The sequence below is a fragment of the Pristis pectinata genome, chromosome 7 (genome assembly GCF_009764475.1).
Source record: "Pristis pectinata isolate sPriPec2 chromosome 7, sPriPec2.1.pri, whole genome shotgun sequence".
Taxonomy (NCBI): Eukaryota; Metazoa; Chordata; class Chondrichthyes; order Rhinopristiformes; family Pristidae; genus Pristis; species Pristis pectinata.
In genome coordinates, this window is record NC_067411.1 from 9,685,751 (window position 1) to 9,974,108 (window position 288,358).

Sequence of the window (288,358 nt, forward strand, 5' to 3'; positions counted from 1 at the left end):
CTTCTCAGATCCCCTCTCACCTAAATCTATTTTATCTGATACGAGGAAATGTTTCCTGCTATATACCCTATCTATACCTCTCATAATTTTATATACCTCAGTCTTAGCCCCTTTGCTCTTCCACTCCAGGGAAAACAGACCGAACCTCTCCTCATAACTGAAGTTCTCCTCCCAGAATCTCCTCTGCACCCTCTTCAGTGCAATCACATCCTTCCTATAGTGTGGTGACCAGAACTGCTGCCAGCGCAGTGTTTTGTTGCTGCTTGTGAGCAGGTCACTTAAGGATGAAGTAAAAACAGAAAATACTGTAAAGACTCATGCAGAATGTACAGAAAGAGCAGCAGAGTTAATATTTCAGATCGATGGCCAACAATCTGAAATGTTAACTCTCTTTCTCAGATGTTGCCCAAAGCTCCCTGTTTTATTTTGGAATTCCAGCGTCGGCAGTGGTCTGCCTTTGGAGAATTGCTGGGGTATGGAGCAGAACAAAGGAAACTGAGATTGTCTGGATATGAGGCAGTACAGGAACAGTGGGCTGAATGGCTTCCTTGAGTTTTGCATGAGTTCGCTGATTCTCTCATGGCACATCTAGTAATGCGCAACTTGAGTTTTCAATTGGATTCATTATCTGTGTTATTTTCAATGTGCTTAAGGTTGTATGAGAATGTTTAATGAGTGCTTAAGTTAAACGAACTCTTAAGTAGCTTTTTATTGGCGGTGTTAAATTTCTCCTCATTGAAGGTTAAGTCATCATCAAAGTTACTTATTCTGAATCAGTTGTCCACTGAAGATTTTCCACACAAGTGATCTAATGGTTCATACCATGAAATCTAATTTTCCTTTTTTTTATGCTTAATTAGCAATACAATTATGTTAATTAAGAGGATTGGATGCTAGAACTGTTCTTAAGTCAGGTCCTTGGCATCATATCTCATTAGGTACTTGGCGTAAGAGTTCACAGCTGCAGATTTGCTTCAGTGGTCTTCAGTAGAAACTGCTGCACTCGGGAGCCTCAAGCCTGTAACATAGGCACTAGAAACTTTCTACGTTCAAGCTATTAATCAGGAGGAATCACATGCAGTCTCACAGAGACCTGGGTGGAGCTCATTAATGTCTTACTGGTTTTAAACAGTAAGTAGCCATGCAACATGCACCGGGAAGTAACCTCCCTCGAGAAATGTACTGCAAGGACAGGCCATTTGGACCATTGTGTTTCTCCTAGCCACAGATGGATTTTTGATTAATCCCACTTCTCATCCATGTAAATTATAGCACTTTAAGAGCATATTCAGATTCAGTTTAGTTTATTGTCATATACACTAGGGTGCAATGAAATTCCTTGCTTGCTTGAAGCTCACAGAATAAGCAGTATACATGGTAATACTATATACAGTGGCGAGTGCAAAATGATGCAAAGATAGTAGTGTAGACTAAGAAAGTGCAAAAAGAAATGCTGAAGTGACAATAACAGAAGAGGTCAAATTAAGGTTTCGAGAATGTGGCAGCACCACTGGTAAGGGGATGTGAAAGAGCTGATTGGTTCAGAAGTCTGATAGCAGTGGGGAAGAAGCTGTTCTTGAATCTAGACATCCCGGGCTTACAAGCACTGGCAGCGTAGTGGTTAGAGTAACGCTATTACAGCGCCAGTGACCTGGGTTCAATTCCGGCCACTCTCTGTAAGGAGTTTGTACATTCTCCCTGTGTCTGCGTGGGTTTCCTCTGGGTGCTCTGGTTTCCTCCCACATTCCAAAGACGTATGAGTTAGGAAGTTGTGGGCGTGCTATGTTGGCGCCGGAAGTGTGACGACACCTGCGGGCTGCCCCCAGAACACTCTATGCAAAAGATACATTTCACTGTGTGTTTCGATGTACATGTGACTAATAAAGATACCTTATCTTATCTCCTGCATCTTCTCCTGGAAGGTTGAACGGAGAAAATGGAATGGCCAGGGTAGAAGGCATCATAGAACAAAGAACATAGGCTAGTACAGCAGAGAAACAGGCCCTTTGGCCGACGATGTCTGTGCTGACCATGATACCAATTTAAACTACACATCCCTTGACATTTTTCAAATGTAGTGAGGGCTTCTGCCTCAACCACTCTCAGGCAGTGATTTCCAAACCCGATTGCTCGATGGGTGAAATAGTATTTTTTGTAGCTCCTCTTTTACACCTTCTATGAATTAACAAATCCACAACCCCAAGTTAGATACGTTTTTTAAATTTTGTCAGATGATACAGCAAAGGAGAACATTCAGCCAGAGTGGCTGTTTGACAGAATTAGTCATTTATTCCTGGCTGCTAATCTTTCTCCATGATTCTCCAGGTTCCTTATTTTTTGTGCCATTGACTTTTAACAGCCTCCTGAGCTCAAGGTGCTCCAGGGATGGACAATAAATGCCAGTGATGCTGACAAAGAAAATGCAGTCCACTGCTTTATCAACCTCCCATGAAAAAATATAAGAAGCAAAACCCATAGAGTCATACAGCATGGAAACAGGCCCTTCAGCCCAAATCACTCATGCTGACCAAGGTACCCATCTAAGCCAGTCCCATTTGCCCATATTTGACCCATATCAGGCTACTCCAGTTTCCCTCCACATCCAAAGGCTTGCTGGATTAATTGGTTAACATGTTATCCCTGGTGTAGATGGGTCACAGGAGAATCAGGGGGAGTTATTGAGCTTATCAGAGAGAATAGGTCACAGGAAAATAAGCGGAGGAATGGGATTGATGGGAATGCTCTGAGACTCGATGGGCCAATTGACTTGAGGGACATGCAACGTAGGCCATATTGTGTAAGGGTAGATTTCCTTACCTGAGGGATTTTGTTACCTTAAATCTCAATCCACTGCTTCATCAACCTCCTGCGCATAGAAACCATTTCTTCCCCTGAACTCATCAGAATTTGGACCACATAGTCATAGAGCCATTGAGTCTTACAGCTCAGAAACTGGCCCTTCAGCTCAACTGGTCCATGCCAACCAAGATTCCCATCTAAGCTCGTTCCATTTGCTCGCATTTGGCCCATATCCCTCTAAACCTTTCCTATCCATGTACCTGTCTATATGTTAATATACCTGCCTCAACCACTTCTTCTGGCAGCTCGTTCCATATACTGACCACCCTCTGTGTGAAAGAGTTGCTCCTCAGGTCCGTATTAAATCTTTCCCCTCTCACCATAAACATATGCCCTCTGGTTTTTCATTCCCCAACCCTGGGAAAAAGACTGTGTGCATTATCTATTAAATCTCCTCTTGGCCTTTCCTGCTGTAAGGAGAAGGATCTCAGTTGCTCCAACTTCTCCATATTAGACTGGAAACATAGTTCAAAGCGGAACACAGAGGAATCCAAGAGCTACCATGAATTTTATAGTAACAGTAAACACGCCTGACAACATGTTGTCTCAGGCAGCAGAAGTGGTGACAAGTAGATTACAACACCTCATGCCTCATGACATAACAACTCATCTGTATTCTACTCTCTTCAATTCACCTTTGGGTAGGAAGTGTATTTAAGCACAAGATGTTCTGTCCAAGTTTACTTCGTAACCAATTTATCAAATGTTCACAGATGTCACAAGATTTGATGCCTCTACTGAATATCTTAAGCTACTTGTACATGGCCATATGTCTCCTTAATATGCAAAAGGATAGAGACAGATGCCTTAAAGGTGATGTTCCTTCATACTTAAAGCTATTTTCCAACACAAACAACATTCTATTGATGCACAATTCTCAGAATTTCAGGATGGATTCTAGGTTAAATAGAAACTGGACTAACTCTCTTCTCTTTCTTGAAAAGCTTTGTCTTTTAATCCATCGTTTTTAAATATTTTTCCTGGAACATCTTCAGAATTTCCTCACCTCATTATAGCAGGCTGCATAGCACTAAGAAAGGCTTGTGTTGTTATAGAGCCTTTATTAAGAACACAAAAACACAAGGAAACAGGAGTAGGCCCCTGAAGCCTGCCTCTCCATTAAAAATGATCATGGCTGATCTGCATCAGGCCTCCTCTTCTATGCCAGTTCCCCAAAACCCTCAATGCCCTGATCTTTGAAAACTCTATCTACCTCCTCCTTAAATACCTCCATGATCCAGCCTCCAAACTCAATGGGGATAGAAAATTCCAGAGATTCATGACCCTTATCCTTATGATTCCCCAAAGAACTTTACAACTTATGCAGTGGTTCTGATGTCCAGTCACAAATGAAATGTGAAGTTTAGAACATGGAATATAAAACATAGAACAGTAGAGCGCAGGAACAGGCCCTTCGGTCCATGATGTCTGTTCTGACCATGGTGCCAATTTAAACTAATCCATCTGCCTGTTTATGATCTCGATGACTCCATTCCTTGCATGTTCATGTACCTGCCTAAATACCTCATAAATGTTGCTATTGAATCTGCCTCCACGTCCACCCCGGCAGTAAACTTCAGGGACCTACTATTCTCCGAGTGAAAAAATTGCCACATAAATCTCCTCTAAACTTTCCTCCTCTCACCTTAAAGCTATACCCTCTACATTTGACATTTCTGCCCTGTACAAAGTCTCTCACTGTCTACTCTATCTATGCCTCTCATCATTTTATAAACATTTATCAGGCCTCTCTTCAGCCTCCGACGCTCCAGAGAAAGCAACCCAAGTTTATCCAACCTCTCCTTATAGTTGATACTCTCTAATCCAGGCAGCATCCTTGTGAACCTCTTCTGCACCCTCTCCGAAACCTCCACATCCTTCCTGTAATGGAGTGGCAGAACTGCACACAATACTCCAGCTGTGGTCTAACCAAAGTTTTATACAGCTGCAACATGAATTCCCAACTCTTATACTCAACACTTCAATCGATGAAGGCAATCACCTTCTCTACCCCCCTATCTATTTATGTTGAGTTTATATTCAAGCAATTAAATACATTTTGAATGAAAAGCTGGTGTCAATAATGACCACAAACAACTAAGTTGTTAAAGATCCATCTAGTTCACCAATGTTTTTCAGGAAAGGAAACAAGCCATCTGTGCTGATCTGGCCTTTCTACAGCTCTCAACCTTGTAACAAGGTTTATTCTTCAATACCCAATGAAGACTCCAAACTGATCAAGCCACTGAGCTCAAGGGGTATTAAGAAATGGTCGATAAATTTTGGCATTGCCAGAACATAGAATGTAGAACAGTACACCACAGGGACAGGCCCTTCGGCCCACAATGTTGTGCCAAACTAATTAAGCTACTGACACCCAATTAAACTAGTCCCTTCTGCCTCCACATGGTCCATATTCCCCCCATTCTCTGCATATTCATGTGCCTATCTAAGAGCCCCTTAAACTCCTCTATTGTATCTGCCTTCACCACAACCCCATGCAGCACATTCCAGGCACCCACCACTCTCTATGTAAAAAAACTTGCTCCACACATCAACTTTGAACTTTCCCCCTCTCTCACCTTAAATGCATGCCCTCTGGTATTAGATATTTTGACCTTGGGAAAAAGATACTGTCAATCCACTGTCTCTATGCCTCTCATAATCTTATAAACTTCTATGTCTCCCCTCAGCCTCCACTGCTCCAGAGAAGACAACCCTAGATTTTTCAACCTCTCCTTATCGCATTGTGCCCTCTAATCCAGGTAGCATCCTGGTAAACCTCTTCTGCATCTTCTCCAAAACCTCCACATCCTTCCTGCAATAGAGAGACCAGAATTGAATGCAATAGTCCAGATGAAGCCTAACCAGAGTTTTATAAAGCTGCATCATAACTTCCTGACTCTTCAACTCAATGCCTCAATGAATAAAGGCAAGCATGACATACACTTTCTTTACCACACTATCAACCTGTGCAGTCACTTTCAGGGAGTCATGGACTTGGACTCCAGGATCCCTATGGACTTGTTAGCCATATCTCTCTCTCAAGTGGTGGTGGTAGCAAACTCTTCGAATATCTGTAAGGCAGGGGAAGATAGTTTCTTGATGTGGAATGGGTAAAAGATCTCTGTGAGTAGATGGGAATGGTGAATTGCGATTACAGTCAAGTCAGCCAGCTTATTAAGTGGCGGTGCAGGCTTAAGGGACAAGGAGGCCTACTCCTGCTCCTTGTTTGTGTGCTCATGTACTGCTTGGGAGATTGAGAGGAGATTTGAGAGAGCTGCACAAGATTACAGACGGCTTAGTTTGGGGAAATAGGAACAATTTGTTCCCAATGAACCCATAGACAGTTCAAGCACCAAAGGGAGATAGATTTAAAATTTGGGTTAAAATTTGTAAGGGGGATTTGAGGAAAAGCTATTTTACTCAGAGACTAATTATGATCTAGGGCTTACTGCCTGTCAAGATGATGGAAAAAGAATCAATCAGGATTCTTCTATCTCTCCTATACCCCTCGCCCCATGAATCAATCAGGATTGAAAAGGAATCAATCAGAAAACGGTGGCCCTGGATTCTCCCACAAAAGGAAACATTCCCTCCACTTCTACCCTGTATAGATCCTTCAGAGGCTTATATGGTTCAATTAAGTGCCAACACGTTCTTCTAAACTCCAGAGGATACAAGCCTAATCTAGAGACACAAGAAATTCTGCAGATGCTCGATGTATCTGGAGCAATACACAAAAAATGCTGGAGGAACTCAGCAGGTCAGGCAGCATCCATGGAGGGAAATAAACAGTCGAAGTTTCCGGCTGAGACCCTTCATCAGGACCTAATCTATGCAAACTTTCCTCATAGGACAACCTGCCCATTCCAGGTATCGATCCTGTAAAACTTTGCTGAGCTGTTTCCAACACAATAATGTCATTCCTTAAATAGGGAGTCCAATACTGTACATAGTACCCAGATATGGTCTCATCAATACAGCAGCATAAACTCCCCACTCTTACGTTCAGTTCCCCTAGCAATAAACAGTAACATTCTGTTAGCTCTCCCAATTACTTGTACCTGCTTACTTGCAGAACATGTACTTGAACCCTTGTTGCGCCATGCACCTTGGAACTCAACTCTTTATTTCAGAATGTGAGATTACGACATAAAGTAAACCAACACTTATCTCACAGAATCACAGAATAATACAGGGCAGAAAGAGCTTGCTCAGTCTATCGGTTGAACTCTCCAACAAATCCCACTTTTCCGCTTCCTTCCGCTCTTTTTCCCTTCAAGTGTTGATTCAATTATATTTTTGGTGTTCATGGGATTCCAGAGGAAAGTACATGGAAATGGACCATTTGATCTATCAAGGCTATGCTGGCTCTTTGCAAGGACAATTCAGCTGGTCCCATTGTCCTGTGCTCTCCCTGTAGCCCTGAAGATTCCTTCTTTTCAGATACCTATGCAGGTCCCATTTGTATGCTGCAATTGAATATGCTTCCCCTAACATGTCTGTGTGGGTTTTTCTTGTGTGCTGCAGTGTTCTCCTATATCCCAAGGATCCCTTATTCTTCTTATATCTCATTCGGGTAGGTTAACTGGCTGCTGTGACTTACTCCTTTATGTAAGTAAGAGGCAGAAAGAATTAAATGGAAGATGTTGGTCATGTGAGGAGGAATAAGTTGCAGGGCTACAGGGAACTATGGAAGGGGGGGGAGGAATAAGTCCAATGGGATTGCTCTCCTGACCTAACAGCACAGTCTTGGTCCAAAACGTGGAACAAAAAAAGATGTGGTGAGAGTAATGGCCGTCTACATCAAGGCAGCCTATCACTGAGTGCACATCAAGGAGCCCTGAGGAAACTGGAATACTGGGTGTTAAGGGGAAAGTTCTCTGATAGTTGAAGACTTTCACAAAGATAAAGTTGGTTGTTTTTGGTGGCCAACCATCCCAGTTCCCAGGTCACAGGCCCTAGGTCATGGCTGCAGGAGTTCCTCAAGTGCATGTTCTAGGCCCAACCAGCTTCAGCAGCCTTGTCAATGACCTTCGTTCCATCAGAACATCTGAAATGAGGATGTTTGCTGATAATCGTACAATGTTCAATTCCAAAAGCAACTCCACAGTAAATGTCTCAGCCAATGCCTGCAGGTAGCAAGATTCAGTCACAGTAATTGGTAATGAATTGGTAATTGGTTTATTATGGTCACGTGTACAGTGAAAAACTTTGTTTTGCATGCCATCCATACAGATCATTTCATCACATCAGTTCACTGAGGTAGTACAAGCGAAAAGCAATAACAGAATGAAGAATATAGTGTTACAGTTACAGAGAAAGTGCAGTGCAGGCAGACAACAAGGTGCAAGGGCCATAATGAGTAGATTGTAAAGTCAAAAGTCCATTTTATTGTACAAGATGTCCGTTCAAGGGTCTTATAACAGCAGAATAGAAGCTGTCCTTGAGCCTGGTGGTACACGCTTTCAGGCTTTTGTATCTTCTGCCCGATTGGGGGGGGGGGGGGACAAGAGACAATTGCCAGGGTAAGTGGGGTCTTTAATTACGCTGACTGCTTTACCAAAGCAGCAAGAAGTGTAGATCGAGTCAATGGAGGGGAGGCTGGTTTTTACAATGCGCTCAGCTGTGTCCACAACTCTCTACAGTTTCTTGTGGTTCCGAGCAGAGCAGTTAGCACACCAAGCCACGAAGCCTCCAGACAGGATGCTTTCTATGGTGAATCTATAAAAATTGGTAAGGGTCAACTGGGACATGCCAAATTTCCTGAGCCTCCTGAAGAATTAGAGGCGCTGGTGAGCTTTCTTGGCCGTGGCTTCTATGTGGTTGGGCCAGGACAAGTTATTGGTGATGTTTACACCTAGGAACTTGGAAGCTCTCAACCATCTCCATCTCAGCACCATTGATGTAAATAGCATCATGTGCACTGCCCTGCTTCCTGAAATCAATGACCAGTTCTTTTGTTTAGCTGATATTGGGGGAAAGGTTGTTGTCATGACACCATGCCACTAGGTTCTCTCTCTCTCCTTCCTCTCCTCGAATTCATCATTATTTAAGATTTGGCCTACCACAGTGGTTTCATTTACAAACGTAGATGGAGTTAGAACAGAATCTGACCACACAGTTGTGAGTGTACAGGGAGAAAAGTAGAGGGCTGAGGATGCAGCCTTGTGGGGCACCATTGTTGAGGACAATCATGGCAGAGGTGTTGTTGCCTATTCTCACTGATTGCTATTTGTTAGTCAGGGATCCAATGGCAAAGGGGAGAGTTGAGTCCCAGGTCTAGGAGTTTGGAGATGAGTTTGTTGGAATTATGGTACTGAAGGCAGAGCTGTAGTCAATAAATAATAGTCTGACATAGGTGTCTTTATATTCCAGATTGGTATTGGTATTGGTTTATTATTGTCACTTGTACTGAGGTACAGTGAACAAGTTGTCTTGAATACTGTTTATACAGATCAATTCATTACACTGTGCTCCAGAGGTGGGTGCAGTTGGTAAGTGACAAGTAGTATTCATAAAGACATAGGAACTAGGAGCAGGAGCAGGAGCAGGAGCAGGCCAATTCGACCTACCAAGCCTGCTCTGCCATTCAATACTATTACAGTTGAAGTTCCATCTCAACACCACACTCCTGCTCTCTTCATTACCTCCTGATGCCTTTTACATCTAGAAATTCATCCGTCTCCTTCTTAAATATATTCTGGGCTTGGCCTCAATATCCCTCTGTGATAGAAAATTATGTCCTGTGAGTCAAGAAAAATCTACCTCTAGGACTGAACATTTCAGTTATGAGGGCTGTTCTCCCTGGAACAGAGAAAGTTAAGAGGGGGCATGACTGAGCTGTATAAAATTATGAGGGATAGATATATAGGGTAGACAGCAAGAAACTTTTCCCCCTTTCAGAGGAAGATAAAACTAGAAGACATAAGCTTAGTGTAAGGTGGAAGAGATTCCGAGGGAATATGAGGGAGATCATCTTCACCCAGTGGTAAGTACCTGGAATGCACTGTCTGAGAGTGGTTGAAGCTGGGTTGCTGATAGCATTTAAGAAGTGTAAAGAATCATTCAACCACAGTGGGCTATGGACCAAGTGCTGAATGATGGGGTCTCCTCTGGTCGATGTCAGCGAGACTGGCTGAGTGGCCTGTGTCCGTGCTGTGATACTGGTCCTGAATCTCTTGCTCAGTAATCTCTCAATCTAAACCCACCCCCAGCCAGGGGAATCATTCTCCTTGCATTCACTCTGTCAAGCCCTATCAGAACTGGCAAGTTTCAGTGAGATCCCCTCTCATTCTTCTAACCTCTAAAGAACACAAAACCTTGTCAACCCAATCACTCCTCATACAACAGAGTCATCATTCCAAGAATCAGTCTGGTGAACCTTCATCGTAGTCCCTCTCCGGCAAGTTTATCCTTACGTAGATAAGGAGAACCGTGTTACACATAATACTCCAGGTGTGGTCTTACCAAAGCCTAAAGTAATCCTTGCTTCTGTAGTCAAACCCTCTTGGTAGGAAAAGGAACATACAGTACCTTTTCTTCATTGCTTGTTGCATCTGCATGTTTGCTTTTGGTTTCTGGTGTGCAGGAACACCCGCACTCCTTTAATCATCAACACTTCCCAATCTATCACCATTTAAATCAGGCTCTGCCTTTCTGTTTTTACTGCAATGTGGATAACTTCACATTTATCTACATTATACTGTATCTGCTGTGCTTTTTGCCCACCCACTCAATCTGTCTCAGATTCCGCAAGGTCTCTTTGCATTCTCCTCACAATTCACAATACCACCCAATTAACTGTCATTGGCAAACCTTGAAATTTGTTTTCTGTTGTCACCACTGCCATGTGGGCTCATAACTCCATGCACACAACAATACTGCTTCCTTCATCACCACTCTGCCTTCAGTTTAATATGGGGAAGGTATGACATCAGCACTGAGACATTGACACCAACTTGCACTACATCTTGTGCAGCGGAGGCTAGCTCCAGGATTGAAAGAGTGAAGGAATATGACCATCTTCACAGCTCCATCCAGTTAAGAGGAAAACACCATTTAGTGGCAACCATGGATTAGCAAATGGCAGGCTTATTTCAGAAGAAGGTCAACAACTTAAGACTGACTCCATAGAAATGAGTGGACGACTGAGGCAGACACACGAGTCTCGAACTTGTGTAAGTGTAAGAGATTCTTTCAGACGTGACATGAAACCGTGGCCCCACTTTCAGCTCTAGTGGCCGTCAAAGATCTCGTGACAGCAGTTTGGGAAGAGGAGAGGATTTGTCTGTGGAACTCTGGTCAACCTTTATCCCTCAATAGCAGTCACCAAAAGAAATAATCCCCCTACAGTTTGTGGGAGTTTACTGTATGCAAATTGATTGCTTTGTTTCCCAAATGAAAATTATACTTGTGTCAGTGATCGAATGTTATGAATGACACAAAATAAATGTCATTTTTTCACAGGTTAAGGGAGATAATAGAAGAATTCCCTTCAGTGACAAGCATCAGCCCTTGGAGAGCCACTAGCCATTCAACCAAATTGCAGTGATAAAATGCTGGAAATACTTAGCAGATCAGGCAGTATCTCTGAGGGAACAGAGATACCGTGTCAGGTTGATGGCCTTTCATCAGAATCTGAAGGAGATTACAGACCTGACTCTTTATCCATGGAAAACATGCTGCTGTCATTTCACTCCCCCCCACCCCCCCCCGACTTGCTAATGACTTGCTAATTCACCTCAAGACACCATAAAACCAGAAGACGTGGGAGCAGAATTAGGCCATTGAGCCTGCTCTGCCATTCAGTCATGGCTGATTTATTTTTCCCTCTCAACCCCATTCTCCTACCTTCTCCCCATGACCTTTGACACCCTTACTAATCAAGAACCTATCAACCTCTGCTTTAAATATACCCAATGACTTGGCCTCCACTGTCATCTGTGGCAATGAATTCCACAGCCTCACCACCTTCTGGCTAAAGAAATTCCTCCTCATCTCTGTTCTAAAGGGATATCCTTTTATTCTGAGGCTGTTCCCTCTGGTCCTAGACTCTCCCACTACTGGAAACTTCTTCTCCACGTCCACTCTATCCAGGCCCTTCAATATTCAGTAGGTTTCAATGAGATCTCCCCTCCTAAACTTTCAGCAAGTACAGGCCCAGAGCCATCAAATGCTCCTCATATGTTAACCCTTTAATTCTCAGGATCATTCCTGTAAACCTCCTCCTGACCCTTTCCAATGCCAGCACATCCTTCCTTAGATATGGGGCCCAAAACTGCTCACAATACTCCAAATGTGATCTGACCAATGCTTTATAAAGCCTCAGCATTACATCCTTGATGACTCATTACCAATGAGTGTCGATTCAATAGTCTAGTTTACACTTTGGAAAGGAAGTACAATTAAGTTGCAGCTTCAAGTTCCTGGGCATCAACATCTCGGAGGATGTATCCTGGGCCCAACACATTGATTCAATCATGAAGAAGGCACGCCAGCGACTCTACTTCATTAGGAGTTTGAGAAGATTTGGTATGTCACCAAAGATTCTTGTAAATTTCTACAAATGCACAGTGCAGAGCATTCTGACTGGTTGCATCACTGCCTGGTATGGAGGCTCCAATGTGCAGGATCAAAAGAGGCTGCAGAGGGTTGTAGGCTCAGCCAGCTCCATCACGAACACAACCCTCCCCGGCACTGAGGACATCTTCAAGAGCCGATGTCTCAAGAAGGTGGCATCCATCATTAAGGACCCTCACCATCTGGGACATGCCCTCTTCACATTACTACCATCAGGTAGGAGGTACAGAAGCCTGAAAACCCCTATTCGATATTTTAGGAACAGCTTCTTACCCTCCACCATCAGATCCATGAACCCATGAACACTACCTCATTATTCCTCTTTTACACTATTTATTTATTTTTGTAACTTATAGTAATTTTTATGTCTTGCACTGTACTGCTGCCACAAAACAACAAATTTCACGACAGGTGTCAGAGACAAGAAACCTGATTCTGATTCAGTACTTACAGGGTTAATGACAGGTTGTCAAATTTCATATATAATTGAACGCTTTGAAAGGAACTTCAGCATTTATTGTCTTGCTTCCTATTTAATAAGCATCATAATTTCATTTTACCTCCCAGGTAATCTTGACTGGAAATTAATATTAGATATTGCTTCTAGTTCACTCTTAAAGACAGTATGTAAATGCAGACACATTTGATGCAATATTTCAATCCACATTGTCCTTTGGGAAGGTTTAAGAAAATTATTCCAAATGGGTATTGCAACTAAATTTATTTTTATTTCTTTGTAAAGTGGTATTTAACCTGAGCTGTGCCCAGAATATTTGCAAACAACCAAAAATTAATTCTACATGCTCTCTAATCATGGGAAATGCTGGATGAGTTATTAATATTTTGTGTTATTTTTTAGCTTGTATTTGTTTTGGGTTCTTACATAGTTGAAGGCAAGTGAGATATTTTATTAATTGAAACTTCTAATTTCATTGTAAATAGAATCTACACAAAGCCAGTAAATGAGTTCACGCTAATCCCCTTTCATTCCGATGATGTATTGATGACCTTGGAAAGCAGCACTGAGTTGTTGTTTGACTGCTATCTGCTGTGAATGACTTGTGCTTCACATCTAGTAGGTCAAATGGTTTGATCTCACAATTAACAAAATAAAAGAACTTGCATTTACATAAGAACTTCCGAAATCTCAGGATGTCCCATGAAAACCTTAACAGTCATTGAAGTACTTTTGAAGTGTTACTACTTTGGGAGTGCAGGGAAACAGAGAAGAATGGTTGGGTGTACCGGCTGTAGAATGTTCCGGCTCACAGAAGAATCCCACAAACAACAAAGTGATAGCAAAAAAACAAACCTCTGGAGGAACTCAGCAGGTCAGGCAGCATCTGTGGAGGGAAATCGAGAGTCGACGTTTTGGGTTCAGCCCCTTCATCTGGACTGAGAGGTATTGTCTTGAAACATTAACTGTCTGTTTCCCACCACAGACGTGCTCAACCCACAGAGTTCCTCCAGCAGTTTGTTTGTTTCTCGACGTTCCAGCATCCTTAGAAAGCATCCTATCTGGATGCATCGCGACTTCGTACGGCAACTGCTCTGCCCAGGACCACAAGAGACTGCAGAGAGTTGTGGACACAGCCCAGTACCTCATGGAAACCAGCCTCCCCTCCATGGACTCTGTCTTTACCACTCGCTGTGTTGGTGAAGCAGCCAGCATAATCAAAGACCCCACCCACCCGGGTCATTCTCTCTTCTTCCCTCTCCCATCAGGCAGAAGATACAGGAGCTTGAGGGTATGTACCACCAGGCTCAAGGACAGCTTCTATTCCACGATGATAAGACTATTGATGCATTGATCATGTGGATGGTCAGAGGCTTTTTCCCAGGGCTGAAATGGTTGCCACAAGAGGACACAGATTTAAGGTGCTGGGGGGTAGGTACAGAGGAGATGTCAGGGGTAAGTTTTTTACTCAGAGAGTGGTGAGTGCGTGGAATGGGCTGCCGGCAACGGTGGTGGAGGCAGATACGGTAGGGTCTCTTAAGACACTCTTGGATAGGTACATGGAGCTTAGAAAAATAGAGGGCTATAGGTAAGCCTAGTAATTTCTAAGGTAGGGATATGTTTGGCACAACTTTGTGGGCTGAAGGGCCTGAATTATGCTGTAGGTTTTCTATGTTTCTATGTTTCTATTGAACAGTTCCCTTATACGATGAGATGGACTCTTGACCTCACAATCTACCTTGTTTGATCTTTCACATTGTCTCTCTGCAATGCATTTCCAGGTAGCTGTGACACTTTACTCTGTATTCTGTTATTCTTTTTACCCTGTACTACCTCAATGCACTGTGTAATGAATTGATCTGTATGAAAAGTATGCAAGACAAATTTTTCACTGTACCTCGGTATGTGACAATAATAAACCAATACCAATACCAATCTGTAGTGTCTTGTATCTCTAACAACAAAGTGATAATGGTTGAATTATCTGCGTCACCAAGGAATTAATGAAAGGCAGGACACCAGGAAGAGCTTGCTTGCACTTAGACATAGTCCTAGAGTACTACAACACAGAAACATGCCCTTTGGCCCATCTAGTCCATGCCGACCTGATCTTCTGCCTAGTGCCATCTACCTGCACCCGGGCCATATCCCTCCAAACCCCTCCCATCCTGATGAAAGGTCTCGGTCCAAAACGTTGAATGTTTATTTCCCTCCATAGATGTTGCCTGAACTGCTGAGTTCCTCCAGCACTTTTTGTGCAATGCTCCAGATTCCAGCATCTGCAGAATTTTTTGTGGCCCCCTTGTCCCTCCCATCCGTGTACCTATCCAAACCTCTCTTAAATGTTACATGTGCATCCACCACTTCTGCTGGCAGCTCGTTCTACATTTGCACCACTCTCTGTGAAGAAGTTTCCCCTCAGATTCCCCTTAAATATTTCACCTTTCACCCTAAACCTATGACCTCTAGTTCTAGTCTGGCCCAACCTGAGGGGAAAAAGCCTGTATGCATTCACCCTTTCTATACCCTTCATAATTTTGTGTACCTCTAGAAGATCTCCCCTCATGCTCATGTGTTCTAGGGAATAAAGTCCTAACTTATTCAACGTTTCCCTAGAACTCAGGTCCTCAAGTCCCGGCAACGTCCTTGTAAATTTTCTCTGCACTCTTTCACGCTTATTGATATCTTTCCTGCAGGTAGGTGACCAGAATTGCACAACAATGTCTTATACAACTTCAACATAACATCCCAACTCTTGCACTCAATGCCCTGATTTATGAAGGCCAAAGTGCCAAAAGCTCTCATTATGACCCTATCTACCTGAGACACTACTTTCAAGGAACTATGGATTTGTATTCCCAGGTCCATAGGTCCCAGTCTACACAAATCCATGCTAAATCCCATTTTATTCTCCCCACATTCCCTTCAATTCCCATCCCAGACTCCACTCCTCACCTACATAAAAGGGGCAGTTTACAAGGGCCAATTAATCTCCCACCCCTCATGTGTGGGGATGAGGGAGGAAATGGGAGCATCCGGGACAAACCCATGTGAGAATACAGAGAGAACATGAAAACTCCTCACAAGGTCAGGACCGAAGTTGTGTAAAGGAAGCTTTTACATTGATCTGAAAGGGTAAAGACTGTCTTGGTTTAATACTTCACCCAAAAGTCACATATTTCAGAAATGGAACTTGCACCCGTGATCCACTGAACCAGATGACAGAGTGCCACCTCGCAAGACCACTTAAGTGAAAGGAAGCCCATGCCTAAAGAGAAGAAAATGCACTTTCATTAACATTACACAGACAGAAGCCAGTGTTAAAGGTGAGATTCTGGAAATCTGAAATAAAAACAGGAAATCCTGGAATGGATCAGCGGATCAGGCAGAATCTGTCGAGAGAGAAAAGTCATTCAAGTCAATGACCTTTCTTCTGCACTGAGTACAGTTAGAGATACACGGTCAGGAAATGGTGGGGGGAGGTACAGAGAGAGCAGCAGGGTGGTGCAATGTTTAGCGCTGCTGCCTCACAGCTCCAAGGACCGGGGTTCAATCTTGACCTCCGGTGCTGACTGTGTGGAGTTTGCATGCTCTGCTGGTGACGACATGAGTTTCCTCCAATCTGGGCAACTAATTCTTTCCCTTGACATAATGTGGATATTGTAGTGAAGCCAGGATTTATTTACCTCTGGGGATATTTCAATATCACCACTCATTCTCCAATGCTCCAATGAATAAAGTCCTAGACTGCTAAACCTCTCTCCATAATTCAGTCCTCAAGTCCTGGCAGCATCCTCATAAATCTTCTCTGCTCTCTTTCCAGTTTAATTATGTCTTTCCTCTAACAGGGTGACCCATTACAGGCATGTAGATTCAGACAACGCATAGAACATACATTATACATAAGTTGTACATAACTATGAAGAAAGATACCGTGCAAAACATATATCTCTATGGACAAGCACGGTAGTGTAGTGGTTAGCGTAACACTTTACAGCACTAGCGGCCCGGGTTCAATTCCCGCCGCTGTCTGTAAGGAGTTTGTACGTTCTCCCCATGTCTGTGTGGGTTTCCTCTGGGTGATCTGGTTTCCTCCCACATTCCAAAGACGTACGGGTTAGGAAGTTGTGGGCATGCTATGTTGGCACCGGAAGCGTGGCGACACTTGCGGGCTGCCCCCAGAACACTCTATGCAAAAGATACATTTCACTGTGTGTTTCGATGTACATGTGACTAATAAAGAAATCTTAAGAGTTAATATCTTAAGAGTTATAAAAAAATACAATCAGAGCAAGTCCATGGAATGTCATTCCAGCATTCCCACCTTTTTAATCATCTCACAACTATGGATGAGCGTGTATTGATCCCAGTTGCTGGTTTCCATACACACTCCTCCCAATGTCAGATCTGCTTTACGATCACACAGGTATCTGTGATTGACTTTCTTGTGTAGTCATTCAGAATATCCGCTGTTACCTATTCACTAAATAATGGCTTTGATCACTGATAGACCACAGTTTTCAATTTCATTACTTTGGGTGAATGAGCTAGTCTATAGTTCTTTGATTAAGGTGAGTCAGGATGTCTGTACAACTGCTTCCCACACTGATGAAATCAGTCAGGCAATAATGCTGTATCTCTGTTCACTACAAGCAACGTCTACAAACAAGAAATAATCACAGCCTGGGGAACACAGCCAGTCCTTCAGTGTCAATTTATTTAGCACATGAGTTATCAAGCTCCAAACAGTCATTAAAGCAATAGCAGTGAATAATTTTCTCTCTTACACACCTCTCTACACTCTGTCCCCATTGCTTTGTGATAAAACATTCTTCAGTCATGATGTAGCACATAGAAATGCCCAAATTACAGGCAAAAAAACTATTTGCCACAGTTCGTTAAGACTGTAATTAATTGGGGTCCTCTGATGGAGTCCAGCGTAGAAGTGGTGATAATAAGCGGATGAATCAGTGATTTTGTCTTTGACTAAGATTCTTTTACATCAACTGCCCAAGATTTTCCTATCTTTATTTTTTTCCCTTTTGTGGGGTTATCCAGAATTAGAGGGAATGGTTTCAGAATGAGGGGGGCATCCATTTAAATCGGTGATGAGGAGGAATTGCTTCTGTTGCACGGCTTTGGGTTTCTCTGCCTTGGAGACTGTTAGGGTTGAGTCATTGAACATATCTGAGGCTGAGGTGAGCAGACATGGAAGACAGGGTCAGTCAAGGGTTGTGGAGAACAGGCAAAACAAAGTGGAGCAGAGGTCAAAAGTCAGGTCAGCCAAAGATTTTACTGAATGGCGAGGCAAACTTGAAGGCCCAATTACTTTTTTCAATGTTCTTTGAACAGGCACAGCCATTAGTTTAATACATTTTGGTCTTTCCCATATCTCTTGTCAGATCTGACGTGAGAGTAAGGCTCTGTTTCCTCTTTCACCTCGATGTAAAAGACCCTATGTGAAAAAGGAGAGATATTCATGACATCTTAGTCGATTTATCACGTCTGCTGTGTGTGAACTGGCAGCCAAATTTTCTGCATTAAGACAGGGAATGCAGGTCAAAAATAACTACATTGGCTGTACTTACTTTAGGATTTGCTCTGGTTGTGGTCTTTTTATTCCAAATACTTTATGACCCAAGACTTTCAAGGCCGCAATGATATTTCATAGTAGTTTTGGTGATGAATCAATTCACTGTAGAGGGTATTAATGTTCTGTGCGTTGTCTGCAGCTACGTGCCTGTGATGTCGCTGCAAGCAAATTTTTCATTCTACCTGTACCTCACCGTACTTGTACACAAGATGGTAAACTCGAGGAATAGTACCTCATATTCTGCCCAGACTGTCTCCAACCTGGCACATAAACATTGAGTTCTCAAACTTCCGGTAACCGCTCCCCCTCAGTCCCTTTTCCCCCATTTTTATTTTTTCTCTCCTGATCTAACTGGCGTCCATCACCCTATGCCTTTCCCCTCCCCCACCATCTCCACCTGCCCATCACCCACACACTCCTCTGGTTCCCCTCCCCCACTGCTCCCATCCGCCCTCCCCACCTCCCTCCCTGTATTCCAGGCTCCACCTTCCTCTCCTGTCAGATTCCATCATCGTCAGCCCTTTGTCACCTCCACCTATCACCTCCCATCTTCTTACATCATTCCCACTCTCCCCTCTTCCTCACCTGCCTATCACCACCCCCCCCCTCGCCTGGATCCTCCTATCACCTGCCCGATCTTGCTCCACCCCTTCCCTCCACCTCTTTAGACTGGCCATCTCTCCTCTTTCTTCCCAGTCCAGATGAAGAGTCCTGACCCAAAACGTTGACTGTTCATTTCCTTCCATAGATGCTGCCTGACCTGCTGAGTTCCTCAAGGGTTTTGTGTGTTGCTACAATAACCTCGACGACTTGACTTGACTTGAATCAGATAAGCCGCCAGTTTAGAACATAGAACATAGAACATTACAGCACAGTGCAGGCCCTTTGGCCCATGATGTTGTGCCGACATTTTATCCTGCTCTAATAGCTATGTGACCATTGGGTAGAAGATACAGGTGCCTGAGGGCACGTACCACCAGACTTAAGGACAGCTTCCACCCCACTGTGATAAGACTATTGAACGGTTCCCTCATACAATGAGATGGACTATGACCTCACGATCTACCTTGTTGTGACTTTGCACCTTATTGCACTGCACTTTCTCTGTAGCTGTGACACTTTACTCTGCACTGTTACTGTTTTTACCTGTACTACATCAATACACTTTGTACCAACTCAATGTAACTGTACTGTGTAATGAATTGGCCTGTACAATCGGTTTGCAAGACAAGCTTTTCATTGTACCTCGGTACAAGTGACAATAATAAACCAATACCAATACCAATACCTTCCACATAGCCCTCCATTTCTCTATCATTCATGTGTCTATCTAAGAGTCTCTTAAATGTCCCTGTTCAGTGCTGATGGAGCCATGCACAGATGTCTTTTCCAGATTAATAGTTTATCCATTGGAGCATTGGGACAAAGGTAAAGGGAACTCACTGTTCCATGGCATTTTCACAAACATGGAATGTCCCCAAGCACTTTACAACCATGAAATACCTTCTTAAATGCAGAAATTGTTGTAACATAGGCAACACAAGTGCAGTTTTGTTCCAGCAAACACCATCAAAATAGACTGTTTTAGTGGTGATGGTTGAGAGACAAACATTTGTCCGAACACCAAGGAAAATTGTCCTGATCTTCTTTACTGCAGCCTGCTCTTTAAATACTTCCAATGATTTTGCCTCTGCAAACTGTTAAAATTGAACTAAAGGGAGTCATTGAGTCATCGAGAGACACCACACATAAAGCAGGCCTTTCGGCTTACAGTGTCTACAGTGGTCATCAACCACCCACCATTTACACTAATCCTACACTGATCCAACTTTTAAAGAAATTTCCTAACACTCTCAGCATCAGTTCTCCCAAGATTCTCCCACTCACCTCCACACTAGGGACAACTTACGGTGGTCAATTAATGTACCAACCCACATGCCTTTGGGATGTGGGCTGTGGGAAAAAACCAGAACACCCAGGGAAAACATATGCGGCCACAGGGAGAACATGCAAATTCCACACAGACAGCAACCAAGGATAGGATTGAAACTGGCTCTACTGGCCCATGTGACGTGTATCTGCCTCTTGGGTGGGGGGGGGGGGGGGCACAGAGGGAGTCTCCTATTGTTTTGCCACTGAAAAACCCAGCTGCCAGTCTTGGATAAGAGTGAAAAAAAACTCCTTTTACTTTAATGCATTTGCTCCTGGATAAACATTATCCAAAATGGTGGTGTCTTGATACCCAGAGAGGGAGAAACTGACCCAGTGGGAAGGTCAATAACAAGTGCACTCAGCTTTAGGATGACTGGCAAAAGAATTCTAGAGGGGAGATGAGAGAAATCCAGAGCTTTGGTGCCCTTACCTCAAAGAGGATATAGTAGCATTGGAGTAGTTCTAAGGACATTCACCAAGATAATTTCTGAGATGAGAGGGTTGTCCCTCGTGAAAGATTAGACAGTTTGTGCATGTATTCCTTGAAAGAATGAGGGGTGACCTTATTCGAACATAATAGATCCTAAGGGGTAGATGTTGATATGTTTTCACTGGAGGAGAGTCACAAACAAGGGGACGTATTTACAAGATAAAGGGTTGGTCAGTTAACATTGAGGTGTGTCAAAATGTCTTCTCTCAGACGGTAAGTAAATCTCTAGAATTCTCTGCCTTTGAGGGTGGTGGGAGGCCAGGTCATTAGATATAGTTCAGGTAGAGATCGGTAAATATTTCGAAGATTGATGAATGATGGGGAACTGGCACAGAAGAGGAGTTGAGGCCAGCAGAGACCAGCCATGATCATATTGAAAGGTGGGGCAGGCTTGAGGGGCCGAGTGTCCTATTTCTTGCTCCTGCTCCTATTTTCTTCTCTTGAAAATTTCTATCGTGCAGCTTGGAGCCATAAAGTAGATGAAAAGTAACTGAAAGGGCAGTGGAAGCAGAATCAATAAGTTAGTTGCAAAGGGGAATTGGACAAAAGGAAAGTAAAGGGTTGGTAAGAAAAAGTAATGAGAGTTATTGGATATTTCCTTCAAAGAGGCATGATTGGTTAAATGGCCATCTCCAACAGAAAGATCTTTCGATTCTCTGAAAAGCACTTTGAATTGAGAAGATCACTTCTTTGAATTTGCAATACCATGGAGAATGGGCTGTGATGGGAGGTTGGAACTGGTGATTTGCTCTGTTGTGGGGCCAACATTAGCACAACAGGCCAAATGGCCTCCTACTCTGCTGCAACATTCATTGAAATTGTAATGTGATCATACTCCTAGTGGGTGAAATTGCTTTGATCTCTTTCTTTGTAAAGTAACTTTATATAAATAGACCCAGGAAAACTCATTAAAAAAAATGGTGGCAAGAAAACAGCATATATTAATTGTTACCTTTAATGGCAGCAAGTTGGCTAACCACGTCCTTTGAAGAAGCTATTCAATTATTCTTATTCCCCCTCTTTCCTCCCAGCTCTAACCTTCAAATATTTATCTAATTCCCCTTTGCAGCTATTGCCTCTGCTTCCAATGCCTTTCACATAATTTCTACCGAGATTATGTCAACTAGCTGCGTGATAGAAATTCTCCTCATCTTCCCTTTCTGATCCTTTTGACAATCACTCTAAGCCGAAATGGCCAATATAAAACTAAGGGTGGAGGTGTACCAACAAACAAGCTACTGGAGGAACTCAGCAGGTCAAGCAGCATCTGTGGGAGAAAAGGAATTGTCGATGTTTCGGGTCGAAACCCTGCGTCAGGACTGAGCATGGAGAGGTGAGATGGCCGGTATACAGAGAAGGGAGGTGGTGAGGCAGGAGCCTGAGGTGATTGGTGGACTGAGGAGGGGTGAAAGATGATGGGCAGATTGCACCAGGTAGGGGAGGGGAGGGGGGTGGAGTTGGGAGACACCAGCAGGTGGAGGCAGACAAAGAAAAAAAATGAGAGGCAGATGGAGTGAGGGGAGGGTGATTGGAGACAAACTACTGGAGGGTGATAAGGAGGAACACAAAGGGCTACCAGTACTGGAATTTGATAAGGAGGTGATAATGGGGACCATTAGGGGAGAGGGGTATGGCAGATAGAACCAGAACTAGATGGGGCCATTGCGGACAGAATGTAGGTGCTCTGCGAAACAGTTGCCCAGTCTGCGCTTGGTCTGCCTGAGGAGGCCATATCGGGAGCACCGAATGCAGTGGATGAGGATGAAGTTTGCCAGTATTGCCCCAACACAGCTTCTTATTGGTTGTTGGCGAGCTGCATTAAACCTGACTTCCATTATCAGCAGTTAAATCTATAAAAATCAAGACAGTCTCTTCCTGTTCCCGGAACAGTGTGATAAATTAAAGTTGAGTTCAGTGCTAAGTGGGATGTTTAACAAGATAACTTGTGTCAAACTAGAGTTGTTCCAATCTTGGCAGTGAGAAAGAGCTTGCTATATTTGGTTAGGCTGGCTGCTGCTTGAGGCAAACCCGTCACAAGTTAGTTCCTGTGAAGGTAACGGTGTGATAAAAGATTAGGGTTCATTGTCAGTGACTGCAATATCATAACGGGCTGTACACCTCTGTTACTAATTATAACCTGCGGTGATTCTAAGATGTAGAGTGCTGAAAATTCAGGCGCGATTCATGATCACAACAAGTATATGTAGAAGGATCACCACTTTCTCAAGGGCAACTAGAGATGAACAATAAATACTTATTTATTTATCCAGCAAAAAACCTGGAATTAAATTGTAAAATAAATTAAGAAAGCCAATGATGCAGGAAGGAAGGAAAATGTGCAGGTGAAATTAGGTTTGGGTGTAAAACTGGAATTAAGCAGAGTCTTAAATAAGCAGTCAAATGCGTTTACTGGTGAGTTTGTTTAAGCTCATCACAGTCTGGGTCAAGAGGAAAGAGTGGACTCATCAATTATTACAGCACAGAAAAGGACCTTCAGCCTATCCTGTCCATGCTGGCTCCTGGTAGATAAGATTTCTTTATTAGTCACATGTACATCATAACACAGTGAAATGCATCTTTTGCACAGGGTGTTCTGGGGGCAGCCCGCAAGTGTCGCCACGCTTCCGGCGCCAACATAGCATGCTCACAACTTCCTAACCCGCACGTCTTTGGAATATGGGAGGAAAGCGGAGCACCCGGAGGAAACCCATGGAGACACAGGGAGAACGTACAAACTCCTTACAGACAGTGGCCGGAATTGAACCTGGGTCGCTGGCGCTGTAATAGCGTTACACTAACTGCTACACTTCTGTGTTTGCCCTGACCAATCCACCAATCATATTCCTCCTCTCTTTCTCTTTGGCCCTGAGAATTATTTTCCCTCAAGTACTTCCAATTTACTTTCGAAAGCCCTGAATAAGTTTGTTTCCAGGCAGTGGCTTCCAGATCCCAAATCCAGTTGATCCAAATTTTTTCCTGTCATGTATTTCTTGTCCAAAATTCTAATCCTGTGGCTGCTGGTGTTTCAACCATCTGCTGATGGGAACAACGTCCACCCTGTCTGAACCACCATTAGACCACTGATCAACCTTTTTGTTCCAAGGAGAACAACTCCAGCTTCTCCCGTCTGACAGAGTAGCTGAAAGTCTTTCACTTTTACAAATGGAGGCAAATGAGGACAGGCCAGATCCCACTCGACCCCACCCATCCTTGCTTTTCCCATAGCACCATTCAATTTTTGCCACCCCACAGTTCCAATTATCCTCCCAATCCAGCTGCCATCCTGCATCCCCAGGCAGGTTCAGACCACTGATGGACTTTTGACAGATCACTGCTGTCAAAGGCCTTTGAGCAATGTTTAAGTGTCTCGGATGATCAGATAAGGACTGTTCAAATGGTTTTAAATAATTAGAAAAGAACAGCTAGTCATTCTTTGGTGAACCCTGTATCTGTGCACTCTCTTCACGTGCAATTATATGCACTAATCCCCATTTCTCTGTAGAGACACAAGAGACTGCAGATGCTGGAACATGGAACAACAAACAATCTGCTGGAGGAACTCAGCAGGTCGAGCAGCCTCTGTGGGGTGGGGAAGAAATTGTTGACAGTTTGGGTCGAGCACTGTCTACCAACTCGACCACTCCCCCTCCCCCACCTGGATCTATGTGCCCATCATCCCTCACCTCCCCTCGGTCCACCTATCACCTACTGACCCCTGTCTCACCACTCCCCTTCTTCACTTTATATCGGCTATCTCCCCTCTCCACTCTCGGTCCTGATGCAGTGTTTCGACTCAAGACATCGATAATTCCTTTCCCCCGACAGATGCTGCTCGACCCACTGAGATCTTCCAGCAGATTGTTTTTTTGCCCCATTTCCCTGTGTGTGTGTGTGTGTGTGTGTGTGTGTGTGTGTGTGTGTGTGTGTGTGTGTGTGTGTGAGAGAGAGAGAGATGTGGTGTGTATGTGTGGTGTGTGTGTGCGTCTATGCATGGTGTGTCTGTCTGTGTGGGTTTTGTGTGTGTGCGGTGTGGTGTGTATTTGTGGTGTGTGTCTCTGTGTGTGGTGTGTTTGTGTGGGTGTTGTGTGTGTGTGTGTGTGGTGTGGTGTGTATGTGTGGTGTGTCTGTCTATGTGTGGTGTGTCTGTCTGTGTGGGTGTTGTGTGTGTATTTGTGTGTGTATGTGCGTGTGTACGTGTGTACACGCCTGTGTGTCTGCACGAGCTTCACATTCCTGTGTGTACATGTACACATCCCTATCAGTGCACATTCATGCATCCACGTGGGTTCCTGTATGTGTGAGTGTGTAACCATGCAACAGGAGTGATGCAGGTTGCTTTCTGATTAGTGGATGCATGTCGGTCCTTGAACGTTTCACATCATCAATTTTAACATGTTGGATTTGCCCTTCCATCTTTGCCTCCACAAGTTTCATGCAAAATATGCATCACTTCATCAACCATGATGTAGAAAAACATGTCATATTGTTTTCTGGATGCAGTACCACCAATCTAGGCTGTTAATATATTTTATGCAAGTGGTCTGTTGACCAAACATTACATGTATTTTTTAAAAGCTAATTTTGATGGACACTGACCTGTGTTTTTTAAGAGTGTCACATAAGCACCACAGGTTATTACCTCTATGCCTGGTTGTTAAATACATGTGGATTCTCCAAATTATTTTGGTGATATCAAAGAATGAGAGAAAGTCTAAAGTATCACTATTGTTTATTTTAAGTACCCAGACTCCCTCAATGGAGGACAATGGCATTTATAATTATTAATAAAAAATCTTTAAAAGAAGAAATTATGTGGAATCCAAATTTCCCCCGGCATTCTATATGAACAATTAAGTCCCATGTTTTAATGATTTCTGCCAGCTGCAGCATATTACCTCCAACAGATTTGTTATTTATGGATTTATAAGAGAGAGCTATTGACCTAGTACTTCTAACTTGCAAAGGTCCTTGTCTGTAGTGATGAAGACATGTTGTGCACTTGTTAAAATTAGTCCCATGACAGCCCAGTGGAAGCAGGCCAACTCCTTAAGTATGTCAGGGGATTCGAGATCCAACTGCTAACGCTACTCATCAACCACCAGATAATTCAATATGTGTCATGAACAGCCCTGGGGAGTGTTATTGAACAGTGAAACCTTGGGGTACAAGTGCATAGTTTTTTGAAAGTGGTGACACAGGTAAACAGAGTGGTGAAGAACGTGTTTTGCCTTCATTGGCTGAGGCATTGAGTATAGAAGTTAGGACATCACGTTACCATTGTACAAATCGTTGGTCAGGCTGCCCAGAGTATTGTGCGCAGTTTGGTCACCATGCTAAATGAAGAATGTGGATAAGTTAGAGAGGGTGCAGAAAAGGTTCACAGGAATGTTTTCAAGACTGGAGGGCTTGATATAAGGAGAGATTAGATAGCGTGGGACTGTTTTTTAGAGTGTAGGAGGCTGAGAGGTGACCATATAGAGGTTTATAAAATTATGAGGGGCATAGATAGTGTAGATAGTTAGTCTTTTTCCAGGGTAGGGGAGTCTAGAACTGGAGGGTACAGGTTTAGAACATAGAACATAGAACACTACAGCACAGTACAGGCCCTTTGGCCCACAATGTTGTGCTGACAGTTTATCCTGCTCCAAGATCTACCTAACCCTTCCCTCCCTCATAGCTCCCCATTTCTCTATCATTCATGTGTCTGTCTAAGAGTCTCTTAAATGTCCTAAATGTATTTGCCCCCACAACCTCTGCTGGCAGTGCGTTCCACGCACCCACCACTCTCTGTGTAAAATACTTACGCCTGATATCCCCCTTATACCTTCCTCCAATCACCTTAAAGTTATGTCCCCTCGTGTTAGCCATTGTTTAAGGTGAGAGGGGAAAGATTTAAAGGGGATCTGGGGCGCAAGGTTTTCACACAGAAGGTGGTGAGTATGTAGAGCAAGCTGCCAGTGGAGGTGATAAAGGCAGGTACAACACTTCAAAGGTATTTAGATGGGTACATGGGTGGGAGGGTTTAGAGGGATATGGATCAAATGCAGGCAAATAGGATTAGTATGGAGGGAACGGAGGGATATGGATCATGTGCAGGCAGATGGGATTAGTTTCATTTGGTATCATGGTCAGCATAGACGTCATGGGCTGAAGGGCCTGTTCCTGCACTGTACTGTTCTATGTTTTATGTTCTGTGTTCTATGTTCTAGCTAGGTATCTTGGCCGGCATGGATGTTGGGCTGAAGGGCCTCTTTCCATGTGGTATTATTCTATGACTCTCTATGAAAAGTAGACGTACAGAAACTAGATCCTCTTTGCCTCCTCATTAGCTGCAAGCGAGGTCTCAGAGGACTGGAGAATAACCAATGTTGTTCCTCTGTTTAAGCAGGGCAGTAGAGACAAACCAGGAACTTATAGGCTGGTGAGCCTTTCATCAGTGGCTGGGAAATTATTGGAGAAGATTCTAAGGGATACAATCTATTCACATTTGGAAAAGCACAGACTTATTAGGAATAGTCAGCATGGCCTTGTGTGCACTTGACTGAGATTTTTGAGGAGGTGCTAAAGGTGATTGATAAGAATAGGGCAGCAGATGTTAGATACCTGGACTTTAGTAGGGCTCTTGACAAACTGATCCAGAAGATTAAGCATGGAGACTTAATAGATTAGACTCAAAATTGGCTTGGCCATAGAAGACAGGGTAGTGGTGGAGGGGTGTTATTCGAGAGTATCTCCGATAGAGAGAGACCAAATGGGTTAACATGGCAGTTAAGCAGCAGTTAACATCAGATCAAGCTTCTTTGTCGGTGTAATGTGCTACTCATGGTAAGGTTATGGAATGTGCCCAGCAAGCCAGACCATACAGACCTGGAGATATATCACTGCTCCTTCATCGTTGCTGAGTCTAAATCCTAGAACTCCCTGCCCACTGGCACAGTGGAAGTACCTACACCGCAAGGGCAGTGACGGCAGAAGAAGGTGGCTCACCACCACTTTCTCAAGGGATGGACAATAAACGCTGGCTTTGCCGGCAAATCCCGCATAAAGTAGACCTTGGAAGAGAAAAACCATTCAACCATAGGGCAGAAATGTGCCAAGTCATGAGCGGTATATGTACAGAGGTATCAGCTGGCACTTATCCTTGACTTCCATACATTTGGAACTTCCAAGACCAGTGTAACTGAATGTAAGAGGACATGAGTACAATGCAATGAGTGTCAGCAGGCAAACACGAATTTACACCCCATATCATCATAAACAACCAATTCCATCAACTTGTCTTCATCTTGCCCTCTCACTGCTGTTCCAACACATACATTTACCTCACCAGCAAGAATAGAGTGAGGTTGATGAAAAAGGATCAATTCTGAATGACCCTTCCATTGCCAAGTGGAGGAGATTACAAGCCCAGTCTTTGTATCCTGAATCAGGCAAGCGACATAGCCAAATGGAAAGTGAACTTTAACCAACAAATAAAGACAAAACTTTGAGAACAAATAGTCCAAGGTTTACTATATACAGTATATAAAAATAAAACACATTCACCTCTGAAAGAGATTACAAAAAACTAAGTGTCAAATGATTACATTGATTTGTGGCAAACTTATCAGTAAGTCATACAGAGAATGGATAGAGAATCGTAAGTCTGTTTCTCACTTGTCAGTTTATCAAATTAAATTCTGATCAATTCATTCATCAAATACAAAACACCCTCTGATTAGAGCCATTGGAGCCACTGATCAAGTTTATTAAATTGTCAGTCTATTCACCATCAATTGCTTATCTTTAAAGCCTATTGACAGTAAAGTATTGAATAAAATGTTTTATGTCATTTCTTTCTGGAAGTTTCTCCCAGATAGGGCCAGAGTTGACTGGGGGCTCACTGAAAGGCAGCAGGGAGGTGTCGGGCATTTCGAGGGATAGGGGTCAGAATCAGAAGGCACAGCCAAAGAATATTTTTGACAAACTATTTCCTGTAAATTTGTGCAGAGGTTCACCCAGGATGGATCAGAGAAGGAAGTTAAACGAGGAAAGGTAAGAGAAAAGTTGATCAATAGGAAAGGAAATTTAGAGGAAAGAATGGCTTGCATTTATAGAATACCTCTCACAACCTTAGTCACAGAGGTGTACAGCATAGAAACAAGCCCTTCGGCCCACCGTGTCTGTGCGGACCATCATGCCTATCCGTACTAATCCTACTTGTCAGCATTAATTCCGCATCCCTCTGTGCCCTACTCATTCAGGTACCTGTCCAGATGCCTTTTAAATGTTGTTACTGTTCCTGCCTCCACCGCCTCTTCTGGCAGCTCATTCCAGATATCAACTACACTTGTGTGTGAAAAATTTACCCCTCAGATCTCCTTTAAACCCCCTCCCTCTCACCTTAAACATGCCCTCTATAGTTTTAGACCCCCCTGCCATGGAAAACAGACCCTGGCTATCTACCCTATCTATGCCTCTCATAATTTTATATACCTCTATCATGCTACCTCTCAGCCTCCCTCACTCCAGGGAAAAGCAGCCTATCCAATCTCTCCTGGTGACTCAAGACCTCTGATCCAGATACATCCTTGTTAATCTTTTCTGCACCCTTTCTAGATTAAGTTCATCCTTCTTATAAGGTGGTGACCAGAACTGCACAGAATACTCCAAGTGCGACCTAACCAATGTTTTGTACAACCGTAACTAGGACTTATCAATGTCCATTTAAGCTGTCAATACTTTTGAAGCAGAGACAAGGTTGTGGACTTGGGAGCCAATTTGCACATACCAAGCTCCCAGCATTGGGAAAATGATCAAATTATCCTTTTTTTTTATTTTGATCAAGAGATATATATATTGACCAGGACAGAAAAAAATCTTCCCTCCTCTTGGCTGAAATGGAATCAGCTGCCAACACCTGAGAGGCCAGATTGGTAGGTTAATGGTCCATTGTAAATTGCCCCTAATGTAGGAAAGTGGTAGAATCCGGGTGGATTTGATGAGAATGTGGGGAGAATAAACTGGGATTAATGAAGGATTATTGGGTGATTGGTGTGGACTCACGGGTGGGTTTCCTTGCTGTATCCCTCTATGACTCTATAACCATTCTGAAATATAGCACAGTTCCTTCATCATCCTTGAGTCTACATCCCTGAACTCACTACTGTTAGAGCACCTTCACCAGATGACTGCAGTGAGTCAAGAAGACAGCTCACCGCCATCTTGGCCAATTAGGGATGGGAAATAAATGTTGGTTTTGCTAGCAACACACACATCCTTCAAATAAAATAAAATTACTTTCTTTATCCTATCCTAGCCCTCCAAATTCTGATTAAAATTTCATGCTAGGAGAGTGCGCTTCCTCAGAAAGAAATATTCATTATTAACTCTTAAAAAGCTTCAAACTGGAGTTCGGTAGTGTTGTACCTGGACGGGGCAACCCAACACAAATGGAACTCACCAATTTGTTTTTGGTGTCAGTTGAAGTCAAAAGACCCAATGAATTCTTGGTTCCATATCTGGCCATTAGGTGTATGAATATATTTGATAGATAGGCTCACAGAACTATAGGTAGGATATGATTGCACTGGAGAGAGTGCTAAGGGGGTGACCTGATAGATGTCTAGAAGAGTATGAGGGGCAAAGATAGGACAGATAGTCATTATTTTTCCCCATAGTAGGGTTATCAAAAACACATTGGGAAGGAAGAATAGGAGCCCGAAGAGCCACACTCAACGTTTCAGGAACAGCTTCTTCCCTTCTGTCATCAGATTTCTGAACGGCCCATGAACCCATGAACATTATTCATTATTCCTTCTTTTGCGCTATTTATTTTTGTAATTTATAGATTTTTATGCCTTTGCACTGTACTGCTGCTGCAAAACAACAAATATCACTTCATATGTCAGTGATAGTAAATCTGATTCTAAATATGAAGTGGGTATAGGTTTAAGGTGAGAGGAAGGAGTTTTAAAGGGAACCTCAGGGAAAGTTTTTTTTTAACGCTGAGGGTGGTTGATATCTGGAATGTGCTGCCAGAGGAAATGATGGAATGATTATTATGTTTAAAAGGCATTTAGATGGACACTTAACTAGGCAAGGCATAGAAGAATATACTCCTAGTACAGGCAAATGGAATTAGTATAGATGGGGAAAAAGGTCAGCGTGGATACAATGGACCGAAGAGCCCATTTCTGTGTTGTACGAATCTTTGACTTTGTGACTCTTTGTTTTCATGGGGTGAGGTGGTTGCCCAGTGAGGAAAAATTGAGGAAGGCAGGTCCATGCTCCTTGGAGTTTACAAAATGGGAGGTGATCTCAGTTAAACGTACAAAATTTAATACAGGGCTTGACTGAGTGGCTGCTGAAAGTCTGCTTCTCCTGGAATGAGAGTCATTTACTAAGGGTCATAACAGTAGGGGAAGTGATCAACCATTTAGGATTGAACTGAGGAGACAGCTTTCCCACACAGTGTTGGAGGGTGGAGCACTTGAAGAGCTGTAACGAAGTATACAGAATATTGGAGAAAACCCATCCAAGTCTGGATTGTCATTCAGCCAGGCTAACTCTTCAGATGCAGCAGAATTGTGTGAATGTCTGGGAGAGAAGCGTTGGACACACTGGATAAACACTGACTCAGTGCATTGTGTACAGTTTTTGTCTTCTTACCTAAAACAAAAGGCTATCATTTATCATGGAGGCAGTGAAGTGAAAATTCACTAAACTGGTGTCAGGGATGGTGAGTGTGCCATATGGGGAAGAGATTGAGTAGATTAGGCCTGTATTCTCCAAAGTTTGGAAGAAGGAGAGGAAATCTTATTGAAACTAACACAATTCTTGCAGGGTTGGCTGTAGGGAGGAAGTTATCCTAGGCTGAGAAGTCTAGAGGCAGGGGTCACAGGAAAAGTCTCAGGAAAAGGGGTAGGACAATTAGGGGAAATTTCATCTCTCAGAGGATGGTGAAGCTTTAGAATTCTCTATCCTGGAAGGTTGTGGAGACTCAGTCAATAAGTTCATTCAAAATTGATATTAATAGATTACTGGATATTAAGGGGATCAAGAGATATCGGGACACTTCCAGAAAATGGAACAGATAACGTAAAAACACAAGACAATAGAAGCAGGAGTAGACCACAACCACTCAAGCCAACCCTGCTATTCAATATGATCATGGCTGATCTATGCTGGCCTCAACTCTTCTTCTCTGCCAGCTCCCCATAATTCTCAATTCCCATATCTTTCAAATATTTATCTATCTCCACCTTAAAAATTTCTAATGATCCAGCCTCCACCACCCTAGGGGGCAGAGAATTCCATAGATTCACTACCCTCTGAGAGAAGAAATTTCCAAGAACCTCAGTTTTAAATGACAGGCCCCTTAGTTCCTTGGACTTCCAAGTTCCTCGGAGTGAACATCACCAATAGCCTGTCCTGGTCCAACCATGTAGATGCCACGGCCAAGGAAGTGCACCAGCACCTCTACTTCCTCAGGAGGCTAAAGAAATTTAGCGGGTCCCCTTTGACATTCACCAACTTTTATCGATGCACCATAGAAAGTATCCTATCTGGATGCATCACGGCTTGGTATGACAACTGCTCTGCCCAGGACCGCAAGAAGCTGCAGAGAGTTGTAGACACAGCTCAGCACATCACGGAAACCAGCATCCCCTCTATGGACTCTGTCTATACTTCTCACTGCCTCAGTAAAGCAGTCAACATAATCGAAGACCCCACCCACCCGGGACATTCTCTCTTCTCTCCTCTCTCATCAGGCAGAAGATACAAAAGCCTGAAAGCACGTACCACCGGCTCAAGGACAGCTTCTATCCCGCTGGTATAAGACTATTGAACGGTTCCCTAGTACGATAAGATGGACTCTTGACCTCACAATCTACCTCGTTATGACCTTGCACCTTAATGTCTACCTGCACCGCACTTTCTCTGTAACTGTGACACTTTACTCTGTGTTCTGTATTGTTTTACTTTATACTACCTCAATGTACTGTTGTAATGAAATGATCTACATGGATGGCATGCAAAACAAAGTTTTTCGCTCTACTTCGGTACATGTGACAATAATAATAACCTAAATAAACTAAATGTAGGTGTAAATTTTTAATATATACTACAGAAATCAAGGGCCCAAATACCATACCATGTGGGATCCCACGAGTAACACTATTCTGATCATAATAACAATCAACAACACTTACCTTTTGCTTCCTGCCACTGAACCAGTTTTGGATCCAATTTGCTGCTCCCTTATATCCCATGTGCTTTTATTTCTTAAGAAGTCCAAGACATCAAAGGTCTTCCAGCATCCACACAGATCACCCTCCTCCTTTGGGTAGATACCTGCGAATACTCATTAAGAAACTCACCCACATTCTTCACCTCTACACACAAGTTACCATTTTATCTGTAATAAGCCATATACTCTCTATCCTTTGTAACTCCTTTGCTCCTCATGAACATATAAAATCTGTTTGGATTTTCTTTGATTTTATTTGCTTGTATTCTTCCATTCCATTCCTTTGTTTCCCAATTTCCCTTTTAATATCGACCCTCCCACACCTGACTTTACATTTTTGGCACTCTTAGTTTTCTGCCGTATTAATATTTTAGGGTCTCACATGAGTTTTCCTTTTACATTTTCTCACGCTCTCTGATCTTTGTCATCCAGGGCGCTTGAAATTTGGCAGTCCCACCCTTTATTTTTTCAAAACATGTTTATCCCAAACCCGTTGAAGCTTCATCTTATCCACTGCCATTGCTCTGAGACAAATTTCTCTTCTGGTAACTGTTTCCAGTGCACTTCTGCTAGATTGATTCTCTGTCTGGTAAAAATAGCCAGTTTAAAACTTTTATACTTATTTTATCACTGTCACCAAAGACTCTTACAAATTTCTATAGATGTACGGTGGAAAGCATTCTGACTGGTTGCATCACCGCCTGGTATGGAGGCTCCAATGTGTAGGATTGTAAGAGACCGCAGAGGGTTATAGATTCGGCCAGCTCCATCACGGGCACAACCCATAATACCATCAGACCATATGACATAGGAGCAGAATTAGGCCATTCAGCCCATTGATTCTGCTCTGCCATTTGATCATCGCTGATTTATTTTTCCCTCTCAACCGCATTCTCCTGCCTTCTCCCCATAACCTTCCTCAGAAGGCTAAGGGAAGTCGGCATGTCCCCAATGACTCTCACCAATTTTAACAGGTGCACCATAGAAAGCATCCTGTTCAGATGTATTACAGCTCGGTATGGCAACTGCTCTGCCCAAGACGGCAGAAACTTGCCAAGAGTGGGTACAGCCCAGTCCATTAGACAAACCAGCCTCCCCTCCATGGACTCCATCTGCACTTCCTGCTGCTTTGGGAAAGCAGCCAGCATAATCAAGGATCCCTCCCACCCAGATCATTCTCTCTTCTCCCCTCTCCCATAGAGCAGAAGGTGCAAAAGCCTGAAAGCGCGTACCACCAGGCTCAAGGACAGCTTCTATCTTGCTGTTATCAGACTCTTGAATGGTCCTCCCGTACTCTGAAGGTGAACTCTTGATCTCCCAATCTACATTGTCGTGGCCCTTGCACTTTATTTGTTTACCTGCACTGCACTTTCTCTGCAGCTGTAACACTACATTCTGCCATTCTGTTTTCCTTTTTACTACCTTGATATAATTACGTATGGCATGATCTGTCTGGATGGCACAAAAGCTTTTCACTGTATCTTGGTACATGTGAATAATAAACCATTAATAACAAATAACAATTAACGTCAGGGCAATGAAGAACCCCCACCATTACTGCCTTTGTATTCTTGAACTTTTTTGCATTTGATACCAGTGTCCAATCCCAAATAATTTCAGAGCTGTGGGATTCATTCAGCATGCACTGAAGTCAGAAATTCTGAGCAGCAAGAGTTACGAAGCCAATGGTTCTCTATGGAACAGTTGAGTGTTACTCAACTCAATGCAATCCAATGTGTGTCAAGGACATTTGATCAAGAACAGATTTGTACTAGGTCTCCATGTAAAAGGCGAGTGTACCTTTAAACATGCTTCCTGACCTGCTGCATTTTAATTTGTGATTTATGTAAGCAGGGAAAATGAGGAATTAAATATGCATGGCAGTGTAAATATATTCATATTCATGAATCTACAACAGATTACTAATCCAATAACATATTAAATAATGCAGAAAGCAAAAAAGTGTGAAGGCTGGCAAGCTAAAATTATAACAGTGTGCAGCATTTTCATCTCCTCAAGACCCACCTTTCATTTCTTGACTCATTTTTAGCCTCTTCTTCACCTTGCATGAGCAACGCCTGAGGCATTAAATGCCTCTCACTTTCACCCCAGCTCTTTATCGAAACATGGAACATCGAAAAATAGTAGAAGTAGGCCATTCAGCCCTTCGAGCCTGCTCTGTCGGTCAATACCATCATGACTGATCCTTTATCTCAGTACCATACTCCTGTTCTCTTTCACAGCTTTGATGTCCAGAAATCAGTCTATTTCTTTCTTAAATACATTCAACGACTTGGCTTCCACGGCCTTCTGTGGTAGAGAATTCCACAGGTTGACCACGCTCAAAGAGTGAAGAAATCCCCCCATATCTTACCCTGTATCCTGAGACTTGTCACTCCCGGTTCTAAACACCCCCAGCAAAGGAAAACCCTCCCTGTGTCCATTTTACCATGCCCCATACCTTTCAATGAGATCTCCTCTCATTCTTCTGAACCAGTGTGAATACAAACCTGGTTCACTCAATCTCTCTGCATTTGACAGCCCTATCATCTCAGTCTTGTGAACCTTTGTTGTACTCTCTCTGCGGCAAGTATATCATTTCTTAGCTAAGGAGACCAAAACTGCACACAGCAACCAGGTGCAGTAATACCAAGGCCTGGTACAATTATAGGAAGACATTCTTGCTCTTGAACTCAAAACCTCTTGTAATAAAGACCAATATCCAATTGGTGTCCACCACCAGATGCCATGAACATTGAATTCAGGTATCCTGCTCCCCCTCTGTCCCTTCCTCTCTCCTCCTGATCTACCTGGTTCCTCGTGCACACACCAACAGCACCTGTCTGCTTCCAGTCACCCTGTTTCTTTCCCCTCCTTCACCCACTCCATCTGCCCAGCAACCACACACTCCTCCCGCCGGGTCCCCTCCCCTCACTGTTCCCACCTGCCCTCCCCGCCTCCCTTATTTTGTTCCACTTTTCACCTTCCTTTCCTATCAGATCCATCATTTGCTAACCTGTGTCACCTCCACCGATAACCTCCCAGCCTCTGGCTCTATTTCTGCTCTCCCCTCCTCCATCTGCCTATCGCCCTGAATCCTCCCATCGCTTGTCATCTCTTGCCCCACACCTTCCCTCCACCTCTTTATACTGGCTATTTCCCCTCGACTCTTTCAGTCCAGATGAAGCGTCTTAACCCAAAACATCGACTGTTCATTTCCCTCCATAGATACTGCCTGATCCTTTGAATTCCTTCAGCAATTTGTTTTTTTTCCCTCCTGATTCCAGCATCTGCAGTCTAGAACATAGAACATAGAACAATTACAGCACAATTCAGGCCCTTCGGCCCACAAAGTTGTGCCGAACATGTCCCTACCCTAGAAATTACTAGGCTTACCCATAGCCCTCTATTTTACTCAGCTCCATATACCGATCTAACAGTCTCTTGAAAGACCCTAGCGTATCAGCCTCCACCACCATTTATGGCAGCCCATTCCATGCACTCACCACTCTGAGCAAAAAACTTACCCCTGACATCTCCTCTATATCTACTCCCTAGCACCTTAAACCTATGTCCTCTTGTGGCCACCAATTCAGCCCTGTGGAAAAGCCTCTGACTATCTACCCTATCAATGCCTCTCATCATCTTATACACCTCTATCAGATCCCCCCTCATCCTCCGTCTCTCCAAGGAGAAAAGGCCGAGTTCCCTCAACCTGCTTTCATAAGGCATGCTCCGCATTCCAGGCAACATCCTTGTAAATCTCCTCTGCACCCTCTCTATGGTTCTTGTATTTCCTATTGATGACTAAGCTGTTTACGTCACCTGCATGCTTGCTTTCAATGACTGGTGTACAAGGGCATCCAGATTTCTTTGTACGTCAATATTTGCCAATCTATCACCATTCAGCCAATACTCTTCCTTCTTGTTTGTCCTTCTGTAGTGGATTTCTCCATGTTGTACTGCATCTGCCATGTCATAACCTAATCATTGTTTGTCCTGCACTCTTTCTCTCATTCAGCACTTGTGTGTAAACTCTTCAGCTCTAAATCTTCCCTGTTCGTCAACCTGAAACATTAACTCTGTTTCTCTCTCCACAGGTGCTGCCTGACCTGTTGTACCTTTTGTGTTTTCACTTTATATTAATGAATGGATTTGCTTATTGGGAGGGATAAAGGTAATGAAGATCTATTCTTTCCATAGAACCATAGAACACTACTGCACAGAAAATAGGCCATTCGGCCCTTCTAGTCTGTGCCGAAACGGTAATCCGCTAGTCCCATTTACCTGCACCCAGTCCATAACCCTCCAGACCTCTCCTGTCCATGTAGCTATCCAATTTATTCTTAAAACTCAAGAGTGAGCCCGCATTCACTACATCAGGTGGCAGCCCGTTCCACACTCCCACCACTCTTTGAGTGAAGAAGATCCCCCTAATGATCCCCCTAAACTTTTCCCCTTTCACCCTAAAGCCATGTCGTCTCGTACTTATCTCTCCTAATCTAGGTGGAAAGAGCCTACTCGCATTAACTCTGTCTATACCCCTCATAATTTTGTAAACCTCTATCAAATCTCCTCTCATTCTTCTGCGCTCCAAAGAATAAAGTCCTAACCTATTCAGTCTTTCCCTGTAACTCAACCCCTGAAGACCTGGCAACATTCTAGTAAACCTCCTCTGCACTCTTTCAATCTCACAAATATCCTTCCTATAGTTAGGTGACCAGAACTGCACACAATACTCCAAATTTGGCCTCACCAATGTCTTACACAACCTCACTATAACATCCCAACTCCTATACTCAATATTTTGATTTAAGAATGCCAAGGCACAGCTGCAGAAAAGACAGCTGTGCTTTGGCATTCTTTTATCTCAAAAACAAAAAAATACTGCAAATACTCAGCAGGTCAGGTAGCATCTACAGAGAAAGGAAAACAGAGTTTATATTTCAGATTGTTGACCTTTAACTGAGGTCAGAAATTCAACGGAGATACAGGAGACAGCAGATGCTGGAATATAGAGCAACAAACAATCTGCCGGAGGAACTCAGTGGGTCGAGCAGCATCTGTGGGGGGAGAGGAATTGTTGACATTTCGTGTCAAACTGTCCTGATTCAGCGGTTCGGAATGAAACCTTGACAATTCCTGTCCCCCCACAGATGTTGTTTGTCCTGCTGAAGTCCTTCAGCTGATAATTATAGATTCAACAGTTTATAAACATGAAAAGGTGAGAACATTATGGAATCACAAATGGACCCCATGGGGTTCACTGAGTACTTGTGGATTCATTGATTCATAGAGTTACACAGCATGGAAACAGGCCCTTCAGTCCAACTCATTCATGCTGACCAACACGTCTATTTAAGCTAATGCCATTTGCGCAGGGCAGACACAGCAGTGTAGCGGTTAGTCTAACGCTATTACAGCTTCAAGTTCCTGGGAGTGAACATCACCAACAGCCTGTCCTGGTCAAATCACGTAGATGCCACGGCCAAGAAAGCTCACCAGCGCCTCTACTTCCTCAGGAGGCTAAAGAAATTTGGTTTGTCCCCTTTGACTATCACCAACTTTTACCAATGCACCATAGAAAGCATCCTATCTGGATGTATCACGGCTTGGTACGGCAACTGCTCCACCCAGGACCGCAAGAAGCTGCAGAGAGTTGTGGACACAGCCCAGCGTATCACGGACACCAGCCTCCCCTCCTTGGACTCTGTCTTTACCTCTTGTTGTCTTGGTTAGCAGCCAGCATAATCAAAGACCCCACCCACCTGGGACATTCTCTCTTCTCTCCTCTTCCATCAGGTAGAAGATACAGGAGCCTGAGAGCACGTACCACCAGACTGAAGGACAGCTTCTACCCCACTGTGATAAGACTATTGAACGGTTCCCTTATACAATGAGATGGACTATGACCTCACGATCTATCTTGCTGTGACCTTGCACCTTGTTGCACTGTACTTTCTCTGTAGCTGTGACACTTTGTACTGTTATTGTTTTTACCTGTACTACATCAATGCAGTCTGTACTAAATCAATGTAACTGCACTGTGTAATGAAATGACCTGTACGATCGGTTTGTAAGACAAACTTTTCACTGTACTTCGGTACAAGTGACAATAATAAACCAATAACAATATAAACCAATACCAATACAGCGCCAGCGACCTGAGTTCAATTCCGGCCACTGTCTGTAAGGAGTTTGTATGTTCTCCCTGTGTCTGCGTGGGTTTCCTCCGGGTGCTCCGGTTTCCTCCCACATTCCGAAGACGTACGGGTTAGGAAATTGTGGGCATGCTATGTTGGTGCCGGAAGCGTGGCGACACTTGTGGGCTGCCCCCAGAACACTCCATACAAAAGATACATTTCACTGTGTGTTTCGATGTACATGTGACTAATAAAGATATCTTATCTTACATTTGGCCCATATCCTTTTAAACTTTTCCTATCCATGTACCTGTCCAGATATTTTTAAAATATTTTAATTGCACCCATCTTTACCACTTCTTCAGGCAACTCATTCCATACACCTACCAACCCCTGTGTGAAAAAGTTGCCTGTCAGATCCTCTTTAGACCTTTCTCCTCTCACCTTAAACCTATGCATTCTAATTTTAGACTACCACACACTGGGAAAAAGACCACGACTCTATCTGTCTATCTCTGCCCCTCATAACTTTATAAACCTTTTTAAGGTCACCAGACAGCTTCCTTCACTCCAGAGTTCAAATCCCACCATGGCAGCTGAGAACTTTATATTTAGTCAGCAGAAATAATTCAAAACTTCAGGAAATAGTTGCCACTAATAGCAAACACTAAACTGCTTGTTCAAAAAAAATCATCTGATTCACTAATTTCTCTTCAGGGAGGAAAATGCACTGTTTGACTCAGATGAGTCTCCACAACTTGACACTCCACCAACCTTGAAATCCCAGGTGAGCCTTGCATTTCCAGTGTAAAATAAAAGCAGAAAATACTGGAGATATTCAGCAGGTCAAGCAGCATCTATGGAGAGAGAAACAGGCAACGCTTTAGGATTTGATTCAGGAGTGAAAAGGTGAGAAAGCAAGTGGTTTAGTTGCAGGGAAGAAGCGGTGGGGAGAGAGAGCAGAAGGAATGTCCATGATGCAGTGGATAGAAAGAGAATCTGGGTGACACAAAGTCTGTCGATGCCATTTAGAACATAGAACATTACAGCACAGAATAGGCCCTTCACCCCACAATGTTGTGCCAACACTTTATCCTGCTCTAAGACCTATGTAACCCTTCCCTCCCACATAGCCCTCCATTTCTCTATCATTCATGTCTCTATCTAAGAGTGTCTTAAATGTCCCTAATGTATATGCCCCCACAACCTCTGCTGGCAGTGTGTTCCATGCACCCACCACCCATCACCAAAAAAACGTACTCCTGACATCCCCCTTATACCTTCCTCCAATCACCTTAAAATTATGTCCCCTTGTGTTAGCCATTGTCGCCCTGGAAAAAAAGTCTCTGACTGTCCACTCGATCTATGCCTCTTATCATCTTGTACACCTCTATCAAGTCACCTCTCATCCTCCTTCTCTCCAAAGAGAAAAGCCCCAGCTCACTCAACCTATCCTCATAAGACATGCTCTCCAATCCAGGCAGCATCCTGGTAAATCTCCTCTGCACCCTCTCTAAAGCTTCCACATTCTTCCTATAATGAGGTGACTAGAACTGAACACAATACTCCAAGTGTGGTCTAACCAGAGTTCTATAGAGCTGCAACATTACCTCATGACTCTTGAACTCAGTACCCAGACTAATGAAGGCCAACACACCATACGCCTTCTTAATGACCCTATCGACCTGCGCAGCAACCTTGAGGGATCTATAGACGTGGATCCCAAGATCCTTCTGTTCCTCCACACTGTTAAGAGTCCTGCCATTAACCTTGTATTCTGTCTTCAAAAATCGATCACCCGAAGTCTATCATTTCACACTTATCCGGGTTGAACTCCATCTGCCACTTCTCAGCCCAGCTCTGCATTCTATCAATATCCTGTTGTAATCTACAGCAACCTTCTACACTATCCACAACACCATCAATTTTTGTATCATCAGCAAACTTACTGATCCACCCTTCCACATCGTCATCCAAGTTACTTATAACAATCACAAAGAGCAGGTGTCCCAGAACAGATCCCTGTGGAACACCAGTGATCACCAACCTCCAGGCAAAATACTCTCCATCTACAACCACCTTCTGTCTTCTATGGGCAAGCCAATTCTGAATCTACATAGCCAAGTTTGCCTGGATCCCATGCATCCTGACTTTCTGAATGAGCCTTCCATGAGGAATCTTATCAAACGCCTTACTAAAATCCATGTAGTCACTGCTCTACCTTCATCAATGTGCTTTGTCACATCCTCAAAGAGTTCAATCAGGCTTGTGAGGCACGACCTGCCCCTCACAAAGCCATGCTGACTGTTCCTAATCAACCTATGCTTCTCCAAATGCCCATAAATCCTGTCTCTAAGAATCTTTAAGTAAGACTCATTGGTCTGTAATTCCCAGGGTTATCCCTACTCCCTTTCTTAAACAAAGGAACAACACTTGCCACCCTCCAATCATTTGGCAGTACTCCTGTGGCCAGTGAGGACGCAAAGATCATCGCCAAAGGTGCAATAATCTCTTCCCTTGCTTCCTGTAATAACCTTGGATATCCCATCTGGCCCCAGTGACCTATCTATCCTAACGTTTTTCAAAAGTTCCAGCACATCCGCTTTCCTCACGTTGACATGCCCTAGCATATCAGCTTGTCGTACGCAATCCTCACAAACGTCAAGGTCTCTCTCTCTGGTGAATACTGAAGCAAATTATTTATTAAAGACCTCCCCTACCTCTTCCGACTCCAGGCACATTGTGTCCTCTTTTATCTCTGATCGGTCCTCCCCTCACTCTAGTCATCCTCCTATTCTTCATATACAGTACGTATAGAACGCCTTGGGGTTTTCCTTGATCCTACTCGCCAAGGAGTTCTCATGCCCCCTTCTAGCTCTCCTAAGTCCATTCTTAAGCTCCCTCCTGGCTACCTTGTAACTCTCCAGAGCCCTGTCTGATCCCTGGTTTCTAAACCTCAGGTAAGCTTCTTTCTTCCTCTTGACAAGATATTCTACATAAGAGATGTAGATCACGGTTAACCACAGTTCCTTCACTCTACCATCCTTACCCTGCCTCAACGGGACAAACCTATCCAGAACCCCATGCAAGTACTCCTTAAACAACCTCCACATTTCCGCTGTGCACTTCCTCAAGAACATCTGTTCCCAATTTATGCTCCCAAGTTCCTGCCTAATAGCATCATAATTTCCCCCTCCCCCAGTTAAATACTTTCCCATATCGTCTGCTCCTATCCCTGTCCAAGGCTATGGTAAAGGTCAAGGAGTTATAGTCACTATCTCCAAAATGCTCTCCCACCAAGAGATCTGAAACCTCATCAGGCTCATTGCCTAGCACCAGGTCCAGTATAACCTCTTCTCTAGTCGGCCTGCCCACATACTATGTCAGGAAAGTGGTGAATGTTTTTATCCACAGCTGATATTTCTGGAAGGGTACTAAAGAGTGAGCAAAAAGACCTCTAAGCACATAACAAATTGAATACCAGTAAGTCCACTTGATGGTGCATGTGGTAGAGTCTCTGTCTCACTGTCCCAGTGTTCAAACTTGACTTTAGGTGTTGTTTGTGTGGAGTTTGCACGTTTTCTCTGTAATTGCATGGGTTTCTTCTGGGTCCTCTGGTTTACTCCCATGTCCCAAGGCAAATAGGTTTCTGACTTGTGTGTAGTAGGCGAGTGGTAGAGCCTGTGGAATGGGAGTAACAAGGAGATTAGTCTAGAATCAGTGTAAATGGGTGCTTGATGGTTTGCATGGACTTTTGAGCCAAAAGGCTCATTCATGTGCTGTATAAGTCAATGAATCTAAATTTTTTTGGTGGATTTTGACAGGATAATTGTTGAATGACTGTTTCCTCTGTTGGAGAGCCCAAGACAAGGAGCATATTCTCGACATAAGAGGTCGGTTATTTTTAAAAGAGACAGGGAGAAATGTTCTGCCTAGAGGATCGTGAGTCATTGAAATTCTCTACCTTAGAGGGTTGAGGATGCCTTGTCATTGAGCGAATGTAAGCTTGAGGGTGCAGAAGAAACTCGCCAAGATGTTGTTTGGGATGGAGTGTTTCAGTTAGGAGGAGAGACTGGAGAGGCTGGACTTTTTTTCTCTTGGAGCAGAGGAAGCTGTAGACGGAGCTGATGGAGTAATACCAAAGTATGAGGGTCATAGACAATGTGGATGGTGGGAAACCTTTCCCCAATGAAGAGATATTTAAAAGGGCATAAATTTAGGGTAAGAGGTAAAAGAAGATCTGAGGAAAACCTTTTTCACTCATAAGGCAGTGGGAATCAGGAGCACAGAGGCCAGGACTTAATAGATTATAAATTGCTGGAAACACTCAGCAGGTCAGACAGCATCTGTGGATAGAGAAACAGAGTACATTTTAAGTCAATATACTGTCTTCAAAACAACACCAGAATATCAGAATCTTAATGATAGATCGTAGATCTTATGTTGAGTTGTTGGAAAAGAGATTTCATCAAACTGAAAGAAAAATAGACAAAGAATTAAGAATGTTCCCTTTCGTTGCAGCAAATCCTTACAGTAAACCTTCAATGGTCGACACTTTCAGTCCTAACACAGGTAATTGCTGACATACTGCAGGATGCGCTGGGAAGACTAATCAAACCCCTTGCGATCAGTTCAAGAAACATAGCTACACACGTCAAATAAAAAATACATCGATCCAGAGCACTTTGTTGTAATGAGTGTTGTAACCAGCATAGCATGCAATTACCCATTTATCAAAGGAGCTTTTAGCTGACGTAGCTGTGCAGAGACGAGAGAACATGTTAGCTCAAGAAATGCAGCAGGAGGGACGTCCATTGTTTGCTTTGGCCCACTGCTGGACCTAATGTGACAATGTGTTGTAATTGATGCCAACACAGACACTCCCCAGAGCCTGGAAGAACCCAGTCATGAAAAGAATTCATGATTGTAATATATAAACGATTTGGATGAGAATGAGGTGGTCTGATTAATAAATATGCAAATGACACAAAAATTGCCGGAGTTGTAGATAGTGAAGCTAGTTGTCTAAGACTTCAGAGGGACATACATCATTTGGAAAGTTGAACGGAGTGGCAGATGGGATTGAATCTGGACAAGAGTGAGTAGTGCACTTTGCGAAGTCAAATTCTGGTAGAGTAAATGGCAGGGAACTGAGGAATGTTGGTGTACAGTGAGACCTAAGGGTGTAAGTCCATTGCTTCCCGAAAGTGGTGACACAGGTGGATAGGGCAGTGAAGAAGGCATTTGATATGCTTGCCGTCACAGCCCAAGGCATTGAGTATAAGAGTTGGGACGTCATATTCAAAATGTTGGTTAAAATGTACGTGGAGTACTGTGCACAGTTCTGGTCACCATACTATAGGAAGGATGTGGTAGCAATAGAGAGAGTACAGAAGAGGTTCACCAGGAGGTTGCCTGGAATGGAAGGCTGAAGTTAAAAGGAGAAATTAGATAGGCTGGGTTTATTCTCAATGGACCACAGGAGGATGAGGGGTGACCTCATCAAGGTTTATAAAATTATGAGGATAAATAGGCTAAAGAAAGTCAGAGTCTTTTTCCCATGACAGGGGAGTCTAGAATGAGATGGCACAGGTTTAAGGTGAGAAAGGAGAAATTTAAACTAGATCTGAAGGGTAAGTACTTCACACAGAGGGTGGTGGTTATTTGGAACGAGCTGCCAGAGGAGGTGGTAGAGACAGATAAAATTACATTAATGAGGCATTTGGACAGGAAAGAGGGATGCAAGTCCAAATCAGGAAAATGGGAGTAGCAAAGGACGAAGTGAGCCAAGAGGACCCATTTCTGTGCTGTACGATTCTATGATCCTATGATGCATCAAATCATTGGACTGACTGTAAATGGTTTTGAGTATGACATTTGTGGGTCTGGATTCACATAAAGACTGGACTGGACACCCCTGTAAGGGTAGCATCTTCCTTTCCATCAAGGGTATCAGTGAACCAGATGTTCTTCTTTCAATTCTTCATGGCAGTGTTCTTGGCCCAACCATCAATGACCTTACTTCCATCATAAGTTCAGAGGTGGGGATGATGTTGAGGATTGTGCAATGTTTCATTACTTTTACAACTCCTTTGCAAATGAAGAAGTCCATGCCTGCATGTAGCAAGACCATGACAACATTCAGGCATAGGCTGATAAGTAGCAAGTAACACTCATGCCACAGAATTACCACACTTTGACCATCTCCAGCAAGAGAAAGTCTAACTATGTAGCACTGACTTTCAGTGGGATTACCATTGCCGAATGCCCCACCATCAACATCCTGGGGATCTCCACTGACCAGAATCTCAGATGGACCAGCTGCAAGAACACCAAGGCTACAAGAGCAAGTCCGAATCTGACTGACACTACTCTTGAACACTCCAAAGTCGTTCCACCACCTACAAGGCACAAATGCTGGAATGCGCTCTCATTACAGCTCCAACAACTCTCAAGACTCTCGACATCAGGATGAGTAACACACTTGACTGGCACTCCATCCACCACCTTTGCCCCAGGGCTGGGGAATCAAGAACTATAGGTTTAAGGTGGGAGGAGAGAGATTCAATAGGAACATCTTCACCAAGAGGGTGGTGGACATATGGAAGCAGCTGCCAAAGGAAGTGGTTGAGGAAAGTACAAAAGAACAGTTAAAGGACATTTGGACAGGTACATAGACAGGAAAGGTTTAGAGGGATGTGGATCAAATGCAGGCAAATGGGAATAGCTTAGATGGGGATTTTGGTCAGCATGGACCAGTTGGGTCGAAGGGCCTCTTTCTCTGCTGTATGACTCTACGACTCGATTAAACATTCATTCCACCCAGCATCAATGAACAATGGCTGCATCTAAAAAATGTACTGCAATTACTTTGCAAGGTCACTCCAACAGCACCTTCTAAGCCCTTGCCCTCTGCCGGTAAGAAGGAGGAGGGCAGTTTGTGCCTGGTTCTCCTCCATTCCTGCTCATTCATTGTCCAATGGTCTAATTCCTGGAACTCCCTTTCCCAACAACATTGTGAGAGAAACATCACCAGACAGGACTGCAGAAGTCTGAGAAGCTAATTCACTACCACCATCTCACCGGCAATGAATGGTAGAAATAGGGATACAGTGATGCTTGTTTCCTACAAAGTGAATAAATAAAAAAACACTGTCAAAGTACATTTATTTTTTAAAACAAAAATTCCCACTGAGGCCAATTTGCTTAATAACCTTGCACTGGGCATCCTTCCAGTTTAGGAAATGAAAAGATATTATAGAATCTGCAATTGGGACAGGCACTCATGGGGGATTCAGTGCCAAAGTAACATTATTGCATCTTTTAAAAAATTGGATGTCATGTTTGATATTTCATAGTTTAAGCTGAAAAGATCTGCAAATGCAATCAGCTGCTGACCTTTGTGACCTTACCTGCTGCTCAAGCGTAAAGTGACAAGAAGAAGTAAAAGAGGCCAGAGGGGATAATTTGTAGGGCAAGGTTGGATGGGACTGGGAGGATTGCTTTCTGGGAGCTGGCATGGACTCAATGGGCTGAATGGCCAGCTGTATAGTAGTGAGTGTACAGTGTAGAGTGCAGTGTGGTAGCAGTGTGGATGAACAGAGGGATCTTGGGGTCCACGTCCATAGATTCCTCAAGGTTGCTGCGCAGGTCGCTAGGTTTGTTAAGGTGTATGGTGTGTTGACTTTCATTAGTCGGGGTATTGAGTTCAAGAGCCATGACGTGATGTTGCAGCTCTATAGAACTCTGTTTAGACCATGCTTGGAGTATTGTGTTCAGTTCTGATCACCTCATTATAGGAAGGATGTGGAAGCTTTAGAGAGGGTGCAGGGGAGATTTACCAGGATGCTGCCTGGATTGGAGAACATGTCTTATGAGGATAGGTTGAGTGAACTAGGACTTTTTTCTTTGGAGAGAAGGAGGATGAGAAGTGACTTGATAGAGGTGTACAAGATGATAAGAGGCATAGATCAAGTGGACAGTCAGAGACTTTTTCCCAGGGCGAAAATGGCTAAAACAAGGGGGCATAATTTTAAGGTGATTGGAGGAAGATATAAGGGGGATGTCAGTGGTAAGTTTTTTACACAGAGAGTGATAGATGTGTGGAACGCACTGCTGGCAGAGGTTGTGGGGGCAGATACATTAGGGACATTTAAGAGACTCTTAGATAGATACATAAATAATAGAGAAATGGGGGCTATGTGGGAGGGAAGGGTTAGATAGATCTTTGAGCAGGATAAAATGTCGGCACAACATTGTGGGCCGAAGGGCCTGTTCTGTGCTGTAGTGTTCTATGTTCTATGTTCAAGACCGCTGTATCAATGGCTGTGGGTGGCCATTACAATCTCCACTCCTGACATCCTCGAATAGGCTTATTGATTCTGCAATGACAGACCATGAAGAACAGAAATAAAAGCACAGAGAGAGTAATCTTTGTTTCCCAGGACTAAATGAATGCACATGTCTTGGTTGGTGGTTGTATTCACAATTATTTCCAATAAAGACAACAGAGGAAGATGAATATAACCTACAGCCATTAGACATACACTCTTGAGTACGTTTAACAGTACTGAACAAGACTAATGTCTCCAATGTTCACCAAGACATAGTCAGCAGAAGGAAACACAGTCTTTCTCCAGCCTCACAAACTCCCGATATCTTTGCTCCTTCAGTCCGGACCCTTTATGTGTATTTCATTCTATCACGAATATCCTTGCCATTAGTTGCCATGTGCCTAAGCTCTGGAATCCCCTCCCTAAACCGCTCCTTCTCTCGCCTTGGACATTTTCTTTAGAATCCACTGCACTCGGCAAATGGTTTGGTCCACTGTGTGTGGCTCCACATTTTATTTTGTTTTCCAATCACCCCTGGGAGATGCCCAGGGGATCTCTGCAATCTACTGCAAAATGGAAACAGTTGTTGCTGGTAAATATTTCAGGCTGATGGCTTTTCATCAGAACTGGAGGACTATAGAGTTGAACAGCATTCAATGGGGGAGAGACACAGGGAAAGAGAGAAAGGACAAGAACATGAGAGTAGAGCATAAGAAATGAGAGCTGGAGAAGGTCAATAAGCCCTTTGAGCTTCCTCTGCCATTCAATAAGATCATGGCTGATTCCTACTTCTACTCTGTTTCCTTTTTCTACTTTAGGCCTCCCAGTAGCCAATGAGAGCTGGGGGAACAGATGTGCATGCAGGTCATGGAAAGATGTATGAACAACAGGGTTATTGTAAGTGGTTTCAACTTCCCCAGTATTTGCAGTGTAGCAGTTAGCAGAACACTTTACAGCACCAACAACCCAGGTTCAATTCCGGCCGCTGTCTGTAAGGAGTTTGTACGTTCTCCCCGTGTCTGCGTAGGTTTCCTCCGGGTGCTCCGGTTTCCTCTCACGTTCCAAAGACGTACAGGTTAGGAAGTTGTGGGCATGTGATGTTGGCACCAGAAGAGTGGCGACACTTGCAGGCTGCCCTCAGAACATAGAGTTCATCTTTTATTGTAAGTGCTAAAATGTGTAATATGGTAAATTTAGTTCCATAGGCTTCAAGAGAATATAGTTTTTTTAGAACATAGAACAGGAACTAGCCCTTTGGCTCACAATGTCTGTGATGAACATGATGCCCAATTTAACTAACTCTCTTCAGCCTGCACATCATACATATCCCTCCATTCCCTGCATGTTCATGTGTCTATCTAACTGCCACTTAAATGCCACGATTGTATCTGCCTCCAGTACCACCCCGTTCCAGGCACCCACCAGTCTCTGTGTGAAAAACTTGCCCCACGCATCTCTTTTAAACTTTTCCCCCTCTCACCTTAAATTCATGTCCTCTGGTATCTGACATTTCTACCCTGAGAAAAAGATACCGGCTCTCTACTCTATCTACGCCTCTCATAGTTTTATAAACTTCTATCAGGTCTCCCCTCAGCCTCCAACGCTCCAAGGAAAACAACCCAATGACCAGAACTGCGCACAATAGTTGAAATGTGGCCTAACTGAAGTTTTATATCGTTGCAACATGACCTCCTTCCTCTTATACTCAGTGCCCTAACCAATGAGGGCAAGCATGCCATATGGCCTCTTTACCACCCTGTCGACTTGCGTGGCCACTTCCAAGGAGAGGGTATGTTGAGGGTAGGGGTGGGAGGAACGTGGGTGTTTCCTGTGTATATATACAAACATGAGATAGGGAAAGGATTAGCCACCTTGTCCCTCAATTCTGCTATGGTATCCAGTAATGTCATGGCTGATCTGATAGGCACGGTAGTGTAGCGATTAGCATAACACTATTACAACGCCAGCGACCCGGGTTCAATTCCAACTGCTGTCTGTAGGGAGTTTGTACGTTCTCCCCGCGTCTGCGTGGGTTTCCTCCGGGTGCTCCGGTTTCCTCCCACATTCCAAAGACGTACAAGTTAGGAAGTTGTGGGCATGTTATGTTGGCGCCAGAAGTGTGGCGACACTTGCGGGCTGCCCCCAGAACACTCTATGCAAAAAGATGTATTTCACTGTGTGTTTCGATATCCATGTGACTATTAAAGATAGCTTATATCTTGTATTGACTTGGATTCCCTCAGTGCCAAGGGCTTAGATGGGGCAGAATTTGTTGTGTGTATCCAGGAGGGTTTCTTGAAACAATATGCAGATAGTTCAACTTGGGATGGGGCCATACTAGACCTTATTTTGAGGAATGAGCCTGGCCAGGGGATCAGCTTCAGTGGGGGAGCATTTTAGGAATAGTGACCATAATTCCGTAAGTTTTAAGGTAGCTGTAAATAGGGATAAGACTGACCCTCAGGTGAAGGTGCTAAATTGGAGGAAGTCTTATTACAAACGTATTAGGTGGGAACTGGGGAAAGTAGATAGGGAGCGGTTGTTTGGGGTAAATCCACATCTGATGAGTAGAAGTCTTCTAAAGGCCAGTTGTTCGGATTTCAGGACCAACATGTTCCTGTGAGGATGACAAAGAAGGATCACAGGGTTCAGGGAGCCTGGATGACAAAAGATATTGTCAGTTTAATCAAAAAGAAAAAGGAAGCATATGTAAGCTGAAATCAGGTGAAGCTCCTGAGGAATATAAAGGAAGCAGGAAAGAAATTAAACAAGTGGTTAGGAGGGCTTAAAAGGGCCATGAAATATCTTTGGCAGGGAGGATTGAGAATCCCAAGACATTTTGTATGTACATTAGGAGAAAGAGGGTAGCTCGGGACAGGGTCGGTCCTGTCAAGAACAAAGGAGGGAATTCATGCTTGGAGCCAGAGGAAGTGGGTGAGGTCCTTAATGAGAACTTTGCATCGCTATTCACCAAGAAGAAGGACATGGATGATGAGGAAATTAAGGAGGGGTATGTTGACATTCTAAGGTATGTCAATATTAAGAACAGGAGATGTTGAGTGACTTGAAAACATTGAGGTAGATAAGTCCCCAGGGCCTGATGGGATCTATCCTAGGATACTGACTGAAGCAAGGGAGGAGACTGTTGGGGCCTTGACAGAGAACTTTGTATTCTATGTGGCTACAGGTGAGGTGCCAGAGGACTGGAGAATTGCCAATGTTGTTCATTTGTCTGAGAAGAGCAACAGGGACAAGCCAGGAAATTATAGGCCAGTGAGCCTTTCTTCTATTGTAGAAAAATTATTGGAGAAGAATCTTAGGGGTAGGATATACTCGCATTTGAAAAGCATGGACATGTTAGGGATAGTCAGTATGGATTTATGCAGGGGAGGTCCTGTCTCACAAACTTGATTGAGTTTTTTGAGGAGGTGACGAAAATGAATTAGGAGGGCTTAAAAGGGCCATGAAATGTCTTTGGCAAGGAGGATTGAGAATCCCAAGACATTTTATATGTACATTAGGAGAAAGAGGGTAGCTCGGGACAGGGTTGGTCCACTCAAGAACAAAGGAGGGAATGTATGGCAGTGGATGTTGTCTACATGGACTTTATGAAGCATTTGACAAGGGTTTGTCATGGTAGGAGCAACATACAAGATGCGGGAGGAACTCAGCAGGTCAGGCAGCATCTATGGAGGGAAATGGACAGTCGATGCTTCGGGTCAAGACCCTTCATCAGGACTGGAAAGGAAGAGGAGAGAATCCAGTATAAAAGGGTGGAGGAAGGGGGTTCAGCGAAAGCTGCCAGGTGATAGGTGAGTCCAAGAGAGAGGGGGAAGATAGGCAGGTGGGGAGGAAGGGTGTGGGGATGATGTGAGAAGGTGGCAGGCTCCTATTTCCACACTGACGTGTCTGTCCACGGTCTCTTCTACTGCCAAGTTGAGGTCAGACGCAGATTCGAGGGACAGCACCTCATATTCCGTCTTGGTAGTCTCCAACCTGTTGGCATGAACGTCAACTTCTCTAGCTTCAGGTAACCACTCCCCCCCGTCCCATCTTTTGTTTTCCCCTATCCCACCAGCCCCCAATCACTCCTTCTCTTTCGCCTCCCCCTCTCTCTCCATCTGCCCATCACCCACACACTCCTCCCTCCGGTTCCCCTCCTCACCTCCTTCCCTTTATTCCATGGTCCACTGTCCTCTCCTATCAGATTCCATCTTCTTCAGCCCTTTGTCACTTCCACCTGTCACCTCCCAGCTTCTGACATCATTCCCCTCCCCACTCCCCCACCCGCCTATCACCCCTCTCACCTGGATTCATCTATCACCTGCCAGCTCTCCCTCCACCCCTCACCCCACTCAATAAACTCAATCAAGTTTATTTCTTTCCAGTCCTGAAGAAGGGTCTTGACCTGAAACATCGACTGTCCATTTCCATCCGTAAATGCTGCCTGACTTGCTGAGTTCCTCCAGCTTTTTGCATGTTGCTCTAGATTTCCAGAATCTGCAGTCTCTCTTGTGTCTCCATGTTCTCATTGGTAGGCTGGCCCAGAAGATCAATTCACATAGGATCCACAGTGAGTTGGTAAATTGGAGGCAAGATTAGCTTCGTCATAGAAGATGGAAGGTGGTAATAGAGGGGTACTTTACGGACTGGAGGTCTGTGACCAGTGGTGTTCCACAAGGATCAGTGCTGAGACCTCTGTTGTTTGCAATATATATTAATGATATGGACGAAATGTAGATGGTCCGATTAGTAAGTTTGCAGATGACATGAAAATTGGTGGAGCTGTGCATCACGAGAAAGGTCGTCAAAGGCTACAGCAGGATCTAGATCAGTTGGAAAGTTGGGAGGAGGGAAGGCAGATGAAGTTTAATCCAGACAAGTGTGAGGTGTTGCATTTTGGGAGGTCAATGCAAGAGGAAAGTATACAGTAAATGGCACGATCCTAAGGAGCATTGCTGTACAAAGGGATCTTGGGGTGCAAGTCCATAGCTCTTGGGAAGTGGCAACACAAGTGGATAGGGTGGTAAAGAAGGTGTACAGCATGCTTGTTTTCATTGGTTAGGACATTGAATATACAAGTTGGGAAGTCATGTTCCAGCTATGTAAAACTTTGATGAGGCCACATTTGGAGCACTGTGTGCTGTTTTGGTCACCACACTATAAGAAGGATGTGGAGGTTTTGGAGGGAGTGCAGAAGAGGTTCACCAGGATGTTGCCTGGATTAGAGAGTATTAGCTATAAGGAGAAGTTGGACAAATCTGGGTTGTTTTCTCTGGGGCGTCGGAGGCTGAGGGGAGACCTGACAGAAGTCTATAAAATTATGAGAGGCTTAGATAGGGTAGATAATCGGAGACACAAGAAATTCTGCCGATTCTGGAATCCGGAGCAATACACAAAAAGTGCTGGAGGAACTCAGCAGGTCAGGCAGCATCTATGGAGGGAAATAAACAGTCGACATTTCCAGCCGAGACCCTTCATCAGGTCAACGTTTCGGGCTGGGACCGCTTCGTCGAGCACCATCGCTCCGTCCGCCGCGACAGCCAGGACCTCCCGGTGGCCACCCACCAATTCCACATCCCACTCCCATACTGACATGTCTATCCATGGCCTCCTCTACTGCCACACTGAGGCCAGACGCAGGTTGGAGGAACAACACCTCATATTCCACCTTGGGAGTCTCTGAACTGATGGTCTCAACATCAATTTCTCTAACTTCCGGTAACTCCACCCCTTCTTTTTCTTACCCCCCCCCAACTCCTTTGTCTTCCCTTATTCCTGTGACTTCCTTCCCCCACCTTGATGACCTGCCCATCTCCTCTCCTCCTCTCTCCCATCCTTTATTCCACAGTCCACTGCCCTCTCCTACCCGATTCCTTCTTCTTCAGCTCTTTGCCTCTTCTACCCATCACCTCTCAGCTTATTACATCTTCTCCCCTTCCCCACCCACCTACCTTCCCTCTCACCTGGATTCACCTATCACCTGCCTGTGTGCTCCTCTCCCTGCCCCCACTTTCTTATTCTGGCTTCTGCCCTCTTCCTTTCCAGTCCTGATGAAGAGTGTCGGCCTGAAACATCGACTGTTTATTTCCCTCCATGGATGCTGCCTGACCTGCTGCGTTCCTCCAGCACTGTTTGTGTAGATAATCGTAGTCTTCTTTCCCAGGGTGGAAATGTTAAATACTGGAGGCAATAGGTTAAGGTGAAAGGGGGAAAGTTTAAAGGAGATTTGTGAGGCAAGATTTTTACACAGAGAGATGGAGCAAGCTGCCAGGGTAGATGATGGAAGCAGATACGTCAGCAATGTTTAGACAGACACATGAACAGGCAGGAAATAGTAGGATAAACCCTATGAGCAGGCAGATAGGATTAGTTTAAATTGGGATCATGGTTGGCGCAGCCATTGTGGGCCGAAAGGCCTGTTCCTGTGCTGTACTGTCCTATGTTGTAATTTACTAAATTTAAATGAGATACTTATATCTGTGGACATGGCCTCTGAAACTGTGAAACAATTTCCACTGGCATAAGGCATAAGATTAAATGTTGTAGACAGACCAACCATAGGACAAATGCCAGGAGCTCCAGCATTGAGTCTAAGTAGCAGGAGTAGCACAAATAGCCAGTCTGACAGGAAACCCTGCTGCCATTACAGTGGGAAGCATCCAGTAAAACCAATCATGTCCTTCTGGAATTACCAGAAGTGCTATTTGTCAAAAGTAAGGGCACTTAGCCTGTGTATATGGAACTAAACACAGTACAGGACATCCCGGGGTTCTGCGTTCACAGATATCCAGAAATCGATTTTTTCTGTAAGCTGGAAAGTGCTCAAAAATCACTTGATACCTCCACAGTGTTGTAAAGAATGGCATCTAAAACACACAAGACTGATAAGAAAGAACAATTACTAAAAATGGAGGGAGGAAATTAGTTCTGCCCTTTGTGGGAATGAATATATGTACGTACGTATGTCAGACTTTTGAATGTAATAATATTATGGGAGCTTGTTCATATGTACAGGTATCCATGTCAGGTGTTCTTAACCTGAGGGTGACCTGTATAGCATGCCAAAGTATTGGCAGTCAAGTAGTATTACAAAAGAAGGGAAACAGTTACAATATAAAATCTCAGGTTTGCATGATATTGAAGTGGAAGAGCAAAGTGAGGAGTGCATTTTAAACAGTACATTTGTCGTGATTAGAAAAAACGGTAAAAATGAAGATAAATTAAGACACGATTCTGAATATTTATATAGAAGCTGACTGCTCCTCCATGGAAAGGGATGTGTGTGACCAGAAAGTTTAGTGAGGTGCTCTAAGGAGCACACTGAATGTGGGGAACATATTCTGGTGACAGACTGAGAACACTGGGCCACATGGGATGAAGTTTACATAATGAACAAAAACTGAAGCTGTTGATAATAGTGGCTGTTTATTTGAATAAACCAATACTGTTAAAGAGAGAAATTGACTGAAAGAGTTAAGAATGGTTCAGAAAAAAAAAATATTTGGCTTCAATATTTAATAAAGCTTCTGCACAACATGAAGATAAAGGAACTTCTGTCCCATATAGGTATTAAATCAAATGCCAAACACACTGACATCCATCCCTTACACGTACAAAATATCTTCAAAATTTTCACCTTTCAAAATTCACATTACCATCTATGCAGAAACAATTTCCTTGTCAAAAAGAGGCCAAAACCGATCCCTAAATTCCCTGGTTTACACTGATCATAACAGCCACACAATTTCAGCTTCAGTACCCTTGAGTGCACACTTTCATTAGGCTTGTAATTGCAATGGGTTCAATACTCAGATGATCACTCTGCAAAGCAGCAGAGACACTCTGCGACGCTTGCAGAAATCAGATGACAATGTGGGCTTTGGTGCCCATTATTGAGTGTCTCACTGTCAAAATAATTCATGCAGAATTCTGTTGAAATCAGCAGCTTTTGGAAGTGCAATTTGCAACAACAGGGGGGTTAAGATCTAGGAAAGTATCACCTGGGGAAGGTTTCAAATCAAAGCACAGGAGCAAGGAGGTGCAAAACGCATTCACACTTTTAATTTGTGCAGATGTGTTTTCGTGCAGCAGTTGTTTCATTTTTATCTCAATGAGTTCCATTTCTTGAAGAAATTTCAGGCATAAGCCACAGTTTAACAAAGAGAGCAGTCATTTAACACACAATTCAAACATACGATATAGTATGGAGAGACGAGAGACGACAGATGCTGGAATGTGGAGCAAAAAAACAAGTTGCTGGAGGAACTCAGTGGGTCAGGCAGCATCGGTAGAACCAGAGGAATGGTCAAAGTTTCAGGTCAAGACCCTTCATCAGGACTGTAGTGTGATTTGTAGTTTGAATTCTCCTCCTGAAATTATTGGCTTCAATGGAATTGGATTTCAGAAGCAGTGTTCGGTGCATAACTATTGCATGCAATAGAAAAGGAATTTCTGGATTTAGTGTCCTTGGATGGTTAAATTGGAGTGGCTTCTGAGGTTGAAGTTTTGAAAATATCAAACTTGACACCAAACTCTCTGCATTTCTAGGCTTGACTCTGGTATGATTAAATGTAGAAAGTTGACACACTGAAAAGTTGGCAATTAGATTATGCAAGTGAGATTGATGCCCCCTGTTCCACATGTTTTGCAGAATTTATTGTGAGCAGTTAGGATGTTCATGCCTCAGGCATCCTGGCAGCTGAAGACAGAGAAGATAGTTTGGGAAGAAGGGCAGAATGCCTTGTGGACGAGAAAAAGCAGGAGCATTTCCCCCTTCCCCCCAACTCCCACCTCCAGTCAGATCTTAACCCCGTGCAAAGACCCCAGGACCAGGGATTGGAGATTTCCTGAGACTGCTCACCATACTTAATTAGCATCATTGACTGGACCCCATCTTCTCCAACCACTGAGACTGAACACAGCCCTTCTCACAGGCTGGGGCTCAGGCACTTCTGGGAGTGGAGATTTGACAGTTTACACCTTCCCCTGCCAACCTGATTTCATGGATTAAACATCGGATCTTCCCCTTCTCAGGGGCTGATTTCCAGTAGGTGACTCTGTTATCGAGACATTGTTGGCTGCATTACCTCTAATTAGAGCCATTGAGCAATAAAGAAAACAGGCCCTTCGGCCTAACTGGTCCATGCCTACCATGATGCCCATCTAAGGCAGTCCCATTTGCCCATGTTTGGCCCATATTCCTCAAAACCTTTCCTAGCCATATATCTGACCAAGCATCTTTGAAATATTGCTATTGTGCCTTCCTCAACCTCTTCCTCTGACAGCTCGTTTCATATAGCCACCACTCTCTGTGGGAAGAAGTTGCTTCTAAATCTTTCCCCTCTTGCCTTAAACCTTTGCCCTCTAATTTTTAATTCTCTATCCTTGGGAAAAAGACTGTGTGCCTTCATCCTATCAATGCCCCTCATGATTTTATAAACCTCTATAGATCACCCCTCAGTCTCCTACACTCCAAGGAATAGAGTCCTAGCCTGCCCAACCTCTCCCTGTAACCTAGCCCCTCGAGCCCTGGCAACATTCTTGTAAATCTCTGCACTCTTTCCAGCTTAATGATGTCTTTCCTACAACAGGATGACCAAAACTCTGTACGATATCCAGGTGCAGCCTCACCAACGTCTTGTACAACTGCATCATCATTTCCCAACTCCTACACTCACTGCCTTGACTGATGACGGCAAGCATGGCAAACACCTTCTTTACCACCCTGCCTGCCTGTGATGCCAATTGATATTGGTATTGGTATTGATATTGGTTTATTATTGTCTTGTCTTGCATACAGATTGTACAGGTCAATTCATTACACAGTGCAGTTACATTGAGTTAGTACAGAGTGCATTGATGTAGTACAGGTAAAAACAATAACAGTACAGAGTAAAGTGTCACAGCTACAGAGAAAGTGCAGTGCAATAAGGTGCAAGGTCACAACAAGGTAGATCGTGAGGTCATAGTCCATCTCATCGTATAAGAGAACCGTACAATAGTCTTATCACCATGGGGTAGAAGCTGTCCGTAAGCCTGGTGGTACGTGCCCTCAGGCTCCTGTATCTTCTACCTGATGGAAGAGGAGAGAAGAGAGAATAACACGGGTGGGTGGAGCCTTTGATTATGCTGGCTGCTTCGCCAAGGCAGTGAGAGGAAAAGACAGAGTCCAAGGAGGGGAGGCTGGTTTCCGTGAAACACTAGGCTGTGTCCACAACTCTCTGCAGTTTCTTGCAGTCCTGGGCAGAGCAGTTGCCTTACCAAGCTGTGATGCATCCAGGGAGGATGCTTTCTATGGTGTATTCAGTTGATTCAGGCAAAAATTTCTTCACTGAATTTCTTTAGCATCCTAAGGAAGTAGAGGTGTTGATTTGACTGATCTCAATTGATTTGAATTGATGTGACTGATCTCAGAATCGAAACCTGAAATTGGAATGTTTGGTGTCACTTGGTGAATGGCATATCTAAGACATGCTTTTTCATCTGGAGTTAAGGCACAAAAGGATGGTTTTGTGCTTAAAGATGCCTGGATGTTTTTGAAACGTAATTTGGGCCTGATACTGAGCATGCACTGTAAGATTCAGTATCTATCATTTTGTTGTCTGAGGATAGCTGAGGATTGTCACTGTGTATCAAGTAGACACCTATGTGAGAAAGTTCATGGCTGAAAAGTCCAATCCACAGGCTCCCTGGTGGACACTAGACAGTGTTCATGACTCCGAGGAGCAAGGATTAAACTGGCAGAGCTCCTGTCTCACAGTACCTGAGATCCAGGTTCAATCTTGACCTTGGGCGCTCCCTGTGTGGACTTTGTGCACCTTCTCCCTACGACTGTATGGGTTTCCTCTGCATATTCTGATATCGTTCCACACCCCAAAGATGTGCAGTTTGGTCCTAGTGTGTAGGTGAGCGGTAGAATCTGGTGGGCAGTTGATAGGCATGTGAGAAAAATGCAGACTACATGGATCTCCCAAATTTTGGTGTGGCTGTCATACGTCTTCATGCTTACTTTGTCGTTAAAGCATTCCCTCTGCTGCTGGACAAGCCCTTACCCCTTGACCATGTGAGGTGTATAGCAGCTGGTTAAGTAGGCATACACCAGTGTATGCACACAATACCCTTTTCACCCGCTCTCAAAGTAAAACTTACTGTTGAACCAGAACAGATGAGCAGTTTGACAATTTTTACCTGAATCAAAGACCATTACTTAGAGAGAGAGAAAATTCATTAGAATAAAAAGGTTACAACACTAATTTTTTCCATTGTAATCACTTCTGGTAGGTCAAAGTTGAGCTGATGTCCAGCTACTCTGGGAGTAGAAATCAGAATCAGGTTTATTATTGCTGACATATGTCATGAAATGTGTTGTTTTGCAGCAGCAGTACAGTGCAAGACATAAAAATTACTATAATAAGTAAATAAATCTTGTTGCTATGGATGAGTTGCTGTACTGATCGAACATATAGAGCAAAGAAGAGTACAGCACAGGAACAGGCCCTTCGGCCCACAATGTCTGTGCCGAACATGTTACAAAATTAAACTAAATCTCTTCTGCCTGCACATGGTCCATATTCCTCCATTCCCTGCATATCCATGTGTCTGTCTAATATATTCTGAAATGCCACTATCATATCTGCTTCTACCACTACCCCTGGCAGCCTGTTCCAGGCACCTACCACTCTCTATGTATAAAACTAACCCCAGACATCTCCTTTAAACTTTCCCCCCTCACCTTAAATGTATCTCCTCCAGTATTTGACACTTCTGCCCTGAGAGAAAAGATTCTGACTCTTTATCCCATTTATGTCTCTCATAATTTTATAAACTTCTATCAGCTCTCCCCTCACCCTCTGACACTCCAGACAAAACAACCCAAATTTGTCCAACCTCTCCTTATAGTTCACGGTAGTGTAGCAGTTAGCGTAACACTATTACAACGCCATCGACCCGGGTTCAATTTCCGCCGCTATCTGTAAGGTGTTTGCATGTTCTCCCCGTGTCCGCGTGGGTTTCCTCCTGATGCTCCAGTTTCCTCCCACATTCCAAAGACATACAGGTTAGGAAGTTGTGGGCATGCGACGTTGGTACCGGAAGAGTGGCGACACTTGCGGGCTGCCCTCAGAACATTCTCAGTTACGTAAAAAGACACATTTCACTGTGTTTCGACGTACATGTGACTAGTAAATAAATATCTTAATATCGTATCTTATAATTTCTCCCCTTTCCTCTGTGTTCAGAAAAGACATGACGTATCCCCTTGTTGAAATCATCAGAAAAAATATACCAGGGTGCTTTGCATCCAATGAAATATAATGTGAGAAATATACTAACTAATTGGCACAAACCAAGCTCCTACAAAACATAATCTAACTTCTATTTTTTTGTGATCTTGGTAGAGGGCAAATAGTGACCAGGAGACTGGGAGTAGAATTCTACTGTAGTTCTTCAAAGTGATGATATGTAATCCATGCCACCTATCTGAATAAGCTGATGTTGTACAGTCAAAGATACTCCCATAACACCATGTGTGAAGAGCCTTGCCGTTTTAGGCAGCTCTCTTTTATACTGGAAGCAGCTGCAGTGCAGATGGAACAATGTTCCCATCAGAGCAACAGACAGTTTGCTCCAACACAGAGCAATCTGCTGTTTTCAGATTCCCCGTAATGACACATGCAGGTGCTCATGTTTGCATTGTAAGGGGATGAGCCAATTGGCAGATATCTTGATCTATTTATATTGGACCACCTGAGTTTTTCTTGGTAAGGCAGTGAAATATCATTGGCTTTTCTGCTCTAACACTTGTGATGAACTGGTGTGAAAGCTATGTCACAGCTGCAGTGTTACTTCAGCAGGGTCGATAGCTTTCCTGTTCAGTGTGGACCCATCCCATGAGGGATAGACGTGCCCTATGTTTATTCTCCATCTTATAATGCGTCAGCTCAGCAAAATGGAGTCATAGAATCATCAAGTCTAACAGCACAGACACAGTCTCTTTGGCCCACCAGGTAGTTTCCAGGAACTTCAGCAAGTCCCGCATGGTAGGCTGGTCCAGAAGGTATAAGATATCTTTATTAGTCACATGTACATCGAAACACACAGAGAAATACATCTTTTGCATCGGGTGCTCTGAGGCAGCCCGCAAGTGTCGCCACGCTTCCGGCGCCAACATAGCACGCCCTCAACTTCCTAACCCGTACGCCTTTTGGAATGTGAGAGGAAACCGGAGCACCCGGAGGAAACCCATGCAGACACGGGGAGAACATACAAACTACCTACAAACAGTGGCCGGAATTGAACCCAGGTTGCTGGTGCTGTAAAGTGTTATGCTAACCACTACACTACTGTGCCTGCCCATGTAAGGCACATGGGATCCAAACTGTGACTATCAGAATCAGAATCAGGTTTATTAATCACTGACATATATGACGTGAAATTTATTGTTTTGAGGCAGCAGTACAGTGCAAAGATGTAAAATTACAATCAATTACAAGATAAATAAACAGTACAAAAAAAAGGAATAATGAGATAATGTTCATGGGTTCATGGGCCATTCAGAAATCACTTGGCGGAGGGGAAGAAGTTGTTCCTGAATCCTTGAGTGTGTGTCTATAGGCTCCTGTACCTCCTCTCCAATGGTGGTAATGAGAAGAGGGCTTGTCCTGGATGGTGAGGGTCCTTAGTGATGGATGGTGCCTTTCTGAGGCACCGCCTCTTGAAGATGTCCTCCATGGTGGGGAGGGTTGTGCCCGTGATGGAGCTGGCTGAGCTTATAAGCCCCTGCAGCCTCTTGCGATCCTGCACATTGGAGCCTTCATACAAGGCAGTGATGCAACCAGTCAGAATGGCTCCACCTTACATCTGTAGAAATTTGCAAGAGGCTTTGGTGACATACCAAATCTCCTCAAACTCCTAATGAAGTACAGCCACTGGCGTGCCTTCTTTGTGATTGCATCAATATGTTGGGCCCAGCATAGATCCTCTGAGATGTTGAACTTGAAGCTGTACAAACTGGATCCAAAATTGGCTTGGTGATGGGAAGCAAAGGGTAGCAGTGGATATTTTTTTTTCTGACTGGAAATCGATAACCAATGGTGTACTGTCTTGGTGCTGGGGCCATTGTTGTTTGTCATATATATTAAGGATTTGGATGAGAATGCAGGTGGACTTATCAATGACGTTGCTGACGACACAAAAATTGGTGGAGTAGAAGATAGCCAAGAAGGTTGTGAAAGGGTAGAGTGGGACATAGATCAGCTGGAAAGTTGGGTGGAGCCATGGGAGGTGGAATTTAATTCAAATAAGTGTGAGGGAATGCATGTTGGGACCTCAAGTACTAACAAGACATATACAGTAAATGACAAGAATCTCAGGAATGTTGATGTACAGAGGGACCTTGGGGTGGAAGTTCATATCTCCCTGAAAATGGCAACACAGGTGGATAAGGTAATGAAGAAGGACTTTGACATGATTACCTTTATAGGCCAAGGCATTGAATAGAAGAGTGGGTCAGCATTTTACAGCTGTACAAAGCATTGGTTATGCCGCACCTGGGGTATTGTGTACAATTGTAGTCACCACACTGTAGGAAGGATGTGGTGACAATGGAAAGAGTGCAGAGGAGATTCACCAGGATGTTGCCTGGAATGAAGGGCTTTACTTACAAGGAGAGATTGCATCGACTAGGTTTATTCTCACTGAAACGTAAAAGGCTGAGGGGTGACCTTAGAACGGTCTAGTACGATCCTGACCTCACAATCTACCTCATTATGACCTTGCACCTTATTGTCTACCTACACTGCACTTTCTCTGAAGACGTGACCCTTTACTCTGCGTTCTGTATTGTTTTACTTTGTGCTACCTCGAGGCACTGTTGTAATGAATTGACCTGTATGATCGATATGCAAGACAAGTTTTTCACTGTACCTCAGTACAAGTGACAATAGTAAACCCATTCCAGTTCCTATAAAAATATAAGGGGCATAGATAGGGTAGATAGAGTCTTTTCCTAGGGTTGGGAAGTTTAAACTACACGTTATAGGTTTAAGGTGAGAGAGGAAAATTTAAAGAAAATTTGAGGGTTAAGTTTTTCACACAGAGGGTAGGAGGTATATGGAATGTTGTCAGAGGTAGAGGCAGGTACAGTTACAGTATTTAAAAGGCATTCGAATAGGTACTTGGATAGGAAAGAAGCAGGGGGATACACACCCAATGCAGGCAAATGGGATTATCTTCGATAAGCATCTTGGTCGGTATAGTTGACTTGGGCCGAATGGTCCATTTCTGTGCTATGATCTGAAGTGTTTTCTCCCAGCTTTTGTGATAAGGAACTGATCTTGGAAAAAGAGGTCTGAGCTATTGCAATGCTTTGAGAGTAGAGTGACAGAGGTTATTCTGAGCCCAGGGGCTGTAAACTTACAAAGTGGTAACTTTATTTTCATTTTGCATACAGGATCAGGAATTGATAAAGCACTGAGCTGCATCAATAATTTAAGCAGAGGTTGGATATTGAACTTGTGCATAAAAGCAGAACAATCCCAAAATTAACAAGCCTAAAGCAAAACTATAGAATCCCATCATTATCAAGCGTGAGGTCCAGAATTAATTCCCGTCAAAATCCATTCAGTGGTGTGTTGATGAACTCTTGTGAAATTAAAGGGCTCAATGAAATTTAGGACAGGGATGAAGTGTGGGTGGGTAGTGGTGTGCAGTGTTGAGGGGTTTAGAAGCTATCAGCATCAGGTTTATTATCATGAAATGCGTTGTTTTGCAGCAGCAGTACAGTGCAAGACATGAAAATTATTGTACTGTAAGTTACAAAAGTAAATAAATAGTGCAAAAAGAGGAATAATGAGGTAGTGTTCATTGACCATTCAGAAATCTGATGGCGGAGGGGAAGAAGTTGTTCCTAAAATGTTGAGTGTAGGTCTTCAGGCCCCTGTACCTCTTCCCCGACGGTAGTAACACGAAGAGGGTGTGTCCCGAATGGTGAGGGTGCCGCCTTCTTGAGGCACCGTCTCTTGAAGATGTCCTCAATAGTAGGGAGGGTTGTGCCCTTGATGGAGCCGGCTGAGTCTACAACCCTCTGCAGCCTCTCTTGATCCTGTGCATTGGAGCCTCCATACCAGGCAGTGATGCAACCAGTCCACTGTACATCTGTAGAAACTTGCAAAAGTCTTTGGTGACATACCAAATCTCCTCAAACTCCTAACAAAGTAGAACCACTTTTCTGGATAAATGGGGCTCGGCTAAATATTCTCTAGTCCATGTCGACTGTGTTGCCCAGAGAACTAGTCCCATCTGCCTGCATTTGGCCCATTGCCACCTTTGGCAACATTGGTTGTTTCCCTGTTGAATGGGTATCAACTGGAAATATTAACTCACTCCTTTTATTACTGCCTCCACAGAAGCTGCCTGACCTACCCAGCGATTTGTGCTTTTATTCCAGATTCTCAGCATCTGCAGTATTTTATTTTTGCTCTGAGAACATATCTGTGGAATTAAATAGCTGGAATAGATTGGTAGCTTCTGCTTGTGGTGTGATCGCCTTGTCACATTAATGGCCAAGCGATCCATTTTGTTCAAATGGAAGGATCCAATACCTCCCACCACCTTTGCAGCGGTTTTCTCAAACTATCGCATGTTTAAACTTAGAAAAAATTAGGAGTGGCACTGTTGATCCTTCGCTTAAATTTGAGGAAGTTTGGAGTCCATTTATTCAATATTTCCATATGATAAAAGCTGACCTTTTTCAGATCTCTTTCAATAACCCTTGAATGCAGAGGAGGGGTTGACAACATAGTAATGTTTTTTTTTCTTCTTAATTGAAGAAATATCAGTCGAGTTTTTTTCTGAAGTTTTTGGTTTGTTTTTATAAAATTTATAAAATTTTTTTTATAAAATTGTATTTACAGCGTGGTAACAAGCCCTTCCGGCCCAACGAGTCCCCGCCGCCCATTTTTTAAACCCAAATTAACCTACCCGTATGTCTTTGGAATGTGGGAAGAAACCGGAGCACCCGGAGGAAACCCACTAAGACACAGGAGAACATACAAACTCCTTACAGATAGCGACAGAAATCGAACCCCGATCGCTGGTGCTGTAATAGCGTCGCGCTAACTGTTTCAATTTGGGGGTTCTTCTTTCATATAATTAAATTTCATTTCTTTTCAATCTTTCCTTTTGTATTTGTTCACTTAATAAGGGAGTGGGAGGTCTAGATTACTTTTTTTTACTCCTTGAGATTATATATATTAACTGTTATGATTGCTATCCTGATCTCTTTGCACCATGTGTATAATTACTAATGTTATATATATTATTTTGTACTAATCTGAAAATTAATAGAAAGATTGAAAAAGAAAGGAATAGATTGGTCTTCCAGGTTGCCCTTGGAAGGAAGAGTCTCACAGAACATCACAGCATAGAACCAGCCAGTCACCCCAGCTTGTACATGCTGGAGGATTTGATAGAACAATTGTGATTGCCTCACTCCATATCTCCTAATGATCTCAACTTGACACTTTTGTAACCATGCCTGATCAGTTTGGATTGTGGGAGGGTAGGAAAAAGAAATGACAATTCAGCCCCTCCATCCTACAGAGGGATCTCGGGGTTCAAGTCCACAACTGCTTGAAAGTGGCCACACAAATTGATAAGGTGGTAAAGAAGGCACATAGCATGCTTGCCTTTATTAGTCAAGGCACTGAGTTCAACAGTCATGAAGTTATGTTGCAGCTTTATAAAACTCTGGCTAGGCCACATCTGGAGTATTGCATTCAGTTCTGGTTGCCCCATTACAGGAAGGATGTGGAGGCTTTGGAGAGGGTGCAGAAGAGGTTTATCAGGATGCTGCCTGGATTAGAGGGTACGTGCTATAAGGAGAGGTTGGACGAACTTGGGTTGTTTTCTCTGGAGTGATGGAGGCTGAGGGGAGACCTGACAGAAGTTTATAAAATTATGAGATGCTTCAATAAGGTAGACAGCGTCATAATGTTAATACTAGAGGGCATCCATTTATGGTGAAAGCTCAGAGGAGATGTGTGGAGCAAATTTTTAATGCACAGACAATGGTGGGTACCTGGAATGTGCTGGAATGGTGGTGGAGGCAGAAACAATAGAGGCGTTTAAGAGGCCCTTAGATAGGCACATGAATGTGCAGAGAATGGAGGGATGTGGACCATGTGCAGGCAGGAAGGATTTGTTTAATTAGGTGTCATTAGCTTAATTAGTTCAGCACAACATTGTGGGCTGAAGGGCCTGTTCCTGAGCTGTATTGCTTTATGTTATCCTGCTCCATCATTCAGTCAGAGCATGGTTAATCTGCATCCCTGATGCACGGTGTTGACCCGAAACATTGACCTCCCCTTTACTCCCACAGATGCTGCCTGACCCACTGAGTCCCTCCAGCAACTTGTTTTTTTGCTCAGTTCCAGTGGTATCGTAGCGCTTGGTGTAACGCTATTACAGCACCAGCGACCCAGCTTCAATTCCGGCCGCTGTCTGTAAGGAGTTTGTACGTTCTCCCCGTGTCTGCGTGTGTTTCTCCAGGTGCTCCGGTTTCCTCCCACATTCCAAAGACGTACGGGTTAGGAAGTTGTGGGCATTCTATGTTGGCGCTGGAAGCTTGGCAACACTTGCGGGCTGCCCCCAGAACACTCTACGCAAAAATATGCATTTTACTGTGTGTTTCGATGTACATGTGACTAATAAAGATGTCTCATCTCATCCATGATCTGCCCCTCAGTTTCCTGTTCCTTGCAGCCTCAGACTGATGAGGCCAGATGAGTCCACTTCAAATTTACCAGTGCACCCCATAAGAAGCGTATCAGATGCACCTCCAATCCATTAGTCAGAAAATGCTGTGCAGTTGAAAGCACCTTGAGAAACCAAGCTCCCACATGTTTATATCAGAGGTTATTTAAAGCTGTGTCTAAATTGACAGAAATAAAGACAAAAAAATGTAGAAATTACTCAGCACATCAGGCAGTATCTGTAAGGGAGAGAAAAGCAGAGTAAACAGTTCAGGTTGATGGCCTTTCATTAGATATAAATTGATTATTTTGTCCAATGTTAAGTACTGCCTGAGCAGAAATGTACTCAAATTAAATATTAGGAAGACTGGTAATCGCTTTAGATCCACATCAGCAATTCCATTTCCCGGACAAGGATTCCATCTCCCTCCCTAGCCATTGCACAAAACTGAACCAGATTTTTTGCATCTTTGGTGTTACATGTGACCCCAAGAGTGTAGCGGTTAGCGTAAGGCTATTACAGCACCAGCGACCCGTGTTCATTTCCGGCCGCTGTCTGTAAGGTGTTTGTATGTTCTCCCCGTGTCTGCATGGGTTTCCTCCCGGTGCTCCGGTTTCCTCCCACATTCCAAAGACGTACGGGTTAGGAAGTTGTGGGCATGCTATATTGGTGCCGGAAGCGTGGCGACACTTGCGGGCTGCCCCCAGAACATTTTACGCAAGAGATGCATTTCACTGTGTGTCTTGATGTACATGTGACTAATAAAGAAATCTTATCTTATCTTTTTTTGGAATTATGATCAAGACCATCTATTTTCATCTCCATAACAATGGTCTGTATGACATCTGCCTCAGCTCATCTACCATTGACATCTTTGTGCATCTCTTTGTCCTTTTTGGTCTACTTTTCAGTTGACTTGCTTTGTTCTACTTTCTGTAAACTGGACGTCATAAAACATTTTGCTGTCTGTGTCCCAATGTGCACCAATCACCTGTGAGGTTGTTAACTACCATTTGCTTCAGGTTAAGTAACATCTCAAATTAAAATTCCTTATCCCTGTTTTCAGATCCCTCCGTGGTCTTTAATCTACCGAAGTTTGTCATCTCTGCCAGCCTGTGATCCCCTCTGTACCCTTTCAAGCCTTCCCTCTTGAAACTCATTGAACTTAATTGCTTTATCACTGGCAACATTGCTTCCAACACTCCTAAGCACTGGAATTCACTCCCTAAACTTCTCCACCTCTCCACATTAATAAAAAGCTGGAAACACTCAGCCGGTCAGGTGGCATCTGTGGAAGGAGAAACAGTTAATGTTTCAGATCGAAAACCCTTCGACAGAACTGGGAAAGAGAGACACAAGTTAGTTTTCAGTAGCAGAATGGTTAGGGGAAGGATGAATAGAGCAAAGGAAATATCTCTGATAGGGCGAGACCACGTGGATTAATTTGGCCTGTTAGAGGCCTATTATTCTTATTTGTCTGCATTATATCTTGCTAATAAGACTCTTGAATGGACCTGCATCAACATTGGTTCCTCTAACTTCCAGTAACCACTCCTCTCTATTTCCCTTCATCCTCTTTTTTTATTTTCCCTCATTCCTGTAGCCCCTTGACCCCTTCTGTTTTCTCTCCCCTGCCATCAAACTTCTCACCTCCTTCCCTTTATTCCATGGTCCACTGCCCTCTCCTATCAGATTCGTTCTTCTTCAGCCCTTTGCCTCTTCCACCGATCACCTCCCAGCTCCTCACATCATTCCCTTTTACTCACTCCCCCCCCAACCACCACCCACCTACCTTCCTCCTGGACTCATCTATCACCTGCCAGCTTGTGCTCCTCCCCCTCCCTCTACCCTTTTACTCTGGCTTCTGCCGTCTTCCTTTCCAGTCCTGATGAGGGATCTCGGCCCCAAACATCGACTGTTTATTTCTCTCCACAGATGCTGCCTGACCTGCTGAGTTCTTCCAGCATCTTGTGTGTTGTTCCATATTTCCAGCGTCTGCAGTCTCTCTTCTATCTCTTGAATGGACCTCTTATCTGATAAAGATGAACTCCTAATCTCTCAATCTCCCTTGTTGTGGCCCTTGCACTTTATTTGTCTATTTGCTTTGCACTTTCTCTGTAACTGCAACACTATATTCTGCATTCAGTTTTCTTTTCAGTACCTCCATGTCCTTATGTATGACATGATCCATCAGGATGGCATGAAAACAAAAGCTTTTCACTGTATCTCAGTACAAGGGCAGGCACGGTAGTGTAGCGGTTAGCGTAACACTATTACAGCGCCAGTGACCCAGGTTCAATTCCAGCCGCTGTCTGTAAGGAGTTTGTACGTTCTCCCCATGACTGCATGGGTTTCCTCCAGGTGCTCTGGTTTCCTCCCACATTCCAAAGATGTACGGGTTAGGAAGTTGTGGGCATGTTATGTTGGCGCTGGAAGCGTGGCGATACTTGTGGGTGCCCCAGAACACTCTACACAAAAGACGGATTTCACTATGTGTTTCAATGTACATGTGACTAATAAAGATATCTTATCTTATGTGACATAATAAACCAATTAAGAAACTACTGAATAACAGCAGGGCTGTGGAACATGCCCAAGAGGCTAGGCTATACCAGTGGAGAGAGAAAAATGGAGCCAAAACAATGATAGACAGAAATGACCTGTCCGGACGCAGACGGAGAAACAGAGTGAATTACCTAAAGTTGAAGAATTTGACACTGAGTCTGGAAGGCTGCAACATGCCCAGAGAGAAGGTGAGGAGTTGTTTCTCAAGCTTGTGTTTGAGAACATGCCCAACATGCCCAGAGAGAAGATGAGCAAGTTGTTTCTCAAGCCTGAGGCCACAGTCAGGTAGGTCGAAGTGGCAGCGGGAAGGGGAATGAAAGTGACAGGCAACCGGTTGCTTGTGTTAAGATAATCTTTAAAACCTCTCTCTCCTTCTGTTGCTCAGCCCAAATTTTTTTGCTGGATGAAGCTTTTGTGACACTTGGGATACATCACCACAAGAACTTGTAGTTGTCACAAAAAGCCTCACAATAAGTAGTACAAAAGTAGCAATGTGGAAATAAAAGATTTAAAATTGTAACCAGGTTGAGAGGTATACACACCAGCTGTCATCTTGTGGAGTAAAATGAGCTGAGATTCCTTATTCCACAAACATATTTGAAGGATATTCTTTGTGAAGTATTAATCATCAGAAGGGCTACACATAAAACAGATTGGCAGGCGTTTTAAATCTCCACTGAATTCTACAGCTTCAGGTCACTTGATTTCTCTGCCTGTATCAGTCATCCATTCGTGATATCAGCTCAGCTTATTTGTTTTTTTGTTCTTTTTTTTATCCCTTTGGAAGTATACCCTCCCTGACCTGCCAGGTACATCTTCCTGCTCTGCATTTCACGACTCCTACATTTGTTTTGTCTATGTTCTCCTCTCGAACTACTCCCATTCACCCACTGAGCAGATAACCTTCTCCACAGCTTATCCCTCATAGTCACCCCAATTTTACCCTATCAGAGTCATCCCTCTCCCCCACCCTCCCTGCAGCATTTCAAGCTACTTTTCTCTCCTTCTGAGTTCTGGAAAAGGGTCTCTGACCTGAAGCATTGACCCTGTTTCTCTTCCTACAGAAGGGGGTCTGACCTGTATTCCCAGAACTTTGTTCTATTTCAGATTTCCAGCATTTGCAGTTCTTTTGATTTCCATTCTCTTCCTTTGTGGCTTGATCTCAAACTTTGACAGTGATCACTCACAGAAGGTGCCTTGCAATGTTCTACTGTGCTGAAGGTTCTGTATAAATGAAAGTTGTTACTGTAATATTAATCATTCAATACAACTCTACAATCAGCCACTATGAGAAGTGACTGAGAGCCGAGACAGAGATACACTCTCTGTTCTGTTTAGATGCTGATTTACTTGTTGACAGCTAATAAATAGTTTTACACTAATCAGCAATTCATAACCTTGTGTTGAACAAGTCATCCTACTGGAGTTGTGTTAAGTGTATGAATACTAATTAATCCATGTGATTCTGCTCTTGATGCTCTGGCAAGCAGATGCTGAATACATTCCACTCAATGCTGTGATAAAAAACAGAAAAGGTGGGAAACACTCATCAGGTCAGGCAGCATCTATGGAGAGAGATCCAGAGTTAACACTTCAGGACCTGGACCCTTTGCAAACATCTCCAACCAACTTATTCCATGTGGATTTCTACTCAAGTTCCACTCTTGACAATTTGGAGGGACAGAGGGTTACAGATATGTTCAAATGAGCATTTCTTGAGGCAGTGTTCTCATCACATCCTGAGATCCACACTTTATGCCATGAATTCACTGCTTCAAAATGTTGTACGTGTTACAGGCAGTTGCATTCCTTGAAAAGGGTCTGTGTTGCGATTTTCTGTAAGCCACGTCATCTGTGCATGCATGAAAGAATGTGAGTTGAATTTTGTGTTTATTTATTTATTTTTCTTCACATAAATTTCGTAAGAGTAATTTTTATTGCATATCCCAGAATATTTGGTGGTGATTTGTGAATTCCATAAAGGCAAACTTCCGTTACCTGAACTGCCATAACATGGGGGTCGCCTGTACTGTATGCAGAATGGACTTGGCTAAGGATCTATATCTATTGTATCATCATATGTGGGACAATATGAATTGAATTAATTGAGGTCCCACTTATGGAACAGTGATGGTAAGTCTGACAGTAAATCACTCATGTGGATACATGCCTGTGATGTTGCTGCAAGTAAGTTGTTCATTGTACTTATGCATATGTGTACTTGTGACAGTAACCTCAACTTTTGACTTTGATGTTAAAAAAGGAGAAAGATTCATATCTCATGATTCGGATAGCATGGGTTACATATTACACTGTATTTCTTAGGTACTTTGTTTGATATAGCATTCATTGTTCAATGGTGACATTCTTCAAGTTGTGGCGACTCACCGTCTAGTCGGGCGAACCGGCTCGGCAGTCGGGTCGCGCGGCGTCGGAGCGACAAGGCCCAAGATGGCGGTGGGCCTCGTCTTTCCGAGCGACGGGGAGAACCCGCGCGCGGGAAAGTCCTGATGACGTAGGATTTACGTCATTGCCGGTTTTTTTGGGCGGGAGTTTTTCTCCCTTAAAGGGCCCGCACAAGGCGGGAAAATAAACCAGTTCTGTTTAGCAATCCTCCGAGTAGAGTCTTGTTTTATTCCGCGGTAGCGACCGCTACATTGGTGACCCCGACGGTCCAAACGGCTTTTGGACCCGCGAAATGGACGACAGCGCAGCAGCCAACGCAGTGGCCCTCAAGCTGCCCACCTTTTGGACACTTCGGCCCAGTGTCTGGTTTGACCAGGCCGAAGCGCAATTCCACCTTCGGCAGATCACCTCCGACTCCACGAAGTACTACCATGTGGTTAGCTCTCTGGACCAGGAGACAGCCGCCCAGGTTGGAGACTTCATCCAGTCGCCTCCGGAGGAAGATAAGTATCCGGCTTTCAAAGATCTTTTGATCCGGACCTTCGGCCTCTCCCGTCGTGAGCGCGCCGCCCGCCTGCTTCATCTGGATGGCCTGGGGGACTGTCTCGCCGGTTCTGGGGGGGGTTGTGTGGCGACTCACCGTCTAGTCGGGCGAACCGGCTCGGCAGTCGGGTCACGCGGCGTCGGAGCGACGAGGCCCAAGATGGCGGCGGGCCTCGTCTTTCCGAGCGACGGGGAGAACCCGCGCGCGGGAAAGTCCTGATGACGTAGGACTTACGTCATTGCCGGTTTTTTTTGGGCGGGAGTTTTTCTCCCTTAAAGGGCCCGCACAAGGCGGGAAAATAAACCAGTTCTGTTTAGCAATCCTCCGAGTAGAGTCTTGTTTTATTCCGCGGTAGCAACCGCTACAAAGTATCCATTTGGATGCAAAGTTTAACTTTACCAAGAACTTTTGCTTGGAATTTCATTTTGCATTCTTTGCAGACACCTGACAGAGCTCCCAGATAAATAACCAGAATTACAATGGAGGACCTCACAAATATTAGGAACAGGAGAAAGGCTGTTTCAAATCATCTTCACTAGTCATGGCTGATCAGCTCCTTTACTCCAACTGTCCATAACCAAAACAAGCTTGGCCAAGTTCTGAAGGTCATATCTCAACGTCAATTGTAGACCAATTTTACTTTGAAGATCTGCCTCCATTGTGTTAGAATTGCACACCAAATGAAATCCTTTCTTTTGCATGACTAACTTGATCATTTATCTTAAGGACCTCAATCTTTAATGAGTTATACTTCAGGGAATAGGTTTGGTTGGGACAATTTATACTTGTAAATGAAAGCTTTCAGTAACATTCTGTTCTTCCTTTTTTTCTCGTAAGTTAGATTCTGACCTTCTTTGCTGAATTGTCTTTGCATAAACCGAGCAGTGTTCAATCGGTGACAACATATTTAAGAACCCCTCCAAAGTGGGGTCAAGGAGAATATGGCTTATGTAGCAAGCTGTGTTAATCTGAATGGGGAAATTCAAAGACAATGATAACAAGTGAATTGGATAATTCCTCTCTCTCCTGGATGAGGTGTTAATAAATACTTGGAAGGTACTGAGAGTGAAAATTTGTTCAGAATATTGGAACATAGAACATAGAACAGTACAGCACAGGAACAGGCCCTTCAGCCCATAATGTCTGCACCGAACACAATGCTGAATTAAACAAAATCTCTTCTGCCTGTACGTGATCCATATCCCTCCATTCCCTGTGGCTTCATGTGTCTATCTAACAGCCTCTTAAATGCCACTACTGTATCTGCTTCCACCACTATCCCTAGCAGCCAGTTCCAGGCACCTACTGTTCTTTTTTCAAAAAAAAACTTGCCCCACACATCTCATTTAAACTTTCCCCCTCTAATTTCAAATGCATGCCCTCTATTCATTGACACTTCTACGTTGGGAAAAGAATCTGACTGTCTTCCCTATATAGATGCCTCTCATAATATTATAAACTTCTATCAGGTTTCCCCTCAGTCTCTGGTGCCCTAGAGAAAACAACCTAAGTTTGTCCAAGCTCTCCTTACAGCTCATGCCCTTTAATCCAGGCAGATCCTGGTGAATCTCTTCTGCACCCTCTCCAAAGCCACCACATCCTTCCTATAATGGGGCAAACAGAACTGCGCACAAAGGTTTCAGCTGCTGTTCACCTGGAAAATGAGGAAAAGGCAGAGTGTAACTGGGATGATTCTTTCAACTGTTGACACAAGCACAATGGTCCAAGTAGGGAATACAACAGTCTCCTTGACAGGATATCAAACCAGCTCTCTCAGGTGACTTTAAAAGACCTCATGGCATTATTTCAAAGAAGAGCAGGTGAACTCTTCCCAGTATTTGGATCAATAATTAAACCTCAGCTGCTCTTCACTGAAAAAAAGATTATCTTAACAAGGTATGGGAGTCTAAAACTAGAGGTCATAGGTTTAAGGAGAGAGGGGGAAGATTTAAAAGGGACCTGAGGGGCAAGTTTTTTCATACAGAGGGTGGTGGGTATATGGAACGAGCTGAGAGAACTGGCAGGGAGAAATGCAATTTCAATGTTTGAAAGATATTTGGATCAGTTCATGGATAAGAAAGGTTCAGAGGGATATGGGCCAAATGCAGGCACATGGGAGCTCAGGCAGACATCCTGGTCAGCATGGACAAGTTGGGCCGAAGGGCCTGTTTCTGTGGTTTTTAACTCTATGACCACAGGTGGGAGCTTCTTGTGTGCAATTTGTGGCATTTCCTGCATCTCACCAATAATTGTATGTGGTTGTTTCTTGTTGACCCACAAAAAGTTGAGGAGCTCTTCATTTCTTTCTTGACAGAATGCTCAACCAACAAATCATAATGTTAAAAAAAAACTTGAGGACATATCTGCATGAACATAGCCTGAAGATTATCTATTAACCAAAACACCAGGCAGGCCTCTCCTTGAAGGTATGTGTCACGTATGTTTAAAGTGCAGTAACATTACTACAATACTGTGTTTTCCAGTCTGTGTACATTCATTTATCAGTTCAGCACTTTCTGTTCATTTTGTAATGGTACCAAAGTGTTGATATTCCCTTTCTGTCTGACTGCTCCTATGCTTGCACAGTCCGTCTCCTAAAAAGATAATTCTAACATATAGAATCGACAACTGCTGTTAGATCTCGATTAGCAGTCATCTCCAGAAATATGCCTCCTGTTCCAATAGCTTTAAGGTTGCTGGTTTTGTCACAGACTGGCTAGTTTGCTGAGAGCCCTCTGGTCAAATGCCTTTGTGTCCTGTTGCACAATCAGAAAGCTCTGTGGTGAGCAGCACTCTCAGTTATTAGACTCAAGCAGTTTCCCTCTGTGGCGAGCAGCACTCTCAGTTATTAGACTCAAGCAGCTTCCCTCTGTTGTTAGAGCTTCCGAGCATTTTCTCCCCTGCAGGAGAGCTGGAATACCACATTACACAGCGTTGCTGCCTCTCCTCTTCCCTGGAGACATCACAATTTCCACCCACAGTTAGCTTTTTTCTCTCCAGACTTTGATTGAAGTTGGCTTCTTCCCCCAGGTCAGCTGTGTGTTGTTTCTTTCTTGGCTGAGCACCTGCGCTCCATCCGCCATGGCCGTCTGGAGCTCCTGTTTGCCAACGTTTTTAATTCCCCTCTGCATTCCCACACAACTCGGTGTCCTCAGCCTCCTCCACTGCCAGGGTGAAGCTAAATGCAAACTAGAGGAACTGCACCTCATATCCCTCAGATGCCATGAACATTGAATTCTCCAATTTCAGGTAAACTGCTCCCCCTCTGTCCCTTTTCTCTCTCCTCCTGGCTCACCCGGTTCTCCTTACACTCACCCTGTCACCCGGTTTCTTTTCCCCTCCTCTACCCACTCCATCTGCCCAGCAACCACACACTCCTCCCACTGTGTCCCCGCCCTCCACTGTTCCCATCTGCCCTCCCTCCACCTCCCTCACCTGATTCCAGGATCCACCTTTCTCTCCTATCAGATTCCACCATCTGCAACCTGTCACCTCCCAGCCTCTGCAGTTACGCCCACTGTCCCCTCCCCACCCCCCTGCCCGTCACCCCTCTTCACCTGGGTCCACCTATCACCTGCCAGCTCTTGGTCCAACCCCTTCCTTCACCTCTATGCTGGCTCTCTCCCCTATCTTTTCAGTCCAGAAGCAGGGTTTCAACCCAAAACACCCACTCCACAGATTCTGCCTGAGCTGTTGATTTCCTCCACCATGCTTCTTCTCTTCTTCCCTTTCCTAACCTATCTTTCTTTTCTCCACCTTTTTTTTTCCTTTTTCTCCTTACCTTTGACCCATCCCCCGGTGGATCTGCTCTCCCCTCCTCCCCCGCACCTGCCCATCACTATCTCTTACCTGCATCTACCTATCACCACCCGACTCCCCTCTTTTGTCCACCTATCACTGCTCTGCTTTCCCCTCCTATATATTGGGCTTCCCCTTTTCCTATCTTCAGTCCTGAAGAAGGGTCCTGACCCGAAACGTTGACTGCCTGCTTTTCTCCATGGATGCTGCCTGGCCTGCTGAGTTCCTCCAGCATCATCGTGTTTTTCGTCTAGATTCCAGCATCTGCAGTCCTATGTTTCTCTGTTCCTCCGGCATCTTGTTTGTTGCTCCAGATTCCAGTGTCTGCAGTCTCTTGTGTCTCAGCTGTGTTTCTGTTGGTGGCACTCTGGTGATTGTGAGTTCAAATCCCACTCCAGAGACTTAAACGCAACACCCAAACTGTGCTGAACTGGGTGAGTGTTTCTAGATCAGAGACATTATCTTTTGTGAAAGATGTGAAACCAAGATTTGTCTGAAGCTGAGGTTAAACCAAAATCACACGATATTATTAGAAGATTACAGGCATTCCAGCATCTCTGAAGGAACGCAGAAATCTTGGAATTTCACAGGAGAGTACAGTGACAGGCAGGTGTGAGGAAATGAAGGGAGTTGGAAGCAAGGATAAGAATTGTAAAACTGGATTATCTGATCATTTATTGCATTGCTTTTGAGGAAGTTGATTGCTGCTCATCATATAGTACAGGTTGGATTATATTTTTCCTGCATTACAGCCACAATTACACTTTTCCTAATAATTACAAGTGCAATGGCTGGGATCACACTTTCCTATATTTCAGTCTAGATCACACTTTTCCTATATTACAACTGCGATTACACTTTCTGAGTACAATGGCTTGGATTACGCTTTTCCTGAATTACAGCCCTGATTTTCCTACATTATAAATGTAATCGCACTTTTCATATCTGCGTGTTATATTGTCCTTTAGGATTGCAGAATCGATGTCAATGATTTGGACGGGAATTTTCAATCTGTGGTTAGTAAGTCTGCAGATGACACGAAAACAGGTGGTGTCGTAGACAGTGAAGAAGGTTCTGAAGAATTACAGCAGGATCCTGATCAGCTGGAGTAAGTGGGCCAAGGAATGGCAAATGGAGTTTAGTTCAGAGAAGTGCAAAGTGTTGCGTTTTGGATATCCAATATGATGATTATGGCTGATCTGTCCCAGGCCTCAATTCAACCCTAATTCCCATGGCCCTCAATTACCTGATCTTTCAAAACTGTATCCTAAGTGTCTCCAATGATTTAGGCTCCTCAGGGTAGAGAATTCTGGAGGTTCATTACCTTCTGTGAGAAGAACTTTTGAAGTGTCTTGGTTTTAAGTGATTGCCTTATCGTTTATCATTGTCTCCTTGTTTGAGACGCTCCTGCCAATAGAAACACCTCAACATCTACCCTTTCAATCCACCTTAAGATCCAATATGTTCCAATAAGATTACCCCTCATTCTTCTAACCTCCAAAGAACATAGGTCCTGCTTCCTCAAACTCTCATGATGGAACGTGCTATATTTACTCACCCAAGCTACCCAGCAGGACCTTCCAGACCTCTGACCTCTACCACCAAGAAGGACAAGGCCAGCAGGTGTGCAGGAACACCACCAGCTGCAGGGTCCCTCCAAATTGTACATCAGGCTTTGAAGTACATGGCTGTTCCTTCATCGTCATTGGGTCGAAATCCTGGAATTCCTGGCCCACCAACCCTGTGGGAGCACCTTCACAAAACCTACTGCAGTGGTTCAAGAAGGCTGGTCACCTTCATCTTCTCAAAAGAAATTAGGGATGGGCAATAAAATTTTATACATTAAAAAAGAAGCAAAAGACAGGCTCAGCAAATCAATCAAAGTGTGCTCCTAATTTTCCATCCAAACTATTGTACATCTATTCTTATCATCTCTTATAATGGGAATGGTGTTAATGAGAGACTTGACCCAATATTTTGATTGGAGAGTGTAACAGAACAAATTCTAACACTATTGTCCATCAGGGAGGGAATAAGGAGGATTTTTTTTCTTTTGTATTGGCCTTGAACTTCACACCTCTCCAAAGTCAGTGGGGTGGTGGTGGTAGGATTGAGTGGGGAGGAAATGTGGGTGCCTGGTACCAACGCTTTGGTCACCATGAGTAGGGGGTCAACTGTGGTGGACCAATAATTCCTTTCCTGCACAAAAATGTTGCCTTCTTCATATTCCTTTTCTTAATTAAAAAGAAAATAAAGAAAGCTTTGCAAGTTTCATCATAACAGCTTGAGAGCCACATGAGTTAAATAGGAGTGGGATTTTTGCAATGGAGGGGCTTATTTTAATGCTTTATGTTACACTTGATCAAAAGCAATGTAACTAGTTTACAATGAGATTATTTGCAACAGATACAGATTTCTGACCTGTTTGATTCAAAATGAATCAAAGGAAAATGGAATTTCATATCTCCAGTAAGCCTCATTATTATGTGACAGTGATGTACATGAAAAATGAGATTTGAATGCAATTTCATGCACACCTTATTACAATTGTTATCTGTTTGAATCTTATTGCATCCCTACCTTTGCAAGCCAACATAAAATTCCTAATGTGCAAACCTCTGTTTAATTAAGAGATTGTTTCTTGAGTGATTTCAACCCAACAGGAGACAAAAGATGCAAATAAAAGTTATAAATGTGCCAACTAATCTAATTGTCTCTGTTGAAAACAAGCAATTAAAATAAACCTTGAATGTTACAATCTTCCTTTTTTTTAAAACACAGGACATGAGTAACTGCTGACAGATAGCTGAAGGTTGCCGTGTCATTGTTTGCTCAATCTTGAATGCTGGGTTTTAATTTGTCCTCTCCAGGGAATACAGGAGGAGTAGTTTAATTGGTATTGGTATTGGTTTATTATTGTCACTTGTACTGAGGTACAGTGAAAAACTTGTCTTGCAAACCGATCATACAGGTCAATTCATTACACAGTGCAGTTACACTGGGTTAGTACAGAGTGCATTAATGTAGTACAGGAAAAAACAATAACAGTACACAGTAAAGTGTCACAGCTACAGAGAAAGTGCAGTGTAATAAGGTGCAAGGTCACAACAAGGTAGGTTGTGAGGTCATAGTCCATCTCATCATATGAGGGAACCTTTCAAGTCTTATCACAGTGGGATAGAAGCTGTTCTTAAGTCTGGTGATATGTGCCCTCAGGCTATTGTATCTTCTACCTGATGGAAGAGGAGAGAAGAGAGAATGACCCAGGTGGGTGGGGTCTTTGATTATGCTGGCTGCAGGATTCTGTGAGATCCTTGAGGGTATCAACCCCCTTACCCTCTCATCAGCCCTAGTTCTACAAATTGCAATATTCAGCCAGGAGAGGTGAAGGCTTATAGCAAAAGGAAGGAGCTTCTTAATTATTTGATCTGTGACCATTCTCTTTGTAGTTTCCTTTCTTCCAATATCTAATTTAAGTCATAAAAAAAACCTTAGATTTAATAACTGACAGCTGCCATTTTCAAAAGTAAGTTACAAATGCTCAGCATTCAGAAGTGTCTTTAACCATTCTTGAAAGGTCTCACGTTAACTTTTAGACCGCGCCTCTCAGTCAAAGGTTACCCAACCATCAGAAGTTATATTCCTCCCTTCACCCCACTGGTTCAAAGAGAAACAACCTGTTGTGATCCCAGGTTGAAGACTCTTTGTCAGATCTAACACAGGGCCTTCAACGTAAAATACAAACTCTGCTTCTCTGTCCACAGGTGTTGCCTGACTGACTGAATGTTTCCATTGTTTTCCAGTTTTATTTCAGACTTCCAGCACCTGCAATTTTCTTTGAATCTCATACTCTGTCATTTCTCTTTAACATCTTAAAAGCTTTAATCAAGTTCCTCTTCAATCTTTTAACCCTAGTTTGTACAATCTCTTTGTAATTTAATCCTTTGAACACAGTTTTCATTCTGATAAATCTATGCTGTGCTTCTCTCTTAGGCAGGATCTCAGGATCAAGTTTCCATTCTAATTCTATGGGTCCTCCGGTGGCTAATGTGGGATCTACACAGTCAGCCAGATGTGGGGCAGGAGATGCTTGACAGTGGATTGTTTGGGAAGATCTGAATCCTGAAGTTTTCACTAGGCCTCCCCAGGCTACTGTCAAAGAGATTCAAGGTGTTTGGTCTATCCTTCTCTAGTCTGCATTGTTCTGGGTCAGAAAATTCCATGATTCAATGAGAACAGGGAAGACAGAACATAGAACAATGCGAGGAAAAGGCCCTTCAGCCCACAATGTCTGTGCTGACCATGATGCCAATCCAAACTAATCTCATGTGCCTCCTTTCCCTGCCTGTTTATGTGTCTGTTTACATGCTTCTTAAACATTGGTATCATATCTGCTTCCACCACTTGCCCTGGCAGTGTGGTCCAGGCACCTTCCACTCTGCGTAACAAGAACTCACCTCGTAAATCTCCTTTAAACTTTCCCCTTGTCACCTCAAAACCATCCCTGTAGTATTTGACATTTCCACTCTGGGAAAAAGCAAAGAATGTTACATTTTTCCACCTTTGAGAACCTTCTTGAAGACTGAGATGAAACTTGACTGGAACTGACGAGATCCTGAATGGTCAAATCAGGTTGAGTTTATTGTCATGTGCACAAGTACGGTGAGGTACAGGTACAATGAAAAACTTGCAGCAGCATCACAGGCACGTAGGTACAGACAACACACAGAACATAAATTACACATAAATTATAAGATATCTTTATTAGTCACATGTACATCAATACACAGTGAAATGCAGCTTTTCCATAGAGTGTTCTGGGGGCAGCCCAAAAGTGTCGCCCCGTTTCCAGCGCCAACATAGCATGCCTACAACTTCCTAACCTATACGTCTTTGGAATGTGGGAGGAAACCGGAGCACCCAGAGGAGATCCACGCAGACTGGGGCAGAACAAACAAACTCCTTACAGACAGTGGCCAGAATTGAACCTGGGTCGCTGGTGCTGTAATAGCATTACGCTAACCGCTATGCTACAGTGCCTGCCCATAGCAAATAGCATGTGGAGAGGATGTTTCCTCTTTTCAGGGCCACTGTTTAGAAATAAGGGGTCACCCATTCAAGACAAAGGTGAGATGAAGTCCTTTCTCTCAGTTGGTTCTCAGTCTTTAGAAGTCTCTTCCTTAAAGGACAGTAGAAGCAGTGTCTTGGTATGTTTTTAAGGTACAGGTGGACAGATTATTAATAAACACAGGAGTGAAAGATTACTAGGGGTAGGCAGCAATGTGGAATTGAGGATACAGTACGATTAACCATGGTGTTACTGAATGACTGAGGAGGCTCAAAGGATTGAATAGACTACTTCTGTTCATTTGTATGTTCAAATGTTCTCTGTCCTCCCGGAAATTGCTTGGCACAAATATACTGATCTATTTTTTGAGGCAATGATGATATATTCTTCCTGAAGAATTGTTCCCAGCACTGCCCATGGTAATGTAGGTCTAATCAAGCTGTAGCACTAACTCTGCTCCCTTGTATTCCACAATATATAGGAGCAGAATTAGGCCATTTGGCCCATCAAGTCATGGCTGATTTTCTTTTCAACCATTCTCCTGCTTTCTCCCTGTGACCCTTAACCCACTTACCTACCAATCTCTGCCTTAAAACACCCAATAACTTAACATCCACAGCCCGCTGTGGCAACAAGTTCCACAGACACACCACCCTCTGGCTGAATAAATTACACCTCATCTCATTTTTAAAGGGATGTTCCTTTATTCTGAGGCTGTGCCCTTGGATCCTAGACTCTCCCACTAATGGAAACATCCTCTCCCACTATATCCAGGCCTTTCAGTATGCCGTCGGTTCCAATGAGATATTCCCTCATCTTTCTAAACTCCATCGAGTACAGGTCAAGAGACATCAAACGCTCCTCAAAGATTAAGCTTTTCATTCCTGAGATCATTCTTGTGAACCTCCTCTGGACCCTCTCCAGGGACAGCACATTTTTCCTTAGATACAGGGTCCAAAATTGCTCACAATATTCCAAATTCACTGGATATAATGACCAGCATTCCTCATGCCTTTATAATTGGTATTTGCATCTATCTGTTACTATTTTACGGTTTTACTTAGTAGTCTACTGTCCTTAGATTTTCATGATCTATAGAAGATCTGCAAAATAAACCAGATGCTGTTCACATGGATTTCTTTCTGGAAGCACGTTGTATTGGTTTAACATAGGACAGAACAGTACAGCACAGCAACAGGCCCTTCGACCCACATTGCCTGTGCTGAGTTTAATGCCAAATTAAACTAATCCCTTCAGTCTGCACATGATCCATTCCCTGCATATTCATGTGTCAATATACGAGCCTCTTGAATGCCACTGCCATATCTGCTTCCACCACCACCCCTGGCAGCCCATTCCAGGCACCTACTGCTCTCTGTGTAAAAAAACATGCCCCTTATATCCCCCTTTACGTTCTCCCCCTCTCATCTTAAAGCTATGCCCTCTGGTGCTCAATATTTCTACCCTGGGAAAAAGATTCTGGCTGTCTATCCTGTCTATGCCTCTCATAATTTTATAAATTTCTATCATGTCTCCCCTCAGCTTCCAACATTCCAGAGAAAACAATCCAAGTTTGCCTAATCTCGCTTTACAGCGTCAGTGACCCAGGTTCAATTCTGGCCACTGTCTGTAAGGAGTTTGTATGTTCTCCCCGTGTCTGCATGAGTTTCCTCCGGGTGCTCCGGTTTCCTCCCATATTTCAAAGTTTTATACAACTGCAACATCCTGACTCTTATACTCAGTGCCCCTAGCGATGAAGGCAAGCATGCCGGACACCTTCTTTACCACTCTATCTACTTGCGTTGCCACTTTCAGGGATATATGGATTTATAGAAGAATCTGCAATGTAAAGAAGATGCTGTTCACATGGTTTTCTTCCAATAAGTAGGTTGCATTGGTTTTACAACATTGGGGGTCAGATTGAAAAGGAATTGAAAGATGCTGTAGAACTGCAAGTCTTTCTCATGTCATTAGGTCCTGATTGTAAGGTTAAGCCAAGGCCAAATCAATGGGAATATCGTCTATAAAAGATGCACTCCTTTCTCTTTGCTTTTTTCTTACTCTAGCTCTTTGTATTTCACCAGGATGTCAGCCATGTAGCAATTAGCCTCCAGCTGACCTCAACCTGTCCTCATACTCAATTAGACCTTGTATCCCTAATTATAAAGTACATGTTAAACACTTGAATACCAGACAATGCACTGGGCTGGATCATGATGTCCCTGGAGCATCCCTCGAACACCACGATAGCTTTTGGTGGTTCGTCCTGTCAAGGAATTCTGGAACCACTTTTAAATGTTTTTAAGCATAGTTAAAAAAAGTAAATGACTGAAGAAAAACCTGATCCAAGACACTCTAAAATGCTATCAAATAAACGAAAACTTAAAAATTAAGTAAAGCAAAGTAAAACAACTAAACCAATGATTGCCTCCATCAAGCAAGACATTTGATGGCATGACCATCACTCAGACCTCCAGCAACTATATGCTGGGGATCATCATTGAGTAGAAACTCCACTGGAGAAGATACTAAGTACCATAGCCACAAGGACGGGCCAGAGGCTGGGGCAGACATAGTAGTGTAGCGGTTAGCGTAAAAACTTTACAGCACCAGTGACCCAGGTTCATTTCCGGCCGCTGCCTGTAATGAGTTTGTACGTTCTCCCCGTGTCTGCATGGATTTCCTCCGGGTGCTCCGGTTTCCTCCCACATTCCAAAGACGTACGGGTTAGGAAGTTGTGGGCATGCTATGTTGGCGCCGGAAGCGTGGTGACACTTAAGGGCTGTCCCCAGAACACTCTACGCAAAAATAAGATGCATTTCACTGTGTGTTTCGATGCACATGTGACTAATAAGGAAATCTTATATTGTGCAGCAAGTGGCTCACCTCCTGGTATCCCAGATCCTCCCATCATCTACAAAGCTCAAGTCAGGAGCTTGATGGAATACTCTCCACTTGCCTGGGTAAATAGAGCATCAACAACTCTCAACAAGGTCGTCAGCACCCAGGATAAAGCAGGTATCTTGATTGGCACCACATTATCTACCCTAGATTTTTGTTCCCTCCACCAGCAGTGAATTTTGTCTGTACCATCGAGAAAATGCACCGCAGGTTCTCTCCCAGGTGACTCCGGAGGCAGTTTTCAAGCACACAACCTCTGTGCCGAGGAAGGACAAGGGCAGTAAGTGCACTGGAACCCCATCACCTTCAGCTCACACACCATTCTGATTTAGGAATATATTGCTATTCCTTTAGTATTGCTTGGTCTAAAAGGCAGTTTACCACCGTCTTTCAGAGGTAAGCAATAAATGTAATCCCTGACAATGAATAAAAAAAACATATCATTACACTGTCTAGATTAAGTGTCTCAACCTGAAATGTCGACTCTCTGTTTCCCACCATAGAACACTACAGCACAGAAAACAGGCCATTCGGCCCTTTTAGTCTGTGCCGAAACTTTATTCTGCTAGTCCCATTGACCTGCACTCAGTGCATAACCCTCCAGACCTCTCCCGTCCATGTATCTATCCAATTTATTCTTAAAACTTAAGAGTGAGCCTGCATTTACCATGTCAGATGGCAGCTCGTTCCACACTCCCACCACTCTCTGAGTGAAGAAGTTCCCCCTAATGTTCCCCCTAAACCTTTCCCCTTTCACCCTAAAGCCATGTCCTCTCGTACTTATCTCTCCTAATCTAGGTGGAAAGAGCCTACTCGCATTAACTCTGTCTATACCCCTCATAATTTTGTAAACCTCTATCAAATCTCCCCTCATTCTTCCATGCTCCAAGGAATAAAGTCCTAACCTGTTCAATCTTTCTCTGTAGAGGGATATGTGGGAGGAAGGGTTAGATAGGCGAGGTTTAAAGGTCGGCACAACATAGTGGGCCGAAGGGCCTGTATTGTGCTGTACTGTTCTATGTAACTCAACTCCTGAAGACCTGGCAACATTCTAGTAAATCTCCTCTGCACTCTTTCAATCTTACTGATATCCTTCCTATAGTTAGGTGACCAGAACTGTACACAATACTCCAAATTTGGCCTCACCAATGACTTATACAACCTCACCATAACATCCACTGAGTTCCTCCAGCAGTTTGTTCTTTACTCTAGATTCCAGCATCTGCAGTCTTTTGTGTCATTACAGTGGTTAGGCTGCACTTGGAGTATTGTGTGCAATTCTGTAGGAAGGATGTGATTGTGCTGGAGAGGTTGCAGAGGAGATTCACCAGGATGTTGCCTGGATTGGAGGGCTTGCGTCATAAGGAGAGATTGGATAGGCTGGGTTGTTTTCCCTGGATCAAAGGGGTGAGGGGTGACCTGATATTTAAAATTATGAGAGGCCAAGATAGGGTAGATCAGAATCTTTTTTTCCCATGATCGGGGCATAAAAATCAAAAGGGTTTAAGGTGACAGGAAGGTGTTTTAAAAGGGATTTGAGGGGAAAGGGTCTGACTCAGAGACATTGATATCTAGAACATTCTGCTAGAGGATGTGGTGGAGACAGATACAATCACTTTGCTTAAGAGGAATTCGGACAGACACAAAACATAGAAGGATATGGTCCTAATGCAGGCAAATGGGATTAGTGTAAGAGGACAAATAGGTCAGCATGGACATAATGGATGAAGGAGCCCGTTTCTGTTCTGTACAACTCTATGACTCAATTACTTACCTATTCTCACAGAGTTCATAGATTCACAGAGTCATAGAGTTATACAACATGGAAGCAGGCCCTTCAGCCCAACTGATAGATGACCATGATGTCCCATCCAAGCTATTTCCATTTGCCAGTGTTTGGCCCATAACCTTCTAAACCTTTCCAATCCGTGTACCTGTCCAACTGCCTTTAAATTGTTATTGTACCTGCCTCAACCTCTTCCTCTGGCAGCTCATTCCACATACACACCACCGTCTGTGTAAAAAAAAGTTGCCCCTTAAGTTCCTATTAAATTCCCCTCTCACCTTAAAACAATGCCCTTTAGTTCTTGATTCCCCAACCCTGGGGAAAAAAACCTGTGTGCATTCACCCCTATCTATGCCCCTTATGATTTTATACACTTCCATGAGATCACCTCTCAGTCTCCTATGCTCCAAGGAATAAAGTCCTAGCCTGTCCAAACTCTCCCTATAACTCAGTCTTTCAAGTCCTAGCAACATCCTTGTAAATCTTTTCTGCGCTCTGAACATATTTCCTATACCAGGGTGACCAAAACTGAACACAATGCTCCAAGTGTGGCCTCATCAGTGTCCTGTACAACTGCACCGTGACCTCCCAACTCTTATACTCAGTGCCCTGACTTATAAAGGCCTACGTGCCAAAAACCTTCTTCACCACTCTGTCCACCTGTGACTCCACTTTCAGGGAACCATGTACTTGTACTCCAAGGTCCCTCTGTTCTCAAACACTCCGGCTGAGGACTGGATGTGAAGCGTGATAATGTGAGATATTCTGAGGATGACTCACTGTATCGGGAGAGGGTTCACTGCAATCAACAGCACAATGAAGCTCTACTTGTAATAGTCCAACAATAGATTATTGGACAATAAGAAAATCAAAGGATATGTAGTTAGTGCAGGAAAATGACACTGAGATCAAAAATCAACCACGTATGGGAGAACAGACATGACGGGCCAAGCAGCCTATCCTGCCTCTGTTTCTTAGGTTCTTACAATATGTGGACTGATGCAAGACCATTCTCTGCTCAATTTGTAAATCTGGCCCAGTTATCAAAGAGCAGGTGAAATATTGAGCCATTAAAGCAGTCATCTGTTGTCTGAACTGATGATATGAAGTTCCAGCCAGTTCTTTACAGAAAGTGGGAAAGATAATTTACCTCTTCCATCACTGCTTTTTAAAAATAATAAATAGCAATTACCAAAGTGCTCAAGTCGCCTCTCTTCAAGTTTTCTCTCAAACCATCCACAAAACTGTAAACATCAAGTTATTGCCTTTGGGAAATTTATTTGCAAGATGTTAAAAAGCCTATCTCAAGTCATTCTGATGCTCTACTCAAAGTCTCATTGATTTATAGGGAAGAACAGTGTAATTGATATTCTGTTTGATGCTGTAAAGTAGTGTGGATCAGTACAGCACAAGTTTTATTCCAAATTATTCAGTTCAGAATCACAAATGTCGTCAATTATCATAATTTTCACTTGTCAGAATGCACTCACCTTAGCAAGCTTCTTCTACAAAAATACCGCAATTGTATAGCATATTTAAGATCACAGATCGTCAAAGATCCCCACCATCCAAGCCATGCCATCTTTTCGCAGTGACCATCAGTCAGGAGGTACAGAACCCTGAAGTCCCACACCACTGGATTCAGGAACAGCTACTTCTCTTTAACCATTTGGTTTTTGAACCAGCCGGCAAAACGCTATTCGCTGCAGTTCGGCAACATTATGACCACTTTGATCACTTCACACTAAAATGGAATTCTTTTGTTCTAATTACATTCTTTTTTGTAAAGATTGTGTATAATTTATGTTTTTCTTAGGAATGCTGTTTATATGATACTATGTTCCAGTGAAGCTGCTGCAAGTAAGTTTCTCATTGCGCCTGTGCACACATGTACTTGTGCAGATGACGACACACTTGACTTTGACTTCATTTGTAGTGTTTGAACATGCTTCGATGGAACGTGATTGGAAAGCATTTGACTTTGAGCTACATATTAGGGTGGCTGATCAAATGTGTGGTCAAAGGGATAGGTTTCGAGAGATGGCTTAAAGAAGGGGAAGGTTGTGGGGACTCAAAGTGGTTAACATAGTGGAGAGCCCCTGATCTCGGGATCCAGGTAACTGAAGGCAAACTCACTAATGACAACATGGTGAAATCAAGGAGGACACAACTGGAGATCTCAGGGAGTTGGAGGCCTGGAGATTACAGGGATGCAAGGAGTGTGATTATGAAGGAATATGAAAACAAGATTGAGAATCCTCAAATTGGGATATTGCCTAACTGGTTGGTATAGATTTGCACGCATGGGTATGAAGAGTTGACATTTGGCCAGCAGATATATAGAAGTGGTCTCCCAGTATTGCAACCACTCTCTGACCTTGTAAACATTTTCCCAATATCAGCAAGACCCTATCTGTGCTTTTCTTCTGGAGAAAAAATATAGTTAAAAATATAAAGTGAATGTTTGTATCTCACCAACCAGAATCCCACCGTCCCAAGTCCCTCCACAGAACATTGGGAGAGAGTTGCATCAACCATTGCACCCATTCAAGGATGCCTCATTGTTTGAGGGGAAAAGGTACCCTTGTGAGAAAGGATATACTGTCTAAAGTGTAACTTGGTGCAATACCCTTCCATTTCACAAGGTGGGAATGGGCAATATTTATTGCTTGGATACTCCAGAAGGCTGTAAAGAGTCAACCACAAGTGGTATGGCATTGGATTTGAATGTTTAGCTCAACTCAGGTAAAGGTGGCTGATTTTCTTCTCCAAAAGTGAAACAGTTGAAGGCAATCTGACTGCTTTATGATCAGTTTTACTGATACCAGATTCTTTTCAAACTGAATTCAATCTCAGATCATCTACTGAGTTACTAATCCAGACATCTACCACCAGACTTTTGACATAACAGCTTCACTAATTGATATCATAACCATTGCAATATTGATCTCATAACCATGCAATACCAGTTTCATTGTACCAGATGGCCAATCCAATCTCCATCACACTATTAATTTGATAACCATAACACCATCACTCCCATAATCCCTGCACTAAGAACCTGTAACTGCAGTGTTATTGCCTCCACATTGGTATTGGTATGTTATTGTCACATGTACCGAGGTACAGTGAAAAAACAATTTTCCAAGCCATCCACACAGATCATTTCAAAAAATAAGTACATTGAGGTAGTACAAGGGAAAAGCAATAACAGAATGCAGAATATAGTGTTATAGTTACAGTAACAGAGAAAGTGCAGTGCAGGTAGACAATAAGGTGCAAGGGCCATGATAAGGTAGATTGTGAGATCAAGAGTTCATCTTCAACATACAAAAGGTCCATTCAAGAGTCTTATAACAGTGGGATAGAAGCTGTCCTTGAGCCTGGTGGTGCATGTTTTCAAGCTTTTGTATCTTCTGACCGACGGAAGGGGGAGAAGAGAGAATGTCCAGGGTGGGTAGGGTCTTGGATTATCGTGGCTGCTTCTCCAGGCAGCAAGAAGTGTAAACAGAGTCCACGGAGGGGAGGCTGGTTTTCGTGATGGACTGAGCTGTGTCTTCAACTCTCTGCAGTTTCTTTGGTCTTGGGCAGAGCAGTTGCCGTACCAAGCCATGATGCATCCAGATAGGATGCTTTCTATGGTGCATCTTTAAAAATTGGTGACGGTCAACGCCAACGCACAGTATTACCCATTACCGCACTGTTTCATTTTAGTCAGCGCATCTATTCTCAACTATTCCTTCAACTGCAAAATCAGTGCCTAGGTAACCATGCCACCACTGTTATAATGACCACAACAATGATTCTTTCAATGCCTTGAGTTCTTCAGTCACTAATATGTGATGGAGTTCAGTAGAGACAGAGGGTGAATTGGGACTCAGTAGGAGGTGTGGATTATGTCCATTGACAGCCATCTGATAGGGGTGCCCTGATGAAGAAGGCAGGCAGTGAATAAGAACCTCAGAGTATTCATTTGGCTTAAAGGATCTGTCAGAAACATGATGAAAATAACCTGAAATCTGTCCATGGAAGGAGAGGAGCAATATTAGCTTTGCAGGTCACTGAGTTTTGGGTCTAATCGCATTTTTTGGAAAAAAGTATACTTTTTACACATGAGTAGTCTCCAGTTTCATTTATTTCACTTTAAAATTGATATTGATTGAAATAGCCACTGGTTTCAATCATCATTAGATTTTTCTCTTATCACAGACATAGCACAAACATGATCTGCTCACAGTCCCTCACCAATATCTGTGAAATGCAGAGACAAACGAGGAGGTGAGAATGGGGAGGAAAGAGAAATGTTTTTTTAAGGATAGGTAAAGAAAATAGAAATAATTTTACTTATTGATCAGAAGGGATATTACAGTACTCGAGCAGAAGTAAAGCAGGTTTGACTCTCAACAGTAGGGCCCTGGGGGAGTGTTGTAGAATGTGGGGACCTAGGAGTACAAGTGCATGTGGAGTCACAGGTAGACAGGCTGGTGAAGAAAGCTTTTGGCACACTGGCCTTCATTAGTTAGGTCACTGAGTATAGAAGTTGGGATGTTAAGTTGCAGTTGTACAAGACATTTGTGAGATCACATTTGGAATATTGTGTTCAGTTTTGGTCATCCTGCTAGACCAAAGATGCCATTAAGCTGGAAAGAGTGCAGAGGAGATTTACAAGGATGTTGTGGGACTTCAAGGACTGAGTTATGGAGAGAGGTTGGGTAGGTTGGGACTTTTTTCATTGGAGTGTAGGAGAATGAGAGGTGATATTATAGTGGTGTATAAAATCATGAGGGGTATAGATAGGGTGAATATGCACAGTCTTTCTCCCAGGGTTGGGGAATCCAGAACCAGAATGCATAGGCGAAAGGTGAGCGGGGAGAGATTTAATAGGAATCTGAGGGACAACTTTTTCACCCAGAGGGTGATCAGTACATGAAATGAACTGCCAGAAGAAGTTGCTGAGGCAGGTACATTAACAACATTTAAAAAGTACTTTGATAGGAAAGGTGTAAGGGGACATGGGCCAAACACGGAAAAATGGGACTTGCTTAGATGGTTGGCATGGACCAGTTGGGTCAAAGGGCCCTTTTCTGTGCTGTATGACTCAATGACTATGACTCAACTAACACACCCCAACTTTAGGAAAACAGAGCCATCTGATTTCCCGCCATTGTTACTCTTAATGGTAGAATAAAAGAACAGAAATAAATATGGAAGCAGGAGTAGGGTATTTCACTCCTTGCAGCTGCCCTGCCATTCAGTCAGGTCGTGGCTGATCTTCCACCCTCTCCTTTTGATGTGCCACAGGATCACTGAATCCACAGCAGTCAACCACTCAACAACTTTGTGAGTGCAATTCATCTCATTCTCAACTAGACCAGCGATGTACATGCTGAGGCTACAACAGATGGTCGGAGCTAAGTACCCTGCGGAGGATTACTCATCTCCTGACACTTCAAAGTCTTTCCGTCATCTACAAGACGCAGACCAGGATCCTGATGGGACAGCCTCAACTTGCCAGGATGAGTGCAGCTCCGGTAACATACAAGAAGCCCAACATCAAAGCCGTCTGTTTCATCTGTAGGTCAATTCATTTCCTTCCCCACTAATTCTGCAAATTGCCTCAGCCCCTTCAATAACTCCTTTCAAAGCTGCAACTTCTACCATCTGAAAGAATAAAGGCATCAGGCTCATGTTATCTGAAGAGCCACAGCTGAGGATGATACATGTTGGCCGAATAGAACATAGAACATTACAGCGCAGAACAGGCCCTTCAGTCCACAATGTTGTGTCAACATTTTATCCTGCTCTAAGATCTATCTAACCTTTCCCTCCCACATAGCCCCTTATTTTTCTATCATTCATATGTCTATCTAAGAGTCTTTTAAATGTCCCTAATGTATCTGCCCCCCACCACCTCTGCAGGCAGTGCGTTCCATGCACCCACCATTCTCTGTGTAAAAAACTTACCCCTGACATCCCCCTTATACCTTCCTCCATTCACATTAAAATTATGTCCCCTTGTGTTAGCTATTGTCACCCTGGAAAAAAATCTCTGACTGTCCACTCGATGTATGCCTCTTATCATCTTGTACACCTCTATCAAGTCACCTCTCATCCTCCTTTTCTCCAAAGAGAAAAGCCCTAGCTCGCTCAACCTATCCTCATAAGACATGCTTTCCAATCCAGGCAATATCCTGGTAAATCTCCTTTGCACCATCTCTAAACCTTTCACATCCTTCCTATAATGAGGCGACCAGAACTAAACATAATACTCCAAGTGTGATCTGACCAGAGTTCTATAGAGCTGCAACATCACCTTGTGGCTCTTGAACTCAATACCCCAACTAATGAAGGCCAACACACCATACACCTTCTTAACAGCCCTATCGACCTGCGTGGCAACCTTGAGGGATCTATGGACGTGGACCCCAAGATCCCTTTGTTCCTCCACACTGCTAAGAGTCCTGCCAATAACCTTGTATTCTGCCTTCAAATTCGATCTCCCGAAGTGTATCACTTCATACTTATCCGGTTTGAACTCCATCTGCCACTTCTCAGCCCAGCTCTGCATTCTATCAATGTGGTAAAAGGACCATATGCCAGGTTGTTTAGTGTTGAATTGAAGACAGCATTGCTTCGAATGGCCAATAAAGGAGCTTATTCACCAATTAGGATGAAGCAAACTCAACATCCAGTTTGCAAGATGCATTGACAGTAGATTGCCCTTCAGCAACACAAGACTCCATTTTCTGCCTTTCATCCAGAAAATGGAATCTTTCACCTAGAACTGAATCTGAATGGAACTTCAGTTGGATAAGGAGGACTACAAAGTGTAGGACATAAAGAATGAATGGTAGGAGTATTGATGAATTGGTGTACAAGTCCAAGGATCCCTGAAAGTGGCAGCACAGGTGCATATCGTGGTGAAGAAGGCATGTGAGATACTTGCCTTCATTAGCCAGGGCATAGAATATATAAGGGCATGGAGGTTATGGTACAACTTTATAAACCATTGGTTAGACCACAACTGATGTACTGTGTGCAGTTCTGGTCACCACATTATTGGAAGGATATGATTGCAGAGGAGCTTCACCAGGCCTCGGATAGGTACATAAATAAAGGAAGTATCATGTGTTTGACTAACATCCCCAGACAAAGAATTTGCCAATGTGCTGACTGGAGTGTTTTCATCTCTGTTTAAAGGCATTTTTACTACTGACACCCACCTTTGCCACATAAACACTCCTTCCAGAACTTTGGGGACATTAACCTGGTGACAGTTCAGTGAAGCCACAAGTCTGGGAGGTTATCAAACTCCTGGACGGAGCAGATATTAAGGACATTAAGTTTTACCAACATTCTGTACGTTCCATCAATGCAGTGAAAATGATCACAAAAGATCGCCAGCTAATCGTCAGGGTGGATCTAAATTATATTTGCTCATTATTGCAAAAAAAGTACTGTAAGGCACACAAAACAAAATGCTGGAAGAACTCAGGGGGTCAGGTGGCATCTGAGGAGGGAAATGGACAGTTGACGTTTCCGGTTGAGACCCTTCATGTGGTTTTAATATCTTTGATAAATTATTACGCACTGCACTGTTATCACTTTTACAACATTAGGACATCTACCCTCTTCAAGGAACCACTTAAAGCCAAGCACCACCCTATCTTGGACTTCAGACTCTTTCTCTTCAGGATCATAGGTGTCCATTCAGGTCTACAAACCTGCTATATTATTTACTTACATTGGAAAACAGTAAAGAAACAGATCATTCGCCCCAGCCAGTTTATGTCAGCATTAATGTTCCATTGTAGTCTCCTTCCATCTTTCCTCATTTCAATCTGCATAGAACACAGTAGTGTAGCAGTTAGCGTAACGTTATTACAGCGCCAGTGACACAGGTTCAATTCCGGCCACTGTCTGTAAGGAGTTTGTACGTTCTCCCCGTGACTGCGTGGGTTTCCTCTGGGTGCTCTGCTTTCTTCTCACATTCCAAAGACGTACAGGTTAGGAAGTTGTGGGCATGTTATTTTGGCGCTGGAAGCGTGGCAACACTTGCAGGCTGCCCCCAGAACACTCTACGCAAAAGATACATTTCACTGTGTGTTTTGATGTACACATGACTAATAAAGACATCTTATCTTATAGAACATAGAACAGTAAGCACAGGAACAGACCCTTCAGTCTCCTATGTCTGCACCAACCATGACGCCAATCTAGCTAATCCCATCTGCCTGCACAAGTCTGTCTCCCTTTAATCCCTGCCTGTTCGTTGGTCTGCCTGAACGTCCCTTAAACGTTGCTCACAAGATCACAAGACAAGGGAGCAGAAGTAGGCCATTCGGCCTATTGAGTCTGCTCCAAAGAAATGGAAAAAAGAAAAAGAAATGAGAAATTGGGGGGGGGGGGTTGCCAAAAAAAACCTAACCCCAATTTCTGGCCTTATCGCCATATCCCTTGACACCCCGACTACTTAGATATCTATCTATCTCTTCCTTAAACGCCACCAATGATCTGGCCTCCACTGCTGTACGTGGCAAGGAATTCCACAAATTCACCACCCTCTGGCTAAAGAAATTTCTCCTCATCTCTGTTTTAAACCTATACCCTCTAATTCTAAGATTGTGCCCTCTGGTCCTGGACTCACCCACCAAGGAAAACGGCTTGACCACATCTACTCTGTCCAGCCCTTTCAACATTTTAAATTCTGTTTTATCTTCTTCTGCCACTTCCCCTGGAAACACATTCCAGGCCCATAATTTACATGAATATTTGTGTTAATACAATAAAGTACGAGTTTGTAATTGATTAAGATTCATGTGGTCATCTACATAACCTAAGTTAGTTGACCAAGGTAAGGGTCAACACTGTAAAAAACATGCCCCGCACATCCCTTTAAGCTTTCCCCCCCTCACCTTTAATCTATGACCTTTGGTATTTGACATTTCCACCCTTGGAGGAAGACCCTAACTGCTTACCCTACCTATGCCTCTCATAATTTTATAAACTTATATCAGTTCTTCCCTCAGCCTTTTACCTTCAAGCGAAAACAATCCAATTGGAGCAAATCTCTATTCCTTTCCCTCATGTGCTTATCCAGCCTCTCCTTAGAGTATCCATATTATTCACTTCAACATCTCCCCATTGTAGGCACACAACCTCCGAAGAATGCCCCATCACTTGATCTGGTGCATACAGTGGATAGCTCAACACCCTTTCTCCCCATCTGGATTCCAAGAACTCACTGATATCAGCTTTAACTCGACTGAACAACAGCACCCACGATCTTCTAGGCAAGGGATTTCAAAGATTCGCAAGCTTCTGACCTCAGTCCCATAAGACCATAAGATATAGGAGCAAAATTAGGCCATTCGGCCCATCGAGTTTGCTCCACCAGATAATTTGCTCCAGGCTGATTTTTCTTAACCCCATTCTCCTGCCTTCTCACTTGACCCATTTACCAGTTAAGAACCTATCAATCTCTGCCTTAAATGCACACAATGACTTGGCCTCCACTGTCCTGCGTGGCAACAAATTCCACAGATTCACCACCGCTGGCTGAAGAAATTTCTCTTCATCTCAGTTTTAGAGAGACGTCCCTTTATTCTGAGGCTGTGCCCTCAGATCCTAGCCTCTCCTACTAATGGAAACATCCTCTCCACATCCACTCTATCCAGGCCTTTCAGTATGTGGTAGGTTTACTGAGATCCTTCTGAACTCCATCAAGTACAGGCCCAGAGACATCAAACGCTCCTCATATGTTAAACCTTTCATTCCTGGGATCATTCTTGTGATATTTCTCAAATATCCAATCCCTTATCCTGAGCCTTTACCCCTAGTTCTGACTCTCCAGCCAAGAGTACAAGAACCTCTCATCATCCACATTGTCAATGTCCTTTGGGTTCTCATATGTTCCAAGACTTTAAGTTCCATTACATTTGTGTGCTTGACTCTAGCTTGGCAGGGTTCAAGAAAGATTACTTTGTGATGGCAGCATATTTTTCATATCATCACAACACTTGAGGCCATTTGATCCATTCTGGCTCTCAAAGTAATGACACCAAGATACTCATGAACCCCCCACCCCCCACCCACCTGATTCTCCTATTGCCCATTTACATTGGGGGCCATTCACAGTAGCCAAACAGCCAACATGCCATTGGGATATGGGATGAAATGATGCAGTCATCAGGAGAACTTGTAAACTCCATAGGTCAGGACTGAACCCGGCTCATTGGAGATGTAAGACAGCAGCACTAACTGCTGCATTACCATGTTGTCCAACAATGGGAGATTTCCCCATAATCATTATTTCCATTGAATTTGATAGAGTGGAGTGCACTCACAACTTCTTCTGCAGTGGAACTACCTGCCAGAGCTTCAAAAACAGTCATGCACATACAAAAAATGGTTATTTGGTGTCTGTATACCAAGGGTTCCCACTCCTCGTGTCCCATCCGGAGCCCAATTTGCTCTTTCAAAAAAGAAGGCAGAGCAGGAGAGAAGAAATGCTGCAGAAATATTCTTCAAATTATATTACCTCAATCACCAGCAATTTTTTGTTCAAACTGCAGCAGGAAGAAGTACAATAGCAATACTACACGTGTAATTTTTAGCATTTTATTCCAAAATTGTCTTTTTAATGTTACATTTGAAAGGTTAATACACTGGGAATAAATCTATGCCTGATATTTGAATTCATTTTTTTATTGAAATATTAATATCACTCTCAACTCTATAGAAAATATACAAAATGATTGTTCTAGGGAGAATGCAATTTTCTGACAATTTATGAACATTAATAACTTCTTGACACAGCTCATCAAGTCCAGGCTTCCTTAGTTTCCAAAGAACTCTTTAAAATTCAACCAAAATGGCATACATACAAATTTCTCTTCATGAACAAAGGAAAGAGCAAAATTAGTATGGAAATGCCTGTGTGAAGATATTAGCCACTTCTTCCCAGGTAAATTAGTATTGGTATTGGTATTGGTTTATTATTGTCACTTGTACCAAGGTACAGTGAAAAACTTGTCTTGCACACCAATCGTACAGGTCATTTCATTACACAATGCAGTTACATTGGGTTAGTACAGAATGCATTGAAGTAGTTCTTGAAGAAGCTCTCCTCCTCTCTCCACCAGGATTTCATTCTGTCTATTTTTCTTCGATCACCCTCACTGGTTTCTCTTTCCCTACTAACCTTTGGTAAAGTTTTGACCAAAGATGCTGCCTGACCAATTTCAACAAATTACTGTTCCAGTTTTCCAACTCCCAGAAGTATTTTGTTTTTGGACAACAGAAAGCTGGCCTGGTGGAGATCTTTAAAATGTTGAAAGGATTCATTAAGATAGGTGTGGGGAAGATGTTACCATGATAGTGTAGCGGTTAGCATAACGCTATTACAGCGCCAGCGATCGGGGTTCAATTCCGGCTGCTGTTTGTAAGGAGTTTGTCCGTTCTCCCCATGACTGTGTGGGTTTCCTCCGGGTGCTCCGGTTTCCTCCCACATTCCAAAGGCGTACGAGTTAGCAGGTTAACATGGGCGTAATTGGGCGGCGCGGGCTCGTTGGACCAGAAGGGCCTGTTACCTTGCTGTATAAATAAAAGTTTTAAAGTTTTTAAAGTTTTAAATGAAGGACCATAAATATAAGACAAATGCAAATGTCTTATATGGAATTGGTAGGAAAGATCATATGTTCATAAGCCATGCGGTCATATGTATATAGGGAGTAGAGTAGAAGGCTGAGGATGCAGCCTTGTGGGGCACCATTGTTGAGAATAATCGTGCTGGAGGTGTTGCTGCCTATCCTCACTGATTGCAGACTGTTGGTCAGGAAGTCAAGGATCCAGTTACAGAGAGAGGTGTTGAGTCCCAGGTCTTGGAGTTTGGAAATGAGTTTGCTTGGAATTATATTGGTATTGGCATTGGTTTATTATTGTCCCTCGTACTGAGGTACAGTGAAAAACTTGTCTTGCATTCCGATCGTACAGGTCAATTCATTACACAGTGCAGTTACACTGGGTTAGTACAGAGTCCATTGAGGTAGTACAGGTAAAAACAATAACAGTACAGAGTAAAATGTCACAGCTACAGAGAAAGTGCAGTGAAATAAGGTGCAAGGTCACAACAGGCAATTATTGAAGGTGGATAGTATTGAAGGCAGAGCTGTAGTCAATAAACAATGGTCTAACGTAGGTGTATTTACTGTCCAGATGCTACAGAGGTGAGTGTAGGGCCAGGGATGAGGCAAATAAATATATTTGGCAAAAAGAATAGAAAAGGAATGCTAAGTGTTGAATGCAGGAAATAGACAGGAAGGAAGTTTGTGTAGAGCATAACCATTGGCCAAATGAATTTGTGATTTTGCCATTGTATGCCATGTTGCAACTAAGTATTCACTAAGAGTATTTAACTTGCTTCTCGCTGAGTTTAGAACCAACATGGAAGTTCCTGTTTGCACTTTCTGCTGTATTGTCACTGTTCTGAAGGACCATCTACCAGAAGCCACAGGGGAAATTCTCCCTTCCCTTCGCCACTCTTTGCCGTCTGTTTGTTCAGTACTGTTTGAGATTTCTACTCATCCAGCAGAAAACGTAATTAACTTTTGTAACCTTTTCTGTATCTGGCTCCACTCACGAGCTTCAAGATCTGGCCTCCTGTGGCAATGCTGATCTTTAGACAAATGTCAGGTTATTTTACAAATGCTCATTTATAACTGATTCCACCTTCTCCCCATATCTCCTGGAGGATAAAATGAAATCGAAATGCTACAGTCTGGTGCCATGGATAGGCTATAGGAGATGTGGAACTGACTATGAGACTTGTATTGATGGAATGTAACTAGCAACAGAAGATAAATGTATTTATTTCTTACTTCGAAGTAATATCAAATCAAATAACTGTAAATAGATTACATGTTGCATAGCACTAATATAGACAGAAATTATATATTTCAATGTTTCACATTTCTGTCATGTCCTTTTACCATTGTGATTGGTTTTAAAAGTAAGATCATCAGGTCTAATTACATGAACAATAATTCTTTCTTTTAATACATTGTTCCTGTTTCCATTAACGTTGTGGAACCTGTAAACAGGAAGAGTATAGATACACAAAGTCGGGCTGGGAGTTCTCAGTGATCATCATTTCAAAGCCAACTTGAGGCTTAATGGCACAAAACCGAGTCAAACTGGGAACTTCAAAGTCAAAAGTCAAAGTCAAAGTCGAGTTTATTGTCACATGCACAAGTACACGTGTGCACAGGTGCAATGAAAAACTTACTTGCAGCAGCATCACAGGCACACATAAGCAGCATTTACAGAAAAACATAAATTAAACATAATTTATGCACAATTTTTACAAGAAAGAACACAATTTGAACAAAAAAATGTCTATTTTAGTGCAAGGTGATCAAAGTGGTCATAGTGTTGCTAAACTGTAGTGATTAGGGTTATGCCAGATGGTTCCGAATGGTTGAAGCTGTTCTTGAACCTGGTGGTGTGGGACTTCAGGCTTCTGTACCTCCTGCCCAGTAGTAGCTGTGAGAAGATGGCATAGCCTGGATGGTGGGAATCTTTGATGATAGATGTTGCTTTTCTTGAGGCAGCACTTTCTGTAGATACTATCAGAGGGTTGTGCCCGTGATGTATTGAGCTGAGTCTCTGCAGCTTCTTACATTCCTGCGCCATACCAGACCATGATGCAACCGTGTGTGTCTGCATGTGGACAAGAGACACCTGTTATTCTTGACTATTGAGGAGATGGGCACACCTTTCCCCTAATGGGAATTGAATAGGAAACCTGGACTTCTCTGTTAATGAGAATACAGCTCAGAGAAGACATAGAGGGTGCTTACTTGGTTAGTGCCAGGGATGAAGGTTTTAGGCACAGATGCTGCCTGACCTGCTGAATGTTTCCAGCATTTTTCATTCACTCTCAAGTGGCCGTCCAAGTTATATTTGAGTTGCAGATCATCTGGAAATTTGACATGTCCGCAATGACCCTCACCAATTTTTACAGATGCACCACAGAAAGCATCCTATCCTGATGCATCATGACTTGATATGGCAACTGCTCTTCCCAAGACCGCAAGAAATTGCAGAGTTCAGAATCAGAATCAGGTTTATTATCACTGACATATGTGGTGAATTTGCTGAGTTGTGAACATAGCTCAGTCCATCACGGAAACCAGCCTCCCCTCCATTGACCGTGTCTACACCTCACTGCCTCGGGAAAGCAGCCAACATAATCAAGGACCCCTCCCACCCCAGTCATTCTCACTTCTCCCCCACTCCTGTCAGGCAGAAGATACAAAAGCCTGAGAGCAGAACCACCAGACTCAAGGACAGCTTCTACCCAGCTGTCATAAGACTCTTGAACAGATCTCTCATACGCTAAAAGGTGAACTCTTGATCTCCCAATCTACCTTGCCATGGCCCTTGTTCTTTATTTGTCTACCTGCACTGCACTTTCTCTGTAACTGTAACACTATATTCTGCATTCTGTTTTCCTTTTTACTACCTCAGTGTAATTATGTATGGAATGATCTGTTTGGATGGCACGCAAGCAAAAGTTTTTCACTGGATCTCGGTATATGTGACACTAATAAACCAATACCAATACCTATCTGTCGGAAAGTCTTTACAAGGTTTATATAGACAGATTAGACAGGTTAATTTTGTTCTTCTTAGACCAGTGAAGACTAAGACAAATTTAACTGAATTTAACAGCATAAAGGCCTCATTAGAATAAGACAAACTGTTTACAGTGGAAAGAAGATTGGAACCAGAGAAGTCAGAATTAATGCAATTTGGAGAAGATGAATTGTTAGAATCATTGTAACATTACAGAACAGTAGGAGACTATTTGCCCATTGAGTCCATGCCAACTCCTAGTAGTCAGTCCCATTAGCCCTGTTCTTTCCTTATAATCTTGCAGGGTGGTAGACATCATCTGTATTGACTTTAGTAAGGCATTTGGTGAAGTCCCACATAGTAGACTGGTCTAGAAGGTTAAGACAAAAGTGATTCAAGGAGAGTAGCCGAATTGGATTCAAAACTGGCTGAGTGATAAGAGGCAGGAGGTATTGTGGGAGGATGCTTTTCTGATTGGAAGTCTGTGGCCAATGGTGTACCACAGGGATTGGTGCTGGGAGCCTTGCTGTTTGTAATATATGTGAATTCAGAGATATGATTGGTAAGTTTGTGGAAGACATGAAAGTTAGTGTTGCTGTGAATAGTGAGAAAGGTCATCTAAGGCTACTGGAGGATATAGATCAAATGGTGCCTCAAGAAGGTGGCATCCATCACTAAGGACTCTCATCACCCGGGACGTGCCCTCTTCTCGTTACTACTATCGGGGAGGAGGTACAGGAGCCTGAAGACCCACACTAAACACTTCAGGAAAAGCTTCTTCCCCTCCACCATCATATTTCTGAACAGTCCATGAACCCATGAACACTACCTCGTTATTCCTCTTTTGCACTATTTATTTATTTTTGTAACTTATAGTAATTTTTATGTCTTTATGTCTAGATCTGTACTGCTGCCGCAAAGCAACAGATTTCATGACATACTGTATGTTAGTAATAATAAACTTGATTTTGATTCTAATTCTGGAAAGTTGGGCAGAGCATTTACAGGTAGACTTTAATCCCAACAAGTGTGAGGTGATGCACTTTGTCAAGTCGGGATAGGACATATACAGTAAATGGTAAAGTGATGAGAAATGTCCAAAAACAGGGACATTGGAGTTCAAGTCTATAGTTCCCTGAAATTGGCAACATTGTTGGATAGGGTTTTGAAGAAGGCATATGGTACACTTACCTTCATGGGTTGGGGCATAGAATATAAAAGCTGGGATGTTATGTTACAACTTTACAAAACACCAGTTAGACCATGCTTGGAGTATTGTGTGCAATTTTGGAAAGATGTGCTTGTACTGGACACAAGAACATAGGAAATAGGAGCAGGAGAATGCCACCAGGCCTCTCAAGCCTCCCCACCATTCACCATTTAATATGATCATAGCTGGCCTCAATTCTCTTCTGGGCCAGTTCTCCATGAAACCTCAACTCCTAGATCCTTCAAATCTTTATCTATCTCCACCTCAGATATATCAAATGATCTGGCCTCACCACCCTCAAGGACAGAGAACTCCAGAGATACACCACCTTCTGTGAGGAGAAGTTCCTATGCACCTCAGTCTTAAATGAATACCTCTTAATCTTGTAATTAAAACCCCTTGTTCAAGATCCTCCCACATGGAAACATCTCAACATTTGCGCTGATACATCTTAAGGATCTTATCTGCTGCAAAAAGATGACCCCTTCATTCTTCTCAACTTGAACTCCAGTGTTCTTAATCCAGTTTGTGGCATAACTCTGCTTTAAGCTGCTGGTTCCTGGTACCTTACCATCAATTTTCAAAGGCAACACCCTAGGCCATTCAAAAAATAATAGAAAAACGTTAAGAGCTTTTTTGTTCCAAAAAGCTATCTATTCATACTTTACACTCTCCACACTCATGACTGTGTGGCTAAGCACAGCTCAAACACCATCTATAAGTTCGCAGATGACACCACTGTTGGTAAAATCTCAGATGGCAATGAGGAGGCGTACATGAGTGAGATAGTTCGGCTGGTTGAGCGGTGTCACAACAACAACCTTGCACTCAATGTCAGCAAGACCAGGGAATTGATTGTGAACTTCAGGAAGGGGAAGTTGGGAGAACACACACCAGTCCTCATTGAGGGGTCAGCAGGGGAAAGGGTGAGCAGCTTCAAGTTCCTGGGTTCAACATCTCAGAGGATCTATCCTGGGCCCAACACATTGATGCAATTACGAAATCTCCTACTTCATTAGGAGATTTGGTACGTCACCAAAGACTCTTGCAAATTTCTACAGATGTCCAGTGGAGAGCATTCTGACTAGTTGCATCACAGCCTGGTATGGAGGCTCCACTGCACAGGATCGCAAGAGACTGCAAAAGGTTGTAGACTCAGCCAGCTCCATCACGGACACAACACTCCCCACTATCAAAGACACCTTCAAGAGGTGATATCCCAGGAAGGCGTCATCCATCATCAGGGACCCCCACCATCTAGACCATACCCTCTTCTCATTGGTGCCATCAGGCAGGAGGTACAGGAGCTTGAAGACCCACACCTGAAGATTCAACAACAGCTTCTTCCCCACTGCCATCAGGTTCTTCAACCGACCTGAAAAACCCTAATTCAGACTATATTTTCCTCAACTTGCACTAATATCATGATGTTATTTTTGTTTATTGTGTCATGTAAGTCATGTATAATTTATGTTAATTTAAGTTTATGTAATTTATGTTTGTCATGTACAGTGCTACTGTTGCAAGAAGCTCATTTTCATGGCCTTTATACCTTGGGTATGTATAACCATGACAATAACCTTGAACTTGAACTTGGTTAGTGTGGATCAGTTGGGCCAAGGAGCCTGCTTCTGTGTTATATAACTCTATATCTGCATGACTCAATGCCTTTCGGCCTACCTTCAAAAATCGCTATCCTTTGAACCATCACTTTATCTGTTCATGTTGATGAGCCCCTCTCCAATGAGAGTAAAGTCGGTATTACAGTGGCACAGCAGATAGAGCTGCTGCCTCACGGCTCCAATGACCCACGTTCAATCCTGGCTTCAGGTTCTGTCTCTACGATGTTCTCCCCGTGACCTCATGGGTTTCCTTCAGGTGCTCCAGTTTTCTCCCAAATCCCAAGGTCGTGTGGATTAGTAGGTTAATTAGCTGGTGTAACTTGCCCCTGGCGCATGTAGATAAGTGGAGTATTCTGGGGGAGTAGGGAAGTTAATAGGAATGCAGCGCAAATAAAATGGGTTAGGATAGGATCAGTGTAACTTGAAGTACGGCCTCAGTGGACTGAAGTGCCTGTTTTCATGCTGTAGTATAAAATCTGGGAATGAGATCAGGGAAGTGACGGTTATTGAAAAAATCTCACAGCCCATCATATCTGCAGCAGCCCTTTGAAGGACTTTTTGAAATTAATGCCAGTGGATGACCTGCCCTGGCCGGAGAGAGATTTGGCTAGGCTTGGAACAGGGGCCTCCACGCCTGCTTTAAGTTTCCAAACTGCGTTCCATCCTGTCTGTGGAGCCCAGTGGTTTATCTCAAGCTTGCTAGGATGTCCTAGCATTAGGGTGGAATAATTCTTCTTGGATCTTGTGTCAGTTGGCACTGGGTGTAAAACCCCATTGATTTCAATAGGGTTTGTAGGGTGAAGGCTGAAGAGGCAACTAGAAAGCTCAGTAAAACTTACTTGAGACATAAGACAAAGGAGCAGAAGTCAGCCATTCGGCCCATCGAGTCTGCTCCGCCATTCTATCATGAGCTGATCCATTCTCCCATTTAGCCCCACTCCCCCGCCTTCTCACCGTAACCTTTGATGCCCTGGCTACTCAGATACCTACCAATCTCTGCCTTAAATACACCCAATGACTTTGCCCCCACAGCCGCCCGTGGCAACAAATTCCACAGATTATATTTCATTATAATGTTTCTAATTATTCCTGCACTTTTAGTGAGCTTTATTTTTGTTAAAGTCAGAGTCATACAGAACAGAAACAGGCCCGTTCACCCACCAAGTCCACAGCAAACTTCATAAACACTAATTCTACACTCCGCTGCGCCGAGTACCTTCGCTCCGTCCGCCATACCGCCCGCCATCTCCAGGTGGCCAGCCATTTTAATTCCACTTCCCACTCCCACACCGACATGTCTGTCCACGGCTTCCTCCACTGCCAGGTTGAGGCTAAGCACAAATGAGAGGAACGCCACCTCACATTCCGCCGGGAGAGTCTCCAACCTGGCAGCATGTGCACTGAATTCTCAAACTTCTGGCAACCGCTCCCTCTCTCTCCCTTTTTCCCTTTTCTCTCTTCTCTCTCCTCCTGATCCCACTGGCCCCCAACAGCTTGTCTCTGTCCCCTCCCCCACCCTCTCCATCTGCCCATCACCCACACCCTCCTCCCACTGATACCCCTCCCCACCTCTCTCCCTTTATTCCATGCTTCTCCTTTCACAGCTTCTACCCCACTGTGATAAGACTATTAAACGGTTCCCTTATATGATGAGATGCACCCTGACCTCCGGTCTACCTTGTTGTGACCTTGCACCTTATTGCACTGCACTTTCTCTGTAGCTGTGACACTTTACTCTGTACTGTTATTGTTTTTACCTCTACTACATCAATGCACTCTGTACTAACTCAATGTAACTGCATTGTGTAATGAATTGACCTGTACGATCGGTATGCAATACAAGTTTTTCACTGTACCTCGGCACAAGTGACAATAATAAACCAATACCAAGAAGAAAGGAGATCACCTTAATCATCTGAACAGGCTATTGAACGGTTCCCCTATACAATGAGATGGACTATGAACTCATGATCTACCTTGTTGTGACCTTGCATCTTACTGCACTGCACTTTCTCTGTACTGTTATTGTTTTTACCTGTACTACATCAATGCACTCTGTACTGACTCAATGTAACTGCACTGTGTAATGAATTGACCTGTATGATCGGTATGCAAGACAAGTTTTTCACTGTACCTCGGTAAAAGTGATAATAATTAACCAATACCAATACCAATACCCCTCCGATCAGATTCTATCATCTGCAGCCCTTTGTCACTTCCACCTATCACCTCCCAGCTTCTGACTTTATTGCCACCATCCCCCCACCCTCATCTACCTATCAGCACCCCTCACCTGGATCCACCTACCTCTTGCTCCACCCCTTCCCTCCACCTCTTTAAACTGACTATCTCCCCTCCAGCTTTCAGTTCAGATGAAGGGTCTCAACCTGAAACGTTGACTGTCCATTCCCTTCCATAGCTGCTGCCTGACCCCCCTGAGTTCCTCCAGTGCAAGATTCCAGCATTTGCAGTCTCTTGTGCCTCCATTTTATTCTCTCCATAGTGTCATAGTGGAAACAGGCCCTTCGACCCAACCTGTCCATTCTGACCAAGATGCCCATCTAAGCTCGTCCCATTTGCCTGCATTTTTATCAGCTCCCACTCTTAATTTCCCCTCCCCCCACAGATTCTACTAATTATGAGATAGAGTGGACAGCCAGCGCCTCTTTCCCAGGGCACCAATGTTCAATGCAAGAGGGTATGGCTTTAAGGTAATGGGTGGGAAGTTCAAGGAAGATGTCAGAGGGAGGTTTTTCACCCAGAGAGTGGTTGGTGCATGGAATGCGCTGCCTGGGGTGGTGGTGGAGGCTGATACATTGGTCAAGTTCAAGAGATTGTTAGATAAGCATAGGGAGGAATTTAAAATAGAGGGATATGTGGGAGGAAGGGGTTAGATAGTCTTAGGTGTGGTTTGAAGGTCGGCACAACATGGTGGGCTGAAGGGCCTGTATTGTGCTGTATTGTTCTATGGTTCTATGGTACTAGGAGCGGATGAAAGTAGACAACTAACCTACAAACCTTCAGGTCCTTGGGATGTGGGAGGAAACCCACGTGGTCACAGGGAGAGCGTGCAAACTCTACACAGAGAGCACTGGAGATCAGGATTGAACTCAGGTCATTGGAACTGTGAGGCAGCAGCTCTACCAGCTGTGTCACGGTACTGTGCACCGTTTTTTAAATTATTTCAATGAATGTTAATAACTTTATGCTGGAGGGACTCAGTGGATCAGACAGCATCTGTAGAGCGAAGGGTCTCGACCCAAAATGTCAACCGTCCATTTCCTTCCACATATACTGCCTGACTCGCTGAGTTTCTCCAGCATTTTGTTTGCAGCATCTGCAGTCTCTTGTGCCTGTGTCTCAATATTTTTAGCTGTTTCTGAATGTCAAAAACTTATGATCCATTGCAGCTTTGAGAGACCAAGAATTGCCCCCAGCTTTTTACCCCTGTCGGCAAGCGCTCACAAACCGCAATGTGTCAGCGACAAGACAATCTGTTTAAATGAGGGATAAATGTTTTCCACAACACTGGGAGAAATCCCTGCCCTTCATCGAATTAGTGCCGAGGAATAGTTTGGACAATTTCAGTTGAGGACTCTCCAATAGAGAACATCTCCACTAGTGCAGCATTCTATCAGCACTATGCTGGAAACGTCAGCCTGGATGTTGTGATATGGTAGTGTAGCTATCAGCATTCTGACACTTCCAATCCAAAAACAGCACTTACGCATCATCTTCACACCCAAACATCACTGGGTCTATAGGATTGAACTCAGGACAAGATATAGAAGCTGACAGTGCTGTTTCTTTATGAGATAAATCAATGCTCTCAGTATATCAAAACAAACATCTGGAGGGAATTTACAGAACCGTACATCATTCCATCAGCTAAATAAATCATCATTATTCTCTCACACTGAGCACTGCGGGTGGACACAAAATGCCAAACTTTACACTTTGAAAATAACGACAAACAATTTAACCCATGGGCAGGAGTTGCTTCTTTGCTGAGATGTGGGTGTGTCTGCATTCAGAAAGAAGATAGCACAGTGGCGCAGTCAGTGCTGTCTCACTGCTCCAATGACCCAGGTTCGATCCCGATCACCGGTGCTGTCGGTGTGGGGTTTGCACGCTCTCCCTGTGATCACGAGGGTTTCCTCTGAGTGTTCCGGTTTCCTCCCACGTCCCAATGTCATGCAGGTCGGTGGGTTAATTGGCCGCTGTAAATTGCCCCTGGTGTGTAGGTGGGTGGTAGAATCTAAGGGAAGTTGATGGGAGTGAGGGGGACAAGATAATGAAATGGGATTAGTGTAGGGTTGGTGTCGATGGTGCTTCATGGCTGGCATGGACTCTGTGGGACGAAGGGCCTGTTTCCTTCCTCTATCTCTCTATGACTCTCCAAATTCATACCTCCCAGAGATACAAACTCTTCCTCATCACCAGTCCCACATGATCTCCTGTGTTATTTATCCACCTGGAGTGACCATGACTTCAGTCACTTGGGCCCTAAACTCTGGAATTCCCTTATCGAGCGTCTTCCCCTCGCCACCTGTCTCTTCTCCTCTGAGACGTTTTCCGACCAAGACACTTCTCCTCGAAAGCAGAACGCTGGAAGAGCTCAGCTGGTCAAGCAGCATCTGTGGAGGCAAAAGGGGTAAGTCGACATTTCGGGTCGAGACCCTGCATCAGGGCCGAGAGGGAAGAGGAAAGTTTTCCAGTGTATAGCAGTACAAGGGGGACAGGACAGACGGTGGTTGGTGATAGGTGGAACCAAATGGGGAAGCGAATGATGGGCGGATGGAACTAGATGGGGGAAGAGGGAGAGGGTGAGAGAGAGATTGGTAGGTGATAGGTGGAACTTATACCTTTTGCCCTCATAGGTGAATTGGAATTGGGATTGGAATTATTTTTGTCACATGTACCGAGGTACAGTGAAAAACTTGTCTTGCATACCGTTCATACAGATCAATTCATTACACAGTGCATTGGGGTAGTGCAAGGTAAAACAATAACAGAGTGCAGAATAAAGTGTAACAGTTACAGAGATGATTCCAGTGTTTTGCTCATGTTGCAGGTTCTGGTATTTGCAGCCTCTTTTGCCTTCATGCATCTCGTCAACCTCAGTATCTCCAAATGTGACAAATTTTGACCATCACGCTCATGAAGCACCTTAGGGATGTGTCTCTGCATTTTGAGTGCAAAGTGTTATTTTGAGGTGAGGCATTGTTAAGGTAGCATTTGTGAATGAATAAATGAATGAGGTTCACCATTATATATGAATAAATAGTTCATAATAAATGAATAAGTTCCAATCAATGAAAGTTCAGTGAATGCCATCAGGAAATAAAATAAAAACAGAAAACGATGGAAATACTCAGCAGGTCGGGCCACATCTGTGGGAAGAGAAGCAGAGTTAACTTTTCAGGTCAAAGACCCATTGTTAGACCCATGGGGAGGAGAGGAAGGAAGCTCGTTAAGTTGCAGAGAGAGTGGTGGAGGGGAATGTATCTGATAGGGTAAAAGTGAGGTGACCATGGGGATTATGTGGTTAATGAGTGAGTGGAAGCAGTTAGAGAGTGAGAACATAGACAAACGAACATAGGCAAAAAATTGTAGGGGATGCAAAACGCAGAGCAGGAAGATGTGCCCGGCAGGTCAAGGTGGGAATGTCCTCCACTCCCTGAGGTTAAAAAAAAGGGGGAAAAATGGGAAAACTGCACAAGCTGAGCTGACATCACAGTTGGATGAATGATATAGACAGAGAACGCAAGTGAGTAGAAATAGGAGAATTCAGTATTGAGTCCAGAAGGCTGCAACATGCCCGGGCGGAAGGTGAGGTGCTGGTCCTCAGACTTCAAGCATCTGAAGTTTTTTTTCGTATTTCGCCATCCAGAACTATGTATGGCTTTTTGGACAAAGTAAAGAGTCCCACCATCAGGGAACAAGAGAGAATTCAGCTCAAACGCCAGCTGAGGAACAAGGTTTGATGTACCATTCAGTCAGCAAGTTCTTCTTCATTTATCTGCATTAGGCTCATAAGCCTTGATGCCTGACACTAGTTGTGGATCATGCACAGACGTGGGTTTAACATAGAACATCGAACATTACAACACAGTACAGGCCCTTCGGCCTACGATGTTGTGCTAACATTTTATACTGCTCTAAGATCTATCCAACCTTTCCTCCCCGCAAAGCCCTCCATTTCTCTATCATTTATAAAGTTTATAAGATTACGAGAAGCACAGATAGAGTAGGCAGCTTGTATCTTTTTCCCATGGACAAAATGTTCCCTAGTACGATAAAATGGACACTGGGTCTCACAATCTACCTCATTGTGACCTTGCACCTTATTGTCTGCCTGCACTGCACTGTCTCTGTAACTGTAACACTGTATTCTGCATTCTGTTATTGTTTTACCTTGTACTACCTCAATGCACTGTGTAATGAATTGATCTGTATAGACAGTATGCAAGACAAGTTTTTCACTGTACCTGTGACAATAATAAACCAATTATTATTTTAAATGTCTAATATTAGAGGACATGCGTTTAAGATGAGAAGGGGTAAGTTCGAAGGAGATGTGCAGGGCAATTTTTTTACACAGAGAGTGGTGGATGCCTGGAATGCACTGCCAGGGGTGGTGCTGCAGGGCTTTAAGAGGTTCTTGGATAGGCACATGAATGTGCAGAGAATGGAGGGATATGAACACTGTCAGAGCATGACAGGCATGGCAGGGCAGACATGGTAGTGTAGCAGTCAACGTAACGCTAGTACAGCACCAGCAACCCCCGGGTTCAATTCCGGTCGTTGTCTGTCAGGAGTTTGTGCATTCTCCCTGTGTCTGCATGGGTTTCCTCCGGGTGCTCTGGTTTCCTCCCACATTCCAAAGCTGTATGGATTAGGAAGTTGTGGGCATGCTATGTTGTCGCCGGAAGTGCGGCGACACTTGCGGGTTGCCCCCAGAACACTCTACACAAAAGATGCATTTCACTGTGTGTTTCCATGCACATGTGACTAATAAAGATATCTTATCTTATTGTCTAGGCGGAAGGGATTAGTTTAGGTAGGCATTTAATTCCTGTGCTGTTGTTCAGCACAACATCGTGGGCCGAAGGGCCTGTCTCTGTGCTGTACCATTCGATGACATGGTTTTATGTGCACAATGGTTATCAGCAAAGTGAAAACATTAAGGAGGTAGAATTGGAGAGGGACTGCAGAAAGGGAATGGGGTTGGGGGGCAAATCTAAGCCCAGACAAGGACATTGCCAACCAGATCCCATACTGTCCAAGGATTGGGAGCTAACAAGTATGGGAAAGTCACTGCCATCATCCCCTTTGGTGTGGGAGGATCACCAGCTGAGCTCAACAGCACAGGTAGTGAGAACAGCTACTGGCTCCAGTCACCCAACAAACACTTGGCAGGAGTTGCCTGTTATACGAGCAACTGCTAATGAAGGTGGTGGAATAAGATACAATCAGTACGTTTAAGAGGCATTGAGACGGACATGGAGGAATGTGGTCCGAATCTGGGAAAATGAAATTAGTATGAATGGGCAAAAAGGTGGGCATGAACTGAAGTCATGGACATGTGCCTGCCCCAGTTTGTCCTTTGCCTTCTAATGTACTGTGCTGCTGCTGCAAAAAGTTAATTTTCATGGCATTTATACCTTGTGTATAAATATCCATGACAACAATAAGCTTGAACTTGAATTTGAATGACTCTCTCTCTATAACATATACAGTAAATGTTATTGAGACATTCTCTGAGTTCATTGTACCATCAATTCAATATATTCTTGTACAATGTGTCAGAGTCACTCATGATTGCTCCTTAAACAATCCATCTATCTGAGAGGCTGATGCATAATCCCCAGCAGCACCATGGTGTAATGTTGCCAGCTTACTGCCTCGTGATATTGCGGCATTTCCCTTTTAAGAACACTGTCTGTGTTTCCTCTTCAAAACTGATGATAGACCTGACGAATATCTTTGGTGTTGCAGGAAAGAAAGGTGGCTATATTACTCTAAATTATCCAATTTCAGGTAACCCTTAACTCCTGTGTTCCCTCCCCTCCCCCTTCTGATCCACCTCCCGGTTCTCCCATTTTTGTCCCCTTTCTCATAACCCCTGCCCCCCCCCAGCCATCCCCTTCCCCCAATCACCCATATTCATTCCCCTATTGGTTCCATCCACCTATTCACCCACGTGTTTTATTCACCAGCTCCCACGCCTCCCCTCCCTCCCTCCCCCATCTGGTTTTGGTTCCATCTGACTTTCGCCTTTCCCAAGTGGTTTCCATTATCAGATTCCAACTCTGGTAGCCTTTGAGTTCCCACTTTACCTCCCTCCTACTTGTCTCCACCTTTACTCTCCTCTCCCCCCCATCTGGCTCCCTCTGACTTTTTTTTAAGCCTGCCTCCATCTACTTACGGCCTCTTGTCTCCCAACACCACCCTTCCCCTCCCCTATCTGTCCGTCATCCTTCACCCCTCCTCAGTCCGCCAATCACTGACTGGCCCCTGTCTGACCACTCCCCCTCTCATCCTTATACTGGCCATCTCCCCTCTCCACTCTCAGCCCTGATGCAGGCTTACAATCCAAAACATCGACAATTCCTTTCACCCTCACAGATGCTGCTTGACCCGTTGAGTTTCTCCAGCAATTTGTTTGTTGATCCCAGTATCTGCAGTCTCTTGCCTGGCTCTATTACAGAGCATGCTCAGTTGAGTCTATATAACTCATCACAGGCACAAGGCTTAAACAATTGGAGTTTATGAATGTCACCATTCATGTTGCCTTACAATCTAAGATCAGATCTAAGTAGGAAGGACTAACATTCTCTGAATGTCTAAATCATTTGCAAGCATTAAGCTATGAAGACGCATCACTACATCACATTGTTTGGTCATCATCATGTTCCTGTTCAATACATAATCAGTGGGTTTCCTACATTATATGTATGTCGAGATTCCTAAACTGTAATGTGCTTTGGGTCATCTTAAGGCTGTGAAACCAAATATTTCTTTAATAAAACTGGAATTCCTTTCAGGATAGGCTATTCCCTCAGGATGGAAAACTCAGGTCCAGAGGTATTTAGCTGGAGAGGGATGAGGGAAAATTTCTTTACTCAGACGGTCGTGAGTCTTTTGAATTCCCTTCCCCCAGAGAACCATTGAGGGTGAGTACATACAATGCAGGGAATTGAGTTAAATGAAGCAAGAGATGTAGCGAGCGAGTGGGAAAATCAACTGTGCAAGAAGATTGGCCATCATCTTATTGAAGAACGAGCAGGTTCAAGGGCTGGTCTGGCCTCCTCCTCTTCTGTTGCTTCTGTTCTTAATGCATCTCCTTGTTAATCCTCCCACATAAATGAACATCTGCTCATCTCTGCAACAAATGATAAAAAGAACTGACTGTGCACATTTCTACCTGTGGGTGAAGCTGGGTTGTTTAGTTCCCCTGTGAGTAAGCTACTCCACCAGACCGATGAAACATCTGCTCTGCATCCTGTCACTTCAACGTATTGTGGTGAGCTGAAGATATAAGAATAGTTTCATTCTCATCACAGAGCCAGAGTCATAAGCATAGAAATGGACCCTTCAGCCCACCAAGTCTACGCTGACTATCATGCCTATCTATACTAATCCCACCTGCCTGCATTAATTCAAGTGCAGATTCAAGTACTTGTCCAGATGGGCTTAGTATATAGCAGGACCGTGGCTTAGTTGGTTAAAGCGCCTGTCTAGTAAACAGGAGATCCTGGGTTCGAATCCCAGCAGTGCCTGAACCTCAGTCAATTCCAGCAGGCACGGTAGTGTAGTGGTTAGCGTAACGCTACTACAGTGCCAGCAACCCGGGTTCAATTCCAGCCAGTGCCTGTAAGGAGTTTGTATGTTCTCCCCGTGACTGTGTAGGTTTCCTCTGGGTGCTCCGGTTTCCTCCCACATTCCGAAGACGTACGGGTTAGGAAGTTGTGGGCATGCTACATTGGCGCTGGAAGTGTGGCGACACTTGCTGGCTGCCCCCAGAACACTCTATGCAAAAAGATGTATTTCACTGTGTGTTTCAATGTACGTGACTGATAAAGAAATCTCTCTCATCTTAAATGTTGTTACTGTTCCTGCCTCCCACACCTCCACTGGCAGCTCATTCCAGATACCAACTACTTCTTGTGTGAAAAATTTACCCCTCAAATCTCCATTGCCTCTTCTCCCTCTCACCTTGAACATTGCCCTCCAGTTTTAGACACACCTGCAACCTCTCTAGCCTCTGATCCCAACTATAGCCAGGAGTTCCTTGAGGAGCTTTGCAGTTTTCCCAGTCAATGTTTGCAGATTAGCTGATTATGGCAGTTCAGTTGCCGTTGAAGCCCATCCACCCGGTTTTGTACTATAGACTCTTCATGTCACCCCTCAGCCTCCTTTTCTCCAGGGAGAGCAGACCCAGTCTGCGTGCATTTCTGGTCCCCTTACTTGAGGAAGGATATACTGGCTTTGGAGGTGATACAGAGGGTGTTCACCAGGTTGATTCTGGAGATGAGGGTGTTAGCCTATGAGGAGAGATTTGAGTCACCTGAGACTATACTCACTGGAATTCAGAAGAATGAGAGGGGATCTTATAGAAACATATAAAATTATGAAAGGGATAGATAAGATAGAGGCAGGAAGGTTGTTTCCACTGGTAGGTGAGACTAGAACTAGGGGACATAGCCTCAAGATTTGGGGAAGTAGATTTAGGATGGAGATGAGATGAAACTGCTTTTCCCAGAGAGTAGTGAATCTGTGGAATTCTCTGCCCAGGGAAGCAGTAAAGGCTACCTCATTAATTATATTTAAGACACAAGATGAAAAGCATGATGTCGCTGTAGGAACTCAGCAAGCCAGGCAGCATCCGTGGAGAAAAGCAGGTGGTCAACGTTTTGGGTCAGGACCCTTCTTCAGCACTGAAGATAGGAAAAGGGGAAGCCTAATGTATAGGAGGGAAAAGCAGAGCAGTGATAAGTGGACAAACGAGGGGAGGCGGGATGGGTGTAAGGTGGTGATAGGTAGATGGAGGTGAGAGATAGTGATAGGCAGGTGCGGGGGAGGAGGGGAGAGCAGATCCACCAGGGGATGCGTCAAAGGTAAGGAGGAAAAAAGGAATAAAGGGGGGGTAGGAAAGGGAAAAAAAGAGGCATGGTTGGGGGTGGCTGTGGGAGGGGTGTGGTGGTTGTGAGGATTACTTAAAGTGGGAGAATTCAATGTTCGTGCCATTAGGCTGCAAGGTTCCAAGACAGAAAATGAGGTGCTGTTCCTCCAATTTGCTCTTGGAATTTTCCCAGCAGTGGAGGAGGCCGAGAACTGACATATCTGTGATGGAGTGGGAGGGCGAGTTGCAGTAACTGGCAACGGGGAGATGCACGTTGCAGTTACAGATGGAGTGAAGGTGTTCTGCCAAACGATCACCTAGTCTGCATTTGGTCTCGCCAATGTAGAGGAGGCCGCACTTGGAGCACTGAATGCAGTAGATGATATTAAGGCAGGTGCAGGTGAATCTCTGTCCCACCTGAAAGGACTGTTTGGGTCCCTGGATGGAGGCGATGGAGGTGGCGTAGGGGCAGGTGTTTCACCTATGTTGGGGGCGGTGGAAAGTTCCCGGGGTGGGAGTGGGATGGGTGGGTTGGGGAGGAGTGAACTAGGGAGTCACGAAAAGAGTGGTCCTTACGAAAGGCAGAAAGCGGTGGGGAGGGGTAGATATGCTTGGTAGTAGGGTCCTGTCGGTGATGGCGGAAGTGGCGGAGAACCATAGGCTGGTGGGATGAAATATGAGGACAAGGAGGACCCTACACCGTTGGATCTGGGAGGGGTGGGGGTGAGAGCAGAGGTGCGGGAAATGGCAGAGATACGGGTGCGAGCTCTCTCGACCACGGTAGGGGGCGAAGCCACGGTTATTAAAAAGTTGGACATCTTGGATGTCCTGGAGTGGAAGGGTCCTGACCTGAAATGTTCAACGCCTGCTTTCCTCCACGGATGCTGCCTGGCCTGATGTGTTCCTTCAGCATCGTGTTTTTCATCTAGATTCCAGCATCTGCAGTCCTTTGTTTCTCCTATATTTAAGACACAGTTAGATAGATTTTTGCATAGTAGGGGAATTAACGGTTATGGGGAAAAGGCAGGCAGGTGGATCTGAGTCCACGGCCAGATCAGCCATGATCTTATTGAATGGCGGAGCAGGCTCGACAGGCCAGATGGACTACTCTTCATCCTATTTCTCGTGTTCTTCTATCTATCCAATCTTTCCTGGTAGCTTAGGCAATCAAGTCAAGTCCCAGCAACATCTTATGAATCTTTTCAGCAACCTTTCTAGCCTCTGATCCCAACTCCCTTATAGACAGGACTTCCTTGAAGAGCTTTGCAGTTTTCCCAGCCAATGTTTGCAGATTAGCTGCTTATGACAGCCCAGTTGCCATTGCAGCCCATCCACCTGGTTTTGTATTATAGAGCTCTTCAACCCTCTGGATTGACTGAAATGCATGACTTCTCTTCTCCTGAGACTAACACCAGTTGTGGGCTGGAGGGAGAAAGAGACAAAGAGAGAGAGAGATGCTTGGGACTACAGAATAAAGAAATACAGTGAAGGAAGGTCACGTGCTCAACAGCTAGTCAGTATCAATGTGAGAAAGTAGAGAGTTGCCAACACAGCTCTGTAAGCTGACCATGGAAACAGAATAAGCAGATTGCATCATGGTCTGGTACGTCAACTTGAATAAGCAGGAACGTAAGACGTTGCAGTGAGTTGTGGACTCTGCCCAATACATCATGGGCACATCCCTCCCCACCGTCGGTAGTATCTACAGGAGGTGTTGCCTCAAGAAGGCAACATCCATCATCAAAGATCCCCACCATCCTGGGCCATGCCATCTGCTCGCAGCTACCGTTGGGCAGGAGATACAGAAGCCTGAAGCCCCACACCACCAGGTTCAGGAACAGCTACTTCCCTTCAACCATTTGGCTCCTAAACCAACCTACACAACCCTAATCACTACCTCAGTAGAGCAACACTACTTTGACCACTTTGCACTATAATGGACTTTTTTTCTGTTTCATTTGTGTTTACACTAACCCCATTTGCCCGCATGAGGACCATGTCCTTCTACACCTTGCCTACTTAAGTCTGTCTAACTGCCTCTTGAACATAACAATTGTATTTATAAATTCACCAATGACACTATTGTTGTTGGTAGAATCTCAGATGGTGACGAGGAGGCACACAGGAGTGAGATACATCGGCTGGTTGAGTGGTGTCGATACAATGACCTCACACTATTTATTTATCTTTGTACTATTTATTTTTCCCATATTCACACCACCTAAGGGGCTTCCTAAACTGACCCTGCCCCTCCATCTCCAGTGGCAGAAGAACACCAAACTGTAGTCCTTCCCCACCGAGCCCTTGCATTGGCTGCACCCAGCTTCAGTGCGTCCCTCAGCACGTACCCCTGCAGCCTGGAATGTGCCAGTTGGGCATCATTCCCCTACGGACATCTTGCAGTGCTGGGAGGCCAACAAGTTTCGGGCAGACCGAAGGGCGTCTTTCACCAAGTTGATGACCTTCCAAATTCCAGCATCTGCAGTCTCTTGTGTCCTCATCAGATCCTGTTTCCATTGGCAAATCTGTCAGTAACTACAACTGTAAAGTCAACACGATGAAGCTAGCACAAAGATTTTTTTAGTACAGAACGTTCACAAGATATTCTAACAGAATGTTTTATTAGCTGTAAAGTGCTTTAGAATGTGGTTAATAGATATGCAAGATTTTATTCCCACACATTTGGAACTGAACTGAACCACTGTTCACCAATCAGACAAGCGACATATACAGTATGTGGCTCCAATGGGGAAGCTAATCCTTGCCGATTCCCCGCTTTGTATGGGGCAAGTTTTTACACAGAGAGTGGTGGGTGCCTGGAATGCATTGCCAGGAGTGGTGGTGGAGGCAGATACAGTAGAATAATAGTCGTTTAAGAGGCTCTTAGATAGACACATGAATGAGCAGAAAATGGAGGGATTATGGACACTGTGTAGGCAGGATGGATTAGTTCAATTTAGAGTTTAATTACTCACTTAATTAGTTCAGCACAACATCGTGGGCCGAGGGGCCTGTTCCTGTGGTGTACTGCTCCATGTTCTGTGTACCACATCCTTTGGAACTGGAAACTCACCACTGCTAATGAATGTTAAAATTGAATGGCTTTCGACTCAAGGCTGAAATCACTCAGGCTTGTTATGACCATGTTATAAAGCTGCACCAGTTTGAAGGTACGACGTGATTCACCATGTTAACAGCTCAAATGTAATATCTGGCCACATCTGTTACATTGCTGAGTAATTTAGGGAACAGACACATATTTCTGAGGGAATGTAAAATGGCTGTCAAATTCCGTTAAGATCTTTTGATGTTGTACAATAATAGAAGACAGATTACATGTCGTGTTATATTCGTATCTGCATCTTTGCCTTTTTTGTACTGAATGAAAAGACATGTTCCATGCATTAATGTCTCATGCTCATTTTTCCCTGTTGTTGAAAATTTCCACATCAGTTGAGATTACTGGATGTCAAAGAGAGAACCTGCATTTTTATAGCACCTTTCTCAAGCTCTGCGCACCCAATGAACTACTTCTGAAGTAAGAGCAGAAAATCCTGGAAATAGTCAGCAGGCAAGGCAGCATATAGAGTCATAGAGTAATACAGCACAGAAGCAGACCCTTCAGCCCAGCTCGTCCATGCCGACCAAGGTGCCCACCTAAGCTCCTCCCATTTGTCAGCATTTGGCCCATATCCCTCTAAAGCTTTCCTGTCCATGAACTTATCCAAATGCATTTTAAATGTCATTATTGTACCTGCCTCAACTACTTTCTCTGGCAGCTCGTTCCAAATACTGACCACCCTCTGTGTGAAGAAGTTGCCACTCAGGTTCCTTTTAAAGCTTTCCCCTCTCATCTTGAACCTATGCCCTCTAGTTCTTGGATCCCTTTCCATGGAAGAAGACTATCTGCGTTCACCCTATCTATGCCCCTCATGATCCTCTATAAGGTCACCCCTCATTCTCTTACACTTTAAGGAATAAAGTTCTAGCCTGCTCAAGCTCTCCCTATAACTGAAGACGTTGAGTTCTGGCAGATATTTGCACTTTTTCCGGCTTAATGATGTCCTTCCTATAACAGGGTGACCAAAACTATGCACAATATGGAGAGAGAAATGTCGTTAACATTTCAGAGTGATGACCTTCCATCAGAACATCAGTAGGAGTAGGCCACTTGGCCCTTTGAGCCTGCCTTGCAATGCAATATAGTCATGGGTAATCATCTACTTCAATAACATATTCCCCCATACCCCTTGATTTCATGGTTACAATGTTGAATATATGACCACCAATTGGGATGAGACAGCTCATATTTCAGTAATGATATTTATTAAGGGATTAATTTTGGTATACACACTAAGGATAACTCTTCAGAAGGATGAAATGCGATCTCTTACATCCAGCTGAGATATAAGATAAGAAAAGATAAGATATCTTTGTTAGTTACATGTACATCGAAACACACAGTGAAATGCATCTTTTGCGTAGAGTGCTCTGGGGGCAGCCTGCAAATGTCGTCACGTTTCCGTTGCCAACATAGCAAGCCCACAACTTCCTAACCCATACGTCTTTGGAATGTAGGAGGAAACCGGAGCACCCGGAGGAAACCCACGCAGACACGGAGAGAACTTACAAACTCCTTACAGACAGTGGCCAGAGATATCAGATGGGGATTTGGTTTAATGTTACATGACAAGGATATGATGGGCTGAAAGGCCTGTTTCTGTGCTGTATGACTCTATGACTCCAATCCCAAAGGTGTGCAGGGTTGTAGGTTACTTGGCCCCTGTAAACTTCCCCTAAACTGCAGGTGAGTGGTAGAATTTGGGAGGAGCTGGTGGGAATGTGGGGAGAGTAATATGGAATTACTCTCCCCAGTGAGTGCATGCTGGTGGGCATAGACACAATGGGCCGAAGGGCCTGTTTCTGTGCGGTATGTATTGTCTTTTAGACTGTGCTTTTCTCTCCACAAGTGAAGCTAAACCTCTTGTATATTCTCCAAAGTTTGCTTCTCCTAATCAATATATAACAGTTGTTATTTTAAAATGTTATTAAACATGCCAGAAGGTCCAGAAATAATACATACCACACACAAACACAGACACACAAACACAGACACACACACACACACACACACACACACACACACACACACACACACACACACACACACACACACACACACAGTTCTGATTGTGATGTTTAAATAAAAGATTGTGAAAGCAGAGGCAAGTATGACAAAGACTATTACCAATTACCAGATGGTTGCTTGACACAGTCACTCTTTAATTAATGCTTTTTCTATCGAAATATAATTAGATTTTACAGAAATAAAAAACTAAATGATTGGAAATGTTAGGAACTGTTTGAAACATGCAACAGTGTTGATTCTGCTGCCTAGCGCTTCAGTGAGGATCAGGACATATAAAACAGCCTCGAGGGGAAACCACTGATAAAAAGCCGGCAACCTGCATGTGACTATCAAAAACACACCCACAGGTGAGGTTCTAAGAAGGAAATATCCTGCATTTATATTGCACCTTTCACAATTTCTGCCCCATTTGTTGCAAGTAACATTTATGCCAGAAAGGCTCCTTAGACAGAGAGTCATTAGGAAACCAGCCCTTCAGCTCATTGAATCTGTGCTGAACATCAAATACCCATTTACAAACCCATGTTATTGTTGGTAATTGGTTTATTATTGTCACATGTACTGAGATACAGTGAAAAACTTTGTTTTGCATGCCATCCATACAGATCATTCCAAACATCAGTGCATCGAGGTAGTACAAAAGGCAAAAGAATGCAGAATATAATGTTACAGTTACAGAGAAAGTGTAGTGCAGGTAGACAAATAAGGTGCAAGGGGCATGGCGAGATAAATTGGGAGATAAAGAGTTCAGCTTTATTGTACAAGAGGTCTATTCAAGAGTCTTATAACAGTGGGATAGAAGCTGCCCTTGAACCTGGTGGTGTGTGTTTTCAAGCTTTTGTATCTTTTGCCCGATGGAAGGGGGGAGAAGAGAGAATGTCCGGGGTGAGAGGAGTCTTTTATTTTGTTGGTTGCTTTCTCGAGACAGTGGGAAGAGTAGACAAAGTCCACAGAGCAGAGGCTGGTTTTCGTGATAGGCTGGGCTGTGTCCACAACTCTCTGTGATTTCTTGCGGTCTTGGGCGGAGCAGTTGCCACACCAAGCTGTGATGCATCAGCATAGGATGTTTCCTATGGAGCATCTATAAAAATTGGTGAAGGTCATTGGGGATATGCTGAATTTCCTTCGCCTTTTGAGGAAGTGGAGACGCTTGGTGTGCTCCCCAGATTCCTATCATCTGCCCGCAGATCCTACCTCTCACCCATACAGTGGTGGGCTGGGGGAGTTTACAGTGAGCATTTAACCTACCAACTTGGTATTGGTTTGGTATTGTCACTTGTACCGAGGTACAGTGAAAAACTTGTCTTGCATACTGATCGTACAGGTCAATTCATTACACAGTGCAGTTACATTGAGTTAGTACAGAGTGCACTGAGGTAGTACAGGTAAAAACAATAACAGTACAGAGTAAAGTGTCACAGCTACAGAGAAAATGCAGTGCAGGTAGACAATAAGGTGCAAGGTCACAAGGTAGACATGAGGCTCAGAGTCCAACTTGCGTGTCCTTGTGATGTGGGAGGAAACCAGAGCACTCTGAGGAAACCCACGCGGTCACAGGGAGAACGTGCAAACTCCATACAGACAGCACCGGAGGTCAGGATTGAACCCGGGTCTCTGGCGCTGTGAGGCAGCAGCTCTCATTGTGTCACTGTGCCACCCATTCCACCCACCCTTCAGCTTGTTAAACTCAAGCATTTAACTCTGTTTATTTCTCTACATGTTCTGTCTGGCTCGCTGAATATCTCCAGCTTCCACTATTTTTGTTTATGAGTTCCAGTCTCTGTAGTTCTCTGCTTCTCGAAGGAGCTTGGATTTTATGCATAAAACTCCCAAAGGGGGGCATGAGTCCTTAACTATCAGATTGGGTTGTCTGGGAAGCAGAAGTTTAGAAAATAGAATAGAAAATAGAAATCTTGAATTCATCCACTTCCAGCTTCAGTGAGAAGGGAAATGAGAAGAGAGTGTCAACCAAATTGTTTGTCGGATAGAGGAATTCACTTCAAACCACTCCTCAGGATGATAAGACCATAAGATACAGGAGCAGAATTAAGCCATTCAGCACATTGAGACTGCTCCACCATTCAATGATGGCTGATTTTTTCAACCCCATTCTCCCGCCTTCTCCCTGTAACCCATAACCCCCTTACCAATCAAGAACCTATCAACCTCTGCCTTAAATACACCCAATGACTTGGCCTCCACAGCCTTCTTGTGGCAATGAATTCTACAGGTTCACCACCCACTGGCTGAAGAAATTCCTCCTCTTCTCAGTTTTAAAGGGATGTCCCTTTATTCTGGGGCTGTGCCCTCAGGGTAATGTAACGGTTAGCATAACGCTATTACAGTGCCAGTGACCCAGGTTCAATTCTAGCCACAGTCTGTAAGGAGTTTGTACGTTCTCCCTGTGTCTGCGTGGGTTTCCTCTGGGTGCTCTGGTTTCCTCCCACATTCCAAAAACGTACGGGTTGGGAAATTGCGGGCATGCTGTGTTGGCGCCGGAAGCGTGGCGACACTTGCAGGCTGCCCCCAGAACACTCTACGCAACAGATGCATTTCACTGTGTGTTTCGATGTACATGTGACTAGTAAAGATATCTTATGTTATGTTATGTTATCTTATCTTATCTTAATAGAAACATCCTCTCCTTCTCTACATCCATACATGATTATTGACAACCAGATGAGTTTCCAAAACCTCAGGAAACCTGGAAGCCTAAGACAGGTGAGGAATGGTTTGTAGAAGAGGTATAAGTAGATTCCAAGATGAACTGGAGTGCTTTCTTGCAGTATGTGTGTGTATTGGACTTAAACTGCCCTTAATGAAGAAAGGCCAATTTCATCTTGTTCTAGAGTGTCAACATTCCCAATCCCAAGCTTTGACCTTCAGAGAGATTCCATTTCCAAGTGGTGTTGGTGGAGTGAGGATTTTTGACTGCATTTCCTATCGTGTCCTGTGGGTTTTGACTCCACAGCGCATGTGGTTCCTTCTTCCATCCAGGAGTCAACCTGAGTTGGTGGCTCAGCTCACTGGGGGTGAGGAATGATCCTGCAAAGGTCAAAGCCAATGGGGTTGGTCAGCTTCAGCTGATGAAGTAACAGTTACAATGGATGGGGTGGCAACAGGTCATAGGGTGAAAGATTGCAGGTGGGTGGAGACAGATGGAAGGGATGCTGGCATAGATGGGGGATTAGGGGTTAGCTATCAAGAGAGACTCTGATACTATTGTGATGGGAGTATTCAATTATTCTGCAAGATCAGCGATTGCTAGATAAGATATCTTTATTAGTCACATGTACAATCAAAACACACCAGTGACATACATCTTTTGCGTAGAATGTTCTGGGGGCAGCCCGCAAGTGTCGCCACACTTCTGGTGCCAACATAGCATGCCCACAACTTCCTAACCCCTACGTCTTTGGAATGTGGGAGGAAACCGGAGCACCTGGAATGTTTGGAGAGTCCAATTATAGGGCTAGGGGAGTTATAGTGATTGGGGTTCAATCTCAATAGGGAGACCATCGCTCATGAATGAGCAGATAAGCTTTGTGGACCAGTGAAGGTCAAAGCTTGTGATTGGGAATGTTGACACTCGAGAACAAGATGAAATTGGCCTTTCTTGATCAAGGGCAGTGTAAGTCCGTTGCATGCAGATATTCTTCCTCAAAACAATAATTCCATTTTCTCAATCAAAGATTTGGATGACAAAAGCAGTAAAATCCATAGAGATATCTAAGCCAATGAGATATGTATTCTCCGGTGTCTTGGGTGATGACACTGTAGTCTTGTCACGTCCTAATTAAATAAAGACTTCTCAGTGATGAAGAGCAGGGAGAAATAATCAGGTTGGAATGTCTCTTTAAAATTCAATACAGAATTTGGGTAAAAACAAATTTATTAATCTCACAAGGGAAGCCAGTTAAGAAATATAACTGAAGTTAAACTGTTGTTCACTGACTCAGTTCTGAAATTGAATTCTAATTGAACCTTTAGCGATCACTCTCTTTAGTTCTTGCTTCTAGCAGATGATACAATCGACCTCATAGCATAATAGAGAATCATATGGCACAAAAGGGGGGCAATCAGCCCATTGAGTCTATACTGGCTTTTAGTCGACAGATCCTATCAGTTCCATGGCCCACTCTTTCCCTGTAGCTCTGTAAATTGTTCTCTCTCGTGTCTATCCAATTCTTCTTTGAATGCCCTATTTTCACTACAGTTTCTACCAACATTCTCAAATTTCTTCATTCCCCCTGAAATCCTTTGAGTTAAATTTTAAAGTGGGATCCTATGGTCCTAATACCTTGGAAACAGCTTCCCTTTGGTCACCATGTCTAAACTCGTCTTGAGTGCACACACTTCCATCCAATCTCCTGTCAATCTTCCTTGCAGCAAGGGGAACAAGCCTAACTTCTCCACTGTAACCCATGGGTGAAATCCTTCAACTCTGGAAAAGTCCAGTAAATCCTTTCTGCACCCTCTCTAGGCCCTTCACATCCTTCTTGGTCAGCATGGACAAGTTGGGCTGAATGGCCTGTCTCCATACTCTATAACTCTATGATTCTGTGACGCCATCCTTCCTATAGCATGGTGTCTAGAAACAGATATGATATCCGTTTCCTCTGGGCAGATAGTAAGGCACATTTCCCCATGGCAGACATGTCTAACACCAGAGGGCATAAGCTTGAGGAGAGGAGTAAGAACTTTAGAGGGAATCTGAGGAAGAACTTTTTTCATCCAGAGGATGGATGGAGATAGAATGCTCTGCTTGAGAGAGTGGTGGTGACAGAAACTTTCGTAACATTTAAGAAGTGTTCAGATGAGCACTTGAATCACCAGGGTATAGAAGGCTGCAGAGCTGGTAAAGAGATTTGTATGGGTGGGTACTTCATGGTCCACCTGCCTCTCTTCCGCATCATCAGCTATGTGGACTAACTAACATTTCAAGCAGGTTCAGCATAAGCAATAAACAATCTGCTGGAGGAACTCAGCGGGTCGAGTAGCATCTGTGGGAGGAAAGGAATTGTGGACGTTTCGGGTTGAAACCCTGCATCAGGACTGAGAGTGGAGAGGGGAGATGGCCGGTATGCAGAGGAGCAGTGTCTCCACTTCTTACGGCGGCTAAAGCGAGCAAACCTGCCCTCCCACACCCTCACCACATTCTATAGGGGTACCATTGAGAGTGTCCTGACCAGCTGCATCTCTGCCTGGCATGATAACTGTAACACCTCTGACCATAAGACTTTTCAGAGAATTGCGAGTACAGCTGGAAAGATCATTGGAGCACCTCTTCCCTCCATCCTGGATATCTGTGATACACGATGCACGCGCACGGTCTGCAGAATCATAGATGACCCTTCTCATCCCTCCCACGACCTATTTGTCCCACTGCCTACTGGCAATCGGTACTGGAGCATCCGGGCCAGAACTACTAGACTGTACAACAGATTTTTCCCCCAAGCTGTCAGGCTCCTGAATACCCTGGAGACAGTTTCAGACAAATGCTGTGTCAAAAGCCCTGGTTTGCACAACAGCATGTAAGAACTGCTGCTGAACATGTTTATACACTTAGTGCAACACACTGAGTTCTGTATTTTCTTCGTCTAACTCGGTTTTGCACTAACTCTGCACTAAATTTGTATTCTGTATACACCATTTTTGCATTATTTGTACTTACACAATATTTTGTCTGTGTTTATTGTATGTCTTCTGTTTTATGTATGTCCTCTGTGTGTTTTTATAGCATATAGGTGAATGACAATGAACTAACTTGAACCTGACCTTGAACTTGAGAAGGGGAGTGGTGAGAAAGGAGTCTGAGGTGATTGGTAGATTGAGGAGAGGTGTCAGGTGACAGGCAGGTCGGGGAAGGGAGAGGGGTGGAGTAGGAAGTCAGTGGCAGGTGAATGATAGGTGGAGGCAGACAGAGAGAACGAGAGGGTGAGAAAAACAGATGGAGCAAGGTGTGAGGGAGGGGAGTGTAATGATAGGAGACGGCTGCTGAAGGGAGATGAACAGGAACACAAAGGGCTACCAGTTCTGGAATCTGATAAGTAAAAGAGGTGAAAATGGGAACCATTAGGGGAGAGGAGTATGGTGGTTGGAACTAAAGCCAGATTGGGGGGTGGGGCAGGGTGGTGGTCAACATAACTCTGCCTCCTGTCCAAAATAGTCTCACCACTATCCTGCTGACCATAATCATGAAACTTGGACCTGGTTGTTCAGCAGTGAGCTTAAAACAAAACATTCATCATTTGGAATAAAGGACTCTACACCACAGGAAATGGTTGTGGACAGCCGTGAACTCAAGGGAAAAATAGGAAGGAGAACACACAATGTCAATATAGACATGGTGGACCAAAGGGCCTGTTTCTGTGCTGTATGACTCAATGACTCTACGAGAAATATTTAGAGTAACAGGATGAAATGAAGCCAGGAAAATGCAACAGGCAGTTTGCACACAGCAAGCTATAAATTAAGTAAGGAGCAGCAATGTTTTGTTCTATTGACAGAGAGTTAAATGTCAATTGAGATAGCAGTGACAACCCTCTTGCTCTTCTCTGAAGCAACATCAGCCTCAGTTCTGAAGGATTTGAACTCAGAACCTAACAAATCCAAGATGAGAATGTGCCTCACTGAACCACAGACAGCACACACAGAACAGAAGGCTTTGAGCTGCACACTCAAAGGTATATTTGGTTCTTAACAGTTGTGATTAGTATGCAGCTAGGCAAATTCATTACCATCTCTGAAGGAATCTATTGCACTGCAAATGAATCCTACAAGACAAGAAAACATAAGGCCGGGAAGACTAAACTGATCTGGCAAAGGTGCAAATTGACTCAAATTAGCTATTTTCATCCAATGGGCCTAGCTCAGATGGGAATCGTGTTTGGCATGGCCCAGTTGGGACGAAGGGCCTGTTTCTGTGTTGTATGGCTTTATGACTCCAGGTCAGACAGCATCTGTGGAAAGAGAAACAGTTCATGTTTCAGGTTTGGGAAGCTTCATCAGAACTGAATCAATATCTGCTCCTTTGATGGCCCTTACATGGTCACAGAGGACCTTGAGTTCCATTATCCAAACCACCACTCTTATTCCAGCATATGCAACTAGTTAGTGACAGAAGGCTGCTTTTGCTGTGCTGACCTGGCAGTTAATCAACATTGTGCTTGAGAACTAGAAAATCCAGACAGAAACACAGAAGATGCTGGCAACACTCCTCAGGTCAGTTAGCATCTGTGGAGAGAGACGTAATTAATGTTTCAGGTTTTGGGGCCTTCATTAGAACCCTTTCAGATATTGATTCAGTTCTGATGAAGGTTCCCAAACCTGAAACATGAACTGTTTCTGTTTCCACAGATGCTGTCTGACCTGGAGTCATAATGTCATACAACACGGAAACAGGCCCTTCAGCCTAACTGGGCCATGCCGAACACGATTCCCATCTGAGCTCTTCCCATTTGCCTGCGTTTGGCCCATATCCCTCTAAACCTTTCCTATCCATGTACCTGTCCAAGCACTTTTTAAATGTTGTTAATGTACCCGCCTCAAACACTTCCTCCAGCAGTTCATTCCATAAACTGATCGTCCTCTGGGAGAAAAAGTTGCCCTTCAGGTTGCTATTAAATCTCTACCCTTAAACCAGTGCCCTCTGTAAGATCACCTCTCATTCTCCTACACTGCAAAGAAAAAAGTCCCAACCTGCTCAACGTCTCTCCATAACTCAGTCCCTTGAGTCCCAGCAACATCCTTGTAAATCTCCGCTGTACTCTTTCCAGCTCAGTGGCATCTTTCCCATAGCAGGGTGACCGAATCTGAACACAATGCTCTAAACGCAGCTTCACTGACGTCTTGTACAACTGCGACCTGCTGACTGTTTCCAGCATTTTGTGTTCTTATTTTAGATTTCCAGCAAACACTCATGGAGTCATACAGCATGGAAACAGGCCATTCGGCCCAACATATCTAGACTGACCAGTGGGCATCCATCCGTATTGATCTCATCTTCCAGCACTTGGAAAGTAGCCTTCTATGCTGAGGTGATTCAAGTGCTCGTCTAGACCTTTCTTAAGTGCTGTGAGTGACTCTGCTTCCAATAATCGCTCCGACAGTGTATTCCAGGTACTCACCAATCTCAGGTGAAAAAGTCCCCCTCAGAGGGAAATGCTGCTGTTCAGTTACAATCCACCTTTGCTCCAGGGAAATCCAATCTCTCCAGATTACCTCTGGTCCTGGTGAATCTCCTCTGCACCCTCTCCAGTGCAACCCCATCCTTCCTATAACGTAGTGACCAGAACTGGACACAATCCACCAAAAGCAGCAATGTTTTGTAAAGATTGAACATAACGTCTCAAGTATTATATTCTATGCCCTGACCTATGAAGGCAACCATGCCATATGACCTCTTTGCCACCCTTTAGACCTGTGATACTACTAATTCAGACATTCTTTCTTCTCCCCCCTTGAATCAGGTAGAAGATACAAAAGCCTGAAAGCACGTACCACTAAGCTCAAGGACAGCTTCTATCCCGCTGTTATGTTCCCCCAGTACGATAAGATGGATTCTTGACTCTTCACCGCATCGTGGACTTTGCACCTTATTGTCTGCCTGCACTGCACTTTCTCTGCAACTGTAACACTTTATTCTGCATTCTGTTGCAACAAACAATCTGCTGGAGGAACTCAGCGGGTCGAGCAGCATCTGTGGGAGGAAAGAAATTGTCGGTGTTTCTGGTCGAAACCCTGCATCAGGACCAGGCAGTGAAGCCCTGAGATCACCAGGAGGCGTGTGGCCGCCAATAAGTGAGTGAGACAGGGAGCCCCTGGGAGACAGATATGAGGCACAGGCAGGGTCGAGCATGATCAGGCCCAGTCATTTTAAAATTGAGGCCAGGCCGGTGTTCAACTCCAGAACACCACTGATCAACTGAGCCATTGGACGGTGGGTGGACTGACTGTATAATCAATAGTTTCCAAAGTCGCAGAGGGTAACATAGAATCATAGAGTAATACAACATGGAAACAGGCCCTTTGGCCCAACTCGTCCATGCCAACCATGGTGCCTACCTGGGCTAGAGAAATAAAGGACTGCAGATGCTGGAATCTAGATGAAAACACGATGACGCTGGAGGAACTCAGCAGGCCAGGCAGCATCCGTGGAGAAAAGCAGGCAGTCAACGTTTCGGGTCGGGACCCTTCTTCAGGACTGAAGATAGGAAAAGGGGAAGTCCAATATATAGGAGGGAAAAGCAGAGCAGTGATAGATGGCCTACCTGAGCTAGTCCCATTTGCCTGTTTTTGGCCCATATCCCTGCAGACTTTTCCTATCCAATGTAGCTGTCTAAATGTCTTATAAATATGTAATTGTGCCTGCCTCTACTGCTTCCTCTGGCATCTCATTCCATATACCCACCACCCTCTTTGAGGAAAAACTTTCCCCTCAAGTCCCCTTTAAATCTTTCCCCTCTGAAACCATCCAACAATACCCTTCATTGAGGTTCTTAAGGAGCTATCGGGCATTGACAAGATAGCAGTGACGATGCAACGAACCCTGCCTCTGATGCTCCCGCATTGACTTCAATGGGGCTGGATTTCAGAATCAGAATACCACGCATTGATGCGATCATACTTTCATTCACAACTGCTGTCATCGCTTGGTGTGTTTGCTGAGGTGACAGGCCCATTAGCAAGCAGTTTGTGCCAGCATCCTTGATATTTTCAGATTTACTGATCCCATGACACGTGCATTGCAAACATCCTCGGGTAATGTATGCGTACTGGATACATTATTGTCTGTCAGGTCATGCAGTTGGCCTGTTGGCAGACTGCTGCGATTGATTGGCAGCTGCAGCCTTCTCTGATAATCCTTCGGGACACTCCGATACATCTGACATTATTTCCTTATGTTTCCATCAGCAGCAACCAAGCAGGTTGAACTCTTGCTGGAAAGCAGCATATTAGGTTATAGTTCTCGAGGCAATGAAGTGGTGCCATAGAGCAGCATCTGTGTGCAAAGTATCACACTGCATTAGAACATAAAACAAACAGTACAGCACAGAATAGGCCCTTCGGCCCACAATGTTGTACCGACAATGTTATAGCAAGGCTAGTGTCAGAGTTCAGTCTAGAGCAGAGGAGAATATATTGTTGCTTTCATATCAGATATAGGCATTGAGTGGACAGCCAGCACCTTTCCCCCAGGGTGGCAATGGCCATTACCAGAGGACACCCGTTTAAGGTCAGAGGAGGAATGTTCAGCGGAGAAGTCAGAGGTAGATTCTTTACACAGAGAGTGGTGAGTGCCTGGAACGCACTGCCAGAGTTAGTTGTAGAGGCTGATACAATAGGGACATTTGAAAGGCTCTTAGATAGGCACATGGAAGTAAGAAAATGGAGGGTTATGGGCAGTGCAGGAGGGAAGGGTTAGATTGATCATGGAGGAGGTGTTCATTTAGTTCGGCACAACATTGTGCGCTGAAGGGCCTGTGCTGTGCTGTGCTGTTCTATGTTCTATGTTCCATACTGTAGTTAACACAAGAGACTGAGAGAAAGTTTCTACCTGCGATCTATACACAAACACTAAAGAACAAAACTACCTGCCCCCACCCTAAGCTCTGCTCGATATATCATCACATCAATGCATTGAAACCTGTATCTGAAATTCAGTCTCATTGAAGTCAATGGAGGAGCTTCAGAGACAGTGACCAACAGGTCGTCACTCCCATCTTTAGCATTTGGCATTACTGTTCAGCATTACCAGCCAAAAAGGGATGAATTTCCAGAAGGGTTAGATGGCAAGAGACCAAGAAACGGCATCTTGTAGATTGGAAATGGAACTAGTTTCTTATTCTCACGTGTACTAAGATACAGTGAAAAGCTTTTGTTTGCATGCTATCCAGGCAGATCATTCCATACATAAGTACATTGAGGCAGTGAAAAGGAAGACAGAATGAAGACTGTTACAGTTACAGAGAAAGTGCAGTGCAGGCAATAAAATGCAAAGGCCAAGTTGGGACGTTATGTTGCAGTTGTGCAGGACGTTGGTGAGGCCACTTTTGGAATATTGTGATCAGTTTTGATTGCCCTGTTTTTGGAAATATGCCATTAAACTGGAAGAAGTGGAGAGGAGATTTACAAGGATGTTGCTGGGACTTGAAGGATTGAGTTATGGAGAGAGCTTGAGCAGGTTGGGACTTTCTTCAATGGAGTGTAGGAGAATGAAGGGTGACCTTATAGAGGTCTATATAATTATGAAGGGCATAGATAAGGTGAATGAGTACAGTCCTTTTTCCAGGTTTGGGGAATTGATGGCATAGGTTAAACATGAGGTGGGGAGAGATCTAAAAGGAACCTGAGGGGCAACTTTTTCACCCAGAGAGTGGTCTGTATATGGAATGAGCTGCCAAAGGAAGTGGTTGAGGCAGGTACATTAAGAACATTTAAAAGATACTTGGACAGGTACACGGAGAGCGAAGGTTTAGAGGGATATTGGCCAAACGTGGGCAAATGGGACTAGCTTAGATGGGAATCTTGGTTGGCATTTACGAGCTAGTTCTTTGCCTTACTGCCATGTTCATATTGTTCATACTGCACTTGGAGTATTGTGTACAGTTCTGGTCACCCTATAACTGTACACAATACTTCAAGTGCAGTCTCACCAATGTCTGATATAACTGCAACATAACTTCTCAAATCCTATTCTCAATGTCCTAACTGATGAAGGCCTGTGTGCAAATGCCTTCCTCACCACTTTATCTACCTATGACACCACTTTCAGCAAACTGTGCACTTGCACTCCTAGGTCCCTCTGTTCCATAACACTCTCCAGGGCCTGTAGCGTGAAAGGTCATGGCTGTCACGTAACACCATTGAGCATGTGGTCGAAAGTGACACCACTGTTAATCAGTGTCTGGCTCCACCCACCCACTAGTGCACACTCTTGGCCATTGGCTTCTGTACACACCTTTTGTACCTGGCTATGACCTATTGGACCTTTTGGATTACCTGGGCTGGCTCCACCCAGCTCTCCAGCATGGTTCAGTCCCTTTCTGATTGCTTCAGGAATTGAAACCACGCTTAAGGGACCACTGGTAAGAGTGTGCACTTCCACAAGGGTTAGGAGCGTCCTAAGTAGATCCCCAGTAACGTAGCGTCAATGCTTGTACAGAATCAGGGGATTCAGGCATTGTATTGTTTTTTTCCTGATCATTTGTAACCAGTTTGTTGTGTGTGTGTGTGTGTGCGTGTGTGTGTGTGTGTGTGTGTGTGTGTGTGCACACGCGTGTGCGCACACGTGGGCACCTCACCCCCATTGCGATTTCCCCAACGTTCGCGATCACCTGTGTGTGTTTGTCTGTGTGTGTATGTGCACGAGAGTGCATCCATTCACGTTCATTCTGTTCCCGCGTTTGTCTTTGTGAATAAATCATTTTTAAAACTCCGAAGACTGTGCCCAGAGTCCTTGGCCTTTGAGACCTCAAAGAACCTTTCCCACAATAGGGCCCTACCATTCACTATATTAGTCCTATGCTGGTTTGATCTCTCAAAATGCAATACCTCACATTTATCTGGATTGAAAGCCATTTGCCAATCCTCAGCCCACATACCCAGCTGATCAAAATCCCCCATATTTTTTCATAATCTACGACACTGTCTACAACACCACCTGTTTTAGTATCATCCATAAACTTACTAACCATGCCTTGTACATTCACATCTAAATCATTTGTATAAATTACAAATAACAAAGGTCTCAGCACTGACCCCTGTGGCACACCACTGGACACAGGCCTCCATTTCAAGAAGCAATCCTTGACCCTCACCTTCTGCTTCCTACCACTGAGCCAATTATGAATCCAAGTCGACTGTGATGCCTATCCATGTTAATTCCATATGCCTACATTAGGCCTGTATCCATGAACCTGTCTAAATGTCTTTAAACATTGTAAATGTATCTGCCTCTACCACCTCCTTTGGCAGTTCATTCCAGATACCCACCACTCTCTGGGTGAAAAATTTGCCCCTCAGATCTCCCTTAAATTTCTCCCCTCTCGTTTTAAACCTGTACCCTCTAGTTTTAGGCTCCCCTGTCTTGCAAAAAAGATTCTGACTATTTACCCTATCTATGCTCCTCATAAGTTTATAAATCTCTATCAGATCACCACTCAACATTCTGTGGTCCAGCAAGAACAAACCCAGCTTTTCTAATCTCTCCTTGTAACTGAAGCTCTCCTTTCCAGGAAACATCTTGGTGAATCTCTTCCACACTCTCTCTATTGCTACCACATCCTTCCTGGCTCTTTAATCTGAACTCTGTTTTTCCTTCCAATGGTTATGAACATTCCCGATGTTGTCTGTTTTTAAGCTAGGAAAGGTGACAGGAAATCCCAGAGTATGACCAAAGCTGTCAGTGTGGGAAGATGATCATCTAAGTCGAAGAAGCACGAAGATATTGGTGAACACTTTATGAGACGTGGTGTAAGAAAAATTGGGGGACTGGTGGGAGGGGAAAGTTGACGGTTGGGGTGGCAAGGATGTGGTGGCATCCATTTCATCTGGTGGGACAGTTTTCTCCTGGCAGATGAGTTGTGTGCTAATTCATTGCTCACACTCAGAGACTTCTCACCTGCCCTCCCATTAGAAATTTCTTTATATTTCGAGGTTAGGAAAGAGCCAACAAACAGCTTGCTAAAATAAAACAGTTTCAAAATAAAGTCTGACAGGATCTCAGACAACCTGGGAGCTTTCGAGAGAACATTTCTTTGCACTTGACAAGGTGACATGGCAATGTGTGAAGCAGATTGAAGCTGAACTAACAAGAGACTACATGCTCCAAATTCCTCACTCTGCCTTCAATTAAACCTCAACCTTGCCTCGGTTTTATGATAAACTTTGAATGGAGCAATGTAACAAACCGCAGCCAAATAATATTACTTGCACTGAGGCACATCCCACAGCAGAAAGGACTATTCTGGCTCACTGTAGCATTAATAATTGAACAGTCTGTGAGCAAGGAAGATGCAGAAAGACTGGCATTTTATAGGACCTTTCAGGATGTCCCAAAGTGCTTTCAGAGCACACTCACTGCTATCTTGCACGTTTCCAAGCATGAGTCTTTGGATTTTCACTCAGAAGCTGATGCACAGAGCCAGTTAATGTGGGTATCACTGACAAGGTCAGCACTTACTGTGCATCCAATTGTCCCTGAACTGATTCACATGCTATCCCATTTCAGAGTCAAGTTAAAAGTCAGCTCATTCGCTGTGAGTTTGGAGTCACTTAACCACGCAGAGGGAGGATGTCCAATTTTTGTCCTCTAAAGGATATTGGTGAGTAACTGCAGAGGACCTACACATGGCTAAGAAAACAATAAGGATAAAGGATAGAATCCCCAGGGAGACCAGTAGGAAGGCTGGAGGAGGAGGAGAAGAGGCTCCCACCATCAAACAATACTGGAACCACTTAGTAACATCTGCAGACCACAAAGTTCATTCTGGATACGTATGATCTTTCATAAGGCCTGGAGCATGTTAGTGACTTAATGGAGATACTTTGTGTGTTGCTTAGTGATTTACTGATTTATTATCAAGGATGGAGGTAGGGAACAATGATATGGGAAGTAACTGATTGAATGGAACAGAGCAGGGCGGCACTTTCCCAGTTTCAGTGAACAACACTACAAGGTGGGGAGAGAATAGCTGCTCAAACTCAATATAGCAAAGCATCAGAAGGTACTGTGGAGACGCATTATCAAACACTAACACTGAGCCACATAAAGAGGCATTGAGGCAGAATGATCAAAAGCCTGTTTCAAGGGACAGGCAATAAGAAGATCAAAAGACCTCAAGAAAGTACAAGGCCACTCGGCCCCTCAAACCTGCCCCGCCATTCAATATGAACATGGCAGTAAGGCAAGGAACTAGCTCGGAAATGTGCAGCAATTAGTGTCATTTGCTGAGATCCTCTGAACAACAATTGAAATGAAATTGAATTCAGGGTAACACATTTTCAGAAAATGGGATGATATCAGAGCCAATTGTAAAGTGTTACTTCTCATACAGAAGGCAGATTGGTATTAATAATATTTCTTTACAAGTCGCTTTGACGTGGGTATAGAACAAACAATTGCATGCAATTTCTGCCTGTTGATCACATGAACTTTCCTTCCATCAGTGTCAAACCAGAGATCCGGTTGCTTCTCCTTTTGAGTGTGGGAGGTTGGTCCAGATCACATATGTGCAAGAACAGAACCTTCAGCCCATTATCTTCATGAAAGAATGCTTCCAAGAAGTACTTGATGCCCCTTCCAAGCTGGCCTTCAGAAGGTGGATGTGACTCATCTTTTTGAATAAGGAACATCAGAATGGTTGTTGCTCCACTAGAAGGGGAACTTGCACCTGGTAGGGTGACTTGCTCTTTTTCAGATGGTAGAAGTCACAGGTTTAGGAGGTGCTTTGTTGAATTACTGCTGTATACAAAAGCCTGAAAGTACATCCCACCAGGCTCAAGGAGAGTTTCTATCCCGCCTGTTATATTGAACAGTCCCCTAGTACACTAAGACGGACTCTTGACCTCACAATCTAGCTCATTATGGCTTTGCACCTTATTGTCTGCTTGCACTGGAGTTTCTCTGTAACCATAACACTATATTCTGCATTCTGTTATTGTTTTCCCTTGTACTATCTCAATGCACTGTTGTAATGAGAAGATCTGTATGGACAGCATGCAAAACAAAGTTTTTCACTGTACCTCGGTACATGTGACAATAATAAACCAATTTACCAATTTATATCTTGCAGATGATGAACACTGCAGCCTCTCTACCAGTGCTGGAGAAAGTTGGTCCAGTTAGACGATGTCTTCCATCCTTTCTATTCTTTCTTTGCTGTTTACATGATGTGACAATTCAGAGTAACTAGGGACATCTGCCTGGAAATAGGAGAATGTAATGCAATGCCCTTTATTTAAGCAGTAAAATCTATTTCACATGGGTTGCTCTCCCCACGTTCCCATCAATTTCTCCCCACATTTACCCCAAGTTTACCACACTTACCCCAAGTTTACCACATTTACCCCAAGTTTACCACATTGTCTCCCCACATCTCCCCACATTCCCCCAGATTCTACCACCCATTCACACGTTAGATGCAATCTACTGTGGCCAATTAACCAACCAACCTACACATATTTAGGATGTGGGAGGAAACTGGAGCACCCAGGGGAAACCCACATAGTCACTGGGAGAACATGAAAACTCCACACGGAGACCACCGAAGGTTGGGACTGAATCTGGGTCACTGGAGCTGCGAGGCAGTGGCTCTATAGTTGCGTCACAGCCATTGAGGTAACTGTCTGATGCAAAGTTACCAAGTTGCAGGGAAATGCAACTGCCAATTTGCACACAGCAAAATCCAACAAACAGCAATAGTAAAATCGCCAGATCATTTGCTTTCAATCCAGTGCTGTTGGCTGTGGGATCATTACCAATCAGGACATGGGAACCACAGTAAACCAGGCACTCTCACGATATTGGTGTGTTACACTGACACAGTCTACAGACCATTGGATGATATTCCTAGTAATACTCAAACACATTTAAATTCATTTTTTTAGATTGTCACGAACCAGCAACAAAAGAAACACACTGAGCATGATTCAGTGTTAAAAACTATTTTATTAATTACTACTTATGATAATACGTAAAATAAAAGTAAAAATGTTAGTATGTTAGAATTCAAATATGTTAAACCTCGAACGTTAACCCCAAAACTAAACTCTTCGTGTGTGTGTGTGGCAAAGTCCAAAACTCCCAGTTCCGGAATGGTTCTTAAAGTTCAGTTCCGCAAGCCATAGGGTGAAACATGAGCAAGGGCTTCTTCAACAACCACTGTTGTCTGAAGATAAGACATAGACGTAGAGAAACATAGAGAGAGTAAATACGAACTCCAAATGTTCCACGATGGAACCCAAACGACACTCCAGTGTTTACTCGGTAGTGACTTCCTCACCCCGAAAAGCATCCGAATCGTGGTCGTCCACACACAAATACCTGTTTCCTTCTACAGGTCAGCAACAAAGTGAACTCCATCGGATTACTTCCAACTTCCATACATGGATTTCAGTGGCAGACACAGTTATAGTTTCTCATCCATCAATAGAGAACACTAGCAGGCTGGTGTCTCTCTCCCTTCTCTCTCTCTCTCTCCTTCTTCTTCTTCTTCTTCTTCTAACTTCTTCAACAACGTCATTACGTCCTTTATCTTCTATTGACGTAAGCACGCCCCACACACACATACGCACACACACTCTATCTTAAAGGGACTTTCACTGAGTCCGTAACAAGATGATTACAAGAAGTACAAACATTTCTTCAGTGAAATAGGTGAGTTTCATGGGAATGGCAAACTGGAGAGTTTAAAAGACGTGTAGGAAATGAAACCCTGGTGGATTTAAAGAGAGTGTGTAAAACAGGGCCCCGAACAGTTTAAAGTACAATCATCCCATAAGTAAAATATAATAGCAGCTACACAATGCACAAGTCAATCTTTCTTTGCATCTAGCACACTCAACAACTTAAATATTCTATTGTTATTTTTCTTTTCTGGTCCAAGACTAATCACCTCGCCATTAAAGGTTCTTGAATATAAATGTTGTCATGGACATGTGGACAGCAGGAGTTGTGTCCATTTAAGATAAGATACCTTTATTAGTCACATGTACATCAAAACACAACGTGAAATGCATCTTTGCGTAGAGTGCTCTGGGGGCAGCCTGCAAATGTCGCCACGCTAACCTGTACGTCTTTTGGAATGTGGGAGGAAACCGGAGCACCCGGAGGAAACCCATGCAGACACAGGGAGAACGTGCAAATTCCTTACAGACAGCGGCCAGAATTGAACCCGGGTCACTGGCACTGTAATAATGTTACGCTAACCACTACACTACCGTGCCTGTTCAATAGTTGCAATCGTTGACCTTTTACTTCATTAAGAGAAGAGCTTCAATTTCGACTGTCTGTATCCACGTTGAGCACAGATCCATATGCCACTCTGTCACCTCTTTAACTTGATCTCTAATGTAACCTGATCAGATTGTTTCAACTGTATAATGCTCCTATTCTTATCAAATCACACACTTTGAAAGATTTTCCAACAGTGTCCAAATTCATATTTTGCAGATAGCCTGCACTGGTGCTATAATCATGGATGATTACCTGGCTTTAAATCATACAATGTGTTTTTCTTTCCTCTCTGTCTCTCATTATCTATAATTCAAGAAGGCACTTTCTATAATTTCATCAAATGTATCCCAAAATAAGACTGTGCAGTGCTAAAAATTACACTTTCAATTACCCATTGTTGATTTAAGTACCATTCCTTGCTATGACGAATGATCAAACCTTTTTCTTCACTCTAGAAACCTGTAACCAGCATGGTTTGAGTACTTCTTATCAGTACCTTGACTTGTAGAGATATAATATCTTAAAGGATAGAAAGAGCCCCTTTGCTCCATTGAGTTTGTCCCAACAATCAAACTCCCATTTGCACTAATTCCATTTTAATCTCAACACATTTCCATCAACTTCCTCAAATTCTACCAACCATCTACACTAGGGGCAATTTACAGTGGCTGATTAACCTAACAACCCACATATCTTTGGGATGTGGGAGGGGACTGGAGCACCCAGGAGAAACCCACATGGTTACAGGGAGAGCGTGCAAACTCCACACAGACAGCACTTAGGTTCAGGATTGAACACAAGTCACTGGCAGGAGCTCTACTAGCTGCGTCTTAACTCTCCAAGCTTAAACATACAATTTTAAAGATTTCAGTTTGACACATTATTTAAAGTTACAGTCATAATAATGCTGGGGTGTTAAGGGTGAATTCTGAACAGAAAAAAATTAAAGATAAGGCAACACTATAGTTCCATAGTGTCTTTAATACCCCAGAAGGTTTTACAAGAAGATAATCAAACACATATTGACATCGAGCAAGCTAGGTTGAGAGAGCTACGACTTTTCTCTTTGGAAAGAAGAAGGATGAGAGGTGACTTGATAGAGGTGTACAAGATGATAAGAGGCGTAGATCGAGTGGACAGTCAGAGACTTTTTCCAGGGCGACAATGGCTAACACAAGGGGACATAATTTTAAGGTGATTGGAGGAAGGTATAAGGGGGATGTCAGAGGTAAGTTTTTTACACAGAGGGTGGTGGGTGCGTGGAACACACTGCCTGCAGAGGTTGTGGGGGCAGATACATTACGGACATTTAAGAGACTCTTAGATAGACACATGAATGATAGAAAAATAGGGGGCTATGTGGGATGGAAGGGTTAGATAGATCTTAGAGCAGGATAAAATGTCGGCACAACATTGTGGGCTGAAGGGCCTGTACTGTGCTGTAGTGTTCTACGTTCTATGTTCTATGTAAGTATCTTGAGAGAGAGAGAGAGAGAGAAAGATAGTTGAGTGGAGAAGTACCACCTGTCTAATTTTGGTGGTATTTCTAACACTGTTAGGAACAAAATAAATAATCTGTTTTATGTGCAGTAAATTCTATGTCGTACAAATGATATTATAATGGGGATCATGCACTCCATTTGTTCTTCATTCCACTCCCCAGAATCATGAGTAGGTAAGAAAGTCCAAAGGCTCTGGAACCGGAATGACAATGCAGAGGTTAAATCACATCATGCCAGGTATTGGGAATTGAATCCAATACATTCCAGAAGCCACTAACCCAAGAAATGTAAAGAAAGTTGTCCACTCTGGACTATGTCTGCGCCAACAAAATGGGATTTTGTTACAATTTCAATTAAGTAATGAAAATAAAAAAAAGCAAAGTGCTCACAAAAGATTGAATTACCAGGTGAGGAGTAACTTATGGCTGCACAGATTTTAAATGCTATGAAATGTGTCATAGAGTCACAGAGAGAGATAGCATGGAGAGATATACCCTTTGGCCCAAAGAGGCCACGTTGAGCATAAACCATCCATTTTCATTAATCGGACATTGTCATCAATTCTTCCACTCACTAACACACTTGAGGCAATTTAAAATGTCCAATTAACCCACCAACCCGCATGTCTTTAGGATGTGGGAGAAAACTAGAGCACCCGGGGACACCCACTTGGTCTTAGGGAGAACGTTCAAACTCCACACAGACATCACCCGAGGTTAGGATTGAACCCAGGTCTCTGATGCAGTGAGGCAGCAGCTCTGCTAGGTGCACCACAATCAAGAGTGTTAATGGAAGTAAGTCCATCTTTAGAACAGGATTGTACCTTTAAGCACATCACAGGAATAACACAAGATCACAAGTACATAAGGGATGCACTTTGATCCATATGACCAATGCAGCCCAACTTTCCTCCAGCTGTACTTAAGGTCCATTTGTACCTTAAATGATCCAGGTCTTTTATTACAGTTGGGCAGTCTGGAGTTCCAGCTCAATCTCTTCGTGATGAAGTGACTGATTTCAGACCGGGTCATTCTCTATTCTCTCCTCTTCCATCGGGTAAAAGATACAGGAGCCTGAGGGCACGTACCACCAGACTTAAGGACAGCTTCTACCTCACTGTGATAAGACTATTGAACGGTTCCCTTATACAATGAGATGGACTATGACCTCACGATCTATCTTGTTGTGACCTTGCACCTTATTGCACTGCACTTTCTCTGTAGCTGTGACACTTTGTACTGTTATTGTTTTTACCTGTACTACTTCAATGCACTCTGTACTAACGCAATGTAACTGCACTGTGTAATGAATTGACCTGTACGATCGGTTTGTAAGACAAGCTTTTCACTGTACCTCGGTACAAGTGACAATAATAACCCAATACCAATACCAATACCCAATGTCTAATTGGAAGATGTGCTCTGGTGTCATTGTGGTTCAGCTGGCATCACTCTCATCTCTGAGCCAAATGCTCATGGGTTCAAACCCTGCTCCAGACATATTGGTCCACAATCTGTGCTGATGATATCATGCAGTGATGAGGAAGTACTGCATTGTCAGAGGTGCCATCTTTAAGATGAGATGTTAAACCATGGCCACATCTGTTCTCTCAGGTGGACGTAAAAGGTTCCTTAGCACTATTACCAAGCATGACTGGGAAGTTCTACCCGGGATCCTGGAAAGTATTAACCATGTCATTAAGAACAGATTATCTGGATATTATCATTTAATGTTGTGGAACCTAGCTGTGTGCAAATTACTGACAGAGTTCTGTCATTCAGAAGGGCTCAATTGGCAATAAAACAGTTCGAAATAGGCTGTGACTTCTGAAAATACCTTATCCTTTTCCAGAGCACTTTACAATTAAATATAGCACTGTGATTATAACATTTGGTTCTTGTATTTTGGAGAAAGGTGTCCCAATATTTAATGACATTGTTGAAAACATCTGATTATTACGAGAGATATCCCACAGAGATTTGAATTAACATCGGTGTGACTGGACTGTTGCACTCATGTGTTTCAGATATTTACTGTATTTCTCCAGTCTGCTTTGGGGGATTTATTTGTTCTGGGTAAAAATAAAAGCCAAGGATCAAGCTAGACAATTTGCAAAAATCAAATACGGTGCAGGTGCATTTGCTTTCACCAGGAAGAAAGCGTTTCACATTTTTGGGTGGGAGCAGCTCAAGGCAGTGGAGCGATGGAGCCCCTCGTAATTAGGAGAACAAGCTCTCCAAAATGTCATTTACAAACACTGGTGGAATGCATTGTATCAACTGTTTGCTTCTCCAAGCTAGACAGTTGGCAGCAGAGATCATTTAGAACATAGAACAGTACAGCACAGGAACAGGCCTTTCTGAGCCAACCACAATGCCAATTTAAACTGCACATCAGCCTGCACATGATCTATCTATCCTGCGTGTTCATGTGTTTGTCTGTATGCCTCTTATGTTTCTATTGTATCTGCCTCCACCACCTCCCCTGGCAGCGTGTTCCAGACACCTACCACTCTCTGCATAAAAAACTTGCCTCGAAAGTCTCCTTTTGACTTTCCCCTTCTCACCTTAAAGCTCTTCCCTCCCTTGATATTTCCACCCTCTATCTACACTGTCTATGCCTCTCATTATCTTATACACTTCTATCAGGTTACCCCTCAGCCTCAGATGCTCCAGAAAAAAACAATCCGACTTTGTCCAACCTCTCCTTATAGCAAATACTCTCTAAACCAGGCAACATCCTGGTGAACCTCTTCTGCACCCTCTCCAAAGCCTCTACATCCTTCCCGTAATGTGGCGACCAGAACTACACACAATACACCAAATGTGGCCTAAGCAAAGTTTTATGCAGATTGGTAAATTAGCTTATTATTGTCACATGTACCAAGGTACAGTGAGAAACTTGTCTTGCATGCCGTCCATACAGACTATTTCGTTACAGCAGTGCATTTGAGGTAGATGCAACATGAGTTCCGGACTTTTACACTCAACACCCCAACAAATGATGACAAGCATGCCGTATGCCTTATTTACCCCCCTATCTAGTTGTGCTGCCGCTTTTGGGGCACTATGACTTGCATCCCAACATCCCTCTATACATCAATGCTACTAAGCTTCCTACCATAATTTCCTCTTGCATTTGACCTCCCAAAGTACAGCACCTCATACTTGTCCATATTAAACTCTATCTGCCATTTCTCTGCCCATATTTCCACTTGATTTGTATTCTGCCGAATCCTTTGACAACCTTTCTTACTATCCACAACTCTGCCATTTTTTGTGTCATCTGCAAACTTAACAATCAGCTCACCAACATTTTTATCCAAATCATTTATATATATATCACAAACAACAGAGGTCCCAGATTGGTCCTTAAAGAACACCATTGGTCACAGACCTCCAGTCAGCATAACACCCCTCCAACAGTTTTCAGATGCCAAAAAAAATGGCAGAGTTGTGGATAGTGAGAAAAGTTGTCAAAGGGTTCAGCAGAATAAATATCAAGAGGAAATATGGGCAGAGAAATGGCAGATGGAGTTTAATATGGCCCAGTATGAAGTGTTGTACTTTGGTGGTCAAATGCAAGAGGAAAGTATGGTAGGAACCTTAGTAGAATTGATGTACAGAGAGATGTTGGGATGCAAGTCATAGCACCCCAAAAGTGGCAACACAAGTAGACAAGGTGGTAAATAAGTACTTGCCATCACTTGTTGGGGTGTTGAGTGTAAAAGTCTGGAAGTCATGTTGCATCCAATCTACCAAGTCTCCATGGATCCCATGTAGCTTTAACTTCTGGATCACCTTGTCAAAAGCTTTACTAAAGTCCAAGTAGACAACACCCACTGCCCTACCCTCACCAATCATCTTCGTCACCTCCTCAAAAAACTCAATCAAATTTTGACCCTCACTGAAGTATTTGTTGTCAGATCTTCAGGCCTTGCTTCCTAGTCTCTGCAGCTGTTCACCTTTTCTTACCGCTTATCAACTCCTCTGTGTAAGTTCTGGCCTAGTTGGTGATGCTTATCGATATTTTCAGTAAACAGTTTGCAAGCCTAAAAGATCAGCTGAACACCACCACCTTCAGGTTCCCCTTCAAGTCACGCACCATCCTAACTTGAAGATATATCGCAGTTCCTTCATGATCACTGGGTCCAAATCCTGGAACTCCCCATGTAACCATACTGTGTGAGGTCTTCAACAGGACCGATCTGTTCAAGAAGGTGGCTCACCATAGCTTCCTCAAGGGCAATTAGCTCAGAATAATAAATGGTGGCCTTGCCAATAATACCCATTGATAGTGAAGGTGTTTGGTATGCTTGCCTTCATTGGTCAGGACAATGAGTACTGGAGTTGAGATGCCATGTTACAATTGTGCAAAACGTTGGTGAGAGTGCGCTTGGAATATTGTATGAAATTCTGGTTGCCGTACTATAGGAAGGATGTCACGAAGCTGGAAAGGGTTCAGAAAAGATTCACAAGAATGTTAACGGAACTGAACAGCTTGAGGAGAGACTGGAATGGTTGGGGCCTTTTTTACCCTGGACTGCTGGAGGCTAAGGTGTGACCTTAAAGAGGTTTATAAAATCATAAGGGGCATAGATAAGGTGAATGGACACAGTCTTTTTCCCAGAGTCAGGGAGTCTAAAACTAGAGGGCACAGGTTTAGGGTGAGAGGGGAAGGATTTAAAGGAGACCTGAGGGGCAGGTTTTTCCGCACAGAGGTAGATAGGAATATAGAATCAGCTGCCAGAGGACGTGGTAGAGGTGGGTACAATTGCAATACTTAAAAGACATTTAGACAGGTTCAAAGATAGGAAAGGCTCAGGGGAACATGGGCCAAATGCAGACAAATGAGACTAGCTCAGGTAGGCAACTTTGGGCAGTATGGACAAGTTGGGCCAAAAGGCCTGTTGATGTATAATTCTATGACTCTAATTAACAAATGGCACACATGATCCTTGCAGTGCAGGTAATGGCCTAACTTACTGATTTTCTCTTTGGCAGAAAATTATTTTTTCAGTAAAGTGTTTATTAATAGCCCATATCAATTTCCAAAATGTTCAGCTGCTCCAGTTTCAAATTGCCAAGTTTAGATCATTTCATTAAGACTATGAATGCAAGAGACATTTGAATTTTAATCTGCCAAGGTTTCAAAAGATTCAAACATTATTTGTGAATCATGTCAGAAATTAACAGTCCACCTAATCTAATCAGAGCAAGGTTACCGTGACAAACTTCTTGGATCAAATCTTCCACTTGTTCCAACACTGGTTCCTACAATGGAATGTTCCTGGGAATATTGCCACCAGCTGATCCTTAACTAATTCTCGCAATAGCCAAGATGTTTTAGCCAGCTGCTAACCAGAATTCCATCAGAGTTTTCCAAGAATTAACTGAAATAATGTTTTTGCTGTTACTGAAAAGTGTGCTGTTGTTTTGATGTTATGATATTTGGACTTCGATCATGGATTCTCAGGGTCATTCAGGTACCTCCTGCAGCCCTCTAAGAGAAAACAGTCCATGTTTGTCCAACCTCTTCTTACAGCTAACATATTTCTGCATCCTCTCCAAAGCCTTCACATCCTTCCTATAGCGTGGTGACCAGAACTGCACACAATACGTGAAATGTGGCTTAACCAAAGTGGTTATGCTTCCCATCCTCTATAGTCAATGCCGCAACCGATGAAAGCAAGCATGACATATGCCTTCTTTGCTACCCATCCACTTGTGTGCCACTTTAAGAGTGTTATGGATTTGCAATGGCTTGGATAGAGATCCACCAAAAAAGCTAATGGGCTTGGATTTGCAGTAGCATGCAACACGGGAGGCTATTCGATACACCCGGCCCGTGCTAGTTCTTTTTCAGAACAGTCTGAATCATCACACTCCTCTGTTCCTTCCACATCGCCCTGTATTTCTGTTTCCATAATTAGGGGTAATGAAAAGGCAATGAGGTTCTAGCCAATTTATCAGCATGTGATGTGTATCGTCATAAAATAGGTTAAGTCTCATTGCTTGTGAGATTTTCTTTGTTGCTTTTTCTTTGCTGTTCAGAAATTTAATCTTCAGAAGCACAAGGGAACTTTTTCACTTGTGTTATTTCCCATCTAAACTTCTGCATATTCAAATATAATAATAAAAAACACGGTTATTTAAAACACTGCATTGGGTTATAAGATGTGAAGTCTTAAATTTATTTAACAGATCATTGGTTTTATTACATGCTGATGTGTTTGGACTGGAGTTTGCATGTTCTCCTTACCACTGCAGGGGTTTTCCTGGGAGCTTCAGCTTCCTCCCACATCCCAAAGATGAGCAGAATGGTTGGTTACTATGAAATTCCCGCTGTGTAAGTTGGTGGAGAGTTGTTGAGCATGTGTGAGAGAATAGGTTGCAGCAGAATAAGTGGGGGAATGGGACAGATGGGATTGTTCCTCAAGTTGTCTTTGGTCCTTGATGGTGGGGAGGGTCGTGCCCGTGATAGAGCAGGCTGAGTCTACAACTATCTGCAGCCTCTTGCGATCCTGTGCATTGGAGCCTCCATACCAGGCTGTGATGCAACCAGTCAGAATGCTCTCCACTGTACATGTATAGGGTGAGGAATTTGCATTGATTGTTTATGACTTTGATATCGTGGCTTCATGGCAAACGATGTAATTCAGTCACTATTAAAAAATGTCCTTGATCTGGCAGTTATATGCAGCAAGAGTTGATGATCAGATTTTCTATTGTGTATTTGTGAGGTTTGATGCATAACTTGTTTGGCCACCTCTTCTGTTTTTCTTTCAATAGTACCTGAAGATTGACCTGAGGCCCCAATTACTCTCTCAGGTGGACGTAAAAGATTCCTTGGGACTACATTGATGATGAGCAGGGGAATTGCTTCCTGTGTCCTAGAGTTAATATTTATCCTTCACTAACTAGCTTACTTGTGACAAAAACAGAAAATGCTGAAACTACTCAGGTCAGGCAGCATCTGTGGAGAGCGAAAACAGAGTGAATGTTAACACAGATATCCAACATCTGCAGATCTTTGCTTTACAATGATCTGTCACAATGTTGTTTTGGTGGCTTGCTGTGTGCTAACTGGCAAATCTTCTGCCTTGCAATGTGAGTAGACTTCAGCAAGTCCTTCACTGGCTGAGAACCACGTTAACAACCTGAGGTCATGATAAAAGGAGTCAGGGCTCTGATCTAAGAGTCACAATTGGATCAGGGAGAAAGAGAATCATTCACGGTGCAAGACACTTGTCTGATCCTGCAGCACTACTGAAGACCAGTTCTACCACACCTTAACTCAACAATTTGCCTTACACATCTCCTTCAAACCTTCCCCCTCTTACCTTGAATCGATGCTCTCTAGTATTTGAAATTTCCACCGAGGAAAATACTCAGACTGTATACCTTATCTATGCCTTTCATAATCTTATAGCTAATACACTCCAATGCAATACATTCCATTCAGCTAACTTGAAGAATTTTGCACACAGAGTGTCAGTGGTATTTACCAGTGCCTTGAGATGCCTGCTATCGGTAGTCCAGGGCAGAGGCCAGGGATCACTGCTCGACAATATTGCTGAAGTGATTTATTTTCTGGTGCAACTTTGACTGGGGACTCAGCTGTCCAATCTATGTATCGGTGAAGCCCTATTGAGTTGTGTATCCAAATTGACTGAAGACACAGAGCAATTTACTGCCGCAAAGGGAGCTGCAAAGAGCCACAGACTGTACGAGTGGATAGGAGTGTGACAAATAGAATTCATTGCCACAAAGTGTGATCTCACTCGCTTTGGACCTGAGAAAGATGCAACAGGATTTGTCCTAACTGGTGTGTGTCTCGGAGCAGCAGGGGAACAGAGAGATTTAAGTGTTTATGTACACATATCAATAAGAGTAAAGGTACAAAACGTAATCAAAAAGGCTAATGGAAGGTTAGTCTTTATCTCAAGAGGGTTTGAATTGAAAGCGGGAGGAACTGCTGCTTCAGTTGGAGACAGTTTTAGTCGAGTTTCCTCTGCGATACTGTAGGAGGGGGACACAGCACAGTTATAAAGAACCATACAGCTCAGAGAGAGGCCCTTTGGCCCAGTGAGTCCACGCCAATCACTTTATACTAATCTTACACGAATCCTATTTTATTTCCCCGCAATCCCTCCAACTCTTTCCAAGATTCTGCTACTCGCCTGCACACCAGAGGCAATTTACAGTGGCCAACCCACGTGTATGTGCATAAACCTGGTTTGTCAACATGTGTTGTCTTGTGTTAAATAGGTGGGTGCAGAGTAAACTCAAGCAGCTTAAAACGACAAAGGGATATGATTGAATGTGTTCAGAGAAACAGTCCCCTCAAATGGGAAAAGTTTCAGAAGAAAATGGCTTAATTTTAATATTAGTACCTACATTTTACAAGCAAAAATTCAAATTTTAACGTAAAAGATGATGGAAATACAGATTCCTCTGACCAAAAATATTTTGAATGTTGGCCCATTTGAAGCTTTCAAAAGACGGATAGATTAACTTGGGGGTCAGTGTATCAAGAGAAAGAAAGAAATGAAGAAAAACATGACGTTGGAGACACAAGGGAGAATACAGATGCTGGAAATCTGGAGCAACACACACAAAATGCTGGGGAAACTCAGCAGGTCAGGCAGCATCTATGGAGGGAAATGAACAGTCGACGTTTTGGGCCAAGACCCTTCATCAAGACGTTCCTGAGTCTGATCACTGTTGTATTGTAGAAAAAGTGGGTAAACATTTGGGTGGTTGACTGGTATTGTTGCGGTATGGATATCCATGATCTAAATGAATGGCAAAATAGTCTGAGAGGTTGAATGGCTGAATCCTGTTCCTCTACTTGTACAGAGTTTAGTTGTATAACAATTACTATATTGCATTACTTATCCTCAGGTAAGAAATCAGTTCACACTGCAACAGCAAGACCTGACGTAGTAGAATGATGAGTGGTAAGTAACACTGGTGCCACCGAAATGGCATACAATGACCACCTCCAACAACAAAGAGCCCAGACAGATCCTTTGATTGATATATATATAATATGTATATATATATATATATATATATATATATATATATATATATATGTATATATATATGTATATGTATATATATATGTGTGTGTAGCTGGACACAACACACTACGAAGAATGACACGGAGGCAGCCAGCGAGTGCTGAACTCAAGACTCTTTACTTCAACACCAAAAGCACGCCAAACTCTCTACCCAACTACCCTCCCGATTCGCGGCGGCGGACGTGACGTCAGACCGTTCCCAGAAGGTCCACCCCGAATGGGTAGTTCAAAACGCGTTTCCGTGCGTGCACCAGCAGCTCCCGATGGCAGTTTGAGCCATTCTGGGAACTAACGTTTATTATAAACTCTAGTACCGGCCATGGAGATTCTGTGACCACAAGAGCCAGTCAGAAGCTGGGTATCCTGCAGCAAGTGACTCACCTCCTGACATGTCAAAGCCTTCCAACACTTCGAATACACCTCAGGAATACTCTCCACTTACCTGAAGACTGCAGCTCCAACACCTGTCAAGAAATTCAACAGCAGCTAAAGAGGCATTTAGCTACATGAACAGGCAGGTTATGGAGGGATATGGACCATGCTCAGGCAGATGGGATTAGTTTGAGTTGGCATCATGGTCGGCGCAGACATGATGGGCCGAAGGACCTTTTCCTGTGCTGTTTTGTACTACACTTCTTGCTGCCTCGCTAAAGCAGCCAGCGTAATCAAAGACCCCACTCATCCTGGACATTCTCTCTTCTCCCCCTCCCATCAGGCAGACAATACAAAAGCCTGAAAGCACGTACCACCAGGCTCAAGGACAGCTTCTATCCCGCTGTTATAAAACTATTGAACAGTCCCCTATGACAATAAGATGGACTCTTGACCTCACAAATTACCTCGTTATGACCTTGCACCTTATTGTCTGTCTGCACCGCACTTTCTCTGTAACTGTTAGATTTTATTCTGCATTCTGTTATTGTTTTCCCCTGTACTACCTGTTGTAATGAATTGATCTGTATGAACAGTATTTAAGACAAGTTTTTCACTGTATCTCAGTACATGTGACAATAATAAACCAATTTACCAACTTACTATCTATATCCTATGTTCTAAAGCAGTCTACTTAATTTGTATATGAACTGTTCACTCCCTTCAACACTGGCGTACCTTGGCTGGAGTGTGGACCATTTACACAACATACAGCAATAAATAGCCAAATCTTCTTCAAAAGCACCTCCCACACAAATGACCTCTACCATGTAGAACGTCAAAGGGAACAGACGGAAGAGGACACCATCACCTGCAGGGTCGCCTCCAAACGAACATGGCGGTACAGCTATTAGAGCTGCTCCCTCATCGCTCCTGCAACCTGGGTTCAATCCAGACCTCTGTGGAGTTTGCACGTTCTTCCTGTGACCCTGTGCATTTGCTCCGAGTGTTCCAGTCTCCTCCCATATCCCAAAGTAGCGCTGGTTTGGTAGGTTAATCGGCCGCTGTAAATTGTCCCCAGTGTGTAGGTGAGAGGTAGAATCTCAGGGGGAGTTTATGGGAATGTGGATGTGAATAAAATGGGATTAGTGTAGAATTAATATAAATAGTTGGCCTGGATTTGATGGGCACAAGGGTCTGTTCATGTGCTGTGCCATTTCAAGTCACACACAGTCCTAACTTGTAAACATATCAAACATTTGGCACCCCATTGGAACTCTGTTCCTGATAGCATTGTGCTGGAAGTCCTTCTCTATCCAGTACCACCTGGTGTCCTCTTCTATTTAAGCAGGTCCTCAAAATTGAGGATGATTTCCTTCCAGTCCAGTTTTGTGGACTCTGAAGTGGCTGATAAGGCTAATGTAGCTGTAAAGCAACTACCTGTAATTTTACACTTGGATAATGAAGCCAGATAATTGAATTCTGGGAGCAGAGAGTTTCACTGTGGTGTGCCTTTGTTGTCTGAGGATTGGCACTGTGTTCAGTAGTCTTTAAATTGGTAAATTATTGTCACATGTACCAAGATACAGTGAAAAACTGTGTTTTGCATGTCATCCATACAGATCATTTCATCACATCAGTACATTGAGGTAGCACAAGGGAAAAGCAGAATTTAGAATTTAGTGTTACAGATCACAGAGGAAGTGCAGTGCAGGTAGGCAATAAAGTGCAAGGCCATAACAGGGTGGACTGTTATTACAAGGGGTCTGTTCATTAGTCTTATAACAGCAGGGTAGAAGCTGTCCTTGAGCCTTGTGGTACGTGCTTTCAGGCTTTTGTATCTTACCTGATCACTACAGTTCCACTTTGGAGAAGTTTGCAATTTCCAGTAGTTTGTTAATTGTTTATGTTTGCCGTGATTTGTGAGGATGCGGTTGAGAGATTGTTATCACCCAGGTGCTAGCTCAAAGCCAGTAAAGTGTTTATTTATGACCTCTTGGGAGTTCATTTGGATTTCCATACTTAATGAAAGTTGAGATTGCTCAGCTGGAGGTGAGGCGGGAGCGAGGTGTTTATGATGATCTGAAGTAGAGAAGAGAAGCCGTAAGATGTAAGAAAAGATAAAATATCTTTATTAGTCACATGTACATTGAAACACACAGTGAAATGCATCTTCAGCGGAGAGTGTTCTGGGGACAGCCTGCAAGTGTCGCCACGCTTCCAGCGCCAACATAGCATGCCCACAACTTCCTAACCTGTACATCTTTCGAATGTGGGAGGAAACCGGAGCACCCGGAGGAAACCCACACAGTCACGGGGAGAATGCACAAACTCTTTACAGACAGTGGCTGGAATTGAACCTGGGTCGCTGGCGCTGTAAAGCGTTATGCTATTGGTACTGGTATTGGTATTGGTTTATTATTGTCACTTGTACCAAGGTACAGTGAAAAACTTGTCTTGCATACTGATCGTACAGGTCAATTCATTACATAATGCAGTTACATTGAGTTAGTACAGAGTGCATTGATGTAGTACAGGTAAAAACAATAACAGTACAGAGTAAAGTGTCACAGCTACAGAGAAAGTGCAGTGCAATAAGGTGCAAGGTCACAACAAGGTAGATCGTGAGGTCATAGTCCATCTCATTGTATAAGGGGACCATTCAATAGTCTTATCACAGTGGGGTAGAAGCTGTCCTTAAGTCTGGTGGTACGTGCCCTCAGGCTCCTATATCTTCTACCCAATGGAAGAGGAGAGAAGAGAGAATGTCCTGGGTCGGTGGGGTCTTTGATTATGCTGGCTGCTTCACCAAGACAAAGAGAGGTAAAGACAGAGTCCAAGGAGGGGAGGCTGGTGTCCGTGATGCGCTGGGCTGTGTCCACAACTCTCTGCAGCTTCTTGCGGTCCTGGGCAGAGCAGTTGCCGTACCAAGCTGTGATACATCCAGATAGGATGCTTTCTATGGTGCATCGGTAAACGTTGGTGATAGTCAAAGGGGACAAACCAAATTTCTTTAGCCTCCTGAGGAAGTAGAGGCACTGGTGAGCTTTCTTGGCCATGGCATCTACGTGATTTGACCAGGGCAGGCTGTTGGTGATGTTCACTCCCAGGAACTTGAAGCTGTCAACCCTCTCGACCTCAGCACCATTGATGTAGACAGGTGCGTGTACACCACCCCCTTTCTTGAAGTCAATGACCAGCTCTTTAGTTTTGTTGACATTGAGGGAAAGGTTGTTGTCATGACACCATTCCACTAAGCTCTCTATCTCCTTCCTGTACTCTGACTCATCGCTGTTTGAGATACGGCCTACAACAGTGGTATCATCTGCAAACTTGTAGATGGAGTTAGAGCAGAATCTGGCCGTACAGTCGTGAGTGTATAGGGAGTAGGGGGCTGAGGAGGCAGCCTTGTGGGGCACCAGTGTTGAGAATAATCGTACCGGAGGTATTGCTGCCTATCCTCACTGATTGCGGTCTGTTTGTTAGAAAGTCAAGGATCCAGTTACAGAGGGAGGTGTTGAGTCCTAGGTCTCAGAGTTTGGTGACAAGCTTGCTTGGAATTATTGTATTGAAGGCAGAGCTGTAGTCAATAAACAATAGTCTAACGTACGTGTCTTTACTGTCCAGGTGCTCCAGAGCTGAGTGTAGGGCCAGGGAGATGGCATCTGCTGTAGACCCGTTTCGCCAATAGGTGAATTGCAGTGGGTCCAGGTTGTCAGGTAGGCTGGAGTTGATGCGTGCCATGACCAACCTCTCGAAGCACTTCATGATGGTGAATATGATGATGATAACCGCTACACTACCGTGCCTGCCCATAAGTGAGTGGTTTGGGAAGACGAGAACAAGGCTCAATAATATTTCATGTCTTCCAACCGGATCTGGTGGTGACTAACCAGCTTGCTTACAGATTCTTTTGAGACTTTATCCTTTGGATACAAAACAACAGATGAAGGATTTCTGAGGCTAATGAAGCCCCTCAGATCGATCAGAAAATCTGACAATATGAGATAGATTAATATGTAACCAGCATCACAGCCCAACACGTACATAATAAAAGAATGTAAAAAACAAATATGGAAAACTATATATGTCTCAGGTTTACTTAAAGGTTCTTTAATTTCTATAGTTTGCTTCAGCATCAATCTTCAATCCTGCCGTGAATCTTTCAGGAATGCCTTCTCTGGTTGTTCGTTCCATTCACTTAATTAATCAAATGTAAGATCCCTGACCACTGGAGCTGCTAGTTTCCCTGGAAGTGAAATGTTAGTTTCACCATTTGCTAGTTAGCACCATTATCTATACCATGAAATCCTAATAATGGACGTGCTAATTATTTCTATGCTCCTTCCCATGGGTGTAATCTGAGCCACATTAGCAAACCGTGTACGGTGCACTAATAAATGCAGCAGCAGCTGTACAGAGCAGCAGTCCCTGATCTCATCCAATGTGCCTGGAATTTCCATTGTGAAGTTGGATTGTATTAGACGTCCAATTAGGTTTTCAGACACAGTGTTCACCCAGAAGAATTGTTGTGTAGCAATGAGTGTTACTTATTGTGGCTCTGAAATTGCACAACATCTTGCAAAACCAGTTTTTTCCAGGTTTTAGCCACGCTTTTTGTGTGTAGCTCTCTGATATCACCTTGAACAGCCTCAACCAATCCTAAGGTTTGCTCCCTTATCCTAGAGGAAACAGTTTGAGATATAAATTAATCTTTGATTGTCTGTTCTAACCACTCCTTACATTGACTTTGGTACTGGGAGGTGAGTGCAGAAGGTGGTCAATGCTCTCATTCATGTTTTGTAACAGTAAGTGACCAATACAAAATTCTACTGCTCTCTGTCAAATTCTATAGCCATCATAAACACCTTAAATGCATCACACATCCATGTTCAGTGCAGAGGACAGAATATCATGTCAAACTCTTTTTATCCTTATTTTCTTGCAGTTCTTAGTCTGTCAATTTTATTTGCTTCTTGCTCTGTCCGCTGCAGGATCACGGCATGGGATAATGGGATCGTGGCGTGGGGTGATGGGACTGTCGTGTGAGGTAATGGGGTCGTGGCTTGGGATGATGGGGTCATCGTGTGAGGTAATAGGGTTGTGGCGTGGGCTGATGGGATCATAGTGTGGGGTAATGGGGTCATGGCTTGAGGTGATGGACATGGTGAAGGGAGATGGGGGGGGTCATAGAGTGAGGCAATGAGGTCATGGAGTGAGGTGAAGAGGTCATGATGTGGATTGATAGGGTCTTAGAATGAGTTGGGAGGTCATGATGTGGGGTGATGGGGCCATGGTGTGAGGTGGAAGGTTATAATGAGGGGTGATGGGGTCATGGAATGAGGTGGGAGGGTCAGGGTGGGATGAGGGTTGTCCCAAATATCCTGGTCAATATTTATTTCTCAGTCAACAAACTGATGATCTGATGCTTCTCACGGTCCGATGTGAAGGAACACACTGTGCGCAGACTAGGGGAGACCTGGTCAGAAGCTAAAGTCCTGTGGAAACGTAACTGAAAGTCCCAGGAAGGTCTCAGACAATTAGCAGCAGAAGCATGTGGGACAAACCCATTATAGACCTTCCTGGCAATGCTTTTCTTTTTTGTTTTTACACAGGCAAATTAGCAAATTGGATTCAAAACTGGTTTGGTAACAGGAGACAGAGGGTTGCTTTTGTGATTGGAAGCTTGTGACCAGTGGTGTAACATAGGGGTCGATACTGGGGTCCTTACAATTTGTTATATACATTAACGACTTGGATGTTAATGTAGGGGGTATGATTGGTAAGTATGCAGATGTTATAAAAATTGGTGCATTTGGAGATAGTGAGGAGGATGGTCTCAGGCTACAGACAGGTATTGATCAGCTGGCAAATTGGGCAGAACAATGGCAGATAGAATTTAATCCTGAGAAGTTCAAAGTCATGCATTTTTGAGATCAAATAAGGGTGGAAAGAAACACATTGAAAATGGTAGGGCCCTGGGAGATACTGAGGAACAGAGGAACCTTGATCGACTGTAAAATTATATCCTCGCTAGTTATAAGTTTAAGAGGATGAGTAAGCGGCTTAGAGGGCACATAAGGAAGAATTTTTTCCCCCCAGAGACTGGTTGGATTTGGAACACACTGCCTGAGAGGGTGGTGGAGGCAGAGACTTTCAAAGTATTTAGGAAATGTCTAGATGAGTACTTGAATTGCCAAGGCAGAAAAAATCCATGGACTGAGTGTTGGCAAATGGGTTTAATATAATTGGGTACTTGATGGTCATCATGGACATGGTGGGCTGAAGGATCTACTCCTGTGTTGTATGACACTGTGATTCAATGACTGTGAGGGTCTGGATGTCACCTGACAAGGCCAGTGTTTGCTGTTTATCTCCAATTTCCTCAGCACTGTTTGGTTTGCTGTTCCACTTCATTGCAATGTCTGAAGTCACGTGCAGGGGAGATTTTGTTCCTGAGGGGATAACAGTGAATTGAATGACTTTCTAATCTTTCAGTAAATTTATGCCCCTGTTACTGATACCAGCCTTTAATTCTTGATGTATTAAAGAAATAATAACTGAATTTAAATTCCCCATCTGCAATCTGAATCTCTTGTTCCAGTATCTGGATTATTAATCCAGTAACACAGACACCATGCAAACAATAGCCATAAGATAACCATATATCATCGATAATAGTCAGTGGTGCATGCATCATTTAGAATTGCCGCCTTCAAGAACATTGCACAGAATACACAGCAGAGGAACAGGCCATTCAGTCCAACTAGCATGTGGTGGTGTATACATCCCAGACAAGCCTTTTGGTGTTCCCCCTTCCTCCTCTCAGCCTCTCAGAATGGTTGGGGGAGAGATAAATATTGTCAGAACTGAATGGGTAACTCTACCACACTTCTTCCAAAATAGTCATGGAGCTTTCGGTCAGATTGGCATCTCACCCAAAAGGAGGACAACATCCCCTCTCCACATCAGAAAATTTCTGTCTCACTTTGTGTGTGCAAATATCTGGGCTGGGATTTGAATGCAAAAGCAAAGTCACCTACTTAGCTCTAGGGGAACAAGAACAGAAAATGCTGGAGGAACTCGGCCTGTCAAGCAATATGTGTGGAAAGAGAAACCAGTCAATATTTTGGATCAGGGACCCTTCTTCAGAACACTTTATCACCCGACCTTCTGTAGAACAGAGGGACCTGGGAGTACAAGTAGCTGGTTCCCTGAAACCGGCATCACAGTAAACAGGGTGCCAAAGAACACTTTTGGCCTGCTGACCTTCATCAGTCAAGGCATTGAGTATGGAAGTCGGGATGTTATGTTGCAGTTGTACAAGACGTCAGTGAGTTTGCATTTGGGGTATTGTCTTCTGTTTTGGTCACTCTGCTATAGGAAAGCTGTCATTAAGATTGATGGAGTGCAGAAAAGATTTATGAGGATGTTGCCAGGATTCGAGGAACTGAGTTATGGAGGGAGGTTGAACAGGCTCGGAGTTTATTCATTAGAATGTGGGAGAATGAGTAGTGACTTTATGGAGGTGTATAAAATCGTGAGGGCTATAGATAAGGTGAATGCACTTAGTCTTTTACCCAGGGTTAGGGAATCAAGAACTAGAGGGCATGGCTTTAAGGTGAGAGGGGACACATTTAATAGGAACATGAGGGGCAACTTTTTCATCCAGAGGGTGGTCCATATATGGAATGAGCTGCCAGAGGAAGTGGTTGTAGCAGGTACAGTAACAACATTTATAAGACACTTGGATAGGTACATGGATAGGAAAGGTTTAGAGAGATATGGGCCAAACACGGGTTAATGGGACTGACTTAGGTGGGCATCTTGGTCAGCATGGAGCAGTTGGGCTGAAGGGCCTGTTTCTGTGTTGTATGACTCTATGACTCTATGATTCTATGACCCTGACCCGAAATGTTGATTGGTTTCTTTTTCCACAGATGCTGCTTGACTTGCTGAGTTCTTGCAGCATTTTCTGTTTTGTTTCAATTCCGTCATCTGTAGTTTTATTTTTTTTTCCATGGCCCCTGGGGAACATCTATGATATTCCCAAATTTGTGACATTGCCAAAGCACCTTACTTCTTTTTTTTCATGCGGGTAAGGTATCATTTAGGTGTGACAGGTTAAGGGCAGAGGGAAATGAACATGTATGAAACTACATCAATACATGCTCCTGGGTCCTCTGAAGTGGCATTGAATGCAAGGTGACCAGCACTGTTACTTCAGTGCATCCCTGGGAATGGACTGAACTTGTTTTCACTTGTCATCTGTCTAACCTCAAGATGATGGCGGGGTCACTGCCTCCACTGAGATTATCCAGGTAATGCTCATTGACAATTATATTCAGCGAGTTGTGTTGTAGCAAACACTGAAGGCTAGTATGTGTACAAAGGTAAGGTTAAATGTGAAACCTTATATCCTGTAAAACAATACAGGGGAGAACTACAAAAACAACTTGCCAATATATTCAAAGCAAATAAAAAAAGCTGCCGAGACTGGAAAGTTGAAATAAGAACTGAAACTGCTGGCAATACTCAGGTAATCTGAAAAGTTAACTCTGTTTCTCTGACAGCAGATGTTGCCTGACCTGCTGAATATTTCCAGTGTTTTCCTTTTTTGCTGCTGTATGTCCCATTGGCTGATGTCCCTGTGATTGCTCCTGCCAAGGCAAACATGTGTTGTAGCAAGACTGGCCACGCAATGGGGGCACCATAGTAAGTTAGCCATGTTGGTTGTGATTAAGGTGGCCATGTTCAATGTGGTCGAGGAGACCATGTTCTGGGCAAGGTGGCTGTATTCTGGACCACCAGACTCAAGGACAGCTTCTATCATGCTGCTTTAGGACTCTTGAAAGGACCTCTTGTATGAGAAAGAACTCCTGATCTCTGAGGCTACTTCTTCATGGCCCTTGTACTGTATTTGTCAACTTGCACTGCACTTTGTAACTGTGGTATTATATTCTGTGTTCTGTTATTGTTTTTCTTTTTTTACTACCACAATGTACTTATACATGGAATGGTCTGTCTGGATGGCACACAAAAGTTTTTCACTGTATCTCGGTACATTTGTCAATAATAAATCAATTACCAATTAATTACCAATTAGACACGATGTCTACATTTGGGAACAAATAACCATGTTCTGGACCAGATGGCCTTACTTTGAACAAGGTGACCACAGTCTGGGCAAAGTGTTTATAGTGGTTCTGAGCAAGTCTTAGCTTTTGTTTTGCAGTATTGGATTCCCATGTCTCTGCCTATGAAATTATCTCCTCTGGGATCACCATCGACTAATCTACTTTTCTAAGGAAGGATGTGCTGGCCCTGGAGATGATCCAGGACAGGTTCCTGGATGAACTCCAGGAACGAAAGGCTTAATGTATGAAAAGCGTTTGATGGCTCTGGGCCTGTACTCAATTCAAAAGGATGAACTCATTGAAACCTACTGAATAAGGCCTGGATGTGGAGAGGATGTTTCCATTAGTAGAAGAGTCTAGGATCCGAGGGCACAGCCTCAGAATAAAGGGATGTCCCTTTAAAACTGAGATGAGGAGGAATTTCTTCAGCCAGAGGGTGGAGAATGTGTGGAATTCATTGCCACAGACAGCTGTGGAGGCCAAGTCATTGGGTATATTTAAAGCGGAAGTTGATAGGTTCTTGATTGGTAAGGGGATTAAGGGTTATGGGGAGAAGGCGGTTGAAAAAAAATCAGCCATGATTGAATGCCAGAGCAGACTCGGTGGGTTGAATAGCTTAATTCTGCTCCTATATCTTATGATCTTATGGACTGAGTTGAGCATTCACAGTGAGGCCTGTTCCTTTTACTGAAGTGGCACAATCCCATAACGTTCCTGAAACAAAAATGCAGACACATCCAATAATCATTTGCCTATTGGAAAAAGATGGCTAGCAAGATTATAAATCCAATGTTGCATTCGACGAGAGGCAAATCAATCAACTCAACAACACAGTTAATGCATACATCCATCAATCAAGCAAAATAAGAAAACAGTGGTAAAATCGGAGGCTAAAGCTAACAGGCTGAAGCAATCAATCAAAGATGGAAATGTTAAAAATATGGAACACCATGCCTGAAAAAAGACCTTTCATTTTGTTCTTTACTCCCTTTTTCTCCCTTTCTGCTTTCTCTTAAGCCTTGCACTATTCCTGGCTCTTCCAGTTGAACTTTGGGCAGCACAATAGTGCAGGTAGAGGAGCTGCAGCTTCACACATCAGGAGATCCAGGTTCGATGCTTATCCCGGGTGCTATCTGTGCGGAGTTTGCATATTCTCTCTGTGATGGGGTGGGTTTCCTCCGAGTGCTCATGTTTCCTCCCACCTCCCAAAGACGTGTGGGTTTGTAGATCAATTGGCCACTGTAAATTGCCTTGAGTGTGTAGAATATCAGAGATGGGGGGTGGGGTGGAGTCGATAGGAATATGGAGAGAATAAAATGAATAAGGGTAGGATGAGTGCTTGCTGTTCAGCTTGGACTCACTGGGCCGAAGGTCCTGTTCCCATGCTCTATGACTCTATAACTTGCAACATTTATTCTTCTTCTTGCTCCAGAGAGATTGCCTAAGCCGCCAAGAGTTTTATGTTTTTAATTTAAATGTATAATGTGTACTCCAGTATCATGACATAGCTAGATATGGGGCAGGTAGCTAATTTAGTGACAAAGTCACAAGTCTGAGAGGGTTGCTGAGGGGAGAGCACGGACCGGGTGAAGAAGGACATCTTTTTACTGGGTGGCAGGACGAGCATTTATCACCCAACCCAACTTGCCCTTGAGCAGGAGATGTTGAGTGGTCTTTAGTGGGGCCAGAACTGGAAAAATCACACAAATGCAAGAAGATAGGAGCAGGAGTAGTCCATCAGGCCCTTCGGGCCTGCCCCACCATTTAATATGATCATGGTTGATCTATGCTGTCCTCAACTCCTCTTCCGTGCCATTTCTCTACACCCCTCTATAACCTCGATCGATCAAATATTTTTCCAACTCCACTTTAAATAATGCTAATGATCCAGCTTCCACCGCTCACTGGGCAGAGAATTCCAGAGGTTCACCACCCACTGAGAGGAGAAATTTCGACATACCTCAGTTTTAAATGGCCGGTCCCTTATCTTGTAACAACGTTCCCTTATCTGAGACTCCCCCACTAGTGAACACATCCCAACATCTACCCTGTCAAGGCCCTTTGGGATCTTATATGTTTGAATAATGTCACCCTTCATTCTTCTAAGCTCCAAGGAATATGAACAAGGTATTTGGTCTCTCTTATAAGGACCACCCTCTCGTCCCATGAATTAGCCTAGGGAATCTCCCTTTTACTGCCACCAATGTTACCATATCATTTTAGGTAAGGTGGGGATACAAACTCTAACAGTATTCCAGATGACACTATACAATTACAACAAAACTTTCCTATCTTTAAACCAACTCTTTGCAGTGAAGGCCAAAATACCACTTGTCTTCTTAACTATTTGTTGAAGCTGCCTGCTAGCTTTTTGTGATTCATGCACTAGAACACTTAGATCCCTCTGTACTTCACTCACTTGCAGTCTCTCTCCACTTCCATAACAACCTGCCTTTTGATTCCTCTTACCGAGGTGAACGACTTCACACTTCTTCACAATAAACTTGCCGGTCTTTTGCCCAATCAATCTGTTGATAGTCCCTTGCAGAATCACAGTGTCCTCATCACAACATGCTCTTCCTATTTTCGTATCATTGGCAAATTTGGAAACCTTACATGCTGTTCCTTCTTCCAGGTCATTAATGTAAATAGTGAACAATTGTGGGCCAAGAATGGACCTCTGCTGTACTCCACTAGGACGTAGAACACAGAACGTTACAGCACAGTACAGGCCCTTTGGCCCATGATGTTGTGCCGACATTTTATCCTGCTGTAATATCCATCTAACTCTTCCCTCCCACATAGCCCTCCATATCTCTATTCATGTGGCTATCTAAGAGTCTCTTAAATGTCCCTAATGTATCTGCCCCCACAACCACTGTCGACAGTGCGTTCCACGCACCCACCACTCACTGTGAAATAAAATTACCTCTGACATTCTCCTTATATCTTCCTTCAATAACCTTAAGATTATGCCCCCTCGTGTTAGCCATTGTCACCCTGGGAAAAAGTCTCTGACTGTCTACTTGATCTAGTTACCTTCTTCTGGTCTGAAAAGGACCCATTTATTCCAACTCTGTGTTTCCTATGAGACACCCATTCTATCCATTCTAACACATTTCCTCCAATACTATGGGCTTTCAATTTACATACCAGCCTCTTATGTGGTGCCTTGTCAAATGCTTTTTGGAAATCTAAATACACTGCATCTACAGGTTCCCCTCTATCAACACTCCCTGTTACATCCTCAAAGAATTCAAGCACATTTGTCAAAAATGATTTACCTTTCACAAAACTATATTGGCTGGGTTTCATTGTATTCAGTTTTCCTTAATGATTAGCTAGTACCTTTTTGATTTTTGACTCTAGCAGCTTGCCAATAATATCAGTTAAACTAACTGGTCTATAGTTCTCTGCCTTCTCCTTTTTTGAGCAAAGGAGTCACATTGGCCATTTTCCAATCTTCTGGTACTCACCCAGTGTTTAATGAGTTATGAGAGATTTCAACCAGTGGGTCCACTGTCTCTGCAGCCACTTCCTTTAAAACACCAGCATACAGTCTATCGGGTCCTGGTGACTTGTCTGCCTTTAGCCCCCTGAGTTTCCCCATAATTTATTCCTTGCATTTGAGATTTTTGTAAGTTCTACCATGTTATTTGAAATTAGCCAGTCTGATATCTTAGGGGTATTAGTAATGTTTTCCATGATGCAAAAAATTTCTTCAAAATATTTGCCATTTCATTGTTTGCTGTTATTAAATCACCGCCCTCATTCTCTAATCACCCTCTTCCTGTTTATGTATCCGTAGAAACTTTTACTGTTTCTTTTTATATTATATGCAAATTTTATCTAAAAGTTCATTTTCTCCCTTCTTATGAGATGTTTAGTCTTCTGCTGCTAAATCCTAAAAAACCCTCTCAGTCTTCTGTTCTACCACTAGCCCTTGCCACTTTGTATGCCCTACTTTTTAACTTAACATATCCTTTATGTCTTATCCTTTGCTAACCACAGACTGTGCCTCTTTCTCATGGAATCCCTCTTTTTGATTGGGATAAACTCTTGCTGAGCACTGTGGCCCACATACTTGAATATCTGCCTTTGTGTCTTGGCTTGTTTACCCAATCCACCTCAGACAACTCCCTTGTACCATTATAATTGGCCTTATTTAAATTGAAGACACTGGTTATGGGCCTAAGGAGTTCATCCTCAAACTGTATTTGGAATTCTATCACATTGTGGTTACTACCCTCTAGGAGATAAGATAAGATTTCTTTATTAGTCACATGTACATCAAAACACACAGTGAAATGCATCTTTGCGTAGAATGTGCTGGGGCTGCCCGCAAGTGTCGCCACGCTTCCGGCGCCCACATAGCATGCCCACAACTTCCTAACCCGTGCGTCTTTGGAATGTGGGAGGAAACCGGAGCACCTGGAGGAAACCCACGCAGTTATGGGAAGAACGTACAAACTCCTTACAGACAGCGGCCGGAATTGAACCCAGGTCGCTGGCACTGTAATAGCATTACGCTAACTGCTACACTACCGTGCCTGCCCCAGAAGATCCCTTATTAATCCTTCCTCATTACATAAGACCAAATCTAAAATAGTCCTTTCCAGGTAATCTTCACAATGTACTGCTCTAAAAAGCAATCCCTAACGCATTCTACAAATTCTTTTTCTATGATACTTTTGGCAGTTTGTTTCATCCAATCAACATATAGATTAAAATCTCCCATGACTATTGCAGTTCCCTTCAAGCATGTCCCTATAATAAATGGCAACAGGGCTCCTTTATGACTTAATAAGATAGAGTCACACTGGAATGTGAATAGGTTCATTTTCATGTGGACATTGAACAAGTAAAGAATAATTTGGGTTCTGCTGACGGCTGCTCCTGTTCTGCACTTACAGATGGATTTAAATTGCTCCATCTAGTGGTTATGGTAGAAGCCTGCAACTTGGGGTCAGGCACTAACCCACGTTTCTGAATGAGAGGCAAGACAATTAATACTAGAGCTCATATCAGAAAATCATAATGTCATAGGGTTACAGAGACAGGTCCTTCAGCCCATCGAGTCCCCACTGACCATCAACCACCAATTTATAGTATTGGTATTGGTTTATTATTGTCATTTGTACCGAGGCACAGTGAAAAACTTGTCTTGCATACCAATTGTACAGGTTAATTCATTACACAGTGCTGTTACATTGAGATAGTACAGAGTGCATTGATGTAGTACAGGTAAAAACAATAACAGTACAGAGTAAAGTGTCACAGCTACAGAGAAAGTGCAGTGCAATAAGGTGCAAGGTCACAACAAGGTAGATCGTGAGGTCATAGACCATCTCGTTGCATAAAGGAACCGTTCAATAGTCTTATCACAGTGGGGTAGAAGCTGTCCTTGAGCCTGGTGGTACGTGCCCTCAGGTTCCTGTATCTTCTACCCAATGGAAGAGGAGAGAAGAGAGAATGTCCTGGGTGGGTGGGGTCTTTGATTATTCTGGCTGCTTCACCAAGACAACGAGAGGTAAAGACAGAGTCCAAGGAGGGGAGGCTGGTGTCCGTGATGCGCTGGGCTGTGTCCACAACTCTCTGCAGTTTCTTGCAGTCTCATCAACTCTTCTCAGATTCTACCGTTCACGGCTCCAGTGACCTGGGTTCTATCCTGACGTCAGGTGCTCTCTGTGTGGAGGCTACTTATTCTCCCTGTGACTGAGTGGGTTTCCAACAGGTGCTCCAGTTTCCCCCCACATCCCAAGGATGTAGTGGTAGATTATTGTAAGTTACCACTCTTGCCAAGTGGCAAGAGGACCAAAGAGAGTTGATGGCAAATAAGATAAGATATCTTTATCAGTCACATGTACATCAAAACACACAGTGAAATGCAGCTTTTGCGTAGAGTGTTCTGGGGGCAGCCCTCAAGTGTCGCCACTCTTCCAGCACCAACATAGCATGCCCACAACTTCCTAACCCGTACATCTTTGGAATGTGGGAGGAAACTGGAGCACCCGGAGGAAACCCACACAGACACATAGTGAGAACGTACAAACTCCTTATAGACAGTGGCCGGAATTGAACCCGGGTCGCTGGCTCTGCAATAGCGTTACGCTGACCACTACACTACCGTGCCTTACTGAAGAATAAAGTAGAATAAGGTGTAGGGAAAAAGGGAATATGGAGCGGGAGTGGGACTGAGGGAATTGCACTGCTTGGAATCACCTGAATGGTCTTTCTGTCCATCTGAGTGACTGAGTGGAAGGCATCGTCAAAAGCAGGATGAAGTAGTTCAGGAGATGTCTGAATCATCTCTCACAAGGGATTATAGGATCACACAGAGTCATGTGGTTTACAAAGGAGTCACTGGGAGTCTCACATAACACAATAGTCTCACAAGGGATCACACAGAATCATTGGGTTACATGATCACTAGAAATCACACTGATCATGCTACATGATTACATGCAATCACACAAATCACGTTAGAACAATCACAGAGGATAACATGGAATCACATGGAATTGACTCAGAACCTCTTTTTAAAATACTGGGAAATAGTTGTTTTACTATCAAATAAGGATTCTTCATTAAATAAAAGCTTATGGTGTCAAAATTATTTTCTTCTCTTTTCTCTCGAGACTATTCCTCCTGTTCCTAAGGCTGTGTGGCCAGAAAGGAATACATTGAGAAGCAGATTCCACAATTTCTAGTGAATGCCTCAAGGTAACATGACTCTTCCAGGCCAGTAAAGTGTCCATGTTTGAATATGGCCTCTGTCGGGGCAGTATTGTGGTCAAACCACTCAAGGGGAAACTGTTGTGAGCATCCACCTGCCACTCACCCAACCTGGCTGGAACTGTGCAGGGAGATTAGAGGAGGGAGTTCAGGACCTCAGTCTGAAGACAGACATTCCAGGAGAGAGAGATATACAATAGACCAGAATCACACATGGAAACTTCTCTCATATCCTGATACATTTGTAATGAACGAATACAAGGTTTACAGAAAAGTATCAAGACCCAGAAAATCAGAATTTAACATGAGGAGGGATATAACATTGTCATGTTATATTAATATTGTGCTATGCATTCCCCTTTAAAGAATACTGCACATATTTCTTCTTAAAGGACTCTGTGAAAACTTCCAAACATGCCTTGTCTCTCAGGTGTGACAATAAAGAAAGCAGCCATTGTTTGCTATGAGCCCAGCAGTGAATCTGTGTAATTAATCACATACACTAGGCTAGACCTGTAAGGGTGTTAGAAGGGAGAGATGCACACCACACCAGAATTATTTTTAAGTGACCTAGATATTTTAGTATATAACAAGCTACTGAGAACTCCTTAGAAAATGAAGCAGTCCACGCCTGCATGCGAGACCCAGATATCATTCAGGCATACGCTAGTAAGAGATAAGTAACATTTGTGGAATGCATCTGCCAGACAATACCCACCTCCATCAATCACCTACCTTGACATTTTACCTACCCCACCATCTACATCCTGAAACATCAGAATTTTGTGCACTTCGATTATGTCTCCCCTCAGCCTCCTTTATTCCAAAGAAGATAGCAATGGCCTATCCAAACTTTCTTCAGAGCTACAGTTTTGCAGTCTTGGTAAATCTCCTCTGTACCTTCTCCAGTGCAGTCATGTCTTTCCTGTAATGCATTGTACTCAGTACTCAAGCTGTTAAGTAACTTGTGTTGAAAACACTTTTGGCACAACCTCCCTGATTGAGCTAAAAAAAGGAAGGCATCCCATATGGCTTTTTAAGTACCTTATCCACCCGTCTCATTACTCTTGAGGATGTGTGGATATATGCTCGTGCTGCTCCTCTGCATCTCTCAATATCCTCCTGTTCATTGGTTGTTCTCTTGTTTTGCTCCTTCTCCCCAGTTACGGAGCAAAGACTGCAGAGTCAGATCAAACTGGTGTCAGCGGTTTTTGGATTTCCACATTGGAACACAAGCTTGCAGAAATCCCAAAGTTGCTGTCAGTTTCATGGAGAAATAACTGAACACCAACACGTTGTTGTCATTCACTGCTGTAAAATCCAGGTCATTCATTCTCACGTTGTATCATTGCTGGCAAGGCCAGTCTTAATTGCCTTTCCTAAATGTACTTTAACTTAGTGCATTGTTCCATCATTTCTGACAACACTTGAGTGTCAACTGCCGTAGAGTCACAGAGTCATGGTATCATACAGCATGGAAACAGGCCCTTTGGCCCAAGTGATCTATGCCAACCACGACTAAGCTTGTCCCATTTGCCTGCATTTGGACCAGATCCTTTCCTATCCATGTACCTGTCCAAGTGCCTTTCAAATGTTCCTAATGTACCTGCCTCAACCACTTCTTCTGGCAGCTCATTCCATAGACTGGCCACCCTCTGGGTGAAAACAGTGCCCCTCAGGTTCCTATTAAATCTCTCCCCTCTCACCCTAATCCTATGTCCTCTAGTTCTTGATTCCTTAAACCTGGGATAAAGACATTCACCCTATCTCTGCTCCTCATGATTTTATACACCTCTATAAGGTCACCCCTCATTCTCCTACATTACAATGAATAAAGTCCTAACCTGCTCGCCGTCTCTCCGTAACTCAGTCCCTCAGGTACTGGCAACATCCTTGTAAATCTTCTCTGCACTCTTTCCAGCTTAATAGCATCTTCCCTATAGCAGGTTGGCCAAAACTGAACACACACAAACGTCTTGTACAACTGCAACATAACATCCCAACTTTTGTACTCAGTGCCCTGACTGATGAAGGCCAGCATGCCAAACGCCTTCTTCACCACCCTGTCTACCTGTGACGCCATTTTCAGTGAACCATGTGCTTGTACTCCTAGGTCCCTCTGTTCTACAACACTCCCTGAGGCCCTACCGTTCACCGTGAAAGTCCTACCTCATTTGTCTACCTTGTCCTCAGTTTGGAGTCACTTAAAGGTCCAGACCAGGTAAGAATGACACCAGGTGAGACCACACTTGGAGTATTGAGTGTAGTTCTGGTTCCCCAGCTATAGGAAGGACGTCATTAAGCTGGAAAGGATGCAGAAATGATGTGAACTAGAGGGCTTGAGTTATATGGAAAGACTAGACAAAATGGGACTATTTTCCCTGGAGCATAGGAGGCTGAAGAGTGATAAGGTTTTATACCTTATAGAGGTATATAAAATATATAAAATCATGAGGGGCATAGATAAGGTGAATAGTTGCAGTCTTTTCCCCAGAGTCGGGGGTTCAAAAACTAGATGGCATAGGTTTAAGGTGAGAGGGGAAAAATTTAAAGGAGATCTGAGGGACAAGTTTTTCATACAAACGGTGGTGGATATGAGAACGAGCTGCCAGAGGAAGTGGTAGCGGTGGGTACAATTACAATGTTCAATGTTTGGACAAGTACATGGATAGGAAAGGTTTAGAGGGATATGCGCGCAACTGGGACTGGCTCAGGTAGGCAAATCCGTTGGCATGGACAAGTTGGGCCGAAGGGCCTGTTTCCATGCTTTCTAACTCCATGACTCTTGCCTCCAAAAGCTGATTTCCTTCTTCGGAATTACCAGTCCAGCAAACAGGTTTTCATGACAATCTAATGGTTTCATGCTAAATTTCTAATTCCCAATTTATTTATTCAAATAACTGAAGAACGTAGAGTGTTCAAAGAATTGGGGTGGGGAGAGCTGGAAGTGGAGATTTCAGAAGCAGCAAGGATATGAGTGTGAGGATGTGGATTTTAATTTTGATGGTACATAATAATCACCATAAATAGACATGAAAATAATGCAAATGTAGGCAATTCGTTATTGTTTTAAAATGTAGCCATTATCCATTCTGTACCCAATCAAGAATTACCCCCTCCTCTATCCCACAACAACATCAGTCTTCATTGCAACAGGAAGCAATCCATGTCTGTTATTGTCCTGACAAGTTTGTCAGGCAGAAGCCATAGGTTCGCTGGAAATTATCTTGTAAAGCAGCATCAACAAAGCTAATCATATCTCAGGAAGCATCCTGTGAACAAGTCGAAGTTACATCAAAGGGTAGAGCAAACTCGTGGGCAGAGATTGGTGTATGAAAATTCTTCTTCCCACTGTTACAGTGGAGGTGAGAACTTATCTAAAGGAAACCAGTCAACATTTGTGTTACAGTAATAATGGGAACATTCAGCACTTTCCCCTCTTGATTGTACCAACCAGACAATAAAACACGAATGATAAGGGGGAGAGGATTTAGTGACTGTGGGAATCAAAGTGGGGTAGGATCCCTATGTGTTGGAAGGCATTCTGCTAATGCTTCAGGTCAATGATGTTACATTAGAACTGGAAGATGTTTGAGATCACGGAATCGTTGTATAATTATGGCATTGGACAAGGCCATCTAGCCTAACAATTCTATCCTAATTCTCTGCAGAGGAATCCCATCAGTCCCATTCCATCGCTCTTACCCTGCAGCACTGTAAATTATATTCCTTCAACTGTTGATCCAGTTCCCTTTGTAACCCCTGATTGGCTCATTTGCTGCCACGGTTACAAACAGAACAAGGAGGAACCTTGGAAAAAAGTCCCTGCTTAACAAGTGAACTGTTTGGCTTTGGTTTCCTATAAGCCAATTGTAGGGAAATAATTGGAGAAAGATAAGATCAAATATCTTTACTAGTCACATGTACATCGAAACACACAGTGAAATGCATCTTTTGCGTAGAGTCTTCTGGGGGCAGCCCGCAAGTGTTGCCACGCTTCTGGCACCAACATAGCATGCCCACAACTTCCTAACCTAACCTATACATCTTTGGAATATGGGAGGAAACCGGAGGAAACCCACGCAGACACAGGGAGAACGCACAAACTCCTTACAGACAGCGGCCGCAATTGAACCCAGGTCGCTGGCGCTGTAATAGCGTTACACTAACCACAAATATAAGTTCATTTGGAAAGGTAGGGACTGATTAGGGATAAAAAGAATGGCTTTGTGAGGGGGATATCCTGCCTCACTAATTTGATTGAGTTTCTTGAGAAGATTGGTGAAGGCAGGGTGGTAGATGTTGTCCAAACGGACATTAGTAAGGCATTTGACAAGGTCCTATGTGGTAAGTTAGCCCAGAAGATTAAGGCACATTTGATCCAAGACAAGCTGACTAATTGGATCCAGAATTGGCTTGCTGATAGAAGGCAGTGGTGGAAGGTTGCTTTTTGGACTGGAAGTCTGTGACCAGTAGTGTACCACAGGGATCATTGCTGGGACCTTTGCTGTCTGTGATATATATTAAAGACTTAGAAGTGATTGTAAGGGGTATGATCAGTAAGTTTGTCGATGACACAAAAATAGGCGGTTGTGTGGATAGTGAGGAGGATTATTTAAGTCTGCAACAGGATATAGATCAGATGGAAAGCTGGGCAGAACATTGGCAGATGGAATTTGATCTCCTCGGGTGTGAGGTGCTGTAGTTTGGGAAGTCAGATAGGGATAGGACATATACGGTAAGTGGTGGGGCAAGAAGGAATGTTGAGGAACAGAGGGACCTAAAGGGTCCAAGTCCATAGTCCTATAGATGTGGCAATACAGATAATAGGGTGGCAAAGAAGGCATACAACATGCTTGATTTCATAGTTCGGGGCATAGAATATAAGAGTCGGGATGTTATATAGCAACTTTGCAGTAAACTGGTTAGGCCGCACTTAGAACATAGAACAGTACAACACAGTACGGGCCCTTCAGCTCATGATGTTGTGCCGACCTATATAAACCTTATCCCCATTCAATCTATCCCCTTCTCCACATCACCTCCCATAATCCTACGTTTTTCTTTCATTCATGTGTCTATCTAATAGTCTTTTAAGTGACCGTATCATATCGGCCCCTACCACCACCCCTGGCAGCGCATTCCAGGCACCCACCACTCTCTGTGTAAAAAATCTGCCTCTGATATCTCCCCTGAACTTTGGAGTATTGTCTGCAGTTCTGGGCGCAACACTATATGGGACTATACGCAACACTATGATGGGATTCTGCTGGAGAGGGTGCAGAGGAGGATCACCAGGATGTTGCCTGGACTTGAGGACTAGTTATGAGGAGAGATTTTTATAGATTTAGGACTGAAATGAGGAGATGAGGAAATAAAAGAGTTGTGAACCTTTGGAATGCTCTACGCTAGAGAGCTTGAGAGGCAGAGTCACATGCAAGGTTGAAATTGACAGAATTTTTGACCCCAGAGGAATCAGGCAAGGAAAGGAGAGCTGAGACCAAGATCAGATCAGCTTTGGTCTTATTGAATGATGAAGCAGGCCAAAGAGGGCTGAAGAGAGCAGGGAGAGAACAGGGAAAACTATCTATTCTACTCTCTATTTATGATAACAGTTGGTTCACGACATCCTACAGTGAGGGAAATCTCCGACCTTTACCTCACCAGTATGTGATTCCAAAGTCACCAATGTGGTTGACACTTCACTGTCTTTTCAGTTCACAGGCAATTAGGAATGAATAATAAATGCTGGTTTTGCTAACAGTGCCCAAAGACCATGAAACAATAATAGAAGAGGCAATTGTTAACTTGAAAGGCAGAACAGTTAATGCATGTAGGTCTTCAAGCTTATGTTATAGATATGGTGTCCTAGTCACTATAATAAAACAGGTACACCACATATCTCTCCAGTCCATTGGGTCCCCATAGAAGTGCAAACTGCCCATGCATATAAATACATGACATCGAGGTAGCACAGTGACACAGCTAGTAGAACTGCTGTCTCACAGCTCCAGCGACCCATGTTCAGTCCTGACCTCCAGTGCTGCCTGTGTGGAGTTTTCATGTTATCCCTGTGATTGCATAGGTTTCGCTTTGGTGCACCAGTTTCCTCCCACAGACATGCAAGTTGATAGGTTAATTGGCCACTGTAAATTGTCCGTAATGTGCAGACAAGTGGCAGAATCTGGGGGAGAGCTGATGGGAATCTGGGGAGAATAAAATAGGATTGCTGTAAGTGGGTGCTTGGTGGTTGGTGTAGACCACTGGGCTGGAGGGGGCCTGTCTCCATGCGGTGTGAGTTTATGATTTTATGACTACAGTGAACATCACCAATAGCCTGTCCTTGTCCAACCACGTAGTAGCCACGGCCAAGAAAGTGTACTAGCACCACTACTTCTTCAGGAGGCTAAAGAAATTCAATGTCCACTTTGACCCTCACCAATTTTTATAGATGCAACATAGAAAGCAACCTATCCAGATAAATCACAGCTTGGTATGGCAACTGCTGTGCCCGAGACTACAAACTGCAAAGAGTTGTGGACACAGCCCAACACATCATGGAAACCAGCCCCCCCTCCATGGTCTACACTTCTTGCTGCCTCGATAAAGCAGCCAACATAATCAAAGATCCGACCCACCCTGGACATTCTCCCTTCTCCCCCCTCCCATCAGGCAGAAGATACAAAAGCCTGAAAGCACGTACCACCAGGCTAGAGGACACCTTCTATCCCACTGTTATGAGACTATTGAATGGTCCCCTAATACGATAAGGTGGACCCTTGACCTCACAATCTACCTCGTTATGGCCTAGCATCTTATTGTCTACCTGCACTGCACCTTCTCTGTAACTGCAACATTTTATTCTGCTTTCTGTTAGTGTTTTCCCTTGTACTACCTCAATGTACTGATGTGATGAAATGATCTGTCTGAATGGTATGCAGGACAAAGTTTTTCACTGTACTTCAGTACATGTGACTATAATAAACCAATTTACTATGACAATAATCAATCATCCAAGGTTTGTCTCTGTTTTCCTCAAGGTTGAGAGGAGTTCATCATGAAATCATGAAGATTTTTTTAAGGGAATGAAAGTCATACAGCATTAAGAAGCACAAGAGACTGCAGATGCTGGAATCTGGAGCAACACACAATCTGCTGGAGGAACTCAGTGGGTCAAGCAGCATCTGTCAGGGGAAAGGAAATGTCGACATTTCAGGTCGAAACCCTGCATCAGGATTCATGATGCAAGGTTTGGACCCAAAACATCAACAGATGCTGCTCGACCCACTGGGCTCCTCCAGCAGATTGTTTGTTGCAAAGGGTTTTGTTGCTAAGATCCCACTGCTTCATGAATCAGGACTTTCCTTCCCTGAGTAACATTAACAGGGCACATATACTTTACATCATAGAAGTGAGATAAAAGCAGCCACTGCTCAGTAGACCAGGGAGTGCCCTTGGCTGCCCATTATTGCCTTTCATTCTCCTTCCTTCTGTGATGCACAACAGCTTGTTTCAAGCTGTTGGTGTAGGAAATGGCTCAGACTTTATCACTGATTAGCTTGATCAGTCATTTTCATAGAGTGGTTTTAAATGCAATCCTTTTGAGCCCTCTGAAAAACAACTGAAAACTTAAAATATAAGAAAACATCACAACCAAGACATTGTGATACTTTCAAAGTTTTGTGTTTGTTTAGTTCCAAATTTTTTTGTTCCAATTCTGAGGTACAGGGCATATCAACCATTGAGATTGCAACCATCCTTTGGGTGAAAATAAATTTCTTCCTCTGATCCCCTCTAAACCTCTTACTCCTCACCTTAAACCTATGTCCTCTGGTGTCAGAGAAACAAAGACTGCAGATGCTAGAATCTAGATGAAAAACACAAGGATGCTGGAGGAACTCAGCAGGCCAGGCAGCATCCGTGGAGAAAAGCAGGCGGTCAACATTTCGGGTCAGGACTGAAGATAGGAAAAAGGGAAGCCCAATATACAGGAGGGAAAAGCAGAGCAGTGATAGGTGGACAAGAGAGGGGAGGCGGGTGGGCATAGGGAGGTGATAGGTAGGTGAAAGTAAGAGTTAGTGATAGGCAGGTGGGGGGTGGAGGTCCTCTGGTCTTAGATGCATCTGCCATAGGGAATAGTTTCTTCCTATCTACCTATACTCTGCCTCTCATAATTTGCAGACTTTTATCAGGTTCTGTCTCAACCTCCTTCACTCGAAGAAAAACAAGCCCAGCCTATCCAGTCTCCTTATTACTAAAATGTTCCATCCCAAGCAACCTACTTGTGAATCTCTTCTGGACCCTCTCCAGTGCAATCAAATCATCCTATAGTGTTGCAACTGGAATGTACACAGTCCACCAGCTGTGGCCTAACAATACAGAGTTATACAGCACAGAAGCAGGCCCTTCAGCCCAACCTTTCCTGCCGACCAAGTTGCCTTATAAAGTGTTTTATAAATGTTTTATAAAGTTAGGGGTGGCACGGTAGCGTAGCGGTTAGCGCGACGCTATAACAGCACCAGCAATCGGGGTTCGATTCTCTCCGCTGTCTGTAAGGAGCTTGTACGTTCTCCCGTGTCGGAGTGGGTCTCCTCCGGGTGCTCTGGTTTCCTCCCATATTCTAAAGACGTACAGGTAGGTTAATTTGGGGTTTAAAACGGGTGGCGGGGACTCGTTGGGCCGGAAGGGCCTGTTACCGTGCTGTAAATAAAATTTAAATTTAATTTAATTTAAATCCAAAAAGATTTAAAATTTATACCAAGAGTGTTGGAGATACTGTGAAGGTGGCAAAGGAAGAATGAAAGTCTATGTCCTTAATGTTAAGGGTGGATGTCAGCTCGAGAATGGCAGGGTTGGAGTCAAATCATAGTGGCAACCAATTAGTATTACAATGTGCCTGATCTGTACACTATTAGTGAAGTACATGGTCCCCTTTACAATGGTGTCTGTGCATCAGAAATGTGTGCATAAACCAGCAACGACATATTGGATCTTTAATGGACCTCACAGCACATTAGAAAGGTTCTCCGAAGCCCATTTCCAACTCCACCCTCCAATATTGTTCTTGACTATCTACTTTCTTAACAATGATGGTCCAGTTGTTCTAAATGAACTCCCACTAGATTGCACTGTCAGCTTTTGAGTTGTCACTGTTTGGTCTCCATGTGGTTTGCTCTCCAGGAGTTTTACCAGGATATTACCTGGATTGGAGAGCATGTCTTATGAGGATAGGTTGAGTGAGCTAGGGCTTTCTCTTTGGAGAGGAGGAGGATGAGAGGTGACTTGATAGAGGTGTACAAGATGATAAGAGGCATAGAATGAGTGGACAGTTTTTCCCAGGGCAACAATGGCTAACACAAGGGGACATAATTTTAAGGTGATTGGAGGAAGGTATAAGGGGGATGTCCTTTTACACAGAGAGTGGTGGGTGCATGGAATGCACTGCAGAGGTTGTGGGGCAGATACATTGACATTTAATAGATTCTTAGATAGCGACCTGAATGATAGAAAAATGGAGAGCTATGGGGGAGGGAAGGGTTAGATAGATAATAGAGCAGGATAAAATGTCAGCACGACATCGTGGGCCGAAGGCCCTGTACTGTGCTGTAATGTTCTACGTCCTTTGTTCCAAATCTGCTTTCTGCTCCTCCTGAAATTGTTGCTGTCATGAATTGAATGATTAATTGGCAGGTAGAGATTTTGTGGCCAAGAAGAGCAAACTAATTGCCCACATTAAGGTGAGATGGGTGAGATTTAAAGAGGATCTGAGGGGTAAATTTTTCACACAAAGAATAGTTGGCATCTGGAATGAGCTGCCAGAAGAGGTGGTGGAGGCATCTGGACAGGTACTTGGATGAGCAGGGCATAGAGGGATTAATGCAGGCAAGTGGGAAGAGTATAGATAGGCATCATGGTCAGCATAGACGCAGTGGGCCGAAGAGCCTGTTTCTATGCAATACAGTTCTATGGCTCCATTAGTAGCTCATTTGGAGTCAGTACCTTCCCCTTCAGTTTTGGATGCAATGACCATTTCCATTTTAACACAGCAGTTGAGATTAGCTGCATTGGGGACTTAATAGTGTGGTGCATTAATTAACAACCTCCACCGCATAGGTTTGGAAAAGATGGCCACGTTAAATCGCCTTCAGCTGCCTGTTCAGTGAGACCATCCCCATTGCTCATCTACCGTGCAATGCAAAACTGACAGCCCGCAGGTCCCTCACTGCTGATTATCCATCTGTTTCATAGATCCCCTGCTCGACTTCGACTGAGGGCACAGCCAAGGCAGGGATTATTTGCAAATTCCTAATCTCCAACTGGGACATGTGAATACCAAGCACAGTTGGAGTTTATTCTATTTTAAAAGAGAAGAAAGACCCATATTTATATCACACCTAAATAGTCAATCTTTGAAATTCATTGGAATTCTTCACTTCATGTGCATCAAAGTGCTGATCTGCTTCCTAATGCATAATGAGTAGAGCTGGAAGACCAGCATTTATTGCTTATCTCCAGGTGCCCTTCAAAAGGTAGTGGCATGCAGCCTTTTAGAAGACGTGGCAGTACAGTGGGCTCACTCGACTTATATTCCAATTCTGATCCGGGAAAGCTGGGTTCAAATTTCACCATGCCAGCTGAGATATTGACATTCAAGAATTTTCTTTGTCAATATTTTTATTCATTTCAAATAAGTACAAAATGCATGAAACAAAGGAAAAAAAGAAAATGTTACAAAATAGATTATATTGAGTCACACAAGAAATCACAATGCTTCATATTGAAAAACAAAAAAAATCAATTGATATTGCTAAGTTGGAGTAATTTTATTATAAAATAAATTTTATAAAGAATTTTTTAAAAATGTGGAATTTAAACAAAAATGTTAGAAGTCGTGACCATGTGACCAATCGGTTGATTTTTGAAACCTAACTTGTTCATTAAATGCCACTCAAAAAAGAAACTGTGTCATCGTTAAGTGGTCCTGGCTTATATGTGACTCCAGATCCATAGAGTCATTGAGTAATACAGCATGGAAGCAGGCCCTTCAGCCCAACTTGTCCATTGCTGATCATGGTGTACACCAATCTGGTCCCATTTGCCCGTATTTGGCCCGTATCCCTCTAAACTCCTCCCATCCATGTCCTTATTCAAATGTGTTTTAAAATCTGTAGCAATGTTCTTAACTGTAAAGCACTACTCAGTGACTCTCTGGCTGTTGTAAGGCTCAGACCTCTTATATGCTAAAGATAAACTCTTGATCTCCCAATTTCCCACGTTGTGGCCCTTGCACTTTGTTTGTCTGCCTGAACTGCACTTTCTCTGTAACCATAACATAGTATTCCTTTTGTACTATCTTGATGTATGGAATGATCTGTCTGGATAGCACACAAACAAAAGCTTTTCACTGTATCTCAGTACATGTGACAATAATAAACCAATTACCAGTTCAAGACCAACTTTCATGGAGTCATACAGCATAGAAACAGGCCCGCCGACCCTCATACACCCACTGACATGAATCCTACACTAATTCTCCCCACAGTTTCATTAACTCCCCCCATATTCTACCACTCACCAACACTACAGGCATTTAACAGTGGCTAATGAACCTGCTAACCCACAAGTTGGAGGAAACCAATATGATCACAGGGAGAATGTGCAAACTCTACACAAACAGCACCAGAGGTCAGGATTGAACAGAGGTCACTGGAGCCATGAGGGAGTGGCTCCACTAACTGCTGCTGGGCAATAAGGGCAGGGATAACCAATGATTCTCACATCCCTTAAATGGGAATGACGTGCTCTCACAGTGCTGAGAGGATGATCAAGGGCTTTGGCCCCGTGGTAATGTGTGACTTGGAGATGATGGTATCTTTACAGAGACACAAGAGACTGCAGGGGCTGGAATCAACAAACAAAATTCTGGAGGAACTCAGCAGGTCAGGCAGCATCTGTGGAGGGAAATGGACAGTCGACATTTCAAGTTGAGACACATCATCCACACTGAAGAGGTGAGGGGAAGGGGTGGAGCAAGTGCTGGCAAGTGATAGGTGGACCCAGGTGAGGCGGAGGGAAGCGTAGCGGGGAAGAGTGGGAAGAGCGACAAGAGGCTGGGTGGCGATACGTGGAGGCAACAAAGGGCTGCAGGTGGGTGGAATCTGATAGGAAATGAAGGTGGGGCGTGGAATCAAACAGGGCAGGTGGGAACAGTGGGGGGAGGGGGACCAGTGGGAGGAGTGTGTGGGTGATGGACACATGGAGGAGGGGAAAGAAATAGTGTGCTAGGGTGATGGAGGCTGGGGTGGGCGTAGAAGGAACTGGTTATCTCTTGTCTCTGCCTTTGATCTGTGTTGTGAGTGAGGAAGCAGATTCGGGTCTCAGAAGGCAAGGACGCCGAACACAGTCTGGCAGAAAATGATTTATTTACAAAAGATGAGCGGGGAAAATTGCAAAGGGGGTAAAATACACACACACACACACACACACACACACACGCACACACACACACACACACACACACACACACACACACACACAACAGACTAGGTACATACAATCAAGGAAAAGCAACACGATACCCGCCACCCCTTGACTCAAGTGCAGGCACAGCTCTATGCTACTAGAGACACTAATTAAAATGCTCCCAACCCTTTAACAGTGCACACCTCACCAACAATTTCTCCAGTGCCGTCCCACAGTACTCAGCCTGGAGTGAAGCAGGGTGATCCCTCGATGACAAGGAGAGAGAGCCGAGCACATGTGGCACTCTTTTTATTGTGCTGGAGGGCTGGGAGTGTCCAGCCCATGTAATTTACAAAATGTCAATGGCCCGGTGCCAGCAAGGACTAATCGATTACAAAGGCCAATGGTCAGGTGTGCACTGATGGGTGGGGCGGGGCCAAACCTTGGTTGGCAGTGGTGTGTCTTCCGACCAGGTAGGGGGCAGTGCTGTCATGTGATAGCCACGACCCTCCACAATACAACCTGTCAGATGTCACAGGTTTGGATGTTGACACATCTCTTTTCATTTTGCCATAGGAAAGAAGTTAAATGGGTGAGGATTCTGGTGACAGGAGAAATACAGCATGCATTCAGTGGACACCCCATCATCTGGATCTCAAGAATGAAAACTGCCCACAATTTATTCTTAAGTGCAATTTTACTTAAGAAGTGAAGGTGATTTGAAATGATCAATGTTTAAATAGTTCAATTAAAAAGATATGTGTTAATATGACACTTCTCACAATCATTATAGAACATCCCAAAGCAGCTAAAACAGTCAAAACCACATAGCAAGTTCCTACAAAGATTTTGATAATGAATAGACAGTCTTGATAAAGGTACTAGGGATAATTCCATTGTTTTGTTCTATGTATGATGTGTGCATCGCCGGTAAGGCCAGCATTTATTTCCCATCCCCAATTGTTCTTTAAAAAGTGTTGCTGAGTTTCCTTCTTGAACCCTTGCAGTTTCCATGGTGAGGGTTTCCCCAAGTTGCTTTAGGACAAGGAATTCCAGGATTTAGATCCAGTGATGATGGATCTTCTAGATCCAGTGAGGGAGCCGAGTGATTCAGTTTCACATCTCATCCAGGATGAACATAGAACACTCCTTCAGTGCTGCGTCGAAGCCAAGATTTTAGCATTCGTCGTCCCTACTGTGGGACTTGAACTCACAAACCTCTGAGCCAAAGCAATAAAGCCATAGGTTGTAATCGACTAATTTGATAAAGGAACGAAGAGGCCATGAGAAACAAGAGTGGAAGAAAAATCATGGACGCAGTAAGAAAATTAGATCTTACAAGAAAAGGTAAAACAGCTTGGGACTCTACTCATTGGAGTTTAGAAGAATGAGTGGTGATTGTTGAGACATAAAAGATTCTTAGGAGGTTTGACATGGTAAATGTTGAGCAGATATTTCCCCTTGTGGAAAGAGTCCAAAACCAGAAGGCCTTAGAATAGGAGTGTGTCCATTTAAGATGAATATGAGGAATAATTTATTCTCTCTGTGAGCCTTGCTGCAGAGAGCTGTGTTGGTGGAATCCTTGTGTATACTTAAGACAGAGATAGATTTCTAATGAGGAAGGGAATTGAGGGCTGTAGGGAATGGGCAGGAAAGTGGACGAGGAAGATCAGATCAGCTATAATCCTTTCAAATGGCATAGCTGGATCAAAGGTCTGGATTCCTGTTTGTATTTCGTGTGGATCAGAATAAACTTTTTACTTTGAGCATATTTGATAGAAAACCCCATTTGAACGAAAGCAGCTTGACTCGTTTAGCATCTTTTCCTTCAGGATTTCGTTGTGCTTTACTGGCAGTGTTTCCTAATTGGTGATCTGCCCATAAAATAATCATAAAGTAGTGATGAGATAATAAACCAAGTGATCTGTATTTAGTATTGTCAGTAAGAGATTAGTTGGGAGCAGCTTACTCCATTGCTCTTCTTTGATTGGTTTCAAGGGTCTTTGTCAACCATCTACCTAGTAAACAGAGCATTGATGCAGAAGCAGCATGAGCGATCCAATACCAGAAGGCATGCATTTAAGGTGAGAGGGGTAGGTTCAGATGAGACGTGAGGGGAAAGTTTTTTACTTAGAGAGTGGTGAATGCCTGGAATGCATTCCTGATAGGGTGGTGGAAGTAAATTCATTGGGGGCTTTTAAGAGGGGCTTGGATGGGCACATGAATGAGAGGAAAATAGAGGGATATGGGCATTCTGTTGATAGGAAGTATTAGCTATGTCGGCACAACATTGTGGGTCGAAGGGCCTGTTCTGAACTGTACTGTTCTATGTTCTAGTGCCATTGAGTTGAAGTCTGAATTCCTGACAGAAAGAATACAAAGAAGAAGAAAAACATCCTCAATTAAGTGAATCAACTCTGAAGTGGAGTTTGGGCTCCCAATGTTTCAAACTGACAATGAATGCTGTGTCATAATCAATTAATCAATACAGTTATTGTGTTTTGTAAACTGAACATTGGATACTTCTGACAGTAGACTTCCATCATAAATGATCCAATACTTGGAACTGACAATGTGTGCAAAATATACCTTCTGGCTCCAAAAGGCCTCTGCACGACCTTGAATTCCTCAGGCTGTACTTCTGGGGTGAAGAATGCCTGTATCTGCCACCACTGCTTATTAAAACAGTTCAAGGGATTGACTGGGCAGAGACTGGGAATATGTTTCCTTTGTCTGGAGAGTGAAATATCTAGGGCCATCATCTCAAGGTAAGAGTTTGGAATTTTGGGACAGCAAGCAGGAAAAAATCCTTCACTCCAAAGATTGTGAACCATTGGAATTTGCTACACCAGACAAGCCTGAGTGTGCAGTTTTTGATTCTATCCTTGGCTATAAGTTTTGTGCAGAAAGAAAATCAAAGGGATAAAATGGGGAAGTAAGACAATGTCTATTGATCTTCCTCTAAAGACTGGTGGAGCGCCACGTGAGATGTGATGTGACATACTCATCCTCATTCTGCTCCTTCCCCCATCTCCAAATAGTGTACATGTAAACGTGGACAGATCAACAGAGTTTAGAAATAGAACGTAGAACATAGAGCATTACAGCACAGTACAGGCCCTTTGGCCCACAATGTTGTGCCGACATTTTATCCTGCTCTAAGATCTATTTAACCTTTCCCTCTTACATAGTCCCCCATTACTCTATCATTCGTGTGTCTACCTAAGAGTCTCTTAAATGTCCCTAATGTATCTGCCCCCAGAACCTCTGCTGGCAGTGCATTCCATGCACCCACCACTCTCTCTGTAAAAAACTTATCCCTGACATCCCCCTTATATCTTCCTCTAATCACCTTAATATTATGCCCCCTCATGTTAGCCATTGTCGCCCTGGGAAAAAGTCTCAGACTGTCCACTCAATCTATGCCTCTTATCATCTTGTATACCTATTAAGGGACAATATCTCTATCATAGGGAAGTTTTCCTACAATTGTACAGGGTACTGGTGGGGGCCACACCAGGAACGATGTGCATGATTTTGGTCCCCTTAAGAAAGGATATATTGACATTAGAGGCAATCCAAAACAGATTCACTGGGCTAATTCCTAGGTTGGACTATCATGAGCAGCTGAAGAAATTAGATCTGTATTCTTTAGAAAAATGGGGGAAAATCCAACATCTACCTTTTTTTTATTTTCATTCACTCAGTTCACCCCATTGCATCTGTGCCAGCACTGGCTTTCTCCTGCACAACATTCTCTTTTTAAGATCCTTGTCCTAGGTATCAAATCCTTCAATGATCACTTCTTGCTGCCTCTTCTACAACATTCATAAATCTCTGTGCTCCTTCAACACTGACTCCTGATGTTGATTGATCCACCAATCAGCTGCTAGAACCTAAGCTGTGCAATTCAAATCAAGTCGAGTTGATTGTCATGTGCACGAGTGCGGTGAGGTACAGGTACAATGAAAAACTTGCTTGCAGCAGTATCACAGGCACGTAGGTTCAGACAACACACAGAATCTAAATTATACATAAATTATACAAGACAGTGAAGAAAAAAAGACTGTGCAAAACAAGAAATAAGTACAAAAGCACAGAGACAAGTCCATGGTAGTGCAAGAGGTCGTCCGTAGTGGTCCATTGCTGAGGTAGGGTTAGGGTGGTGCAGGTTGTTTCAAGAACCAAATGGTTGAAGGGATCCTGAATCTGTTGGAGTGGGACTTCAGACTTCATTACCTCCTGCCCGACAGTAGCAGTGAGAAGAGGCCATGGCCCAGATGGTGGGGATCCTTGATGATAGATGCCGCCTTCTTGAGTCAGCGCCTCCCGTAGATGCTGTCAACAGTGGGGAGGGCTGTGCCCATTATGAAGCAGGCTGTGTTGTGTCCACCACTCTCTGCAGCCTTTTGCATTCCTGTGCATTGGAATTGCCATACCAAACCGTGATGCAACTTGTCAGGATACTTTCCTCAGTGCATCTGTAGAAGGTTGTTAGAGTGTTTGGTCACATGCCAAATCACTTTAAGCTTCTAAGAAAATCTCTGCTTATAAACCTGCCTAACTTCTTTTAAGATGGTCCTGAGACCACTATGACTAATCCTTTGCTCATCTGTCCCGTTATTACTTTTTTTCCTGTGGTTGATGTCAAATCTTACCAAGTTTTCGTTTGATGTTAGAAGTTATGACAGAAGTTTATAAAATTATGAGAGGCATTGATAGAGTAGACAGTCAGAATCTTTCTCCTAGGGTAGAAATGTTAAGTATTAGCGAACGTGCACTTAAGATGAGAGGGGGAGTATTTAAAGGAGACGTGTGGGGCAAGTTTTTTTACACAGAGTGGTGGGTGCCTGGAACGGGCTGCCAGAGGTGGCGGTGGAAGCAGATACAATAGTGGCATTTAAAAGGTTATTCGACACATGAATATGCATGAAATGGAGGGATATAGATCACGTACAGGCATAAATGATTTAGTCTAATTTGGCATCATGATTGACACAGACATTGTGAGCTGAAGGGCCTGTTCCTGTGATGGACTGTTCTATGTTCTGTGGTAACTACCTTAGTGTGTTCCATTACTTCTAAGGGTGCTACATAACATAAGCTGTTGACTCTTCTGTTAATTCTCTTCCTCCATAAAGCTGTCCCAATAACATGAACCATAGAGTCGTGGAGTCAAACAGACCCTTCGGCCCAACTGACTGTGCCAACTGTGTTGCCCAGTGAGCTAGTCCCATCTGCCTGCATTTGGCCCAAAGCCCCTCTAAACCTCTCCTATCTGTGTACTTATCTACATGGCATTTAAACACTGCTAATGTGCCCGCCTCAACCACTATTTCTGGCAGCTCATTCCAAATATGCGCCACCCTTTGCATGAAGAAGCTGCCCTCTGAAGCACGAAGACAGATATGGCCAGACTCCAATGGAGTTTGGGCTGTTCTGCTTGGAGCCTGCTCGACTTCCAGCAGGAATCTCCCAAAACAGCATGTGATCTGGCAGTGTACAGATCATGAGCTATTATACAAAAGTATAGACTGATTTGTCTTAAAATGAGACCTGGATTTTCTCCAATACTCCCTCGTGCTGTGGATCATTATCACAAAAAGCAAAGACAAATCACAACTCAATAACAGTAAAATCTAGATCCATCTCAGAAAAGTAATGCTGAGAAACACTCTGAGATCATATTCTGCCTATTAAATTTGGTTGTCAAATTTCCCCTGATGCACTAACTCGGAGATAAGTACTTGAAAGTGTTTGTTTGATTGACAGGTCCATCATAAAATTGCAATTGTTATTTTGTACAGACTTAATAAAGCAGATTCAATTATCAGTGGTGGACATGTTGTTCATTGACAGACAAACAAGGCACCACCACATTAGTTTCTTCAGCACATCTATCCATGATGATGTTTAGGATTAATCAATGATTATTACTGGAAAAAAGCAATGGTGTAGTTCCGGTTTATTAAACCACTAACAAGGACCTCACTCAACTTTAATGTCATTGATCATTGTATCATAACTATGGTTGTGCACCATTCTTTTCATTTCATGACTTTTTTCAGTTCATTACTGTGAGCAGTGTTGAATAATTAATGTTTTTTTTATAGCTTGCAATTCAATAAAATAGTTATTGCTGCAACGGGTGTCCAAATATTCAACATCATGAATCTTAATATGAGGCATGATTGAGTTTAATGAACCAGGCAGATAGCAATCGGGACCAAACTTGGGAAATTAATGCACCAGAGTATTTACTTGGCTTTTATAAAACACTAAAGTTATTATCTCAGAAAATAAAATGAAATAGATATAAATTGTTGTCAGTGATCAAACTTGCTCTGTCTTATTTTTCATATATCATCATTTAATTTATGTTGAACTATTGTGTGATGATTCTGACCCACTAACAGTGGATGATTTTGAATTTATCTTTGATAATTGTTCCTCTGTCCATAAAATGCGAGGGGTTTAATGTGTGATTGGATGCTAATCGCTCTGGTAGTCATTTGAGGTCAATATCCATGAGTGAGAAGATAAATAACTCTTGATTTATTTGGCTGTGACATCTGAGATCAAAAATGTCACTTGCATTAGTGAGTTAGTTGGAGCATCTTTTTGTTATAATTTCTTTGGCCTACATGGACTTGGGTCTAAGGAATGACTTGGACAGGGTTGGTTCAGTTGAGTTTACCATGCCAATACAATCCTGCCAGCTAGTCAAGTGTCAGGAATTCACTACAATATGGAGGAGGCTAAAGAAATTCGGTATGTCCCCTTTGACACTCACCAAGTTTTCTTGATACACCATAGAAAACATCCTATCTGGATGCATCACGGCTTGGTACGGCAACTGCTCTGCCCGGGACCACAAGAAATTGCAGAGAGTTGTGGACACAGCCCAGCACGTCACGGAAACCAGCCTCCCCTCCATAGACTCTGTTTTTACCTCTCGCTGCCTTGGTAAAGCAGTCAGCATAATCAAAGACCCCACCCACCCAGGTCATTCTCTCTTCTCTCCTCTAACATCAGGTAGAAGATACAGGAGCCTGAGGGCACGTACCACCAGGCTTATGAACAGCTTCTATCCAACTGTGATAAGACTTGAATGGTTCCCTTATACGATGAGATGGACTCTGACCTCACAATCTACCTTGTTGTGACCTTGCACCTTATTGTCTACTTGCACTGCACATCTTCTGTAGTTGTGACACTTTACTCTGTACTGTTATTGTTTTTACCTGTACTACCTCAATGCACTCTGTACTAACTCAATGTAACTGCACTGTGTAATGAATTGACCTGTACGATCGGCATGCAAGACAAGTTTTTCACTGTACCTCGGTATAAGTGACAATAATAAACCAATACCAATACGAACACCAAATTGTGGGTAGTTTCTCTCACATCCACTCTTTGAGTTTGGATTGAACCCATCCGGATGGAAAACCTAGTCAAAGCTCACAGAGCAGCACAACCCAGAACACAATAAAAGAAGCAGGAGTAGGCCCCTCAAGCCTGCCCCATCTCTTAATAGGATTGTGGCTGACCTATGCTGGCCTCAACTCCTCTTCTGTGTCATTTCTCCATGCCTCTCTATTCCTCGATCGATCAAATATTTATCCACCTCGACTATAAACACTTCTAATGATCCAGCTTCCACCACCCACCGGGGCAGAGAATTCCAGAGGTTCACCACCCTCTGTGAGAAGAAATTTCGGCATGCCTCAGTTTTAAATGACCACCTCCTTATCTTGTAGTTATGTCCCCTTGTTTGAGACTCTGCCACTTGTGAAAACATTCCAACAGCTACCCTGTCAAGACCCCTTAGGATTTTATATGTTTGAATATGCACAGTAAAGACACCTACGTCAGACTATTGTTTATTAACTGCAGCTCCACCTTAAATATATAATTCCAAGCAAACTCATCTCCAGACTCCAAGACCTGGGGCTCAACTCCTCCCTTTGCAACTGGAGCCCTGCCTTCCTGAACAACAGACCACAATCGGTAAGGATAGGCAGTAACACCTCCGCCACGATTATTCTCAACACTGGTGCCCCACAAGGCTGGGTCCTCAGCCCTCAGCTTTACTCCCTGCACACTTATGACTGCGTGGTCAGATTCTGCTCTAATTCCATCCACAAGTTTGCAGATGATACCATCATAGTGGGCCATATCTCAAATAAGCACCCTTCATTCTTCTAAACTCCAAGAAGTACGGGCCCAAGCTATTTTGTTTCTCTGAGTAGGACAACTCTCTCAGGCCAGGAAATAGCCCAGATGAAACTCTTTTGTACTGTTTCCAGTGTTACTACACCTTTCTTTTTAGGTAAGCGGTATTCCAGGTGAGGACTCAACAACACCCTGTAGAATCACAACAAATCCTTCCTATTTTTAAACTCCAAACCCCTTTTAACAATGAAGGCCAAAATGCCAATGACCTTCCTAACTCCTTGTTGGAGCTGCCTGCTAGCTTTTCATGATTTGTGCACTAAATCACCTAGATTCCTTGAACTCCATTCACTTCATTTAGATAATAACCTACCTTTTGATTTCTCTTATCAAACTCGAGGAAAACATTTATAAAATAATATATATAGAACATAGGAACAGTACAGCACAGGAATAGGCCACAGTGACTGGGCCAACCATGATGCCAAATTAAACTAAGCCCACTTACCTGCATATGGTTGATATCCCTCCATTCCCTGCCTGTTCAGTGCCTGTCTAAGTGCCTCGTAAATGCTGTTGTGTCTTCTACCACTTCCCCTGGCTGCGCATTCCAGACACCTGGCATTCTTGATGTGAAAAAAAGCTTGTTCTGCAAACATCTTTTAAACTTTCCCCCTCTCACCTTAAACTTATGCCTTCTGGTATTTGTCATTTCAACCCTGGAAAAAGATTCTGAATATCTAATCTACCTATACCTCATAATTTTATATAATTCTCTCAGATTATTCTCTCAGCCTCTGACACTCCAGAGAAAACAACTTTTTGTTGATTTACTGTCCACTTAAAGCTCAATTGATTTCACATTTTCACTGGTTAGCCTAATATCTGTAGTGGGGAGAATGCTTGAGGAGTTCTAACATTATTCGATAAATATCTATCTCAAAGAAACAGTACAAAGGCTGTAAAGTGGATTCAGTATGGGTTTCAAAGCAAAGATGTGGAAGGAATTTAACCTCTCCTTATCACTAATCCCCTTTAATCCAGGCAACATTTTAGTAAACCTCCTCTGCACCCACTCCAAAGTCTCTACATCCTTCCTGTAATGGGGCGACCAGAACTGCACACAGTCGTCCAAATGTGGCCCAACCAATGTTTTATACAGCTGCAACATGACTTTATACTCAACACTCTGTCTGATGAATGCAAGTAAGCCATATGCAGTTTTTTACCACATCATCTACTTGTGTTGTTGCTTTCAGGGAGCTATGGACATGCACCCCTAGATCTCCCTCTGCATCAGTGCTCCTCAGTGTCCTGCCATTTACTGTATCCGTCCCCTGAAAGTGGCAGTACAGGTGAATAAGGTGGTGAAGAAGGCATATCAGATACTTGCCTTCATCAGCTGTGGCATCGACTATAAGAGACGGGACATCATGCTACAATTTTTTAAAACATTGGTTGGACCACATCTGGAGTGTTGTGTGAAGTTTTGGTTGCCACAGCACAGGAAGGATGGGATTGCGCCGGACAGGGTGCAGAGGGTGTAGTCACCAAGATGTTGTCTGGATCAGAGCATTTTAGATATAAGGAGAGATTGGATAGGCTGGGTCTGTTTACCCTGGAACAGAGGAGGCTGAGACTCCTCCTGAGACCTGTCAGAAGTATATAAGATTATGAGAGGCATAGACAGGGTAGATAGTCAGAATTTTTTTCTCATGTAGAGATGCCTAAGGCAAAAAAAGTAAAGTTTAGAAGGAATGTGAGGGTGAATTTCTTCACACAGAGGTTGGTTTAAGTCTGGATTGTGATGCCTGAAGAAGTGATGGAGGCAGAGACTCTTGCAACATTTAAGAAGCATCTTGACAAGTACTTGAATTGTCGAAGTATAGAAGGCTACGGAGCTAATGTGAGTAAATGGGTAAGTAGGTACAATGGATGGCATGACCATGTGGGCCAAAGGGCCTGTTTCTGTTCTATACATCTTCATGACTCCATGAATGATTTACAGGGACAATGAGGAAAAGACTGGGAGGAATAGAACTAATTGGACAACATTGCTAATGATGATCTGAAGGACCTCTGCCTCAATTATATCACTTTGAAAATACAGGTAAATTATACGTTATTATCCCTCAGACCCCAGTCACCTATCCCTTAAATTCTTTACACACATTTGCTTTGAAACCCATGCTGAATCCTCTTTACAACCTTTGCACTGTTTCTTTGAAATAAACATTTATCGAATAATGTTAGAACTTCTCAGCATTCTCCCCACTACAGATGTTAGTCTAACCAGTAAAAATGTGAAATCAATTGAGCTTTAAGTGGACAGCAGGATCAACAAAAGGAGAACCTGCTGTGTGATCTCTTTCAAAAGTGGAAGACCTTAAGGGAGTTGAATTGAAGACATCTAGCCCATAATGGGTTAGTCAGAAGATGGAATAGTGTCAGGATCAATAGCTTCAGTAGCACAAAGGATGTGGTTGCACGAGAGATGTACAGAGGAGATTTATGAGGATGTTGTCGGGACTGGGGAATTTTAAGTACAAGCCAATTTTAGTGAGGCTGAGCTTATTCCCTATTGAACAGTGGAGGCTGGGGGAGATTTAATCGAGGTGTACAAAATTATGTAAAGCCTAAAATGAGTAGATCTATCTCCCTCAGTAAGGAAGTGAATAATGAGGAGACAGTCTTACACTGAGTGGTAGAGGATTAGACAGGAGATGCAGACTTTGCTTTTCGCCTTTGAACTGATCAGGTCCTGCCAGCAAGGTTGAAGAGGTACTCAGCCTTTTACATATTTAAAAACTACTTCCACGTGCCATAATATTTGGAGTAAGAGCAGAGATTAGCCTGAATAACACTTTCTTAGCCAGTATGTACACGATGGGCTGAAAAGCCTCCATCTACACCATGACTTTTAATGATTCCTAGTGTTCTCCAGAGTGAGCAATGAGGTTTCATGCTCAGACCAATGTAGTAAGAGAGTAACTATACAAATACAAAATATATTGTATGGACAGGACTTGCTGGTCAGCTATGTTGTATGACTCTACGTTTTAGCATTTGCAATATACCCTCAGAATTTTATTTTAACTTTTTCACCCCCACCCAATGATTCATATTTTACAACGTATATTAAAATTTCCCAATTGGACAAGGAGCAGGCAGGCTATTCAGCCGCCAACGGCATCAAGGCTGATCATTAGCTGAACAACTTCTTGCCACCTTGATTCCTTTAGTACCTCTCCCTGATGTAAAAAGAATCTTAGTTTTGAAACTTTAAGTCAACTCAACACATTGGGACAGGTTGTTTCAGACCTTCCACAGCACTTTGTATCAGAACACTTTGCAGAATGAATCACTTTTTGAGTAGATTGATTTTTCTTCTGTCATATGCAGCAGCCACTCTGAGCCAATATAAAAAGGCACTCATCAAATTGTGAAATAACGATTTCAACCCTTTAGTTCCTAGATGCCATTAGCTGGAGGGCGCAGTTGACCAGGGCACTCTCTTCTACAGAGTGGAAAGGGATATATGTATAGTCCTGACTCAAAACATCAACCAACCCTTTGCCTCTTCATATGCAGCTCAACCCATTGAGTTCCTCCAGCATTAAACACAGAACAGGAACAGGCCCTTCGGACAACAATGTCTGTGCTGAAAATAATGTTAAATTAAACTAATCCCATCTGCCTGTTCATGATCCAGATCCCTCCATTCCCTGCTTGTTCATGTGCTTGTCTAAATACCTCTGAAAATCCACTATTGTGTCTGCTTCCACCACCACCTTTGGCAGGACATTCCAGGCACCCGTCACTCTCTGCTAAAAAAAACTTGCTCTCTTTTAAACTTCCCCCCTCTCACCTTAAACCCATTTGATTTGATTTGATTTCTTTTTTAGTCACATGTACATCGAAACACACAGTGAAATGTATCTTTGCGTGGAGTGTTCTGGCGGGCAGCCCGCAAGTGTCGCCATGCTTCTGGCACCAACATAGCATGCCCACAACCTCCTAACCCGTACGTCTTTGGAATGTGGGAGGAAACCGGAGGTCCCAGAGGAAACCCATGCAGTCACGGGGAGAACATACAAACTCTTTACAGACAGCGGCCAGAATTGAACCCGGGTTGCTGGTGCTATAATAGCGTTATGCTAACCACTACACTACCGTGCCCTCTAGTATTCAATACTTCAACCCTGGGAAAAAGACTCTATCTACCCTGTCTACGCTTCCCAGAATTTTATAAACTTCTATCTGGTCTCCCTAGTGGGTTTAATAATTGTCCATTCTTTTGGAAGTAGTTTATCTTTTAAATAAACTCAAAGTAAGAAGTAAGGTGAATTTGCAGACTGATCAATTTAGTGGTAAATGAAGTTCAATTAACATGAGATGATTCACCTTAGTAGTTAAAAATATATCATCTACACCTCCGAAATTTTTTAAAAAATGGATTACGGTGGTAACACAAAGAAATTCAGAGATACAAGGGGGAGAACTTGTTAGAAGTAGCAATGGATGACAATAAAGAAATTAAAAAATAATCACTGAACACTGGGTTTTCTTTCCAGGGGGTGTAGAAGTCTGACATAACAGGTGGGTCAGTCAATGGGATACTCTGAGAAGCTCACAGAATTTGGTTCACTCAGAGACGTGGAAGACTTGGGATGCTGGAATATGGAGCAAGGAATTCCATCCCTTCCCTATCCGGTTCCATCTGCCTATCACCCCCCCCACCTTTGCCTGTTTTTACTAATCACCATCTTTGCTAATTAGATTTCATCATCTGCGGTTCCTTGTGTCTCCTCATCACATTCTAGCCTCTGTCTCTATCTCCACCCTCTCCCTCCCTCTACCTGCATCCACCTGCCCCTCTCTCCCTATCTGTCCCTAACTATCACCCACCAGCCACTATCTCCTGATTCCACCCTTCCTCCTCACCCTGGCTCCATCTGTCCATCATCTCCCTCCTCACCTGGTTCCACCTGTGGCCTGCCATGCCCTGCCTCAGCCCCTCTCTCATCTCCTTAAACTGGCTGTCTCCCCTCTACGTTCTCAGTCCTGATACGTGGGTCTTGACCCAAAATGTTGATGAGCCCTTTGCATCCGCAGATGCTGCCTGACCTGTTGAGTTCCTCCAGTGGTTTGTTTTATGAGTCGGAGTACAGGAAGGAAATAGAGATCTTAGTGACATGGTGTCATGACAACAACCTTTCCCTTCATGTTATCAAAACAATAGAGCTGGTCATTGACTTCAGGAAGGGGCGTGGTGCATACGCTGCTGTCTACATCAATGGTGCTGAGGTTGAGAGGGTTGACAGCTTCAAGCTCCTGGGAGTGAACATCACCAGTAGCCTGTCCTAGTCCAACCACATAGACACCATGACCAAGAAAGCTCACCAGCACCTCTACTTTCTTAGGAGGCTAAAGAAATTTGGCATGTTCCTGACGACCCTCACCAATTTTTATTGATGCACCATAGACAGCATCCTATCCGAATGCATCACAGCTTGCGATGGCAACTGGTCTACCCGTGATCGCAAGAAACTTCAGAGGGTTTTGGACACAGCTCAGTACCTCACAGAAACTAGCCTCCCCTCTATGGACTCTTGTCAAAACTTTTCGCTGCCTCAATTAAGCAGCCAGCATAATCAAAGACCCCACCCACCCGAAACGTTCTCTCTTCTCCTCTCTCCCATCGAGCGGAAGATACAAAAGCCTGAAAGCATGTATCACCAGGCTCAAGGACAGCTTCTATCCCGCTGTTATAAGGCTAATGAACGGTTCCCTAGTATGCTAAGATGGACTCTTGACTTCACAATCTACCTTGTTATGACCTTGCATCTTATTGTCTACCTGCACTGCACTTTCTCTGTAGCTGCTACACTTTTATTCTGCATTCTGTTATTTTTTTACCTTGTACTACCTCGATGCACTGTGTAATGAATTGATCTTTATGGACAGTATACAAGTCAAGTTTTTCACTGTACCTCGGTACATGTGACAATAATAAACCAATTCCAATTTTTGATCAGTTCGCTTGGAGAGCCATTTTCTCCACTGTGGAGACTGATCATGAACACTGATTCACTGCCCAACTTCCAAAATACTGAAGTGACATCAGATCACACCTTGTGGACTGTATATAGATCCCATTGCCAAATTTTGAAAGACAAACACAGAAGCATTAGAGAAAATGTAATACTGATTGAAGAGTAATTATTGGGCAGGATCTCTTAGATCTTTTTGGTGACTTGAACACCTGAATATTCCTTCCTCACACCTCCTAGTCTCTTGTCATTAGCTTTACTCCCACACTATCTTGAATATTCAGCTAACGAGCAATTTCTCGAAGGGGTAGGAGACTGAGAGGTGAGCTTATAGAGGTGTATAAAATCATGAGGCTCGTAGATAGGGTGATTGCACACAGTCTTTCTCATCGGGAAAGTGTACCAAAAACTAGAGGACATACTGTAGGTTTAAAGTGAGAGGGGACAGATTTAAAAGGGACCTGATAAGATAAGACACAATATCTTTATTAGTCACATGTACATCGGAACACACAGTGAAATGCATCTTTTGTGTAGAGTGTTCTGGGGGCAGCCCGCAAGTGTTGCCACACTTCCGGCGCCAACATAACATGCCCACAACTTCCTAACCCGTACGTCTTTGGAATGTGGGAGGAAACTGGAGCTCCTGGAGGAAACCCACACAGTCACAGGGAGAACGTACAAACTCTTTACAGACAGCGGCCAGAATTGAACCCCGGTTGCTAGCACTGTAATAGTGTTACGCTAACCACTACACGGGCAACTTCTTCACCCAGAGGGTGGTAGGTATATGGAACAAGCAGTCAAAGGAATTGGTTGAGGCAGGTACAATAACAACATTTAAAAGACACTTGAACAGGTACATGGATAGGAAAGTTTTAGAGGGATATGGGCCAAACACGGGCAAGTAGGACTAGCTAAGGTGGCCACCATGATTGGCATGGATGAGTTGGGCTGAAGGGCCTGTTTTCATGCTGTATTACTCCATGACTCTATAACTCAATGACTCCATCGAACCTTGGCACTCTATTTCCAAACATTTTGGAAACCAAAAATTAGCATTATGTAATTATGTTTTTTCACACTAAATAATTTATTTTGAACTGCTTGTTTCTGTCTTGTGGCTGCACAATACATATAAATCACAAAAGGTTCTGAGCCACAAATTGCCACATAAATAACTAACTTATTAATGTTAACATGGCTTCAGTAATCATCAATTGTATTTCACTCCAGATAAATGAACATCGGATTCAAGCATGAAATTAAAAAAAAACAGTAAATTATACTCCTCCTATATCACAGAATAGATGATCCAGATTTAATGTTTTAATGATTGAGGGATAAAAATGTTTGGACTATTTGTTTTCACATAATTATGAGATAGATTCATGAAAAAGGCCATTACAAGATCAGACAGTCGATATGGAAGGGTAAAGCCATTACTGGATCAAACATAGATTGGAAGTAGGAAAGGTCATCAGGCAGAAATGGATAAGGAGTGTTAATACAAGATCATAAGAAGGATAAGGAAGGGGAGCATTACAAGACTGTAGATGCATGTAGAAGACTATGGGAAGAAATGCCTGTAGAAGGACACTGAAGAGTCTTAAGAATGCTGGACGCAGGCTAGTATAGGGTTATAAGGTAGAGGTGGAGGATTATGAGACTGGAGGATGGAGATGAATGCCATTGTAAGACTATACAATAAAGATGGATGTTCATGAAAAGGTTGTAAGAAAGAGATGGGCGAGGAATGCCATTGCAAAATCTTAGGCAAGAGTTGGATCAGGAAGGTCATTACAAGATCTTAGGGGAGAGATGGGTGGGAAAAGTTGCAGGATGTGGATAGGTGGGCAAGTTTTATTCCAAGATTGCAAGACAGAATAGGTTGCAAGGTTATTGCAAAGTGTTAGGATGGAGATCATTGAGGATAGTCATTACGAGGTTATAGTCCATGAAGAAGATCATTAAAGGATCATAGGATAAATATGGACGTGGAAGATCATTCCAAGACTGTGGGGAGGTACAGAAGAGGAAGATAAAAAATTGTACAGTTTTTTACTAACCCACAGATTTAGCACTGTGCCTTATATTATTTGATCGCATTGCTGATCAATTTTATCTTTCGCTCCCCTGGTACTTCAGGTTTCAAATGAATATGCAAAGTAGGGGAAACATGAGGCCACTCAGCCCATTCATTCATTTCCTATGGAGTGCACCTCCCCATGACATACCACCAACACCGTAAACATCATCACCAGCACTTGTGTCATTCATTCCCTCTTGGTCTCCAACACAACGAGCCAGCTAATATTGAGCCCAGGTGCCTGGCTCCTTCTCACATGCAGCTATGCAAGGGCATTACTTTCATATCCAGTCAGTAATTGGAAACATCATAAACTCACCTGGAAGCACTAATCTCCAATTGAACTGACACATCCATTCTTTGGGACCACAATGACTTATTATTCATGTCAAAGCCAAGCTGAAGGAAATCGTTCTTTGCACCTGCGTTGTTAGGTTTCCAGAAGAGATCACTTCAACCTCCTTACTTTTATTGAGCTCATTAGCAAATAAAATCAGGTGAGATGCAAAATCACTCTGGTGCTGTTGGATTCTGGCTAGTTAATTTTTATCACTCCTGACTTTGAGCTCTGATTACGAGCTTTCACTCATCTATCATCTGACCTTATGGCTGGAAAATGGTGGCAGTGCGCGACTGAATTTCCAGTCTCCTAATTCTTGTGCTCATCCCCCAAAGTGAGAGGTCAATAGTATCCCATGCCATTCAAATCCCTCATCACAATACAAGCTCGAGTTGGTTTAAGCATTCAAGTTCAAGATTAAGTTTATTGTTGTCATAGACATCCATACCCAGCTTATAAATGTCATGAAAATTAGCTTTATGCACCAGCAACACGGTACTTTACAAGACGGGGACAAACATAAGTTAACATAAATTTAAGTTAACATAAGTTATACATAACTTACATGTGTGTACAAATAACAACAAAATAAACATACTGAAGAGTCCTGGGGAGTTCATACTGGGGAGTCCTGAAGAAGGGTCCTGACCCAAAACATTGACCGCCTGCTTTTCTTCACAGATGCTGCCTGGCCTGCTGAGTTCCTCCAGCATCATAGTGTTTTTCATCTAGATTCCAGCATCTGCAGTCCTTTGTTTCCCTATTATAGCGCTAGTGCAAGATTCAGAGAGTGAGAAAAAAGATTATAGTCCAAGGTAGTGTTAGGTTTTTACAGGTCGGTTCAAGAACCTGATGGCAGTGGGGAAGAAGCTGATGTTGAACCAGGTATGGGTCTTCAGGATCCTGTACCTCCTGCCTGATGGCAGCATCGAGAAGAGCGTATGGCCTGGATGGTGGGGTCCCTGGTGATGGATGTCACCTTTCTGAAACATCGCCTCTTGTAGATGTCCTCGATGGTGGGGAGACCTGACCCATGATGGAACTGGCTGAGTCCACCACTCTCTGTAGCCTTTTGCATTTCTGTCCATTGGAATTTCCATACCAGGCCATGATGCAACCAGTCAGAATACTTTCCACTGTACATCTGTAGAAGTTTGTCAGAGTCTTCACGGTAGTGTAGCGGTTAACGTAATGTTATGACAGTGCCAGCAACCCGGGTTCAATTCCAGCCGCTGTCCGTTAAGAGTTTGTACGTTCTCCCTGCATCTGCGTGGGTTTCCTCCAGGTGCTCCAGTTTCCTCCCACGTTCCAGAGATGTACAGGTTCGGAAGTTGTGGGCGTGCTATGTTGGCGCCGGAAGAGTGGCAACACTTGTGGGCTGCCCCCAGAGCACTCTACACAAAAGGTGCATTTCACTGAGTGTTTCGATGTACATGTGACTAATAAAGATATCACATCTTATCTTAAATGCCGAATCTCCTTAAACTTCTAAGAAAGCAGAGATACTAGCACACCGTCTTCATGGTTGCATCTATGTGCTAGGCCCAGGATAGATCTTCCAAAATATTAACACCCAGGAACTTGAAGTTCCTCACTCTTTCTAATGCAGACCTTTTCACCTGACCTCCCCTTCCTAAAGTCCACAATCACTTCCTTGGTCTACAATACTACTGTAAGTGCACAATGCTTCCTCCTGTGAGCAATGGCCACTGAAACTGACAGACAGCGGTGGAGAATATGGTGCTGAGTTTAATCTTCCTGTAGAAGTTTGAAGCTCAGAACTTCCCATCTGTCAGAGCAGCAGCCTCCAAATTAGTTCCAGTTGAAGAATAAAAGTTGTTACAGACACTTCTCATGCCTTAAATGTTAAACCTTAGTCACGATGATTTGCAGCATTTATGCTATCTGTAGTCAAGGAGATTTTCACTGTTCTCAGTGCTTATCTTTTAGGTTTATTCAAGGAACTAGACAATGATTGGAGCAACATATTGAAGTTGTTTTTTATTTGTGAATAAAGCTTAGTTTCTGCAAATTGAACTGTGTTGCATCATTTGGTCTGGATTACAGCAGTTTCTGGCTCTCTCTGATTGAAACACTTGAATGAAATATAACAGAGAAAGTTAGAAACATTCAGTGGGACAGACAACATCTGGAGACAAAGAAACAGTTAACATTTTCAGCTGAAGTTCCTTCATAGAGTCATCAGGTCAGCACAGAAACAGGCCCTTCAGCCCACCGTATTAATGCTGTCCTTTTTGCCCATCTGCTCTAATTCTATTTGCCTGCAATGGGTCTGCAGTCAGTCAAAGAAACAAATCAGTTGAAGTGTCTTCAACAGAAAACATTATCTCTGTTTCCCTCTCCACAGATGCTGCTGACATGCTGAGTGTTTCCAGCGTTTTCTGCTGTCATGATTTCCAGCAACTGTAATTTTTTTTTATATTTAATTAGCGTTTCACATCTATGACCTTTCATCAAAACTGTGAAAGGTTTGAAGCTAAGCATTTTAAGACACAAAATAAAATAGGGAAGGTCAGAGAGAACAAAAAGGAGACACAAGTCCTGATGCAGGGTTTCGACCCAAAACGTTGACAATTCCTTTCCCTCCGCAGATGCTGCTGGACCTGCTGAGTTCCTCCAGCAGATTGTTTGTTGCTTTCAAACAAAAAGAAAGCGGTACAATCGGGTGGAGACCAGGAGGGAATGAATGGCAGAAGTGCTGGTGATGGTGTTTACGGTGTTGGTGGTATGTCATGAGGAGGTGCACTCTATAGGAAATGAATGAACGGGCTGAGTGGCCTCATGTTGCTCCTAATTCCCATGTTCCATTGGAACCAGAAGTACCAGGACAGAGGAAGATAAAACTGAATGCTGGGGATGTATTTGTATTGGTATTGGTTTATTATTGTCACTTGTACCAAGATACAGTGAAAAACCTGTCTTGCATCCCGATCATACAGGTCAATACATTACACAGTGCAGATACATTGAGTTAGTACAGAGTGCGTTGAGATAGTACAGGTAAAAACAATAACAGTACAGAGTAAAGTGTCACAGCTACAGAGAAAGTGCAGTGCAGGTAGACAATAAGGTGCAAGGTCATAACAAGGTAGACTGTGAGATCAAGAGTCCATCTCATCGTATAAGGGAACTGTTCAATAGTCTTATCACAGTGGGGTAGAAGCTGTCCTTAAGTCTGGTGCTACGTGCCTTCAGGCTCCTGTATCTTCTACGTGATGGAAGAGGAGAGGAGAGAGAATGACCCGGGTGGGTGGGGTCTTTGATTATGCTGGCTGCTTCACCAAGGCAGCGAGAGGTATAGACAGAGTCCATGGAGGGGAGGCTGGTTTCCGTGATATGCTGGGCTGTGTCCACAACTCTCTGCAGTCTCTTGCGGTCCTGAGCAGAGCAGTTGCCGTGATGCATCCAGATAGGATGCTTTCTGTGGTGAGTTGATAAAAATTGGTGAGTGTCAAAGGGGACATGCCAAATTTCTTTATCCTCCTGAGGAAATAGAGGTGCTGGTGAGCTTTCTTGGCGTCTACGTGGTTGGACCAGGACAGGCTATTGGTGATGTTCACTCCTAGTAAGTTCCAAGGCTGAAGCTGTTGCAACCAAAATGGAGCCCTGAAGGCTTGAAGGCTTTAATGCACCTAATCATATGATGAGGTGGTGTTGCTTGAGCTGGCATTGGAACAATGTAGGAGGCCAAATACAAGGAGGTCAGAGTGGGAGTGGACTTCTGACTGAATACTTTGATTCCCTCAACCTAAATAAGCCTTTGATGTCTTGCATTTATTCTTTGTGCAGTATGGGAGACTTAACTTTGCACTCTGGATGATGGAAAACTAAGAGAGTAGTTGATATCTGGAACTCACTGCCAGGAGATGGTAGAATCAGATTCAATTATTATGTTGAAGAGGCATTTAGACAGGTAATTGGTATTTGGTTTATTATCGTCAGATGTACTAAGATACAATGAAAAGCTTTGTTTTGCATGTCGTCCATACAGATCATTCCAAAACATAAGTACATTGAGGTAGTACAAAGGGGAAAGGAATAACAGAATTCATAAGATAAGATAAGACAAGATAAGATTTCTTTGTTAGTACATGTACATCGAAACACACAGTGAAATGCGTCTTTTGCGTAGAGTGTTCTGGGGGCAGCCCGCAAGTGTCACCACGCTTCCGGTGCCAACATAGCATGCCCACAACTTCCTAACCCGTACGTCTTTGGAATCTGGGAGGAAACCAGAGCACCCGGAGGAAACCCATGCAGACACGGGGAGAACATACAAACTCCTTACAGACAGCGGCGGGAATTAAACCCTGGTCGTTGGAGCTGTGTAATGTTACAGTTATAAAGAGAGTGCAGTGCAGGTAGACAACAAGCTGCAAGGGCCATAAGGTAGATTGTGAGATCAAGAGTTCATCTTTATCGTACAAGAGGTCCATTCAAGAGTCTCATAACAGCGGGATAGAAGCCTGGCAGTACATGTTTTCAAGCTTTTGTATCTTCTGTCCGATGGAAGGGTGAGAAGAGAGAATGACTGGGGTGGGAGGGGTCTTTGATTATGTTAGCTGTTTTCCCAAGGCAGTGGGAAGTGTAGGCAGGGTCAATGGAGGGGAGACACAAGAGACTGCAGATGCTCGAATCTGGAGCAACACACAATGCGCTGGAGGAACTCAACGGGTCGGGCAGCATCTAGGGAGGGAAATAGATTATCGACGTTTCAGGTCGGGACCCTTCATCCGGACTGAAAGAAAGAGGGGAGATAGCCAGCATAAAAAGGTGGAGGGAAGAGGTGGAGCAAGAGTTGGCAGGTGATAGTGAATCCAGCTTGGGGGGGGGGGGTGGAATTGATAGGCAGGTGAGGGAGGGGGGAGAGTGGGAAAAAGTCAGAAGCTGGGAGGTGATAGGTGGAAGTGACAACGAGCTGATGATAATGGGTGGGGAGGTTGGTTCTCATGACGAACTGTGCTGTCTCCACAACTGGCACTTAAACTGGCGCTGGGGCGGCACAGTAGCGTAGCGGTTAGCGTAACGCTATTACAGCGCCAGCGACCTGGGTTCAATTCCACCGCTGTCTGTAAGGAGTCTGTACGTTCTCCCCCTGTCTGCGCGGGTTTCCTCCAGGTGCTCCGGTTTCATCCCACATTCCAAAGACATACAGGTTAGGAGTTGTGGGCACGCTATGTCACATATCTCATAAATAGTAAAGCATAGAAGGATACAGTCCTAATGCAGGCAAATGGGATTAGTGTAGATGGGCAAAGAGGTTGGCATGGACGCGATGGGCTGAAGGGTCTGCTTCTGTGCTGTATGACTCTGTGACTATGTGAATCTTTCACTCTCCAGTCGGTGACACCATATCCCTGAGGCACATTGAAATGAATGAATTTGCATATCGTTGATTAGAAGAAAATGGGCGGAGGTCCATAATCTGGGATCGTTCTCATGGCTGCACCAATGATGGACACTCCAAAGGCTTTCTTTAACCTTGATCTTTCAAGCTTTTACAATAGTGGGCCACAATATATTAAAAACATGCTGACGAGCACCAGTTTAGCCTATTAGTTGGAGTGAACTATGAGCTGACAATGCAGAAAATGTTGCTGGTATTAATCAGTAGTCAAATATCTACAATTGACACAGATTACTGACCCTTGAAGGACTGACTCAACAATGCCATTAATTGCAGGGAATGACTGTCAGAGCTGAGCACGGTTCTGAAATGCTCATCCATGTGTTTATTACTTCTGGACTTGACTTTTCCAAAATCCCAGTGCCTGCAACGTGACTAATGCCAAGCTCCATTCTCAGATCAAACCTTGCAATAACCTGCCACACAGCATCATTTTCAAAATTCTCATCCTCACCTTCAGTTCCCTCCTGGAACTCATCTCCACACCGATCCCCAATCTCTTCCAACTCCCCAACTCTTCATATTCTTCCAAAACTGTCTTCTTGATAATCTCCAGTTGTAATTCTTTTCCAATTGACACCCATACCTGTAGCTACCTGGGCCCAAACTCTGGAAGTCCTTCCCTAAAATAACTCACTGTCTTTCTACCTTCCCTTATTGAATTTTACTTCACAGTCCAACTGCAGGCATATATGGTTTGGTGTCAAGTAGAATCATACAGCACAGAACCAGGCCCTTCAGCCCACCATGTCAATGATGATCATCAAATATTTATCTATACTAAATGTTTTTAAGATAAGATAAGATATCTTTATTAGTCGCATGTACATCGAAACACACAGTGAAATGCATCTTTTGTATAGTGTTCTGGGGGCAGCCTGTAAGTGTCACCACACTTCCAGTGCCAACATAACATGCCCACAACTTCCTAACCTGTACGTCTTTGGAATGTGGGAGGAAACCGGAGCACCCGGAGGAAACCCACGCAGACACAGGGAGAAAGTACAAACTCCTTACAGACAGTGGCTGGAATTGAACCCGGGTCACTGGCGCTGTAACGTGTTATGCTGACCGCTGCACTACCGTACCAGCCCTTGTTCCATAGCCTCCTACGCCTTGGTGATTCAAGTGCTCATCCAGATGCTTCTTAAATGCTTTGAGAGTCTCTGCCTCCACCACCTTCTCAGTCAGTGTGTTCCCTCTGGGTGAAAATATTCCTTCTCAGACCCCCTCTAAAGCTATTTTTCCTCACCTTAAACCCTCTGGTCCTTGAAACTTCTGACCTGGGTAAAGTTCCTTACTAGCCACCCTATCTAGGCCGCTCATTGCGCATCTGTATCAGGTCCCCCATCAGCACCCTCTCTCCATGGAAAATGAAAACAACTTGTTCAGCCTATCCAGTATTGGCTTAGACTTTGCATTTAGTGGCGGAGTCACAGTGCCAGCCACTCACCGTGAAGAAAACTCCCTGGAAAGAACTCGTCACCTGTGTGGAGAGACTTTCTCCTTTTCTGACACTTCTGGCGATAAAACAGAGGGATCCCAGTCTGACTGGGATCAAACTGCCTGACCAGCCAATCACATTGCAGAATTCACACAGGTAACAAACCAGGTGAAAAATGGACTGGTTTTAATTGACTTTTTAAACATTATGCAGAGAGCTAATTTGAGAGTGGAACCTATGAATGTGAGGCAAATTATCAGTAAAGAACTATTCAACTATTTATTCCTCAGTTTGAAATCTTTTATATTTGGAAATATTCGTAAGAGAAAATTACAATCCCACACATATAAAAATTGTTTTCTGGGGCCAGCAATTTTGCAAAGATAGAGGTGCATAAAATCATGAGGGGCAGGAATAGGGTGAATGCACTCAGCCTTTATCCCAAGGTTTGAGAATCAAGAACTGGAGGGCATTAGTTTAAAGTGAGAGAGGCGAGATTTAACAGGAACTTGAGGGGCAACTTTTTCACACAGAGGGTGGTGAGTATATGGAATGGGCTGTCAGAGGAAGTGATTGAGGCAGGTACAATAGCAACTTTTAAATGACACTTGGACAGGTACATGGATAGGAAAGGTTCAGAGGGATGTGGGCCAAACGAGGGCAAATGGGACTAGCTTGAATGGGAATATTGGTCAGCATGGACCAGTTGGGCTGAAGGGCCTGTTTCTGTGCTGTATGACTCTAGGCAGTGATTATACCTTAGCACATGGTTGAAAACTTACTTAGAATTCATGTAATATAGAACAGGATTTTAAGTCTATTTTGCAGAGGGACTAGTTCATTGACACATAAAATATCAAGTTAATTCATTGATTTCTTGTTGAGAGGGTTGCAAAAAGATGCAACCTGTGGAGGAGCACAGAATCGCTAACAACAACTTTATGATTTCTGTATTAAGAATGGACTGCATGCTGTGGCATAGTGGTTACGTTACCGGGCAGGCACGGTAGCATAGCGGTTAGTGTAACGCTATTACAGCGCCAGCGACCTGGGTTCAATTCTGGCCACTGTCTGTAAGGAGTTTGTATGTTCTCCCCGTGTCTGCGTGGGTTTCCTCCGGGTGCTCCGGTTTCCTCCCACATTCCAAAGACGCACAAGTTAGGAGCTGTGGGCATGCTATGTTGGCGCCGGAAGAGTGGCGACACTTGCGGGCTGCCCCCAGAACACTACTCAAAAAGATGCATTTTATTGTGTGTTTCGATGTACATGTGACTAATAAAGATATCTTATCTTACTGGGCTGGGCTGTTGATCTACAAATGTTCAAATCCCATTCTGGCAGCAAGTAATAAGTTCTAGAAATTAAACAAATCTAAAATTTAGAAAGCTAGTATCAATGATGGTGACTATGAAGCTCTATGGATCATAGAATCACACAGCACAGAACAGTGCCCTTTTGGGCCATTTCATCCACACGAGCCATGAGGCCTGTCAACTCAAATCCCATTTGCCCACATTTGGCCCATATTTGTCTATGCCTTTTCTATCCATGTACCTGCCCAAATGCCTTTTAAACATTGCAAATATATCTGCTTCTGCCACTGTCTGGCAGCTTGTTCCAGATAACCACCACCCTCTGTGGGAAAATATACGTACCACCCTCTGTGTGAAAAAGTTGCCCCTCAAGTTCCTGTTAAATCTCTCCTCTCTCACTTTAAACTAATGCCCTCTAGTTCTTGATTCCCCAACCTTGGGATAAAGGCTGAGTGCATTCACTCTATTCTTGCCCCTCGTGATCTTATACACTTCTATCTTTGCAAAATAGCTGGCTCCGAAAAATGATTATTATGTGTACGAATATTTCCAAATATAAAAGATTTCAAAGTGAGGAATAAACATTGTTGAACAGTTCTTTACCGATAATTTGCCTCACATTTATAGGTGAGAAAAACTTACCCCTCAGATCTCCTTTAAGTTTCTCCTCTCTCAGCATAAACCTGTGCTCTCTAGTTCTGCACTCCCTGCACTGGGAAAAATACTCTATCTATCCTATCTATACCCCTCATAATTTTATAACACTGCCTCTTATGTTTAAGTGAGAATAAACTCAACTTATCCAATATTTCTTTATAACTACAGTCCTCCATTCCAGGCAACATCCTGGTGAATCTTTTCTGCTTCCTCTCTATTGGCACTATATCCTTCCTGTAGTGCTGTGGCCAGAACTGTGCACAGTACTCCAAGTGTGGTCGAACAAATCTTTTGTACATGATGTCCCAACTTTTATGCCCAGTACCTTAGCCTACGAAGGCAAGCATACCAAATGCCTTCTTCACTACTCTACCTGTCTGAGACACCACTTTCAGTGAGCTATGGACTTGGACCCCAAGGTCCCCCAAGGCCCCTTCCATTTAATCTATATGTCCGACCAGAATTTGACTTACCAAAGTGCATTACCTTAAATTCCATCTGCCACTGCTCTGCCCAACCTTCCAGCTGACCTTTGTCCTGCGATGTCCTGAGACAAACTTCTTCACTGTCTACGATTCCACTGATTTTCATGTTGTCTTCAAAGTTATTAGCCACATCACCTACATCACAAACAACAGAAGTCCCAACACTGCAGTACACCTCTTGTTACAGACTTCAAGTCAGATCAACACCCATTCACCACTATCATTTGACTCCTGTCACCAAGCCAATTTTGGATCCCATGTGCCTGATCCTTCTGGACCACCCTACTATGCGGGGCCTTATCAAAAGCCTTACTGTAGTCAGTAAACCCCGTCTACTGTGCTGCCTTCATCAGTTTTCTGACTTAACTATCAGTGTTGTAAAAACCAATCTGGTTTGTTAACTAGTAATTGGCAATTAGTTTATTATTGTCACAAGTACTGAGATACAGTGAAAAATGTTGTTTTGCATGCCACCCAGACATTAACAGAATGCAGAATATAGTGTTACAGTTACAGAGAAAGTGCAGTGCAGGGAGAAAAGTAAGTTGCAAGGGCCACGATGAGGTAGATTTAGAGATCAAGAGCTCATTTTTATTGTACAAGTGCATTCAAGAGTCTCATAACAGTGGGATAGGAGCTGTCCTTGAGCTTGGTGGTGCATGTTTTCAAGCTTTTGTATCTTCTGCCTGATGGGAGAGGGGAGAAGAGAGAATGACCAGGATGGGAGAGGTCATTGATTATGTTGGCTGCTTTCCTAAGGCAACAGAAGGGGGTCTGGTTTTCATGATTGACTGGGCTGTGTCCACAACTCTCTGCAATTTCTTGTGGTCTTGGGCAGAGCAGTTGCCCAACCAGTCATTAATATCCCTCAGAGAAGGAAATCTGCCCTTAGTGTGGAAAGACCACTGATGTTGAAAATCCAGAACAGAACCAGAAAACGCAACTCACCAGATCGAGCTGCGTCTCACTGAAGAGAACATCAATATTTCAGGTCAATGATCTTTCACGACTGGAAAAATGAGGAAACAACAGTCTGCTTTAAATTGCAGAGGAGGGGGTTCATGATGGGGAGCAGGACAAGGTTGACAAGGTAACAAATACTTTTAGGAACTTAGTATTAATAAAATATTTCCTTTTATGAGAAAGGAAATCCGTGACTCTTTGTACCTGGACAAAATGTGAGTTCGGTCTACCAACAGAGGTGACTGCCTCCTGAACTATCTCAGCAACCACTTCGTGTGGGGGGGAGTGGGGGTAGGGGGAGTTGGGGGAAATGAGGGATGGGTAATAACTGTTGGCATACCAATGACGTCCACACCCTGTACGTGAATAATAGGAAGGTCTTGGTTGTCATTTCCTAAAACTCCTGTGAAGTAATTTGGAATATTTTCCCTCACTAAATTTGGTATTGGTATTGGTTTATTGTTGTCACTTGTACCAAGGTACAGTGAAAAAGCTGTCTTGCATACCGTTTGTACAGGTCAATTCATTACACAGTGCAGTTACATTGAGTTAGTACAGAGGGCATTGAGGTAACAGTACACAATAAAGTGTCACAGCTGCAGAGAAAGTGCAGTGCAGGCAGACAATAAAGTGCAAGGTCACAAGGTAGATCGTGAGGTCAGAGTCCATCTCATCGTATAAGATTGCTGAACAAATGCACATCGGTATTACTTCTGCTTTGTTGTCCTGCATCCAATAATCAGAGAAGCAACAGACAGTGGTATAAACATGCAATTTTTTTTTAATTAGTTGGACTCTTGTGTAGCTTAAGGCTCCAGCTTTACTGGCAAATATGGTTTAGTATTTACAAGAGATCCTCAGTACCATGGGGAGGTGTTGTTGGATAATCCATGGCAGTCAACACTGATTTAAGTCAAAGCATCTTACAGGACACATGAACACTGAACAGTCAGGTGGCTCTAGAGAATTGGATTGGAACCCACAACAACACACGTCAACTGCTTGGGGAGCAAAGCTTATTGGAAGCACTTTCATCAGCGAGAGAAAATCTTTAATCTGGTATTCAAGGTGTTCAAGGTCATTCTACAGAACCTCGGAGCAAATATTGATTGATCTGCTGTATTATATTCCCAAAACTTGCTTAATCCTTTGCTCTTCAGTTGTGAACTGGCAAGAAAGAGCTGAGTTTCTTTTGGATCTGAATGAAAATGGGCATTAAAATGCTGCTCTCTCTCTCTCTCTCTCTCTCTCTCTCTTTCTCTCTCTCTCTCTTTCTCTCTATCGTTCTCTCTGTCTCTCTGTCTCTCTGTCTCTGTCTCTCTCTCTCTCTCTGCCTCTCATAATACAATGAAGCAACAATCATAATCTTACACAAGCCGTCGAGTTTAGTGTCATGTGCAGTGAGGTACAAGTACAACGAAAAACTTGCTTGCAGCAGCATCACAGGCACATAGCATCAGATACACAACATACACAAGCAAAACATAAATTATACAAAGATTATACACCTGCAGTAGGAGGTGTTCCTATCTGGCTGTTCCTCTTGTCCTTCTTGGTGGTAAAGATCCCATGATTGGGAGGTGCTGTCAAACTTAATACACTGGATTTTGTAGGTGGTACAGAATGCAACACAGAGAATGCAACATACAGAACATGTTATACATAAATTATACAAGACAGTGAAGAATAGAAAGACTGTGCAAAACATGATATTAATGCAAAATGAAACACAGAGAAAAGTCCATTGTTTTCCCTTGTACTACCTCAATGAACTGTTGTAATGAATTGATCAGTCTGAACGGTATGCAAGACAAGTATTTCACTGTACCTCAATACATGTGACAATAATAAACTGATTTGTCAATTTACCATGGTAGTGCAAGAGGTGGTCAGTTGTGTTCCATTGCTGAGGTAGGGTTAGGGTTGTGCAGGTCAGTTCAAGAACCTGATGGTTGTCAAAACGTAGCTGTTCTTGAACCTGGTGGCATGGGACTTCAGGTGTCTGTACCTCCTGCCCAATGGTAGCAGTGAGAAGATGGCATGGCCCAGATGGTGGGGATCCTTGATGATAGATGCAGCCTTATTGAGGTGGCACCTCCTGTAGATGCTGTTGGTGGTGGGGAGGGCCTGTATTTAGTGGAGTTCTGAAGGATGATGGGGGATCTCATTGAAACCTACCGGATACTGAAAGGCCTGTATAAAGTGAACATGGAAAGGATGTTTCCATTTGTGGGAGAGTCTAGGATCTGAGGGCACAGCCTCAGAATAAAGGGATGTCCCTTTAAAACTGAGATGAGGAGGAATTTCTACAGCCAGAGGGTAGTGAATGTGTGGAATTCATTGTCACAGGGGGCTGTGGAGGCCAAGTCTTTGGGTTTATTTAAGGCAGAGACTGATAGGTTCTTGATTGGTAAGGGGGTTAAGGGTTATGGGGAGAAGGCAGGACAATGAGGTTGAAAAAATCAGCCATGATTGAATGGCAGAGCAGACTCGATGGGCTGAATGGCCTAACCCTGCTCCTATATCTTATGGTCTTATGGATGTGCCCTGTGTCCACTGCTCTCTGCAGCCCCTTGTGTTCCTGTGCATTGGAATTGCCATACCAAGCCATGATGCAACCAGTCAGGATACTTTCAACAGTGCACCTGCAGAAGTTTGTTTGAGTACTTGGTAACATACCAAATCTCCTTTAGAAAGGAGAGGCGATGGTGCGCCTTCTTCGTGATTGCACCAATGTGCTGGGACCAGGACAGGTCGTGGATATGGAAGGCAGATAATTGCAAGTGAGATAGCAGAGGAGTGCCACAGTGGGGTGCAACTGGTAGATCCACTACCTCTCAGTACCCGAGACTCAGGTTCGATTCTGACCTCTGGTGCTGTTGGTGTGGAGTTTACATGTCCTCCTTGTGACTTGCGTGATTTTTCTCTGGGTGCTCTGGTTTCCTCCTCCATCTCAAAGACATGCAGGTTCTGCAGAGCTGTAGAAATCCAATTTTTTTTAAAATATCAAACATTTCACTAGGTTAGGCTGAGGATGGAAATGTTTGAGCTGTTTTCAGAGCAGTAAACTTTTATCAGAGGAGAAACACTGGTCTGTGGAAAACTGAGCATGGCACCTCCAGAAATGTAAATTTGGGAATGAAGGACCATTGGTATATTTCCAAGTCAGGATGGTGTGTGACTCGGAAGGATGTGTTCCCATGCCCTTGTCTTTCATGGTGGTAGAGGCTGCTGTTTGGGAGGTGCTACTGAAGAAACAAAAGCGTCAAGTAGCTTTGGCCAGCATACCTCAAACTCACAAGGGTACTGTGAAAGGGGAATTGGTAGAGTGCATTGGAGGTTGTTTATTAGAGCACTATGTACAAAACTTAGCCAGTAACTGGCTATTTCAGCTATAAAAACAGAAAATGCTGGAAATACTCAGCAGGTCAGACTGCATCTGTGGGAAGAGAAACAGTTCTGACAAAGGGCCTGCAATCTGAAACGTCAGTTCTATTGATGCTTCCTGACCTGCAGAGTATTTCCAACATTTTCTGTTTTTATTTCAGATTTCCAGCATCTGCATTCTTTATTTGATTTTCACAAGCTATTTTAGACTTGTGCAATGAGGTAGGATTAATAAAAATGCTGTGGTTCAGGGTCCCATCTCCTGATAAGTGAAATTCACCAACAAATTCCGAGACCTACCTCTCTTAAACACTCACGCCTCTCGCTCCAAGTCCCATCTCCTGATATATCTTTTTCATGCGAAGGATAGTTGCAATCTGGAATACAATACCTGAGAAGGTGGTAAAGGCAGGTATTTTCACAACATTTAAGAAGCATCTGGACAAGCACTTGATCAAGGCATCATAGACTGTTGACCAAGTACTGGTAAGTGAGATTAGTATAGATAGGACCTGATGGTGGGCATGGAAACGGTGGGCTGAAGGGCCTGTTTCTGCTCTGTATGGCTCTCTGACTCTATGACAATTCCCTCATAGGTACAGTAGTGTGGTGGTTAACTTACCAGGCTAGAGTTCTGACCCATTAACTTGGGGGGGTGAAATCTGATATCATTGTGATAGCTGGAGAACTTAAATTCAAGTACTAGAGACAGAGGGAGGGTAGATAGCAAGAAACCTTTCCTCATGGCAGAGGTGTCTGAGATTGGAGGGGATAGCTCGAGGTGAGGAATAAAAGGTTTAAAGGGGATCTGAGGAAGAATTTTTTCACCCCAGAGGGTGGTTGCAATCTGGAACACACTGCCTGAGGAGGTGAGGGGAAGGTAGGTACTTTCACAACATTTAAGAAGTATCCAGATGAGCATTTGAATCATCAAGGCATAGATAGCTACATCCAGGTGCTGGTAAATTGGATTAGTGTTGATGGATACTTGATGGTGTGTAGACATCATGGATCAAAGTGTCAGTTTCTGTGCGTTTGGCTATGACTCTAAATGCAAGGATTTAGCAAGTCAGTGAAACAAATGGGTTGGAAGGGAACCAGCATATTGTCTTTATTGCAAGAGAGATGGTGTTCAGAGATATTAAGATAAGATAAGATTTCTTTATTAGCCACATGCACTGTACATCGAAACACACAGTGAAATGCATCTTTGCAGAGAGTGTTCTGGGGGCAGCCCGCAAGTGTCACCACGCTTCCGGCGCCAACATAGCATGCCCACAACTTCCTAACCCGTACGTCTTTGGAACATGGGAGGAAACTGGAACACCCGGAGGAATCCCACGCAGACACGGGGAGAACATACAAACTCCTTACAGACAGCGGCCGGAATTAAACCCGGGTCGCTGGCGCTGTAATAGCGTTACAATCCTATTATTATTACACTTATTACAATTCTACAGGGCACTGGTGAGGCTGCAGCTGGAGTACTGTACACAGATCCTCTTCTGTATGAAAGTACATACTGGTATTGGAGGCAATCCAAAAGGGATTCATTTGGCTAATTCCTGGGTTGAGCAGCTAAGGATGTGAGATCTTTGAAGGTTAGATGAATGAGAGGTGATTTTATTGAAATATATAAGATCCTGAGGAGGCATGAGAGCATAAATGAAGAGATGCTTCCACCAGTGTGAGAATCTCAATCAAGATGACATTGTTACAAGATTAGGGGGTAGTCATTTAAAACTGAGCTTCATAGGAACTTCTTGCTGGATGATGGTGAATCGCTGGAATTCTCTGTGAAAGATAGCTGGGAACACAAGGGTTAACGACTGGCAGTGTAAGAGTTAATAGTATGCTTTTTAGTATGGTTCTCATTGTGAAAGGATTCTCAAGGTAAAGAATGATCTCACTATGGTGTGATTTAGTTATGTCTAGTTTTAATGGCAGGTGCAAGTGGGAAGAAGTAGCTTTTTTTACCTATATCTTGTTATGTTCGAAACTTTATGTAAACAATTGCCTGTGAAAGTGTAGTTTCTCACCTAGCTTTCCCACGAAAAAGGGTATAAAAATACGCCGTAGCCGAGTCCTCTTTGAGTGGGTTTCGGTATAGAGTTAGAGTTACATGTTTACTCTGTCTCTGTATTTCCCCACTCCCGCTAGCGAAAGCTAATAAAGCATTTATCGTAAGTTCTTTGGTTCTGCTGTTGTCTGATTCTTTCCAGAAGCACGGGTCGACTTTAACACTCTACCCTGGTAAAATTGTGGAGGCTTGATCATTTGGGATACTTAAAGAAGCAGATAATCCTTCGAAAGATAATGGAATTGAAGGCCATGTGGAACTGGTACAGAAAAGGAATTGAGGCCTGGGGCAGATCAACCACGGTTATATTGAATAGTTGGGCAAGTTTGAGGGATCAAGTGGCCTACTCCTGCTTTGTTCTGTTTATGTTCTATGGCCCCAATGAAAAGAAAAAGATGATTGATGAAAATGTTTGGGGAAAACAAGAAAGAACAAAATGGATGCTCCACTTAACAATCTCTTCTCCTTGTGCTAACTTAAAACTGAAGCATCTTCAGAATAAGAGCATCTTCCATACTGCCTTGAGAGATTAACATGGCTATGCCAGTATTTTCATAGTGGTGTCTGTATGGGACTATAGAAAGTCCCTAAATATTATCACTGAAGGGAACTACTGTCAGTGTTAGCATTCTCTAGATACCCTTAACTCTTGTTTATCTACATCATGTGGTCTATTATTGAATATTTATGGAAATAGTTTTACAAATGTTGAAGCACAGACAAGACATGCAGAAAACACCTTACACTGGCCCAGCGAATTCAACTGTATTGATTCACTGCCTTAGAAGTTTTGGCATTCATTTCAGTTCTGTAATTACAACTGAACTAATTAAATGTTAGCTCTGTAATTAAATACATGTATGTTGGCTATTTTGCAGGCAATACTTTCTCTTTGTCTTGTCAGTTCTTCCTTCCCTATCCCTGGCAGGTTTTCCTCAGTACATAGATGATCAATGTTACTGCAACATTTATATTGGTGGGGAAAATTGAATGCTTGTGTCCAATCACACTTGCTGCTTATCTATTACCCTCTAAACAGAAGATGCCTTATACTTGAAAACTAAAGGTCAAATCTGGCTGAATGACTCACACAAGGAGAACATAAGAAAATAGGAGTCGGAGAAGTTCACCAAGCTCCTCAGGCCTGCCCTGCCATTCAATATGATCATGGTTGATTTGCCCAGGTCTCATCTCTCCTGTTCCAGGTCCCTACAGCCCTCAATTCCTCAATCTTTCAAAAATGTATCGGCCTGTTCTCTAAGTACCTCCTACAATTACAATGTTTAACAGACATGTACATGGATAGGAAAGGTTTAAAAGAATATGGGCCAAACACTAGCTCAGGTAGGCAACTTAGTTGACGTGGACAAGTTGAGTCAGACGGCCTGTTTCCGTGCTGTATAACTCTATGCCTTTATCACTCTCTGTCTATTCACCACAAACCTCCAGGGTAGAGAATTCCAGAGATTCACTACCCTCTGTGAAAAGAAGCTCCTACAGTCTTAATTGACCACCCCCTAATCTTGTAACCATGTCCCTTTGTTCAAGACCCTTCCACTAGTGGAAACATCTCAACGTCTACCCTGTCATGTTGCCTCAGCTTCTTGGATGTTTCAAAGATCACTCCTCATTCTTCTAAACTTTAAAGAATACAGATCCAACATCTTTAGCTGTTCATGCTTGGATAACCCTCCCCATCCCAGGAATTAGCCTCATGAATCTCAAGTGGACTGATTCCTTGCTGCATTACAGATCTACAGATGCCTAACTGTGAATTGACAGTTTGGACCATTGTCTACAGGATACTGTCCATTGTTGACATTGTCCATTGTCCTAACTTCCATGCTTGCACAACTGCTTATGGTAATCAGGTGGGGAAGTTCCAGCTAATCCATTTCCTGACCACCCTCTCTAATCCATGTACACTGAGACCAAGGGAACTTTCTAGTTCCCAGAGGAAGGGCTTGAAACAGCTTCTAGCAGTTGTAGTGTATTGGTGACTGAGTCCTGTAGACCTTCTGTCAGCCAACTAACTGCCCAGAATGGGCACACAGGGTTAGGGTTTAGGTAAACTCTAACCCTAACCTGTGCTACCTCAATGCACTCTGTACTAACTCAATGTAACTGCGCTGTGTAATGAATTGACCTGTACGAACGGTATGCAAGACAAGTTTTTCACTGTACCTCATTACGTGACAATAATAAACCAATACCAATACCAGTTTTATGGCTTGGCCTTCTGTTAATGTGCCTTGTGCTTGAGAAGACTCTAGGAAAAGTGTTGCTAGAGTTGGCAACTTTACTGGAGATGGAAGTGCAAATCTGTTGCTTCTGGAATCCAGTGGGTGTTATCTCAGGCTTTGCAAAGTGACCAACCATGACAGAGAAAGGTAGGTATCCGTGATCCAAGACCCAAATAAGAAATCATTAAAAGAATGAATTACATTGATATGCACTGTTGCCAAGCAAAGCAAGCAACTTGTGTGTGACCTTATCTAACCTGGTAAGGTCATTAAATTCTTGCAGCCTTGGTGGGTGCGAGAATCCAAATAAGGCATATGTTCCACTTTTCTCTATATGGTAAGAGTTCCTTTGCTGGATGTATTACTCGGCTAGCCAATAGGAGTTTACTACTTCAGGCTCACCCACAAGTGATTGGGACAACGTGTCAGGAAAATTCAGTGTGCCATTCCCATACCAGGGTTGTAACAATCATTCTGCAGGGAAAGCATGAGAGGAAAATTGAAGAGCTGTGTGGCTTTGTTACCTGAGGTAGCCTAGGATTGATCCAATGACATCGGACTTTCATCAAGTCTACTGCTAAAGACTTCAGGATGAGCAGTTTTACAAAAGGCTGCACTTCCCTGTTCTCCAGATAACTACCTGAGAATTATACACACATAGAAACATTAATTCCCTCATCAGACAGGTCAATAACCAAAGAACATTTAAAGTAATTGCAAATAGAATTAGATGGGAATTAGACGAGAGAAATCGGGGCAGTGTGCTGCAATGTGTGAGTCAAATTCTTCCTGACTTGCACTCCTGAATTTGTTGAAGTTAGGAATGGTACGAGTATCGAAACCAAAGGGTTTAAGGTGAGATGAAGGAGTTTTAAAGGGGATTTGAGGGGTACGTTTCTTACATAGAGAGTGGTTGACATCAGGAGGTGGTGCAGTCAGATACAATCACTATGTTTAGATAGACACTTAAGTAGGGAAGGGAGAGAATACAGACCTAATGAGGGCTCTATGAATGCAGGTCAGAGACCAAAGGCCAGCACCTCTGACTTCTTATGGTGCAACCATGCTCAGTATTGTGTCCAGGAGCAGAGTACAAAGAAACTGATCTGAATCCATCCCCATTGGCTGGTGAGGTACGGCCCAGATCTAAACTCTGTCAGGTGACCACAGTCTGTCAACAACAAGAAGCATTGAGCAGGCGCTGACATCTTTCCCAAATCTTGTTGGAATACAAGTACATAGTTCACTGAAAGCAGCGTCACAGATAGGGTGGTGAAGATCACACTGGCCTTCATCAGTCAGAGCATTGAGAACAGGAGTTGGGACATTATGTTGAAGTTGTACAAGATGTTGGTGAGGCTACATTGGAGTATTGTGTGCAGTTTTGGTCACCTTGTTACAGGAAAGATGCCATCAAATCGGAAAGAGTGCGGAGATTTACGAGGACGTTCCCAGGACTTGAGAGCCTGAGTTATAGGGAGAGGTTGGGCAGGCTCAAACTTTTATTCCTTGGAATGTAGGAGATTGAGGGGTGACCTTACAGAGGTGTATAAAACCATGAGGGGATGAGATAGGGTGAATACACACAGTCTTTTTTCCAGGGGAGAGGACATAGGTTTAAGGTGAGAGGAGAAAGATTTAAAAGAGACCTGAGGGGCAACTTCTTGAAGCAGAGGGTGGTGGGTATATGGAACAAGCTGCCAACGGAAGTAGCTGAGGCAGGTACAACGACTACATTTACAAGACACTCGGATAAGTACATAGATAGGAGGTGTTTAGAGGGCTATGGGCCAAACATGGGCAAATGGGAGAAGTTTGGTGACATGGATGTTGGGCTGAAGGGCCTTTTTCTGTGCTGTATTGCTCTATGACTCTAAGGTTTGAAACATGATCCATATGAGGCTGTAGACCTTGGGGTTAGGGGTGGGTGTTGCTGCCAGGAAGGATGACCTGCACTTGGGGAGTGGCTGCCGGGAGCGATGGGGAAGACTATGTGTGTTTGGGGAACAGTTCTTAGGAGGGACGAGAAGAATGATCAGAGCTTAGAGAATGACTACCAGAAAGGACAAGGAGGAGGACCTGTACTTGGGGAGCAGTTCCTGCAGGCTTTGGGGAGAACAGTCTGTACATGTGGAGCGGTTGCCAGGCGTGACGGGAAGCAGTCGTTGGGAGGGACAGGAAGGATGACCCTTACTTGGGAACAGGTACCAGGATAGACAGAGCTGGATGATCCGTGCTTAGCGAGTGTTTGCTGGGAACTTTTCTGGGATTCTGTGAACAGGGAACAGCTCAGGTGAGAACCAATGGCAGCAGTCCAAAGGCACAGTGTGTTACAACAGTCCTTTCAACTGTTCGACCTCTTAAAGAAGTTCAAATTTGCAACTTACAACCAGCCAGATCACAGGGGCATGTAATCAAATTACTTCTTTCATAACTTCATAGAGATTCATAGGGTTAGACAGCAAGGCCCTTTGGCCCAACTCGTCCATGCCGATCAAGATCTCTATCTAACTTGATCCCATCTGCCTGCATTTGGCCCATAGCCCTCGAAACCTTTCCTATCCATGTACGTGTCCAAATGTTTTTTAACTGTTGTAATTGTACTTGCATCAGCCACTTCCTCTGGCAGCTCATTCCGTATACCCACTACCCTCTGTGTGAAAAACTTTCCCCTTGGATCCCCTTTAAATCTTCCCCCTCTTACCTTAAACCCTCTAGTTTTAGACTCCCCTACCCTGGGAAAAAGACTGTGGCTATCTACACTATCTGTGTCCCTCATAATTTTATAAACCTCTATAAAGTCATCACTCAGCCTCCTTCGCTCCAGGGAAAACAGTCCCAGCTGATCCAGTCTCTCCTTATAACTCCAGCCCTTCAATCTCAGCAATATCCTTGTGAATCTTTCCTGCACCCTTTCGAGCTTAATCACATCCTTCCTATAGCGTGGTGATCAGAACCACACACAATATTCCAAGTGATGTCAGACCAACATTTGTTCACAAAGTTCAGTTGGTGTGAGGCTCCTTCTACAAATCCCATCAGTCGATAGGATGGTAAAGAAAGCATATGGCGTGCTTGCCTTCACTGGTCAAGGCATTGAGTACAAGAGTCAGGAAGTCATACTGGAGTTATATAAGCCTTTGGTTAGATCACACTTGGAGTATTGTGTGCAATTCTGGTCACCCCATTACAAGAAGGATGTGGAAACTTTGGAGAGCATGCAGAAGAGGTTTACCAGGATGCTGCCTGGATTAGAGGGTATGAGCTATAAGAAGAGGTTGGACAAACTTGGGTTGTTTTCTCTGGAGCATCGGACGCTGAGGGGAGACCTGATAGAAGTTTATAAGATTATGAGAAGCATAGATAGGGTAGACAGTCGGAATCTCTTTCCCAGGGTAGAAATGTCAAGTACTAGAGGACATGCATTTAAGGTGAAAGCTATAAAGGAGATGTGTGGGGCAAGTTTTTCACACAGAGAGTGGTGGGTGTCTAGAACAGGCTGCCAGGGGTGGTGGTGGAAGCAGATATGATGGTGGCATTTAAGAGGCTGTTAGATAGACACATGAGTATGCAGGGAATGGAGGGATGTGGATCATGTGCAGGCAGAAGAGATATAATTTGATTTGGCATTGTGTTCAACACAGACATTGTGGGCCGAAGGGCCTGTTCCTGTGCTGTACTGTTTGTCTACATCAACGATGCTGAGGTCGAGAGGGTTGAGAGCTTCAAGTTCCTGGGAGTGAACATCACTAACAGCCTGTCCTGGTCAAGTCACGTAGATGCCATGGCCAAGAAAGCTCACCAGCGCCTCTACTTCCTCAGGAGGCTAAAGAAATTCGGTTTGTCCCCTTTGACTCTCACCAACTTTTACCGATGCACCATAGAAGGCATCCTATCTGGATGCATCACGGCTTGGTATGGCAACTGCTCTGCCCAGGACCACAAGAAACTGCAGGGAGTTGTGGACACAGCCCAGTACATCACGGCTACCAGCCTCCCCTCCTTGGACTCTGTCTTTACCTCTCACTGTCTTGGTGAAGCAGCCGACATAATCAAAGACCCCACCCACCTGGGTCATTCTCTCTTCTCTCCTCTTCCATCGGGTAGAAGATACAGGAGCCTGAGGGCATATAACACCAGACTTAAGGACAGCTTCTAACCCACTGTGATAAGACTATTGAACAGTTCTCTTATACAATGAGATGGACTCTGACCTCACGATGTTGTGACCTTGCACCTTATTGCACTGCACTTTCTCTGTAGCTGTGACACTTTACTTGGTACTGTTATTGTTTTTACCTTGTACTACCTCAATGCACTCTGTACTAACCCAATGTAACTGCACTGTGTAATGAATTGACCAGTACGATCGGTATGCAAGACCAGCTTTTCACTGTACCTCGGTATGTGACAATAATAAACCAAAACCAATACCAATACATTCTATGTTCTATGTACTCTCACCATTATTGCAAATTATTTATGCTATTCTGCTCACAGGCGCCCAACCTAACCATTAGCTGTGGACAATCATTCCTCGGGTCATCAGTCTATGTCGATCATGGTTAGATGTGTCCACTTCCTTAGATAGCTAACAAGGCCATGCTCTCCTTACTGCTGGCCCTCTGTACCGTGTTTCTTCATTGCTATCTTCTCACAAAGGCTAGAGCTGTCAGGTTTCCACATTCGCAGCTCACCTTACAAATGTGTCATGGCCAGTTTTATCAGTCTCCCGCACTCTTGTGAATTTTAAAATGTCCCGCATTTGCTGGAATTCAATGCAGATCGGAACTGTCCAAGGTTCTTGCCTGATAGTTTCCACAGCTGTACTTATTCTTGTTCCTGTTTAACTGTTTGGGGTCTGGGGAGATAATTCTACCTGGTGGAAGCCGCCTCACCCGTGGAGAGAAGGAGCTGAGAATGGGAGTGGGAGCAGTGGCAGAAAGGGAGAGAGAGGGTTTGGAAAGGCAAAGAAAGAGCCAAGGTGGGGAGGGGACAGATGTAGGCAGTAAGCGATGACAGAGGATGATGAGGGGGTTAGGACAAAAGAGGGTTAAAGGAGGGTGGTGCTAAGGGAGAGATTGTGGACAAGAGCGTGTGAATGTGTGTGTATGTCCGAGTGTGTTCATGTGTGTGTGTGTTCTTGTGTGTGTGTGTCTGTTCATGTGTGTGTTTGTGCTTGTGTGCATGTGTGCAGGGCAGGCACGGTAGTGCAGCAGTTAACGTAACGCTATTACATCACCAGCAACCCGGGTTCAATTTCGGCCACTGTCTGTAAGGTGTTTGTACGTTCTCCCCTTGTGTCTGTGTGGGTTTCCTCCGGGTGCTCCGGTTTCCTCCCACATTCCAAAGACATACAGGTTAGGCGCTATGGGCATGCTATGTCGGAAGCATGGCGACACTTGCGGGCTGCCCCCAGAACACTCTATGCAAAAGGTGCATTTCACTGTGTGTTTCGATGTACGTGTGACTAATAAAGAAATCTTATCTTATCTTATGTGTCAGGGTAAGGTGACAGGAAGGAGTACTTTTGTTCACATGAAGCTTATGGAGTAAACAATATACATGGTAATAATAAATACATCAATAAATACAACGATGACCACAAAACAGCAGAATGATGCAAAGATTGTCGTACAATCTAAAGCAGTGCAAAAAGAAAGGCAAAAGTGAAAATGACAGAATAACTAAGAGAGCTAGAGTTAGGAGTCTGAGAACATGGCAGCACCACCAGGAAGGGGATGTGAAAGAGGTGATTAGTTCGGAAGTCCTATAGCAGTGGGGAAGAAGCTGTTCTTGAGTCTGGTCGTCTGGGCTCACAAGCTCCTGTATCTTATAAGGTTAAAGTTTATTTATTCGTCACATGAACATCAAAACACACAGTTAAATACATCTTTTGCGTAGAGTGTTCTGGGGGCAGCCCTCAAGAGTTGCCATGCTTCTGGTGCCAACATAACATGCCCACAGCTTCCTAATCCATACGTCTTTGGAATGTGGGAGGAAACCGGAGCACCCGGAGGAAACCCACGCAGACACAAGGGGAACGTACAAACTCCTTACAGACAGTGGCCGGAATTGAACCCAGGTCGCTGGCGCTGTAATAACATTATGTAGAGGAGAGAAGGGAATGGCCAGGGTGGCAGGCATCCTTGAGAATACTATTAGCCTTCCTGATGCAACGTATTGTGAAAATGGACTGAATGGAAGGAAGTGACGAGCCTGTGATGGACTAGGCAGTGTTTACTACCCTCTGCAGGTTCCGTCAGTCAAGAGAAAAGCAGTTGCCACACCAGGCTGAGATGCAACCCATCAGGATAGTTTCCATAACACATCTGTAAAACATAGAACAGTACGGCACTGGACAGGCCATTCAGCCCACAATGTTGTACCGACCTTAATGGTAATTTCTGTTAAATGTCCTCCTCATGTGTATCATCCATATCTCTCCATTCCCTTCATATTCACGGGTCCATCTAAAAGCCTCTTAAACCCCACCAAACTGCCAGCTTCCACTACTACCCCTGCTAACCCATTTCCAGTCACCTACCACTCTCTGCGTAAAAAACTTGCCCCTCACGTCGCCTTTGAACATCTCCCCACCCCCCAACCTTAAAAGCATATCCTCTGGTGTTTGATATTTCTACCCTGGGGAACAGACTCTGACTGTCTACCCTCTCATGATTTTAAAAACCTCTGTCAGGTCTCCCCTCAGCCTCCGACACTCCAGGGAGAACAACCCAGTTTAAGAGAACCCTCATGGCAAGCCGAACCTTCTCAGACGCCTAAGAAAGTGGCTACGCTGATATGCTTTCTTGATCATCACATCAGTGTGAGGGGACCAGGTGAGGCTGTTGGTGATATGGGTGCCAAGGATCCTCTCTGACTTGAGGGTATTCCCTCCTGGCCAGTGACCACTCAAATGGAGAAGGAGCATCCAGATAGGACTGAACACTTAACACTGTAATGGGAGCGCACAGAGGCCACTAATAAACAGCAAAATAAGTGCACTATGCCACAGACCACCCACCCTCCTCCCGCGTCAAGCACCACCAGTCCCACGATGTTCACAGATAGATCAGAGTTTTCTGGGGGTGAGTGCCAGTGTCTAACTCTGCATCCTTGTGGCTCACAGTGAAATTCTTCCAGTTTGCTTCCTTGAAACTGAAGTGAAGGTGATCACAACTGGTCCGATGTGGATGAACCCTGACGGGGTGGTGTTGAGAACATGGAGTCTACCCCGGATGCCTCAGGTCACACTGCGCATCACCTTTTGGTCTGCCCACTGCTCAAAGATCGCCCCTCGATGGTTTGGCTTCTTGCATTGTGACCACAGACAAACTTCGAGAGTGTGGATGTGGAAAAGAAGAAGGTTCTGAAACAGTGCAGGAGCAAACAGTGAAGCCAGATTGACAGGCTCTGAAATGAAGTGCCAAGAGATTAGCAAATAAAAGCTATATTTTCAGAGTTTGTTTACAGAGTGCATGGTTCTAACATGCCTAAACCCCACAGACTCCTTTCACTGTCTACAACAATCATCCTTCAAAGGATGGAAAGCGAATGTGGGGAAAGAATTAGGAAATGTTTTCAGTCCTAAGGTTGTACGGATTCCTTCATTTCCTACAAAGACTCATTAAATCCAGAAGGTTACAACAAATCATGAATAAACTGGGTGATATTGATGCAGAACTAATATTAATGGAATCTTTGAATCCTCACCTTGTGTTTGCTGTGTATTTCAGTGCAATATAATTAAGTCTGCTTCGAACCGCAACATTCTTCAATCAGAATAAGCAGAGCACTCTTTAGTTGTCAGGAAGAGAGAGTAAAATAGATCACAAGACACGGATGAGGGAGGAAATTTCACTCTTTCTAATTCATGGGGCCAGGGAGTTCTTAACATCTCCCAGTGAAGCATTCAGTTCCTTCTCATATCATTGGATGAACTTGGCTTCCACAACTCTACGTGGCAGTTTGTGCTACAGGCTGATTATTCTTTGTGTGAGAAAACAGTCTTGATTTATAATTGTGGTATCGTATAATGATGCAGCACAGAAGGAGCCATTTGGTCCATTGTATCTGTACCAGCTCTGTGAAAGGGTTACTTAATCAGTTCCAATCTTAAGTTCTTTCTTCTTTTCCATGTATTTATTCACAGGCTTTGGATATATCAAGCAGACCCGGCGTTAATTTCCTGTCCTTAAATGCCCTTGAATCAGAATCAGGTTTATTATCACTGACATATGATGTGAAATTTGGTAGTGAGCAGCCTTCTTGAACCACAGACGGGGAGATCCAGGATTTAGACCGAGAGACACACAAAGTGCTGGAGGAACTCAGGTCGGGCAACATCTCTGGAGGGAAATAGACAGTCGACGTTTCGGGTCGAGACCCTCCATCTGGACTGGAAAAAAGGAGGGAAGATAGCTGGTATAAAAAGGTGGAGGGGAGGGGTGGAGCAAGAGCTGGCAGGTGATAGGTGGATCCAGGTGAAGGGGGGGGTGATAGGCAGGTGAGGGAGGGGAGAGAGTGGGAACGATGTCAGAAGCTGGGAGGTGATAGGTGGAAGCGACAAAGGACTGAGGATGATGGAATCTGATAAGAGAGGATGATATATATCAAAGATGATGCGTATCTTGGAGGGGAAGTAAAAGTCGAGTTTATAGATATCTGCACAAGTACATCAATGCACAGATGCATTGAAAAACTTACTTGCAGCAGCATCACAGGCTCATGGCATCAGATACACAACATTCACAAGAAAAACATAAATTATACATAAATTGTATAAAAATTATGCACCTGTGGTTGGCGGCGTTCCTATGTGTCTGTTGCCCGTGTCCTTCTTGATGGTAAAGGTCCCATGATTGGGAGGGGCTGTCAAACTTAATACACTGGATTTTGCCGATGGTTCAAGTTCCTGGGCATCAACATCTCAGAGGTACATTGGAGGCCATTGCTTTTGTAATTTATAGTAATTTTACATCTTTGTACTGTACTGCTGCCGCAAAACAAAAACAATTCACGTTGTGCAAGTCAGTGGGAATAAATCTGATTCTGATGATACCGAATGCAACCAAGTTGTGCCAGTGGTGGGGGGAATGAACGTTTAGTTTGTTGGATGGGTGCCAGCCGACTAGAACAACACATGAACATAAAGAAAAGGGGCAGGAGTAGGCCACTCCGCACTCAAGCCTGCCCTGCCACTCAACACGTTTTGCTTTATCTTCCCCAAGCCTCATCTCCCCTGTGCCAGCTCCCCTTATCCCTCAATTCCTTCAATCTTTACAAAAATGATCTACCTCCTTGGTTTGATTTATTATTATTTTCACATGTACCGAGATAGCTCATTCCATGCATAAGTCCATTGAAGTAGTAGAAAGGAAAACAGAATGCAGAATATAGTGTTACAGCTTACAGAGAAAGTGCAGTGCAGGCAGACAATAAGGTGCAAGGGTCACAGTGAGGTAAACTGGAGATCAAGAGTTCATCATTTAGCATATGAGAGGTTTGTTCAATTGTCCTTGAGCCTGGTGGTACATGCTTTCAGGCTATTGTGTCTTCTGCCTGATGGGAGGACAGAGAAGAGAGAATGACTGGAGTGGTGGTGGGGCGCGGTCCCTGATTATCCCAAGTTATGTTGGCTTCTTTCCCACAACAGCAAGAAGTATAGATGGAGTCAATGGAGGGGAGGCTGGTTTCCATGATGGACCATGTTGTGTTCACAACTCTCTGCAACTTCTTGCAGTCTCGGGCAGAGCACTTGCCATACCATGCTGTAATGCATCCGGATAGGATAATTTCGATAGTGCATCTGTAAAAATTGGTAAGATTCATCGGGGACATGCCAAATTTCCTTAGCCTTCTATCTTCATTGATCTAGCCTCCACAATCCTCAAGGGCAGGCAACTGCAGAGATTTACTACCTCTGCCCCCCCCAGCAAGAAGAAATTCCTACGCATCTCCATTTTAAATGGCCACCCCTTGTCTTCTAACTATGTCCCCTAGATTGAGACTTCCCCACTAGCAGAAATATCTCAGCATCTATCCTGTACTGCTCCCTTATTACCTTAGTTGTTTCAATAGCATCACCTCTCATTCATCTAAACTCCAAAGAATAGAGACCCAAACAGGTTGCTCTGTCCTGGATAGCACTGGGCTTCTTGAAAGTGGTTGAAGTTGCTCTCACCCAAGTGAGTGGAGCGTCTCGAAGCAATCCTGACGTGCCTTGAAGATAGTGGAAAGTGTGGGGGTGTTAGGAGGTGAGTCCCTCTGACCTGCTCTTGTAACCACAGTATTTCTGAGACAGGCCTAGTTAATCTTCAAATCAGTAGTAAAATAGAGACACGAGAGACTGCCGATGCTGGAACTTGGAGCTAGACCAGATGAAGGGTCTCGACCTGAAAGGGCAACCGTCCATTTCCCTCCACAGATGATGCCTGATCTGCTGAGTTCCTCCAGCATCTTGTTTGTTGCTTCAGATCAGTAGGGACCAGTGACCCATGCATCTTTCCAAAGGTACTAATGCGGCTTGGATTCAGCAATGGTATCTCAGTAGGGTTTGATGGGGGGTTGTGGTTCGATTCTGTGCTGAAGCTGGTCATTGGCGTGGCCCAAATATTAATTTCCTCCTTTTCAGCTCAAGTTTGAGCATTACCCAGGTCTTGCTCCACGCACCTGTGAGATGCTTCATGTGAAGTACCACGAATTGAACTGAACACTGCCCACCCTTTGGCAACCATTGCTGCCTCTGCCTTTTTAATGAGGGGAACTCCTGCAGTCTTGGGACTGAGGTCTTGGCTTCCACCCTCCTCAATATTGGTATAACTCCAAATATGATTCTTTGGGATAACTCTTCCCATAAACTTTCAGTTACCTCTCAACCATCTCTTTTCTGTCTTGGTGATGTGGAAATGGGCAATGTTGGGTTAGTCACCCTTTCCACGGCTCTCTCTATCTCCATTTCCTTGAAATTCAACTAACTTCTTATCCACTTTGCATTGATTATGTATTGACAAGTAGTTGAATCATGACTTGCATCTACATAGTGCATTATATAGGGTGGAAACAGGCCCTTTAGCCCACCAAGTCCATGCTGACTATCAAGCACCCTTTTACTCTAATCCTATTTTATTCTCCCTACATTCCCGTCAACTCCCCCATTTTCTACCTCTCACCTATACACTAGGGGCAAGTTATCATGGCCAATTAACTTAGTGGCATATCTTTGGCTGTGGTAAGGAAAGCAGGAGCACCCGGAGGAAACCCACGTGGTCACAGGGAGAACAGGCAAGCTCCACACAGGCAGCACCCGAGGTCAGGATCAAATCTGGGTCATTGGTGCTGTGAGGCAGCAGCTCTACTCGCTGCACCATCCTGCCACCCATTTGACTCTGAATATTTAACTCTCTTTCTTTCTTTACACGTGTTGACCATCTTCAGCCCTGCCCAGCTTAACTTTAAAACTCTGTCAGCTTGAACGTTTGATTCAGTCATCATTCCGAAGGCGTGACCACTTCTAATGGAGAGGATGAGGGGAGTTCACAGAGGAAGTTAAGTCACGGTTATCTCCAGGTGCACTTTACTTCGAACTGAGAGCTTTCATTAAAATATCCAAATGCTATTCATCTCTGCTGGATAGACACTTATCAAAAGAATTTGTCTGCTCATCCCAAACTTGGCATATTGATGAAGATTAAAGAAGCAGTTTGATTGAAAGCTGAAAAAAAAATCAGCCATTCACTCACTTCCCTCATACGATAAACCTCTGCATAGCCAACAAGTAAAATTAATTATTGTTGGTCACAGTTCTGGATCTCAACAAACAGTGCTTTGTATTCAGAGAGAAATAATTGTAAATTGTAGAGTTTTTGGCTTCAGAGGTCTCCAAGCAGGACAGCACGCATCACACAGATAATAATCACGGGCTTAACGCCCCTCAGTAAGCAGTATGATATGCACCTGTTCCACTATTTCTCATCTGAAGGATGAACGAGTGATTAATTGTTCCTCCAAACAGTGCTGCTACCTGCTGGGTTAACGTGTTCCTGTTCCATGGAGTGTCCACAGGTCAGTCAGAACACTGACACACACCCTTTGACTGGATGTCTGCCTCGGTAAAGCAGACAGCATAAGCAAAGGAGCCCACCCACCCTGGACATTCTCTTTTCTCCCACCTCCCGTCAGGCAGAAGATACAAAAGCCTGAAAGCACGTACCACCAGGTTCTAGGACAGCTCCTATCCCGCTGTTATAAGACTATTGAACAGTTCCCTAGTACGATCAAATGGATTCTTGACCTCACAATCTACCTCGTTATGACTTTGCACCTTTTTGTCTACCTACACTACACTTTCTCTGTAGCTGTGACACTTTACTCTGCATTCTTTATTGTTTTATCTTGTACTTCCTCAATGCACTGTGGAATGAATTGATCTGTATGAATGGTATGTAAGACAAATTTTTCACTGTACCTCAGTACAAGTGACACTAATAAACCAATTCCAATTCCAATTCTGGACAATATAGCTAAGAACCTGGCTTTGCTCTGGTTGTGGTGAGTTACCTCTTGCGCTACTGTGTACTTGTCTCTGACTGTGTATTTTTGTGTCTTTTTTTCTCTTCGCCATCTTATATAGTTTAGTGGTGTTCTGCAAGGATCAGCTCTGGAACCTGTGTAGTGTGTAATTTGGATGAAAATGTAGATGGTCTGATTCATAAGTTTGCAGATGACATGAAAATTGGTGGAGCTGTGGAAAGTGATGAAGGATGTTGAAGGATACAACAGGATCTAGATCGGTTGGAAAGTTGGTCGGAGAAATGGCAGATGGTGCTTAATCCAGACCAGTGTAAAGTGTTGCATTTTGGGAAGTCAAATGCAAGGGGAAAGTATATAGAAAATGGCTGGACCCTTAGAAGTCTTGAGCGACACAGAAGGCACTGGAGGAACTCAATGGGTCAGGCAGTAGCTGTGGAGGGAATTGGACGGTCGACGTTTCGGGTCGAGAACTTTCAGCTGGACTTTCAGATGCTGCCTGGCCCATTGAGTTCCTCCAGTGCCTTCTGTGTTGCTCCAGATTCCAGCATCTGCAGTCTCTTGTGCCTCCCTTAGAAGTCTTGATGTACAGAGGGATCTTGGGGTGCCAGTTCATAGCTCCCTGGAAGTGGCAACACAAGTGGATAGGGTGGTAAAGAAGGTGTACAGAACTTTGGTTAGGCCACGTTTGGAGGAGCATGTGCAGTTCTGGTCACTACATTATAGGAAGGATGTGGAGGCTTTAGAGAGGGTGCAGAAGAGGTTCACCAGAATGCTACCTGGATTAGAGAGTATTCACTATAAGCGGAGGTTGCACAAACATGATTGTTTTCTCTGGAGCATCGGAGGCTGAGGGGGGACCTGATAAAAGTATATAAAATTATGAGAGGCGTAGATACAGTAATCAGTCAGTGTCTTTTTCCCAGGGTGGAAATATCAAATAATAGAGGGCATAACTTGAAGGTGAGAGGGGGAAAGTTTGAAAGAGATGTGCAGGGCAAGTTTTTTACACAGAGCGTGGTGGGTGCCTGGAACATGCTACCAGGGAAGATAGTGAAAGCAGATACAATAGCAATGTTTGAGGCAGTTAGACAGGCACATGAACAGGCAGGGAATGAAGGGATATGGTCCACGTGTAAGCAGATTGGTCTGGTATCATGGTCAGCACAGACATCATGGGCCAAAGGGCCTGTTCTTGAGCTTTACTGTTCCATGTTTCCATGTTTTTAATCCCCACCAGGGAAAGCTTAGGAAGTCCAAAGTAGGAGCCCATGTGTGTGTGTGTGTGTGTGGAGACCTGGAATTTCCACAGTATCAACTATGGGACAATCCAGAACCGTGTGGGGAAGAACCAGTCGCGGGAGCTCCTGAAGCAGCTGTCAAGTGAAGTGTTTCAGTGCAGTCATCTGCTACAAATGCCGACAGCGAGGAACTGTAAAGCTTTAATGAAGGGGAAGCTCGAAGCAGAAAGCTATGAATTCAAAGTAGACGACCTTGAACTGTCCCAAAGTCAGAAAGAGGAAGCTTTCGAGTTTGGAGACTCTGAGCTGCATTCTGTTGGAGACAACAGTGAATAATTCCATCTCTGTGACTTTCACCACACACTAATGATGGGGGACAAACAACAACAACCCACAATTACATTGTGCTATTAAAATCTCTCCCGATGCTTCACGGCAGAATATTAGACACTGAACCACTTAACTAGATTCGGTAAATTTAGCCAATGTACAAGCTTAGAGAAGCAAGGGGCTTAGGGAGACCTGGAGACATGGTTGTAGTAGTAAAGTAACAGGAGTCAAAGATGTACAAGAGGCCATGGGTTTGACAGACGGAAGCATGTACCTGTCCAATTAAGTTTGATAGAAGCAACTCAATGTCACTGCAACCTAAGAGAAACCTTCACCCAACTCTACCACTTGCTGGAACACCAGATATCGAAACAATTAGAAAAAAATTCAGTCAACTCTGTGTGAATGTGTGAGCAGGATTGTGTGTATGAATATCTTGAATCCAAATGTGATACAAATGCATGTACATCACTTCAGGTCCTCCGTTTGAGAGTTCCTTTCAGTGAGACTAATGTCTTTCCCATTAAACAGTAACACTCTTATCAATCCAGTGAATTGTTAGATGAGAAAAGGGCAGAGTAAAATTGGCTTTATAGTTTATCTGAACACAAGGTATTGAAAATTTGCAGTCAGCAACCTCTTTACTCATTAACCAAAGTAAACCTGGAAATAAGATGTCCTTTAAGAAAAGATGCCTGAAAGGTTAGGATTATACAGTAAATCTCTGATAATCCAGCACCTTTGAGACCTTGGTGGTACCAGACTCCCATTTTTCCAGAATTTCCTGACATACTTATCTTTCAATTTTTATACATATCACACAGTAGTATAATACATTTTCCAGTGAACCTGAGTTGAAAGGGAGTGGGAAATATCCAAGCCCTCCAGACCCTGGCTCTGACTGCAAACCCACCCACATTCCTGAACCCTGTGGTTCTGGTTCTCAAACCCAGCTTCAGCCACACAGCCAGACCTCAAACAGTTCTCCAACTCTGGCCAGCATTCCGAATGCTCTCTGGATCCCTGGCCCACATTCCAGACAAATGAGTGAGCCGGATGCCCAATCATCAGGATTTCTGAACAAATGGATGTCAGATTACTGGAATTTGTTGTATTCACTGCAGCGGGTTAGTATAGAAATCTTCAATATAATGGAACGTTTCAATAGATGTGATAGACAATTTTCCCAGAGCAGAAATTCTAGAAGACATGTATTTAAAGTGAGGGGGAAAGCTTAAAGGAGATGTGTGGGGCAGGTTTTTAACAGGGCAATAGGCTTGTGGACTAGCTGCCAGGGCTAGTTGTGGAAGCAGATATAATGGTGGCATTTGAGGTGATTAGGTAGATACATGAATATACAGGGGATAGAGGGATATGGATCATGTACAGGCAGAAGAGATTTAGTTTAATTTGGCATTATGTTTGACACAAACATCATAGAGAGGCTTGCTCCTGTGCTGTACTGTTCTGTGTTCTATGTTCGACACAGAAATAGGTCAATCCAAATTGTGCCAATAATTAAATGCATCTTCCAGCAGTGTCTTTTTCCCAGGCCACTTCATAAAACTGTTTATGCCCTCTACTTAAAATTATTATAGTTAGTTTAGAATTCCACATTCCAACATTCTTGTATTGTTTCCTCAACATTCCTCTAGTTGGATTTCCTTCAGTACATGGCCTGTTGTTATGGCCTTGTCCACTTATATAAATCAGGCTTACTGCACACTTCCTTTCATTGGTTAGGGCGTTGAATATAAAAGTCAGGAAGGTATCTTGCAACCTTGGTTAGGCCCCATTTGGAGTATTGGGTGCAGTTCCCACCACCTCATTATAGGAAGGATGTGAAGACTTTGCAGAGGGTCCAGGAGAGGTTCACCAGGTTGCTGCCTGGATTGGAGAGCGTTAGCTATAAGGAGAGGTTGGACAAACTTGGATTGTTACCTCTGAAGCGTCGGAGGCTGGAGAAGACCTGACAGAAGTGGATGGAAGGGAATGATGTGAGAAGCTGGGAGGTGATGGGTGGAAGAGGTAAAGGACTGAAGGAAGAGGAATCCAGTAGGAGAGGGCAGTGGACCATGGAATAAAGGGAAGGAGGTGGGGAATAGACGGAGCAACACACACAAAATGCTGGAGGAACTCAGCAAGTCAGGCAGCATCCATGGAGTGAAATGAACAGTTGACATCTCGGGTCGAGACCCTTCATCGAGACCGGAAGGGAAGAGGGCGGAAGCTGGAACAAGATGGTCGGGGGGGGGGGGGAGCACGTGCAGGCAGGTGATGTGAGTTCAGGGGGGAAGGTAGGAGGGTGGATGTGGGGGAGAGGGGAGAAGTAAAAAGCTGCGAGGTGATAGGTAGACGAAGCAAAGGGCTGAAGAAGAAGGAATGTGGTAGGAGAGGGCAGTGGACCATGGAAACAGGCAGGTCATGAGGGCGGGGGAAGGGATGGGCAGATCATGAGGGTGGGGAAGCATTTGCATCATCTAGAAAGTACAAGCCAGGAGCATAAAGGAGGACTCTCCACTTGGCTGGATGAGAGTAGCTCAAATAACCCTCAAAAAACTTAAAGCCATCTAGGACAAAGCCACCCACTTGACGGGGACTGCACCCTTTCACCCTAAACAAATACACCCTCCAACATGGGCACACTGTGACTTGAATCAGCATGACCTACAAAAAGCACAGCAGTTCCGAGTCATAGGTTATTCCAATAGCACCTCCCAAACATTAATCTTTCCACATAAATTATCATCAGGACCAAATCCTGGACCATCATCTCCAACAGCATTGTTGTACCTTTACCAGCAGGGCTGCAGTGGTTCAAGAAGGCAGCTCACTACCACCTACTCAAGGGCAGTTAAGGATGGTCAACAGATTCATCTCTTGGCATCAAGATTATTATCCTGAAAAAGAATACATAAAGGAACTCAGATAGCCAAAACTTGTGCTGGTGCAATGGAAGTGGTGGTCATTTTCACCACTGATGTCTGCGAGGTGGTTGTTGAGAATGGTCTATCTTTTCCAGACTCTTATCATGGACCGTAATTGTTGTGGGGGATGTGTTGTGCAGCGGTGCAGGTTTGTTGGGATGTATGAATGGTGTAAGGCCTATTCCCTTGTATCTTTCTGTAATGGGTGGCAGGCAAGCCACAATCTGACTGAACAACAGAACAGGCTGTTTCCACTCCTGGTCCTATGTTCAGTGAAATATCTCACAAACAACGAAGTACTTCTGAACCATAGTCATAGTTGTACAAGGTATCAGAAATGTAAACACAAAAGGCATCAAGAGGTACAGGAACATGGTATTAAGGTAAAGGATCAGCAATGATGATATTGAATGTCAGCACAGGTTTGAAGGACTGAATGGCTTACTGTGTACGGTAGCATAGCAGTTAGCGTAATGCTAATACAGCGCCAGCAACCCAGGTTCAATTCCCGCTGCTGCCTGTAAGGAATTCGTATGTTCTCCCCGTGTCTGCGTGGGTTTCCTCCGGGTGCTCCAGTTTCCTCTCAAATTCCAAAGACGTACAGGTTCAGAGCTATGGGCATGCCATGTTGGCGCCGGAAGAAAGAGTGGTGACACTTGCGGGCTGCCCCTAGCACATTCTTAACAATGCAAAAAGACGTATTTCACTGTGTGTTTTGATGTACATGTAACTAATAAATAAATATTTTATATCTTATCTTATATCTTATCTATATTTCTAAAACAGCAAGTCCTGCACTTACATAAGTGTTCAGTTCTGGAAGTTGATCTATAAATCAAATTTTATAGAAGGTGGATATCACTGGAGCAATATAAATGAATATTATTTTGTTTTGTGGTTTCCATCACAGCCTGGTATGGAGGCTCCAATGCACAGTATCGCAAGAGGCTGCAGAGGGTTGTAGACTCAGCCAGCTCCATCACGAACACAACCCTCCCCACCATCGAGGACATCTTCAAGAGGCGGTGCCTCAAGAAGGCAGCATCCATCACTGAGGACCCTGGCCACCCAGGACATGCCCTCTTCTCGTTACTATCTTTGGGGAGGAGGTACAGGAGCCTGAAGACCCACACTCAATGATTTAGGAACAGCTTCTTCCCCTCCGCCATCAGATTTCTGAATGGTCCATGAAACCATGAACACTACCTCGTTCATCCTTTTTTTTCACTATTCATTTATTTTGTAATTTATAGTAATATTATGCTTTTGCACTGTACTGCTGCCACAAAACAACAAAATTCATGTCATATAAGTCAGTGATAGTAAAACTGATTCTGTTTCTGATAACTGAACACTTGATGCACTTGCTAGTCTCTGCCATGTTAATCTACGTAGCAAGATGGTTAACCTGTTGACCTTAAATAGCTTAATATTTCCTCTAAAATAGTGAGATAGAAAATTGATAAGGATTTTGGTGACAGTAATTTCTGTTGTAGATAAGATTTCTTTATTAGTCACATGTACATCGAAACACACAGTGAAATGCATCTTTGCGTAGAGTGTTCAGGGGGCAGCTGCAAGTGTTGCCACACTTCCGGTGCCAACATAGCATGCCCACAACTTCCTAACCCGTACGTCTTTGGAATGTGGGAGGAAGATGGACCATCCGGAGGAAACCCACGCAGACATGGGGAGAACATACAAACTCCTTACAGACAGAGGCCGGAATTGAACCCGGATCCTTGGCGCTGTAATAGCTTTATGCTAACCACTACACTACAAGAGAAAATAATGTGCTGGGCAGTGGGGAGTGAGCTTGACCCAACTGTGCTACCAGCACAGACTTGATTGCTCAAATTCCTCTTTTTGTACCATCGCGTGATTTAGTTTCTAAGCAGTCCCTTAACTCTTTTTTGATCTCTCTCCTGTATCCTGTATGGTGTTGTTTGGTTGAGAAGCTTTGTGCATGTGGGAAATTGCAAAGATAAGATCCTGCAGCACAGCAGGTGAATACATGAGTGCACTGTAGCACCTCAACACATCTACATGCAGACGTTGCAAGGAGGAGCTGCATATCCTAGTAGATGAAATCATCTTCATTACCAACACTGCTCAGGATATTCCCAGTGCAATTCTAAACTTGGGCCGAGTTAGCCAATCTCAACAAAGGAAGTCATCAGAATGCCACAACTCCCAACTGCTCTATTTCCTATCAGATCAAGAAGCAGTATCTGGGCCATCCCTCCTGATCATGCCCAAGTTTCAGTGATGGCCAGTATGGGTGTGTGTGAGAGTCACTGGGCTGTGCAATCAATCACCATTAAAAACAAACTGCGCAAGAAAAATAATCTGCACTCTCTCAAAATTATCGTCAAACCAGATTAAAAAGCTACAGTGGAATCATTTGGCCAAATCCGGCTCAGAAATGAAGCTATGAATTTAATACAAAATATGGTGTGCACTTGCTCCTGAATTTTTTAAGATATAGATGTGCTCCATGGTTATTTAACACTTAACTCATGCAAATTTGGCTTTATGTATAAAAATATACATAAGCGGGAACCACTTGCTTTGACATGGGTAGTGTGGCAGTCTGTGTTGTCGCCATATATAGTAGGAAACCTTTCCCCAGAGCAGATGTGTCTATAGCCAGAGAAGATGGGTTTCGGGTAAGGGGGTAGGTGGTTTTGAGGGGATCTAAGGAAGAATCTTTTCATCCAGAGGGTGGTTGGAATTTGGAATGTGCTGCCTGAGGAGGTGGTGTGAGATCCTGCGCATTGGAGCCTCCATACCAGGCTGTGATGCAACCAGTCAGAATGATCTCTACTGTACATCTATAAAAATCTGTAAGAATCTTTGATGACATACCAAATCTCCTCAAACTCCGAACACAGTAGAGACGCTGGTGTGCTTTCTTTGTGTTTGCACCAATGTGTTGGGCTCAGGATAGATCCTCTGAGATGTTGACACCCAGGAACTTGAAGCTGCTCACCCTTTCCCCTGCTGACCCCTCAATGAAGACTGGTGTGTGTTCTCCCAACTTGTCCTTCCTGAAGTCCACAATCAGCTCCTTGGTCTTGCCGACGTTGAGTGTGAGGTTGTTGTTGGAACAACCAGCCAATCTATCTCACTCCTGTATGCCTCCGCATCGCCATCTGAGATGTTACCAACAACAGTGGTGTCAGTGGCGAATTTATAGATGGCATTTGAGCAGTGTCTAGCCACACAGTCATGAGTGTAGAGAGAGTAGAGCAGTGGGCTAAGCACACATCCTTGAGGTGCGCCTGTGTTGATTGTCAGCGAGGAGATGTTACTACCGATCCACACTTCTACTCTGTCATTTCTAATTCTGATTGGCAGGCTTGGTCTTGTACCTTTTCCAACGAATCTAAGCTTGTCGAAATCTCTGGGGACAATGTTGACTGTTGCAGCCTGATTGGAGGTGACTGGGTGAACTTTAAAATTCCGCGGACTACTCATGTTTCTGGAGCTGACTTTAATCACGAGACCACAGAACCATAGAATTCTTACAGCACAGAAGAAGGCCATTCAACCCATTGAGTCCGTGCCAGCTCCTAGCAGATAAATCCTGTCAGCCCCATTCCCTGACTCATTTCCCAAATTATTCTTCAAATTATTCTCCCTTATGAAGACCTTTATTGATTTTGTTCCAACCAACGATACAGGCAGTCACTTCCAGATCATTACCACTCACTGAGTTAAAAAGTTGTTCCCCCACATACTTTTACCCAAAATTTTCAATCTGTGTCCCCTGACCCTTAAATATCCATTGATGAGAGCAGCTTCTATCTACTCATTGAAAATCATCATGATTGTAATCTCCATCAAATATCCTCCTATTTCCTATCGAGATATCTTTCTCCGATGGAGAGCAATCTCCAGCTATGCCTTGTAGCTGACATCCCTCCTACTTGGAACCATTCTGGTAAATGTCCTCCCCGGGACCTTCAGATCCTTTCTAAAGTGTTCTGACCAGAATTTGATGCAGTACTCTATTTGTGATCCAATCAGTATTTTATTCAGGTTCAACGTACATTCCCTGATTTTGTACTCTATGATCTTATTTATCAATCCCAGGACCAATGTGCTTTCCTAACCTCACCATGGCTTGGCAAAGATTCATACTGAAGTGAAGCCCAAGTCCCTCTGTTTATGCACATCTTTTGGTCTGTTCCAGCACCCAGGTGACAAGGTGACCCAATGGTGATTTTCATAGACTCATGGAGCTATTGAGTTATATGGCAAGGAAACAAATGCTTCTACCCAACATCAGTGCTGACTATGATGCTGTTCTACTCTAATCCAATTTGCCTGCATTTAGACCACAGCCCTCCAAACCATTCCTATCCATGTATCTGTCCAAATGCTTTTAAACACTGTGATTGTACCTACCTTTATCACAACATACCATTTGCCTCCTAAATCAGTGAATATGGCCCAGTCCATCACACAAACCAGCCTCCCCTCCATTGACTCTGTCTACATTTACCACTCCTCGGAAAGCAGCCAACATAATTAAGAACCCTTCCCACTCTGGTCTTTCTCTCTTCTCCCTTCCATCAGGCAGAAGATACAAAAGTCTGAGAACACATACAACCACATACCTCAAGGACAGCTTCTATCCTACTGTTATAAGACTCTTGAATGGACCTCTTGTATGACAAAGAACTCCTGATCTCTCAATCTACCTCGTTGTGACCCTTACACATTATTTGTCTACCTGAACTGCACTTTCTCTGTAACTGTACCACTATATTCTGCATCCTGTAATTATTTTTCCTTTTGTACTATCTCAATGTACATATGTCTGGATGGCATGCAAACAAAAGTTTTTCACTGTATCTCAGTAATGTGACAATAATAAACTAATTACCAATTAATCGCTGTCAGTACCTGAGCGTTGGCTCTCAGCAACTTATACAAAGACTCCCACGTCCCTTTGAAGATCAACATTGCTAAATCCCCCAATTTGTCTCAGTTGCATCATGCCTGCTGTCTATAATGCTCCCAAGGCTTCCAAGTAAGAACAGCATAATTTTCCCTCAACATCCATTATCACTGGAGTTTGTACACAGTCTCACTGGCCTTTGCTTAGAAGTTTCTTGGAGTTTGAAAAGCAATGGGTCAAATCATTTCTTTCTCCACTTTCAAAGAATTACTCCCAACTTTTGTCTCAACACAAACAAAGCAGAGAGGAGTTGACAAAAACCCAAGAGTTATGTTGCTGAAAATATTATATTGGAGGAATGATACCCTCTTTTCAACAAACTCATTTCATGGCTTGTTTCTAGTTGACTATTTTCTTTCAAATCACAACAATTTTTAGCCATAGAGTTACAGCTGACAGACAAAATCAATCTCAGTTCAGCAAAGCATATTGCGAATGGGCTCAATGTATGCAATCTTTCAGAGTACCTTTAGATCAAGTTTTCATACAGATTTCTTGTAAAATGATGAATCATAGTCGTAATAAACATCTTACAAAAACTGCTGGAGGAACTCAACGGGTCAAGCAACATCTGTGGAGGCAAAGGGGTAGTTGACATTTTGGGTCAAAACCCTGCATCAAGTCCTGATGCTCTCTGTGTAGAGTTTGTCCATTCTCTCTCCAACTGTGTGTGTCCTGGGTGTTCCAGTTTCCTCCTATATCTTGTTAGTTAATTGACCATTGTAATCGGCCCAAGTCTGAAAGTAAGTGGTAGAATTTAAGAAGAGTTGGTGAGAATGTGGAGAGAGTAGGTTCAGGGAAAATTAGTCAGAGATTTTGACTGAGCCAGCATAGACGCAAAGGCCTGAAATGGCTTCCTTCTGTGTGGTAATGAAATATGGACATATCTCTTACATGGAATATTTTAGAAGCTCAGTAGAGACCATAGCATTAGGTTCTCAGAGAACTAGAATGAGTTACTGCTGTGGGAATAGAATATAGAAGTTGAAGGGAAATTGAACAGATGAGGGGCTCTTGCTAAGATTGTTTCCATTGCAAACTTTTATTTGTTTGACAAATTGGTAACAAGTGGGAGTCAGACTGGAGATTATCGCTGGAGAACAAATAAAACTGCAGATGCTGGAATCTGAAACAAGAAGAGAAATGTGGCAGGACTCGGCCAGTCGATCAGCGTCTATGGAAAGGGAAACTTTTCAGGTCAGGGTCCCTTCCTCAGAACTAGGGGGAGAGTGGAGAGTTTACAGTTTTCAGAGCAGAGCTGGGGGGTGGGGGAAGTGAGGCTTAAGACAGAAGTCTATGTGGAGATAGGTGAAGTAACCTTTAGGATCATTGGGTGAATGAGATAAGGGTTATAGAAGGACTTGACCTATGTTAGCGTACTGCTATTTCAGTCCCAGTGGCCCCGGTTCAATTCCGGTCACTGTCTGTAAGGAGTTTGTGCGTTCTCCCCATGTCTGTGTGGGTTTCCTTTGGGTGCTCCGGTTTCCTCCCACGTTCCAAAGACATACAGGTTAGGAAGTTGTAGCATGCTATGTTGGTGCTGGAAGTGTGGCGACACTTGTGGGCTGCCCCCAGAACACTCTACGCCAAAAGATGCATTTCATTGTGTGTTTTGATGTACATGTGACTAATAAAGAAATCTTAATCCCATTTTGGGAAGTCAAATAGGGAATAGGATTTATAATAAATAGTAGGGTGTTAAATTGGTAAATTGGTTTATTATTGTCACATGCAGCAAGGTACAATGAAAAACTTGTCTTGCATACCGTTTACACAGATCAATTTGTTGCATAGTATGTTGAGGTAGTACAGGGTAAAACAATAACAGAATGCAGAATAAAGTGTAACAGCTACTGAGAAAGTGCAGTGCAGGTAGACAATAAGGTGCAAGGTCATAACCATGAAGTAGATTGTGATGTCAAGAGTCCACCTTATTGTACTAGGGGACTGTTCAATGGCCTTATAACAGCAGGATAGAAGCTGTCCTTGAGCCTGGTGGTACGTACTTTCTGGAAGATAAGATGTTGCGTTCTAGATTACACTGGGCCTCACCATGGCAGTGAGGAGGCCAGAGACAGACAGATCGGAGTGGGATTGAGGATTAAAGCAGCATGCAACAGGAAGATCAGGATCACCCCTGCGGACTGAGTGCAGGTGCTCTGTGAAGCGATCACCCAATATGCATTTGGTTTCTCCAATGCAGAGGAGGCCACATTGTGAACACTAAATGCAGGACATAGAACAGTACAGCACAGGAACAGGCCCATCATGTCTGTGCCAACCATGATGCCAAATTAAACTAATCCCATCTGCCCACACATGGCCCATATCTCTCTATTCCCTGCCTGCTCATGTTCCTGTCTAAATGCCTCTTAACTGTTGCTCCTGCTTTCTCACTTTCTCCAGGCCAAAGGTGTAGCCATGGTCACTCACATGGGCCCCAGCTGTGCCTAGCTTTTCACTGGAGACACGGAGCAATCCATTATCCAAACCTACACCAGCAACACTCCCCAGTTCTTACCCTGCTGCCCTGACAACTGCATTGGTTCTACTTCCCACACCTGTGCGGAGCCCATCACTTTCATCGATTTCGCTACCAGCTTCCATCCCGTCCTCAAATTCACTTGGTCCATCTCTGACACCTCTCTCCCCTTTCTGGATCTTTCTGTCTCCATCTCTGGAGACAGATTATCCACTGACATCTCCTACAAACCCACCGAGTGTGACAGTTGCCTCGACTACACCTCTTCCCACCCTGTCGCTTGCAAGGATGCCATCCCCTTCTCCCAGTTCCCCCGTCTCTGCCGCATCTGTTCCAACGATGAGGCTTTCCACTCCAGAAAATGGGGTTTCTCCCCCGCTGCTATCAATGAAGCCTTCAACTGCATCTCTTCCATTTCCGGTACATCTGTCCTAACCCCATCCCCCCCAACATAACAGGGATAGGGTTCCTTGTACGTTCTCCCTGTGACTGCATGGGTTTCCTCCAGGTGCTCCGGTTTCCTCCTACATTCCAAAGACGTACAGGTTAGGAAGTTGTGGGCATGCTATGTTGGCGCTGGAAGCATGGCGATACTTGTGGGCTGCCCCCAGAAAACTCGACGCAAAAGGTGCACTTCACTGTGTGTTTCGATGTACGTGTGACTAATAAAGATATTTTATCTTATCTCTTATCTTATCTTATTTGTCTGGATGCACTGCTTAAATAGACTCTGCTTGCTGAGGAGATGGACTTTGCTGTAAAATGTATTGCTGGCCATGAATCTTGTCAGGGTCCTGGTCCTTCCAACTCATTGATTAATTCAGTGTAATTCACAATGCCTGTGAAGATACTCCACTCTTACCCAGACTGTGAGGAACACTGGTCACAATATTACATAGCATCATGTCATTCCAACTTTCTCTGGTCATTTCTCCTCAATTAATCTTTCCTAAGTTTGTTATACTTTTGCTGTAAGTCTAGCATTATGTTCTTATATCTACATCCTTTGCCCAGTTGCTTAGAAAGGCATAAGAACATACTAACTTGAGATTTAGATGCAGGAGTAGCTCGTACTTGAGCCTGCTCTGTCATTTAATAAGGTCATGTCTAATCCAGTGTCTCAAGGCCATCCCTCCTCACCAGTTCCCCACTGATCCCATGATTCCAAAATACTGATCTTAGCCCTCTGTTGTTCTCAGCTGCTCAGCATCCACTGTGGTAGAAATTTCCAAAGATTTACAGCTCCCTGAATCTTTTACATCATTCAGGTACTGTTTATTAGAGTCATAAAGAGATTCAGCATGGAAACAGTCCCTTTGGCCCACTGAGTCTGCGCTGACCAACAGCTACCTATTTACACTAATCTTTCACTGTTCCCAGTTTGTTCTCCCTACATTCCCATTAACTTCCACTAGATTCTACCACTCATCTACACACCTGGGTGCAACTTACCCAGTTAACCAATTAACCAATCAATCTGCAATACTGGGAGGCATGGTAGTGTAGTGGTTAGCGTAACGTTATTACAGTGCCAGCAACCCAGGTTCAATTCTGGCAGCTGTCTGTAAGGAGTTTGTATGTTCTCCCCGCGACTGCGTGGGTTTCCTGTGGGTGCTCCAGTTTCCTACCATATTCCAAAGCCGTATGGGTTAGGAAGTTGTGGGCATGCTATGTTGGCGCCGGAAGTGTGGCGACACTTGTGGGCTGCCCCCAGAACACTCTACGCAAAAGATATATTTCACTGTGTGTTTTGATGTACATGTGACTAATAAAGACATCTTATCTTATCTTATGTCTTTGGGATATGGGAGGAACCAGAGCACCTGGAGGAAATTCACACAGTCCAAGAAGAACATATAAACTCCACACAGACAACGTCGGAGGTCAGGATTGAACCCAGATTGTTGGGGCTGTGAAGCAGCAGCTCACTGTGCCGCCTTTTCTGGGCATCTTCTCCAATAATCACATAAGTCTGGAGCCTTTCCATTCCTTGTTATTTTTAGCCTAATATATAATGACGACTTGTTTATCATATTTGTTTTGTGTTGATAAGTGGCTTAAAGGGACTGATGGGTATTTTTCTGAACAATTCCCTTTTCAAATCCAAACTTTTATTCATAGCCTTTTCCCTGGTCTCAACTGTCTACTTATCATCTCTCATTGGAGAGAACCAATTATGGCTTCAAGCATTAATGTTGCTAGGCGACTTTCCTTCCAACAAAATGGTCTTCATGGATTTTTTTTTCCCTGCTCTGTTTTCCTTTACTCATGTTTCAAAAGAAAGGTTTTTTTGGTTTCATTTTTATTTCATATTGCTTGGTTGTCACTGAAAATGCAAAACAGTTTTGTCCTATTAGACTAGCGCTTTGGTACCATTCTAGAGGTCAGATGATTCAGTGGAAGTGCACCCCAGGGTCCAGAGGGAGCTTAAGGTGCTGCAGAAAGAGAGACCAGCGATGACAGTGAAGCAGGGTAATGAGCCTGCAGGAACACGGTAATTCACTTCACACTTTTTGAAGGTTGCTAGGGATTATTTTTCTGGAGGCATTTATAGGCAGCTAGAAATAAAAGCCTTGGATTTTAGAAACAGCTGCTTACTGTTAGTGGGTTATATTTCCTCCCACCTGCAGTCTGGCCAGAGGCAAAAGACTATTCCTCTGAGCCCTAGAAAACCCTGGTGTTCTAAAGTCAAGCCGATTCAAAAGCAATTCATACATTGCATGCTGGTATCTCAGCACATGAATTTAAAAAATGCAATGGTTGCATTTCAAAGCCCTTTTACTCTCTATACGGATGGTTTGCGAGCATGTCTTAATTTTTTCAATGGCAAACAGGTGTGAGAGGATAAATGCTTTCTCTTTATTCCTTAGTTCTAATCCTGTGGCTCACTTGAGACATTTTCTTTCAAATTTGTCTTCAACCAGCACATCTTCTTGTAGTAATTACTGATTGGTTTCAACCTTTTACTCATTGTGTTTTGGGTAATGGCTGGGCTTATTTCTCATGTCAGGAGTTTGCCATGGCTGAGTGATAGACCTCTCACCTCTGTGGGAAGGGCATGGTTCAGGGCTCACGGTGGGGATTTGAATACAAAGCCCCTGCAGGCGATTCAATGGACCACAGGCCCTCCCGGGTTATGAACGTCTGACTTTATGACATACCTACATACGAACGAGCTCCCATAACTATTATTAAAATGAGAACCAGCCTTGAGAAAATATTATTAATTAATAATATTAATTAAAATTATTAATTAGAATATTATTAATATTATAAATATTATTCAAACAAGAACCAACCTAGAGAAAAAATCCTGTTTACATGTAAGCTCCCCACAGTAATCAGACATCATTGTCCCTAAAGGAGACAGGCTGCCAGCTTCACCATGGGAGGCCGCTTAAGAGAGTTGCTTTGGAAATTGACAAGCAATTGCTTCTATTGATACTTGTGTAATGATACTCTACGAAACAATGTAACAGCTACTGATACTTCAAGCCCAACAAAACCAGCAACTGAACGTGAGCCATCCCAATTTTGTACCATTGTAACTAGGCAAGGGAAGACAATAAAAAAAATGTTCACATTTATTGGTCCTCATCAACATCATTCATTGCAATCCCATGGAGGTTTGGTTACTATATCGAGTGATTTTGTATATTTTCTGACTTATGGACAAAATCGACTTATGGAACACTTGTGAAAATGGAACTTGGAGGTGACCTGTATTGAAGGAGTGAATAATAGTAAGTGCACATTTTTTTTTGATTACATGTTAAATCAAAACATCAGTTGTTCTCTCAGCTACTTGTAAAGGATTCAATGCAGTGGAATTATTAGAATAGAACTTTGAAGGTAGAATACAGGGTTAATGGCAAGATTCTTAGCAGTGTGGAGGAACAGAGGGATCTTGGGGTCCAAATCCATAGATCCCTGAAAGTTGCCGTGCAAGTAGATAGGGTTGTTAAGAAGGTGTATGGCGTGTTGGCCTTCATTAGTCAGGGGATTGAGTTCAAGAGCCACGAGGTAATGTTGCAGATCTATAAAACCTTGGTTAGACCAGACTTAGAATATTATGTTCAGTTCTGGTCAATTCACTATAGGAAAGATGTAGAAACTTGAGACAGGATGCAGAGGAGGTTTACCAGAATGCTGCCTGGACTGGAGAGCACGTCTTATGAGATTAAGTTGAGCGAGCGAGGGCTTTTCTATTTGGAGAGGAGGAGAATGACAGGTGACTTGATAGAGGTGTACAAGGTGATAAGAGGCATAAATCGAGTGGACAGTCAGAGAATTTTTCCCAGGGCAAAAATGGCTAACACGAGGGGCATAATTTTAAGGTGATTAGAGGAAGGTATAGGGGGGATATGAAAGGTAAGTTATTTACACAGAAAGTGGTGGATGTGTGGAACATGCTGCTAGGGTTCTGGTAGAGGCAGATACATAAGGGACAGTTAAGATAGGCACATGGATGACAGAAAAATAGAAGGATACAGGGGAGGGAAGGGTTAGATTGATCTTAGAGTAAGTTAAAAGGTTGGTACAACATCATGGGCCGAAGAGCCTGTACTGTGCTGTAATGTTCTATGTTCTATGTAGAACAATGTTATGTAACTATATCCACTTTGAGAGCACTATGTGTATTTTCCTATTAAGATCACTGTCGTTGGTTGGACATGAAGATTATTGTATAGTCTATGACTCTTTGTGACTCAGATATAGTCAATGTGACAATTGAAACTAAATTACACTAAATTATACCAAACGAAATGATGTCTGAGTTTGGGAACTTTACCCTATGAGGAGAGATTAAGCAGGCCGAGTCCACACACCACAGACCTTAGAAGAGTAAGAGGATGGGGCAGGGGAGATATGAAAATGATGGTTCTCCTGGCTGGAGTATCCAGAACAAGAGGTCACAGCCTCAGAGTCATTGGAACTGGAATTGGTATATTATTGTCGTATGTACCAAGTTACAGTGAAAAGCTTAGTTTTGTAAGCCATCCATACAGCTCATTTCAAAGGATAAGTACATTTAAGTAGTACAAAGGAAAAAGCAGTAACAGAATGCAGAATATAGTGTTACAGTTACAGAGAAAATGCAGAGCAGGCAGACAATAAGGTGCAAGAGACACAACAAGGTAAATTGTGAGGTCAAGAGGTACAAGATGTCCTTTCAAGGGTCTTCAAACAGTGGGAAAGAAGCTGTCCTTGAGCCTGGTGGTGTGTGTTTTCAAGTTTCTGTATCTTCTGCCAATGGAAGGGAGGAGAAGAGAGAATGACCGGTGTGGGAGGGGACTTCGATTATGTTGGCTTCTTTTCTGAGGCAGCGAGGAGTTGGCCATTTAGGACTGAGAGAAGAAGAAATTCCTTCAGCCTGAAGAAAGTAAGTCTTGGAATTCTCCACCCAGGAAGACTTTGGAGGCTCAGTCACTGAGTATATGCAAGATGGAGACAGATAATGTTTTGATTATTTGGGGATATGGACTTTGTGCAAGAAAGTGGTGATGAGCAAAAAAATCACCCATGATCTTTTCACAAGCACAAGGCACCAAACGGCCAACTCTTTGTTTCTTTATCTTTCATTCTTAAGTTGTTACTCCCTACTGCTCGAACTTAGTTTGGAGAATTATTAAGTTTCCTTCTTTTATTTGTGTGTAGGTAAATTTTATTGATTCAGTTAACTGGCAGGGCAGAAACCAGGCTCTTCAGTTTTACTGTTATTCCATCTCAGAGGCAGCTTCATTCCTACACCCAAGTGCATCAGTGGGCATGTTATTTTAATGCCACCATACATCATTTCTAAGTCAATGGAGGTTGTACAAAAGGTACAATTCAGTGGATATAGAGCTCCAGAGACAATGAACCACAATTCTACTCTACTCTTTAGACAATAGAGCAGAAATATGCAGAAAGATCCAGGCAATATACAGGCATGGGTATGCTGTTACAAGACTCTTGAACAGACCTCTTGTACAATAAGGATGATGTCTCAATTTACCTCATCATGGACCTTGCATCTTATTGTCTACCTGCACTGCATTTTCTCTGTAACTGTTACGTTATATACTGCGTTCTGTTAATGCTTTTCCCTTTGTACTACCTTGATATACTTATGTTTGGAACGATCTGTCTGGATGACATGCAAAACAAAGTTTTTCACTGCATATTGGTACAAGTGAAAATAATAAATTAATTATCAATTCCTGTCCACACCATGAAAGGTGACCATCTTGGAAACATCAATGAGGCTGCAGCCTGGGTCTTCACATCCACTGTCAAGATCCCCACCATCCACATCATAGGGAGTACCACTGACAGGAAAATTAACTGGTCACATAACATTGTGCTTTTAAGAACAGGTCAGAGGTTGTCCCCATATCTCTTGATTCCCTCAGTAATTAAATATATTCCAAAAAGAGGTAGATATATTTCTTCGCAATAAAAAGGATCAAGGAGCATTGCGAGAAGATAGGAACAGGGTACCGAAGTGGATGAACAGCCATGATCCTGTTGAATGATATTGGTTTATTATTATTGTCACTTGTACCGAGGTACAGTGAAAAACTTGTCTTACATACCGTTCATACAGATCAATTCATTACACTGTGCATTGAGGTAGTACAGGGTAAAACAATACAGAATGCAGAATAAAGTGTAACAGCTACAGAGAAAGTGCAGTGCAGGTAGATAATAAGGTGTAAAACCATAACAAGGTAGATTGTGAGGTCAAGAGTCCATCTTATTGTACTAGGGAACCGATCAACAGTCTTACAACAGCGGGATAGAAGCTGTCCTTGAGCCTGGTGGTACGTGTTTTCAGGCTTTTGTATCTTCTGCCTGATGGGAGAAGGGAGAAGGGAGAAAACAGGCCTGAAGGGCTGAATGGCCTCCTGTTGCTCCAATTTCCTACATTTCTATGTAATACATTCAAAACTGAGAGCATTGGTCTTTCAGCAGTAAAGAAATATAAATGTGTGTATTAGGAGACATTGTGATGGATTATTTCAACCACATCGTTGTTGAATGGAGGAACAGGCTTGAGGGGATGTATGGTTTACTCCTGTTCTTATTTCTTTTGTTGCTGTGCTATCAGAAGAATGAAATCCCTTTTTACTGAGAAGATTTGAATACTATGTCATTTAACTTTGTTGTTGTTCTTGGAACATGTGTGACTCTCACAATATTGCTTTCATTGTCTGTTCCTGGTCACTATGAGCAGATCATTCTCCATGGAGAAACTTCTCATCTCAGCCCTAAGTGGCCCATCCAGCCTCCCCTCCTTGGACTCTCGCTGTCTTGGTGAAGCAGCCAGCATAAACGAAGACCCCACCCACCTGGGTCATTCTCTCTTCTCTCCTCTTCCATCAGGCAGAAGATACAGGAGCCTGAGGGCTCATACAACCAGGCTCAAGGACAGCTTCTACCTCCCCCCCCCCATGATAAGACTATTGAACACTTCCCTTATACGATGAGATGGACTATGACCTCACGATCTACCTTGTTGTGACCTTGCACCTTATTGCACTGCACTTTCTCTGTAGCTGTGACACTTTACTCTGTGCTGTTATTGTTTTTACCTGTACTACCTCAATGCACTCTGTACTAACCAATGTAACTGCACTTGTAATGAATTGACCTGTACGGTCGGTATGCAAGACAAGTTTTTCACTGTACCTCGGTACAAGAGACAATAATAAACCAATACCGATACCAATACCTTGTTCTGAGACTGTGAATCCTGTCGATAGACACGTGAGCCAGGAGAAACATCCTCCCTGTATCCAGCCAGTCAAGCTATAGAGCCACAGGGTCATACAGCATAGAAACAGGCCACTCAGTCCACTCCAACCCTGATGATGTGTGGGCACAGATCTATTTTAAGCCCATCTTCCAGCACTTAGCCCATAACCATCTGTGCCTAAGGGATTCAAGTGTTCATTTAAATACTGTCAGCACCCAGCTTCACCCACTCTCTCAGACAGCACATTCCAGGTACTCACCACTCTCTGGGTGAAGAAGGTCCCTCTCAGATCCCCTCGAAATCTCATACCCCTTACCCTGATCCACGTCCTCCAGTTTAGTTTACCTCTGATATAGGGAAATGTTTCCTGCATTCCCCCCTACCTGTACCCCGCATAATTTTATATATCTCATTCATGTCCCCATTTAATCTCCTCCACTGCAAGGAGAACAGACCCAGCTTCTCCAGTCTCTCCTTGTGACAGAGACACAAGAGACTGTAGATGCTGAACTTCACAGTGGAGTAGGGTTTCAACCTGACACGTTGACAAAGAGTCCTGATGCAGAGTTTTGAGCCGAAACATCAACAATTTCTTTCCTCCCACAGATGCTGCTCGACCCGCTGAGTTCCTCCAGCAGATTGATTGTTGTCTCCATATAACAGAACTGTTCCGTCCCAGGCAACATCCCGGTGAATCTCCTCCCCTGCGCCCTCCCCAGTGCTATCACATCTTTCCAAATGTTGTAAGTTTGAATGATATCACCTCCCATTGTTCTAAACTGTAGAGAATAAATGCCAAGCCATTTCAGTTTCAAGAGCTCAACTCGAGACTGGTGGTTCGTGCTCTCAAACTTTTGTATATTCTGCCCAAGGGGAGGGGAGAAGGGAGAATGACCGGGGCGGGAGGGGTCCTTGATTCTGTTGGTTGCTTTACTGAAGCAGCAGGGAATGTAGACAGATTCATTGGAGTGGAGAATGGTTTGGGTGACGGACTGGGCTGTGTTCACAACTCTAAAGGCTTGCCCAAGATCGCAGCTGAGCCACTTTGGAAACTGCCAAAGACAGTTTGACTTCTCTACCGACTGACTGAGGGCTTTTACCAACAGACCATCACAGGTTAGGGTCACTGCATTAGAAATCAGAACTAAGAGGCTGAAGCAATAATAAGGGATCCCTGTAATAAGGGATTCTAATGGGCCTATTATGCATCTTAACAGACCTGTCAAAGGTCAGGAAAGTGAAACCACAATTTTGATTGTTTAAGATTTGCTTTGAATAAATTAACATCTTTTAAAATATATTTGCTTAAATATTTCTTGCCTTTGTATCAAAATAAGATAACATAATGAAAATATTGTTTCTGATTTGACTTGCTAATACTGACCTTTATCTATGCAATGTGACATTTAACACAAATTGAAAGCTGAGTTTCTGTTTTTATTTCATTGCTCAGTTCTAGTCTTTGTTCATTATAGATTAATACTCATTAATTCAAGGCGAAGAATAAGTGTCAGTTCAACAGTAACACAACTTTATTCAGTGCATGCCAGGCACTGTCTGCTCAGTGATAGTCATTTATATTCAATGATCCCATCTTCAGGGAATACAGGATGTCAGAGCATGAATGAATTTGAACGACAGCAGGTTGAATACTGATTTTGGTGCTTTGTATTGTACACAGGACCATGCTAAAGAAAAGCTGTCCAAACAACACAGTCGGGTGGCACAGTGGTACAGCAAGCAGAACGACTGTCTCACAGCTCCAGTGACCCAGGTTCAATCCTGACTTCTGATGTGGTCTGTGTGAAGTTTGCACAGACTTCCCGTGAACACGTGGGTTTCCTCTGGGTGCTCCAGTTTCCTCCCACATCCCAAAAAAGTGCAGCTGGATAGGTTAATTGACCACTGCAAATTGTCCCTTGTGTGTAGGTGAGTGGTAGAATCTGTTGATGGGAATGTGGGGAGAATTAAATGGGTTAGGATAGGACGTGTGCTAAAATAAGTGCAGGATGGTTAGTGTAGACTCAGTGGGCTGAAGGGATATATCTCCATGACTCTCCGACATTAGGTAATAAACTTCCCTTCATTTCTGAAATTTTAGACTGACTTTCTAAATTACATAGACTCCAGTGTCTCGGGTTCGATCCTGACATCCGGTGCTGTCTATGTGGGGCTTGCTTGTTCTCGCTTGACCGTGAGGTTTTCCCTTGGGTTCTAGGTGCACCGGTTTCCTCCCACATTCCAAAAACGAGTCGGTAGGTTAATTGGCCGCTGTCCTTTGCCTCTTATGTGTGGGGTGGCAGGGCAATCGGGGGAAGTTGATGGACATATGAGAGACCATAGGTTTCAGGGAAGAAGTGTTGAGGAATGGGCAAATGGGATAGTTGTGAACGCCAACATAGATTCAGAGAAGTAAATTACCTACCTTTCTTATATTTAGATAAGTAAAATGGCAGGCAATTCCTGTGCATAATGTGGTGACGCTCTGGAACTCATCACCTGTTAAAAGAGTCAGTCTGAGCTTTCAAAAAGGAAATGGCAATTAAAAGATAACGATGTGTTGCTATGGGAAAAGGAGAATTGGGCTGGTATTGGGTGGATTGCTCTGGCAGGCACTCGATGGGTCAAATGGCCTCCTTCTGTGCTCCAATGATGCTACCATACAACTTTTTAACATCAGCCTGCCTCAAAACCTGGCAGTGAACCTTTTGATAAAATAAAGGTAAAACTGCAAATCATAATCCTGCAACATTTTATTTTTTAAATTATTTTTTTCATTTGCATTTTATTTTGTTCATTTACAGTTAACAAGAAATTCAACCAAGTAAATTGTGCAGCTGAGTGTTTGCAAAATTCTTGATGATGCTATCTCAATTCCCAGTAACTGGAATGTCCGAATAAAGGTGAACTCTTGATCTCTCAATCTACCTCGTCATGGCCCTTGCACCTGTCTACCTGCACTGCATTTTCTCTGTAGCTGTCACTGTAACTCTATATTCTGCATTCTGTTATTGCTTTTCCCTTGTACTACCTCAATGTCTTATGTTTGGAATAATCTGTATGCATGGCATGCAAAACAAAGTTTTTCACTGTATCTCAGTACATGTGACAACAATAAACCAATTACCAATTACACGAATATCTTCATTAAAGGAAGAATATGACTTTTTACATTTATATGTTCTTCTTCTCAGGCAGGCCCTTGGGAACAAAGATGACTGGATAACTTACCTCCACTTTAAGGAGTGGGAGAAGTGTTCATTTATCATGGGATGTCTGTCATACACCAGGAGCCATACGGTCTTGACAGAGCAAGGTTCCAATGACAAGGACGCCCAACAAGACTGAAGATCAGGTTCAGTCGTGTGTGTGCGTGTGTGTGCGTGCGTGTGTGTGTGTGTGTGTGTGTGTGTGTGTGTGTGTGTGTGCGTGCGCGTGTGCGCGCGCACAAAGACACAAACATACACACACAACACAAATTTAAAGGAGATCTAAGGGGTACATTTTTCATCCAGAGAGGGGTGGTGCTTATCTGGAACCAGCTGCCAGAGGAGGCAGTAGAGGCAGATACAATTACAACGTTGAAAAGGCATTTGCAATCAGAAGGACATGGAGGGATCCAGGACGAATGCAGGCAAACGCGAACAGTGTACTTAGGCAGCATGTTCGGTTATGGATGACGTGGGCTGATTCCATGATTCTATGACACATTCTGACCACATATACACATGGACATAGGTACAAAAGTTTTTATAGATTTTTCCAAGAAGATATACCAAAGCTCTTTGCAGCCAAGAATATATTAAAGATATTAAATATCATCACTGTTGAATTGAAGTAAACATGAGAACGAATATGCACAAAATAAGATCCCAAAAACACCAACACATTACTGGTCTTGTGGAGTGATACAACATGGAGACAGGCACTTTGGCCCATCGAGTTCAGACTGACCATCCACCACCCACCACCAACTAATCTTACACTAATCCCACGTTTTGGTGATGGATTTAGTGATTTTTTTTGAGGGATCAGTGTTGGGCAGGACACTGAGAACTCTTCTGCCCTCCCTCAAATGGTGCTAAGGGACCTTGGGAGTTCAAGTACATGGTTCCCTGAAAGTGCAGTCACAGGTAGACAGGGTGGTGATGAAGACATTTGGCATGCTAGCCTTTATCAGTCAGGGCATTGAGTATAAAAGTTGGGAGGTCACGGTGTGGTTATGCAGGACGCAGGTGAGGACACACTTGGAGTATTATGTTCAGTTTTGGTCGCCCTGTTATAGGAAGGATGTAATTAAACTGGAAAGAGTGCAAAATAGATTTACAGGGATGTTCCTAGGACATGAGGGACTGAGTTATAGGGAGAGGTTGGACGGCCTATATTTCTTGGAGTGTAGGAAACTGAGGGGTGACCTTATAGAGATGTATAAAATCATGAGAGGCACAGATAGGGTCTTCTTCCCAGGGTTGAGGAATCAAGAACTAGAGGGCATAGCTTTAAGGTGGGAGGGGAGAGATTTAATAGGAACTTGATGGGCCAACTTTTTACATAATTGGTGTTGTGTATGAACTGTCAGAGGAAGTGGTTAAGGCAGGTAAAATAACAACTTTTATTTCATACCTAAAACGTAGTTGGACAGGTACATGGAGAGGAAAGGTTTAGAAGATTATAGGGCAAATGTGGGCAAATAGGATGAGCTTGAATGGGCACCTTGGTCAGTATGGACTAGTTGGGCCAAAGGGCCTGTTTCCGTGCTGTATGACTCAATGACTCTAAGAGGTCCTTTACATCTAGCCGAGGGAATGTGGGGTTTTGTGATAGTATTTAATCTAAAGTCAGCTCTCTGATGGTCTGGCAGTCCCTCAGTACAACAAAGGATACTTTCTGTTCAAGTCACTGGACTCATACCTCCACCACTCCCTCCGACACAGAGCTGGGGATATTATTATTGGTGACACTTTCGTCCAAAAGCCGCAGCTTCTGCAGTTCATCTCTCTAGCTGAAGACAACTTTCACACCATTCTGAATAATTTCATGTTTCCTTACTATATAGAAGGAGGTTATTTGGCCCATTGAGTGTTGTCTGCCCTCAGAGCAAGTGTATCAATCTAATTCTCCCACATTGTGTGCAGTGCTGACAATATCCCAGAATGTAACCCTGTGAGCTCTCTGAGCTCCGAAATTCTGGTTTCTTACTTATATCCGATCTTATCAGAACACAGGAGGAGTCCATTTGGCCCATTGGTTTCATGCCAGCTCTCATCAAAGTAATCTCATTAGTTCCATTCACCACCTTCTCATACTTAATTGTCAAAAACACCCAATGGGCTTCATGGGAGGAAATCTGTCATCCTTACCTGCTTCCACCTATCTCTGACTAGAGGTCCTCTCTTAAATGCCATATGAAGTGCACTTGTAGACCACAATTTAAGGTCAATTAGGGATGCGTAATAAAACTTTGGTGAGGAAACATTTGGAGTACTGTGCATAGTTCTTGCCTCCCCATTTCAGGAAGGATGTGGAAGGTTTGGAGAGGGTGCAGAAGAGGTTCACCAGGATGTTACCTGGATTGGAGAACATTAGCTATGAGGAGAGGTTGGATAAATTTGGATTGTTTTCTCTGGAGCGTCGGAGACTGAGGGGCAGCCTGATAAAAGTATGTAAAGTTAGATAATAGTAATACAGTAATACAGCACGGAAACAGGCCCTTCCATGCCAACCAAGATGCCCTTCTAAGCTAGTTCCATCTGCCTGCGTTTGATCCATATCCTTCTAAAGCTTTCCATCCATTTACCTAGAGTATGAGAGGAATACACAGGGTACATAGAAAGAGCTTTCTCCCCCAAGGATGGAAATGTCAAATACTATAGAGAATAGCTTTAAGGTGATTTGGTATGTCACCAAAGACTCCTACAAATTTCTACAGATGTACGGTGGAGAGCATTCTGACTAGTTGCATCACCGCTGGTATGGAGGCTCCAATGTGCAGGAGTACAAGAGACTGCAGAGGGTTGTAGACTCAGCCAGCTCCATCACGGGCACAACCCTCCGCACCATCAAGGACAACTTCAAGAGGTGGCGCCTCAAGGCGGTGGCATCCATCACTAAGGACCCTCACCACCCGGGACATGCCCTCTTCTCGTTATTACCATCGGGGAGCAGGTACAGGAGCCTGAAGATCCAAACCCAACAATTCAGGAACAGCTTCTTCCCCTCCGCCATCAGATTTCTGAACGGTCCATGAACCAATGAACACTACCTCGTTATTCCTTATTTTGCACAAATTATTTACTTTTGTAATTTATAAATTTTTACATCTTTGCAGTGTACTGCTGCCACAGAACAACAAATTTCATGCCATAGGTCAGTGGCAATAAATCTGATTCTGATTCTGAGATGAGGAAAGAGATTTACAAGGCAAGTTTTTCACACAGAGAGTGGTTGGAGCCTGGAACTTGCTGCTGGGGAAGTGGTGTAAGCAACAGTGAAGAAGCATTTAGACAGACAGATGAACAGGCATGGAATGGAGGGATATAGACTATATGTAGGCAGATGTGCAGTTTAAATTGGCATCATGGTCAGCACAGACATTGTGGGCTGAAGGGCCTGTACTGCTCTGTGTTCTATGTTCTTTGTAAATGCTGGCCTTTCATAATACCCAGATCCTGAAAAACTGAACACATGATTGATATCTTGGAATGTTGAGGATGCTATATAAATGCAAAACTCTGTTCCACCCAAATGTCACTACATTATTCAACTGAAAGTGTATTGGGGTAACTTGGCTCAATGCTAGTGTACAGAGTTGGAGAGAGGTTCTCGGGAAATCAGTCCTCTGAGTGATTTCCATTGGGAAAGAGTACTGATTAAAAGGGCTGATATTAAAAAAAGACATTGTTAAAGCTGGAAATATGAAACAAAGGCAGAAAACAATGGAAACACTCAGTGGGTCAGGCAGCGTCTATCGAGAAAAGTACAGGGTTAATGTTTTGGATCAAAGACTCTTCAATCAGAACTTCACAAGTGAGAACCAAGTTAGAGTTAAATTGTGGAGAGGGTGAAGGGGGAATGGTTAGGACAAAAGATAGCTCGAGTGAGGCCAGGGTTGCTGTGGTGATAAGCTGCCAATTAAGTTGCTGGTTAATATATTAACAAGGGAAGTTAGAGGGAGAGGGAGAGAGAAGATGAACAAAGGAATGTAAAATAGTGAAATGAGAGCAGTTATTCCCAGGTTGATTAGATGGTTGAACAGTATTGCAGCTCTGATTAAGGTTCTTCAACCTGAAGTGTTATCTGTGTTTCCTGCTGCTGGTTTGCCTGCTGTTTTGGGGATTCAATGAGCTACCTGTTTTGTACTCCACTGAAACTCACCAGCCCAACTTACCCAATTCTGTTGACCCATTCCTTAGTCCTTCCTCAGTTTCCTCAGGAGGCTAAAGAAATTCGGCATGTCCCCTTTGACACTCACCAATTTTTATTGATGCACCATAGAAAGCATCCTACCTGGATTCATCACTGATATGGCAACTGTTCTGCCTGAGACCACAAGAAACTGCAGAGAGTTGTGGATACAGCTCAGCACATCATGGAAACCAGGCTCCCCCCCATGGATTCTGTTGACACTTCTCATTGCCTCGGTAAAGCAGCCAACACAATCAAAGAACCTACCCACCCACAGGACATTCTCTCTTCTCCCCCCCCCCCCCCCCCCCATCGGGCAGAAGATACAAAAGCCTGAAAGCACGTACCACCAGGCTCAGGGCCAGCTTCTATCCCGCTGTTGTAAGACTATTGAACGGTTCCCTAGTACGATAAGATGGGCTCTTGACCTCACAATCTACCTTGTTATGGTTTTGCACCTTATTGTCTGCCTGCGCTGCGCTTTCTCTGTAACTGTAACACTATATTCCGTATTCTGTTATTGTTTTCCCTTGTACTACCTCAATGCACTGATGTGCTGAAATGATCTGTATGGATGGCATACAAAACAAGGTTTTTCACTGTACCTCGGTACATGTGACAATAATAAACTAATTTACCATTCTCTTTGCTCTACTGCTTGATGGTGTTGTGGCTCTGCCAAGTACCTGTCGCTTGATATGCCAACTGATAGTTCAACTCCCAAGAAGCATTGACTCTCAGAGCCACATTCTGGCACTGTTCCTGTTCTGATTCATCTGAACATGAAAAGAAATCAATATTCATATCAGGGCATAGCCATAAGAGTGGAGACAATTTTCATTGGCCATTTAGTTAAGAAGTTTGTCTTCCTTCAGCAGATCAGATCAGATCACCTTGCAACTGATAAAGTACATTTTCAAATGTTGTGAGTGTTGAAGGAAATAGAACAAAGACAGCAAAGTAACAATGACCAGATAATAAAATCAGAGCTTGGAAATTTCAGAATCAAATCAGAAACAGGTGTGTTATCACTGACTCATATGTCGTGAAATTTGTGGCAGCAGTACAGTGCAAAGACGGCTGTGGAGGCCAAGTCATTGGGTATATTTAAAGCGGAGGTTGATAGGTTCTTGATTAGTAAGGGTGTCAAAGGTTACGGGGAGAAGGCAGGAGAATGGAGTTGAGAGGGAAAAATAAATCAGCCATGATCGAATGGTGGAGCAGACTTGATGGGCCGAATGGCCTAATTCTGCTCCTATGTCTTATGGTCTTATGGTCTAAAATTACTGTACATTACAAAATAATTAAATAATGTGAAAAGAAAACAAAATAGTATTCATGAACCGTTCAGAAATCTGATGGCGGAGGGGAAGAAGCTGTTACAAAATCATTGAATGTGGGTCTTCAGGCTCCTGCATCTCCCCCCCGATGAAGTAACAAGAAGAGGGCATGTCCTGTATGGTGTGGGTCCTTAGTGATTGATGCGCACATGCCCTCTGTCCCTTCGAAGTCATACCAACCATCAGGCACCCATTTACACTAATCCTACATAAACTCCTTACATTCTTACCAATACCCTCCAGATGCTACAACTCTTCTACACTTTAGGAGTAACTTGCAGTGGCCAATTAACCTACCGACATGCATGTCTTAGGGATGTGGGAGGAAACCGGAGCACCCGGAGGAAACCCACGCAGACACAGCGAGAATGTGCAAACTCCACACAGGCAGCATCCTGGGTCAGCATTGAACCCGGGCCGCTGGAACTGTGAGCTAGCGGCTCTACTAGCTGCACCACGATGCCACCCAGAACTGACCAGGTGTTCTCAATCAGTGATAACTGCTGAGAGAGCTTTAAGAGACATGAAGACAGGTGACCGAAAAGCAGGTGAAAGGTAACTCTGAGAGCTTAAAGGCATTGAGAGGCAGAGACGGTTAGGAATAGAATCCCAGAAACTACAGCCCCAATGGAAAATGAAAATCAGAGAGGGCAGGCTTGGACGAAGTCTCTGATGTTCGGACTTGACCGGCCGAAATCATGTCAACTCTTTCAGTCTGAATGTAGAAGTGCTCTTCTCTTTACACCTGCAATGTTGCTGGTTAACAGGACCAGGAGCTTGTATTTATGTCAACAGCAATTTGACTGTTATCTGGCAAACACTTACCTTCAAAATCAGAAGATTTAAGTAGTGAAGTATGATAAAATTATTAGACACACTTGAGAATGCAAGGGCTTGAGAGAGAGGATATAGAGAGGTTTAGCAACAAGGGAGAGGTGCAAATGCACCGGTGTCAGTGCAGGTTGGCAAACACAGGGACAATAGAACCTGGTCTGGATTCATCCACCACAGTAAAAAGAAAGGACTTGTACTGATTCTGGACATAGTTTTACCCACACCGCCACTGGGAAAGGAATGATTTCTAATTGTTGCTAATTTGTCAACAGTACATAAAATTGAACATAGAACATAGAGCATAGAACACTACAGCACAGTACAGGCCCTTCAGCCCACAATGTTGTGCCGATACTTTATCCTGCACTAAGATCTATCTAACCCTTCCCTCCCACATAGCCCCCTATTTTTCTATCATTCATGTGTCTATCTAAGAGTCTCTTAAATGTCCCTAATGTATTTGTCCCCACAACCTCTGCAGGCAGTGTGTTCCATGCACCCACCACTCTCTGTATAAAAAACTTACCCCTGACATCCCCCTATACCTTCCTCCTTAAAATTATGTCCCCTTGTGTTAGCTTTGAATCAAGTCTGATATGGACTTCCAATCCAAACCTTCCCAACTGCCACCATTGGGACTTGTTACAGTGAGCTTCCCACCCTCCCCCACTCCCATACCTGTAAAGGTAGGGAATCTGGAAGATAAGTACATGCTGAGCGACTGGCCATTGACATTGAGTCAGGATCATTGAATTCCTTACCTGATTATTTTTTGGGAGCCCCAATGTCACAATGACCACAGGCTTTTCAGTAAGAATGGCCATCACTATCTTCTCAACTCTACTGACTTGAGTGCAAAGTATCCAGGCCAGCTTCCCAGTGCAGTACTGAGCACTGTTGGAGATGCTACCCTTTGGATACAGCACAGAAACAGACCATCGGCGCGCTGAGTCCTCCAATTTTATTCTCCACATACTCCCATCAACTCCCTGCAGATTCTACTCTCACTGCTACACTGCCCTACACACCAGGGACAGTTTACAGTGGCCCAATTAACCCGTCAACCCACACACGTCTTTGGGATATGGGAGGAAACCAGAGCACCTGGAGGAAACCCACACACTCACAGGGAGAATGTGCAAACTCCAAACAGGCAGCACCGGAGGTCAGGGTTGAATCTGGGTCGCTGGAGCTGTGAGATAACAGTTCAAGCCAGTCAAGTTTATTGTCATGTGCACAAGTACGGTGAGGTACAGGTACAATGAAAAACTTGTTTGCAGCAGCATCACAGGCACATAGGTACAGACAACACACAGAATATAAATTATACATAAATGATATAAGAAAGAGAAAAAACAACTGTGCTAAAACAAGACCTTAGTGCAAAAAAAAGACACAATCAGAGACAAGTCCACGGTAGAGCAAGAGGTGGTCCGTAGAGGTAGGGTTAGGGTTGCGCAGGTTGGTTCAAGAACCTATTGGTTGTAGGAAAGTGGCTGCTCCTGAACCTTATGTTGTGGGACTTCAGGTTTCTACTGGCTGAGCCATTGTGTCACACCAGCCAGGATGTAGAAGTGCTCTTTACACTTCCAATGCTGCTGAAATTAACAAAGGGATAAGGAGTTTGTCTTTATGCCCACAGCAATTTGACTCTTGCCTAGCAAAAAACTTACTGTGAAAATCAGAAGGTTTAAATGGTAAAATATGAAACAATTACTTAACACATTTGAGGCACCACAATGAACTGCAAGCCATGTGGCTATAGATGACACTGGGATATTGTAAACCTATAAAGCCCCAAAACAAAGGCTTTCTGCCAAGAAACCCAATTGTCCCCTTTTGAAACACCTGCACTCACTTCCTGCTGAAGTCTTGCCCATCGTGATATTGGACCAGGCACTTCCTGTCACAAATATCCCCAGTGCAGGTTTTATTTCTCCATCGGCATTCGCAAACTCGCTGATGGTATCAACTTCTGCATAGTTCATTGCTGCCTTTCTGTCAAAGATCGGATCCAAAGGTTGTCACCTCTAACCTTTGGTTCTTGCTGCCCTGTAAAACCAATAGCAAACCACGCAGCAAGTCAGAGACCACCTATAATGTAAATGGATACCGATCTTATGAATACTGACGCGCCTCACATTCACTTTCATGAACTGCTCTTGTGTCCGGTCACAGCACTAACAAAGACAACAGCCTCCCTGCACTAGGCCTCTCAGTGCAAGGTGCTGCCATCCTTGACCTTGATCATCCTACGGCTTGTAAGGGCTTGGATCGTGGGCATAATCCATGTTAGAGTGGTTCTTCATGAGAAGTCTAGGGGCCATTTACTGTACCCCCCACCCTTTTTTCTACTCTTCCCCCACTATTTCCTTTCATCTCCATAGGAGCTTCCATAGTGTGGCTGCCAATAGGGACTGTGGCAATTGGAGATAATTCACCACCAGTGGTCAGCTTGTCATGGAGTTATACAGCACGGAAACAGGCCCTTCAGCCCAACTCGTCCATGCTGACCAAGTTGTCTATCTGAGTTAGTCCCATTTGCCTGTGTTTGGCCCATATTCTTCTAGGCATCCTCCATCCATGCCTGTCTAAATGTCTTTTAAACATTGTAATTGTACCCGCCTCTACCACTTCCTCTGACAGCTCGTTCCAGACACCCACCACTCTTTTGCGTGAAAAGGTTGCTTCTCAGGTCCTTTTTAAATCTTTCCCCTCTCACCTTAAACCTATGCCTTCTAGTTTTAGACTCCCCTACCCTGGGAAAAAAAACCGTGACCATCCACCTTATCAACTCCCCTCATGATTTTATCTACCTCTATAAGGTCACCCTTCAGTTTCCTGTTCCAGGGAAAAAGTCCCAGCCTAAAAGCCTCTCCTTATGCCCCAAGTCCTCCGATCCTGGTAACGTCCTTCAGAATCTTTTCTGTACCCTTTACAGCTGAATGACATCCTTCCTGTAGCAAGTAGCTGTCATCTCCAACTATACCAGTCACATTCTGACACTAATAATTGAGGCAAAGTCACAACAACCATTCTTAAAACAAGGATGTTCCAACTTTATGAATTTTGTGTTGAATTCTATGTACAAAACACATTAATCACATCAAATAAAGATAAGATAAACTTGGAGTATTGAGTTCAGTTCTGGTCGCCTCATTATAGGAAGGATGTGGAAGCTTTAGAGAGGGTGCAAAGGAGATTTACCAGGATGCTGCCTGGATTGGAGAGCATGTCTTATGAGGATAGGTTGAGTGAGCTCGGGCTTTTCTCGTTGGAGAGAAGGAGGATGAGAGGTGACTTGATAGAGGTGTACAAGATGATAAGAGGCATAGATCGAGTGGACAGTCAGAGATTTTTCCCAGGGTGACAATGGCTAAAACAAGGAGACATAATTTTAAGGTGATTGGAGGAAAGTATGAGGGGGATGTCAGGGGTAAGGTTTTTACACAGAGAGTGGTGGGTGCGTGGAGCGCACTGCCGGCAGAGGTTGTGGGGGCAGATACATTAGGGACATTTAAGAGACTCTTGGATAGACACATGAATGATAGAAAAATAGGGAGCTATGTGGGAGGGAAGGGTTAAATAGATCTCAGAGCAGGATAAAATGTCGGCACCATATTGTGGGCCAAAGGGCCTGTACCGCGCTGTTCTATATATACTCTAAGACCCAATTTCACAGCATTTGCCTCTGGAAGAGAGCAGGACCACCTCTATCTCACTGCACTGTCTTTTCTTTCTACTCTTTCCATTCTCTCCTCCTTTTTTCTTCTCCCCTTCTCTTCCCCTTTTCCTCTCCCTGGCTCCCTGTGTACCTGCAACATCCTGCTAATCATTTTGATTCCCATCACCAATTTGTTTTACTTTTCCTAACTTCCACCCTACTGGAGATATTCCCTTCTTGTTCATTCCTTCCCTTCCCCCCCTGTCCCTGCCTGTGAACATGTTGTATCACCAACTTTACCAACCTAACAAAAATTCATTGAACTGAACTGTTAATTGTATTTTGCTCTCCACAGATCCTGGTTGACCTACTAAATGTTTCTACTTTTTCCTGTTTTAATCTCAATATTTCAATCTCCCTCATCTCTGGAAGAAGCAGCTGCTCTTCTGTGAACTTAAGAAATTGCAACTCAGACACAGACTTATTTATCTGATGCCAAATGCTTTCATCAGTAGCTTGTGGAGTATAGTCAGGTAAAATGGTTTGATCATATGTCTTTCCAAAGTAGATTCTATTTGAGGCATGCTATGTGCAATGCATTTACATCTGAATAAACAAATTTCATTCAAAAGAATCAACTGTTCAGTTCCTGCTTGAAACTTACTTCTGTGAGTGCTTCATGAAATGGGGTATTTTAAGTTATCAACCCGTTAAGAAAAAATGGTCTTGCATGTTAATCAATGAAGTATTTTTGTGGTGCAGTCACTACTTTAGGGGCAGGGATCTCAGCAGCCATTTTGTGCACAGCAAGCTCCCACATATGACATTGGAGACAGAAGGGACTGCAGATGCTGTAATGTAGAGCAAAAAAAAACAAACTGCTGGAGGAGCTCAGGGACTAGAGCAACATCCATGGTGGGAAGTGGACAGTCAACATTTTGGGCAGGGTCCCTTCATCTGGACTGACAGAGTAGAGGGGAGACAACCAGTATAGAGAGGTGAGGGGAAGGGGTGGAGCAAGATCTGGCAGGTGATAGGCAGATCCTGGTGAGGAGGAGTGATTGGCAGATGGAATTAGGTGAGGGAAGGAAGGGTGCAGATAGTGACAGAGACTGGGAGGTGATGTGGAGGCAACAAAGGGCTGCAGATGATGGAATCTGATAGGAAAGGAAGGTGGTGCATTGAATCAATGACTAGAAAATCTGTCAGTTGGCTGAAAAATATTGGCTGGAGTATCAAGAATCGCCTGTCGTTCTTCAAAATAGTTCCATTGAATCTTTTATGTCTATCTGTGATTAGAAATGGACCAAAGGTAGCAGCACTGACAATGCAGCACTCCCTGAGCAACAGTCCTTCCTATTCTATTGTAAACCTCTGAGACACAAACAACTTACAGCAGGCATCTTAATGCACCAGAAAGATTCAGCAAGGTTATTCCGCATCATCCTCCAAATCAATTTGCAGTCATAAAATTCTAAGCGAGGTTTATAAACTCATGAGGGTCATAGATAAGGTGAATGCACACAGTCTTTTTCCCCAGGGAAGGGGAACTAAAAACTAGAGTGTACTTTTTTAAAGTGTAGAGGGGAAAGATTTAAAACAGACCTGACTTCTTCACATGAAGGATGGTGGGTATATGGACCGGACTGCCGGAGGCAGTGGTTGAGGCAGGTACAATAACGACATTTAAAAGACATGTGGATAAGTACCTGGATAGGAGAGGTTGAGAGGGCTACGGGCCAAACATGGGCAAATGGGACGAGCTTGTTGGGCACCTTGGTTGGCATTGTCATGTTGGACCTGTTTCCATGCTGTTTTACTCTGAGCGAAGCAACGTGAAAATACAAACAAGGGATTGTGTAAAGTTGTGAAATGCAGGGATGTTGGACAGATCCTCCAAGTCAGACTGTATTGATAGTGAGAGAAAAAAACTGAGGTGGTATCACAGATGGATAATTTACAGCAACAATAGCTGGTTCTGATAATAGACACAGAAACTGTGTTACCTGAAAATGTGTAATTTGACAATTGAGCCCAGAAGTCTGCAACATGCCCAGACTTTGTATGTATTCTCACTTCCTAAATTCCCCCATTAACTCATTGATTGAATACTACTTATCCCCACAACAACCCTGACCTCACCCTTTACCCCTCTCCCACCTTCTCTGCAACTTAAAACAAACTTCTCCGCCCCAGTTCTGAGGAAAGACCTTTGATCCTGTTTCACTCTCCACAGATGCTGTCTGACCCACTGAGTGTTACCAGCATGTTCGAGTTTCCTTTCCAGTGTCTGCAGTTTTTTTTTATTTTCAGTCACTGCTAACGTTGCCAGAGTGATTGTGGCCTTTAGCATCCTGGCAGCTCATCGTATTATTTACTCTTCTCAGGTTGAATCCCATGTGGAGTGTTTTAAAATCAGAATGCATTAAACTGCAAACCTCTCCGACAGGTGTTCTGGTTTTCACAGGTTTGCAGGTCATGTCAAGACAACCATCCCGTGGACAGTACGTACAAACTCAGGACAAAATGCAGGCCCTCGGTGAACATGAAGCATCATCAAGCATGCTTACAATTAATGACCTTCCTAGCACAGCTGCACACCCTGGAATTATTGTTGGACTGTTTCCCCTTCATTTATTACCTGCCTTAATTAAAAGCCACAGTGGCAACAGCCTCCAGCTGTGGGAGCTGGTCCATATCCAGAGTGGTGATCAGTCTTGTGACCAGATGTGACATATCACTACCTCAGCAACGTTAGTGACCCACCTGCTTTTCCAGTCCTCTGGCCCAGCCTAAACCACAGGCTGTGACCATTTGGGTTCAGTAGAACATCTCTTTAAAAGTGCGCTGAAGTCAGCCGGTAACTTAATGTACTTTGATTCTGGATCACACTAACTGCTCATTCTGAGCCTGATCAAAGTTAGTCAGCAGAGGAACACAGAGGCAGAAGCAGGGCATGCAGTAGACTTGAGCCTTTGCTTATTCCCTCACGTCACCGGCGAGGCCAGCATTTATTGCCCATCCCCAATGGCCCTCGAGAAGGTAGTGTCTTCTTGAATCACTGCTGTCCTCTTGGCGATTCTATCATGCTGTTGGGGAGAGAGGGAGCTCCAGGAGTTAGATGCAACGTTGCTAAAGGAGCAGTGAATTAGGGTGGTGTGCGACTTGGAGGGGAACCTGCAAGTGGGGGTGTTCCCATTTGCCTGAAGTCCTTGTCCTTTAAGTGGTGGAGCCCATGGTTTAAGGAGGTGGTGTTGAAGAAGCCTTGCTGAGTAACTGCAGTTCCTGGTGCAGAAGGTACACGCTGAAGATATAAGTGCTACGTGGTAAAGGACCTCAACATTCAGGAGCCTAATGTCCAGGCTGTTTTATTCTGGATAGTGTCAAACCCCTTGAGAGTTGTCGCTGCTGCAAACCACCAAGGAAACGAAGAGCATTCCACCACAGCCCCTATGGATAGGAAAGGTTTAGAGGGATATGGGTCAAAACCAAGCAAATGGGACTAGTTTAGATGGGCATCTTGGTCAGTATGGGCAAGTTGAGCCGAAGGACCTGTTTCCATGTCGTGTGACTCCATGACATTCCCTGAAGGTGGCGTCGCAGGTAGTCAGGGTGGTGAAGAAGGTTTTTGGCACGCTGGCCTTCAGGGCACTGAGTATAAAAGTTGGGAGGTCACTGTGCAGTTGTATAGGATGCTGGTGAGGCTGCACTTGGAGTATTATGTTCAGTTTTGATCACCCTGCGATGGGAAAGATGTTATTAAACTGGAAAGAGTGCAGAAAAGATTTACAAGGATGTTGCCAGGACTTGAGGGATTGAGTTATAGGGAGACATTAAGCAAGCAAGGATCTTTATCCTTGGAGTGTAGGAGACCAAGAGCAGATCTTATAGAGGTGTATAAAATCCTGAGGGGCATAGATGGGGTGAATACACCCAGGGTTGGGAAATCACGAACATAGGTTTAAGGAGAGAGGGGAAAGATTTAATAGGAACTTGAGGGGCAACTTTTTCTACACAGAGGGTGGTATGTATATGGAATGAGCTGCCAGAGGAAGTGGTTGAGGCAGGTACGATAACAACTATGAAAAGACAGTTGGACAGGTACATGGATAGGAAAGGTTCAGAGGGATATGGGCCAAACGGGGCCAGCTTGGATGGGGGATCTTGGTCGGTATAGACCAGTTGGGCCGAAGGGCCTGCTTCCGTGCTGTATGACTCTCTGACATGCCTTGTAGATGGTGGAATGTGAGCAAGTCAGTCACTCACTGTGGGATACTTAGGCTCTGACCTGCTTTTGTGGGCAGGAGTTAGTCGGTTGTCCGGTTAAATGATGATCAGGAGAGATTATATCACCATGGCTGATCACTATATAATCTGCCCAATTTAGATCCAAAGCACAAAGTAACCCTGGATAATAAACATCTATCCATTGCAATAAGTATAGCTCTTTTTTATATAGAACCCAGATCTCGTCAGCTGTAGAGTCATACAGCACAGAAACCTAAGATTTAAGATATCTTTATTAGTCACATGCACATCGAAACACACAGTGAAATGCATCTTTTGTGTAGAGTCTTCTGGGGGCAGCCCGCAAGTGTCGCCACGCTTCCGGCACCAATATAGCACGCCCACAACTTCCTAACCTGTACATTGTTGGAATATGGGAGGAACCCAGAGCACCCAAAGGAATCCCGCACAGACACGGGGAGAACGCACAAACTCCTCACACACAGCAGCCAGAATTGAACCCGGGTCAATGGCACCATAAAGCGTTACACTAACCGCTACACTACCATGCCTGCCCAATGTTATCCTTGATGCCTCTTTGCCAGCCCAATTTAAAACTAATCCCGCTCTCCCATGCTCCTTCAACTAACATTTTCTTTCACCATGTTGTTGTTCACATTTAATATCAATGAAAATTGTATGCATCTTCAAGATGACTCAAAGAGTTTTGCAGTCCACAAGGTCTTGGGGAAAATGGGCAGCCAGTTTGCACACAGGAAGCTCTCCCTAATAGCAGTGAAGGAAGTGACCAATAGAGTGCCAAATAGTTACCTTTTTTTACCTGTTCTGAATAAAGACTTCACCCACCCGGGTCATTCTCTGTTCTCTCCTCTTCCATGAAGTAGAAGATGCAGGAGCCTGATGGCACGTACCACCAGACTTAGGGAGAGCTTCTACCCCACTCTGATAAGACTATTGAACGGCTCCCTGATACGATGAGATGGACTCTGACTTCACGCTCTACCTTGTTGTGACCTTGCACCTTATTGCACTGAACTTTCTCTGTAGCTGTGACACTTTACTCTGTAACGTTATTGTTTTTACCTGTACTACATCAATGCACTCTGTACTAACTCAATGTAACTGCACTGTGTAATGAATTGACCTGTACGATCGGTATGCAAGACAAGTTTTTCACTGTACCTCAGTACGTGACAATAATAAAACCGATACCAACACCAAAACAAATACCCCTCATCTCAGCTTTAAACCCCTTATCCTGAGACACCATTTCCTGATTACGGAGAAAACAGTCTCTCCACTTCCACTGTCACAGAATCATAGAGCTATACAGAACAGAAACATGGTCATAGACCTATACAGAACAGAAGCAGGCCCTTCGGCCCAATTCATTCATGCCGACCAAGTTGTCTACCTAAGCTAGTCCCATTTGCCTGCATTTGGCCCTCTAAACCTTTCCTATCCGTGTACCTGTCCAAAAGTCTTTTACACATTGTAATCTTACCCGTTTCCACAGCTTCCTCTGGCAGTTCATTCTGTATACCCACCACCCTCTGTGCAAAGAATTTGCCCTTTTAAATCTTTCCCCTCTCAACTTAAACGTGTGTCCTCTAGTTCCTACTGCTGTCTGTAAGGAGTTTGTACGTTCTCCCCACGTGTCTGCGTGGGTTTCCTCCAGGTGCTCCGGTTTCCTCCCACATTCCAAAGATGTACAGGTTAGGAGCAGTGGGCATGCTATGTTGGCGCCAGAAGAGTGGCGATACTTGCGGGCTTCCCTTAGCACATTCTTAGCAATGCAAAAAGACGCATTTCACTGTGTGTTTCGATGTACATGTGACTAATAAATAAATACCTTATCTTCAACTCCCCTACCCTGGGGGGAAAAGAAACTGTGAACATCCACCTTATCTTTCCAGTGTCCAGGAGATCGCTGTGTCCCCCTCCCTCTTATATCTGTAGTTGCTGTTCATGAGGCTGTTCTGTGGCTGCTAACCCTCAACAGTCTGACACCCATCCCCATCATCAGTGAGACAAAGAACAGGGAGGCTGGGAACTTATCCTCCCTCTCCCGCCGGGAACCACAAGAGGTTCCGTGACAGTGCAGGATTCTTTGGGCAATTTGCCAGAGGGTGACTTTAACGCACTGTCCAAAGTTGTGAATTTTTTTACAGGGGATCTGTTTAAATTCAGGATATTGTATGTTGCAATAAACTTCAAGTCTTGGCATCATACAGGACTTCAGCCCAACTGGTCCATGCTGACTAACCAAGATTCCCATCTGAGTTAGTCCTATTTGCCTGTGTTTGGCCCAAATCCCTCTAAACCTTTCCCATCCATGCACCTGTCCAAATACCTTTTAAATGCTATTAATGTATCTGCCTCAACCATTTCCTCTGGTAGCTCATTCCATATGCACACCACCCTCTGAAAAAGTTGTCTCTCAGGGTTCTATTAAATCTCTCCCCTCTCACTTTAAAACTATGACCTCTAGCTGCTTCTTATTTTTTTATCTCTCACACTGTCCTTCATTGGTATTGATATTGGTATTGGTTTATTATTGTCACTTGTACCGAGGTACAGTGAAAAACTTGTCTTGCAAACCGATCGTACAGGTCAATTCATTACACAGTGCAGTTACATTGAGTTAGTACAGAGTGCATTGATGTAGTACAGGTAAAAACAATAACAGTACAGAGTAGAGTGACACAGCTACAGAGAAAGTGCAGTGCAATAAGGTGCAAGGTCACAACAAGGTAGATCGTGAGGTCAGAGTCCATCTCATCGTATAAGGGAACCGTTCAATAGTCTTATCACAGTGGGATAGAAGCTGTCCTTGAGCCTGGCGGTACGTGCCCTCAGGTTCCTGTACCTTCTACCTGATGGAAGAGAAGAGAAGAGAGGATGACCTGGGTGGGTGAGGTCTTTGATTATGCTGGCTGCTTCACCAAGGCAGTGAGAGGTAAAGACAGAGTCCAAAAATCAATAAAATGAATCTGTTTGGGATCACTGACATGTAGGGATTAATTGTCCCAGGTTGAGTCATGGTTATACAGCAATGAAACAAGACCTTCAGACCACAGAGTCTGCACCAACCAACCATTTATGCTCATCTTATTCTCCCCACATTCCCATCAACTCCTCCCAGATTCTATCACTCATCTATACTTTAGTGGCAATTTACAGTAACCTGTTAACCTACTGACCAACGTTTCTGCCTTTATGACTCTATGAATCTATGTTTTTGGGATCTGGGATGAAACTGCAGCACCCAGGGAAAACCCACGTAGTCACGGAAAGAAGATGCAAACTCCACACAGACAGCACCAGAGGCCGGGATCGAACCTGAGTCATTGGAGCTGTGAGAAAGCAGCTCTACTATCTGCAACACTGCCCATTCCCAGTAAGTGTTTTCACCTGATAGTAGCAAAATGGAGATACAAGAGACTGCAGACGCTGGAATCTGTAGTCGGATGTCCATTTCCCTCCACAGATGCTGCCTGACCTGCTGAGTTCCTCCAGCGTCTTGTTTGTTCACCTGGTAGTGATGTGCATCAGGACATTAAAATAACTAGAAAATGGCTGCTCTCCAGTGGCAGGCTACACTGCATGGCCCTACACATGAAGAAAGGAAACAAAATACTGGCTCCCCATTGTTTAATTGAAAAGCTTGCATAAGATAAGATATATAAGATAAGATACCTTTATTAGTCACATGTACATTGAAACACAAAGTGAAATGCACCTTTTGCGTAGAGAGTTCTGGGGGCAGCCCGCAAGTGTCACCACGCTTCCGGCGCCAACATAGCATGCCCACAACTTCCTAACCCATACGTCTTTGGAATATGGGAGGAAACCAGAGCACCCAGAGGAAACCCACGCAGACATGGGGAGAACATACAAACTTCTTCCAGGCAGTGGCCGGAATTGAACCCGGGTCGCTGGTGCTGTAAATGTTACACTAACCACTACACTACCGTGCATCTATTAATCACAGAATTTTGCCCTTTCAGATTAGCCCAAAGGTGTTTCATTTTAATAAAGCAGTTTTGAAAATGTCATCACCATTGTAAGGTGGGAAAAGCAGTACTCAATTAGTGCACAGCAAGCTCCCACAATCAGCAAACAAACTGGTTACCTTGGGAGGCAAGGGAAGAGATTGCTGGTGCTCTGGCTGAGACTTTTAAATCTGTGCTGGACACAAGTGAGGTAGCAGATGACTGGAGGACAGCAAATGTGGTCGCCTTTTTCGAGAAGGACGGCAAGGAAAAGCATGACAATTACAGACCTGTGAGCCTGATATCTCCGGTAGGGAAGTTGTTGGAAAAAACGCTGAGGAACAGGATAAATGAGCACTTGGAAAGCCATGGCTATCTACTTCTGATATGGAGAAAGGTTTCCTGCAGTCCACCAGCCTGGCTTTCTCAAGGGCAGATCTTGTCTGGCCAATATCATTGAATGTTACGAAAAGGTAACAAAGTATATTGATGAGGACAGCGTAGTAAATGTGGTTTACGTGGACATCAATCAGGCTTTTGACAAGGTCCCATATGGGAGACAGGTCCAAAAGGTTTGGGCCCATGGAATCCACGGCAAGTAGGTAAATTAGATCCAAAATTACTTTGGCAATAAAAGACAGCGAGTGATGGGAGAGGATTGTTTTTGTGATTGGTTGCCTGTGACTAGTGGTGTTGCACAGGGATTTGTGCCAGGACCCTTGCTTATTGTAATATACATGAATGACATGGATGTGGATATAGGAGGCATGATTCGTAAATTCACAGATGGGACATAGATTGCTGGAGTAGCATGAAGGGTAGTATTAGGCAACCGGGTGATATTGATGTGTTGGTGACATGGGCTGAGAAAAGGCAGATGGAGTTTAATCCTGATAAATGTGAGGTGATGCATTTTGGGAGTACATACTAGGACATACACCATGAATGGTAGAATTCCAGGGAGTACTGAGGAACAGAGGAACTTTGGTCTACAAGTTGTACAAGTCCATAGATCCCTGTAGGTGGCAGAGCAGGTGGATAACCTGGTTAGGGAGGCATATGGGATACTGGCTCTCATTAATCAGGGCGTTTAAGAGTTGGGAAGTTATGGTCCCACTTTATAAAAACTTGGTCAGGCCTCAGCTGGAGTACGGCATGCAATTCTGGGCACTACACTTCAGGATAGATGTGATAATGCTGAGGAGGGTGCAGAAGAGATTCACCAGGATATTGCCTGGAACGAAGCAGTTCAGTTATGAATAGAGAGAGGAGCGGCTGGGTCTGTTTCCCCTGAAGCAGATTATGTTAAGAGGGGACATGATTAAGGGTAAATTATGAAGGGTAGAGATAAGGCAGACCTTTCCCCATGTCAGAACATAGAACATAGAACACTACAGCACAGTACAGGCCCTTCGGCCCACAATATTGTGCCGACGTTATATCCTGCTCTAAGATCTATCTAACCCTTCCCTCCCACATAGCCTCCCATTTCTCTATCATTCATGTGGCTATCAAAAGTCTCTTAAATGTCCCTAATGTATCTGCCCCACAAACCCTGCAGGCAGTGTGTTCCGTGCACCCACCACTCTCTGTGTAAAAAACTGACCCCTGGCATCCCCCTTATATCCTCCTCCAATCACAAAAATTATGTCCCCTCGTGTTAGCCATTGTCGCCCTGGGGAAAAGGTCTCAGACTGTCCACTCGATCTATGCCTCTTATCATCTTGTGCACCTCGATCAAGTCACCTCTCATCCTCCTCTCCAAAGGGAAAAGCCCTAGCTCACTCTATCTATCCTCATAAGACATGCTCTCCAATCCAGGCAGCATCCTGGTAAATCTCCTCTGCACCCGTCTCTGAAACTCCCACATCCTTTCTATAATGAGGCGACCAGAACTGAACACAATACTCCAAGTGTGGTCTAGTCAGAGTTCGATAGATCTGCAACATCACCTCGCGGCTCTTGAACTCAATAACCCGACTAATGAAGGCCAACACACCATATGGCTTCTTAACAACCCCATCGACCTGCACGGCAACCTTAAAGGTAGATAAAAAGGTAGATAAAACTAAAGGACATAAATGTATGGTGAAGGGTAAGGGATTTAGAGGGGATCTGAGGGGAATCTTTATTCACCCAGAGAGTGGTAAGTACCAGGAATACACTGGTGGAAACAGTGGTGGAACCAGAGTCACTGACAACATGTAAGTGATCTGATGAGCACTTGAATCTACTAGGCATTTAAGGTTATGGGCCAATTGCTGAAAGGTGGGATTAACACGGATGGGTGTCCACTGGTCAGCACGGACATGATAGGCCAAATGGTCTGTTTGCGTGCTGTATGATTCTATAATGATGTGATAATGACCATTGCTGTGATACTGGAATTGTTGTTTGAGGAATGACTACTCCCTGTATGTTCAAGATAATCGCACTGTTATCTGGACCCAACACATTGATGTAATCACGAAGAAGGCACGCCAGCAGCTCTACTTTGTCAGGAGTTTGCAGAGATTTGTTATGTCATGAAAGAGTCTTACAAATTTCTATATAATGAATTCTCTCCACTCTACGAGAGTATTCTGACTGGTTGCATCACCATCTGGGATGGAGACTCCAATGCACAGCACCACAAGAGGCTGCAGAGGGTTGTAGACTCAGCCAGCTCCACCACTGCCACAACCCTCCCAACCGTCGAGGACATCTTCAAGAGGCGGTGCCTCAAGAAGGCGGCATCCATCACTTAAGGACCCTCACCACCCGGGACATGCCACCTTCTCATTACTGTCATCGGGGAGGAGGTACAGGAGCCCGAAGGCCCACACTCAATGATTCAGGAACAGTTTCTTTCCCTCCGCCATCAGATTTCCGAACATTCCATGAACTCATGAACACTACCTTGTTATTCCTTCTTTTTGCACTATGTATTTATTTTTGTAATTTATAGTAATTTTATGTCTTTGCGCTGTACTGCTGCCACAAAACAACAACTTTCACGTCATTTAAGTCAGTGATAATAAATCCGATTCTGATTCTGATTCTGACTGTTCTTGAAAATGGGACCATTTGCATCCACCTTAGACAATAAGTACTCATTTTAAGGTCTCGTCTGAAAATAGTTGCTCCTCTGACGGTGCAGCACACTCTCAGTACTTCACAGAGGAGTCAGTCTGAATTTCCTTGCACAAATTGCTGGAGTGGGATTTGCACTTGTACTTTCTGACAGAGCTGGAAAGAAAATTGATTCTGTTTTTTTATATATAGGGCATAATTACTTAAAGCCTGAACACATTCCTTCATTTTTTTACTCAGTGGGTTCCCTTGCTGACGATGGTTTGAGTGAAATCATTCAAAGCATTTCTGCACATCGCCTTTAACCCATACTGCCACGCAGTGGCAAGAACAAAGTTCAAACCATTTTCACCTTTAAATGCAAGGAGAAGATGTCAAGGCATGCAAATGTAATTTGTTGAGAATATTAAAATGCGGGAGGCAGAGACTCAATCAGCTGGGATTCTGGATGATTCAGATGGAGTCATTAAGTATTTTGACTCAGCTCCAAGGTTAGACTGGAGAAGCTGGGGTTCTTGCCCTCAGGGTGAAGAAGGTTGAGAGAAGATTCAATGGAGGTGTTCAAGGTCATGATGGGCTTGACAGGGTGAGTGGAAGGAAGCTCGTTTTATCAGTGAATGGCTTAAAGACCAAAGAGCACAGATTTTAAACTTTGGCTAAAAGATACAAGAGAAAGGTGAGGAATCTGTTCTTAAGCAGAATATAATTGTGATCTGGAACTCACTGCCTGTAGGGGTGGTGGAAACAGAATCAATTAAGGTCTTCAAAAGGAAGGTGATGGGCTCTTGAGAGAAATTCATTTTCAAGGTTGCAGGGAAAGAGAAGGGGAAACAAACTGATGGGATAGTTCTTCTAGATGCCAGCACAGACTCGATGGGCTGGAGGACTCATTCAGTGCTATACTGATTCTACAGTCCTGATGGAGGGTATCGACTCAAAGCGTCGATGATTCCTTATCCCCCGCAGATGCTGCCTGACCCCCTGAGCTCCTCCAGCAGATTGTTTGTTGCTCCAGACTCCAGCGCCTGCAGTCTCTTGTGTCCCCAGGTTACGATGGGGTTCTGTCCTTGAGAACTGTTTGTGATCCGAATTTTCCGTAAGTCGGAAATGAACACAAACAGAGTTTGGGAGTGGATCGCAGAAAGAGCGAGCAGGTGCGGGAAGAGTGGCCACTAGCTGGCCTCAGTGAGCAAGCAAGCGAGTCTGCTCAGCGCTCCGACCAGCCCTGGGTTGTTACAGGTCGGGGAGTGGGGGATGGGGTGGGGAGAGGAGTCACACGGAAGTGCCCTATTCCCATCTGGCGGATAATGCCTCCAACTCTGCAGGAGCTAGCAAAGCCATCCCCATCCATCCCACCAGTCTCCTAAACACTGTATGGGGTGTCGTTCATAACCCATGGAGGATCTAAGTCCCAAAGCAACGTCGTAGCCCTGCGAGTAGTTCTGAGTTCTGATTACTTTTGTAATTGCTATGACAATGTAGGCTCTGCAGGCAATGTAACTAACCATGATCTATTTCACCTTCTGTCACTTGAGAACATTCTGATCAAAGAATAATCAGTGAATACACAAGGAGTTTAATCGATTACTTCCCACAGGCATGTGTCAAATGTTCATCTTATTAAGAAAGAACTTGCATTGATATCGCAGTCTTCACAAACTCAGGACATCTGAATGTGTCTTACTAGAACCATAGAACCATAGAACACTACAGCACAGAACACAGGCCATTCAGCCCTAGTCTGTGCTGAAACTTTATTCCACTAGTCCCATTGACCTGCACCCAGTCCATAACCCTCCAGACCTCTCCCATCCATGTATCTATCCAATTTATTCTTAAGACTTAAGAGTGAGCCTGCATTTACCATGTCAGATGGCAGCTCATTCCACACTCCCACCACCTCTTGGGTAAACACTGCAGCCACCATTGAAATTTAGGAAATATGAAGAGCCAATTGTTCACAGCAAGCTCACACAGTGAAGTGATAACATCTGTTTCCTAACAACACGCAAAAGACTGGAACTCAGCAGGTCAGGCAGCATCTATGGAGGGAAATGAACAGTCAATGTTTCCAGTTGAGTCTCTTCCCAGTCCTGATGAAGGGTCTCGACCCGAAACATAGGCTGTCCATTTCTCTCTATAGATGCTGCCTGACCCATTGAGTTTCTCCAACTCCTTTGTGTGTTGCTACAGATTTACACCATCTGCGGTCTCTTGTGTCTCTGTTTACTAACGCTGGCTTAGGGATAAAGGTTTAGAACATAGAACATTATAGCACAGTACCGACATTTTATCCTGCTCTAAGATCTATCTAACCCTTCCCTCCCAAATGTTAACCCTTCCCTCCCATTTCTCTATCATTCATGTGTCTATCTAAGAGTCTCTTAAATGTCCCTAATGTATCTGTCCCCACAACCTCTGCCAGCAGTGCGTTCCATGCATCCACCACTCTCTGTGTAAAAACTTACCTCTGACATCCCCCTTATACCTTTCTCCAATCACCTTAAAGTTATGCACCCTCATGTTAGCCATTGTCGCCCTGGGGAAAAGGTCTCTGACTGTCCACTCGATCTATACCTTTTATCATCTTGTACACCTCTATCAAGTCACCTCTCATCCTCCTTCTCTCCAAAGAGAAAAGCCCTAGCTCACTCAACCTATCCTCATAAGACATGCTCTCCAATCCAGGAAACATCCTGGTAAATCTCCTCTGCACCCTCTTTAAAGCTTTCACATCCTTCCTATAATGGGGCGACCAGAACTGAACACAATCCGGACACCAGAATAACGGTCCTGATCTTCCCCAAGACAGACCCATGGAATCTTTTACGTTCACTTGAAAGGGCACATGGGGCTGCTCTCAGTCTCAACTGAAAGAGTTCTGCTGACAGTGCAGCACTCCCTCAGTGCAATACCAGAAGATCAGTCCGAATTTTGTGCTCAAGGGAAGTTGAACACACAACAGTCTGACTTAGCCATTGAATCAGAGCCGACCACATAACAGCAGTACCATGGCAGCATACAGAAGCTAATTTGCTCACAAGAAGCATCAACAGGATAAATGATCAGGAGACACAAGAGACTGCTGATGCCGGAAACTGGAGCAACAAACACGATGCTGCAGGAACTCAGTGGGTCAGGCAGCATCTGTGGAGGGAAGTGAACAGCTGACTTTTCGGGTTGAGACCCTGGAAGAGTAGAGGTGAGGTAGCCAGTATAAAGAGACGAAGGGGAAGGGGTGGAGCAAGAGCTGGCAAGCAATAGATGGATCCAGGTAAGGAAGGGTGATTGGTGGATGGAGGGAAGGGTGGAGATGGTGACAGAGGCTTGGAGAGGGTAAGCAGAGGCAATAAAGGGCTGCAGACAATGGAACCTGATACGAAGGGAAGGTGGAGCATGGAACCATTGACCAGATAATCTGTCAGTTGGGTTAGATAATGAGTGGCTAGAATACCAAGAAGCCCCTATCTTTCTCTTCAAAATAGTATCATTCGATCTTCCGTCTGAGATTGTAAATGGACTGAAGATAGCTTCACCGTCAATGCAGCATTCCCTCAGCAGCAGTGCTTGGAAATTAGTAATTGGTTCATTCTTTCTTTCTTTTTCAATCTTTTTATTAGTTTTCAAATTAATACATATTAATATGTCAATGTTTATACATGTAACACAAAGAGATCAGGAGAACAATCATGACATGGATAATCATAAAGAACAATAGAAGATTTATTATAAAATATAAAAAAAGGAAAAAACCCAAAACAATAAGAAAAATTAAAAACAATATATCAAACCAAACTAAGCTAAAGAAAAAAAAATTCAAAAAAAAACCAGAAAAAACTGGACTAAAATTTCTCAATAGAAGCAGAGCAATATTATGTCATCAACTCCGTTCCTCTAAATTGAAAGGTTATTATAAGGGATTATATCATGTGAAAATATTGAATAAATGGACTCCAGACTTCCTCAAATTTAAGCGAAGGATCAACAGTACCACTCCTAATTTTTTCCAAGTTTAAACATGATATAGTTTGAGAGAACCATTGAAAAGTAGTAGAGGGTATTGGATCCTTCCATTTAAGCAAAATGGATCATTTGGCCACTAATGTAACAAAGGCAATCATACAGTTAGCGGAGGCAGATAAATGGCCAGATTCTATCCTTGGTAAACCGAAAATTGCAGTAATAGGATGAGGTTGTAAATCAATCTTCAATACATTTGAAATAATGTTAAAAATATCTTTCCAATATTTTTCCAAAAGAGGACAGGACCAAAACATATGTGTCAAAGAAGCTACATTCGATTTACATCTGTCACATATAGGATTTATATGTTGATAAAAACGAGCTAGTTTATCTTTTGACATATGGGTCCTGTGAACTACCTTAAACTGTATCAAAGAATGTCTGGCACACATTGAAGATGTATTAACACCTAAGTACATAAAATAGTCAGTTACCAATCTAAAAGGTAATTAGCTATAAATTGGGATTTGCATAATTAATAGAAAAAGTTCACTGTTATTAAAATTTAATCTATAGCCAGAAAAAACATTAAACTGATCTAATAGTGATAGTACTGCGGGGATAGATTCCTCCAGATTAGAAATATAAAGTCATCTGCGTAAAGAGATATCTTATGAATCTTCTGTCCACGAGTAATACCACATATAATTGAAGAGTCCCGAAGTGCAATAGCCAAAGGTTCTAAGGCAATATCAAATAATAAGGTCTTAACGAGTAGCCTTGTCTTGTACCTCGAAAAAGCCTAAACAAAGGAGATCTTTGATTATTAGTAAGTATTGAAGCCATAGGTGCATAATAAATCATTTTAATCTCAGATATAAATTTAAGACTAAAATTGAATTTTTGAAGTGTACTGAATAGATATTCCCATTCGACTCTGTCAAACACCTTTTCAACATCTAGTGAAACAACACATTCTGGAATTTGGGATGAAGGGGTATATATAATATTCGTTAATCTCCTAATGTTAAAATGTAGATAACGATTCTGAATAAATCCTGTCTGGACTTCAGAGATAATTTATGGAAGAACCTTTTCCAATCTAAAGGCTAATATTTTGGAAAATAATTTGGAATTTACATTTAATAAAGAAATAGGTCTATAAGATGCACAATCAGTGGGATCTTTATCCTTTTTAAGAATTAAAGAAATAGTTGCTTCATAGAAAGATTGTGGTAGTTTACCCACCGATAGGGCATCTTTAAAAATTTTGGCTAACCAGGGAACAAGAATATCAGAAAAGGATTTCAAAAATTTAGCTGTGTATCTGTCAGGGCTAGGCGCTTTACCCAAATTCATTGAAAATATTACTTTCTTTATTTCTTCCTCCAAAATGGGAGCATCTAATATAGAGCGTTCATTTAAAGATAATTGGGGAATCTTCAAATCTCTTAAAAATTCATGTATTAAAGTAGGATCCTCAGGGGATTCTGATTGGTATAAAGAAGAATAAAATTCTTGAAAGGATTTGTTAATTTGAACTTGATCTATCGTGTAGGTACCATCTGGTTTACGAATTTTATTAATCTGACGTTTAGATATAGTAGCTTTCAATTGGTTGGCCAATAGTTTACCAGATTTATCACCATGTATATAAAATTGACTTTTGTTTTTAAGTAGTAGATTTTCAATTGAAGATGTTAATAATAAACTATGTTGTAGTTGGAGTTCTGTTCTCTTTTTAAAAAGCTCCAGATTAGGAGTAACAGAACATATTTTATCAATTTCTTTAATCTTGTCAGCTAATGTACGTATTTCGGTATTACCTTGTTTTTGCAATCCAGCGGAATATGAAATAATTTGACCACGGATGTATGCTTGGAAATTAGTAATTGGTTCATTCTTGTCACCTGTACCAAAATACAGTGAAAAGCTTTTGTGTGCTGCCATCCAGACAGACCATTTCCATACATAAGTACATCGAGCTAGCACAAAAGGAAAAGCAATAACAGAATGCAAAATATAGTGTTGCAGTTACAGAGAAAATGCAGTCCATGTAGACAAAGTGCAAGGGCCATGACAAGGTGAATTGAGAGATCAAGAGTCCACCTTTGTAGTACAAGAGGTCCATTCAAGAGTCTTACAAAAGCGGGATAGAAGCTATCGAGCCTGGACAGATTAAGTGTCCCGATCTGAAATGTTGACTGTCCATTTCCCTCCACGGATGCTGCCTGACCCGTTGAGTTTCTCTAGCATTTTGTTTGGGTGAATAACCAGATTTTCTGTTTGCTGTGGGGCTAGAGAGTTGTATAGTGGTCAGAATGTCAGGAATCGTAGTCCAGGGATCAAAGAGAAACAGACTTCACAAAATAGAGAAGTAACACATTTAGTTCTGGCCAACACCCTAACAGACATGTACTTACATTGGAAAGGGCATGGTGGATAAGACATTAAACAAAAGCTCCATCTGTCCTTTCAAGTAGATAAAAAGAATCAAATGGCAGTCTGAGAGAGGAAATTGTACAGCGTGCTCTTAGCATATGAGCATTCATCTAGTTCATGTAAAATTCCTTGCCTGATTATTCTGGCAGATGTTACTGATGTATTATAAAGCAAAGAAATCGCACAGAAACGTTAAGCATAAACCCATTGATTCAATAAGTAGCCTTGGACAAATGCCAATTATATTTAGTACGGAGAAACCTAATCTATCACACATTTGCTAATAAGAAAAAAAGAATATGAAAACATAAAAAACATGTTATCCACATGATTTAGCAAAATTTTACTGAGGTAGCATTGCAGAGTGGCACAGTGGTGCAGCTCATGGACTCACTGCCTCACAGCTCCAGTGAACCAGGTTCAATCCTGACCTTGGGTGCTGTCTGTGTGGAGTTTGCACATACCCCCGGTATGACATGGTTTCTTCCCATATCCCAAACACATGTGGTCTGGTAGGTTAATTGGCCACTGTAAGTTGCCCCTGGTGTAAGTGGGTGGTAGAATTTGAGGGGAGCTAACAGGAATCTGGGTAAAGTTAGTGGAGTTTGGGAATAGGCTCAATGGACCAAATGGATTCCTTTTATGTTGGAAGGAAATAGGGAAAACTCAAATATGTCAAAATTGCCTTCCTTCAGTTCAGTGGTTTCATGGAACCCATCTTCCGCACCTCGTCTCAGCTCCCCCACCAAGACCACCTCTGCCCGCTCCTGCTTCATCACGTTGGTGGCTCAGAGTTTCACTTATACCTTTGCTGCTCCAGACTTGACTACTCCATTCCTTCCCTGGTCAACTTCCCATGATCAACATACCATCAGATTCAGCTCTTCCAAACACTGGCCTGAACCGTACTAACCCCAGTTCACTTTCTTGTTACTTTACTCAGTGCCCTGCAATGACTCCTGTTCTCGATATTAATTTGTTTATCTTTCTTTTCAAATCCCACTGTGATCTCACCCTTCCCAATCCCTAACCACCTCCAGGCCAATAACCCTCCAAGATCGCAACAATCCTCTTATTCTGGTCTCTCGTGTGTTCTTGGCTTTCATTTTCCCAGCACTGGCTATCAGGTCAATAGTTCTTCAGGCCCAAATCTCTGGAATTCCCTGATAGATCCCCCCCCTTGTCTCCCTTTCTCCCTTGAGATGCTCCATAAAGCCTATTGTTCTGACCAATTCTTGCCCTGATTGTTCTTTCCATACCACCTTCTTTCCATACTAAAAGGTACTTGGACAGGTACATGGATAGGAAAGGTTTAGAGGAATTTGAGCTGAACACAAACAAATGGGATGAGCTTAACTGGGAATCTTGGTCGGCATGGACCAATTGGGCCAAAGGGCTCATTTCCATTCTGTCTGACTCTATGACTCTATGACCTTAGATTGTGCCAAATAACTCTCCTGTAATTGGCAATCCATGTTTTACTGAGAAGCTCAATATAAATGGAAATTGCAAATGTTACTGCAGATACTGTTTTAGTTAAAGAGTTCAATCAATGAAATAACTATAGGTTCTATGAACACCACCCTATTACAAATAAAGTTCACATGAAACCCTGGAAAATGTTGACCATTTCCTATTGCTCAGGAGCAACCTCTCTGCACAGACAGATATCGACGATGAACTTCACCGTCACCAAGATGACATTTGGTCGCCTGAGGAAAAGGGTCTTTGAAGATCAAGACCTCAAAGCTGGACCAAAGCTCACGGCCATAGCTGTAACCCCTGCCTCCTATACAATTCTGTGTTCTGGTCTACCTAAGGCAGATACCTCACGGCACTGGAAAGATACCACCAATAGAACCAACGTGTCTCTGTAAGATCCCCAAAATCCCTTGGAATGATAAGTAAAAGAATGTCAGTGTCCCGTCCCAGGCCAACATCCCCAGAACTGAAGTCCTGATTATACTTCGTCACCTCTGATGGTTAGACCATGTCGTTCTCATGCCCAGCAGCAGACTCCCAAAACAGACACTGTATTCTGAGCTCCTCCATGGGAAGAAATTTCCAGGTAGGCAGAGGAACAGGTGCAAGGATGATCTCAAAACCTTCCTGAAAAACAATGGCAGGGCAGGCACGGTAGTGTAGCGGTTAGCATAATGCTATTACAGCGCCAGTGACCCGGGTTCAATTCTGGCTGCTGTCTGTAAGGAGTTTGTATGTTCTCCCCGTGTCTGTGTGGGTTTCCTCCGAGTTCTCCGGTTTCCTCCCATATTCCAAACACGTACGAGTTAGGAAGTTGTGGGCATGCTATGTTGGCACTGGAAGCATGGCGACACTTGTGGGCTGCCCCCAGAACACTCCACGCAAAGGATGCATTTCACTGTGTGTTTCAATGTACATGTGACTGATAAAGACATCTTATCTCCTGGAATTGAAACACCTTCACTGGAACACTGGGAACCTCTGCCCCATGACTGCTCAAAGTGGAGAAGGACCACTTGGAGGGATCACGAAATCAAGTCCGCCACATCAGGAGCACATAAAAGCCCTGTGCACCACAGTGGAAGGAGCACATTACCTCTTACCCACAGCTCATCTGCCTGTTTAGTCAGGCAATACCTGCCCTGTCTGCGGTCCCTACATTGTTCCCAGCAGCCACCTCAGAACCCACAAAACTGGACTGGAAGTAAGTCCTCCTTGATCCCAAGGGACTACCGAAGACAAAAACTGCTTAATTGCAGATTAAATCAGAACACATCTTTAGTTCTAGCCAGTGTCTCTCAGAACTATGCAATACGGGATGTGATATTGAGATGAGCGATTACATTGGATCACATTTTCCTTGCAAACAAGTGACTCAAAAGGTTGCAGAAGGGGAAGATTTGCTGAGCACAGATTTTTAAAAAATGCAGTAGGTGGATGTGCTGGCGAAGCCAGCATTTACTGACCATGTCATTAGTTCTTGAGTATTGAACGGTTTACCTTACACGATGAGATGAACTCTGACTTCACGGTCTACCTTGTTGTGACCTTGCACCTTATTGCACTGCACTTTCTCCTGCCAGCTGTGACACTTTACTTTTGTACTGTTTATTGTTTTTACCTTGTTACTACCTCAATGCAGTCTGTACTAACTCAATGTAACTGCACTGTGTAATGAATTGACCTGTATGATCGGTATGCAAGACAAGTTTTTTCACTGTACCTCATTACAAGTGACAATAATAACCAATGCCAATACCAATTTCTTAGGAGCTGAAGGAGCTCGTTACAGACCCAAGGCAAGGATCATTGGCTTTCACCAGCCCTGAAGGCCGGGGTGGGGTTGGTGGTGGGATCGGGATAGGACATGGGTATGTGAACACGTAATGTGAGTCAAAACCCTCCTTGCCTGTGGATGCTGAGAGGATGTTTTCCATTCATTGTGGAAACTACAACAAAGAAAAGTCGTTTCAGAATGCAACTGAGATGAGGAGCAATTTCTTCCCTCAGAGAGTCATAAATCTTTGCAATTCTCTGCCCCAGAAAAATAAATAGGCTGAATCATTGAACATATTCAAGACCAAGATGAACAGATATTTGGGGAGACCAGGGTTATGAGTCGTAGGTGGGAAAGAGGAGATGAGGTCAAGATCAGATCGACCATGGAGTAGCAGACACTTTCAGAAGATAGTTAAGAGTCAACTACATTGCTGGACCGGAGGCAGACATATGTCCAGACTGAGAAAAGAGAGCAGATGTCTCCTTTACTAGTTTCACCTTTTAAAATATATTTTAATTTTCTATTCCCCCTACAAAAGTGCACGCTCACTTTTCTCCATCAGCTACCATCTTCTGCAAAATGAAAAGATGAGCAGACCTCAAACAAAACCTGTTGCAGTACGATGCAGAAGACAGGAAGAACTTCATAACTGGTTGAGAATAATATTATTCACCTTGTAATATGTGCAATGAACATTGTTAAGGATCACTGGTGTTGTAATGGTTAACATGTTAAAAGGCCTAATTAAAGCTTGTTTGTGATTCTGCTTAGTCATGTGACAGGAAGGACTTGTCATGTGACAGGATGTGGTTTGATCATGTGTAGGAAAGGAGATTTTGCCATTGATGGGACTTCTTTGGGCTGGATTCTGATGTGGTGTTGTGAATCAAAGCTGAAGGTATATGTACATTTGCTGTTGCCAGGATGGTGAAACAGCAGAAGAGTCATGAATGAATGGTTTTGTTTCCTCTTGAGAACTGTTTGCTTCCTGTATGGTTGAGCAGACTTTGCCTCAAAATTTTGCGGTGGCTGAATGGTGTCAAGGGCTATCGAAGACTCATACACTTGCTGTTGTAAGGAGCGGGATAATATGACTGGACACTCTGTTTACTTGAATGATTCAACCACCACAGCTCTTGGTGCATGGAATTTCAAAGATTTATGCCTCTCAGAGAGGAATTTACCCCTATGTGGAAGCTATGGACACTTGTTCCAGATACTCCACTCTGGTCATCCATCCTGACAATCCACCTCAGCATCTTGTATAATTGTATCAGATCACCTCCTGTAAACTCCAATGACTATTGCCTCAACTTGTTCAACCTTTCCTCAAAGGTGATACCTTCATCCCAGGAGTCAATGTAATTTCCTCTCTCCCTGCTCTGCACCCAGTCCCCCCTTACCAATCCTGCTTCTGCCCAGTCTGAATGGTGGGTTGCTGTGATTAAGTTACTTTAATAAATCAGATACCTAGACTAGGAACCAGAGTTCAAATCCTGCAGCAGGAACAACTGTTGATTTTTGTATTTAAGTCAATAATTTGGATTTAAAAAAAAAATCATCATCACTAATGATGACTACCCCTCCATGGACTCTGTCTATACTTCTTGCTGCCTTAGTAAAGCAGCCAGCATAATCGAAGACCCCACCCACCCCAGACATTCTCTCTTCACCCCCTCATCAGGCAGAAGATACAAAAGCCTGAAAGCATGTACCACCAGGCTCAAGGACAGCTTCTAGCTCGCTGTTCTAAGACTATTGAATGGTCCCCCAGTACAATTAAATAGACTTTTGCCCTCACAATCTACCTTTTATGACCTTGCGCCTTATTGTCTACCTGCACTGAACTTCCCCTGTAGCTGTAACACTTTATTCTGCATCCTGTATTGCTTTACCCTGTACTACCTCGATGCACTGTGTAATGAATTGATCTGTATGAACGGTATTCAAGACAAGTTTTTCACTGTACCTCGGTACAAGTGACAATAATATACCAATTCCAATACTACTAAATTGTTTAAAAAAAACATCTGGTTCACTAATTTGGCTCCCTAATTACCTGATGCGCCAATCTGGTTGTGGATTATTTATGAGGACCCCCAGACCCCTCTGTACAGCAGTGTTCTATACTCCTTCTAAACAATGTTCCACTTTTTTATTCTTCCTACCAATTAGATATCCCTAATTTCCCCACATTATACTCTATCTGCTAAATATTTTGCAGAAAAGATGCTAACTGCTTTGCAGAATACCTCTGGTTAAGCCTGATAGAAGTATAAGATTATGAGGAGCATGGATAGGGAAAAAATAAAAAAAATCTTTTTCCCATTGTAGGAGCCTCAAAAACAAGTGGGCAGAGGTTTAAGGTGAGAAGAAGGAGTTTTAAAGGGGATTTGAGAGAAGTTTTTTTACGAAGTGGTTGATATCTGGAATTCACTGTCAGAGGTGTTGGTGGAATCGTATACAATTAAGATATCTTTATTAGTCACATGTACATCGAAACACACAGTGAAATGCATCTTTTGCGTAGAGTGTTCTGGGGGCAGCCCGCAAGTGTCGCCACGCTTCCGGCGCCAACGTAGCACGTCCACAACTTCCTAACCCGTACGTCTTTGGAATGTGGGAGGAAACCGGAGCACCCGGAGGAAACCTTATTTAAGAGGCAGTTAAATAGGCAAGGCCCAGAAGGATATGGTCCTAATGCAGGTAAATGGGGTTAGTGTAGATGGGCAAGTATATGGTGGGCCAAAGGGACTGGCTCTGTGCTGTCTGACTGTCTTTGTTCTCAAGTACGACCCTGAGTTTCCAGCTGCCTGTCATTTAACCTCTTCATCCCACTCCCTCTCTAACCTTTGTCTTTGGCTCTACTGAAGCACAAAAACTCCAGCAACACAACCTCATCTGACGTCAAGCCATGTTATACCCCTCAAGACTTGATATTCATCAATTTCAGATAACCCTTCTTTCCTAAAATTAAAAACAATGCTGGAAACGCTCAAAAGGTCAGGCAGCATCTGTGGAAAGAAAGAGTTAAAGTTTCAGGTTGAAGGTGGTTTAAACATTATTTTGGGGTGACACAGTGGTGCAGTGAGTAATGGCTGCCTCACAGCTCTGGCAACAGAGGATGTGTGGGTTGGTAGGTTAGTTGGCTCCTATAAATTGCCCCTTGTGCGTAGAGTGGTAGAATCTGGGGTGAGCTGGGAATATTGGAGAATAAAAAGGAATTATTGTGGGATTGGTGTAAACAGTGCTTGATAATTGGTGTAGATTTGGGGAATAAGGGGGTCTGTTTCCATTACTTTTAAACATATCAGCCTATTTTAAAGTGTTTCTGTTGCATGTTAATATTGTTTATGTAATGGAACAGTGCAATGATTGTTAACATTCAAATAAAGGTACCAAAGTAAATACAACATGCATTAAAGTAGTACTAATTTGTGAAGCAAAGTATGGTCAATTAAGTCAAAAATAGCAATGAAACAATTACATTTAAAATTTTCAGAATGTGATGTTAGCCTGAGATGGAACAAGTACATTACATCTACCAGGAATGTACTATCAAAATGAAATGGGTAAAGTATTGCCAGAGCATTGGTTAAGAGATGGAGAAAACAAAAAAAAAAATCTGAAACTTTCTGAGAGCCACATTGCTGAAGCAAGTAGCATTTGTCAGAATTCTGGATGACTAAAATAAGAGTCGTCTAATGCAGTCCCTTCGGATTAAGATTGACTTCCCCTCTGGTTTTATTGGTTATGAGGTGGCTAATGAAGCCAAAGTGGGAACAATAGACTCTTCTACAGATGGGGCAAGAGATGGATGGGCAGGTGGCTGTGTGTGAGGTGGTGCACTGATTGCACAAGGGTTCTGTGTGCTTCTGGTGCATGACCTAGAGGTTCAATCAGGCTCCAATTCCCTTAACCATGATGAGCAGTCATAGTCCAGGGATTTCTAGGAGAATTTTTAAGCTTTGTGTGTGACCTTGGATCCCTCTGTCTACCTGTTAATCTCTTCCTATGACCAAACTTGGAATAGTCTGTTTTGGGAACTTGTATAAGGCACATGAATAATGTAGCCAACGTGACATACCTGATGAACTAAGATTAAGATGTCTTTATTAGTCACATGTACATCAAAACACACAGTGAAATACATCTTTTGCGTAGAGTGTTCTGGGGGCAGCCCGCAAGTGTCGCCACGCTTCCGGCGCCAATGTAGCATGACCACAACTTCGTAACCTGTATGTCTTTGGAATGTGGAAGCCAGAACACCAAGAGGAAACCCACGCAGACACGGAGAATGTACAAACTCCTTACAGGCGGTGGCCAGAATTGAACCCAGGTCACTGGCGCTGTAATAGTGTTACGCTAACCACTATGCTACCATGCCTGGCCATACATAGAATATCAATACTGGGAATGTTGGTCTGGGAGAGTACACAAATGTAGACTCACTTATCTTGTGACAGAAATACAGGAGTGCAGATGCTGGAATCTGGAGCAAAAAAAAACAAACTGCTGGAGGAACTTAACAGGTCAGTCCAGATGAAGGGTCTTGACCCAAAATGTGAACTGTCCATTTCCCTCCACAGGTGCTGCTTGACCCACTGAGATCCTTCAGTTTGTTTTTTTCTATCCTTCCAGTGAACTTGGAGCATTGTGTGGAGACAATATTGGTTCTCAAGACCATCTGAAGTGCCTTGAGTACTGTAATTTCGGTCTCGGAGCAATAGGAGGGCAGGAATCATGCTGCCTGGTACACTTTAAGTTTTGTGTAGCTCTGAGGTCTTGATTTTAAACCTCCCTCTCTCTCTGTCTCAATCAAAGAAAGGCAGGCTCATGCATCCATATCTGTCCTGACTGAGAGGTAGCTCCCAAGATACAAGGGGTGTTTTATTAGACTGCCATTCGAGAAGATGCTCAGTCTGAGAGGGTGAATAAGTGTGATAAGAAGTGACTCAATCTGCAAAAGAAGGGACAGCTAATAATAAATCATATTATTGAAAGTAACACAGATGAGATTTTGGGAAATTAGCAGGTAAAATCAAAGAAAAATTGTATGTTATGAGGTGAGAGATGGAGTGTACAAACGTCAGTCAATAGGATAGTGCAGGCAAGAAAGATAACACTGTAGTCACTTGGGGGTCCCCAGACTATGAATATAGTCTTTATTAAGTATTGTTTCTTTGTACTGGATGCAACTTATTAAATAAATCTGCAGTGCTTGTACCATAGCAGTTTGTTGCAGTTATGAACAAGTCTCTCGAGTTAGGTTAAATTAAATATGAATTAGTGGATCTTATAATGCCACCTTACCCCATGCATACACCCATTTATTAGTTCTTATTAACAACTTGAATCTTACTAAATCTAATTATATTCTATGAAAGGAGGTGCTGCCCTTCCTCAATGAAGGAGGCATGTTTCGAGACAGAGTTGGGAAAAGCTTTGAAATACTGCACAAGGTGAAATGAATAACATGGATGCATTTAAATAGAAGCACGGTAACTAAACAAAGGAAAATGTCAAAGTTATGTCAAAGGTTTTTAAAGTCATACTGAGTATGAAGACCACCATTTCTTTTCCATCCCTCATTCCCACTTGTTTGGCCAGAGGGCAGCTGAGATTCATCCACATTGTGTGGGCCTGGAGTCACACATAGACAAGAGCAGGAAACGAGGCAAATTTCCTTCCCTGGAGGACAATAGTAAATGAGATTTTTGTTTTACTTTTATGACAATACGGTAGGTTCAAAGTTATCATTATTGGTACTAGCTTTTCATTTCAGATTTAAGTAATTGAATTTAAATTCACTGGCTACTGTTGTATGGTTGGATTTGAACTTGAATTACCAGATCAGTATCCCAAGGTGGAGATGCAAGAGACTGCTGATGCTGGACTCTGGAGCGAAAAAAAAAAACAAGCTACTGGAGGAACTGTGGGTCAGGCAACATCTGTGCTGGCAAAGAGATCGTCAATGTCAACTACCCTCTCCCTCCACAGATGCTGTCTGACCTGCTGAGTTCCTCCAGCAGCTTGGCTCCACTATCCCAGGGTGTTGGTTACTAATTTGCCAGCTTTAACAAGAATGTTACCAGGCACAAGGAGTAGAGTAGAATGTGCTCAGTGTGAATGAATGTACAGTATAGGTCTCTCAATTCACAATAAAAATCTGTAATAACATGCAATTTTATGCTAAAAACAATCTGTTGGAGGAACTCAACGGGTCAAGCAGGAGCTATGGGGGTGGGGGGGGTGGAGAGAAGTTTTGGGGTGAAACCTTCCATCAGGAGTCCTCCCCTGCACCCCCTCCCCAACAGATGCTGCTCAACCCATTGAGTTCCTCCAGCAGATTTTGTTGCTCCAGATTGCAGTATCTAGTCTCTTCTGTCTCCATGAAATTTTGTTCTGCAATGAATCCTCATTGACCAACATTAGCAGCTCATCTACTTTAACCTAGTATGACCATTTTGATTCTTTTTTGCACGAAAATCGACTTTGTGTTCTTGTAAAAATTGTTTAATTTACTTTTCTTGTGAATGCTGTTTCTGATGCTATGTGCCTGTGATGCTGCTGCAAGTAAGTTTTTATTATTGCACTTGTGCATATGACGAGCTTGACTTTGGCATAAAGTGCTAAGCAAGAGGATTAACTGATTTGAATATAGTTGCTCAAAGTTTGAAGTTGTCAATGCAACTTGTAAAACTTTCAAAAAAATATTTTGCATCTGGTGACAATTGACAAGCAACTTTAAGAAATATTCTCCAATATTTGAATCGCAGTTATTACTTTTTGAGGTCAGGAAAGAAAGCAGGCAGCCAAAAGAAATGATCTCTTAGCAGAATCCTGTTGATTTCCTCACTGCCTATGGCTGGAAGCTAGCAAGCAACAAAGTCTAGAAGGTTTAAACATATGAAGGGCAATGGAGGCACTACTGGGAACACAGTGAAGTGATAGCTGGTTAAGCTGCTACACTGAGTAGAAGGTTAGGTTTGTAAGGGTTTGTATTCTTGGTTTCAGTATGTACAAAGACCATAATCACTGACAGGGTCTGGTGGTGGAAGGAAAGAAAGGAGAAAAAAATCATGGAAACATAATAATGTGGCATCAGATTCTTTGGAATATTACAAAAGTGAATGAAATAACTGACCTTGAGATCTAATGATTGACGTTGTATGGGGAAATACAACAGTAACTTGCAGACAGTTCTGAGTTGTTAGTTGACTGGCTGATCTAACTTTAGTAGTTCATGAGAGAACTTTCTCCCAGCTAGTCAGAGAAATCTTCATCAATGTCACATCAGGTAGTGTTAGTGGTTAGTGTAATGATATTACAGCGCCAACAACCAGGGTTCAATTCCAGGTGCTGTTTGTAAGGAGTTTGTATGTTCTCCCCGTGACTGCGTGGGTTTCCTATGGGTGCTCCAGTTTCCTCCCACATTCCAAAGATGTACGGGTTAGGAGCTGTGGGCATGCTATGTTGGTGCTGAAAGCGTGGCAACACTTGCGGGCTGCCCCCAGAACACTGTACGCAAAAGATGCATTTCACTGTGTGTTTCGATGTACATGTGACTAATAAAGATATCTTATCTCTTGGATTCTCCGGGAGAGATGGATGAGGCTTCACATTTAGAGACTTGCCCAAATGGCTGCACATTTGTAACTATGATACCTGTTCAATGCCGCATTGGGGTTTTGGGCATAATTATTTGGCAAGGCCTAGCGAGTGAAAGACCTTGTCACTGTTAAGCTGACTCCAGAAGTGCTGCTTGTGGTTCAGTGGATACACTTTTAGGAGTTGGATGCTTATGGGTTCAGATCCCATCCCAGAAATTTAGGAATACAAATGTAGTGGTGAGGGAATGCTGCTAATTGGAAGTGCCAGTTTATTGTAGAGACCTTGAACAAGATCCTGCTTTTACTCCTAGGCAGAGGTTGAAGAATGCATGGCATTATTTTGAGAATGAGAAGAGATATCCCCTATGTTCTGCCCACTGCTTCTCTCAAACATCAGTAAATCCAATTATCCAACAGTTTCTGCTTTATTTTGGGAAAGGATAGGTTTTCTTCCCACCAAAGCAGATGAATCTCAATTTCCACCTTCTACTTCATCTGACAATTTTTTTTTTTGCAGAGAAGGTATTTTCTGCTTTGTTGACTGAGCCTGTCATTTAATTTCTTCTTCTGATTCCCTCTCTAATTTGTCTTTGACTCCAATAAAGCCCAACATAAGCTGGAGGAACAGCACACTCATTTGACATCAGGACACCTCATACCCTTCAAGACTTTATGTTGAATCCAACAATCTCAGGTAACCCACTCTTTCCAACATTTGTGTCTTTATTTCAGATTCCAGCATCTGTAGATAATGTTTTGTCACATTGCTGCTTGCGTGTGCAAATTGGTTGCCATATTTCCTACATTACAAGTGTGGCTATGATTGAAAGACTTTTTAATTGGTGTTAAAGTACTGTGGGATGCATTGATAGGGAATTAAAAGGTGTCTTGTTTATAAGATGAAGTAGCTAAGTCAACTCAAGCTCACAGCAAGCTTTAAAAATTATTCCACAAGGCCCCATATAGTGAGTCCTCTGAAAATGAAGCAAGTTGGCTTGGGTCCAATGTTTCAGACTTGGAGGTGCCGATGTTGCCACGAACTCTGGGGTCAAATGAACCTGGATGAGAAACAATCCTCAGAGGGTCAAGTGTTGAACTGGAGTTTTTCCATCATGGATTGCACAATGCCTCAGCATCATCCTGCGTGGGGGTTATAAACATTTCTCTCAAATGCCTCAGAGACCAGGACAGAAATTTCCTCTTGTGTGGTTGCATGAAGTGGGTGGTACTGCATGAGATGCTCATTATTGAAATGAATATAACAGTAGACTGTGTATCATAGAACACTACAGCACAGTACAGGCCCTTCGGCCCACAATGTTGTGCCGACATTTTATCCTGCTCTAAGATCTATCTAACCCTTCCCTCCCACATAGCTCCCTATTTTTCCATCATTCATGTATCTATCTAAGAATCTCTAAATGTCCCTACTGGGAAAAATTCTCTGACTGTCCATTCAATCTATGCCTCTATCATCTTGTACACCTCTATCAAGTCCCCTCTCATTCCTCCATCTCTTCAAAGAGAAACGCCCTAGCTCACTCAACCTTTCCTCATAAGACATGCTCTCCAATCCAAGCAACGTCCCGGTAAATCTCCTCTGCACCCTCTCTAAGCTTCCACATCCTTCCTATAATGTGTTGGCCCCCCCTCCTTATCACAAGCAGCTGATAAGTTGGCTAAAGCTTTGTTACCTACAGATTTTACTTTTTTGCTACAATGTTGATCTAATTTTACTGGGCTATTGCTAGATCTCAAGTGGATGGAACATGGGATTGGAAAGCCTGGACCAGCACAGTAGTGTAGCACCACCAACCCCGGTTTCAATTCAGCCGCTGTCTGCAAGGAGTTTGTATGTTCTCCCTGTGTGTCTGCGGGGGTTTCCTCCAGGTGCTCTGTTTTCCTCCCACATTCCAGACACATATGGGTTAGGAAGTCATGGGCGTGCTATGTTGGGCGCCAGAAGTGTGGCGACACTTGCGGGCTGCCCTCAGACACACAATAAGCAAAAGACTCGTTTCACTGTGTTTCAATGTACGTGATTAATAAATAACTATTAATTAGTATTAGAGGGACTAAGTAACTTGAGTTTGGTACAGTCATGGTTCCTGCCCAGGGCACAGTTTCTGTGATGTGATTTTAACAGTGTGGTTCCTAGCTCCAGAAGTTTGGCCATCTGTTTTGAAATTTTAACTTGATGAGAACCAACTGAAACAAAGGCAGACTTGTATTTGGGTGGTGTAATTCACAGGGTAAGGATGTCAAAGGGGGATTAACAATCAAGGAAGCTTTTGTTTTTATTTATTGTTTTATGACTCATACTGTCCAACTGTAATGCTCAGAAATGAGATGGTTAAAAGTCTACTACGTCAGTGGGTCTGGAGTTGCATATAGACCAACGGGCTCAGGACGTCCTTCCCTGAAGGACATTAGTGCACAGGAATGTAAGAAGCTGCAGAGAGTAGTGGACTCTGCCCAATACATCATGGGAATATCCCTCACACCATCAGTAGTATCTACAGGAGGTGTTGCCCCAAGAAGGCAACATCCAAAATCAAGGGCCATGCCATCTTCCGCAGCTACCATTAGGCCAGAAAGTACAGAAGCCTGAAGTCCTGCACCACCAGCTTCAAGAACAGCTACTTCCTTCAACCATTCAGTTCTTGAACCATCTGCCAAAACCCTAATCACCCATACAGTTTAGCAACACTATAGCCACTCCTGATCATTTTGCACTAAAATGGACTTTGTTATTTTGTTCTAATTCTTTCTCATTTGTAAAAATTGTCTGATTTAATTTGTTTTCTTGTAATGCTGTGCAAGTAGTAAGCTGTTTTCCCTTTTCCTTCCCCTTCTCCCCCCACTTTGTCCTACCTCATTCTTGTGGCCCCCTTCTCTCTCCCCCTCCCCTGCCCCCTGACCTGCCCACACCTCCCTCCTATCTCTGCCTCCTTGATTCCATGGTCCACTGTCCCCCTCCTACCAGATTCCCTCCTTCAGCCCTTTGCCTCTTCCACCTATCACCTCTCAACTTTTTACATTTCCGTTGGGGCAGGCATGGTAGTGTTGGGGCAGGCATGGTAGTGTAGTGGTTAACGTAACGCTATTACAGCACCAGCGACAGGGTTCAATTCTGGCTGCTGTCTGTAAGGAGTTTGTACGTTCTCCCGTGTCTGCATGGGTTTCCTCCGGGT

General features: G+C 43.5%; 1 non-coding gene across 1 annotated transcript; it reads left to right on the top strand.

Moving 5' to 3' along the window:
- The first annotated feature begins 112,625 nt into the window (after positions 1 to 112,625).
- trnat-agu (transfer RNA threonine (anticodon AGU)) lies at positions 112,626 to 112,700 on the top strand. Its single transcript has one exon. It is a non-coding gene; the product is annotated as a tRNA-Thr (tRNA).
- The last annotated feature ends 175,658 nt before the right edge of the window (positions 112,701 to 288,358 follow it).